The 287,500-nt window shown below is 38.8% G+C and overlaps 8 protein-coding genes across 15 annotated transcripts; 5 read left to right on the forward strand and 3 right to left on the reverse strand.

Moving 5' to 3' along the window:
• The first annotated feature begins 19,506 nt into the window (after window positions 1-19,506).
• On the forward strand, window positions 19,507-29,661 carry ngdn (neuroguidin, EIF4E binding protein). The gene is made up of 11 exons (XM_079805767.1): window positions 19,507-19,557; window positions 19,785-19,844; window positions 19,970-20,041; window positions 20,123-20,260; window positions 20,607-20,691; window positions 20,780-20,832; window positions 22,058-22,172; window positions 22,278-22,452; window positions 22,615-22,762; window positions 27,374-27,434; window positions 29,088-29,661. Exons 1-11 carry the CDS (start codon window positions 19,534-19,536, stop codon window positions 29,105-29,107), a joined length of 951 nt encoding a protein of 316 aa, XP_079661893.1. The 5' UTR covers window positions 19,507-19,533; the 3' UTR covers window positions 29,108-29,661.
• Window positions 29,662-32,377: 2,716 nt separating this feature from the next.
• On the reverse strand, window positions 32,378-47,284 carry pabpn1 (poly(A) binding protein, nuclear 1). 3 transcript variants are annotated; one of them, XR_013815648.1, is made up of 8 exons: window positions 46,811-47,284; window positions 45,266-45,374; window positions 44,919-44,986; window positions 44,691-44,797; window positions 40,180-40,267; window positions 39,883-40,034; window positions 34,625-34,888; window positions 33,332-33,987 (listed from the first exon to the last, which is right to left on the reverse strand). XR_013815648.1 is itself a non-coding variant. In XM_079805768.1 (7 exons), exons 1-7 carry the CDS (start codon window positions 46,943-46,945, stop codon window positions 33,792-33,794), a joined length of 855 nt encoding a protein of 284 aa, XP_079661894.1. In that variant the 5' UTR covers window positions 46,946-47,284; the 3' UTR covers window positions 32,378-33,791. The 3 variants fall into 3 exon arrangements, 2 of the variants coding, with proteins under 2 accessions (XP_079661894.1, XP_079661895.1); XM_079805768.1 differs by lacking the exon at window positions 34,625-34,888 and having other exon boundaries at window positions 32,378-33,987; XM_079805769.1 differs by having other exon boundaries at window positions 33,332-34,888.
• A 1,185-nt stretch (window positions 47,285-48,469) lies between these two features.
• On the reverse strand, window positions 48,470-61,797 carry zfhx2 (zinc finger homeobox 2). 3 transcript variants are annotated; one of them, XM_079806919.1, is made up of 6 exons: window positions 61,667-61,797; window positions 58,961-59,119; window positions 58,715-58,775; window positions 53,873-57,921; window positions 51,411-51,550; window positions 50,865-51,033 (listed from the first exon to the last, which is right to left on the reverse strand). In XM_079806919.1, exons 1-6 carry the CDS (start codon window positions 61,670-61,672, stop codon window positions 51,000-51,002), a joined length of 4,449 nt encoding a protein of 1,482 aa, XP_079663045.1. In that variant the 5' UTR covers window positions 61,673-61,797; the 3' UTR covers window positions 50,865-50,999. The 3 variants fall into 3 exon arrangements, with proteins under 3 accessions (XP_079663043.1, XP_079663045.1, XP_079663044.1); XM_079806917.1 differs by lacking the exon at window positions 51,411-51,550 and having other exon boundaries at window positions 48,470-51,033; XM_079806918.1 differs by lacking the exon at window positions 50,865-51,033 and having other exon boundaries at window positions 51,227-51,550.
• A 908-nt stretch (window positions 61,798-62,705) lies between these two features.
• On the forward strand, window positions 62,706-68,758 carry thtpa (thiamine triphosphatase). Of its 3 annotated transcripts, none has more exons than XM_079805886.1 (4): window positions 62,706-62,772; window positions 63,120-63,195; window positions 63,301-63,837; window positions 66,586-68,758. In XM_079805886.1, the coding sequence occupies exons 2-4, from the start codon at window positions 63,126-63,128 to the stop codon at window positions 66,684-66,686; spliced, it is 708 nt and encodes a 235-aa protein (XP_079662012.1). In that variant the 5' UTR covers window positions 62,706-62,772; window positions 63,120-63,125; the 3' UTR covers window positions 66,687-68,758. The 3 variants fall into 3 exon arrangements, with proteins under 3 accessions (XP_079662012.1, XP_079662014.1, XP_079662013.1); XM_079805888.1 differs by having other exon boundaries at window positions 62,716-62,772; window positions 63,352-63,837; window positions 66,586-68,476; XM_079805887.1 differs by having other exon boundaries at window positions 62,718-62,772; window positions 63,125-63,195; window positions 66,586-68,476.
• Window positions 68,759-79,771: 11,013 nt separating this feature from the next.
• Window positions 79,772-133,993, reverse strand: jph1a (junctophilin 1a). 2 transcript variants are annotated; one of them, XM_079806914.1, is made up of 6 exons: window positions 133,250-133,993; window positions 130,829-131,591; window positions 100,726-100,844; window positions 85,110-85,810; window positions 84,922-85,018; window positions 79,772-82,243 (listed from the first exon to the last, which is right to left on the reverse strand). In XM_079806914.1, the coding sequence occupies exons 1-5, from the start codon at window positions 133,626-133,628 to the stop codon at window positions 84,938-84,940; spliced, it is 2,043 nt and encodes a 680-aa protein (XP_079663040.1). In that variant the 5' UTR covers window positions 133,629-133,993; the 3' UTR covers window positions 79,772-82,243; window positions 84,922-84,937. The 2 variants fall into 2 exon arrangements, with proteins under 2 accessions (XP_079663040.1, XP_079663041.1); XM_079806915.1 differs by lacking the exons at window positions 79,772-82,243; window positions 84,922-85,018; window positions 85,110-85,810; window positions 100,726-100,844 and adding an exon at window positions 130,474-130,720.
• Window positions 133,994-135,665: 1,672 nt separating this feature from the next.
• On the forward strand, window positions 135,666-147,988 carry gdap1 (ganglioside induced differentiation associated protein 1). Its single transcript, XM_079806072.1, has 6 exons — window positions 135,666-136,088; window positions 136,924-137,116; window positions 140,257-140,430; window positions 140,519-140,613; window positions 140,794-140,908; window positions 147,134-147,988. Exons 1-6 carry the CDS (start codon window positions 135,936-135,938, stop codon window positions 147,484-147,486), a joined length of 1,083 nt encoding a protein of 360 aa, XP_079662198.1. The 5' UTR covers window positions 135,666-135,935; the 3' UTR covers window positions 147,487-147,988.
• Window positions 147,989-216,315: 68,327 nt separating this feature from the next.
• pi15a (peptidase inhibitor 15a) lies at window positions 216,316-223,172 on the forward strand. Its single transcript, XM_079805858.1, has 6 exons — window positions 216,316-216,438; window positions 216,898-217,228; window positions 217,849-217,967; window positions 218,114-218,246; window positions 218,705-218,820; window positions 219,343-223,172. Exons 2-6 carry the CDS (start codon window positions 216,950-216,952, stop codon window positions 219,476-219,478), a joined length of 783 nt encoding a protein of 260 aa, XP_079661984.1. The 5' UTR covers window positions 216,316-216,438; window positions 216,898-216,949; the 3' UTR covers window positions 219,479-223,172.
• A 31,580-nt stretch (window positions 223,173-254,752) lies between these two features.
• Window positions 254,753-276,537, forward strand: crispld1a (cysteine-rich secretory protein LCCL domain containing 1a; the record flags this gene model as incomplete). Its single annotated transcript, XM_079806062.1, has 14 exons — window positions 254,753-255,010; window positions 268,748-268,866; window positions 269,596-269,728; window positions 271,698-271,813; window positions 271,932-272,032; window positions 272,291-272,437; window positions 272,968-273,028; window positions 274,439-274,505; window positions 274,589-274,719; window positions 274,794-274,837; window positions 275,499-275,571; window positions 275,690-275,765; window positions 275,937-276,070; window positions 276,486-276,537. The coding sequence occupies 14 exons, from the start codon at window positions 254,753-254,755 to the stop codon at window positions 276,535-276,537; spliced, it is 1,512 nt and encodes a 503-aa protein (XP_079662188.1).
• Window positions 276,538-287,500: the final 10,963 nt, after the last annotated feature.

Raw genomic sequence — 287,500 nt, forward strand, 5'->3', positions numbered from 1 at the left:
AGCCTATCAATACCTCCTGTTCTCAGTTAGCCTAATAATTGTGCTGCTTTGATTACTCTTTCCCAGTGTGTAGTAGAAAGCATTTTTTCCTTTTGTTCTGGCAATGTTCAGCACCGGCGGTTTATTGATCAGAATAAGTCAGTTAATAAGCTTGAGACTAATTCATCACGAGGCTAGAGACTGGAACAGCAAAGCCTAGCTTAATCAACTCATCAAAGCCCTCCGCGCATGAAGACGGTAATTAAAGGCAAAGCGGAATGTATGTTAGATAGATAGTAACAGGGGTCTAGGCCCAAGCAAGACTAAGATAGAGAACTTTCATTCCCTTTGCCCCGCTCAGTGTGTGTAAATCTGTTTCGGCTCGCTGAACGCTGGCCAAACAAGGTCTTTTGGATGATTATAAACTCCAAATGGATAACGGCGAAAATGCCAGAACAGGACAGCTTCATTTGCAACATAAGATTTAAATTTCGCTGCAGGAGTTTTGCTGATTTAATGCAGTCATAGGACATTTTATTTTTATCTGAATATTAATATGGGACATTCAAAAACTTTGAATGGACAATCAATGTAAAAGATGTGTAATTTCGCTTACACTTTATTTTAAGGTGTCCTTGTTACAGTGTAATTATACATTAATCACACATTAAAGTAATATTTGTTAACTATGTGTACTTGACCATGTGTATAAGAACTTTTGAGATTGAGTCATTTTATGACTAACTACACTGTAAAAAAATATTGAAATATTCATATTTCATCACAACATTTTTTCAACGTAACAATCAACTCAGATAACATACTATTTTGAGTTTCTGTTGATTAAACCAATCTCCAACAATATTTCTTTACAGTGTACATGTAACGTGTAACAAGGACACTGTAAAATAAAGTGTTAACATTCACCATTTATTTATCTTTATTAATGTTAGTTAATAAAAATATAACTGTTAATTGTTAGTTCATCTTAGCTCAGGTTCATTAAGTATTAACAGATACAACTTTTAATTGTAAGTATTTTTCATTGTAAGTTAGGCTAACTAATATTGTAAACTAATGTTAACAAATGGAACCTTATTGTAAAGAGATATAAAATATGTTGTTTTTTTTTGCACACAATTGTTCCGTTCTCTGCTGCGGTGCTTCGGTTTCAGATGTGTGGTCTCACCTCTTGTGACCCCCATGTGACTTAACAGCTTGAACAGTGAATCTGGCCGATAATCAGCGAGCTGCGTCCGAGGACCAATCGTCTGTCTTTCCTCAGTTAGAAGATGATGCAGTCCTGCCTAATGACAGATAGGGCCTGGGAAAATCACCAATAATTACCACCATCATCATCCGCAATATTTCACTCTACCTAGCAGAGCAACTATTGAGAGCTGCATACACTGAGAGCGATGGCCTCATTGGACATGAACACAAATAGTTCATGGAATCCAAGATTTACAGCGTGATGCAGAAGTAATGGATGTTTTCCCAGTACAATAACTTCTCTCCTAACAGAGGAGTAGGAGAGAAGTGAAGACATTTAATGAGCTTTGGGTCTGCTTTAGAACATTGTGAGATATGGTTTCATTAATGTGGGGGGGGGGGGGGGATTATTTGCTAATAAAAAGCACTTGGCTGGTGGGATAAAATAAATAAATTTAATAATATAATATAATATAATTCATGTAATATAAATATATAGTGTATATATTTCCTACATATATATATATATGTGTGTGTACTGTGTATAATTATTATGTACATATAAATATCCACTTGTGTATGTATATATTTAAGAAATATTTGCATGTATATAATGTATATATATTTAAATCATTTATATTATATATAAATATACATATTGTTTTGTAAATATATACATGCGTGTGTGTGTATTTATATATACATAATAATTATACACAGTACACACACATATATATAAATAATATATAAATATTAAGAAATATTTGCATGTATATAATGCATATATATTTAAATAATTTATAATATATATAAATATACATATTGTTTTGTAATTATATACATGCATGTATGTATATATTGTTTTGTAAATATATACATGCATGTGTGTGTATTTATATATACATAATAATTATACACAGTACAGACACACACACACACACACACACACACACACACACATATATATATATATATATATATATATATATATATATATATATATATATATATATATATATATATATGTGTGTGTACTGTGTATAATTATGTATATATAAATACACACACATGCATGTATATATTTACAAAACAATATGTATATTTATATATAATATAAATTATTTAAATATATATACATGCAAATATTTCTTAAATATATACATACACAAGTGGATATTTATATGTACATAATAATTATGCACAGTACACACACACACACACACATATATATATATATATAATGTAAACACAAACTTTTTGGATGCGATTAATCACGATTAATTGATATGACAGCACTTAATATAATATAATATAAAAATAATTAATATAATATAATAATAATTAATATAATATAATTAATATAATAGTGTTTAAAAAAGTTATGTTTAAATTTAAACCTAATGTGCAAACATCCAGACAAATATGGTGTATTTATAAAAAATATTATTATCAATGATTATTATATAAATATGTAATTTATTTATACATATTTTTTATATATTTATATTTTATTTATAATTTTCATCTTTAATGATTTCATTTATTATATTTTTGGTAAATATTTATAATATAATTATATTTGTCCAGGAGTCTGAACATGCTTTTTTTAATTTAGGAAATATATTTTGTTAACGTTTAACTATAATATACAATAAGGTGATCAGTTGCTTTTTTTGTGTGCTAATATTTGACCATGAAACAGTCCCTTTATACTTTGAGTGGCAGTTCTGAGGTTATGGAGTCCATTTGCTCTCTAAAACTTTCTGTTCACTTTACCTCATTGTAATTTGTGGATTCATCAGCCTTTGTGTCATAATTGCAGTATCTGTCTCCAATTCATGGCCTTTAACCACAATAATAAGCTCCCCAGGTGAGTCCATGTCCACCAAAAGACAGTTGAGACATTATTAAAATGTCTTTGTCTGTTGCTTTTGAACCTTTGTGACCAGTGGGTCCATGTGAACGGCCCGTGATGGCCATCCTCTCACGCAGGTAATATACCCCAGTGACCTATTAGATGATGTACTGTCCATCGAAGTACCTGTTCACAATCCTCACCTCAATAACACCCTAATGAATGAGGCCTGGTCAGTAATTGCTCCTGTTGTTGCCCTTGAAGCCTTTCTCCAGGTGTGACACAAGTAGCCAAATGAGGTTGCACATCAGGGTTAGTTAGCGCTGGTGTGAGACTTTAGCCCATAGTGGTGGGGAGGACTGACAGGGGACATTATCATCAGCAGTGGTCAGTAGGTGTGAAAGAGTTGACCTAAGCGCTTTAGGAAAGCCCTTCCAAATATATGATCACATGCATGTACAAATCATGCACACACATATTCCAGCTGTTGCAGTATACAGTATGCCAGCAATAAATAGCTCTGAAGCAATGATGCACATATTGGTAAAATTGTAAGGTTTTGTTTTATTTTATTATTTTATTTTACTATACACTTTTTTTTAGGATATTTATTATTATTTTAAAAAATAGATTTATTTTATCAATGTTTATGATCAGAATTAATGGACACAAAATGTGATGTTTTGCTTTATTTTATGATTTCTTCTGTCAACATTTATGATCAGATTTGGGTGATTCAAATGTATTTTATTTTATTTATTTGTATACAGTATATGCATGCATTATAGCTCAGACACAATCATACATATGATCGTAAAATTGTAAATGTTTATTTAATTTATTTATTTTTAAAATAGATTTATTTTAACAAAATATATCATAATTAATGAACACAAAATGTGATGTTTTGTTTTATTTATTTATTTGATCAGCATTTACCATCAGAATTAGTTGACTCAAAAGTTACTTTATTTATTTATTAATATAGTATAGTATAATATAATATAATATAATACAATTAATATAATATTATTAATATAATATAATAATTAATAGAATAGAATAGAATAGAATAGAATAGAATAGAATAGAATAGAATAGAATAGAATAGAATAGAAGAAGATGTCTACACTTCTTTTGACAGCTTTGTCCTACAGAGCATTAGCATTAGTTTTATAGCATTGTGGCCCTGGTGATGATCAGTTATTGATTAGATTGAGGGTTAAACCTAAACTGTACCCTCCCACTAATCATGAGCTGACCCAGTGGATTCCAATCCCCTCTCCCCTGAGACCCCACCAAGGTCCTGCAGTCCTGCCATTCTTACCAATCCACGTCATTAGGGCGTGAATCTGCTTTACTGATACATGTTCATTTCATTTACATTCAAGAGCAATGCCTTTTTATTCTTTATGACTGTCTGCTTGTAAGTAATATGCCATTTTACAGTATCAACACCAATAGCCAGAGAAAATATTGTATTATTGGTGTAATTTTTCAAAATGTATTACTTTGTGTCAGATGATTATAGACAAACAAATTATAATTAAATGAAAGTGGATATGTAAATATTCATACTGGAATCTCTATATCTGGTTGTAGACTTTATCTTGGCGAATCTGAGCACAGTTTGTTGAGATCTCTGAGACGGAGGAACTACAAGATTTCAAGGGCCTTTTCTCATTATAAAAATAAGAAACCAGAGATTTGTCTTAAGGCAAGACACCACAGGTGAATGAATGTTTTTAACTAAATATTGAAGAAGCACAGTACATTAAGATGATCTGAATGTTATGCTTAAATATTACAATAAAGTGAGAAATTATATAATTAAATATGCACTGATTTGAATACATTTGAACAGAAATGTGAACATTGGATAAAGCCACATTTTGGGTATATTGTTTTATCACTCAATAAATAAAAAATACTGTCAGCCAGAAAACAAATGTTCACACTGTTTTTAGGTATGTTCTAATCAGGTGAATGATATATGAACAAACCCCTCTGGTGTATGTAAGGGCTGCTGAAGTAGAGATTTCTGTGTATTTTAAATGTTTTCTTTCTACTAGTCTGAAAGAAGACATGTTATGGAAGCATAATAGCCTAAAATCTCAAAACTGACCAGTGTATTTAAAAAAAAAAAAACATGGTTTTGCCTGGAATGTCTTGCCTTCATTTTTAGGAGAAACTATTAAGATATTAATGAGATTTAAGTTATACGTTTTCTTTGCTATATGGATAGATTATTTATTTGAATAAGCGTGAAAGCTGCCATCCGAATCCCGGTAGTGACCAAACAAATGGACCGAGACCATTTTCTTCTCAGCCCAATTCCAAATGAACTCGAGTGAAATATGAACACAACACGGACAATCTAAACAAACCAAAAACAGGACTTGATGTCACATGATGTGACCCTAAAAGGACAAAATGCTTAACCTGGTTATTCTCATCATAGGAGCTACACTCATAAAGGGATAGTTCACCCAAAAAAAAAAAATTATCCCATACTTTACTCACCCTCAAGCCATCCTAGGTGTATATGACAATCTTCTTTCAGTTATATTAAAACATGTCCTGGCTCTTCCAAGCTTTATAATGGCAGTGAATGGCAGCCCAAAATTTGAAGCCCAAAAAAGTGTATCCATCCATTATAAAAGTAATAGACACGGTTCTGGGGGTTGATAAACGAAGAAAGTGTATCACCTCTCGCAGTTCAAAACACTTACTCTACATTCGACGTCATCGGCAGTTAAATTTTTCCTTAAGTTGAATACGTAAGGTGGTCCGCCAGAAGCTAGATATTTTTCATTATAAAGTGTTAAATATGGATATTTTCCAAAAAACACATCGATACGCTTCAGAAGGCCTTTATTAACCCCCCGGAGCCGTGTGGATTACGTTTATAATGGATGGATGCAATTTTTTGGAGTTTAAATTTTGGGCTGCCATTTACATCCATTATAATGCTTGGAAGAGCCAGGACATTTTTTTTTATATATAACTTTATATATAATTTTTATTTTTGGGTGAACTATCCCTTTAAAAAAAAGGTTCCAAAAGGGGACAGGGACAACCTTGTCATAGAGGAACCATTTTTGGTTCCCCAAAGAACCTTTCAGTGATCAGTTTTTAAAAGAACCAGTTTTATCTCATTCACGCTTACATATAAAAAAAGGTTCTTTATTGGCATTAATGGTTCCATGAAGAACCCATCTTTGGAAACTTTTCATTCCACAAAAGATTCTTCATTGTGGAAAAAAGTTATTTCACTCTTAAAAATAAAGGTTCCAAAAGTTTTTTTTTAAAAGCATAGAAGAACCATTTTAGGTTCCCAAAGAACCTTTTTTTCCTTAGTGTGTCATTTTATGATCCTAAAGAACGTTTTTATACATTAAAGAACCTGTTGTGCAATAAAAAAGTACCATCATACAGTCACCATGATTTTGCCAAGTAAGTTGATCCTGGAACAACATTCCTGTCAATAAATTTTTTTTTCTGGGTTTTAATTCTGTTCCTACCTCTAAAACTAAACCATAAGTTATCCCTAAAATCAGAGGGAAATGATAGGTAAATAACACTGATGTAGACGCACCTAACGCTGGTTGTAGCCTAAACTGAAAATAAACTGTAAACTTGTCCCTCAAATCTGATTGGTTGATTGAAATGTTGTTCCAGGATCCAATGTTGTTTGCAAAATATATATGTCATAAAAGCTGCTCAGTGTTAAAAAGTGACCGTGTGAATACTAAGCGAACCAGGACTAAATGTATCATTTTCTTTTTTTGGTCCAGACCAAAAGAATCAAGAGAACCGAACTACAAATGTAAACACACCCTAAAATTCGATTCACTGAATATATTCTCCATATTCCTCTAGATTAGTCATAATCTCTGTCGTATTATCCAGCCCTGAGTATGCATACATGCAATTGAGAGCAGAATGGATGTTCATGCATAGCTAGAGAGGCTGATCAGACTGGGACCGGGCTCAGGTACACCCTCAATCCATTCTCATAGATCTGTTAGTTTGTCTGATCACTTGATCAATACCATATAACCTCAGAAGGTTTATTTAGGCTTGCGACTCTAGTATTAGTAATATAAACACAGAACAAAAAGAAACGCGCTGATCTGTTTTATTACGGATCAGGAACAGATGCAGGAGCAGCTAATCATTGGGCCATTGGACCGCCACCGGGAGGGAGCAGAATCCCCACATGGGCCTTTTACACAGCCAAACCCAGACATCAGATCAGATCAATAAGATCCTTGGCAGTGCTTACATGCCTCTTCTTTCACCCGCTCATCTCTCTCTCTCACACACACACACACACCAGAGTTCATTGAATTCTTCCACTGTTTGGAAAACAGATACTACAGCGCTGTAAATATAGCCTTATACATGATGAGATATCAATAACACATTGAGTTGAGTTGTCACGCTGAAGAGATGAATGAGACCATTAGAAGCTGTTAATAGTGTGTAGGCAAGAAAAAACAAAAACTAACTGAGCTTCACACTTTGTGGTGATCTCAGTTAAGCAAAATTATTCTTCTACTACATGGCGGCATCTTATGAAATGTTCACAGATTCGATTAAAGACACACAATATGCACACAGTATTTAAAGGAATAGTCCCCCAATGAAGTATTTGAGGAATGTTGGTAACTTTTACTGACTCTTGACTTTCATTGTATGGAGAGGAAAACATTTTTTTAAATGCTCCACAGAAGAAAGTTCAGTTATTCATGTTTCAGGATGAGGAAATTATTACAGAATTTCCACTATTCCTTTAGGCTTAATGACATAGAAGTTTAAAGTGTGAAACACATACAGTGACAGAAATATATGGCTTAAGAATGAATCATTTCTTGGCACTTTTGGCCATAAAATGTATACTTTTCACACTCAAACTAGTAACAATGTCTAACTGAAAATATACATAGACAATAAGTGTTTAAATGATTAATTTTTTTCTACAATTTGTTTATTTAGATACAGTAGAGACTGTAATGTAACAGTCAAAATATATTTTATATACAGAGAAAATAATAATAATAAAAGAAAGGAACACATACACTCAAAAAATAACTCTAAAAAATATTTTTTAATATAATTAATATAATTTAAAAAAGGTTTATTAATATTTAGCTAATAAGATTACACTCTAAAAAATGCTGGGTTGTTTCAGCCCATGTTTGGGTCAAATATGGACAAACCAAACTGTTGGTTTAATTTTTTTAATACATTTTTTTAACCCAACGGTTGGGTTCGTCCCAACCCAAACATGGGCTGAAACAACCCAGCATTTTTTAGAGTGTAATCTTATTAGCTAAATATTAATAAACCTTTTTTAAATTATTTCATAATTTATGTTAAAAGTGGGTCTGAGTCTCTGAGATGAGGGTAATAAAACCTATACATTAAATCGTTTGGTATAAGATCCCATTAGTTAACATTGTAGCATTAAAGGTGTCATAAACTGGCTTTTTAATTTTTTTTTATACTGTTGTCTGAGGTCAACTTATGACGTTCGCATTCACGTTCAAAAATATCATAATTTATAAGTAATAGGCTATTTTCTACCCTGGTTTTGAGGCACTCTCCTAAAACGCTCTGTTTTTATGGGCGTGCCGCACTGGGAAGTAAATGGCCACTGCTATGATTGGATAAGATTTGCATATTTAATGAGCTTCGGCTCCCCTGTCAGTACATGTGGGAATTGTTTTGAAAGCATGTGGGAAAACGGCAACCGGTATGAATCGCCCACAGGGCATACAAAATATCTTTATCAAACAAACACAATGATTTATCTCTCATCCACCCGCGATTGATTGGAATGTTATTTTTTTATTACTTGTTCAGCCCGATCGGTGGATATAACCACGAACTGTGCACACACACACACACACTGCAGAGTCAGACAAATCACTTCCGCGATTGTATTTTTCCTTCAAATATCAAGTCAAGAGAGTGAACAACGCACATCAAGAAAGGAATGTTATTTAACTGTTTAAGATAACCCGTCGGCAGGCTGGGCTTACGTTTTGGTAGCCCGTCTGAAAAACACATAGCCCCAAGACATTGGGCTTTGGACACTGGCCCATACATGTCCGAGTCACTGGCCTATACATGTCCGAGTCTGATCCCGAATCGCAATGAACCAACAACACCTCAAATAAAGGATTCTTCAGCCTTTGACAGCGTGCTATGGTATGTTCAGTTAGACATGTACACATAATCAATAGATATCAAACGATCTGTAACAATGCAATACTATCTAAAAAATCTAAAAAAATATTTTTTACTCACACAAGTGTGTTGCTTCATTCATTCATGTAATCTCATCCTGTCTGCAAATCTAGTCTCTTGTTTACAAACGAATCTGTGGTTAAATGAAGGAACAGACGCGCAATGTCTTCCCCACGTGAGCTGGATATTCATTAAAAATAAAGTTCATCCATGCATTCATAATATTGGAATCCGAATGAAGCTTATGCTGTATGTTTATTGCCTAGAAGTTCGATCCGGTTTAGCTCCATGTAGGCCTGTGATATGTCAGTGGTACGAGTCTGTGAGCGGGGCTACAGAATCAGGCGTTGTTCTTTTTCTGTTGAGGCGGTGTTTCACCACACGATGACGTCAAGGTGTGGCATATTCTGAGATCTCTTGTTTGCTAGGCCTGGTGTCAATAAAAGCTTTTCTTTGACTAACAAGGAAGTTTTCAGCTCTGAAACTTACTGGATATTATTATATTACCATGACCTTTCATATATCAAAAGCTCAAGGGAAAGTTGATTTCTCAATTCATGACCCCTTTAATTACATTAATTAACACTTAGCAATTCATTTGTTACAGTATTTATTCATCTTGGTTAATGTTAGTTAGTAAAAATACAACTGTTTGTTGTTACTACCAATAGTTTTAATGTGACCTTCGTGTTGAAAATCCACTGTAATTTTACATAAAATACCATCTACACTGAAAATTCATTGGAAAAAAAAAATCATATGAAAGTCTTGGCTGAGGAAGGCTAACCAAAGATTTCTTGTGGTTTGATGGATCTGTCCAGTTTTATTTGTTAGTCTAACTTTGGTGCGGCCCGTTATTCATTTGTCAGCCAACTGTGCCTTACATTGATCCTCATACAATCATTGACAGGGAGCTTGGAGTGCTCAATCAGGAACTGCAGCTGAATGACAGTTTCACTTCTTCACATCCATTTGTTAAGCAGCATTTCCAGCTCATAATACGTGTGCCACTCACATCCTTGGCAAAGTGTGCCCTCCAACACACGAATCACAATAGGCAGCCGTCACAATGGCTGTGTTTTGCGGGCGGCACATGGCTGTGGGTTTTTAGAGTGCCATATAGAAGTCGAACCCATTGTGCTCGGGGTTTCCTCTGTTTATCCTCACACTGGCTGTCATTCTGCTAATTGTGTCCCTTTCAGGGCTTTGTAGATCAGCACACTTCTGGACCCGAGTGTGAAAAGAAGAAGGGGTGGGGGGAGGGATACTGGAGTCGGGTAGCTCTGGCCCCCTGAACGAGGGTCGGGCACGTGCGCTCCACAATGCAGCCTCCAGATTAGGGGCTGAACAAAAAGCCGGGCGAACTGTAATTACACAGCAAACAGCTCTGAGGGTGAATGGGGGGACTGACACTGCTCCATTGGCAGCTGTGCTTCAAGCAGCCTCTTACAGTAAGCAGGGGAGGAGAGGAGGTGGAGTGGACACACGCCATATGCCTCCCCTTTCCCTGCACAAACACACTCAGACACAGCGCATGGCCTCCATAAGTCTGAGACCACTAGTGAAATGTTTCTGCTCTGTATTCTTTTATCATTGAATACAAGATTGAAAAGTGGACTTCAGTATGTCTTAGTAGTTGGTTTGTCCCTCTTTTGCTTTAATGACAGCAGCTTTTGTGTTGCATGGACTTCAAAAGTTTGTGTAAAACCTAATGCTCATGTTGTCCAGCATGATTTGAAAACATGTTCTTTTAAGTCCTTGTTTCTAAGTGTCCTCATAGACATTAAATATGAATAAAATATCTTTTTTCAAAAAACAAAACAAGGTAATGACATAAAAAAAAAATCTGGTTCTCAAGATAAAGAGCATTGTTAGTTTTAATGGAATCCATAACTGTACCAAGATTCACATGCTCAATGCCACAAATGTGATTATTTTGTTGACATAATGACCTAGAAATAATGCAGAAACTTTTCTTCTTTTTTAATATACAGTGGGGAGAACAAGTATTTGACACACTGCCGATTTTGCAGGTTTGCCCACTTACAAAGCATGTAGAAGTCTGTAATTATTTATCATTGGTACTCATCAACTGTGAGTGACGGAATCTAAAACAAAAATCAAGAAAATCACATTGTATGATTTTTAAATAATTAATTTGCATTTTATTGCATGACATAAGTATATGATCATCTACCAACCAGTAAGAATTCCGGCTCTTACAGACCTGTTAGTTTTTCTTGAAGAAGCCCTCCTGTTCTCCACTCATTACCTGTATTAACTGCACCTGTTTGAACTCTTTACCTGAATAAAAGACACCTGTCCACACACTCAATCAAACATACTCCAATCTCTCCACAATGGCCAAGACCAGAGAGCTGTGTCAGGGAAAAAACATCAGGGAAAAAATTGTAGACCTACACAAGGCTGGGATGGGCTACAGGACAATAGGCAAGCAGCTTGGTGAGAAGGCAACAACTGTTGGCGCAATTATTAGAAAATGAAAGAAATTCAAGATGACGGTCAATCTCCCTCGGATCAGCCCAGAACTACACGGCAGGACCTGGTCAATGACCTGAAGAGAGCTGGGACCACAGTCTCAAATAAAACACACTACGCCGTCATGGATTAAAATCCTGCAGCGCACGCAAGGTCCCCCTGCTCAAGCCAGCACATGTCCAGGCCCGTCTGAAGTTTGCCAATGACCATCTGGATGATCCAGAGGAGCAATGGGAGAAGGTCATGTGGTCTGATGAGACAAAAATAGAGCTTTTTGGTCTAAACTCCACTCGCCGTGTTTGGAGGAAGAAGAAGGATGAGTACAACCCCAAGAACACCATCCCAACCGTGAAGCATGGAGGTGGAAACATCATTCTTTGGGGATGCTTTTCTGCAAAGGGAACAGGACGAATGCACCGTATTGAGTAGAGGATGGATGGGGCCATGTATCGCGAGATCTTGGCCAACAAACTCCTTCACTCAGTCAGAACATTGAAGATGGGTCGTGGCTGGGTCTTCCAGCATGACAACGACCCGAAACACACAGCCAGGGCAACTAAGGAGTGGCTCCGTAAGAAGCATCTCAAGGTCCTGGAGTGGCCTAGCCAGTCTCCAGACCTGAACCCAATAGAAAATCTTTGGAGGGAGCTGAAAGTCCGTATTGCCCAGCGACCGTCCCGAAACCTGAAGGATCTGGAGCAGGTCTGTATGGAGGAGTGGGCCAAAATCCCTGCTGCAGTGTGTGCAAACCTGCTCAAGAACTACAGGAAACGCATGATCTCTGTAATTGCAAACAAAGGTTTCTGTACTAAATATTAACTTCTGCTTTTCTGATGTATCAAATACTTATGTCATGCAATAAAATGCAAATGAATTACTTAAAAATCATACAATGTGATTTTCTGGATTTTTGTTTTAGATTCCGTCACTCACAGTTGAAGAGTACCTAATTACAGACCTCTACATGCTATATATATATAGCTTATTTACTAATTTCAATAAAAACTGTTCAGTGTTCAAAATCCATATTTTTTATTATTATTATTTAAAAGTTTAAATATATTTGTAATAAAACACATTTTTAAATACGATTTTATTTATAACATTTGTTTAGTTACATGTTTTAATATTTGTTATAGGTTTTCCTTTTCCTTTTATATTGATTTCTTTTCTTTTTATTAATTTCTCAGGTTCAAATGAAAACAAGAAAACACAGATTTTCAATGTGGCCTCCTTTCAGACTGTAAGATCCTCTACCTTTAACACATAGCTAGTTTTAAAAACACAAACCACGTGCAAAATGGTATAGTATGTAGGCTATAGTTTAGTATAAATGGTTAAAAAGAACATGTGCATGCTTGCATATGAACAAACGCAATGTATCTACTAAATTGTTGCAAAATAGAGCATTAAAAAAATTATTAGCAGGTAATCACAATATTTAACCAGAGCTGTAACCACATGTGCACTACAAAATCAATTTGATCTTTCCTGCTGTGAAAGAAGTTCATACAGCATTAGTTGGTGTAAAAACCAAATGTGATCAGTGACAGCTTTATGTAACAGACTGTAAGCTCCGGTTTTAATAGGTGTGACTAATGACGGCCTGATATTTCCTACTCGATGCTAATTTGTGGAGGGGGCTTAAGCCAGCACTAGAATCTGCTTAAGCTGGTGAAATAAGGGATAAAGTTGCAGAGAGGTTAAAGACTAGAGATGAGGCAGCATGTTGGTTAGACTGCACTGAAGCACACTAGGGGAGCTATTGAAATGCAGCGCGACTGGCTGAGGCTAATTAACAGTAGGGTCCAATTTACAGTACAGGTGGAGCAATTAGAGAGATGGAGCCTGTAAGCAGAAACACAGTGGTTTTAGGGCACACAATAAGTCAGTATGGGGCAAATAAAACTGTGGACACATGACGGTGTCATTTGGTAATGCGGGTCTCTCTACACAAACTGTAAACACTATAAACTAAATGAGCAGCCATTGGCTAAAGTGACAGCATGAGCCGTCAGGGATCTATCTATCTATGATTAATAAGCTATGACAACATATTTTTACATTACTCATCAAAATAAGTTAAGCAATTTTCAACTTAATTTTTTTTTTTACAAGTTTCAACTCATTTTTTAAGTCAGTTTAATGGCATTTAAGTTGAAATTACTTAAACATCCAAGTTGATTGTACTTAAAAATTTGTATATTTGTAAAAGAAATATAGCAACATACATGCTGCTGTCTAATGTTATTAGTATGCAAATACAGTACCATTCTAAATATTAAACATTGTTTTTTTATATATACAGTATATATTTACATTTATGCATTTAGTAGATGCTTTTATCCAAAGCGACTTACAACTTGGGGGTACAATAAGCGATTGGTCGTGAAAATATATATATATATAACATTAGACAGCAGCATGTTGTTACTTTTTTTAAACATACTGCAAAACGCACACACACACACACACACACACACACACACACACACACACACACACACACACACACACACACACATGTTTGTTTTTGTGAAATGTGAGGACATTCCATAGGCGTAATGGTTTTTATACCATACAAACCGTATTTTCTATCCCCTTACACTGCCCCTGCCCCTAAACTTAGCCCTCACAGGAGACTGTGCAGTTTACTTTCTGTGAAAAAAAACTTGTTCTGTGTGATTTATAAGCATTTTGAAAAGTGAGGACATGGGGAACGTCCTCATATTTCACCCTCTTTTTGTAATACCTATGTCATACCCATGTCATTATACACATTTGTGTCCTGATATTTCACGAAAACATGCCCACACACACACACACACACACACACACACACACAACTTGCTAAACTTTGGGTTAAAAGGACCCCTATCTTGGGGTTAAAGTCTAAAACTCATTGGTATTAATGATTCATTAGGAATATCCACACAAACAACATTAAAATCAGCTCAATCGCTTGATTAATGGATCATCTAAGCAGTCATCAGCGTTTTTGTTTGTTCACGTTAAACTTTGTGTTATTTCCTTATAGAGTGACAAGGGAAGTCTCTCATTCATTGTCATTGAGCTCAGACGATCAGATCAGCCCACACCCTCTCTCACATTGTTCCACAGGAGATGGACTTAAAGCCCAACCGTCCCCACCTGATCCTGATCACCACGGCCTGAAGGCTCCATTGAAATAACTAGGCCTTTTAGACTTGCTACTTTAAGCTCCTCTGGAGTAATTATGCATTCATGTGCGCGTAATTGGCATCCACGAATATGAAATACTTGGTGGGCCCTTAAACACTGTTAGGATCTTTGGATGTCGCCCTTGTCAGACAAAGCCTGGAGGTGTTACCCCATTTCCATCTATTTAGAGTGCTGGGAAGAGGTTGAAACAGCCCTGTGTTTACAGTAAACTTTAGGGAAAAATGCTGAGTGCTACTGAACTGCTCTTCACCCACTTATTAGTATCTACAACCCCCACCCCACCCAGCACCAGCCATCAATAGCTGGAGTCTTAATTAAACAAGCAGATGCAGGATTGTCAATCATACGCAGAGACAAGATTGTAACAGTCTAATATACAACGTTCTGCTGGGCATTTTGTTCCCCTGACATTACTGTAAGCTCTGGAGGAGAAATCACGTGAAAGAAATGCACACGCAAACTATCATGGTAATAGCATTCCACTTTATCTTCGATTGTATGTGGTTCTCTATAAAGAGTTATCATGTATTTTGTTATTTTTTGTTTGTTTGTGTATTTATTTTTTGAGTCACACAAAAATTCACTATAGTCTACTTGTACATTGACAATAATAGAACTTAAAGGGATAGTTCACCCAAATTTACTCCCTCATGTTGTTTGAAACCTGTTTGAAGTTCTTTTCTTCTGCTGAGAACAAATGAAGATATTTTAAAGAATGTGGGTAACCAAACAGGTCCTCATTGACTTACATAGTATTTATGCCTATGATTTATGCACACACACACACACTTAACATTATGACCAATAAGTTATGACAAAATATATTTTTACATTGCTTTAACTCCTCAAATTAGGTTAAGCAATATTCAACTTATTTTTAAGTTTATATATATATATATATATATATATATATATATATATATATATATATATATATATATATATATATATATATATATATTATATATCAGTTTAATGAAATGTAAACGAATGTTAAATGTTAATGAAACGTTGATTGTACTTAATTTAAGGCAACAATTTTATATATATATTTGTGTCTGTGTGTGTGTATATATATACAAACACACGTTATATTTACAAACTTTTATGTTAGATGCGATTAATAGCGATTAATCGATTTGACAGCACTAATAAATAAACAAAAAAATTATTTTAAAAAATATTTAAAAAACAGTAAAACAAATGTTTGAAACAAGGAAAATGAAAGAGATTTATTTATAATAAGATATCTTGAATAGGGTCAAAATAACAAACAAATATTAACTCTCCGTTCTTTATCATTTATATGAGAAAGTGGTTAAAAAGCCAGAATTATGCATGATTTTCAGGCCTTAAATCAAAAGCTTCTTGTCGAAAGGAGAGAGCTCAATTCCCACTTCTCCGCAGGATTTTGCTTTGCCTGCGTGGTGTCTTTGTCAAAAGCAGTTGTATGTTATCTGAGTAACAGAAACAGCCCTGGTAATCCTTTATGTGGCAGGACGCATAACTGTTCAAACTCCCCTGATAGTCAGTGTGGGGGTTCGCGGCGCTCCATTGTCATTGAGCAGCAGCTCACACAGTGTTACCATTGGATTCTTTGTAATGTGGCCTGCGTTTTTTGCATGACCATGAGGCCAATCTGCTTGAATTGCTGCGCTTGGTAAGGGGCCTATAGGTTTTCAATAAGGGTCTGTATTTCACTCACTTTCAACCGTTATGCTCCCGGCCTATATCTTTGTACTCAGTGTTAGTGTGTGCTGAGAGGAGCTGAAGGTGTGATGTTATTTTATTTGGAGTTAGACTAATTAGACCACATCTCTAAGAGTTTCATCCAGCTAATGATATTACCAGCCAAGACTAATTTAAGTGGGAGCCTTTCCATAAACGGCACTAAAGAACATCCAATCAGAGGACAGAAAGAGACTCGAAAGCCATTTACTGATGAGAGAATGAGTGAACTTTTTTATTGCTTTCCACCCTCTAATCCATAAGAATGGGAACAAACAGGGCAGCTGCTAATAATAATTACATTTACAGTGTTCTCACTGCAGTCACAAACATAGATCCTCTGTGGCCATAACGGAGGGAGAGAGAGTGTATGTTCGGGAAAGGCTTTGTCAAAAGCATGTATGATTTCCTTTAATAGTTACAGAGGCCCAGACACAGATTCATTAGTGATTCCTGTAAGGTCCATCATGTCAGGAGGGTTAACAGGAAGAGCGTCGGCCCTTAGGTACGGCAGTGGCTGCTCAAGGCCACACAGAGAGCTTTACTCACATCTGTCTCTATCTGTTCTCACTTTGCACCTCTTTCAGTCTGTTTCTCATCTCATATCATTACCAGTACCTCCCTGAATGTATTTGAGCTTTAATTGTAATTCTTTCAAGCGCTCACTCACAACATTTATATTAGTGTCTGAAACACGCATATACGGATGATTCTTCAATTAGGAAACATTTTCTAAAATGACCATTTTAGTTTTAAAGAATGGATTAGCTTCAAACGTGTCCCTTTTATTACCGTTTCCAGATGTTTAAGTGTTATCACGCTTAGAAGTAAAGTTTCTAAATGGTTCTGTTTCATATATATACAGTCAAACCAAAATGTATTCAGACACCTTCAACATTTTCTCACACAGTTTAATCGCTATAGTTTAGAAAAGGGTAATAAAATATGACAAGAATTCAGAACAAATTCATCTTGATAATGTCAGATAACTTTGATAGAAAGGTATGTAATGGATTACAATCAACCAATCAGCTGTTACATTTAAGTACACAATTAGATAATACCAATTTAGGTCAACCAATAACCAAGCAATGCTTTATTTTGTTCAGTATGTGGTGTAAAAGGTCACATTAGCAATTAAAGAAAAAAACACTTAAGCAAAACATGGTCAGGTCAAAGTGTCTGAATAATGTTGGTCCCAAATTTGTATAAATTGTACTGGTAGTTCACTGTATGAAGAGATTGCTATCCTCACTTACATAAATGAACTATAGTGTCCTGCACCCACTAGTAAAATATAACATCTGGTGTCTGAATAATTTTTGGTTTGACTGTTAACCTTTTTCCCATCATGGAATTTCAAATTGAATGAATCAAACAGCTCGTAAACATACTTTATTGCTAGAAACGAAAAAAGAAAAGGAAAAAAAAACTGTTATACATGACGGTATTGGGTTCTACATAGAACTCCACTGAACCTTTTTTTAGAGTGTATATTGCATATTTGCCAGAATTACTCTATTTCGGGCTAGTCAAAACATAATTCAAAACATCATAATTGTTCGTAAATATAGTTGTCAATTTTTATATTTGAAGACCAGAAATTTAATTAATTTTAATTTTCACTACATCATAAGAATAGCTTTGATTATAGCTTATTATTTGAGAATTTAAGTTCAGAAACAATCAATATTTCAGTACAATCAATTATTTATTTATTTATTTTTCTGCAAACAGAGAAATGTCAATACCATCATGCATTATATTAATCAGTAAGACTAGTCTTAAAACTTCAAATCTGGTGCCAGTTGCATAAGCCTAAGCATTAGGCCTATGGACTATGTTTGAAGTGTATGACCAGCTAGCGATTAGTCAAGGCGATCAGTGTTACTTTTTGTATCAAAATAGATCACGATACAGTTATGAACAGTCTTAAATAAAATAAAAAATTGATGACTAATTTGTAAAACTGGGCTTGGCCGTTTATGCAACCTGCCCCTGGTCAAAACTTTAGAAGTCAGTTTCATGAAACAGTTGGTGTAATTTGAACCCGAAAACTTAAGACTGGTTAGTTCTAACTATTTGCTAGTTGGTCAGATCTTTATTCCAGAACATGTGAATTTAAGTGTTCAGAAATTCTCCTAATGTAATAACCATTCAAATAATTGAGTTCAGTACTCACATTCATCAATGTGCCTCACTCTTCAACCGAAGTGATGTGATTAAGGCCACATGGACTCTTCCTCCATCTTCTGGTGAAATACAAAACTGCAAACAGACCAGAAAAGTCGAAAATCACAAATTCTGTTCTATGACCCAGCTATATTTATATTTAAGGTGGTTGCCTAGTTATCAGCTGAAAATGGCGCAAACAGGTTTGGGGCCTTTTCAGCTGATAACTAGCCAAACCACCTTAAATAGAGTGAATGCAGGCAAAGTGGGCCACTTTTTGTTAAACGTATACATACCTAGTTTTTTTTTCTTTATTACTTTTGTTTTGTTTAAGGTTAATGCTATTACCTTTATATTTAATTCTTTTTTTATTTATTTATTAAATTTTGATGTATGCCATAGCCTACTTACATAGCATTGATGTATATTTGATGTTACCTTTAATGGCTGCATTAATAAGGGTGATTTCGTTCCTTTGTGTATGTAATACTGAGTCTATATAATAATTAAAGCACACTGAAACACGAAATAGTCGGAAAAAGATGCTGAAAGACGATTTTTTTTTTTCTGAATTGCTTGCTTCGAGTTTTGTCCCTACGTAGGACCCGTATCAACTTAGTTCATCCAAAATGGCGACCACCACAGTTGGAAACGTGAGTTGTTCTTTAACGAAATATTTTTTTCCCCTTATTTGAACTTAGACATAGATGTGCTGTAATGGGATTGGTATATTATAGTTTTATCGTCGTTTTGCCATGGAACTGTTTGTTACTTCGCGGAAAAATTACAAGATGTGGTCTAATTCACGTTGGCTAACCTGAAAGCCTTTACGATCTCTGTTCTCTGCCAACTAGTTAAATGATGTAGTTTTCTTTTGCAGGATGTTATTGGCAATGACCTTCCCACTGCCGTTTGTCTACTTAACAGTCTCACAGAACAGGTCTGTAATGTCACAAAACATGAATATTATGATTTAGATGGACAGTATCACAATTGGATGTAATACAGAGATATGAGAAGAATATGGAGATGATGTGATGATGATTGACACTGATATATTTTCAGGTTGCTTCAGTAACAAGTCATGTCCGGGACTTGATAAAGAAAGTCAGAGAGAAAGCTTATCAGACTTCTAAGGTAGAACAATTCCCATGTTATTAAAATACACACACACTCGCACACAATGTGTATGACATTTCGTTTCCTTTTTTGCTCTAGGGTTTGTCTTTTCTGGACGTAAGATATCATCTGTTACTGTTTTATTTGCAAGACATCACTCATTTGATCAGTTTAAAGACAGAAGGAGAAAGTCTGAAGGACAACAGTGCCATCCAAAGGCTGGTCACCATAAGGACGGTACGACAAAAAGTGTCAAATACATTTTTCTAATTCTGTTAAATTTGCTGTGACATTATTCCCTAATCGTATATAACAAATCAACGTGTTCTCAGTTTTCCGAATTCTGCCTGTTCAAATACGATAATGCAATAAACTACATGTTTAATTAAGAAACCAACTTTATTTTTGTCCCCTGCCTTGGTTAATTTCCGACTCTGGTGCACAGTGGAAATTCACCTAGCGTATGCATCAGGTCACATCTGTTATAAATCAGTATACTACACAGTATACATATGCAGACTACCTTTAATGTGGTGCCTTTGCTAAAAGTGTATTTTCCCCCCTTTCTGTCTTTGCGGTATAGGTTTTGGAGAAGATGCGTCCCCTAGATCAAAAGCTCAAGTATCAGATTGATAAATTAGTGCGGACTGCAGTGACTGGCAGCATTGGTAAGCCTTCTGATGTTTTTGTCATTGATTGCACATATTAAGAACACTAAACTTCAAGTTTACTGACTTGAATTTCCTTTTCTTCCAGCTGAAAATGACCCTCTACACTTTCGCCCTAATCCTCAGAATCTGGTCAGCAAGGTAAAGTTGTTGTCATGTAATATAATGTATATTATGTAGTTTTAATGTTATATAATAAATTATTAATATATCCAGTATTGGTGAAAAGTTGGAAGTATTTTTTTGTTTTTGAAAGAAGTCGCTTATGCTCATCAAGCCTGCATTTATTTGATCTACAATACAGAAAAAAACAGTAATATTGTGAAATGTCATCAAATTTTAAAATAATAGTTTTCTATTTTAATATATTTTAAAATGTAATTTATTCCAGTGATGATCATTACTCCAGTCTTAAGAGTCACATGATCCTTCAGAAATCATTCTAATATGATGATTTAATATCAAAACAGTTGTGCTGTCTAATATTTTTTATAGCGATTCTTTTTTCAAGATTCTTTGACTAAAAAGTTAAAGAAGAACAGCATTTATTTAAAATACAAATGTTTTGTTACAATATATACACTACCATTCAAAAGTTTGGGATCAGTTATTTGCTAGAAAAGTTTTCTTTCCATTTTGAATAAATGGTGCTCTTTTTAACTTTTTATTCATCAATGAATTAAAAAGTATCACACGTTCCAAAAAATAAACAGCACAACTGTTTTCAACATTGATATTAACGGAGTATAAATCAGCATATTAGAAGGATTTCTGAAAGATCATTTGACACTGAAAACTGGGGTAAAATTCAGCTTTCCATCACAGAAATAAATTATATTTTAAAGTATATTAAATAGAAAACCATTAATGTAATATTTCACAATTTTTCCAGTGTTTTTGATCAAATGAATGCAGGCTTGATGTGCATAAGAGTCTTCTATTGAAAACGTATATATGTCTGGCCCAAAAAAGTTGCTCTTTGGATTTAAATAGGCAAATGCATAAGAGTCTATGATTGGATCGTTATTACTGGAATTATTATGCTTCTGGCATGTTATGTTTGGCATAACATCACTGCATTTATTTCACAATTTAAGCCTGATGAATCTTGACATTGTCATTCTGAAATATGGCCATAATGTGTCTTCCTACATGGTTTTTTAAGAAATGAAAAGCTACACACTCCATCAATTATGGTTAGAAGAACTGTTGCCAAACATATGACATGCTGTAATAATCACTGCAATAATGATTCAATCATAAGTTGTTAAGTATTTGCCTATTTAAATCCAAACAGCGGCTCTTTTTTTTTTGGCCGGGCAGTGTATATATCATTTTATTTAAAATTGATGAATTTCTTCCACAGCTCAGTCAATCTGAGAATTCAGATGATGAGGGCGAAGAAGGAAAAACAAAAGAGGAAAAAGAGCCTTCATCCGGCAGGAGATACGTCCCTCCTCGAATTGCTCCAATGCATTATGGTAAGTCCTTTTATTTTGTAGCAGTTCTCTTTATCTTTAGGATTCAGATGTAGAGACATGATTGCAGTTAATGGCGATCCCAAACCCTCCGCTGTCCATTCGTAGATGGAGACATAACAGAAACAGACCGGCAGAAGGAGCGCATTGATAAACAGAAGAAAGCGGCACTCCGCAGCTCTGTGATCCAGGAGCTCCGGCAGCAATACAGCGACGCTCCGGAGGAGATCAGAGACCGCAGAGACTTCCAGACTGAACGGGAAAGCCGAGAGGAGCTGAACAGGTACATGATGTGGAGATTCTAGATAACATATGGTATTTTGAACCTCATATCAGGGTTTAGATTACTTTTAAATACATTAGATTATTACGTAAATTAAGCACTTGACAATATATAAATATCATCAAGTAATATTAAATGTTATATAAAAATATTTTCTAAAAGGAAAAACTACGAGGAGTCCATGATGGTCCGTCTCAGTATGACACGGGAGCAGAGGCTCAGGAAGAGAGGAATGATGGGAATGGCGTCACAGCTGAGTAACATCACACGATTCGGGGACATCACTGTTCTGACAGGGGGAGAAGCACAGGTGAGCTGGACACTGGCATCATGGTTAGTTTTTCATATCTTTCAAAAGTTCCAGTTGCAGGTGCAGTATGTGTATTTCTGTAACAGCTGAAATCCACTCATTTATATGGAAGCTTGTTTCCACCACGGAATAAAAAAGGTAATTGCTAGAAAGTCAGAATTGCGAGTTATAAAGTCAGAATTGTGAGCAATAAACTCGCCATTCTGAGAAATTCTCGCCATTCTTTCCCCCCCTCAGAATTGGACTTTATATCTCACAATTGGGTGTTATAAAGTTAGAATTGAGAGATAAATTCTGTTACTTTATATCTGGCAATTCTGAGAAAAAAATTGCCAGATGTAAACTCACAATTGACCTATCGGTAAGCCCTGCCCCCCCCTTAGTTACTGTTGCTAACTCAAACAAACAAACGGAGTTGCTTACAGTTTTACAATGAACTGTCAGTGTGAAAACCTTATCCCAAGATGTTTTTGGACACAGAATCTAGCGGACCCCGTCTGAATGATGGCCAAACTTAACTGATGGTTTATGAAGTTTATTACATCGTTTTTCACTCCAAAAAAATCCCTGTAAAGGCCTGTTCACACCGGGACGATTTTCGTTTAACACCTCATGACTAAACAAAGGGCACCATTGTGAGTGTGCACACCGACGCGCAAAACAGCAGGCATAAAAGCGTCATTTAAAAAAAAACGCATAGGGTAAATTTTTTTTTTGACGCGTTAAAAACTGGCCGACCAATAAGATTGGCGCTTTTGTTCACGTGGCTGGAGCTGCTGAAGTGACAGTAAAACACGACTTGGTGGCGCTCAAGCACAAAACGCTCTTGCTGAGCTCACATTGATACGAAGTAGACAAAGAAGAAGATGAGCTGCTAATGCTGCTTGCCAGATGGTTAAAAAGTGTGTGAATGGTTTTGTCCATAGACATATGTCTATGGTTTTGGCAAGCACGTAAATACTGTCTCTCTTCTTCTTCTGTGCGACAAGCGAGTGTCAGAAGCGTAAAGTGCTGCAGCACCACCTTGTGTACCGGGAGCGCATCTACTGAATGTGCACGATCACTCGGCGCATCGCCAGTGAAAATCGCTTGGGTGTTAACACTCAAGACACGCTGAAAAACGCTGGCGATAAGCGCGCAAGATATTCGTCCCGATGTGTACAGGCCTTAAGAGTTGAATTATCATTAACATACACAGCAAATTACACAAAAACACTCATACAACTAACAGTAAACAAACATATACAGACCGTATGCCTTTTCAGGGGTGCTAATAAACTGTAAACTTTGTATCTGAAAACAACTCAGATAAACTGCTAGCTCTCCCTTTCACTGCCCGTAGACTATAATACCCATCAAAATAGGAGTCCTCCTTAGTAAGACAGATAATGCAGACCTTAAACATATCGAAACTCACAGAAATATCAAAAATATATACAAAAACAAATTAGACAATAAATCACAAAAAAGTCTTTGACACAGTAGGACCACCTCTCGCCGAGGAGCATTCAAGTGGAAGATTAAATTGGAAGCTAGGGTTTACAGATCACAATGCAAACGGGAGAAGCCTCATTACGGTCGTCACGATCACAGATGACAACATCCAGGATCAACACTGTTCATGTACTGCAGGGTAAAATTAAATTAATTTACATTTAACCAGTTTCAGTTTAATATGGAGAGGCACTGAAATGTAGACCTTTGTTTATGTTTTTGACCTACACTGTTAACGTTACATGATGTGAGAGGTTAGTTATATCGGTTTGTATGTTAGCAGGGACTAATTAACTTTAATCGTAACTTAATGAGAGTATGACCACCATAAAATCCTCTCAGGATACTTGGAATCAGTGTTACAGTACCTCAGACACATCGTTTAACCATTTTTGTAGCATAAACACCATCAAACCGATGAGAGCTGCGGATTTTCCAATGTTTCTCTATGACTACGTTTACATGGACAGCAGTAATCTAATTATTGACCTTACTCTGAATAAGGCAATAATCTGATTAAGATGTTTATATGAGTTGCTTTTAGAATATTACGTTCATGTTCCCGTTTTACATGTTACAGAACATAGTTTGATTAATGGTACGTCATTACGTCCCCATGCCACGCTACGCTGTCCGGGGTCCAATCATAGCGCGACTTTCGTGGGTGTGTTCAAATCAATGGGCTCAGGCAACCGCTGTAACTTTACCTGCGGGTGTCGCTGTTGGACAGTGTGACTTTATAAAAACGAGTGATTTTTATACTTTTTTTATGATATTATGATATTATATATATATATATATAGTTTTATTTTTTGTAATATTAAATATTGTCTTTCAGGTTTTTTTAAGAGACACTGCCCATCTTGCCTCCTTCTTGACAGCCTACATTTCGAATAATAGTTTTGATAAATGATGAAAATGTGATGAAAAGGTTTCAAAATCGTGATTGTTTGGATTGTTTTTTTTTCTGCTATCGAGCCACAAAGCGTTCACTGAATGGCATATGGCTCGCAAGCCTAGAGGTTCCCGACCGCTGTTGTAAGCAGACAAATATGAATCTGGGATTAAAGATACAAAATGATCGTATTTTACTTTTAAAATGAGCATTATTGCAACACAAAGAAAAAAAATATAGAGGAGGCCGTGTCCGAGTGAGCAGAGTTTTTACGGTCTATGAGCAAGACACGCAGTCACGCACCATAGCAACACGTCATGGCAACGACATTTCAGACTGAAAGGTACGTAAAAGATAAACGGGAATTTAAGCGCATTGTTTTGTACGTGCGGTTATATTAATTATAATTCAAATTCTGTTTTATTTGTCACAATATAATTGATGATTGTTTAGAGGGGCACTTTATATACTTTTGATACGAGCCCCCAAAGCCCTCCCCTCTGCACTTGCCTTGTGTGTGTGTGTGTGTGTGTGTGTGTGTGTGTGTGTGTGTGTGTGTGTGTGTGTGTGTGTGTGTGTGTGTGTGTGTGTGTGTGTGTGTGTGTGTGTGTGTGTGTGTGTGTGTGTGTGTGTGTGTGTGTGTGTGTGTGTGTGTGTGACCTGTCACAAAACGCGGCGGAAACTCCTTCACGACGTTAATAGTTAGATTAAGGTGTGTACATGTCTACAATGCACTTAGATAATGCGACTAAAACAGGCATACTCCACATGTCTTAATTCGATTTTTGTTTAATTTGAGTATGGCTTTAACCGGATTAAGGTAATTAGAAATCGCTGTTTACATGGTAGTTTCTTAATCAGAGTATGGTCTTAATCAGATTAATATCGGAGTATTGTTGTCCATGTAAACGTACTGTATGGCGCTGAAACCTAAAGATGTCCGAGTTCCGGTCCCAGGGCCACTGATACTCAACTGCTATTGGCTCATCTGTGTTCGAGGGGCGGGGCTTACAGATAGGTCAATTGTGACACAAACAGTCGCAATTATTATTTATCAGTTTGCCGATTTTATCGGCCGATATAAGCCTGTCGCAGATATATCAGCGTCAGCAGATATGCCACCTATATGAACGTGCGCCCAGCATCTCACAGCAAGCGAATATTCACACAATATTATGTTAAAATGCCGGTCTTGTCGAGTATCATCGTAAACATAGTCGGTTATGTCTTAAGTGAACGAATTTGCCAGTCACCCCCAGCGTTTTTTGTCATTTTCACAATTTTCATAGCCCACAGAATATCTTGTTGTATATCTGAACAACATGCAATATATCAAAAGAAAGAACAGAACCTCTGTTTTATTCTAGCTTCATGCATTCTTTTTTTAAACACTTGAATGTGAGTAACATTAGACATTTTTGATTTATATGCTGTTTAAAGTTGATGATTGCATTATTTTTCATATGCATCTGCTTATAAGAGATCGCTCGTTTCTGCTTCTTCGCCTGTGTTTTGATCAGGAGATTCTGTACTCGTTCAAGAGATGTGTAATAGTGCCCCCTACCGTATAACAGTGAAAACACTGAAAAATCTTGTCAATGGTAATGGGAAGCATTTTCTCTTAAAAGACGAGATAACAAAATACAGGGGAAAAGAAATGACCCACGGCTCTTAACTGAATAACTTTAATAAGGGTTAATCTATATTTATACACTGAAGATTATGAAGTGATATTTTACATTTGATTACTATTTCTGTACCTGAAAATCAAGTTTAGACCTACATGAAAAGAACAGTTTATTATTTGTATGTTTGTTCTGTTGTATTTATGTATAATGAATGTATATTATGTATATACTGTCTACTATATACAGTACCAGTCAAAAGTTTGGACACACCACTGGGAAAGTGTGTCCAAACTTTTGACTGGTACTGTACTATAATTTACAAAAAGAATATCGGCCGATGTCAGGCATATTTTTTACTCCGTAATATCGGTATTGGTATCGGCCCCAAAAACCCATATTAGTCGGGCTCTTGCATTTATCTTTTAAAATGTTTTATTCTGTGGCGGAAACAAGCTCCCATACATTGACACTGAACATGTAGAAAAGCTCCATGTGGTTAATCCATGACAGAGAGGAAGTGATCTATAACACGTCTACTGACCTCAGATCCTTCATTTTAGAAAAGGTTTCTAAGTGCATTTTCTCTTCTCATAGGATATTGGTAATCCAAAACCCAAGAAAAAGAAGAAAACAATTAAGAAAAGTAAAAAGAAAAGTAAGTATTTGTTTTGTATGTTATATAAGTGCTTTCAAGAATATAACGGGGTTCCCGCGGGGTCTTAAAAAGTTAAAAATTTAAGGCCTTAAAACGTCTTAAAAACGGCCAGATTTTCACCCGAGGTCTTAAATTTAATTTAGTTAGGTCTTAAAAAAAGTGTTATCCTCGTTCATTTCCAGAAATGCTGGCTGCAGAAAGTTATTAACGTTACACTGTAGCAAAAAAGTATCGAATCGCGAAAGCGGAGCTCTAGAGTCTTTGCTGCGCCGCCCTCAGAGCGTTCGTTCGGTGTGTTGTAGTTCTTTCTGGGGGTGTTGGTACACGTACTCGGTGATAAAACTACAAATCCCGTGATAAATGCAATCACCTGCCCGCAAAATACGTCTACATTTAATAACATTGTATTTTTCTGGACAGAATGAGGCAGACATGCATTGTTTTATATTATTCTAAACAGTGATAAAGTCTGCACTCAATCAGCACTGCATACCTTATTATTATGACAATAGTGAAGGCTTGAAGAACTCAAATACACCATAGCTTGATGCAGTCGTGTTTATTGTCTTCGTTTCATCAGTCAAAGCGTTTCTATCTTCAGTTTATCCTACATCGCTAGCTTCACATTAGGGCTAATGATTACTTCTCTGAGGGAAATGTGGAGTTTCTGCTCGAGGGCGCCCTCTGGCTTCCAGTATGAATTAAACGTTTGGGTAACAAATATGAAAAATAATACTTCTCTCTAAATAAATGTATATGACAACCCATATGTTTTTCTCCAATGTACAGTTTCCCCCCCACAGTGGATGCATAAGAGGCTCATATTTCATATTAAATACATAGACTTTAAGAAATTTATATCACAGATAAAATGCACAGAATTTCTTTATTTTTTTATTTTATTTTTTACAATAAATCTTTAGACCTTTCTAATGACTTTTAGTCATAGGCTGTCTGCTTATTAACAGGTAACACAGCAGGTTTTTTTTGTAAAATAAGTTTTCAGTAAAATATAAATGTTATTTTATTAGTATTATTATTATATTGTTATATATATTCTTAAATACTTTATTTTTTAATAATTAAAATGTTATTGTAATAGTAATATTTCTAATTTTGTTAAATATTTGTATTTATTGAATATAATCATTATTATTAGTCTCGTTAATATATAAACATTAATATATAAAATGTTATGTGCATACACTTTTCATTTGTAAAAAAATAAATAAAAATGCATTTTAACCAGAATAATCGCAATTAGATATCTTCCCCAAATCGTGCATCCCTAGTTTATCCTATCTCCCTAGAGCATCCCCTGTTCAATCTCTATTAGGCTATTAATATGCTGTTTTGTAATCTATTCAATTTGAGGGCAAGTTTGTTTTAGCCTATTTTCATTTTGGGCCTAAGGTTTTGGGCATTTGGCACGTTGTTGGCTGTGGAGGGTTACTAATGTCATTGCTTTTTTTATTATTTCTTTGATTTAAATAATTTTGGTAATGCGTCGTATAGGTCTTAAATTTCAATCTTTATGGTCTTAAAATGTCTTAAAAAGGTCTTAAATTTGACTTTCTGAAACCTGCAAGAACCCTGATATAAGCTGCAAGTGTTACATATTAATACATATTTTAACACAATTTATCTTTTCAGTTTTCAGGAAGCACAAGTAAACCTCTGAGGCAAAGGAGAAAGTCTAAGATAAATTTCAACAAAATGATTTTTTTTTTCAGGATTCTAAATAAATTTTTGCTTGGGACAGTTTCTGTTTTCCTTCCATGAACAAAATGGTGTATTGAAATGTGTGTGGAGCTTTTGATGTAATTTTGGTTCATGCAAAATATTGATCAGATTACCTTGATTAGCATAACCATATTTTTTTCCAAGTGCATTCAGTTGCAAGACATTCTTGTGAAAGTGATGGTCACTAGGATCTTAATGTTTATAGTTAATAATTTCATATTTAATTGAATATAATCTCAATTATTGTGCTGATTGAAAAAAAAAATCCAATCCATTAATGTTGCAGTAAATGAAGGCTTGATCGTGATGCAGTCAAAAGTTAAATCATTTTTTAAACCCATGTAGACTCTGCGTCCGTTACAGTGGCCATCACTTTTATCTGCTGGTTTTTGTCTCTTCCAAATCTCAGGATTATATTAAATGTGGCCAAGTCAAACCGCTTGTGCCATATAACATTTGCTTTTTGAAAAATATATTCCTTTCCAGATGAAACAAGGTGGCCTGTGGCAAGCCTTCAAAAAAGATATACAATTTAGTTTATATTTGAAATCTACAGTAGTCACTTTTATTTATATAGCGCTTTACAATACAGATTGTTTCAAATAGCTTTACAGTGATGACAGGGAAATGATTTCATAATGCAGTTTATTTCAGATAAAAGCAGCTCTAAAAGAAAATAGTGTCATTCAGCTGAAGTCAGTTCAGTGTTGATTCAGTTCTGTTGTAAAGATCAATTATTAAATTAGTTAATTTCATCTATAAAGCAGCAGAAAAACAGTGATGTCATCATCCAGCTCCGATCAATTCTAATCCAATAGTGTCAGTGCAGTCAAGTCAATAATTTATTGAATGTTAAGTGTCCCCAAGTATAAAGTAAAGCTACACAGAACAGTTTCTTTGTTCAAATGCATCCTATAGAAAACAATTGTAGAAATAGTTTGAATACTTTACAAGCCAGATGTGTTTTGAAAGCCTCATGGCCTAAACTGACCGTGATAAATAATTATTACAAAGGTCAAATGTATCTGAGAAAGTCTTGTGGCCCATTGAGCAAGTCAGGTTTTTTTTGGAATGAAAAAACAGGTGGCTGTAAAAGAACAAGCCCGTTATTAAAGGAACACGCTGACTTTTTAGGACTTTAGCTTATTCACCATGTCCCCCAGAGTTAGATAAGTCCATACATACCATTCTCATCTCCGTGCGGGCCATCTCCGTCTGACGCACCCGCCGCTAGCCTAGCTTAGCACAAAGACTGGAGGTAAACGGCTCCAGCTAGCCTACTGCTCAATAAGTGACAAAATATCAACATTTTCCTATTTATATGTTGTGATGTGTATAGTTACATCGTGTACTAAGACCGACAGAAAATTAAAAGTTGCGATTTTTAGACCGATATGACCAGGAACTATACTCACATACCGGGCGCTGTGTAATATCATTGCGCCGCTGCACTCATGGTACGGCAGCAAAGTTCCTTGATTACTACGCAGGAATGAGAGTATAGTTCCTAGTCATATTGGTCTAGAAAACCGCAACTTTTCATTTTCCGTCGGTATTAGTACACAATTTAACCAAACACATCACAACATGTAAATAGGAAAATGTTGGTGATATTTAGTCACTTATTGAGCAGTAGGCTAGCTGGAGCCAGCGATGAGAATGCTATGTATGGACTTATCTAACTCTGGGGTATACGATGAATAAGCTTAAGTCCCCAAAAGTCGGCGTGTTCCTTTAAGAGGTGAGATATGTCACTTGAAGGCTTCTCGCCTCTGGGTTGATTGTCCTTGGAAAATGGTTGTTGTTAAACAACAGATAAGAAAACCGTAAAGAAATAGCGCCCTGGCCAGAGACAAGGTCAGATATCCAGCATGCATCTCGCTTGCTTTGTTCAAAAAGTCTTATTTTGACTTCTGGGACTCTGCCTCTTGAGCTTCATTTGATAACTTTTCTCCACGTTTATTGTTATAGGCAGCAGGTCTTAATACGCGTACTGTATAACACGAAGACAAACAGGTGCGATTTCAGGAGACATGGGATAGCTTTCAAAGACATGGGGCAAGATGCCTCCTTTAAAGGGATAGTTCATCCAATAATGAAAGTTCTGTCATAATTTGTCCTAAACCTGTATGGGTTTCATTCTTCTGTTGAACATATATATTTTGAAGAATGGGTAGCCAACTGTTTGGTTGAATGTGTGAATTCAACAGTATGAATTCAAATGGAATGATTTCCCTCAATTAGCCTAAAGGGTTTTAATGGAAAGTAAAGATGTTTATGTACATTTCATTCAGGGAATGATTAAATACCCCACATTAATTACAAAAAGTATATTAAAAAAGGAACACTATTCAAAACGTAAATTGGGGCCTTTTTCCAAAACCCCTTTATTAACAGATAGACACAACAAATCTTTGACATTAAATATCATAGATCACTATTTTCCAGAGACACAAAATTAGATTAACCCCAAAGGTGTTGAGATGAGCTTTTGTGCAGTCGGTCAAAACAAAAATGAAGTTGGGTTTGTCATTTTACACTACAACCTAAATCTACAATTGTCAGCATTTCCATTTTATTCATATTTCTGTACATTCCTCTGTGCTGTGATGTTCTTACAAAATATATATGTATTTGTATATATGTAATTTTTTCAACAATACAATAGAAGAAAAATAACAAGAGGGGAAAAAAGTGTTAAAATGCTGCCGATCACTCAATGTCATCTACAGTTTACACATTCAAAAAATACAGAAATCAGTGCCTAAAATAGTCATACCTTGAATAAATTCTAGTTTATAGCAGATATCACAATTTTAAATACATTAAAAAAATTATATAATCTACTTGAGTTTAAAAAAAAATTTTTAATTACATTTAATGATACAGTAATTTATGTCCAAATAGGATTTTCACACATATCAGATCTCCTAATGAACAGAGAGAGGGAGACAATGGTATTTTAATCTTAAGAATAATGTACAATTTCTCAGAAATCTCCAACCAAATTTTTTAACAGGGGTACAATGCCATAGAGAATGGAGGCATGTGTCTTGACTATTAAGATTACATTGAACACAGAAGGGGGATAATAAGAGAAAGCCATTTTATATTGTGTAATATGTATTCTATGAGCAATCTTATATTAAGTTGTAAATTAGAATTATTAGGCAACATTTTTTTTTTTTTTTTTTACAAATTTGTGCCCACAAGAAATTATACAAATACATCACATTCCCATTTTCCAGTGGGTTGGTACATTAAGTTGTCTGTGCCAAGTATTAATCTATATCATTTAGATTTTTTTTTTTTTTAAAAAGGAGGATGGTTGAACTGTATTACATTATATTTTAATTACCCTAATCTCAAAAACGAATTAATTCTCCTTTACAGATATCAAATTTAGAAATTAAATCTTTGAAAGAAATAAACCTGTGAAATAAATGAGGGCGAGTAATACTCTTTTTGACTCCAATCACAGACCTAAGGCTTTTTATTAAAATAAAGATCAGAGTTGTGCCAAATTGGTGAATGCATACAGGGATCCATCGCAGACTTTATTTTTTCTCCATTTCTGTCAAAGATGGAGTTTGGGTCCTTGCCACTATCATCTTTTGGCTTGCTTAGTTCGGTAATATTGTTGATTTGATTGCACTGAAACTATATTGGATGAGAACTGAACTGAGCTGGATGACATCATTCAGCTTTATTGATGAATCTAACTGGTTGCATAATGGATGAACTTCAGAATTGAACCAAATCAACAATGAACTGATTTCAACGGCATAATGAACTCTGCAATCATTGGTCATTATTTTCCTGTTTATCACTGTACATATTTGAAACATATTGCTATAAAAGTGTCTTGACTGAAAGCATTAAACAAATGGTGGGTGAATTTGTCTGGCCAAACTATTGACAGGTTTACCACCTTTTGACCAATAAATCCCTTTTTTATTGATGCGTGTGCTTACTTGATAATGATTTCTAATCATTTCACCCATCACCCTCAGAAATGGTGATTGCAAGCCAATCTATTCTTAGAACCCTGCACAGTAGGCAAATTCAGATACTTCTCTTATGCGGTTTGGTGAAAAGTGCAGCAGAAATGACCCCCACCTCAAAGAAAGGCCCAAACACTTCAAGTACTTTTTACACAATGTCTTTTATTTTTTTTCTAATTACAGACTCATGGGTTAAAAATAAAATAAAAAAGGAAAACATCTTCTCTTTTCGTCCATACCCACTCCCCCATCTGAAAAAGGAAAACGAACAGAAACGAGAAAACCCTCTGCACACAAATCCCCCTCCCTCCCCCCGAAATAAAAGCTCCGAAGCCCTCCTTAAGTAACCGATACCTGTAGCCCACGCGTTAGTGCTCCATCGTGCCCTAACTGCACTGTGCACTGAGAAAGACAAGGCCCTAGAAGAACCCTCCCCTTCAACCTCTTTCTGGTCCTGCCTCTCTCACTCACTTGCAATTTAAGCAGCCATTGCTCTATCATGGCTCTGCCTTCACGATATATAAATTTGTGTGGTGGATGTGTGCGGTGTATGTCTGTCTGTATGTTAACATGGGCCTGGTGCGTCTCAGTAAATTTATGTTGGTTAAGCTCAGCGCTTGTTATTGTAATAAATGCCTCCCGCAGTGGGCCGGTGGTCGCCCTGTCCCCCTCCCCCTCCCCCCCACACGGAGAGGATGGGGTGAGTGTGCATAGCGGGAGCAGAAAGAGACAGAGACGCCGCCGAGACTGTAGGGGGCGCTGCGGCCACGGGAGGAGGGGTAGTCAGTCTCCACTGGTCCTGAAACCTGAAACGACAAGAAGTGGTCTAATATACAAAGAGAGAGCAAGGGAGAAGGGGGGGTGGGGAGGGGGAGCACAGGAACAGGGGAAGGAGAAACTGATGGTTGGGAATGGCATATGGCAGCATGAGACAAAAAAAAAAAAAAAACTCTTAAAAACACAAAGAAGATCTCAGAGCTCAGGCCATGCCATCTTACAATAGTCGTATGATGTGGAAGATGGTTCAAGAACAGTAAAACGTAAAAACAACGCCGAACTCTAAACCATTGTCGGAATAACACAGGTGGAGGAGGTAATCCGAGTGAGGGATGAACAGGAAAGAAAACAGCGCTGGGGGGGGAAAAAGGGATTCCAGAGAGCACAGACAAATAATAGAGAATATGATCTCAAATAGCACAACTTTGTGAAAACAACAACATTCTTGCTATTAAATTGTTCACATATTCACGGTACAATAATAATAAAAAAAAAAGTTAACATTTTTTTTTTCTGTTTGCCTTTGCAAACATAAGAGGGGCTGTTTGGTGAGAGAAAAATCACAGCCAGACATAAGGACACATCTGCAGCCTGAGATTACATCATCATCTTCTCAAATTTAAACAAATGCCACCAAATCTCCCCGACGGCCATATTGTACCTTACCAGGGCGATCGCAACACCTCCTCACACCCACGCGCACACACAATCGCACACTGCGGCCAGTCAGTCTGTCTTTCCAGGAGATGCTCTTTTTTTCTTTTTTTTTTTTTCCTTTTTTGTCTTTTTTTTTCTTCTTTTTTTCTTCCTTTATTGAGAGGGGTCTTTTTTCTTTTCTATAAGGGTACGGGGTGATAGTAAGGGGGATTTCATAGGGGGGTAGGGAGGTATTAGTAAGGGGAGTACCACGATGTTGTTCGCCCTCGGCCCCTGGAAAAGAGAGAGAAAAAGAGGGTGAGTTCTTTTTTGTGATTGGTTTAAGAAGACGGACACCAATTCAGTTTTTTTGGGGTATGCGTGTATATCAGTAATATGCATTTTAAAGGGCCGTTTGAGGACAAGCTGAACGTTTATGCACTCACGTTACAGGTATACATAATTCAAAATATGAAATGCAATGTATACCCCTCTTCTACGGATAACAAGATTTAAATAGTGATCAATGCAAACATGTGTAAAGAATCCAGTAATGTGGTTTACTATAAAGGGGAGCTGAGGAAGATTATCCAACAGCAGAATGTGTGTGCGTTATATATTCAAGCTTTATAAATGGTCTAGTGTCCAGTGTTGGGGACAGTGAAAGCACGCTCTCCCTCTTTCTCTCTCTCTGAACGGGGCGGCTCCTGTGGTCTCTGTAAGGGAGAGATCCTGGGGACATGAACCCTCGAACACATGCACTCAGTTACAGTCAACGACACACAGCTTTCCACAAATGGACTGGGCCACAGAGCACGCACGCACACACACTCACTCACACATATACACATCAATAAATGCAGAGGCATTCATTCAGGCTCATCATTCACACAAAACCCCCTCCAGGAACAGCCTGTGCTCTTTGTGGCACAGAAACCTGTTATCGGTTGGATTCTAAAACGGTCAATATCAGGCTGCAGGAATGAACCCTCCATTCTGGAAGTGAACACATTGTTATTCATGCGAGGGGGTGAGAATGTACCAAAATGGGCTTTTCTGAACCAAACTTGCCTGAGGTCAAACACACACTTGCCTTTAAGTTATTCAGAGCTGAGCTTGACATTAGCTACATACTCAAACTTGAAGGATCCCATTGGCTAATTATAAAGATATGAAAATGTACAATACAAAAAATATTTAGTTTTGGGATAAAACCAATTCTTCACTAGCACAAGCTCCACTCCAACAACAAAACAAAACAAAAGTCAAGTGTGGCAGTGCATGTACAAGAGTTTCCCAACAAACTGATGTACAAGATTCTGATTCATAAAATACTTTCACTCTACCAGACCTTAAAAGACAGGACGTATTCAAATGCTCCCAAAAATCTTCAGTTTAAAGTCCTTCATCACACTAGGTTATTAAAACAACTGAAGCCAACAATAATGATGAAGATATAGGCCTGGTTTCATAGACAGGGTTTAGATTAAGCCAGGATTATGCAAATTACCCCATGATTTACTCACCCTCAAGTCATCCTAGGTGTATGATTTTCTTCTTTCAGACGATTACAATCAAAGTTATTTTAATAAATGTCCTGGCTCTACCAAGCTTTATAATGGCAATGAATGAGTATTTCTCTTTTGAAGTCCATAAAAGGGCATCCATCCATCCATTATAAAAGTAATCCGCACAGCTCCAAGGGGTTAATAAAGGCTTTCAGAAGCAAAGCAGTGCATGTGTGTGAGAAAAATAACCATATTTAAAACTTTAAAAACTAAAATAACTAGCTCTCGGCAGACGCCTACGCAAGTCGACTTACGGCAAAAGAATAGTGGTGTGTCGTTCATTTTGAACGAATCTTTAATATGACTCGGGAACGCTGTGTTGTCTCGGAGCGATTTGTTAACTTTGTTTTGACCGCGCATGCGCAACATGTCATTGGTTCTGTAGAGCAGGGGTTTTCAAACTGGGGTCTGGGGATCCCCAGGGGTCCTCCAGAAGATTCTAAGGGATCCCCAGAATATTTCAGAGAATAAAAAGAAAGCAAAAATGGATAAAGTCTACCGAACATTCTAACTGTTTCAGTTCTAAATGTTTCCTTTCTTGTCGTATACATACTTTCCAGTATTGCATATGTTTGCTTTGTATCTTTCTAGTGAGGTTTTATCTTACTCACTGGGGTTGTAAGGTGGTATTCTTAACCCAGTACGTAAGCGGCTTGCTTACATTTATTGTGAAAGTTGCTTATACAAATAATTTTTAATTGAAAATGTTTGTCTTCAGGTTTATACATCCAACATTAAGTATAGCCAATTTAAGTTTGGAAACAATGTTGCATTTATGTCACATTTACTATTTATCTAACAGTTCAAATGTTTTTTCCATACATAAAAATATAAAGATGGATTTTAGGAAAGGGGTCCCTCATATAAAGGTTCATCATATTAGGGGGTCCTTGGCATCAAAGTTTGAAAACCCCTGCTGTAGAGGATATTTTCTGATTCTGCATTCAGCCTATGGGGCTGTGAGTTGGTGAACGAATGACTCGAACCCGAAGACTCGAGAGGTGAACTAATCAATTCTGTCTCCGGGACTGCATGCATTGCATATAGCAGTGTTTCCCAACCGGGGTGCCGCGGCACCTGACGAGAGCAGGGGTGCCGTGTAAAAGTCCTTAAAATCTATTTTTTTTTTAATGTTTCAAATAATTCTCTCTTTGTAAACTTTGTTCAATGCATGCGAGTGCTGCCGTATGTTTGAATATGACCAGTCATTTTTGCCGTCATCACCCACGTGTAGTGCCAGGAGATGGGAATGAGAAGTCGCGCGCTGTGAGAAAATGTGTCTGTGCACTCATCCGCGTGAATATTGAGTTCTCTTTCAAGTCTTGCTCTTTAACGGACAAACTCACACAAAAAGTATGTTAACATGTCCATCTTTATGAGTATTCTAGAAGACATTGTCTGCATATGCCTTGAGTAAACTTTATACAGTCGAGAAAGAAGACGCATATCCATGCATTAGGTCTTAAAGGGGCAGTAGCCTTTACTGCTGTCTGTTTAATGTCAAACAACAAAAGACAAGGGCATCACTCACTGCTCTTGATTGAATAGCTTTTGTAAGTGTAATAGGATTAATCTTTAATTTATACAGTCAAATATGCAATGTTATTTTACATTTAATCAATTTCTGTACCTGAAAACTAATGTTAGACGTACCTGAAAAACAGTTTATTTCATTAGTATCTTTGCTCAATAGTATTTATTTGTGCTGCTTGTTTTCAATTATTTGTTCTTATTCTTTTCTTTATTTTTATTTGACAGTAGTCATTTTTTCCCTGAACATAGCAAAAACTGAACCGTACCGAAACCGTGAACCTAAAACCGGGATACAAACTGAACCGTGAGCAATCTGTACCGTTATACCCCTAGCGTAACGTATGCGAAGGGGGTGCCACAAAATGGAGAACATTTTCAAAGGGTGCCATGACTGAAAAAAGGTTGGGAAACACTGGCATATAGGACTGTCACGGCCCGGATCAGACACTGATGACGGAGCTAACGTCTCAAACCCAAAAACACGAGAGGTGAACTAATCTTTCCCGGGAACAGACGTGATTAAATGTGAAGTGACAATAGAAAGAACGACTAACAGACTACATAGCCTGAAGACCTAGCCAAGCAATTAATCAATCATTTCCTTCTCAAAGTTTGGCCTTGGCTGCATTAGCTTATCATTTATTTTCTATTTCAAGTGTGATCAACGTTTGTGTAATTACTAGATGTGTTGGGGAATTTAACATGTGACATTTTAATTATATTCTGCTGGAATGAACAAATTCGGACTTGAAAAAAAGATTTGTTCATTTTGCTGAATGAGATTCAAAGATCAGAGTCCGTAAAATGATCCGAACTCCCCACTACTACAAAAGATTAACCTCTGACGCGATGTATAGGAGTATCGCAAGTTGACGCCTCTTGCGGTTCAAACAAATAGGCCTGGGGAACAAAGTCAAGCCTGTCTTCTCTTATATTGAAATCCTCCGTCATTCCAATTCATGACCGGTGTTTTGTTTTGCTCTATCCTCTGCGCTTCCGCATTCATATATACGTCAGGTCAGGGGTTACTCTTCCGCCGTAAATCAATGCGTACAGCTGTCTGCCAACAGCTAGCTATTTTAGTTTAAAAAGTTTTAAATACGGATATTTTTCTCACATAAAAATCAATGGCACTGACATTAAGACATTTGCTTTCAGTTTTCAGCTCAAACTTGGATTTTAGTCTTAAACCTTGTCTGTGAAACCAGGCAATAGAGTGCTAAATCTGTCCAGAGGACCTAACAGGATTTGAGTTGAGACTCAAAAGCAAGCGAGATGCCTACCGAGTCAGGACCGCAGACCTGTTTGAAAATTCACTATGCAGGCATCTAACTGTTTTGAGGCACAACGCAGAAATGATCTTCACATTGGGAAGCAGGTTATTGACTTCTAAACTTCTGGTGAGTGTGAAGGATCATTCCATGCACAGAATCTTAACACTGCAAGAGGGAAATGGACAGAGATGATAAAGATGTGTTTTTAACGGTTTCTGTCATTCTTCCTCAGTTTGCCTAAAAACATGACGACACACAGGGGTTTGTACAGAGAGTGCAGACTACAAAAGAGAGTGGTGCAGTTTCTTCTCTCCTCACACCCAGAGGCATTAAACAGGAGCATGCATACATACAGGAGACAGACTGAGATTACACTATTTTAAGGTGATGTAGGTACATTGTACTTACTCAAATAAGTACTGAGTAATATTAATTCATTACATGTACTTACTATAGAGTTACGGTTAGGTTTAGGGTTAGTTATTTGTAATTGTGCATAATTTACTATAGTAAGTACACGTAGTAATGTTTAACTATGTCACCTTATAATAAAGTGTTACCCAGATTGCTATACAATCACAAACTAGCACAGAATAATTTAAAGGTAACAAGAAAAATAATTAAAAAAAACAAACACTGAAAAGCAGAAGAGTTGATAGATTTAAAAAAAATAAAAAGGACAATCTTTGGATACATTTTATTCTTTTGGTCATTGTTCCTGAAAAGCTTATATTACATGATGAAATTAATCAAATAAATAAATAAATAATATAAATCAAGCATGAACATTTAGAAACAGGTATTTTGGATTGTCCCCCACCCAATGCACACACACTTTCACAGCAGCACTCTCTGTCAGGATGGAGCCTGTGTGTCAGTCACTGTCAAACGTGCAGATTGGCATGGAGCTCACCTGAAGGCCCGTCCTCTGCCTCTGGGAGGTGTGTAGCCACTGTAGTAGCGCGCCCGAGACGAGAAGTTTCCTCCCCGTGAGCGGAAGCGGGCCCGAGGGAAACCGCGGTCTGTGGTGCTGATGCCAGGACGATTTGTTCTCTTTGCCCCAACCTGGAAGAATATTTGGGAAATTTAAGACTTTAAGACTTAGAAACAAAAATTGGAATAGGAGATTTAAAAAAAATATTTAATATTTGTATTTTATTATCAAATCTTCTGAATTTGTCAAGACGATATATGTTACGCCCCATCTCACCTTAATCTGCCTTCCTCTGAATAAGGATTCATCCAGTGCCATGGCCGTCCTAACAGACTCCTTGTCTGCAAACTCTATATATGCAAACCTGAAACGCAAGAGCAAATGATCATGAGGGCATTCAAGGTCAATTAAAAAGAACAGAAAACACTATTCATTTATATACACTGAAACAGTTATAAATTATTTATTGTTCTACGCAAATATATACATAACCAAGTAGGCATATTGTTAAAAATGTATTAAGATGACAGAAAACGGTGTTCAAAGTAGCTGTGATTAAAGCATTGCATCAAATGTTACCCCATGCAATGGGCTGGCAAATTATTAATGGTAACAGCTTGAACATACTATGCACCAGAATAGCTAAAGAACAATCTCACAATTCTCAGTCTCAAGTCCACATATAAATAGTACAAATAATAACGCCACATACATATATACAAATATATATACATTTGAAGTCACGGTTGGGTACAGTAGTTTTACAAAATTGCTTTATTTATTTTTATTCAACAGTGGTTTACTGAACAAATTGTGTCTGTCCTTAAATTAATTAAATAACAAAGTTTCTTAAAGATAATGCTATAAAATATATAGGGAGCCCTTACTTGTACATTACTATAATATTAAAGGCTAACAACAGAGCCCAAGCTATTAGCCTAAATTCAGTTGCTATTTATTTTTAGATATAATAATCAACACTCATAAGCTTCACATAAGGCAGTTTTTGCATTAACTTCTTATACCCCCCCAATTCCCTGAACTGAGACCTAACATTTCATGGCTCAAAGTCTTAGTGGGTCCCCCTTGTTGTTGATCCGCTTACAAATACACTGTTTCCTACCATGGTTTGGCCACATTCTTTATGATTCTGGCCACATGATTTTTCAGTCCCGCTCCCACGAAAATATATTTTACCTTCTCGCTCACAACATTCATGTTTTGTCCCACTCCCGCCTGCATAAAAGTATAAATAGATTCTTTCTGACACGGTTTCAAGTAATTTAACATAAAAGTAAAAGCGTGCATGGTTTGGCGTGGCAGAATGCGCAAAGTGCGCTCCCTTCATAATTCCTAAAAAGCTATCTCAGTTCATTGCGATCTTACAAAGCTCCATTATCAATGAAAATGACTGCACAATGAATCTTCCATGTCTACACTTTCTTTGTTATAATCAGAGGATTTGCCAGCATACAGGATTCAGCACTGAGCAAAAACTCTGAAGTTTTGAGCTGTGATTCTATCTTAAATGCATCTGTTGGCCATTGCGTTCTAGAAATAAACACATATTGGCTACATTGCAGCAAAAGCAAGAATAAACAGAAACTCTGCCTATGCTTGCGCCTGTTAATCGTTTTTATTTTGTTTTAGTTGTTCTTGTTGCTTTAGTGCAATAGATGAACAACAATTGATTTGTTTCTAGACGTTTTACTTTTAGATATTTCGATACCGCGAGTACCTTACCGCCCGCGACCATCAAAACTAGTCCCGCGCCACACTATGTGTTGGGTCCCACGGTAGTGCAGGTCACAAGACTAGGGCTTGGCATCTTACCAGGGACTGGGGAGACTGGTAGCTGAAGTAGCTCCATGTCTGGGCTGTTGTTGGGGGGAACAGACCTATTTTTCTTAGAGAAAAACTATGGGTCTATTTCTTTTCATTATTCGTCGTATGTTTTCTTGCATTTATTTTGCTGATGCTGATGGCCTTAACTGATACTCTGCTGCTCAGGACACAATTTCAATCACACAGCACAGAGCAGTGTAGGCCTAGAGGAATATCTGGACCACAGCCAATCTGAGGCAAAGACCCCTCTGTCTCTGATTGGTTTAGACTAGGGCTGTACGATTAATTGAAAAATAACCGAAACCGACATTCAGAACCTCTAACCGACGTATTTTTCCCATGTCGGTTATTTCGGTTTTCACGTGACTCCGCCCCGTCAGTCACATCAAGTGCAGTTTGCAGGTACACAGAGAAGCAGGAGCGGTTATCTGTGTTTATAGATGCCCAGAATCACTATAGTAACTGCATGTTTTACACAGTTTATACAGGTCAGTTAATTGCTGTTCTTATAGCCTACGCGCTGACACACACACACACACACACACACACAGAGACGGCGCGCGCAAGCCCGGAAGCCGCTTTCACTTTCGTGCTCATAAAGTTTGTCAAGTATGCGTTTAAAGGCTTGCCAGTTTCAACATTTAAAGCGATTGTGCACTATTCAAAAACAACAATACGGAAAACTTGTCCGTTCAGTGCTCAGCTTCTTTCTGTGACACAGAGCCGTGTCGCGTCTCTGATAACGCGCGCGCGCGCCATGAAGGCAGATCTTTCACCTGCGTCCTCACAAAGCTTGTCATTTGTATGTGGTTTAAGCCCTGCCAGTTTGAACATTAAAGCGAGTTTCGACCATCAGATGTGTATTATGTTGAACTAATGCCTGATATATTGTGACAAACGAACACTCAGACAGAAGCTTGCACATCTCGTGAAGATCGCGCGCAGAGAGCACAGAAACGCAGTGTCAACGCTGTCCTGTGACTAAAGTAAAGTCACTAAAGTAGCTCAGAAACTCAACCGTTATAGGCATACACTTTAATACCTTTGCAGTAAGTACAAACCACAGCTTAATAATGAATAGAGACGGTATGTCTGTGTTAATTTATCTGTATCTGATGTACAACAAACAAATCTGCTCCATAGACAATAACTGCTGAAAGTGAACCGTTTCCTTCAAGTATTTTAATATCACAAAGAAATGCACTTTCATTAGAAAAAAAAATTCCACCTTTAATAGTAGAAAATATTTACAGTACAAACCTTATTAGTTAACTTACTCAAAACCTTATGAGGGCCAAAAAAAAAAGCAAAATAATCGTTCATTAATCGTAATCGAGGTCAAATGTTCAATTAATCGAGGTTTTTATTCGCTGCGGCTTCGTTCGTGCACCGGTGCGACCTAGGAAAATTTTTAGTTGCACCCTTACACATTTTGGTCGCACTCTAGAGCCCTGATGAGATATAAGTTCATTAAAGGTTTTTAACTTAAATTCGTATTACAAAAGCAAATCTTAGCTTGATTTAGGACTCTTATCCTATCTTACAAAATCTCATCTTATCTGTAGTTAGGAAATCCTAAAAACTCTCCATCGAGTTCAGTAATCAACTGTCAGGTTTGTTACCAAGCAACTAACAATGCGCAAACTGCTTCTGAGGTAAACCTAAAATAAAAATGGAGAAACAACGCCGTGCTTTTAATTTCAGTGCGGCAGAGATAAAAAAAAATTTATAAGCTCCGTTGAAAAGGTAAAGCCTGTTTTATTCAGCAGTTTTGATGGTCGACCGCTCCCTTCCCCTTGGAAACCGAATGTAGGTAGGCGCTAAAGCACTGATTGCCCTGGCCACTTCTGTAAGATTTTTGGGTATGCCAGATTGTGACATTTGTGCTATAGAATTGTTCAGGAAAAATCCCTTTCCAGAACATTTTCATTCAACGTTCCCAGTTGGTGGAACGATCTTCCCACTGCCATCCGAAATGCTGATTCGTTGACAACATTGAAAAGTCAACTAAAAACGCATCTCTTCCATGAGAAAATAACCTCTTAAAAAAAAAAAACCTTTCCCTTTTCCCTCCCTACTCTAGCCTGTGCTACACTGAGAAATGTACACAGACTAAGTATTTCAGGCACTTGTTGCGCTCACTCGACTCTTCACAACCAATCGCTTATTGCACACCAAGTTGTAAGTCGCTTTGGATAAAAGCATCTGCTAAATGCATAAATGTAAATGTAGAATGGACCTCACTTTGAAAATGGCCTTTTACAAATAAAATAAAAAGCATACGACGTTAGTCACTTGAAGAATGACTGGTAATGATCCGTGACGGCTCATTGGCCTCTGTAATGCTGGTTGCAATTCGTCAACTAACTGCAAAATCATGTGCTGTGGGAGTCTGTAACCATTTACGAGTATTTTATCACATCCTCTGGGTCCTCCAAAAGAATCTCCACCATCAAACGTTGCTGCTCTTCGTCTTGTATAATAAATGTAACCCCATTCTCTAAAAAGGCTTTTGTACTGTGATGTTTACCGTTGGATTTCAAAGTTACACACCAGTGGGGTTGTCCTAAAGTTAAGACCACTTTTAGGATTTTTGTTGAGTTAGGATGCTTCTGTAATACCCGTTTCAAATCCATAGTTAAGATAAGATTATGCGCTTAAGAAATGTCATTCTGTAATAGCTTTTGTCCTAAATGAGGTCCTAACTTAAATTGCCATGGTTACCAAACAATTAAGATAGGATTCTAAAGTTAAGATCTTTCTGTAATGCGCCCCCAGTTCATGTTCAGTGGCTATTGTTCAGTATGTGGGTTAAGGTCAATGCCTTCTTTAAACCTACTGTGCCTATCTGGAGCAGACGCTGCACAAGAGAACAAGAAAATGAGGGACGCCAAAGAAAAAGAAATCCCATGAACAGGAAAGTGAAAAAATTATCGTGTTACCCTTTAGGGTGTCCTGTAAACTTGTCACACAAGATGGTCACTCTGTTTACGGACCCACATCCGTGGAAGTGCGCCTCCAACTCCTCTGCCGTCGCACCATAATCCACCTGCAAGAGACAAAATCGAAAATCACCACCTCTTCTAATGTCAAGCATGCCTCAGAAATATTACAACTAAATGATTGAATACAACTCATAACCATGTAGTTGTGAGAAGAATTGCCCATACATTTCCAACATAAATAGACCTCCCATCAGCTTCCATCTTCTCTTCAATGGACATAATGACAGGGCCAGCTGCAAAGAGAGAAACAGTATTTCCACACTCATTCATCAACATATGCAGCAAAAACCATTGTCTGCAGGGTTATTGCATAGCTTCATCTCTGAAATCTAGGTTGTTCTGTTTCTAGTCATATCTCTATTGACCTCAAATGGTCCAGTACTAGTTATTCTTCTTCTCCTAATGCAGTCCTATTCATCAGAACTATCTGTTCTGCAGTGCTCTCCTTTAACTCAATCTTCGTCCCCAAGACTTGCCTGTTCACCCACCCTCATTCATCCAGTCTCACTTACCAGGTGGAGGACTGAGATTCATCTGTTTCTCCACCTCGTTCTGTAGCTCCTTCAGTTTCTCTGCCTCCTCCTCCATCTCTCTCACCCGGGCTTTAATTGCCTCCAGCTCCTGAGAAACCAAATTAACATCAATGACCTAACACAGAATATTAGACAAATAACAATTGTTATGAAATATTTCACATAACTACATCCAGGTATTTAAATGAGTAAATTATTTTAAGTGTGCCTGATCGACATTGGATCGATCTGCATCAGCATCAACTTGCTGATAAACCCATTTTGTCACAATCATTCATTATTCTCACCGGTTTTCATGGAGACAGCATGCACATGCACTTTCACACACGTGATTATGCATTGGGCGCTTTCAAATCATATATTGTCCAGTCAGCAAGACGCCCTAAGCATGATGCCATCCGTGCACGCATTGTTGTGCGCGAGCTAACACACTTTTGGTGTGTATTCACACCATAGACCTTCACACGCACGCACACAAGTTTCAGCAGTGCTGCATTGCAGGGCAGTGGGAGTCGCTTTGGATCTCTCCTAAAGTAACACAGCATGCATGTGATGGACCCTTTTACGCAGTTAAAACAAGATTTTGCATGATACGATCTAACTTCAAAAACCGACTAGAATACACAACCAACAGCATATTATAATGCAACTTATGATTAAATAAATAGAGCATCATTGCACGATGAAATAAAGCAGACATGCATTCAGCATGCAAATGCATGACCTACTCTAGCTCCAATAACGTTAATGTGCATGGAGATAAATGCATCAGCCCAGCCCCAATGCCCAATCTCCATCACACACACACAAAAACAGAAAAATAATATGCAATACATCACGAGCGGCATTGAATCTCTAAAGTGCATCGAATAAAATGATCGCGGCGATGCAGATGTGCATGACATACAGCGTTTTGCCCAACGACAACTCTGCAGTTTTCCTTAATGTTACCAATTCGATGCAAAACCGAAGAATAAAAGCCTCTCACGCCTTTTTAACATGTCAAACACGTCGCATAAAGATTTATCCCATTGCAGAGGCCAAAAACAGTCACACGCGACTACCTACGCGACTTACTTTTTCACGCCACAAATATTACTGATCAGAAAAGAGGCGTGTTTACCGTGAGCCGTCTGCTTCTTTGCGGATGGACCCACACTGCTGCGGCTAATGGCGGCCTGTCCTACCCTCGCCCCTGTCTCTTACATCTCCCGTCGCGCATTTTTGCGATGAAGATTTTTTCCCCCCGCTAGGTCTACAGATCTGGCGCAGAGGAACCCAGACCAATGTTGCGCCAACATGGCGGCCAGCAGCACGCATGTCACTCACTAATTCTACTGCACTGCGTGAGCCACAATGGCGGACAAACCGACCTGGCAAAACCGGTTTCGCGTTCACATGAATATTTGGTTCGCACTTCCGATTTTTGTTTGAATGTGCAGCACGAGAGTAAATTGGGATTCAACCCTATACCAAAAAACGAAAATGGTTGTTAAAACGTGTTTTAATAAGTCCTTCACTCACCGGGTCTTCAATAGCGGCCTCTCCCTCGTCTAATCCGGGTTCTTCATCGCCGGCGCCTGGGTCTTCAAGTTCTGAGTGACCCGGGTCTGAGTCCAGCAGAGACTCATCTGCCAGTCCGTTACCAAACTCCGCCATCGCCTGATTCCCGGTGGTCCGACGCGCCTCGTGGCTGAACTACAGGCCGCGACTCTCGCAGGGGGGAGCAAGAGAGAGGGGCAGGGGAGGGAATAAAAAAAACGGCGGAAAACGCCGCTCACCAAAGTTAAAATGGGGAATAAAAAGCCCGCCTCGCTTCTTCTGGAGCTCAAACGTGTCCTTCAGCGAATAAAACAACGACACTATTTATCCAAATATAAATAGGTTTCACTTGATCAATATGTCGCACTTACTACTCTATTTACATTAGAAGACAAATTCAGTTAAGCAAATGTGTATTCTTCGCGAGGGCTCGTGTGTTCCAGAACAGAAATGGAAGCCGTGGGCGGGGATTCTGAGCACTGCAGGCGCACTATCGAGAGGTGATTGGACGATTCAGCGCTTAAGACACGCCCTCTCAACGTATGGAGAACGGGTATTGGTGTTCTCTTGGGATATTTCAATGCGCTCGCCGCTCAGACTTTACAACAGCGACTGTGATTGGATGAAAGCAGCGCCATTCACTGCTCACAGACCACGTTTAGATTGCAACGGGATTTGTATCGGATTGAGCTACTATGCAATGTTGCCATATCCGCACACTATAATCCACTCTGATTTGTATTTTACGTAAAGTCTTATATTTAGATAACGCTTTACAATAAGGTTTCATTTGTTAATATTAGTTAATGTATTAACTAACATGAACTAACCATGAGAAATACATGTGTTGCTGTATTTGTTAATCTTTGTTAACGTTTGTTAATAATAAAACAACAACTGTTCAATGTTTGTTCATGTTAATTCACAGTGCATTAACTAACGTTAGCACTAAATGTTAGTAAATGTTGAATTTAACATTGACAAAGATTATAAATGTTGTAGAAGTGTAGTTCATGTTAACTAATGTAGTAAACAAATGAAACCTATTATAAAGTTTTACCCAATAAAGTATGACCAAGCAGTTGTTGAATATCAGGAATTAGATTTATAAAGAAAGAAAAAAAAAGAAAGAAAAGTGAATTATGATCACTAAGGGTTGTCAAATATCCCCACCTACTGTCCGAGTTGTACTCTACATACATACAGTAAAATTTCTGCCTTTTTCCTTTTCCATAGGGTGTGCACACAAAAGACAAATGTATTCATGCATTTCGATGGTCAGTAGTAGAAGATGGCGTATATTTGATATTTTAATCATTTTTTCATAAAAAAAATTTTTAAAATACATTTGGGCTTGCTTAAGTGACAACAATGCTATTGTGCATACACTGGAATAATGAGATCTTCAACGTAACTTGAAGACAATAATTTGAATTAATTATTTGAATTAATAATCTCTTCAGTATTTTAATTTTCCTGCCACATTAAGCAATATATCAAAGTAGCTTAACCCCTGACAATATGGCCCGTAATCGTTACATAGTGCTGCTAATACACAATCCAAGTAAACATAAAATATGTACATATAGAAATTATACATTTCTATATAAGAGTAATTTACATAATGAAGAGAAACATCAATACAATTAACTTCAGTTTATTTGTTTTCTGCATAAGAAAAAGGAGAACCAACACAAAATGAAGGTACATTTGAGGGGAAAACAAGCTTAATCAATATTCTAATTTTTCATAACAAGACTGCCACCATTATCGTTCAATATTCATATCAATGACATCTCAAAGTCTGAGATGCCATTAAAACCGTTATGAATCAATAATAATCAAAAGTGATGAAAGTACTGAAAAATAGTAAGTAGTACAGTTATAACAAGTGATAATCAAGTGTCAATGAAAAAGTGAAAAGATAATATAAAAGCATTTCTCCATATTCTACCTATATACTCTGAACAGTGCAACACCATGTGATCCCACGTCCTGCAGCACTGCACTACAACCCAGTCCATGTTCATCTCATATGAACTACTTGACACTATTTTGAACAAAAACAACTTGTATTTGCTGGGATATACTGAAAACAAAACGTTCAATGAACTTCAAGTGTTCCAAGTTTTGTCGGAAATGCATTTCTCTGTAGCTCGTGCTTAAACCCTGGACTAGTACAAAGTGTCAAGGCATGGGAGCTCCTTTGTGGTTTGCATTATGAACACTTCCAATCAAGATTGCTTTTTGGTTTCTTTAATGAGACAAAGCAAGAGAAAGAATAACTTTGGAATATCATTTTCTTAATATAGTTCATTAAAAAATCTTTTTTAGTTTTGCATTTTGTTAAAGTATTAATAGTATCAATAATAATAATAATATACAAAATAAACCAAAAAGGAAAATCGTCTTTAGTATTTCATGTCCTTCAAATCGCACCTCCTGTTGCCCTGATGAATAGTTTCCAGGTCCACTAAAGCACCCTGTCTTCTCTCCTGGTGGGTTTTAAAGAAAATACTTAAATCTACTCCGTATGTTTGCAAAAACACAAAATGCTTAATGAAAGAACAAGAAAAAAAGATGACAACTCTCTCCCACAATTCTAAAATGCTTTTGCTTTTACCATAAATAAATGACTTTTGTGTTCAATTCATATCGACAAGCTGGGGTTACTCCATTAACTCAAATCAAAATAAAGGTTTTATCAGAGGGTATAAGGTACATAATTTCGATGTTCCACAAATCCATATAAAATTGTGTAAGTACAGACTTGACTTTGGCTTCGTGCACAGCGGCTAGGTCTGATCCATTTTTTTGTCTGTTTTAACTATGTGCAATGCAAACTCTTTAAAAATAACATTAAAAGCTGATTAATACTTCATTATAGTTTGACATACAGTAAGATCTTACCATACAACAAAACTGTTTATTTGCGGAACACGAAAAACCTCAAAAAAAAACAAAAATAAAACATGTTTGAGACTTTAAAAGAGTCAAAGTGCTGTATGAGGACCATCTGACATCTTTAACGTTCAACGGGAGCTCTGCTGATGACTATAAGATTGTCATGATGGTTGTTCAAAAATAGCTATCATGTTAACCTCCTCGTTTAAACGCGTCTGGATTCAGAACATTCTCCCAAATTCTCCATAATTCCAGACTACACATACTCTCTGCTTTATTTGTCATTTCATCACTATCAACTGTTAGCATAGTCTAGTCTTCTTTCAACTGAGCCAGAAGGAAAACTTCTGTTTACAGAATACATTTCTTTGAATTAACAAGACTATCGGCGATAAATCAGCTTAGAAATGACTCTTCTATATAGGCTTTAAAACAGGCTAAAGACCACCCTGGCTCAAGCAAAAGCAGTACCACAAACATAATTGACCACCCAGAGCACTTTGGTTGAGTTTTTGGGTGCTTCATTACCATAGATTCTCCCAATCAAACAAAGTGTTATATGTAAATGTGAGTAGAGTATTACCCAACATAATAGGAGTTTAAACCGAGATGAAGTTGTGAAAAACGGACCATAATCACATAAGCATTAGCATGTCCATGATTACCATTTCAGTAGATTATTTATAGTAAAATGATGCTGTGGCAATAGGTCATTAAAAGGAGCCCTGCAAGTAAAGACTCTGTATAATAACAATGTCTTGCTGATATCCAAGGAGAGAGACTGAAGATGGCCAGAGTCATCTGGGCCCACTCCAATTTTAGAGCCTCAAAGGAACAATAGCTTAAAAGACCAGCACCCTTTATCTGTCTTTTGTAAGCCAACAAGTCTAGTGGGTCCACAGACTATACCAGCTTCAATTCATTGTTTAGCTGGAGCTGCTAGCTGGTGACGGGGTAGAAGACTGGCTGGCAAAACCAGTAGACCCCGTACCAGATCCATTGCTGACCAACGCTGCTTGCTGACCAAAGTTAGTGGTTCTCAGAGTGGCAAGATGTCGAGCGGAGAAGACATGGTCACGTGCTGCAGCCCTGGATTCGAATCCAATCCCACAGGCGTCACACTTGCCTCTCAGAGTCTCACGGCCTGTTGTCTGGCCGATGGTATATGATGGAGTTGGTTCCACAACTGTCAGTTGTACAGGTTTGGGCAGGATGGGACGGTTGGCTCGGAGAGCGTTGTATTGTAGGTAGCTACCCGAGCTGACATCTACCTTCTTGGAAGGGTCGATGGGATTAGGCGACTGTGTGAAGATGTAAAAATCACAATGTCAGTTTCAATTTCATCAAAGAAAAACAAAATGTTGAAGGGATAGTTCACCCAAAAATGTTCCAAACCTGTTTGAGTTTCTTCCTTCTGTTGAACACAAAAGATGACGGCACCCATTGACTTCCAGATTATTTTTCCCCCTACTATGGAAGTCAATGGGTGCCGTCAACTTTCTGGTTACCAACATTCTTATTTTGTGTTCAACAGATAAAAGAAAAGGATACAGGTTTGGAACAACATGAGGGTGAATAAGTTAAAACAACATTTTCATTTTTGGGTAAACTATCCCTTCACAGTGATCAACTCGGGACACTTAAAAAAATTGCACTTTGTGACAAAAAGGTTGCCAACCCCTGGTCGAAGTGCTCCAGTTTAGGTGAAAAATAACCAGAAATGGAAGGTATTTTAGTAGTAAAATCATAGCAGCTGCCACTACTTTCCTGTGCGCCATACATTCCTGTCCAGGAGGTGGCGGAAACAATCACCTGCTTCTAGAGATCAACGTAAAAGATTTAAAGGGTTAGTTCACCCCAAAATTTAAATTGTGTCATTAATTACTCACCCTCATGTCGTTCCAAACCCGTAAGACCTTTGTTCATCTTCTGAACACAAATTAAGATCTTTTTGATGAAATCCGAGAGCTTTCTGACCCCACAATTCATAGTTCTCAGTCACGTGACTGTCGCAGAGCCTTGGAGGGCAAAACCGCCATTGAACTCCATAGAACTACAGCACAAGCTTGTCAAATTTCCATCTTAAAACAAAAATATGTGAACAAGATGCACGTTTTGGGCACTTATGATCCATATACAGCACCTACTGCAGTATTTCAATCACTGAAAACAGCGGGATGTTTTTAAAACGCTTAACGTGAAAACACTATAGGGTGAGCTGCACCAATAAGGATTCAATTAAGCAAAGTTTAAAGGATTTGTTGATATGGGTTCGATTTAAAATCGAGTTGTTGCACCACTTCATTTTAAACACAGATTAATTACGCAGTAAAACCGTTATAGAGCTGATCAAGCAGCAGACGGAGGGTGAACTGACGACAGGCTAAAGAATCCTTAGTGCAACCCACCCTTAAAGTGCCGTAATGTACTAAAACAGTGATATTAAAAGATCAAATTCAGTTTACACCTTTTTGATGATGTATACTATATACAGGCGAGTAGATGAGGCAAGAATATGAACGCAACGCATTTTCTTTATAATGGGTTTAGATGGGGAAAACACCTAACGAGAAACCTTGTGTTGCACTAATATTCTGTGTTCGTCTGATTTCCTGTACAAAGTATGCAACATCAATAAGGTGTATATTGAATTTGGTATTTTAATATCACTGTCTTACCGCATTAATACTGACTACAAACCTGGTAAAAATGACTTGTTTTGCCCTCCAGGTGGGCGTTCCTATAAGCGTGTGACAACACGTGAAAACTATGAATAGACTGCATAAACCCCCATTACTACTTTCAAGGCCCAGAAAGGTAGTAATTACATTGTTAAAATAGTCCATGTGACTCCAGCGGTTCAACCAAAAAACAAAAGGGAAGAAATTGTTGAATAAAGTCGTTTTTCTTTAGCACAAAAAGTATTCTTTTCGCTTCATAACAATAAGGTTGAACTACTGTATTCACATGGACTATTTAACAATCTGTTTTACTATCTTTCTGGGCCTTGAAAGTGGTGATTATGTTGCAGTCAATGTGGGGTCAGAAAGCTCTCGGATTTCATCCAAAATATCTTAATTTGTGTTACGAAGATGAACAAAGGTATTACGGGTTTGCAACGACATGAGGGCGAGTAATGTGTCCCAATTCAGAGGCTGCATCCTTCGAAGGCCGATTGCATCACAGCGGCTTGACGTAGGCTGTCCCAATTCGAAGGCTCCTTCAAATGCATCCATAATTTCCTAGCCAATGAAGGATACAACAGATGGATCCTTTGTGGCCTAGTCTACCTCAGAATTCATTGTGTGGCGGTGATGACAGGATTTTGAGAAGAGAAAATGCATATTGCACCCAATATGCAAAAAGGAATTGGGAATTGGGTTTCAACTTATAATATCTGTTTAAAGCGGCTTAAATGCTGACTTATACCTTACAAAGATGCGATTTTATACAGTTTATACTCTTATTATGTACATAAATGGACCGCGATGAACATATTTACTTAAGTTGTAAACCCTGTTGTTTTGAGACAGTTGAATATAACTTTCAAAAAAGTCCAGTACAAACATCACTGCCACTCGTCAACGGCAGCTGTCACAGTTGCTAGGCGATAAGAGCAATCCTCCGTAGGTTAGACAGTCCCATTAAACAACACTCAGTCCGACCTTTGCGGACTTCGAAGAATGCAGACTCTGAATTGGGACACAGTTAAAAAAAAAAAGTAAAAGAAGCATTTCTGCCACCTACTGTGTGAAGCGTAGATGGCGCACAAGAGAGAAGTGGCAGCCTACACTTTACCACTTACATTTCGGGGGGGAAGGAAGCACTTAAATACCCAACCAGATTAAATTATCTCCTTTTGAGTAAGAGAACGTAAAAGGAGATGAAAGAAAATGTAATGCATACAGGTATGGTTGAGTAAATTTTGGATGAATTATGTCTAAGAAATTTCAAAAAGAAATAAAAAAATATGAATTAAAGATGACACTTTCTTAGTCTACTGCACCTGGCAAATTGTTTTATGTGTTGCTATGACATGAGAAAGTATCTGGACACCTCCAAGGCCAATGACATTGTAGCAAAATATTAAAAATAGATATGAAAACAGATGCTTCGGAATATTAGACAAAATGCCCTTACCATTTTCTCTTGCTGAAGCCTCCAGCGTTTCTCCTTGGCACGTGTATTTTGGAACCAGATTTGCACAACCTTCAGCGGAAGCCCAAGCTCTGTCCCCACTGCCTCACACTCCAGTGCATTAGGATGAGCACATGTCTCGTAGCACGACTGCAGGATGGACAGCTGAAGACAGTTCAGGTGAGTTCGAGGTCGTCTTGGGGTGGAGTTCTGCAGCATGTAGCTTGTTTCTTTTTGGTTTGGAACAGAGGAGGCTGTAACCGTCACAGGGGATGGCGTAGTGGGCGTGGTGGTTATGGTGGGCGTGGTGGTAGTGGGTGTAGGTCGCTGTGAGCTCAAGCCTAACTGTTCTCTTGAGAGGGTGTTGATCTTGAATGGACCTTTCTGAGACCAATATTTGAGCCCATTGTGTTTCTGAGATGCCAAGGCAGAAGATTTGTTAATTGGCGTAGGGGACAATTTTGGCACCATGTGGCTGGTAGTCCCAGACTCGACCCCTCCTCGGTAATCATCGTCATCTTCATCAGTGTGGTCTGACTCGGCTTGTACCTCTTCAACCTTCCTTTTCGGAGCAGATCGAGATGTAGGAATCCCACTGACTAGCAGAGGAACTGCAACCGGAGTGGCCACTGTCTTAGGAGCTATTTTAACCATTGTAATGGGAGTTGCTTCTGTTTTGGTCTTGTGAATTAATGAAGGACCAGTGGACACAACGGTGAAAGAGGCTGTCTGATTTGGTCTACTTGGACCTTGAATAGGAATTTTCAGGGGCTCCTTGACCTCCTTCACCTTATCTGTCTTTGGAGGAACATTTCCAGTTTGGGGTTTTGCAGGGGCCCAACCGGTGGAGGGACTTGGGTTAGGTTTAGGTGGGGTGGAGAATATGGGCTTCGAGAGTGGCCAGGTGAACTTAATGAGTGGTTTCCCAACAGCTGCCAAAGTGCCATCACTGATAAAACGGACCTCTCCCTTTCGCTCCCTAGCCCTCATATTCTGGAACCAGATCTGAACCACTTTCTTTGGAAGGTTTACCCACTCAGATATTTGTTCAAATTCATGCTTTCCTGGGTTTGGATCTTTGAAATAACATCCATAGAGAATATCAAGCTGGTCAGCATGGATGATGGTCCTGGACCGTCTCATGTCCCTGAACCGTCTGACTTTTGGCCTCTTTTGGTCCCGCTCTTTTTCTCGTTCCTTCTCTTTTTCCCTTTCAATGAGTGATGTGCTAACCTTTTCTGCAGCCCTCATGTACACAGTGCTAGTCTTAGCCAAATTATTGCGATTAGTTAAAGTACTGTTATTGGAAGATGGTATAGCAATGGCAGGATCTGGCTTCACTTGAACAACGATGAGACCTCCATCTGTAGGAACCCCAACAGTCGCTGGTCTCAATCCCAGACCATCAAGCAAATGACTTTTCTGTATAGAGGACTTGTTAGCTGGGGAGACCGATGATGTTGATGATATTGTAGAGCTGTGGTTTTTCCCCATGCTAAGATCCAAAGCAGACTCGCCATCATTACCATTAGATAAGAAGGAGTGTGTAAGAGAGGTGGGTGCAGATGCATTAAGAGGGTCCGAAAGTGATGCTACTGGACTTCGAGTAACTGTATTTGAAAAGGTCATTTTACCCCGATCTCCTTCTGAAACACCCACCCCCATAAGTGATGAAGGAAGTGAGAGTACATATGGACTGTATAACTGAGTGGAAAGTGGAGCCAATGACAGGGAAAGGGGCAACGACTGCAAGATGCCAGTTGGAATGCCCTGATGATCGATTGAAACTGAAATAGGAGTAGGAGGGTCAGCTTGTGCTTCCAACTGAAGATCAAGATCTACATCTTGCTTCTCTCGCTTGATCTCCACCTCTTCCTTGTCAATCTCACTCTTTCTCTTTTTCCTCTTCATACTCTGTTCATCATCATATTCGTCCTCTGCATCCGAGAGGAAGACTGTAGTAGAACGAAGAACCTTTCCACCCCCACTTGACCTTTCAGCTGTTGGCTCGACCTGTGAAGACTGTTTGATTGGACTACCTGACTCTTCCCTCATAGAGCTGCTTTGACTTTCTTCATCAGTCACGATAACAGACGTGTAAAACTCTTCATTTTCAGAGTCGGATGTCAACAGCAATTCTCTTGGACTTCCCTTACCAATCCTGTGTCGTTCTGCACTACTGGAAAGGTCAATGGCATGACTGCTTGTCGTTGACGGACTGTGTTCATCTTCACCCTCATCTATCATTAAGTTACCTTCTTCATCCTCCATACTTCTGTCCAATTCATCATGGAAGCTGTCTAACCTCTCCCTATCTTTGGATTGCCAGGCATCTAAGAACCACTTGCGTACCTCTTCTCCACTTAGCCCCACCTCCCTGCCGAGGGCTTCGCAGTCTTCTCGCTGAGGACTAGATGTTTCAGCATCATCTCGTGACTCTAAAAATGCCCATAGAACCTGAGACTGGAACTCAGTGAGCATAGACCGTCCTGAAGACAAGATTGGATGATCTTTAGCACTTCTATGGCCTGAAGCTCTTAAGGCAAAATTAGTGTTACGAAAAGTACAGTTAACAGCGCCAGAGCGGTTAACGAGATGTGTATGGCTGAGACCTTGGTTTGGATCCAAAATACATGACAACGAACTATCACGCTGAAGGACTGGGGATTCAGTTGCTTTGGAGTTTGCATCATCCCCGTGACACTCCTTTTCACTAGTCCTCTCGACTTCCATTTCACTTTCTTCTTGCTCTTTTTTATCACATGTTGTGCCATCACCCACCATTTTCTCACTTTGCTCTTGTGTATTCTCACCCTTAATACACATTTCTTTTTTTATCCCATCAATTTTCCAGTCCCCTTCAGATTTTACTGACGTTTGCTGATTGCAAGACTCTACTTTAATCTCCTTGTGTACTCTCATGTCTGCACCCTTGTCTGCCGTCTTGTTGATCTCCTCTAAACTCATATGAGTGGTGGTTGGGAGTCCAAATGCAGCCCACTGACTTTGTAAGCCACTGAGTCTTTGGGCCAAGAGAGCCTGTTGAGCAGCACTGAGACCAAGAACTGGCACCGCCTGCTGCAAAAGCTGGTTTGGAGACTCTGGATTCTGGCCCTGGATTTGGGTTTGAGTTTGGAGTCCATTCAACACCAGGGGCATGAGCATCTGAGGCTGGGGTATAAGCTGCGGGGTGGCTGCCCCTGGTGTTGCAGATGTCCCAGTCGTGAAGAGAGGAGGAAGAATGGAGTGTGGGAGAGAATTTGGGCTGGAAGTCAGAAGAGTGAGAATAGCAGACATGGCTTGTGCGGAGGCCACCGGAGAAGAAAGTAATGAGGGAGCTAGCTGAGGCTGCACCTGCTCTCCGTCTTTGGTCGTTACTGCTGATGGAGTCAGGTTTGCTTGGGTGACACAATTGCTAGTGGAGGTGGTAACTAACTGTGTGGTGCTTCCAACAGTGGTCGCCAAGTTTGTAACCATGGTTCCAGTTCCTGTATTTGCAGTGGAACTAGGAGTAGCATTTCCCGCACTCCTGCTGCGACTCTGGTGCAACACAGATTTTAAATGACTTTCCAGGGTGATGGCATGATTGTAGGAGACACGACAGACGGCACACTGGTATGGTTTGTTGGAGACATAAGGTCGAGCCAGGAAAGGGGTTGAGTCACTGTTATTCACCGTCCCGGTTCTCATCCTCTGGATATGGGTGGTTGAATTATAATGAACACTCAAAGCCGTTCTAGTAGGAAATGACTCCAAACACGCATTACACTTGAATGGACGGTTATCACCTTCAGAGGCTAGGTTTTTACAGACGGATCTGCCATTGCTTACAGAAGCCTCTGAAGTTTTTACAATTTGCTCCACATTGTCATGATCTGACTCCAGGCTACCCATGTCACTTTCCTCATTTTTCTTTCCCTCCAGCTCTTCATCCATCTCTTTTTCCTGAGAAGAACTACCCTTGTCACCTGCATCTGTAGATTCGCTCTCATTTTGGGAAGCCATTGAGGGGGACTTTGTGTTCTCTAAATGTGTCTGCTGAGATGTGTCATCTGATGAATTGATAAAACATAAAATTCAACGTTAGTGAGCATTTAAAAACAAAACAAAATAAGTGCAGTTTTTTGTACTACCAATCAATCGGCTAATATTACGCTGAATATGTAAAACAGGTCTTCAACAGAGCAATTTCACAAATTGTTCGCTACTTGATTTCAGAGCTTTATGTATTTTTGTTTAACACTTATTTTTCACAATGTTAGTTACATTTAACCAAAGCTAAAGTTAACAAATGTATTAAGATGAATCGTAATATACATGTGTACGAATCCATAAATCAATGATTATTTGAGCAATATCATAGCATAGGTAAATACATTTAAATATGCACAAAATCTCACAGAGTAGGCTTAAATCGCAACCCTCGTTTTATACAATATGCAACTGAGATCCCTGGTCCATCCCTCACCTTAAAAAACTTGAAACCCCTTATATTCAAATTCAGAACAACAATCATTTGTTTGCATTTAAAAACAACCAGTGAAATGTAAATAATTTGCAACAATTTAGATTCTTTTTTCAGCCATCATGTCCAGGAGTCAGCAGGAAAACTGAATACTTGTGGGGGCCACACTCAGCAGGCTACAACCTACAGGTGCTTCATTGCCATGGAAACTACTGAAGCAAGGTGGTCAGCAACACAGCCAATTGTGTGTCCAGTGGTGCATAACCTAAGCCTGGTATCAATAACACTGGAACCTAGGATCTCAGTGCTGGGATAGTGTTAAATCACTGTGGCACGAATGCAAACACTTGAGAATAACTTTATAGGTCTATAAAACTCACCTGCATCATTTTGGGTTTTTGATTCTTCATCTTCAGCAATGGAAGAGTGCTTAGGAGCAGCCTTGTGAAAAGAGGAAACCAATTATTTACGTTAAAAAGCAAACTTGTGTAAGCTTATAGTTTCACTGACAACACAGTCATTACTTTCATTTAAAAAAAAAAAAGTCTTTGCCATCAAAACATATATAAATGACTAAACATTAAATTACTAAAAATGTTTTTGTTAATCTTTGTTAATATACTCACAATATCCAGTAACTTATCAAGGCAAGCAGGGAGGACACTGTGTTTGTCCGTAAGGTGATGAGAGAGATTCTTGCGGTCTGGTTGGCTTTCTTGACATAGAGGGCATAACCACATTGACCCCCTCGTACTGGCACCTCCCAGAGTTACTCCTGACTCCTCCTGGAACCAAAGTGGTATTTATTATCATAAGCAATAATATATCAGACCTGAATAAGGAAAATATTTTATAACTCATTTACTTTCAGTTCACAAAATACATTTTTAGACTCTTTTATAGAATGTATTTATTTTTGTTTCAAGTAGCCTCATGCTACAATGTGTAAATGTGAAATAAACAAACGCATGAAATAAGTGCAGCACTCCACAAAGCTAAAATCTTAAAGGGTGTTAAATTCTGTCATTTACTCATCCTCATGTCATTCCTAACCTGTATGCTTGCCTGCCTTCTGCAGAATGCAAATGAAAATATTATGAAGAGCATCAGTGTGCAAACAACATTGGACCCCATTGACTTTCAAAACAAATATTTGTATCTTCTTTATTTACCACAGAAGAAAGTCATTCAATATGGAATTGCACAAGGGTGAGTAAATGATGACAGAGTATTAATTTTCAGGTGAATAGCCCTCTTTTTAATACAAATGAAAAGGTTACAGATTTATAGACAGCATCTAATGCAATAACATTCTTTGTGACATTGCCTGTAATATGATGTCTAATGTACAGTCAGCTCACATAAGCTTAATCGTCAAAACTCTAAAATAAACTTTAAGAAATGCAACAATTGTCTCACTAATCTGATTAATTGGGTGTGATGTAAAATGACACTGACAAATAAAAAAACATGCACGACCTGTAGTTATTTATATAGGTCATACAATCTGTGCTATGCACTTATAACAGTACTCATGCAAGACATCAAATCTGATATCAGATGCAGTTATGTTCTTTCTGCTAGACACAACATCACCGATACGTTGCGTTTATAAATCATGCATTTGAAGGCACATTACTTTATTTAAAGCATCCCATGTTAATCAAATCTGATAAGCAGAATCATGCATGCATTTATCAGTTCTGCAATAACTAGGCTATTTAACGTCAGATGAGGCCTAAATGTTGACCTTGACTATTCTTATAATATGCTGAGTGAGTGAAATTTGTCAACACGTTGCCCCTTGTGAATAAGGCGACATGGGCTGTAAATATCAGATAATGGGTGCAAATCCCCTGGGATGTTAATGACAGTAATGTCTCTTTAAAACAATAACCCAAATAAATAAATAACACATACGTCGACATCAAAGATATAAACATCGTAATTCTTATCTAAACGACTTCATTTCGCGTTTGCATGCAAAATCATTTAAATTACACCGTTTCTGGCTTCGTTTTTACATGCCACTGTCAAGTAACGAACAGACATCAAATGCCAACAGTGCTACAATGCCACGCCAATTAGCTTCCCTGCTAGACTGAAAACATGCACTGAATCCTCAAGACAAGTACTATTAACTTCTCTTAAAAGTCAAAGGCAGACGAACCCACACGCCGCGGGACACTGTCGTTCGACAGCGAGCTCATATGGCCGCCATAACTCTTGATGATTTCGTTAATTAACCCACAGCCTAATTAGCAAGACCCGTGTGCTGTTGAATCAATTGGAAACGGAGAGCTTTAGCCTGCCTCGCTAACACGCACATATACACACACGCACACACACACAGTCACTCCAGTGTAATCATGACAAATACCCCATTAAAGTGCATTGCACTGCAGTCTCCTGCCCTAATTACCCCCTTTTCCAACTTTAATCGCTACAAAGCGACTGATTTTAGTGATTTCTTACTTGAAGGGTGATGTTAAAACAAAAGAAGCCGTTTTCTCATAAACATTCGTGGCACTTCACATGGCTAACGTAGCTAACAACACTCAACAAATTGGTCAACTAATTATGTATCGCGCATCAAGCCTCAAATCGCCCACAAACTTCTCAAAGACACAGAATTAGAGCTTCGAGAATAAATAATAAGGTAAAACGGTCCCTACGCTCGAGATGCTGCCGTTCAAATCTGCTTTATTGCGCTAATTGAATTGTGTAAATAGGCTTTCGGCTCTCAAATGTAAAACCCCGGGCTTGATTAGTTCCTCGCCCCCCTGATTGTGGCCTGTTTGTCGGGCAGCGAGACATTCCCCGCCCGCCGTCCGCGGCACAGCGGAAATTGCGGCCTACATCGACTAAGCTATTTAATTAATGAATTTGGGTTGCTTCATACAGATGTGTTAAAAAACAAGCCGTTTGTCGTCCCCCTTCGGCATTTATCAAACCCAATGCATTGCATTTGGCGGTCTAAGTTCCTCATTTAGTGTATAATGTAGATATGGAGCATCATAAGTGTGTTTTAATAATTGTAGAACGCAGTAATTAACGATGGATGAAGCGCATTGCTGCTCGAAAAGAGCGACGTGCAACACAACGAGCAGCGAAAGGGGGTGGCGGGGCCAAAATGAGAGACCGAGGCAGAAAAGTTTGGATTTTAACACTCGAAAACCAACTAAATATTCGCAGTGAAAAGCCATGCATCAAATTATCTATCGTGCTCAGGACGCGATGAGATCCGCATCGCCCCCACGATCGCAACTTCTTGATCAATTCGGCGTCAACATCGTTTAATTAACACTAAAGCAATTAGCTAAGGCTTTTACCTGCATGGTTGGGACTCCAGCACACGCTTCCTCTCGCTCTTTAAAACTGAAAAGTTTTGTCTCTCTCTCCCTCTCTCACTCACTCACTCCCTCCGTCCTCCCTCTCTCTCTCTCGTTCACTCTTGCATTGCTCTCTCCTCTAGTAAACACACGACAGCTCCCCCAAAAGCTGACTGCTAACTCTCTCCAAGAATGTTCCTCTTCCCACTAACGGTTCGATTAAACACACCTACAAGCATGTTGGAACAATGTTGTTATAATGTCATCAATTAAATTATTTGTAACTTTGTTTAAGACTGGTCGAGGCGAATAATTAAAACGAATGTCAAATGAGAAATGTTTAATAGGTGTTTATACACACACACACACACACACACACACACACACACACACACATATATATGTTATTGGTAATATTGTGTTAATAATTATAGGATATGTACTGTAAATAGCAAATAAAATAGGTCTAAATAAAAACAGGTTTCTACTGGCACTATATATCCTACCATTTGTTTTGTATGAAATACTTACACAGCAAAATAAAATACAAAATAAGTTCATACATAATTTTTTTTAACAAATTATACATATAGGCCTATATACACACACACATGCATACATATAACGTTAGTCGTCGTGTATGATGTATTATGTATGAAATATTTACACTGCAAATGCAAACTAAAACGTTTATGCATCAAAACATGTTTTGTTATTTTATTTTGCTGTGTATTTCATTCAAAACAAAGTTCATTAAATACACACACACACACACACACACACACACACACACACACACACACACACACACACATACAAAGACACACACTAAATTGGATTAAGTAAAAGCAGCAATATATGTGGTGTAATATCATGTATTATATGTAATATCCTGAAATGTAGTTCTCTAATCTTGATAGAAATACAATTATTTGTCAGGAAGTAGCCTAATACTTTTTTAAAGGAAGTAATACTTATAAAAGCACTCTTGCGTATGTGGTGCGCTTAATGACGAGCAGATATTAGGCTGTCCGTGAACATGCCTGACCGGAAAAAGCTGTACAGGACCCCGATTCCACGTCTGTCCTCATTACACTGATTGATCGGTAAGTTCAGATGTTTTTGTTTGATAGTTTATTTTCGTTATGTCGGAATGATTGTCACAACCCGATTTTAACCGCAGTAGTAGTTACAGTATAATTGCCACTGCCTGAGCTTGGAAATTATTAACCTGCTAGGTTCCCTTCCCGGCAATATTTGTTGTTGTCTGTTTCTCATTAACGAAGCTGCCTATTTTGACAGCATTTTACTGTCTCACTACGCAGCTCACTTGGTTTTGAATCACAGCTGATCGGCACATTTTACAATGTTTTTATTTTATTTTATTCTATTACTGCAGAAAGTCTTTAATGTGCCAAAAATCTATTTTCTCGTTTTTATTTTTGTCTCATAGGACAGAATGACTGTAGAGGTGGAGAGAAAATTTGTTTGTAATGCAGAAATTATGGGTAAACTCCAGGATATTGGAGGTGTGTTCAAACTTTTTTTTGTTTACGCATATGTTTATAATATATATTTGTATGTGTCTACAATGCATATTGCATACATAAATGCATTTATATATATCTACACAGCTGAATGCATTGGTCAGCGGCAGTTTCAAGACCAGTACTTTGACTCTCCAGATTTCATCCTCACACTAAAAGATTTCTGGCTGAGAAGCCGAGAGGGATTGTGGGAATTGAAATGCCCTGCAGTTTCAGGGACTACACCTGACAATGAAACCGAGGCCCTTTGCACACGATACAGAGAGATAACCAGTCTCCCTCTGATTCAATCAGAAGTCGGCAGGATTATCAGTGAACACACTGCTGAAGGGAGTGAATCAAATTCCTCACAAAGGGAACAAATTGACAAAGTGGCAGAAAACAAGGACACAGAGATCTGTTCAGCAGATGACACAAAGTGGCTGACTGACCTCAATCTCATCTGTTTTGCTGAGTTCAAGACCAAGCGTTGCTCATACATGCTCAAGAGAGACGGTGCAGTGCGGGTGGATCTGGACCAGGCTGATTTCGGATATTGTGTGGGAGAGATCGAGGTTCTGGTGCCTGAAGGAGGTGACATGAATGCAGCTCTGCAGAGGATTACAAGCACTGCTGCAGAACTGGGTGAGCTCATGTTGTGTGTGGACACTGTCATATTATATTCAGAGTGAATATGTCATTTTAGTGTCATTGAGATACTAGTTTGTATTAATAGTTCAAATCATTTTCGTTAGTCTCCATGAAATCAAAACTGACACTTCCTTGTTATTTATGAAATATTGCAGTATTCATTATTATAAATAATTTATTCGTGCATTTATTCGTGTTTTCATATTAGTCAACATCCCCTTCCTCTTGTAGTGTGATGACGTGTTTATTGGCGTGAGGGCGGGACAACCTGTCACTCACAGCAGTGGAGACAGAGTGTATTTAGGCCACGCCCACACCGCCCAATCCAACGCTCTCCATTGACTTTGTATTGCGTGAAGCGGCCTCCTTGTCATTTCTGACTTCTAACTAAAAATAGAACAATGTCTAAAAGCTGCTATGTGACCGGGTGTACAGCAAACAAGCTAAAAAACACCGAACTAAGTTTTCATAAGCTGTCGACCCAAAAAGAACGAGCGTGACAAAAGTGGATACAATAAGACGTGAAGCATCAGCAGGAAGAATGGGTCAATTTTGGGATCCTGACACTCAGCATGCCTACGTGTGCAGTAAACATTTAACCACTGTTAAGTCAAATATCCAAATATCAGTTTTATATATTATGTTTTCTGTCGCTGATCACATTCCCCTCTAGTGGGTGTAGTTCTCAGTGTAATATAACATGTTGCTCTCTGTCTCAATTGCCTGTATCCACTTTTGTGTCCTTAAACACTCGTTTTTTAGGTGAACAGGGTTTTTGGGTTTTTTGGTTGTGGGTTTTGTTTAGTTTGTTTGCTGTACACCATGTCACATATCAGCTTTTAGACATTGTTCAGTTTTTTGTTATAAGTCAGAAATGACAAGGAAACCGCTTCACACAATACAAAGTCAGTGGAGACGGTTTGATTGTCGCCCCAATGATGCAAACTTCACAATGATGCAAACATCAAATATGAGTCAAATTCTGTTGTCATTTAGCTCAAGTCAGTTCAGTATGGGGGTAGATTTGTTGCATTATTCCAAACAAATAGACAATGACATTTGTGTATAAAAAAAAAAATATCCAAACATATGTTTTTATGTCACAAACACAACTCTGCTGTGCATTCATTTGTAAATCGCTTCCTGTGCATTTGTTGATGGCTTCCTCTGCATTGGTGGATCTCTTGCACATTCGTAAATCGCAGCACAGCGCGTTGATTTTGAAACATTTCTGTTTCAAGAAGCATCTACACTCACACAAATCCACAAATAGGTAGACTCCACCCACCGTCTACTTAAGCCAATCAGATGACAGCCATATTGTTCTGACCAGAGCCATAGAGCTCTCAATAGTTCCAAACTCCGCGCTGTCAATCTGTTTGAATAGGATTAAGCAGGATAGACAGCATTTTCACTATATTTGCTGCAATTTCTGGCAAATGTTAACACAATATGTGCCTTGACTTCGATTAGGCTTTACAGTAGCATTTTATTCTGGGGAGAGATAAAGAAGAGACTACGTTAATGTTTTTTTTGAGTGATCTGGTCATTTTATTTGGGTCACGACAGTACAACATGATTTTACAGCGTTGAGTATTGTAGTCAATCACGGGCGTTTCTGTTGAAAATAATAACCAATCATATGTTTAATCTACCGACAATGAGAATCCTCTCAATATCGATTAAAAACAAGTTTTATAGAGTCTCAAAACGCTGAATGAATTTTAGTGCAAGTTTATGTTTTACACGAATCTTCCCATTATCTACAAATCCCCTCATCATAAACAAAGCACAGACACGATTTAAATTAAGATTTATTGTGATGTTTAGTCATATGTTTTTGTTTTTCATTAGACTTTGTAATGTTCCCTACAATTAGCCTATATATTTAACACTTCAGTACAAATAAAGCAACACAAATATAGATATTTTAATGTTATAATAGTGATTTGATGATCTATAAAAATGAATGGCTAAAAAATGGCTAATGAGCCAATAAGTGTTCCTCTTCCGCCATCTACTGGTTATAGTGGTCATTTATTTTTTTCGGTTTGTTGTTAACGTCCTAATGTTATTTTATACTCGGAGCATACACAACTGGTGAATATAAATGAATGATGCTAGAATATACAGAATTTAACCCAAGAAAGAAGTTTAAAAAAAAACAGGGCAACCAATTTATTCAACTCTTTATATTCAGACGCTAGATACGTTATTCCTAGAATGGCAAATACTTCATAGAAACGCATTTGACAGAAAGATCTCAGAGAATGTAAACACTGTTGAAATGACAGATAGCATCTGGATATAGTAGCTGTTGCAGTGCTGCTCACATTATCTAACTGAAGTTAGAGTCTAACGATATATTATATATAACACTAGACATTAACTGTAACGTGCTTCATAAAACACATCTTCTATCAATATTCCTGAGAGGTCAACTAAATCAGGAAATGATCGGATGGTTGAATAATGATGTGCACAGATAAATCATTTATAATAAATACTTCAATATTCCAAAACAAAAACAAAAATGGTCCATTCAGATTTCATGGTGACTTTAACTATAATAAACCTGGCTAAGACATCCAAAGTTGCATATCTGCTGCCTAATAAACTATAAACAAATGGCTTAGCTTCTATGGCATCTGGTATCAGAGATAAAATATAAATAATGCTACATGAACCTCTGTTCACATCACTTTATAATATCTAATGTATTTTTGTTGTCTGTCTTCACAGGTTTAAGCTGTGAGAAGAGAGTAAAGGGGAAAATGGATGTTTACCTTCAAAGATTTCAACCAGACCACTATGCAAAACTTCTTAATGCTCATATTTTATGAGGAATCACTAGTTTAACATATAATTAGTAGTTTTTAATGATTAATTTATGAAAAAGTGCACTACACAAAATCTTTAATGCTCATATTTGAATGAGAAAATAATCACTGTCTTGTGTTTATGTGCAGTACAAATATTATAAAATATAGTATGTAGCATTGCACTGTAACATTGCATCATGGCAGTTTGAGTCAGTCAAATAAAGCAGATATCTGATTATATCTTAACATTATGACCACCTTCCTAATATTGTGTTGTTCCTCATTTTGCTGCCAAAACACCCCTGACCCGTCGAGGCGTGGACTCCACTAGACCCCTGAAGGTGTGCTGTGGTTTCTGGCACCAAGATTTTAGCAGCAGATCCTTTAAGTCCTGTAAGTTGCGAGGTTTGGCCTCCATGGATCGGACTTGTTTGTTCAGCACATCCCACAGATGCTCTTTTGGATTGAGATCTGGGGAATTTGGAGGCCAAGTCAACACCTCAAACTCGTTGTTGTGCTCCTCAAACCATTCCTGAACCATTTTTGCTTTGTGGCAGGGCACGTTATCCTGCTGAAAGAGGCCACAGCCACCAGGGAATACCGTTTCCATGAAAGGGTGTACATACATGGTCTGCAACAATGCTTAGGTAGGTGGTACGTGTCAAAGTAACATCCACATGGATGGCAGGACCCAAGATTTCCCAGCATAACATTGCCCAAAGCATCACACTGCCTCCGCCGGCTTGCCTTCTTCCCATAGTGCATCCTGGTGCCATGTGTTCCCCAGGTAAGTGGCGCACACACACCTGACCATCCACGTGATGTAAACGAAAACGTGATTCATCAAACCAGGCCACTTTCTTCCATTACTCCATGGTCTAGTTCTGATGCTCACATGCCCACTGTTGGCACTTTTGGCAGTGGACAGGGGTCCGCATGGGCACCCTGACTCGTCTGCAGCTATGCTGCCCCATACGCAACAAACTGCAATGCACTGTGTATTCTGACACCTTTCAATCAGAACCAGCATTAACTTCTTGAGCAATTTGAGTTACAGAAGCTTGTCTGTTTGATTGAACTACACAGACCACCTTTCGCTCCTCACATGCATCAATGTGCCTTGGTCGTCCATGACCATGTTGCCGGTTCACCCCTGTTCCTTCGTTGGACCACTTTTGATACTGACCACTGCAGACCGGGAACACCCCACAAGAGCTGTAGTTTTGGAGATGCTCTGACCCAGTCGTCTAGCCATCATAATTTGGCCCTTGTCAAACTCGCTCAAATCCTTACGCTTGCCCATTTTTCCTGCTTCTAACACATCAACTTTGAGGACAAAATGTTCACTTGCTGCCTAATATATCCCACCCACTAACAGGTGCCGTGATGAAGAGATAATCAGTGTTATTCACTTCACCTTTCATAATGTTATGCCTGATCGGTGTATAAACAACTGTTGAAATTTTGCATAGTTACATTAATAATTAAAAATAATGTTTGCTTAGCTAATTATTCTTGTTCACACTCTTAGAACCCTTTAAGGTTCTGTATAGAACATTTTCTTGAACAACAGTGGGCCTGTTAAAAGTATCCTGGACAATAAGAAGTAATATAATAAGATCTGGTAGCACTTTATTTTACAGTGTCCTTTTTACATATGTTACATGTACTTACCATAGTAATAACAGTAAATTATGCATAATTACATGGAGCTAACCCTATAGCAAGTACATGTAGTTATTTAAGATTACTCAGTACTTAAATGTATATTTACAGTGTAACAAAGAAATAAAGTGTATTCTAAGGTCTTTACTAAATGTTTCTTTTTTTGTTTTTGTTTAATATTTTCTGACAGTAAAGCATGTGTTAGATTGTTTGATCCAAAAAACATTACATATTGCATGTACTTTTATTTTGAAAGTTATTTAGCAATTTTCTGCTTTGACCTAAATAGATTTGTGTGTCAAGTGCAACGTTTGCTCAGCAGAGAGCGCTGTTTTCTTTGTTATGAGCTGTTCACTCGTCATGACAGCAGCTGGCGCAATGCTACTGTAAAAACACTGACAAGTTCATTAAAATCTAACACCAGTTTTAACACCAGGTGGTTTGGTAATCTATACGGAACAGAATTAGAAATTATTAAAATGATCCTTATTCATTTATGACGCGTCAGATAGATCAACGATATAAACTGATGTTGTTGTTTACACTCCGCGACAATGTCCAATGCTCACACAACTCTACTGTAAGCAATGAACATCATGTCACAAAGACGTGTTGCTGATGCACAAATTTTATTTTTAATTCTGTGAAGCCTAGGCATCAAATTGACCACATTTGGAATGTGTTGCCACATATTTGCAAAATACACATATCAGAACAGGTAAATGATTAAGTGTCAAAACATATCTTGATTTAAAAAAAAAAAAAAATTAGATTTTCTAAAAAGGATTTATAAAAACAAAACAGCAAGTGCATGCACATATTATTTGAGATTTTAAATTCGGCATTAAATGCTACATAAGTTGCGATAGCCTTTTCTTTCCAGTTGCAACGTATATCTGAGTGAAACCATAGCCCATAGGCATATAAAAATGAATTATGTCTATGAGTGAAATGGCTTCTCGAACTTGATTTTGTTCTTGGGGAATTGATTGGATGGTTGTGGTTTGCCATTGCTGTGATGTCATGTGAGTGACAGGTTGATCCCGCCCTCACGCTAATAAACATGTCATCAGAGTGACGCTTAGAGAAAGGGAATTATTTAGATTAAAGATTAAAAGGGGCACATGAATAAAATAAAAATACGCGCACAGAATTTTTATTTTTTTTAACAAACTGTAATATTCAATAAAAAGAAGAATTGTTCATTTCGATTTCATTGCGACTCCTGTAAAAAATAATCGATGCATGCAGTTGTCTTTAACATATTTTGTTTGATTTTAATAAGCACTGAAAATATACTAGGCCAGGCCAATAAATAACTGGTACAATAAAAATATCAAAAGACCACCCAGTCAAGGTAAAAGGTCATGATTCACGTGCCATGCTGAAATAAAAGAGAGCTGGTATGGAGGGATGCAAGGGGTATTTATTTCAGCTGGAGACTTCAGCTTGAGTGTGGAGAGAAGGCTTTTATGAGGAAATATTAGGAGAGCTGAAATATGACACTGTGTACTCTCTTTAAAGTGCAAGTATCTCTGGCTTTCTTCTCCCTAACATAAGGCCTTTGCCTTCAGACTTCTATTATTTTATGTTGATATCCCTGAGAATTTGACTCTAGATTTTTGCTCAGACCAGCTCTGTTCATTGTTTTTTTTATATATATAGTAATGAAGGGAAACCATTGTGCAAGGTTTGACAGGATACAATTAAAGTGGCATTATTTCAGAGGAACCTTCAGATGGGAACCCGATGACAGAGGGAGAGAGAGGTGTATTTTTCGCATCAAACCCATTGGATGGCTTGTAATTCTTGACTAATAAAAGCTTTAGTTTTGCTGCTAACAATCCCACTTGCATCCATTCACATTCAAGTTCTCACAGTCTCACAAAACACTTCTCTCTCTCTCTTTCCAAACAATCAGTGACCTTCCTGTCATCTGTAACACTTACACAGGTGATCAAATGAAGCCACATGGCGCTGTTGCTTTGAAAGTTCTCACATTTGACTCCTCTCACAGCAGCTGCTTTACACTATTTTAGTTTGGCTTTGGCAGAGACTGTGACTATACAGTCCCTTTACACACACACACACACACACACACACACACATACATATCTGGTTTAAATCATCACTTCTATAATAAAGGGAGAAGTTTCAGAACTAAGCTAATGTTCTGGCAAGGTTCTCTCAAAATTATTAGCAAACATTCTTTCAGTAAAGTTAAAGGAACACTCCACTTTTTTTGAAAATAGGCTTTCCATGAACATTGTACAAATAATGTTTTAGTTCTAATGTTTTGAGAACGAATATTCATTAGAGGAACACTCCACTTTTTTTGAAAATAGGCTCATTTCCCAGCTCCCCTAGAGTTAAACAGTTGAGTTTTACCGTTTTTGAATCCATTCAGCCGATCTCCGGGTCTGGCGGTAGCACTTTTAGCATAGCTTAGCATAGATCATTGAATCTGATTAGACCGTTAGCATCTCGCTCAAAAATTACCAAATACTCAATATTTTTCCTGTTTTTTCCCTGACTCTTCTTTAGTTACATCGTGTACTAAGTCCGATGGCAAATGAAAAGTTGGTATTTTTTTGATGGCTAGGAACTATACTCTCATTCCTGCGTAATAATCAAGGAACTTTGAGCCGTCCCATAAGTGCAGCGGCGCAATGACATTACACAGCGCCTGAAAATAGGCTAACTTCCGTCAACATAACCAACGTGACAACCTGCTTACACAGAGAGGGTGCTGGGGACTATTTTTAGCTGCTGCGAAATATCATTCCGCCGCTGCACTCATGGGACGGCTCAAAGTTACTTGATTATTACGCAGGAATGAGAGTATAGTTCCTAGCCATATCGGCCTAGAAAATCACAACTTTTCATTTTCCGTCGGTCTTAGTACACAATGTAACTACAGAAGAGTCAAGTTTTTAATAGTAAAAATATCGAAGCTCTTTGGTCATTTTTTTTGAGCGAGATGCTAACGGTCTAATCAGATTCAATGATCTATGCTAAGCTATGCTAAAAGTGCTACCACCAGACCCGGAGATCGGCTGAATGGATTCAAAAACGGTAAAACTCAACATATATAAACACATAACACACACATACACACAAAACGCTTTCAAAATATTAAAAAGAAAATGGCCATTTTCAATGTTGAGAGAAATCACATTTTCATAACTTTAATTGGAATGTTAGCAAAACATTCTTTGAACATGTTTTAGCTGGGATGAAACCCTCTGAAGTCATAATCAGATATACACAATGAGATTGTGTTAACGATTTAGTAAAATAGTAAAATAATATTAAATTCAAAATTAACATCAAAATGTTCCTTCAAATTTTTCTTATATGTTACTCTGGGCTACTAAAAAGGCAAGTATTTTTTCCCCTCTCTATCAAAACAATTCATGTTTTTGAAAATGAAAAGTTAATTGCATTTATTCATGGTATTATATTCAGACCCCAAACAGAAACAATATAACATATTTCATTGAGGACTAACTGTATGAGGCATGTTATCAAGTTCTCATGTCACATCAAGCTGACACTCCAATGTTAAGCATGTTTTTGAGCCATTAAAGTCACCATGAAATCAAAATTGACCATTATTGTATGAAATATTGCAGTGTTTATTATAAATGGTTTATACGTGTACATCATTATTCCCCTCCATCTTGTAGCCCGTATTTACATACTCTCGAGTAGGAACTAAATCATATCTTCATGACCGCTAAAAAAGTATGTTCTATGGTATGAATGTGTGTAGTATGAATATAATCTGGACATACTACATTTGCCATGTTGCCATTATCATGTGACCTACCAGCGTCAGTTGTGTCGCTTCACTGTCATTCACAAATCCTCTCCCATGGCATCATGGGATAGTAAAATGCCCATCGTATGCACACTTCAGAATCTTGCTGAAAGTAGGTCATCCGGGTAGTGTACCAACTTTAATGAGTACTGTGAATTCAGATATACGATTATATAGATATACGATTTCGCATGCATCGGATGTGTTTACAGGCATGAGGGCTGGACAATCTGTCACTCATATGACATCACAGCAATAGCAAACCACAACCAACGATCCAATCAATTCCTGATGGACTTCAAGTCCCGCCCTAAATGTTTACTTGTTTGAGAAGCCGTTTCACTTGGAAATACGTCACAATAGGGAAGAAAAGATCGCAACTTCAGTTTCATGTCGACTTTAAGGGCCCAAACAAAATATGTGGGTTAGAAGTGCTTATGACATTGTGACTTGTGCAATAGTTTTGTTAGAGTAAATTAGTGTGACTGAAATAGATCTTGCATTTCATATGATATAAAGGTCCATTATTCATCTGAGCAAATGTTTACATGCAGCTGTTGTGGTTCACCTATAAGAAGAAAGAAAGAAATTAATCAAAGTTGCAACATAGAAGCTGTTGAACATTTTGATGCATTAGTGGGTGATGATAGTAGATGGTTCTCTATGTGGAAAACTGGCAAAACAAAAACAGCACACGCGCACACACACAACAGTGGTAAACCGGCAACTGAGTCATGGGTGGCCATGCAAGGCTCATTGATGCATGTGAGGAGCGAAGGCTGGCCTGTGTGGTCCGATCAAACAGACAAGCTACTCTAGCTCAAATGGCTCAAGAAGTTAATGCTGGCTCTAATAGAAAGGTGTCAGAATACACAGTGCATCGCAGTTTGTAGCGCATGGGGCTGAATACTATGGGAATAAGGCAAGCCGGTGGAGGCAGTGTGATGCTTTGGGCAATGTTCTGCTGGGAAATCTTGGGTCCTGCCATCCATGTGGATGTTACTTTGACATGTACCACCTACCTAAGCATTGTTGCAGACCATGTACACCCTTTCATGGAAACGGTATTCCCTGGTGGCTGTGGCCTCTTTCAGCAGGATAACGCGCCCTACCACTAAGGCAAAATGGTTCAGGAATGGTTTGAGGAGCACAACGAGTTTGAGGTGTTGACTTGGCCTCCAAATTCCCCAGATTTCAATCCAATCGAACATCTTAGTGATGTGCTGAACAAACAAGTCCGATCCATGGAGGCCCAACCTCGCAACTTACAGGATTTAAAGGATCTGCTGCTAACATCTTGGTGCCAGATACCACAGCACACCTTCAGGGGTCCAGTGGAGTCCATGCCTTGATGGGTCAGGGCTGTTTTGGCAGTAAAAGGGGGACCAACACAATATTAGGATATAATGTTATGCCTGATCGGTGTATGGAATTTTCAGGATGTCTGGAACAGGCTAGGTTTTTAGATACAGTATAGAGGAGAATTATGGGCATCCATTGTGGGTTTTCTCTCTTAAAGAAGAGCAACATGTCATATTTGATTTATCATCACACTCTTATGAGCCTAAAGCCAGATCTGAGCCTGTAACAGTTCTGTCACTTCTCATTTCACATGTGTGCATATCTAAAGGAACCAGTGACCCAGGCTCTTGAGCTCAAGTCTTTAATTCGTATGTATCAACAGCAAACCAAAGGTTAAGCCATAATTCATTTGTCATAAACGGATGATTCATCCATGTTTCTTAACTATCAATCTCATATATGTTCTGCCATTCTATTGATCGTTAATATAGTCTATATTTTAAATTCATACATATTTTATAATATATTTTTATATTCACGTAATACGGTGAATTATTTTTGAAAACCAAAAATACTAGAGTACAAAAGAATTAAAAGCATCGTAATATATATTACAGTACTTTTAATTGTTTTGTATATATATATATATACAGTGGGGAGAACAAGTATTTGATACACTGCCGCTTTTGCATGTTTTCCTACTTACAAAGCATGTAGAAGTCTGTAATTTTTATCATAGGTACTCTTCAACTGTGAGTGACAGAATCGAAAACAAAAATCCAGAAAATCACATTGTATGATTTTTAAGTAATTCATTTACATTTTATTGCATGACATAAGTATTTGATACATCAGAAAAGCAGAACTTAATATTTGGGACAGAAACCTTTGTTTGCAATTACAGAGATCATGCGTTTCCTGTAGTTCTTGAGCAGGTTTGCACACACTGCAGCAGGGATTTTGGCCCACTCCTCCATACAGACCATCTCCAGATCCTTCAGGTTTCGGGACTGTCCCTGGGCAATACGGACTTTCAGCTCCCTCCAAAGATTTTCCATTGGGTTCAGGTCTGGAGACTGGCTAAGCCACTCCAGGACCTTGAGATGCTTCTAACGGAGCCACTCCTTAGTTGCCCTGGCTGTGTGTTTGGGGTCGTTGTCATGCTGAAAAGACCCAGCCACGACCCATCTTCAATGCTCTTACTGAGGGAAGGAGGTTGTTGGCCAAGATCTCGTGATACATGGCCCCATCCATCCTCCCCTCAATACAGTGCAGTCGTCCTGTCCCATTTGCTGAAAAGCATCCCTAAAGAATGATGTTTCCACCTCCCATGCTTCACGTTGGGATGGTGTTCTTGGGGTTGTACTCATCCTTCTTCTTCCTCCAAACACGGCGAGTGGAGTTTAGACCAAAAAGCTATTTTTGTCTCATCAGACCACATGACCTTATCCCATTCCTCCTCTGGATCATCCAGATGGTCATTGGCAAACTTCAGACGGGCCTGGGCATGCGCTGGCTTGAGCAGGGGGACCTTGTGTGCGCTGCAGGATTTTAATACATGACGGCGTAGTGTGTTACTAATGGTTTTATTTGAGAATGTGGTCCCAGCTCTCTTCAGGTCATTGACCAGGTCCTGCCATGTAGTTCTGGGCTGATCCCTCACCTTCCTCATGATCAATGATGGCCCACTAGGGGAGATCTTGGATGGTGCCCCAGACCGAGGGAGATTGACCGTCATCTTGAACTTCTTCCATTTTCTAATAATTGCGTCAACAGTTGTTGCCTTCTCACCAAGCTGCTTGCCTATTGTCCTGTAGCCCATCCCAGCCTTGTGCAGGTCTACAATTTAATCCCTGATGTCCTTACAGAGCTCTCTGGTCTTGGCCATTGTGGAGAGGTTGGAGTCTGTTTGATTGAGTGTGTGGACAGGTGTCTTTTATACAGGTAACGAGTTCAAACAGGTGCAGTTAATACAGGCAATTAAAATAAATAAAGTGGAGAACAGGAAGGCGAGTAATGGCTACTGATGATTTAGCTAAACAAAGAAGGAAGCAGTCACAATGTAGAACAAATTAACCTAAAAATGGAAAGAGAGGGGAAAAAAGGGTACAAGACATAGGCCTATCTGTGTTTATGAATGGTAGTGAAGCGATGTACCTGACGCTGCAGGTCACATGATAATGAAAACATGGCGAATGAGTATATCAAGATTACATTCATACTATATATAGAGCATACTTTTTTTTAACTGTGGTGAATTAATTAGGCTACTTATTTTGAATAAGTAGCCTACACTCTAAAAAAAAAAGGTTCTATATTGCACCAAAAATGGTTCTTGGCTCGTAATCATAGGGGAACCTTTTTTAGTGCTATATAGCACCAATTTTGGTGCTTCAGTGGTTCTTCAGCGGTTCTTCAGAGGTTCTTCAGCGGTTCTTCAGAGGTTCTTCACCGGTTCTTTGACTAAGGTGCTATATAGCACCTCTGAAGAACCGCTGAAGAACCATTGAAGCACCAAAATTGGTGCTATATAGCACTAAAAAAGGTTCCCCTATGATTACGAGCCTTTTTTTTTAGAGTGATACCTACTAAAGAGAGTAGCCTACCTTATGTAGCCCCGCCCCTTTTCGGCACGCTACTGTTGTTGTGTTCTGTCTTCTGATTTACAGCATGAAGGTAAGATCCGGGTTTATGAATGAACCGCTCATTTTAAAATCTTCCCGGTCTAATGACATTTGTTATGATATCAGCTTCAAACATTAAAACATTCATGATAACTTTTGTTAACTCTACAATAAGTAAATCCACTTCACCAGCGAATTACTCCTCGACAACGATGCCATAGAAATATAGGCCTAGACGATGCCTAGAGATATAGAAATATACCTAGAAATATATTACCGCAAAAATGGAAGTTCAAGCACAAAATTCTAAAGATGGCTGCGTGCTTGTTTCACTCAAGGTCTATTGGCCTATATCCAAATTTCTTTGGTCTGAATCTGGAATGCTGTATTGTGTATGAAAAAATGTACCTACTTTACATTTCTGACAGATGTTTATGTCCAAGTATAGGTCTCTGCAGGATAGTAATAGGAGTTACTAGATCAGTGGGCGAGGCCATAAACTGAGGGGCGTTTTTCCACTGTGTTACCTGATTTGCCCACGTCACTGTGTGGGTAGAGAGTGTGGGTTTTCATTTCATGATTTCTAAACACCCATCAGTTTGAAAACACCCACAATTTGAGAAACGCCCACTTTTGTTCCGCAGAGACCCCATACTCTCTATGTCAGGAAAACAGAGCCCTGGTTTGTTTAGATTACCAGTATGTGAGTCATTTGCCAAGTACTCTATACTCAGACTTTGGTTTTCTTTGTCATAGTGCTAACAATTAAAGGGTGATTCACTACATATAATCCATTATATTGTTTACTAAGTGGAAACCAGTCATTCCAAGTGATTCAGTGGTGCTAGGCTAAACACGGAAAGATACTTTGCCCATGCTAACGTCTTAGCGACTCTGTTTTAAGAAAGCATATAACCAGCCATATCCCTTCCCTGCTTACTAGTCTTAATCCAATTTCAGCAACACGTTACATTCGCTTTTTAGAAGCTGCTAGAACTTTGGCCTCTGAAGACGTTTAAGATTACACATGTGAAACTGATTCTTTAGTGTGGTGCATGCTCACGCTATGTCTACATTTAGTCATGCAAAAGTGAAACGCTGAAAGTATTTTAAATGGTCAGAGGGTTCAGAGCAACATACAATGTATTATAACTGTACTGTACTTCTGTCTAGTACAGAATAACCCAATAAAGTGAATAAATGTACGGTGAAACTGGGTGTTATCGGTACCAAATGGGTGTCAGTTGATTTGAGAGATTTTCTAATTAAATTCATCTTTAGGATATTAAAAAATGTATATTCATTTCATAATGTTGTGATTCACTTTTAGAATTTAAAATGAATGTAGTTTTGAGTGTTTTATATACATGTTTTGACACAATTACTTAGAATATTAGTCAATTGTGGTAACACTTACAATAATGTCTCATTTGTTTACATTAGTTAATGCATTAACTAACATGAACTAACAGTGAGCAATATATTCGGCATTTATTCATCTTTGTTAATGTAACTTAAAATGTTTATGTTCATTTAAGTGCAGTAATTTATGTTAATAGACAACTTTTGATCTTAAAAATATATGTTAAGATGAACAATTAATTAAGATTTGTAAAAGTATTGTTCATTGTTAGTTTATGTAGCTAACTAATGTTAACAAATGAAACCATATTGTAAAGTGTTACCAACATTTTAATATTGCATAGAATTAATATAATATTATATTTAAAGGTGCACTATGTAATTTTTTTTGAGTAAAATATCCCAAAACCACTAGGCCAGTGTTATATATTTTGTTCAGTTGAGTACTAACAATATCTCAAATGTTTCCAACTATTTGTAAATCGTGAGAAATTGCTATTTCAACCAAGGAACCGCAACGTGTGAGGGAGTCACCTGTCAATTGCGTCATATCTGCGTTACCCTCGGTTTCCGGTTTTGTTTTGCAGAAACGCTTTACTCTTACTGCAGTGTGAACAAGTGTCATAGCAGCCGCAGAGAGAACTCACAGAGTAACGTCATAACATCATTTTCAACACACTCAGATGTATCTAATATGATAAACAGAGCTGCGTTACCTCATACTCATGACCGGAAGTGGCGCCGGCGACTGTGTCATAATAAAAGTCCCACCGGAGACTTTGTCATAATAAAAGTCCCACTGCTCTTCTCATTAACAATCGCTCCAGCGGCCTTGCTCAGCTCAACAACACTCTGTCCTGCTCTGCTTCATACTACAGTAATGTCAATAATCACATCCATAAACATGATTTCTGATTTTTCTGAGTCCTATCCCGATTCTTTTCCACCGGCAGTGAGGTGAAGACCTAGCCTGAAGTAGTCATACTCAATTCTAGTCAGAATCTGACGGAGCGACGCACAACGTTAGTTGTCAAATGTCAACAGAACTCAACTGCACTGTGTTGCCATGTCCGCGGGTTGAAGCGACCCCAATTATGTGATATCCAGACCCAGGAATGCGATTTTTAGCTGCCAGCCCTGCCAACATAACACATATTTTACCCCCCAAATGCCTTTTTTCCCGGAGAACCCCCCCTGGAAAGCTATTGGACTTGTTTTTGGCTAGTTTTGAGGAACGTTAGCAATTAGGCGGGTTTTGTTGTAAAAACTTGGCAACCCTGTCTGCACGCACGCTGGAATAAGTAGCCTAACGTTAGAAGAAGAAGATGAGTGTAAACGATCTTTGCCGGTGTTGTAAAAAAATAATTTAAGGATACACAGAGTACTTACCAACACGATCATCATTTCTGAGAGAAATAGTAAAGGTGAATGCATATACGAACAAGTTCTCCGTTTAGGATTAGAACAAACTCAACCCAAGCGCCTTTGATGACGTGGATGATTACGTTAATGTTAATCATCTGTCCATCATCGTCTAAAGCCCACCCTGACAATTTCATTGGTCCGAACAGTTTCTGTTCGGGCATAATTACTTCTCTATGGATCAAGTCCAGACCGAACTGCCCGAGTAAAAATGTTGTGGGCGGGGCTAAGTTCGGCTGGCATCCAGGCTAGTGAAAACCACTTCCCAAGATTCTGAGCTCAAACGTGGCGTCATCAAACTACGCCTTTGTTTTGAACAGGCGACCTCTAGTGGACGGAAAAGTTACATAGTGCACCTTTAACCATGTTAATTTATTGGTTATCGGCCACAGCATGAAAATAATTGTTAGTATCAGCCAGAATTTAAATATCAGTGCATCCCTACACCTTATCCTTCCCTCGAAACAATATATATATTGAATACACGAATACACACACACAAAATTGACTGTATTCGAGGAGTTTATGTGGTTGTTATTAAAAAAGTAACTAATCTTTCCCTCGTGGGTCAATTTGACCCCCTTAGGAATGAATGGAATGTGAGAAATTCTTCAGTACACATAGAAACATGCTCAAAATTCAAACTAAAAAGGCTTAAACTTTAACAAAAATCATTTTATAATGTCTACATGTGTATCTGAATGCATATTGAAGAGAAATGGGACCCAGCGGAACAGCATATTTGCTCCATATAGATCTATAAGGCCATCTAGTGGCAAGAATCATTAAATATCATGCTATAGGTCAGCAAAGACACCGAATGTAAGATATTTTGAGCTGAATTAAAAGGGTTATGCATGAGATTGTGAGTTATTTTTAATTTAATTTGAAAGAATGTGAAGAATGTACTTAAATTATTATTTATTGATAAAAGCTAGTCATTTTAAGGTAAATAAAATAAAATCTTCCAAAAATTGCATTAAAAAAACAGAAAAAATATTATCAAAATGAAATGAATAAGCTTTCTAGACAAAAAAAGTAAGATTTTAGGGCTTCGGGTCATTTTGTCACCCGTGAGGGAAGGATTTGTTACAAAGTGCGAGGGTAAACAGAGCAGACTCAATTTGATTCACTGATTCAGAATCAACGAATCAGTAACCAGCGCTTTTTAGCATCAGTACATAGATGTTTATCACAGCACAATAGTAGAAAAGGGGAAAAATATGGAGAATGCAGACTTACAAGGCATAACATTTTATTGTACAGATAAATACCACTTTTCAAATTACAGAAATACGTGGGGCTCTATGGGCTTGAAATGTAACAGAGATGAGTTTTTTTTGCATTGAAGAGTAAAAAAAAAAAAAACGATTCCTGCATCCTCAGCATTTCAAATCACATTGAATCATATATAGTTTTAGAGTCTTAATTCTGATGATGTGTGAGATGCTTGATATAAAGGAGCTATACTGCTTTTGACAAAATACAGTTGTGCATTTCTATAGAAAAATATCGTAGAATTCATATTGTAATGGCTGTGCTCTGTAAAAATTCTTATAAATAGAATAAACCTTATATAGTATATAAATGTTTTTCGTTTGTGCAACATTTGTTTTTAGAAAAATAATTCCTTGTCCTGTCGTGTCCTGTTATAAGAGCTCAAAACTCTCCTTCAGAAAACATATAAAAAGAGCCCGTACACATTGCACTGCATTGTTGCACAGAATTGAAAAACAACCAAATAAAACACGTCCTTCAAGAGTAAATTCTGATGCCTTAAACATTTACCTCAGATTGTTTCGAATCAGATATACAGGCGTTTAGTGCATTTAAAGACTCCATGCAAACGAAAACTAAAAGCAAATGAGGGTTTGAAGAAGAGAAAGCCCTTGTACACTCACCAAACACTAGAAACGATATCTAGAATTCTATATATAATAAATAAATCTTTAATAAACCTTCCAAATAGGAAAAATGCACATGAATATGATAAGAAGAATAACAAATAAAAGTTCAATTTCCCGATGTACCAAAAGAAAATCATTTGACAATATAGTGGCACATTTGAAATCGATTCCCAATGACTGCGTCAGTCAAAAATTTGCATACTACAGATTTAAGACAAAGACTTCATCTCGTACGAGGCTTTTTCCTTGATTTCGTTTGAGGTAAACTGAAGTACTGTTAAAGACTCTTAAAGGCAATGTCCTACTTCCTCTAGTGCCACCCGACTGTGGCACTACCTGACTTTTGATATCCAAAGCATCCAAGATCACAAGCATGCAAGCAAGCCCTCGACGTCACTTTTTTTTCTCTTCAAAACATCTCACCAGCTGTCACGCGGCATACCTGACATCTGAAGCACGACAACTCTTCCACAACATCGCATGCACAACGGCATAGGCTTCATTTACATAACATGACAAACAGTCAATTCCCAGAATTCAATAAATAACACACTTTATAAGACTTTTCGATTGGTTTTCGCCATGATCAGAATGGGCGCGATCAAAAAAAAAAGAGCGGGAAATCGCATATCAAATCTGTTCATGTTTTTCCTTCGCTTAAATACCAGAATAAATAGGACAGAACTACAATGTCCCTCATTGGTGAAATATTCAACTCTGTAAGTGTAAAAATAAATCATATTGCACATTTTTAATAAATAAAATAATATTTTCCCATTTCTTTCAAATAGTACCAATACTTGGTAGTGATTTTTTTTGCTTCGTTTAACTCAAACACGATTTGGATTGAGGTTAACAAACATAAAGTAAATAAAGAACGGTACATGAAAACAAAAAACTGAAACGTGACGAGTACAGTAGGGAGCATGAAGATGCTAGAAGAAACTGCAGTGGGTCAGTAAAGGGTGTAAGACGGACGAGTGACGCTGGTGTGCGCGTTCGGTTTCCTCTCACTGGAACGGACGCCCGCTGCAGCAAAGCCCCCTGAACGCATTCCTCTGGCACTGCGAGCACATCTCCCAGTTACACGTCAGATGGTAAATGAGTAAGGCAGCTGCTCTTGCCCATCATGTAAAAGTGCATCATCAAACATTTCTAGTTAAGTCTCTGCCAGAAGCCAGAGACCTATGGAGTGGCTGATATTAAGGCTTTCCATCAGCGGATATGAATCACATTACACTGCATTCTCTTCTTCTGTTTCTGTTTTAATGGTAATTTTCCCCCCGAAATATTTTCATCTCGTTTCCCAGAGCCGCGTGACATTAGACCATGTCATTTTCAAGGATGATGCTCTGGGTTTCAAACTCCTGTATGTTGATTCTTCAGCTCCCTCTGCCCTCTGGAGACTGCCTGGTGCCGTTTGGATTTCAGAAAGGTCATCGACACAACTGTGTTGTGTGTTGCCATCCAACACTAAAGGAATAAACGTAATACGGGGTTAAAAGTTACAGTACATCCATGAAAATGCAGATGGGGCTAGTTGTCGTATGTTGGCTTTAAACATTATTCAAAACTGTCTTTCTGTAAATTAGATTTTTTTTGTGTGTGAATTCCATCCTCAAAAACTGCAATTTCAGTATCAGTATGAACATAGGGTTGTCTGGTTATCACCAGACCAAGCTCAATTTAAGATGGAACATTGGTCTGGGGAGTCTGCTCTGTATTTTCTACTGCACAAGAGGCGTGATAAACGAGCATAATTCAAATGACTCTATATGCAATTGGATAGTCCTTCAACCAATCAGACCACAAGAGGCAAGATCAACGGGCAACAACCCATTCTCTATCCGTCATCGTGTTAAACCCGCCAATAGCGTGCCAGGCGGATAAACAAGTCTGCGACTGGTTCCCGCAAAAGTGTAACAGAAGCAGTAGAAATGAATGTACAGGTTTCCAGACTGAGTTGCAGGGTGAAATCAAATTGCCGGCAGATCAGGCTGGGTTTACCCAGTCTAAACATAGGGTACTTAAAGGGTTAGTTCACCCAAAAATGAAAATTCTGTCATTAATGACTTCCCCTCATGTCGTTCGACACCAGTCAGACCTCCGTTCATCTTCAGAACAGAAATGAAGATATTTTAGTTGAAATCTGATGAATTAGTTATGAATCAGTGAGCTAAATGATGATTCGGATCGAGTGTCAAACCGCCAAACTGCTGAAATTTGGCGATTCAAACTGCTGATTCGACTCACTGATTCATAACGCTTCGAAGCTTCATGATGCCTTGTTTTGAAATCGTCATCACTATGTAAGTCGTTATTTAGGGTTTTTTTGCTCACAAAAACTATTGTCGCCGATTCATAAAGTTATTTTAGAACCACTGTAGTGAGATGGACTTTGTAACGACGTCTTTAGTACCTTTTAAGGGTCTTGAGAGTGAACCGTGCCATTGTGCCAATGGAGGCCTTTCAGAGTCATCAGATTTCAACTAAAATATCTTCATTTCTGTTCCGAAGATGAACGGAGGTCTTACGGGTGTCGAACGACATGAGGGTAAGTAATTAATGACAGAATTTTCATTTTTGGGTGAACTAACCCTTTAATGTAAAAAAAAAGTGAATTAAGCTGTAAATTAAGTACAATCATCATTTCAACTTAAATTATATTAAATTGACTTAAAAATTAGTTGAATCTTGTATAACTTATAAAAAAGTTGAAAACTGCTTAACTTATTTTGATGAGTTAAAGTAATGTTAAAACATATGTTTTCGTAACATGGGTCAGTCCAAATCCGATTTTTGTGCAAATCCGATCAGATTTAGCAAATGTGAACGGCCAAAAATCAAATGAAAAGCTACATTATGCGGTTTGAAATCCTATTCAAATTTCTGGAAATTTGTTTCAGTCTGACCGCTCTGATCGGATTTTGCGTGCTTTATGTGTCTTTCTCACGGCATGTAAAACGTCAATGTCAGATGTTGTTATAGAAAACATGCTGAAAGTCACTTCAGAAACAAGGTTGTGTTGTTTCAAAGTGCCGGTCAAGCAGAAAATGACTATATAACGGAGGCATGTTTTGAAACCAATGGAAACGACAGCATCATACCATCCTCTTACGGTTCTGTCGATGCCTCAGAAGACGTAGTAGTCCAGCGCGCAGCTGCTGCACAATGTCATGTTGTAAATAAGACAACATCTGTATTGCAAACCCCTCTATGTTGCAGTTGCTGTTGTTGTTTTTGGCGTATGCCTACCAACGCAATGTCATTGCCATAGAAACCAATGAAGATATTCCGGAAAATGTAAGTGCTGCATGGATACACAAATCGGATCTGAACAGTTGCGATACACAAGTGTGGACGGCAATCATTTTATATCAGATTCCAATCCGTGGAATTCGAAATAACGGAAAATGTTGGCGTTATTTTGTCACTTATTGAGCAGTAGGCTAGCTGGAGCCGTTTACCTCCAGTCTTTGTGCTAAGCTAGGCTAGCGGTGGGTGCATCAGACAGAGTTATGGCACGCACGGAGATGAGAATGGTATGTATGGACTTATCTAACTCTGGGGGATACTGTGAATAAGCTAAAGTCCAAAAAAGTCGACATTTCATGTATACTGCAAAGATAAAGCACTGACAGAATGCATCGCAATCAGCTTAGAAAAAAAAGCTGATTTTTTAAGTTAAAAAAAAGTCAATAGAGTGGTTGACTATATTTATATCAATTTTTCTTGGTGAATATATCATGTTTCACGAAAATTCTGCAGGTGGAATATGTTGCCAGTGACAATTCATGTTGACTTTAACATTTTCACTTTACTTCTGTTTAAAAGTTTGAAAGAAGTCTCTTATGCTCACCAAGGCTGCATTTATTTGATCAGTAATACAGTAAAAGCTGTAATATTGTGAAATTAGAATTTAAAATAATTTGTTTCTATTTTAACAAATTTGTAAATGTTATTTATTTCTGTGATGCGAAGCTGAATTTTCAGCATCATTAATGCAGTCTTCAGTGTCATGTGATCCTTCAGAAATCATAATCTATGCTGGTTTGGTGCTAAAGAAACATTTCTTATTATCATCAATGTTGAAAACACTTGTGCTGCTTATTTTTTATTTTGAACGGCTATGTATAAAGAAAAAATCTTACCTTAAATGGTAGTGTTTCATGTCAGGAAATGGACAAAAATGATTGCCAATCCAATATTTAAAAGCATAACCATGGCAACCAAAATTGAGTTAGGACCCTGGGTAAAAAGACACATGATTTAACAAATACAGCACAACTCATAAAAAGACATCTGTATGTATAAGCAAGGCACTTAGTCAAGCACTTACAGATTCTTCCTTTAGTGTTTCATCTGCCATATCTATGCTGGCTTTCTTGGATTCAGCTAAGCTCTTTGGTTTAATGGACTCTTGTTTCCTGATCTTGGGCTCTGGTTTGGGAGTGGGCGTACTGACCAGTTTGGATGGCGGAGGCATCCTAGCCAGGCTAGACTGTGTCATCTCAGGCTCATCATCTTCTGGTTCCTCTGGTGGGGGCAACTTTACCGTTGGCTTCACATAGTAACTGTGATAAGCAGCATGTAGCTGCCCATTACCTGTGCTCGCAGGTTTGGTCAAGGGCATAATGGCCTTGGGGGGCTTTGGTGGGGGCACTTCCTGTAACTTGATGGCCGGTGCAAGAGGAGGGGCGGATACTTTGGTGATCTCCGCCACTATTGAGGCTCTCTCTTCTTTGCTTATCTTGCGAGCTACACTACTACTGTCCTTGCTTATCTTTCGGACTACGCTGCTGTTGTCTTTGCTTATCTTGCGGCTGGCACTGGGGTTGGGTGCTTGGCTCTTCTGAGGAGAGGGAGGAGGTGAAGTGTTTGGGCTCTGGGCAGCAGAGTGGCTTGGAGTCGTGCCGTGCCGATAGAAAGGGCTGCTAGAAGACTTCTCCTTCTCCTCCTCTTTCTCCGTCTCCTCTTTAGGTGCTTCCTCCTTAATCTCCTCCACCGGCTCACTGAACTTTTGTTTGATGTAGTCAAGTCCTGTAAGGAAGGGATGTTGGAGGAGGTTAGGAACATTACAAAAAATAATAGGCAGCCAACACAGTTCAGCAAAATTCAAAAACAACCCAAGGATCAAAATAGGATTCAAGTTACCCAGCATTTTGATAGTAAACTTCACTTCATGTTAGCCAAATTCTAGGTAAAAAGAGTCATAGATTAAAGTGCCCATACTATTATCTTATTTTAAAGGTTCTTCATTTTGTTTTGAAGGTTTCCTACAACAGGTTTACATGCATCTAAGGTAAAAAAAAAATTCTCATAATATACATTGCAGATCACCCAAGCGGCAACCTCCCCCAGTTTCTCTTGAAGCCAATACGGAAGTGACTTAAACTGCAATTTATCGACTGGCCGCTATAGGGACAGGCTCCAGAAGGGGAGCAGAATCTCATTGAGCCCCATATTAAAATGCCCAACTTTACAGCAGAAAAAAACATGTTTACAGCCTGGTACAAATTGTGGTTGTGGTCTATATATCTAATTTTGCCCTTCATGACAACTGTGAGGGGGGTGATTTTTTTTATAGCTCATTCGTTTACATTATATAAAGCCTTAAAGTTCTGCATATTTAAGGGCGTGGACACTTTAAGGGACAGGTGGATGGCCATTTGTCTGCGGTCTGTTAGTCATCATGTCACCTCAGCTCCACCCACGTCCCGCCTCTTTGGCCATTTTCAGTTATCCGGGAGTGACGCGCTGCCAAGATGGCAATGACTTTACGCTTCAAAACTGCTCTTCAGAATCCTATGGTTGACGTCATGGACACTAAGTCCATATTTTTTTACAGTCTATTATATCACCAAATTTCTTAGAGTCTGAAAATTGTTATTTCGAAGATTTGGTCTCTCTAAACCCCTCCTTTACGCGAGATGTTTCTCTGCTCTGATTGGTCAGATGGCCCAGTCTGTTGGGATTTTTTGGCGGGTCAAAGTAGATGTTGTTCAAGGGTAGCCAATGACGACCATAGGCTGGCATTAAGCAAATTTGTTACAAACCTATGTAGGTATGTAACAGGAAGCAAGACTGGAGTTTCGGCAGTTAAGAATCGTTTATATTTTTTAGGAGACAATGGGCCTATTCATAAAACATGAGCAGAATTTTTTTTTTTTGTACATTTTCGGCGGTATTTTCAAAATGTTAGTGTCATGGTTAACTAATGAGACGACAGGTGAAATAAATGACTAATCAGACGAACAGAGAAACTGGGTACACCTAGCAAACAACCGAGGCAGAGTCAAAACACAAAGAAACATGAACAAAACAGAACATAACTGTGACAGTTGGTACAAAAGAAATTTACACCTGCGCCCTACCAAGTGTAAATGGTGCGTAAAATATTTGAAAGTTCTGTGTTCTGAGTTTAGGCCGACTGATGACACTGCATTTTTATGCACTATGTACCATAATAATATTTCACAAGTTTGTTTGCCCTGTCTTTTTTGTTGTTGTTTTAACTCTGGGTAAAAGGCACTTTTTACCCATCCATCCAATTACAGTGGAGGAGAGGCGGTACAAATACTACACCGCCCAACCATCCTACTTGTACAACGACTGAACAACAATGAAGAAGTTGCTGTTTACTACATTTTTATATTCAGTGATATTCTTCAAAATGAGATACTAGTAACACATTACTGCCGTAGATATTCCAAATCATAGCAACCTGAGCGTCTCAGCTGGAAAAAAACATTTTGGCCATTTTCAGAAGAGCAACAGGCATTTTTTCAGACGCTTTGGTGGACACCGAGCGGCACCCTTCCGGTCTCTCTCTTGAATCCAACATGGAAGTGACTTAAACTGCAATTCATCAACTGGCCGCTAGAGACAGGCGCCAAAAAGGAGTCAATTCCATGTATCCCCCTTGTTAAAATGCCCAAATTTACAGCATAAAAAAACTTGTTTACAGCCTGGTACAAAAATTGGTTTTGGTCTATACAGCTAATTTTGTCCTTCATGACAACTGTGAGGTGGGTGAATTTTTTTATAACTCATCCGTTTAAATTACATCATATTATGAAACCTATGGGTGACGTCACGGAAACTACATCCATATTTTTTACAGTCTATGGTGGACACACGTTATTTGAATATTTATTGTTAGGCATATGGCCTATTAGTCTCTTTTGCATTTAGGCAATATATTGGAGCCAAACCTGAGAAGGGAGTCCAGAAGATTCCACAGCGTTCCTCGACACGTAATTTGCGTAGTTGTAATTCATAGGCGGGGATTATGCTAATTGTGAATATATATATATATATGTATATATAGGAATACAAAAATGATATTTGCTGTCATCATCTTCCATTCACCACTATAGAAGTTTACCCAACTATGCTGACTTCTGCTTCTGAGACCCCCGGAAATGTGAAAGGGTCCATGGAAACCTATTCTGAAAAATAAAAGCCACTCTTTGTAATGTGTGCAAATCATTCTGATTCCCAACAAAAACCTTGGTTCACTCTGCCGCCCTGACAATGAAAACTCTTAGTCCATCTAGATCAATTAAATTAAGAAACTGCTTAGAATGTTACAGCAAAACTATGAATGACGCAGTGCTGAGTTTGCATAATAGAGCTTTGCGGGAAAATCATATGGCTCCAACTAGCTTAAGCCCTAACAATTTAACTGCAGTTTAATTCACTTGACATCTCTGGCATCCATGATGACCAACTTCAAAGAGTGAGAGGGCATTCTCAAATGTTTAATGGGCTTAATGTATCTTCTGAACATAATTTCTCACAATAACTTGATAAGAGCTCATGCTTTATTTTCTTTCTGTCTGAACAGAACTTCTGTCGCAAGTTCCTGGCATTGTCTGTGTTATTCACTAGACAAAGGGATCATGGTAGTGCACTGCAAGCATAATTCACTGCCAAACACACAAGCCTGTTCTTCTGTCATCTACAGAAGACACTGATCTACTCATATGACCAGCTATGAATAGCTGAAGTAGAATAAGTAGGAGTTAATTGTTCTTAAAAATCATTAAACATAACAGATACTAATGAAAGAAAATATGTATCTATCAACATTAAGACTGATTTTGATCACATGATATCTCATGTTACAAGCCTTTCTGTAGAGTGTCATTCTCTAACCAACGCCAAGAACTGTTAATCTAAAGAAGCAACTAAAAAATAAAGTCCACATAATGCTCTAAGATTGCTTTGATCTCTCTTTAATCCTCAAGCAAGACTCTGAAAGTGGAAGGCCACAATAAATACAATGCACTTGAGCAATTGTAATACAAATCATATTAATAATACATGACTATAAAATGAACAAACATTGAGCAAGCTCACAGAACTATAATGACAACTGAAAAACACACAATATGGCATTAGATCAGTTATTCCTGAAATGAGTTACATGCAAAACAAAATTGTATTTTTTGTTAAATCTATATAAAAAAATGTTTTTTTAATTTAAAGCATTTTTAAAGCATTCAAATGATTAAACAATTTTAACAGATAAATAATGCATATATTTAAATAAATATTTTCAGTTATTTTTATAAAAAAAAAAAAGTCCAAAACAAATTAATCCAAAACAAGACTGGGTGTGCTACAAGGATATGAGAGGTAAATATCAGGCATAAAATAAATACAACATTTATAAGACCTTTAATAAATTTGGCTAAACCATTAAAACATTAAAAAGCCCAATTTATTAAAGGGGACCTATTTTGCAAAATTCACTTTTTGAGTGTACACAACCACCCTATAATGATAAAAAAATCCACTCACTCCTCTTTTTTTAATCACCATTAAAACTCAACAGTCTCATAGAACAGGCCCTTTTCATTTTCAGAGCAACGTGACGTCACATTGCTTAGGCCCTGCCCACGACTGCTGAAGGACTCTGCCGTATAGTATCCGCCATGTGCGAGTTACACACAGTCCACCATTTTCTCCAGTTGTGGCGACAAGAATGCATCGCAAGCAAATCAGGTGTTTTGTTGTTGGATGTAAGATTGAACATAACAGTCTTCATGTACTCCCGAAATCAGAGTCACTGAACATGAGATACACGAGGGAGTCACTTCAAGCTGTTGTATCTGTCTTCTTAACTGCATTAATGGTATTTCATAAATTAAATCTGTTTAAAGGATTTACAACTATAATAAAAAAAAAAACTCTTTTCTCTCCATGCAGCATTTCTCGAGTTCACACTTGCATATAATTTATGGAGAGTTTAAATGCGTATTTGGCGTGCTGTCCGGGGGGAGGGCTTCGAGCTCGGAATTTGGCCCGAACCCAGAGTACCCCCCCCCCCATGTATGTAAGTGGTTTAGAACTAAAAGTGTAGAGAAAAAGTGTGTTTAGACTGCACGATTTTGAACTCGTCGGATCACTGCTCTTTTCACACTGCATGACTATCTGGGGTAGCATTCAGTCACTGCTGTGTTCATACTGCACGATGGATCGGCGACAGGAGGTTTCACACTGCATGACTTTACAATAGGACGAGTCACTGCCAACTCTCTCCGGTGCGCAAACTACGTTTCCCAACCAAACACACGTGCGCCGTGACAAGTAAACAACACGAGATCACGCGTGCGTCAGACCAGAGTTCTCGCGCGAGACTGGAATTGTTATTAAAAATGATGAACTGCAGGAACTCCAAATTGTCTGTGCGCTGATTTGCAGCGAAAAAGAAGGAAAAGATCAAAAGACAAAAGATTATGGCGGAGGAAATGGTTGGGGAGACACAGAGAGCAATGATTGTGTTCTGCAAAGAGAGTTTGAGGTAAATAAATAATTTTGCAATGTGCTACTGTTGCAGCCGGTCAAGCAAATGTTTGTGCTTTGTTTCTGTGTGATAGAATTGTAAATATATCTATTAAAATACCGATATTCTGGTCTATAACTCCTCCCGCTGCCCTGTATCTTGCTCTCTCATTGGCTGTAGGTCATCGCCGATGTATTTTTCAGTCAGAACACATTTCAGACAGCAGGATTTTGAATCGTCGACAGGTCCAGTGATTCTCTTTGATCGCGTCTTTGATAATTCACACTGCGTGATTGTTCACCGATTTGCCTATGATTTCGGGCATTTGTCTGCGATTTCGCAAAAACTGTCGGCGAGTCAAATTCGGGGCTAAAATCGGGCAGTGTGTACTCGGCATAAGACTGCTGCGTATATTATATACCTCTTATTGTTGATTAGCTGAGTGCTCTCCACGTCAATTATCTGAACGTGATCCTCCCTAACCTTGTTAATAAAACATCATATATTTTGTTCGGTAGGCATCCTGTCACATTTGTCACATGAGCACCTCTACAGCAATTAAGTGAACATGACGCAACACGTTCAACATGTTTGCGTGTGTGTTGTTTCGTTATAGCAATAACAATGTTTGTGTGTGTCTCTGTGTGTGTTTGTATGTGTTGCTCATCAATCGTTGCAAGATGGCTGAAGAAACTCTACAACGTAATTCATTTATGAAATAACCATTCGGAAACAAAGTTGTCTCAAAGTTGTTGCATCTGCCGGAGTCTCTGCTTCATCAGTGCCTGACTCCGGTTCATTCATATAGAGCTGAACACCACTATATTCGTTGACAGTCATATTGCTTCTCCTGATTTTTTATTGCCGTTGTTATCCTAAGCAGAGATGTAAAGGCTTCGCCTTATTCTGGAAATGGAGTGGGGAGCAGCTGCAAAAATGGGCATTTTCAACATGGTATAATAAATTATCTGTATGGTATTTTGAGCTGAATCTTCACAGACACATTCTGGGGACAACTGAGACTACATCTAAAAAGGGGCATAATAGGACCCCTTTAAAGATACGCCAGGGTCCTGACAAGCCAGACCCACATCAAGAGTTTGGAACACACCATGGCAGGTCTCAATCCAAGGGGCGGGATACACGGTTGTCTTTCAAATTCCCTCTGCACGCAATAGGATAGTGCTACAGCCAACCAGAGCGCTATCAGTGGTACGACAACAATCACAAGCGGGTTGTGTCTGAGTCCCATGCGTTTTCCCACCAGCGGAGCTAGTTGATAGATTCAACTTTTGCCGTATCCGGTCGGCAAAACTCAGAACACATCTTCCTTTTTTAAGAATGACTTCAGTGTAGACCATCCGGGTATCTACAATTTGGGACACACTAATTTTAATTTCAAATACTATTGAGGACAGATAATATGCTAATTGGGACGCAGCATTTGGAATCAAACAAGGTACGCAAGACCAAAAAAGTTGGTAAACACTGCAGTAGGCAAAACTGTTACTTGAAGCAACGATTATAGGATTAAATGCATAATCAGAATGCATAAACCAAATAACTACAAATGCATTACAAGCATGGCTGAAAAATAAAGGGTGATATAAAAGATATCCCATAGGTTTATAAGAGTAATATGTTTCTTTGTGTTGTCCACAGAGAACGGCTATAATGGATCATACTGGCCATATTCCAGCACCAGTAGACAGGTCTATGGGGAAGCACGGGCCGTTTAAATCCTCTGGAGCATTGCATCCTCGCCAACCTTAAATTAGACCGAGCGTCAATAACAAGAGGTATTCATTTGATAGTTGACGGGACAGAAAGGCCTCATCTTCTGAGGTTGTGTTTGAGTTACGCAATCACATCCGCTGCCTTTGTGGATTAAATTATGGCACCTGTGCAGTGCAGTTATGAATTTTTGTCTTGTTTCCCCCCAAAAAAATATCTAAACAACCTTAAATTAGATAGAATGATTTTAACGTAAATTCCAATATTTTTGTAGCACAATTGTGTGCCATAATAAGACATTTTAGACAGATTATTTCTTGAATTAATCTTAAAACAAGCAAAAAATCAAAACAAAGAATATTTGGCCTTCAAGTAAGAAATATAAACTTAATTTAAGCTATATTCTCTGAATACAATGATTAATATTTTAAGTAATTTAACTTGTTTTAAAGATGCTTAGATATTTGTATTTAAACAAGACGAAAATACTGCTTAAGAAATGTTTATATTGTAACAAAGCAAAAACAATGCTGCTTACTAAATAAATAAAAAATAATGCTGACAACTACCTTTTAAAGAAGATCTTACAACAACATGATGAGACATCGAGATGTATAATGAGAACTGTCAGGTTGCCATGTGAAATTGAACTCCAAAAATAAGTGGTGGCAATAGAACCTCATGGCTCAAAATCAGCATAAGGTATTTGACAAAGATCCAAAGGCCTCTCTTATGACATGAGAAGGATTATGAAATCTTTTCACCCACAGTTAAGAGGCACAGCTCAATTACCCGATACTCAATTAAAGTGGTACCATTGTTTCAGCATGCAATATATCAAATTCAGAGACGCTTCAACATAGCACAAATAAACCTAGCCATGCAATCAACCTTAAAGTTTTGTTTATTATCTACATTGTCAAGAATATTAATAGCTCTCTAACCCAATAAAAGGAGCTATCTCTCCTGATGGGGCATGTGATACAGGCCCGGGGCCTTTTGAATTTATTAAGAACTTCATTAATTCATGCCAGTGGTGTCTCATGTGTAGTTAAGAATCATGCCATTATGTATTTCATAATGACAGACATCTGATGGAATAGTACTGACTGATTTATATTATAATTATAAATAGCATATTTATTTGACTGTAGCGACCTTCTCTCAACACTAAATCAAATAGTCTATTATGTTCTTATATGTTCCTTACCTTCTTATAGAACAATACATTAAGAATATTATATAAGACCATTGAGAAATCTATGTTAAGTGGACTCTTGATATTTTTTAGAGCTGTATATAATATGTACAGTTGTGCTCAGAATTATTCATACCCCTTGGTGAATATGACCAAAGAAGACTTGATCTTTTGTTTTAAAAATGTGTAAAAATCTTTTATTAGAGAAATATTAACACAAAATTGGTCACTGAGCACAAAATGAAGCTTCTGCCATCCCAGTTCCCTGACCTGAACACTATAAAATGATTGGGGAGACATGGATCTGGGAATCTGAAGGATCTGGAGGGATTCTGTATGGAGGAATGGTCTCTGATCTCATCAGGTGTTCTCCAAACTCATCAGGCATTATCGAAGAAGACTCAGAGCTGTTATCTTGGGAAAAGGAGTTTGCAAAAAGTATTGAATAAAAGGGTATGATTAAAATACTTGCATGGTCATAGATGTATACGTAAATGCCTCATTAGCGCCTGCACGGATCAGTAGAATGAGACATCTACAATCGATATATCTATGACCACGCTCGTATTTTGACCACACTTAGCGGAAGTTATGGCGGAGCTCAGATATGATCACGTTCGTCTGATAAGAGGTAAAATAATAGCATAAATACTGCTCGGTTACTGATCGTTTCGCTAGATAAGACCCTTATTCGTCGTCTGGTATCATTTGGTATCGTTTAAAGCCCTTTGAAGCTGCACCGAAACTGTCATTTGGACCGTGAACCGTTTGGAGCCCATTGAAGTCCATTTTATGGAGAAAAATCCTAGAATGTTTTCATCAAAAACCTTAATTTCTTTTCGACTGCAGAAAGAAAGACATGGACATCTTGGATGACATGGGGGTGAGTAAATTATCAGCAAAGGTTTATTTAAAAGTGAACTAATCCTTTAACAACGCAGATTAATTTTCACAGCCTTCTTTGCTCATATTTACCAAGGGTATGAATAAATTTGAGCACAACTGTATATGCATGTCTTTGTGTGTGTGTGTGTGTGTGTGTGTGTATACTATATATATATATTTACACACCGATCAGGCATAACATTATGACCACTGAGTGGTGGAGGAACAGTGGTGAACCGGCGACAGGGTCATGGGCGGGACAGGGTGCAAGGCTCATTGATGCACGTGGGGAGCGAAGGCTGGCCCGTGTGGTCCAATCAAACAGAATTGCACACTAAGTTAATGCTGATTCTGATAGAAAGGTGTCAGAATACACAGTTTGTTGCGTATGGGGCTGCATAGCCACAGACCAGTTAGGGTGCCCATGCTGACCCCTGTCCACCACCGAAAGCGCCAACAGTGGGCATGTGAGCATCAGAACTGGACCACGGAGCAATGGAAGAAGGTCATGTTTTCGTTTACATCACATGGATGGTTGCTTACCTGGGGAACACATGGCACCAGGATGCACTATGGGAAAAAGGCAAGCTGCGGAGGCAGTGTGATGCTTTGGGCAATGTTCTGCTGGGAAATCTTGGGTCCTGCCATCCATGTGGATGTTACTTTGACACGCACCACCTACCTAAGCATTGTTGCAGACCATGTACACCCTTTCATGGTAACGGTATTCCCTGGTGGCCTCTTTCAGCAGGATAATGTGCCCTGCCACAAAGCAAAAATGGTTCAGGAATGGTTTGAGGAGCACAACAACGAGTTTGAGGTGTTGACTTGGCCTCCAAATTCCCCAGATCTCAATCCAATCGAGCATCTGTGTGATGTGCTGAACAAAGTACTTTCTTACTTCATGTACTTGCCTTCTTTTACAATAATAATAATTATACTGTATATGTATAAAACAATATTATTTAACAATAATATTTATATATGAATCTGTTTTGTTAATAGGATAAACAGTATGAACTGTAAGATAAATAAATAAATAAACATACATTGTTTATTTAAAATAACATATGTCATAACCTGTGCCACTAAGTTGTACTGAAACAACATAAATAAAGAGAGAAACAAATTTGGGGTCATGAGGTCAGGGAACCAGCTGGCCTTTGTGCACCTTGCATTGAAGTCCCAGAGATGGGCAATGATTTAAAGAGAGGTGGGAAGAGGAGGTGCAGTCAGGGTTCAAACGTCTAACTGAAGGAATGGACAGCTGCAGTTAGAACCCTGCTCGCTGTCCTGCCATTCCAACTATCCCTCCGTTAGCTCCCCGTAAAGGACACAGTTGCTCCAAATATAGCGCAATTAACGTCACTCTATAAACCTCGTTGGGTAGACCATTTCAAATGAGGCCTAAAGACAACCATGGCGACAACGCAGCGTTTTTTCCTGATGTGTTACAAAGGCATACTTAACCTCTGCACTAATCTGCCATAAGCCAGAAATGTCAATTACTAGTGCTAGTGCTTACTCTTCTGAGCATGATGTTTGAGAGCTAGTAGGAGAACAAGGCACCGCTGGGGATCAGGCAGATCAGGCCAGATTATATCAGAAAGCCACTTTGTTTTCATACGACACTTCAAATTGAAGGTTTTTTTCTGCTATGAAAACATCATATTATAAATTCAAATATAAGCTACAGTTGAAACCACTGTTAAACCATATATACACTCACACACACAACTGTACATCAACAAAATCTTATATTATTGTGCAAAGTTGCTGCATTACTTGGCAATGTTTTCATTTATTTTATCAAATTTATTTTATCAAAATTATAGTAAAAAAAGTAGTGTTGCGAAATATGATTATAATTTATAGAGCCTTTTTTTATTTGAATATATTTTAAAATGTTATCTATTCCTGTGATGGCAAAGCTGAATTTTCATTACTCCAGTCTTCAGTGTCACATGATCTTTCAGAAATCATTCTAATATGCTGATTTGCTGCTCAAGAAAGATTTATTATGATGATTCCCATGATACTTTCTTTTCCAACATTGTTTGATGAATAGAAAGTTCAGAACAACAGCATTTATTTTAGAACTATAAATCTTTTGTAAAATTATAAATGTCTTCTTTACTGTTACCTTTTATCAATGTAATGCATTCCAGCTGAATAAAAGTATTAATTTCTTCTTACTGGCCCCAAACTTTTGATGAATATGTAATTATTTATTCATCATATAGCTGATGCCAACATTTTAAACAATCGGCCACTCGAGGCTCTGCGTCACAGTGATTTAACAGTTTAAGTGAGTTTTCTCTTCATGTCATCACTAATAACACCTCTTACCCTTACCGATAAAATCACTATGTACAGCTATTTATATCTTATAGATAATTCTAAAAGCAAATCTTATCAGCATCCAACACATCTATATTACATGGTACTATTTGACATTATCTAGTGCATTTGTTCAAGCATGGCTGATTAGACAATGACCTCTGATGCTAAAAACAAACCTACTTTAAAAGTGAAATGTAAAGAAGAGCCATACAGTGTTTGATGTTACACTGAAAGTGTTGTTCAACTGGACGCAGTGTTGGTTCAAGTAGACTCATATTTACTTGGAAAGAAGATGAATGAAATGGGGGAAATGCTTCAGCATCACAAATGAGCAAACAGAACCAGGAAACACCCTGGACTTTCTAATTAACATAGAAACATATGGGCAGCACATTGCTTATGAGTTCTGTAAAAGAAAACTCACTACATAAATACACAGAGCTACTAAAACATTTCACACTCATGAAATGTGAATGTCTGGTTGGTTTTAGCTTGCAGGGTATGTACTGAAAACGTATCATATTAAATAAACACATGGCGGTTCTGACCTCAGGTGTGTTAGTCATTAAATCTAGTGGCACTTATTATAGGCTCATTAACAAATTATATCCTCCCTTGGATTAATCAACTATCAGAAGCGCTACTATCAAAATAAACTTGTCTATTTGAATGAATCTAGTTTGACACATCATGTCTACAGTGAACTGAATTCCACTTCTCAACAAAACTGTATATGCATTATTATTTTTAAATGTAAATATATTGCATAAACTACCATCCAAAAGTTTGGGGTCAGTAGGTGTTTTTTTGTTTTGTTTTGTTTTAATCTAGAGATTAGATCTTTTTTAGATATTCTGCAATGATGCATCTAAAATCCTGAAAAAAAAATGGTTCTCAAAAACTGTTAAACAGCACAACTGTTTTCAGCATTGGTAATAACAAAAAAATGTTTTTCAGCAAACAAATCATCATATTAGAATAATTTCTGAAGGATCATGTGACACTGATGACTGGATTAATGATGCTGAAAATTCAGCTTTGCATTTTAACATACAATGACCAGGCATAACATTATGGCCTAATATTGTGTTTGTCCACCTTTTGCTGCCAAAACAGCCCTGACCCGTCGAGGCATGGACTCCACTAGACCCCTGAAGGTGTGCTGTGGTATCTGGCACCAAGATGCTAGCAGCATATCCTTTAAGTCCTGTAAGTTGTGAGGTGGGGCCTTCATAGATCAGACTTGTTTGTTTAGTACATCCAACAGATGCTCGATAGGATTAAGATCTGGGGAATTTGGAGGCCAAGTCAACACCTCAAACTCGTGCTCCTCGAACCATTCCTGAACCATTTTTGCTTTGTGGCAGGGCGCATTATCCTGCTGAAAGAGACCACAGCCACCAGGGAATACCGTTTCCATGAAAGATTGTACATGGTCTGCAACAATGCTTAGGTAGGTGGTACGTGTCAAAGTAACATCCACATGGATGGCATGTGAAAGCCCAAAGCATCACACTGCCTCTGACGGTTTGCCTTCTTCCCTTCATCCCACAGTGGTGCCATGTGCTCCCCAGGTAAGCGATGCACACGCACACGGGCCAGAATTTGCACCCCACGTGCATCAATAACCCTGTCGCATGTTCACCACTGTTCCTTCCTTGGACCAATTTTTATGCTGACCACTGCAAACCGGGAACACCCCACAAGAGCTGTAGTTTTGGAGATGCTCTGACCCAGTCGTCTAGCCATCACAATTTGGCCCTTGTCAAACTCGCTCAAATCCTTACGCTTGCCCATTTTTCCTGCTTCTAACACATCAACTTTGAGGACAAAATGTTCACTTGTTGCCTAATATATCCCACCCATTAACAGGTGCCGTGATGAAGAGATAATCAGAGATAATTCACTTCACCTCCACAATGTTATGCGGTGTACAGTTGTTTCAAACTGTAATAATATTTCACAATATTACTGTTTTTACGGTATTTTTTATCAAATAAATACAGCCTCTGTGAACATAAGAGACTTCTGCACAGAAAGAGTGTACTTCATTTTCAGTAGGCACAATCTAACGTTACAAATTCTTACAAAACCAGTTTCACTTCATCTCTGAACAAGCCAGAATAAGGTAGTGTTTCTGGCATTAGATTTCACAAATAATGGATTTTGTGGTTTAACGACAAAAAGGGGGTAAATAATGTCACTCAGAGAGTAAAAAAAAACTAGTAGAACAAAAAGCTCTGAGCCGATCTGAGCAACAGCAGTTCTCAGTTTAATTAAGATATTATCTCCCAAACGGCACTCGCAAAGATTTCCCAGGTACCTGTAAGACATGATTCATTTGCACAGTCACATCCTGTCCAACATGAGCGTCTCCTCTTGAAGGTGATTTCCAGTTATAGATCTGCAGAAGGTTATGTACCACCCCCCCTTGTGAGTTTGACCTTTCTCCCTTGACCTCCCTGTGCTCAGCTGGCAGGAGTTTATGTGTTTGGGTGGGGTTTGCTTCTGAAAACTGAGAAGTGTTTCTGGGACCTTTTCCATGAGAGGTGAGCGGCACAATAGAGCTGTAATTTGACATGCCCACTTCTTATCCGAATCTGCTTACTGATAGCAATGTGCCGTACGCACGACACACTCAACAAGCCTTACATTCCTCATCCAGAGAACATTCTCGGTTTGATATGGATGACATTTTTTGGCTGCTGTCTGAAATATTTCCAAAGGGAACTAGAACAATCACTGAGGAACACACTCAACTACTATTAGTGCTCTGTAATGTTGAGTAATAAACTTTATTTGTTTTAATTAGGACTGTAGGAGGCTCAGTGTGCACAATTAATGATGTCGTGGAATAATGAAGTATTTTCTTTCTTAGCCGGAAATCTCTCGAATAAGTTCCCGATGCCAAAAGATTAGACTTTATTGAATAAAGCAACCAAGCCGAGTTGCCAGCTGATCATCTGACTATCCCATTACAAATTCTCATTCTTATACCATTTCTGTTATCATCTATTACCCAATAAGCCTGTTTTGGGGTTCTTTCCCATCCCATTTGTTTGCAACAATTAATTATCAGACCTTCGGACTTCTTTTTAATGGTGGGATCCAGCCAATTAGTCTATTTAAAAAAAAAGAACATTTAATCTCATTACATGTAAACAGAATAGAACAGCTTGATAAATGAGTTTACCATTGAGTGATTGACAGATATTTTCTTCACAGTTTACCATTCTGTGTCCCATTGCTGAGATCAGACAAGACATACAGTATAGTCACATTGACCTTTTGAGGCCTACTAAAAACTAAAAACCAGATTTTCCTGGTTTATTACAGGCTATATGTTTGATATATATATATATATATATATATATATATATATATATATATATATATATATATATATATATATATATATATATATATATATATATATATATATATATATATATATATATATATATATATATATATATATATATATATATATTGAGCCGTACTCAACAATGTCACATGATCCTTCAGAAATCATTCTAATATGCTTATTTGATACTCATATTTTAAAATAGATCAAATAAATCATATCCTTAGTCATATTACTGATGTCACAGCACCGAGTACATTAACACATGACTGCCAATATTTACATATTAATGCCTTGATAAATGTCAATTATAACAGAGGTCAAAAATCTTAAAGGTACATTAGCAAAAAACAGCTTGATAAGCTCTCAGGGTCAGAGAGAGGCTGGAAAATATGTAATTTCACTGTCGAAAAACCTAGATCAACTTGATTAGCCAGGGAAAAACATTATGTCTTTGTACTCTTTTGTTTCTACCCTCAACAGAGCTCCACTGAGCTAGTTTTATGTGAAGAGAAAGCACCTATTGCAAGGTTTTAAGTACAGGTGTGTGGTTATAATCTGGTGACTTTCATCATGGGTATTTGTTTTATTTCAGGGTATGTGTGGGAAAGTAAAACGTTTCTTGTGTAAAACTGTACCTGGTTGATTGAAGCTTGGGGATAATTCATAAGCCACAGCTCTGGCTAAGTCGGATTCCTGACATGCTGCAAGTGCGGCCTGGTCCGCTGCTTCACTCTTAGTCCTTGCGTGGGACGTCCTGCACACACATGGCAGAGAAAATGAAAAAGTTAATGGCATACATCATCATTTGATTGCTTTGCAGTAAAAGTGTGCTTGTGGTATATTTGAAATCCTGGAATATGCATAAACATATCTAATATATTAAACACATGCAGTACATACGGTTTAAAGTGTGTATGAGTGGTTTGCTGAATGCTTGTGCTTGGGTTATTGAAACATGGATGCAGAGAGAAGCTGTGTGTATGTGCACATGTGTGCACACATGGATCTGTGGATGATTCCTATGCCTAAATAGTACTATGGGGTGTGCTGATCCCCTGTTTTTGTAAAATCCAAATCCCGCTTTTACAAATGAACGGGGACAAAGCATTTAATCTGGTCAGAGGGCACAGACCACAGGAACACATCCCTCTTACTCAGTAGACATCAGACATGGGTAGAACACTAAAGCCGGGTGCACACTGTGCGATTTATAATAGTCTTTTACGATTGTTCCTTGTCAGACTGTACGAACATGATCCCCGCTGTAAGCCATGTCACACTGTAAGATCTAAGTTGTCATTAATGTATGACTGTACAATAGTAAAGGGGCGTTAAAAATGGACGCACGCACGCAAGAAAACTTTTATATCATCAAACTATGACGCGTTCGGTGACAGTGAGCTGCATTATACACAGCATTTAAATGGTGACAAAAAAACAAAGAAATCTCTAGCGCTCATTTTGGTCATGGTTTGTCTTGAAAAATGGAGACAATTTGATGGTCGTCGTAGGAGAAGTCACACTGCAGGACTGTACGCCAAATCTTCTGACACTGGCAGAATTTCGTCCGAAGTACAATTTTATCGCAACGGTCATTAATCGGCTGTCGGGGAACATGCCAAAGTAACGATCAAATACTTCATATTTTAGCCTAGGATCAGAGGAATCTTTTAGGATTTGCTAAATTTGTTTCAGACGGCCAAAATCGTACAGTGTGCACCCGGCTTTAGACCTGTATTCCAATAAATAAATCAACTATTTTACAAAATAAAAATATATATAATACTATATTTCATATATAATGAACAAAAAATATTTTTGCATTTACGTTATATACTTTTATAGTGTATATACACATTGCCAAAAGTATTGGGACACCCCTCCAAATCATTGAATTCAAGTCAACTTCAATCACTTCCATGGCCACAGGTGTAAAAAATCAAGCACCTAGGCATGCAGACTGCTTCTACAAACATTTATGAAAGAATCAGTCGCTCAGGAGCTCAGTGAATTCAAGCGTGGTACCGTGATAGGTTGCCTATCCATTGGTCCATTGGTGAAATGCAGAGTCAATAGCTACAGACCTCCAAACTTCATGTGGCCTTCAGATTAGCTCAAGAACAGTGCGTAGAGAGCTTCATGGAATGGGTTTCCATGGCTGAGCAGCTGCATCCAAGCCTTACATCACAAGTGCAATGAAAAGTGTCGGATGCCGTGGTGTAAAGCACGCCGCCACTGGACTCTAGAGCAGTGGAGACGTGTTCTCTGGAGTGACGAATCACGCTTTTCTGTCTGGCAATCCAATGGACGAGTCTGGGTTTGGTGGTTGCCAGGAGAATGGTACTTGCCTGACTGCATTGTGCCAAGTGTAAAGTTTGGTGGCGGGGGGATTATGGTGTGGGGGTTGTTTTTCAGGGGTTGGGCTTGGAAGTGAAAAGAACTCTTAATGAGACATTTTGGACAATTACCAAGACATACCAAGACATTTTGGACAATTTCATGCTCCCAACTTTATGGGAACAGTTTGGGGATGGCCCCTTCCTGTTCCAACATGACTGCGCACCGGTGCACAAAGCAAGGATGAGCAAGTTTGGTATGAAGGAACTTGACTGGCCTGCACAGAGTCCTGACCTCAACCCGATAGAACACCTTTGGGATAAATTAGAGCAGAGACTGCTAGCCAGGCCTTCTCTTTCATCACCAGTGCCTGACCTCACAAATGCGCTTCTAGAAGAATGGTCAAAAAATCCCATAAACACACTCCTGAACCTTGTGTAAAACCTTCCCAGAAAAGTTGAAGCAGTTATAGCTGCAAAGGGTGCTTTGTCGGACAAAACGGCATATTCTGCGATGTGATTGGTCAGATCGCCTGTCAATCAAACTTGCGGCGAAGGGTGAATTGTCCACTCATTGTGAAAAGATGGATCTTAAAATCGCACAGTCATTGCTGGAGAGGGTTCAAATATGAAAACGATGCTGGAAAACTGAAGAACTTTGGGCAGTTTAACTGCTCAGGACAAACAAGGGACTCATGAACAAACATCACAAAAAAACAACAAAATAAAAAAAACACCCGTGGATCAAACAGGTAACGGCACGCAGTATTAAGAATCAATGGTTCATAAACTTTTGAACGGGGTCATTTTAACAAATTCTGTGTGTATATGTATATGTATATGCAAAATTCTTAGGCATTTTAGTATTTTCACCCAAAAGAAAATGGTTTTAAGCCATGTTGTTTATATCTTTGTGTCAGTAGGAAATATCAGTCCAAATATTCCTTTTGCCATTAATTGTAAAAATCCAGTGAGATTTGTCTTTTTTTTTTTTTTTGTGAAAATACTAACGTGACAAAGACTTTTGCACAGTACTGTATACACACACACACACGTACACACACACACGTACACACACACACACACACACACACACACACACACACACACACACACACACACACACACACACACACACACACACACACACACACACACACACACACACACACACACACACACACACACACACACACACACACACACACATATACATATATTATTGCCATGCACATTGCACAGCAAGTGACATTTGTTGAGATTTGAAACTAGTGGAAACAAGATTACAAGAGCAAAAGTCTCCATATGTCTTGAGGCGAAATAATCATGAAAACAGGAAATGATCATGAAGTAAACTAGTGCATAAAAAGTAAACCACAAAAAAAAAAGAAACGTTTGTGTTGTGTTGGGATCATGATAGGCTTGACCTCCGGACGGCTTTAATGAAGCCTGCATCATACTGAAACACAAGCTTAGTCATCAAGAGGTGACCTGCTTCTCAAATCCCTTCAAAACCCCCAACGTGCTGCAACAGACACTGTTTTCATCTTCTCACAGAACGGCCAGATTGAGTCTGTGCAGCGTATGCATTAGGCATTAGGGATTTTTCCCCCGTCGGGTCAGAGCTATTACTATAACTATTACGCAACCCAGCATCAAAAGCACAAAATAAACTCTCTAAAATGCAGGGATTAGTCCAACGTGATGCTTCAGTGAGAACTACCTCCAAATATGAGTCAAGATGCACCAGCAGAATAGGATGTCTGAAATGAATCGTTAAGTGTTTTGCATAGAAACTAAAGCTTTTAGTTCTCTTTATAGTATCAGTTTCTTCCTGTGACCATGATTGATTGAGATGTTTACAGCTTCGTTAAACCCTTCTTAGACAAAGTGGAGGTCTGTTTTAATCATTAACCTTATTTCAAATGCAGGAGGCCAGATGCTTTGGGAGAGTCTGGTCACCAGTGCAAAAATAGCTTATCATTGGGGGACAAAGAGGTGCTTTCTGCCCAGATTCAGATTCTGACACATATCGACCTCTATTTCCCATCGTCACATAATAACGATCATTGTAGAGTCCTCATGTAGACAGTGTGAAGCATGCAAAGCAAGTGATAAAGTGTGAGGAAGTTCTAGACGCATCTATTTGGGGTATAAGTCAGACTGTGGGGTTATGGGAGCCCCACTGACAGAATGTGTCCTCAATATGACTCAATAAGCAAATCCATATATAATAAATACACCATGCAAGATGTCTCAAATCTGTTTTCAAATTAAAACCTCAAATTAAGTATGATACTATTTACACTACAGTTCAAAAGTTTGAGGTCAGTAAGTCAGTATTTTTAAAAGAAATTAATACATTTATTCACATGATTCATTAAATTGATCAAAAGCGACAGTATAGACATTTATAATGTTACATCATATAAATACTTTTCTATTGCATTTCCTATTCAAAGAAGACAAAAATAATTTTCAACATTGATAATAGTAAGAAATGTTTCTTTAGAAGCAATTCAGCATATAATAATGTTTTCTGAAGGATTACTTCTGAAGGAGTAATGAAGATAAAAAATCAGCTTTGCCATCACAGGAATGAATTGCATCTTAAAATATATTCAAATAGAAAACAGTAATTTTCAATTGTAAAAATATTTCACAACATTACTGTTTTTTAATCAAATAAATGCAGCATTGGTGAGTATAAGAGACTACATTAAAACAAATATGTCCAGTGCAGTCCAAAAATCTGACACACCTATTTCATATTTATTAAAGAATATAATAAAATGTTTCCCCATCAAAATTAATTGAAAAATGAATATGTATATTTAAGAATCTTAAATCTTTCTTATTTACTTTTTATGATTCATGTTTTCATTTTATTTAAATTCCCAAAAGTTATTTTTATATTATTATTACATTAAATATTGTTTAAATGACTATTTATATCATTTTCAAGTTTAATTAGATTTTCAAAGTGGTCTCAGAGACTCGACTGTACATAAAGAACAGCATGCGAAGCATTACAGAATGAAAAAAAAATCCCTCTCTATTTCATATACTCCCTCTAGTCAAAACGCATCAGTTTCTGTGTGTACCTACTTCAAGACCTCTGGGTATTTAAAACCTCGGTATGCATCTCTGCACCCCTCTAATTTTAATGGTGCACTTGAATTTCACCCCCTCTCTGTGACCTCCTTTCAGGCCAGGGCCGGGACAAATGAGTGTCTAAGTGCCTGCGGATTGGCTTGGTCCTCCCTCAGGCCATTGGCCCACATTGAGACGGGCTAACGTGGCTGATCTGAAACCAGTTTTGCCAATTTTCATATAAGGATCGAGAAAAAGGATTTGGGTACTACAGGATGCCTCCTGATCACAGCAAAGGTTCATTTCCACTCAGAGCTATTTGCAGAATCATTGCTACATTTGCTGACACTGTTTTGCTGTGAGCCGGTGCTGGCAATTGGTACAGTATGTGCCCACCTCTCTCTCTCTCTCTCTCTCTCTCTCTCTCTCCTCTCTCTCTCTCTCATCTCTCTCTCTCTCTCTCTCTCTCTCTCTCTCTCTCTCTCTCTCTCTCTCTCTCTCTCTCTCTCTCTCTCTCTCTCTCTCTCTCTCTCTCTCTCTCGTGACCTTCTCCCTCCCACATTTTCTCAGTTATACAGGAGATATTTGCATTTTATTCAACAAGCCAAAATCTGCCCCCTAAGATGTTTACGTGGTACATAGACATTAACTCTGGGTCTCTGTGATGAATCATAACAAAGACCTGAGTATTATGCATTTGAATAACTAATAAAAGGGAAGGTTCTGCCTGGTTATATCACTTTGAATAACAAATCTCTTTAGGCTATGAAAAGGGCTGATGAAGCACTGGATAAACAGTCTCTAAAAGGGATAGTTCACACAAACAGAAAAATCAATGAATTATTTACTCACCCTCGTGTCGTTCCAAACTTATATGACTTTCTTTCCTCCATGAAACAAAATCTTTTTCGATACAGTTCATTGACCACATCTGATAATAGCCCCATAAAAGTAGCATAAATACACATTTAAATGTATGTGGTCAATAGTTTTTTTTTCTTTTTTTAAAGACATTAAAAATACAATGAAATGCAGCAAGGGTGCATTAAATTGATCAAAAGTGACAGTAAAGACATTATAATGTTTCAAATGACTTCTATTTCAAATAAATGCAGTCGTTTTGAACTTTCTATTCTTTGATTCAGTTGGGAAGATTTTCAGTGAATAACTAAATTTGAGTCAGTTCTTTACAAAAACTGCAATTTAGAGCAATTTATGTAGTTTTTTGTGTAAACCTGACATGAAGCTTTTCCATGACGAGGAAAATACTCAAGTGCAGATTCTTCAGAAAGATTCTTATTTTGTTTTCCGCAGAAAAATAAGAGCATATAAAATAAAAGTGTTCAGAATGTCAGTAAAACATGAGAGCAAATGATTTTGAAACTATGTTACAATGCTGGTAGAATAAAAACGCATTAAGCACATAGACTGAGTGGAATTTCAACTTCAAATAATCAGATGTTGAAATGTAGTGTTTAGCATGCTTAAAATTGTATACAATTAGCACAATGCTTTTCCATACATGCAGTGTCTGATGCCGCACTCCAAGCAGGTGGGAATGTGGAATTATGCTGACATAATTAATGGCTTGCTAAAATAAACAACGGAAACATAATCATTTATCCAAGCTGTGTTGATTTGCAAATGAGTTGAGGAACAAAATTGTATGCGGAACAACCTACATAAACATTGACGACAAGAATACAGTCAGCCATTGTAAATATGAAGATGTTAATGCTTTGGCATTCTGTCAGTCTTACTGATTAATGAGCAAAATGTAAGCATATTCAATCTAGAAAAAAGATCTACATTAGCACAAAAACAGATCCTAATATTTATCTAGAGAAGACTTTCAGAATGAGATAAATGAGGCTATAATAATTTATGATGGGAGACCTTCTTGGTGTAGGATACTAAGGCAAAACAGTGTGATCTCATCCAAAAGAATCGCATATTACACCTCATCCAACAAATCATTCAAATTTCGTTGCGGGGCGGAATAAATTAGCACATTTCAGATTTTCCGACATGGCTGAAATTAGAAATGAAGCCTGGATTTCTGTTGCAGGCAAGTTCAGGTTAGGGAGCTGTTCAAAACGTACATATTCCAAAAAGTCTAAAGAGGCAATATCACTTCAGCATCCATTACTAAAGCATAGACAGATGCTTGGCAGGGAAAATAGTCCAAATCAGCTTTGATTAAATAGAAAATACCCAGTGCATTGGATTAGCTCTTTAATCTCTTTTTGACACACTTACTTTGAGTGGCAGTCATTGACAATTTCAAGTATTCCAGATATCACCTGCTCACAATAACCCTGGATACTTGTGCTTGTGTGAGTTTCAGTGTGACATTAAATCCAAAAAAAGCCACATGAGATGAATATTTGAGATTTTACTCATAGGAAACTTCAGCTTTTGCATATTAATCATTTTTGGTTTCAGACTATTTTTGTTGTTTTGTTTGATTGTTTCTAGTGTAGTATTGAAATCTCTGTCAAAACCCCCAAAATGCTTAAAGGGTTAGTTCACCCAAAAATGAAAATTCTGTCATTAATTACTTACCCTCATGTTGTTAGACACCCGTAAGACCTCCGTTCATCTTCGGAACAGAAATGAAGATATTTTAGTTGAAATCTGATGGCTCTGAAAGGCCTCCATTGGCATAATAGTTTTGGTGCGCAAAAAAACCCCTAAATAACGACTTACATAGTGATGACGATTTCAAAACACAGCATCATGAAGCTTCGAAGCGTTATGAATCAGCGAGTCGATTCAGCGGTTTGAATCGCCAAATTTCAACAGTTTGGCGGTATGATACGCGCTGATTCATAACGCTACGAAGCTTCATGATGCCGTATTTTGAAATCGTCATCACTATGTAAGTCGTTATTTAGGGTCTTTTTTGCGCACAAAAACTATTATCGCCGATTCATAAAGTTATTTTAGAACCACTGTAGTGAGATGGACTTTGTAACGATGTCTTTAGTACCTTTTAAGGGTCTTGATAGTGAACCGTGCCATTGAGCCAATGGAGGCCTTTCAGAGCCATCAGATTTCAACTAAAATATCTTCATTTCTGTTCTAAGATGAACGGAGGTCTGACTGGTGTCGAACGACATGAGGGTAAGTAATTAATGACAGAATTTTCATTTTTGGGTGAACTAACCCTTTAATTTTTGTACAAATTGTCTGAAAACCTTTTGTTGAAATGCAGCCTCTGTCAAAAATGTTTTGCTAATTGTATGTTTTGTGCTAATTTTAAGACATTGAGGGCCCTATTTTAATGATCTGAGTGCATGGTCTAAAGCGAATGGCGCAGGTGCACTTAGGGTGTGTCCGAATCCAATTTTGCTAGTTTAACGACGCAAGTCCGCCAGGCGCATGGTCCAAAAGGGTTGTCCTTAGTCTCTTAATGAGTCATGGGTGTGTTTTGGGCGTAACGTGCAATAAACCAATCAGAGTCTCATCTCCCATTCCCTTTAAAAGCCAGTTGCGCTTGCACCATGACAGATTCGCTATTTACACGGTGGAATTTGCGAGCAGAAAGATTGACCGCTTCTCCAGAGAGGAATCCTTTTATTTTTTATATTTAAAAATGTTTGTGTGCTGCTGTGCGTCCGTGTGTGTGTAACAAGCAGAGTGTGCGCGCGTTGTGCACCCGCCATGGCCCAGTCATTTTCAGTTGCCTCAAAATGGCAACACGCCAGCAATGCGCCTGAACACACCTCGTTTTCAGACCAGCACGCCCATGGGCGAACAGAGAGGCGCGAGTGCTTTTGCTATTTTAACAAGGTAGCGCTGGACATACATTTTTATAGTGGATTTACTTTAAAGGTGCAGTGTGTGATTTTTTGCGATATCTAGTGAATTGCACCCCCCAACGCTCACCCCTCCCTTTCGAAGCACATAGAGAAGCTACGGGGGCCGACACAGGACAAAAATGTCATCGTCGGAGAGAGCAGAGAGTGACTAGCGCTCTGTAGAGAAGTTTGTCTGTTTAGGGCTACTGTAGAAACATGACGGCGCAAAATGGTTTCACTGTAAGGGGACCCGCGGTGTATGTAGATAGAAATGGCTCATTCTAAGGTAATAAAAACATAACGGTACATTAAGTAAGTTCTTTATTTTTAATTCAACATATAATTTTTTTCAGTGTAGCCTGTTTTTATTATTCTCAACAGTTTATAGTGACATCGAGCATTTTAAGAACACACTACCTTGAACAAATATTCCATCCATCCATCCAAACCGCTTTATCCTTATCAGGGTCGTGGAGGGCCAGTGTCTTGGGCCACAGGCGGGTAAACACCCTTAAAGGATGGCCAGGGCTCAAGAAATATTGAATATTGAACAAATATTCACATGCTAAAATGAAAATGAACTGCATGACAGATCTCAGATCAGTGTGGAAAATATTACTTTTATGCCTCATAGGTTGCTGTCCTGAGTTAACCTGAGGCATTTCAGCATAACGCTTCTCAAAATACACCCACTAAAATGAGCATTATTTGATCTCCTGCTTAAAAAGCCCATGAAAAGTATTTAGTTTTAACACAGCTATAAGGCATGGGCTATGTTTGGAATACCACACTAATCTTAAAATGTCTGCAAATAATACATTTTATTTATAAAGCACCTCTCCCAAGCTCAAGGTCGCTAAAGGTCTTTAGAATATGTATACTTTTACTGTAAGGATAGAATAACCCAAATGACCAACTACATTTGCCAAAACAAATGAACAGAGCTGAGTGACTGGAATACTGTATTCCATGCGCTTGACTTGACTTTCCATTTCCATGTGATGAACCGGAAGTAATGTCAGCCACAACATTTTCTTACATCTTGACTGATTATTTGGTTGGAGTACCAGATAAGACAAAAATGCACAATAATATTTCAAAATAAAATATGACACCAATGCAGCATACTACTGTTTGAAAAGTTTCACTTCATCCTTAAAAGAATAGTATTCAGTATATTCTGTGCAATAAATATTTCATTCTGAACATGATTTTCTATTAGATGTGCTGTGTCCAAAAATCGTATACTCTCAGAGAAGGTACTTTTTGAAGAAAGTACATTCTCTTTAGTATGAATGCAATCCGGTTGTAGTACATTAGTCATGTTGTCATTGTTATGTGACCTACATTGTCAGTTGAGTCACTTCACTGCCATTCACAAATCCTCTCCCATGGCCTTAAGGGATAGTAAAGTGATGGTGCAGGGATGCCGTATTTTTGTAGGCCAAAACCTGGAAACACTTCAGGTTCTATCATCCTTTAGGCAATTGGTTTTTTGAACGGGTTTTTTGATTAAATGGCCTAAATAAGATAAGGTCTGTGGTCTACACAAGCTCTAGGGATGTGACGTAAGGAAATTTTCCCACCGGTTAATCGACGTGTGACAACACCGGTAATACCAGTATCACCGACTGGGCTTTTAAATCACTAATTCTATCTAAACTAGGGCTGCACGATTTGGGGAAAATATCTAATTGCGATTATTCTGGTTAAAATTGCAATTGCGATTTAAAATGCAATTATTTATTTTATTTTATTTTTATAAATGAAAAGTGTGTATATAACATTTTATGTTTATATATTAATATGACTAATAATAATAATTATTATTATTGCTAAATACAAATAAGAAATATTACTATTACAATAACATTCATTATTAGAGCATTTAAGAATAAATATAACAGTATAATAATAATAATATTTATATTTTACAGAAAACTAAAAAAATGATGGGTTACCTGTTAATATGCAGACAGCCTATGACCAAAAATCGTTAGAAAGGTCTAAGGATTTATTGTAAAAAATATTTATTATTATAAAAATATGTACTTTTTATCTGTGATATCAATTTCTTAAAGTCTATGTCTTTAATATGAAATATGAGCCTCTTATGCATCCACTGTGGGGATTAAAACTCCTGTACATTGACGAAAAGTATATGGATTGTCATATACATTTATTTTATAAAAGTATTATTTTTCTTATTTTCTACCCAAAAGTTTAATTCAAACTGGAAGCCAGAGGGCGCCCTCGAGCAGAAACTCCACATTTTCCTCAGAGAAGTAATCATTTTCAGGAAATCCCTAATGTGAAGCTCACGCTGTAGGCTGAATAAAACGAAGATAGAAACGCTTTGACTGATTAAACATGAAGATAATACTTCTGCGACAAGATATGGTGTATTTGAGTTCTTCAAGCCTTCTCGGGTATTTTCATAATAATAAAATATTCAGTGCTGATTGGCATTCAGTGATAAGAAGCCACATCAGCTCGACTGACGATATGAAGTGAGTTAAAAGCTGTTATTAAACGTTGTATTTTGTTGGACAACAGTTTTATGAACGCTTCACATTACTAGTTTGTGAAGATGTTTGACGAGGTGTTGTTTTTTCAAACGCACATTATAAGCGACTCAAACTCGCAGTGCTTTCAGACGGAGCAGCGTTTACTGATCACAGAGGCGCTCTTCACTGACACGCTGGGCATATATTTATTTAATATTCACAGCCTTTGCGCTTTCATAATCGCACATAAGCCAAATCGCGATTGCGGTTCGATATCGATTAATCGTGCAGCACTAATCTAAACCGAAAGTAACATGCACACGGCCGCTCGGGCATTCATAACGGAGGCGAGTGGTTTCAAAGAATTCCTATGAAAGTTAAGCTTCTATAGCAATAAACTGAAACACACCGTGACTGACAGTTCGGCCGTAAATGCACGCTCTGTGCGGCCGTGAATGCGCTCTATGTGTGGCTGTGCACATTTTAGTTTTGGTTTAGAATTAGCGCCAATTCGGGGGCGGGTTTTTGAATTGTGGTTTCATTAGCCTATTATTCTTAATGAAAAAGACAACAAGACAACAGTACAATGACAAACTCACTTAAATAGGCGCTTTTACATTTCGCTTTGAAACCAAATCTTCCGCAATCATCACATTCAGCTCCTCGCTCTTGTGATAAATGAAATCTGACTCCTCCTGCTGGCCTGTGCCGCGACTCTTGGTCGGATCATGCTTTATCAAGCAGACATGTTCAGTTTTTATTTGTATTGTCTGTTATCTAACTGAACTAAATTATTTTATTACTAAAAATAAATAAAATAAATGACGGTGGGGGCAGTGTCACGGTAGCCTGGCTCCGCCCTCCTACGTACTTCTGCTCAATTTTCATTTTCCTTCAGTACTCCGTCTGGGACTGCAGTATATTCTTAGGTTTTATCCGAACAAATTTTTACAGGTCCAATCAGCGAACAGAGGGAGTGACTGAGAACGATGACGTTGATGTCATGCTCTAGTTTGAGATGACATACGTCACGGGGACTGCAGAGGTTATCTAGGACATTAAACGTCATCACACCAAACAGGTAAACTCATCTATGCATTAGTCCACTTTTACAGCCTTGTTGTGTTTATAACCATGCTCTTGTATATTATTGTAACTCAAACTTTCAGGTAAAATTGGTAATACTTTATTTTACTAGGATATTGGCTGTTTATTAGAACTTATAAAGCACATACCAATGCCTTATTCTGCATGACCTTATTCTACATCCCTTAATCCTACGCAATACCTGAATTTAAACGCTCCAAATCTACATTACTAACTATTAATAAGCAGTAAATTAGGAGTTTATTGAGGCAAAAGTTGTAGTTAACTCTTTCCCCGCCAAACACAGAATTTTCCGGATTTGTATACGCTAGGGGGGCGCTATTACGCATCTTTAAAAGATCAAAACACAGGCGAAGAAGACGCAATAAACATTAAACATCATATAAATCAAAACTATCTAATGTTACTGAATGAAATGTCGTCCCAGGATGAGGTATAGGACTGTGCCAAGTATTAGGGGTGTTGATGGACTCGATCTACTCCATCTGTGTTTGATCATCGTTCTGAATCCGATCAAGATGTAATCTTTGACAAAAACATGATTTTCTCAGCTTTTTGTTCAAAATGTAGCTTTTTTATAAAAATTACCCATATTCAAGTGTTAATACAAAAGCAATGCATGAAGCTAGAATAAAATGTTTCTTTTTTTTGTTTAAAAGCAGAGACTCTTTCTTTTGATATATTGCATGATCAGATATTTATACAACAAAATATTCTATGGGCCATTACATTTATGTGAAAATTATCAAAAACCCTGACGCTGGCTAGCAACTTAAAAAAAAAAAACGCTGGCGGGGAAAGAGTTAACAGTGAATATGTGTTCCCCATACAAAAGTGTGACCATACAATTTTTGTTTTTTAAATAAAGACTGAAAATGTTCAGAAGCTTTGTGATGGTGACACCACGCCTCGGTATATGCTCCAAGAACGGACACTGCACTAGTGATACAAAACACAGGTCTGTTACGTCCCATTAAAAACCTCCAATATTTCGCAGTAGATTCATTTATATTGATTATAATAACGGGTAATAGGCTTGCTGCGATAGGCATAACACCGGTTTAACAGGCATAACAGACAGGCAATAACACCGGTTACACCACTTGCCCTCGCCCTTTTTTTTACACAAAAATGAATACAAATGCAAAATAATATTTCAAAATAAAATATGACACCAATGCAGCATACTACTGTTTGAAATGTTTCACTTCATCCTTAAAAGAATAGTATGTGCAATAAGTTTTTCATTCTGAACATGATGCGAAATGAAATGAAACCTATTTAAGTGAGTTTGTCATTGTACTGTTTTGTTATTGTGTTTTTCATTTAATAATAATAGGCTAATGAACCCACCATTCAAGCAATCCGGCTCTGAATTGGTACTAATTCCAAAACTAAACTAAAATATAAGCACGGCTGCACTCTCATTCATTGACGGCCCCACAGTGCGCACGCACTGTAATGTGACGTTGAGGAAAAATTTTCTCACCGTCACATCCCTAACGGGTAGAAAGGCTAATACATTTTGGTTCTATTTTTCTATTTTCCACAATGTCAAACGAACGCAGCTTAACCCAAAATGTAAGCTCAGGCATGCGCTTCTTCCATATAAGCTCATGCAGTTGTACGCTCTAGACAGAGAATACTCTGTTGCAGGGAACGCTAAGAAGAAGCAAAAGTATAACGAGGGTTCCTATTCAACTCTCCATCCTATTAAAAATGGCTAGGCTATAAGATAATTGTAACAAAAAGAGTATTGTATTTGGCCAGATTTTATAGTGTAAACTAGAGCTGCAACTAACGATTATTTTTTCTGTCGACTAATCTAACGATTATTTTTTTCGATTAGTCGACTAATCTAACGATTATTTTTCCGGATTAATCTTATGATTCTTTTTTACTGATTATTGTATTTCAAAGAGGGTAGTGAATTTGTATGTTATGTTAACATGAAATATTTCAGGAAGGGTAGTGTACATAGTATGCCATTTTATAATGAAATATATGAACACAAGAAGCTTTTTAAACATAATATATAATGATACTATTCATCATAAAATGTATACAGAGTAGGCCTAATTAGGAAAAGTTGTTTACTATAGTAGTTGAGTATGATTTACTTTTTGATTTGTGTCAATAGTAAACGAAAATGCACTTGTATTAATCTGCAAAAGGTTCACATACAGGAGCTTTCAGCATAGTTTTAATGTATAACTAGTCGTCTATTTTGAAGATACATGTGCATAAACAATGACTAAAGCTGCCAGAAGTTTTTGCCCAAACTTCAAAGACACATTTAAATGATTAAAGCTAGAGGCATATCTTAACTTTAATGTTACTTTAATCATGTAAACTACCTATATACAGCATGTTATTATGCATATGTGTTTGGGACAGAGGGGAACCAGGTCGCATTAACAGGAGATATATGCAGCCCATAATAAATAAAAGCACGAGACGTACTGGGGTGGGAGTCGGAGAAGAACCCCGGAAAATGTGACCGTCTGTTGCAATACACGCGCCACGGTTCAGCTGCGCGAGAGAACACTGGCAGCAGGGTTGCCAGGTTTTCACAACAAAACCCACCCATTCGTTACTCAAAACTAGCCCAAAACAAACCCAATCGCATTTCGGGGAGGTTCTCTGGTAAACATCGCGTTCGGGGGGTTAAATATGTGTGTTTTTTTTGTAGGGCTGCCTGCTAAAATTCTCATTCCCGGGGCTAAATATCACATAATTGGGATCGCTTCAACCCGCGGACATGAGACGCAGCCCGCGGCAACAGTGTAGATGCAGCCCTGGTGTAAACCTATGAGAACCGTTTCGAGGGGGATGCCAGGTATGCACGAAAAAAAAAACTACAAAAAAAGAATATTCTAATCCCAAAATTGAAAATCGAATACCAACCCAAATATTCAAATATTTTGTTCCTGCCCATATGTGTCCGTTCAATCGCAAGGAGACCTGAAAGAGGAATCAATTCGGTGTTCGTGCACAGTTCGCTGGCCGTCTTGATGCCCTAAGCGGGGAATTGTTTAAAATCATTTAAAAAAAAATTTAAATGTGTAAATTGTCAAGAAAAACGTGCAAATTAAACTTTCACTCTATGATGGTTAAACTTAGCAATTAATCCGCCTGGTCCATATGGATCAACTGCGATCTGTAGCTGGTAGAATCCGTGTAGTGACATTGCCACTCAGGATCGGTCGCTTGTCTGTTGCCTATGGCTACCAGTTTATCTGTAGTTGGCTAAGCGTGTAATTTGAGCGACATAAACACAAATTAATAACAAAATTAAAAGAAATATCTGATCATCCTCCATAACGAGGTTGCTCTTTACATCTCATATCATCTGTAAACTCTTGCGTTACCAAGCCCCACAGTGGAAAATGAAACCATATCCGTACCGGCTGGGCCAAATTGGCACGGAATGGAGTGGTTCAACAAAGAGAACGGTTTTGTCCGACGGTGAAAAATCATCTATACTGATTTTTGCCTACTATATAGGAATATGCATATTCAGGAGGGAGATTCTCATTCTAGAGAGCACTTGATTGGAAGTGCAAAACTGTAAAAAAAAAACCTGTAAATGTGCATACACGATAGAATTGTGAATTGAAAGTGAATTGTATCAGTTATAAGGAGAACACAAGATTGACCTCAAAGCTAACAGGTATGAACTAAAAGCCACAAATCATTTTGATCAAGTTATTTTGATTTCATGGCATCTTTAAGCTTGAGAATTTATCAATGATTATTATCAAAGATTACAATGCCCACCTGTTCATGATGTTCATTCGATTAGCGAACCTTATTTACATCTGCCATTTTATAACAAAAGCTTGCAACATTTGTACCTATTCAGTGAGATCTGCATTCTGTTTTTATCTTGTGATCAGCACACAGTGGTCACGTTGCCATCGCCTTCTAATTTTCGCTCTTTATTAAATTAATTAAATAAATAAATAAACAGGAAGTAGGAGCGAACCATCTGCCTCCCTCACAGTAACACTTCTACTGCAGAAAAACCAGTGCATGACTGGATGCGATCTCCATGGCAACGCTACAGCACTCTGGCAGGTGCTTCTACACATCATCTGGCCCTGTGTTAACAAATAGCAAGAGCTTAACAAACCAAGCGGAATAAAGACTTTACGGCTATAGCACACGTACAGGATCACATATACTCACTTAACACTCTTGCGCACACACAAACACACTTCTTCCAGCAGGGTGGGATATTACATGTCGTGCATTCAAGCGAAAGCTTTGTGAGCTTAAACACACACACTCGCGTACGTTGTTGAGAAACTTGATGTCTCTTGTACAACGTTCATAGCACCTTGTTAGAGGAAAGGTCACATCGCCTGGCAACAGAATGCATCGAGCTCCAGCTGCAATTTTAATTAGGGTAAAACTGTTTCCTGCCCTGCGCTTCCTCTCCTTCCATTCACAGACGTGCGGTCGATACAAGCAGGTGAAGTGGGCACATCTTCCACCTCACTGCTTTGATTCACATGCAAACAAATCCATATGGCCTAAAGAACAACTCCAGAACACATCTTTCATTTCAATCTATAGGTGAAAGGGGAAGGGGGCAGTTTACTTCTTAATATAATTAGTATTATGTCTTAGTACTAGTATGTTGTTTACTTGTGTAATATCGATATATAATATTGTTTACAGTATATAGTTTTCTTAATCCATATGCACTGTAAAAAAAAAAAAAAAAAAAAAAATTGTTTATTATCCAAACACACACTGCTGTTAAAATGTTTGGGGTCCGTAAGATTATTATTATTATTATTTTTTTCCAGAAATTAATACTTTTATTCAGAAAGGATGCATTAAATTGATCTTAAAGGGATAGTTCACCCACAAATGAAAACTACCTCATGATTTTCTCACCCTCAAGTCATCCTAGGTGTATATGACATTCTTCTTTCAGACGAACACAATCGGAGTTATATTAAAAAATATCCTGGCTTTTCCAAACATTATAATGGCAGTGAATGGCAGCCAAAAATTTGAAGCTCAAAAAGTGCATCCATCCATTATAAAAGTTATCCACACGGCTCCAGGGGTTAATAAAGGCCTTCTGAAGCAAATCAATGGGTTTGTGAAAGAAAAATATCCATATTTAAAACTTTATAAAGTAAATCCTTGAGCTTCCGGCAGACCGCCTTCTGTATTCAACTTACGAAAAAAGCGTAAACACCAGTAAATAATGGGGTAATTTTCCTTTTTGGTAGGGATGCACCGGTTGACTGGCCAAAAACTGGAACCGGACGTTTTTTGCTTCTAGCGCGCGATCGGTTTTCTTTGTATTTTTCTGCCGATTTTTTCCGAAAGTGCGCCCGCGTGCACATACGCCTATATTGCAATCATTTGCGAACATGTCACTTGTGTGTTACAAACGGAAACTGGAGAACTGAGGGAAGAGACGAGATACGCTGAAGGGAATGATGAGCAGCTTACCTCTCCGCCCTGCACAAGCTCAGATAGTGAGCGTTTGTTCAGCTCAGCTTCTCACGTGTTGGATCGGATGAGAACGAAACAGACTAACTTGTGACAAAGCCGAAATACTTATTTTTGTAGCCTAAAGAAGAACATGCATGCACTTTTGAAATGATATACTATCAGTTCTGTAGCCTTGGATGATAATTTTTATTTTACCTTAAAATTACATTGACTTAATTTGATTTAAAAAGCACCTGCTGTAGCATCTTAGTTTTTTTCGTTGCACTAAACATTATTTGATTTAACATTTTGGAACAATTATATACTTTGGTTTTATTTAATTTCACTGATAAAGACTTTTTTTCTTTACACTGAATTTAAAAACAAATGCTGATTTAAGTAACATCTTTGTTTGGATTGCAGAATATGCAGTTGTTGCCTTTAATTTCACCTTTCAGCCTTTTAATTTTCAATTCAATTTCCCGTTAATTTCGGGATTTTGTTGATTGCGGACTTGTTTTCATTAGCCAAAAGCAAATGTAGCCTGTTAAATACCAAATAAACATCTTGTTCATGTATACTTTAGTTCTTTTATTGTGTAAAAAAAAAAATCGGAAATCGGTTTCGGAATCGGCCATGTAAAATCATGATCGGTGCATCACTATTTTTTTGGTGAACTATCCCTTTAAGTAACAGAAAATATATTTATAAATGTTACGAAATAACTTTTGAACTTTCTATTTATCAATAATTCCTGAGAAATTGTATCATGGTTTCCACATATTAAACGGCACAAACGTTTTCAACATTGATAATAATTATAAATATTTCTTAAAGCAGAAAATCAGCATATTAGAATGATTTCTGAAGGATTATGACACTGAAGACTGGATTAATGATGCTGAAAATTCCGCTTTGCCATCAAAGGAATAAAATTACATAGCCTATTAAAATATATTCAAATTAAAGTTATCCCTTAAATCTCCCATCTTAATCCTCCATCTATACAGAACATTGGTCTTCTGTCCTGGAGGTCAAACAGTGTGCTGGAATTAGGTCATTTATTTGATGACAGTCTAGTGAAATCTTCTTGGTTGTTAAGCCACGAGTTCAACCTTCCCAGGAATGATTTCTTTTTTTATTTCTTCAATTACGCCATTTTTTAGAGACACAATAAAAGAAAGTAATTTACGATTCAATCTCACTGACATTGAAAAAAAGTTTTTTTTCTTCATTTGCTCTAAAGAAGATGATCTCTTCATTATACACAATGCTGTCTAATGTTGGTTTTTCAACTTTTGACTCTCTGAGGTCAGTATGGGAAAGGGATTTAGGATTACGTTTTAGCGATGAGGAGTGGCTATCTGTTTATAAATGTGTTTTTTTCAAGGGTGCTTCAATTTCGGCCCATGAACAAAGCTATAAATGTATTCATTGGACATATTTAACCCCAGCCCGCCTTCATAAAATTATTCTCAGTTATTTTTTATGTAAAGCTCAATGTAAAGCTGACATTGGTGCGGTGATGCATGTATTTTGGGATTGTGACAAAATCAAATCCTACTGGAAAAAAAATCACAAAATTACTCTGTATTGTTGATCTTTGTCTTGACTACGATAAAGAATGTGTATTGAACTTTTGTTTAGTCTTGGCAAAAAAAAAGTATACTATTATTATGGTCATCCCCTCGGGTACCTTCAGTAAATATGTGGTTGAGTCAGGCCTCCACTCTTTTACCACTAAAAAGGCTAACTTGGGACCTCCATAAAAGATCAAATGCTTTCTGGTGTACTTGGTCCTCTCTTTGGAACTTTCTTAAAGATGCTCAGTGATTACTATATCTCTTTATTTCAGTTTATATATTACCTATGACAATTATTTCATTATTCTAATATGCCCTGTTGTAATTGTTTCTTTTTTCTTTCCATTGTTTTCTCCGTCTTATATGTATAAGTATGTGCATATCAAGAGATTGTAACCTAAATTTTAGCATTTTTGTGAGATACTGGACTGGTACCACTGTTGTCCTGGTTCAATTAAAAATGTAAGTTTTTTTATAAAGTTATAATTTCACAATATTACTGTTCACTATTTTTCGATCAAATAAATGCAGCCTAGATGAGCATAAGAGACTTCTTTCAAAGACACTGACAAATCTTACAAACCACAAACTTTTGAATGTTTTTTTTTAAAAAAAACACACATTTATTTTAAATCAAAATGTACTATTACGCAAAATTGCTTTATAGAAATGTTCTTACCCCATTGGACAGTTGGTTAGTCTACTCTTTACGGTTACATTTGTATGTATGGGAAGCACTTTATTTTACAGACCTGTTCCCCCATGGCCATACGATGTACTTATTACAATAATTACAATAACTGGGTAATAACTAGGTACTAACCCTGAACCTAAACCTAACCTTAACCCCTGTAGTTACCTTATATTACCCAGTATTTTCCTAGGTAAGTACACTGCAAATATGCATAGTGTAAAATAACGTGCAACCTTTGTATGGTGTTTAGGATATCTTAAAATAATTTATAATTTATATTTATCTTTATAACAGCTTATTATCGTACACAATTTGTTTCTCAAATAAATATATCCTGTTTAAAAGACAGTTAAATATTTTTACTGCCACGCAAGGAGTAAGAAATAGATTTTTCGCAGCCGATTATTATATTCATATTGGGTCATATAAAGTTCAATAAGCTCTACGATAAGCACATAGGATTTAAAATCTTCTGAATGATCTAATGAGCTTAGAAAAAGGTGGTGGCATTAAACAAAGGCCAGAGATGTAGCACTGGAAGTGAAGACAGATACAGTGGGATTAAAGCAGCACTAGGAAACTTTTCAACCTTTATAATATATTTTCAAGACTCTTGTGATGATACATGGACTTACAATAGGTTGAATGACACGTCTGCCATAGTCTGACGGGGTCTGTATCGTTTTTAATCGTACTTTTAAACTTCGGGTTTCGGGTAGTAACCCGAGAACAAAAAGAACTACAAAATTCGACTGCTTTACGGCATATACGTCACTTCCACCACCCCCCCCCACTTCCTTAAATTCGGACGTGCGAGCCCAACTATCATTTGTTTGCTGAATGTTATAGTCATGGCCGAAGCAGCACAGAAAAATTAGAAAGCAAAGGTTTTGTCGGAGGAAAGCAAAAAGAGGAAACGAGAAAGTGATGGGATTAAAGGCAGGACGAGGATCAACATTGGGCCAGCGTTTGCTCGTTGGCGTGAGCTGAAGGAGGAGGGGCTACATTCTTGCAAGTAAATACATGAGACGTACAAAATCATATTTTAGGATACCTAACATGTCTGTGATATTTGTTTATTTGTCTTGCCTCAAGCTATAATGCAAATCGATTTTTCAAATTTGCAGATTCATCTATGGTAGCTTGATATTATAATATTGACGATATATGGTTATTACCTACCACTCAAACATTGAACTGAAGTATCATATAGATTCTGTAAAACGGGAACCAATAGACTAGGCTACTATAATGACGCTGGCTTGTAAACGTGAGCATCGCAATCATTTGGCGTTTGAAAAAAAATAAAACCCATGAAATTATATTCATATGACATGCTGAAACATATGCCACTGTATCTGGGATGAAGACATTTCACACGCGACGCAAGCAGAACACCTGCATGTGAACTCCTGCAGTGTTCAGGGCTATCACGCCGCATTCACACGGCCCGAGACGCATTGACGCCGACGCCCCGTGTGAATGCGACGTCATGGTTGTCATGTCAACAAATGCACGTGCGATGCATCCCCTGATGAAGGATGACAGAGTTTACGACAGTAGTAGAGGACAATACTGTTTCCCAACTGTAGGGGGACCCAGAGAGCAAAACCTACCTAGTGCTGCTTTAATATACAGGCAGAGATTGTGAAGGTTGGATACTAACAAAAACAAAAATCCGGAGAGGTTTGTCCAGAGGTGCGGATCAGGGCAGTTATACGTGCCAATTCAGTGTCGTTCCTAATATTTACTGTACACAGAGATCTTTCTGTTATTAATACCATGTGATGCTCCAAAAGGGAGGATGAGGACAGGGAGGCCGCATGATAAAGCTGGCAGATGTTTTGTCTGGCAGTGATATACTAATCTTGGCGTTAAACATGATTGCTAATATCAATCACTGCAGCTGTGGATTATTCGAAATTAACATAAATTATGAAAGTGTTTCAATAATCTCATTTCGCTTCCATTTCACTGACATTCTACTTATCCAGCAATGGACTTGTCACTGTACAAACTAATTATGGCAGCATTCTGAGTGAAATTGAGATGTGATTGAGCATGCTTTCCAATTTCACCACGGCTTTAATTTATGTGTCCTCATTCCAGACTGCATTAATTAAAAATACGATGGCTGCGTCTATCAGTCTTTTTATGTGTTGCTCATATTAAGCTCTAATAAGGGGAGTTGTGGGGAGTTCGGCATCAGCACGTTTAATTTTAGTGGTTGCGCTGTGCTGGAGGGTAGGGTGGCTCTCACGTGGGCCTGCGTTGAGCTGGATGTGGACAGGCTCCTCACTCATAACCTGTCAACATGAAGAAATCCCTCACTGCAGTTCTGCCACAGCGATAAACAGATCGCAGGGATTGGGCAAATCGGGTGACGAACAGCTTCATCAACCAATCAGAGTCTGTTCTTTCCTGTAAGTGGATTTTTTTCACATGCTGTAAAGCACTGTGTGCTTTTTAAAGATGTTCTGGGCCTTCTCTAAAATCACTTCCTAAAATGAATGGTCTAATTATATATTATATTCAACTGTTATAATAAAAAGAACTAGATTATTTTTATCTTAAATACACTATCATTCAAAAGTTGTATTTATTTCTTATTAAAGGACTGAATATTTTTATTCAGGATGCAATAAAGACAATTAAATTGTTACAAAAGATTTATTTTTCAAATAAATGTTGTTTGTTTGAAAAAAAACTATTATGGTTTCTACTAAAGTATTAAACAGCACAATGTTTTCAACATTGATAATAATAATAAAATGTATTTCATGAGAATGACTTATGAAGGTTCATGTCACATTGGCTGCTGAATTACAAATTACATTTTTACAATGTATTCAAAAAGACAACAGGAATTTACAATTGTAATAATCTATCACAATAGTTCTGTTTTACTGTATTTTTAACAAGTAAATGTAGCTTTCTATTCCCTATTATTTGATTGAAATAACCTACATCCAGCATTTTACGTCATAATTATTGTTATTCTGTGCTATTTCCTTTCCTAACTAACTGGCTCACACTCTGTGTGTCAGCGTGTTTATATCTGGGTTCTTGCATGTGAGTAAGGGACAAATGCAGATGAAGTCATTGTTGCGATTGACGATAAACATTTGTGAACTCTATTGGCACGTAGGGCAGATGACAGCCAGGCAGTGATGGGCTACTGTATCAACTGTTACTGGCTTATGTATTTCTGTCCAGAGCTGATAAGTTGACTCCATCCTTGCCTTATTTAGTCAGCCAGAGGTCTGTGCTGCTGACACACCAGAGAGCATGAGAGAGAGAGAGAGAGAGAGAGAGAGAGAGAGAGAGAGAGAGAGAGAGGTGAAAGAGAGATAGAGCACAGGGCTGTAGGTTGACTGAACAATTAAATGCTCCTATACTCCCTGCTTTTTATGGTGAATGACTAATATCAACCGGAGCTGAGTTTGAAGAGGGTGAGAAAAGGTGGGTGGAAAAATTGAAGGGCTCTTTTACCTCTCTCATTCTTTCATTCATAATCACTAGTATAACCAGGGGCAAGGCAGTCATTATAAATGGGGGGAGGTGGGGTTTGCGTGTACCCATACCACATTTAGAAATCAATTTATATGTTCTATCAATTTATGTGTTGTATGCTAAAGGTATTAATAAATACCCATGCCTTAACGGGACCCACACGTTCATAGAGTCATATTTCATCTAAAAAAACTGCCTTTAGAATAAATTACCGTAATAAGAATCTGATAAAAATCACAATTGATAATAATATGAATTATTTAAAAGAAAAAAATCTATTTATCAATTTATGATCCCAAAACAGGCTTTATTTTCTTCACGTGTATGTAAATGTAACTATTTTTTTATTTATTTATTTGACTTTTGATTGAAATGTGGTGAAATGTGACCATCAGTAGATTTTCTTTTCTTTTTTTGAAGCTCTTGATGTGTCACTCTTTTAAAGAGTGATTATAAGGAAATGCTACTAATTTGTCCATTAATAAAAGATTGATTAAACCTAATATTGGGTCCAAAGTTAAAGTTACCCCGGCCAATGTGTACAACCAACCGAATTGTCAACAATTTCCCTGGCTAACACTGTGTCTTATCCTAAAGTGAACCTGTTATATTCTGTAGTTGGCCTGACACTGAATCTATCACGTTTCCTTTCACAGTGAGGCCAAGTACGCAAGTTAACCTTTCACACCAACTCCTAATACAGCAGATTCTGTTGACCACAGCAAGAGCCCTGCCCCTGAAGGAAAGGGTGTGTGTGTGTGTGGGATTATATTTACGACCCTTTAAAGAGAATACACTCTAGGATGGAGTGAAGATACTGAGCAGTATTACTGTATCAATCTTTAAAGCACTGATAGCCAGCCAAGATTGTAACCGTTAGCCTGCAAGCAAGCTCTAGCTCAGCTGTAACTGAATGCAAGTAATGCATAGTAAAATGGCTTTACTTTAATTTCATAGCACTGGTACTGACCCTGGCACGTAAGCTCTGTAACCCTGACCCACTGCTCGCTGAGGGAGAGGTAACCACAGAACACAGGCCACTCCTGAGAGGGACACATGCCAGATACTCTGCTAATGGTGCCCAGTATGTGCTGCTATGTGGCTTATTCCATGTTAAAATAAACACAGAAACTGTAAACAGCCTGAGAGTGGCACTCAAACCAACTGTTAACCTGTTTGATCCATTTGAACACTGGCAGCACAAGCGCTGCCTATATTCTGCATCATGTAATTTATTTATTGATCGTCTGATCACGAACATGAGGACAGAACATCAGAGTCACGAGGCAGCCGGAACACATACATGAGGCAGACATGCTCATATACACATACCAACAATCGTTTACTAATATCAGTGGTCTTTAACCCATAAATAAAAGATCTGGGCAGAAAAGTGCTCTTTTATTTGCTACACCTACGTTAGTGGGTAGGGGTTAAATGTTACAAAGTTTACAGGTTCAGTTCCAAATTGGAGTGACACATGAAGCCTGAATTTGTGCAATTCTGCTCTGTTGTTTAATATCAATCACCTAATAATTTCTGTGTTGGTTTGGGCCATTACAATGGCACAATGTCTTCCATCCTAACTGAGAATATGGAAATCATCTATACCGTTCAAAAATTTGGGGTCTGGAAGATTTTGTAATGTATTTGAAAGAAGTCTCTTATGCTCATCAAGGCTCAAAAATAGAGTAAAACCAGTAATATTATGAATTATTACTACAATTTGAAAGAACTGTTTTCTATTTTAATATATGTTAAAATGTAATTTATTCCTGTGATGGCAAAGCAGATTTACTCCAGTCTGTGTCACATGGCACTTTAGATATCATGTGATATGGTGATTTGGTGCTGAAGAAAAATTATCATAATGTTGAATGTTCAGTTATCTTCTCATCTTTAGTATTTAACTGAAAAACAAGATATTAAAAAAAATATTAAGGGCATAGTTCAACCAAAAATGAAAATTCTGTCATAATTTACTCGCCCTCAAGTTGTTCCAAACTTGTATGCATTTCTTTCTTCTGCTAAACACAAAAGAAGATATTTTGGTTACCAAACAGTTGATGGGCCCATTGACTTCCATAGTATTTTTTCCACACTATGGAAGTCAATGGGGCCCATCAACTGTTTGGTTACCTATATTCTTCAAAATATCTTTTGTGTTCAGCAGAAGAAAGAAAAAAAACGACTTTTGTGTGAACTATCCCTTTAAGACCCATTTCTAAGACCCTTTCTTATCCGGTGGCTTCAACATTATGAGTGGGAGCACATAAGGACAGCTTTCACTTTTAAAATACTCTAATGTTTGTTTGTGTAAGAATCACAGACTTGGATAATCCTTCATTGACTCACTATTGGAACATGGCTGCAAGTAACCTCTCTAATCCACTGGTTATGCTCAAACAGTGTGTGTATACATTCATACATAACTTGCACAGGAATTTGGTCTATTAAAGAAGTTTGATTAAATATGTTCGACAAAGCATCTGTTCGGGTGGTTAATGGAAGTAACATGAGCATGTGAGTTCCCCAAGACCTGTTTAGGATGCTATGAATTTGTGTGCCTTGAATAAGTGGTTTACACAACACATCCATTAAAATGTCTGTCTAGTATGGCTCTTGGCAAGTGAACAGACATCATAATAGTGCACACGAGATGCATGACCCCATGACTGCTCCCTGTGCATCTGAGCTATGGACAAATAATAGACACCAATCCTCAAAAAGGTTGCTTGTGCAACCTTTTAAAATTCAGACTTCCTATAGAAGATGGAACAAAAGAAATCTGTTAAGATCACCTGAACACTGCCGAACGTTGTTGGTGTGACTGTGAAGCAACATCTAAAAATAGGTCTATGAAATACCGTTAATGAATGACATCTAAATAGTTGCCCCATACGCCATACGTCTGAACCATGCAGACATCACAGCTTAACAGTACAAGCAGTAACAATCTTGGGAATGTTACAGAAGCCTTGATGTGTCCGGTGCACTTGATCACAACAGTTTCAAGTCAACCTGTAAAGATTGCACATGATATATTACTAATTCTTGATGTCTCTACAGTTGTGACAGTCAAGTCATGTATTCTTGTCATAATTTACTCACCCTCACGTGGTTCCAAAAACATTTGACTTTCTTACATGCAATACAAAAGAGAAGAATGTACTGGCCATATAATGATAGTACAAGGGCATCCGTGCTGTTGAGCTTCAAACTGACAAAAATGCACCATTAAACTATCATGAAAGTAGACTCATGTGCTATATTCCATTTCTTTTAAAGCCATATAGCTTTTTGTGATAGCTGTAGCTGATGGCTTTCAGTTCTGAATATGTGGACGTGATATATAAAAGCTACATTGAAGGTTAATTTATATATAATTTAATTTTTATTAATAATATTATTATATTACTTTGAGACTATTATAGTATTTGTTAATATTTGTAATAGGCTTTTATTTTTATATTTTCAGTTTTTATTTTATTTTAAGTTTTAGTAATTTTCTTATGCGCTTTTGTCATTTAGATTTAATTTACTTTTATTTTAAGTTTTAGTTTTAGTTATTTTAGTACTTTAACCAACTTATTTTAGTTTAGTTTATTTATAGGCAACATTTCTAATTTTCATTCAAGTTTTTTTTATGTATATATATATATATATATATATATATATATATATATATATATATATATTTATTTATTTTTTAATTTTATTTCAATTAACGGAAACAATTTTTTAATAGTTTCAGCGATAGTTAACAATAAGGCCGGTTTCACACTGCACTCGTAAGCAGCGCACATTTTTTTGCCATCCATGTTAACAGATAAGAGCATGGGTCTTCAACCGGTAATGCAGGGGATCTGCCAATTAATGTTTGATCACAAATAATTTTTTGATAAAAAAAATAATAAAAATGGGGTCAAAACATCACAAAGTCCAATTCAATTATAAGCATCCTGAAACAAAAGCAAAGCACCCTCCGTTAATACTGTAATAGTATAATATTATTAGAGAAACAGATTTGGCAAAACTTGCGTTTGAATTTGCGCTCGTGAAACGTGAAACATTCCTATTCACAGCGGGTTTTGCAGCAGTGAGACATGTAGCCAATCATAGACATGCTCGAATGTCTCTGGAACGCAATGGCCAATCAGAGGTCTTTAAGTTAGAATCCACTCACCACTCAAAACTTTTTATTCAGTGCTGAGTTCTGCTCGCTCTCGTGAATTCTCTCATTAACAAAGACACAATATAAGTAAGAGATTCATTATTCAGTGTAGAAAATTAAAATGTTGTTTTAGTAAACTTGAAACTAAAGTTCCGGTAAATGTTTAATTGTCCATCTGATTAGTAAAATAAATGTATGACTCTGCAACTCAATTAAAATAATTTACAACAACTGCAAACAACCAATGAATTGTGTTTCATTTATTCTTAATTATAATATAGTTAGTTTCTATTAATATCGAAGGCTCTATGCTTAATATGTAGCTCTGTTTGACACATTTTGTATCGGGAGTCGCCGCTCCATGTCTTTATCGCCTAAGAGGTCCTTCCCCTGAAAAACGTTGAAGACCCTTGTATTAGAGCATTCACACCGCGTCGCAGGAGCAGAAGCGGCAGTGCCGCGATTGTTTCAGCGTCGAGTCTATTTTTGCTGCGCTGCTCATGCTGAATTAAAGCCACAGAGCATTGTTCTTGATCAAAATTGACCTGATTAACATGAAAAATAACTAATTTCACCATAAAATCATGTAGTGAAGTGTTCCGTGTGTTTCACAAGCACCATATGACATCCAGCACTGTGAAGAAAAAAAAAAAAAAAACACAAAAAAATGTTTGTGTTTTTTCTGCAGTGGAGGGGAAGATTTAAATTAGGGTCTCTACTAGGGTTGTACCTTGTCTCTTAATGAGTCGTAGGTGTGTTTTGCGTGATGTGCAATAAACCAATCAGAGTTTCATCTCCCATTAGCAACACACCAAAAACACGCCTCGTTTTCAGACCAGCACGGCCATGGGCGAACAGAAGGGCGTGAGTGCATTTGCTATTTAAACAACGTGGCGCTGTTCGTGAAAATGATAATTGCGTCGGGCTGAAACTAGCAAAAAACACTTTTTCCGACTTTGGCATCTTTGGTGCATTGCGCCAGGTGTATGATAGTAGGGATGCACCGGTTGACCGGCCAAAAACAGGAACCGGACGGTTTTTGCTTGTAGCGCGCGATTTTCTTTGTATTTTTCTGCCGATTTATCTAGAAGTGCGCCCGCGTGCACATACGCCTATATTGCAATCATTCGCGAACATGTCACTTGTGTGTTACAAGCGGAAACTGGAGAACTGAGGGAAGGAGATACGCTGAAATGAATGAAGAGCCGCTTTCCTGCGCGAGCTGAAGTTGCGCGAGCTTACCTCTCCGCCCTGCACAAGCTCAGATAGTGAGCGTTTGTTCAGCTCAGCTTCTCACGTGTTGGATCGGATGAGAACGAAACAGACTAACTTGTGACAAAGTCAAAATACTTCTTTTTGTAGCCTAAAGAAGAACATGCATGCACTTTGAAATGAAATACTATCTGTTCTGTAGCCTATAGGATGATCATTTTTATTTGGTAACACTTTAGAATAATGGTCATTAGTTAATATTAGTTAAGTACATTAGTTAACATTAACTAATAAGGAACTGCACTTATGAAGCGTTTATTCATCTTTGTTAATGTTAATTTCAACATTTACTAATGCATTATTAAAATCTTGTTAACATTTGTTAATGCACTGTGAACTAACATGAACAAACCATGAACAGCTGTATTTATATTAACTAACGTTAACAAAGATGAACAAATACAGTAACAAATGTACTGCTCATGGTTAGTTCATGTTATTTAATACATTAACTAATGTTAACTAATGACCATTATTCTAAAGTGTTACCTTTTATTTTACCTTAAAATTACATTGACTTAATTTGATTTAAAAAGCACCTGCTGTAGCATCTTAGTTCTTTTCGTTGCACTAAACATTATTTGATTTAACAATTTGGAACAATTATATACTTTGGTTTTATTGAATTTCACTGGTAAAGACTTTTTTTCTTTACACTGAATTTAAAAACAAATGCTGATTTAAGTAACATCTTTGTTTGTATTGCAGAATATGCAGTTGTTGCCTTTAATTTCACCTTTCCGCCTTTTAATTTCCAATTTTGTTAATTTCAGATTGCGGACTTGTTTTCATTAGCCAAAAGCCAATTTAGCCTGTTAAATACCAAATAAACATCTTGTTCATGTATACTTTCATTCTTTTATTGTGTAAAAAAAAAAAAAAAAAAAACGGAAATCGGTATCGGAATCAGCCAGTTTTCTTGAAAAAAAAAATCGGAATCGGCCATGTAAAATCATGATCGGTGCATCACTATATGATAGGGTTACTTTTTGTCATTTTGGAGCTCAACGGCCCAGATTCCTATCCACTTTCATTACATGAAAAAGAGCATCCAGGACATCCTTCAATGTTTCTCTTTTTGCATTGCACTGAAGAAAGAAAGTCACACAAGTTTAGAACAACATGAGAATGAATAAATGACAGAATTTTCATTTTTGGCCGCAGAGAGGAGATTTTCAGCAAAGGAGGTGCCCTACCTTGAAACTGCTATTTCCACTTTCGTCCTGGCGATAGCTGCTGCCCTTCGAGCCCCCTCCACGGCCCTGTCCACTTTTTCTTTAGTTTTATGGTTTTTAAGAGGAATAAGCTGCTTCCTTATCCCACGCACCAACACGTTATTTTTATACTTCCCTTCCTCTTTGGTTCCATCTGGCAATATTGTGCATCCGTATCCATGCCTCTTGTTGTTCATCCATTCCCCTTCGTACTTCAGCCCATTGGATCGCTCACTGACTCCAAACCCATTGCGCTTGTCATTCTTCCACTCGCCCATGTAGGATTCTGTGGTGGTGGCATCTACGTGGTCCTCCATGGGCGTGAACTCGTCGGGCACCTCTCCGTCTCCATAGCTGATGGTGGAGTTGGCGTCGCTGGAGCTGATGCGGCTCATGGTGGCGTCACTACGCGCCGAGCTCCGTTTGCTGGAGATGGACGTTTTGGAGTCAGATTTCCGTAGCTGGCGGAGGCTTCCGAAGAGGGACCCGCGGCGGAACAGGCCCTTCTTCTTCCCGGTGACGACTTCGGTGTCGCTGTGAAAATTCAGCACAAAACCACCACGGCTTCCAACTGGCGTGTCGGGTACCGTATCCTGCAGAACAGCGCCGTTGCTTTGCACACTCCTCAGGGAGGCCAGGGAGGTGCGAAGCGGAGAGCGTATGATGGTGGCCATTCCATAAGGCACGCTCTGTCGCACACCGTAGCCATGCCTCATGCCCCCCATCCACTGGCCTTGATAAGTGCCTTATGAAACACAAAACAATGTTAAACTCATGTAGATCAAGTAAATGAACAGCACAAGAAGTCTCATACCCTGGTAAAGTTGGTTTTGAAACATATTCATAAGTTTAGTCTCAAATATTATCTTAATGATAAAAAAGCATACATTTAGGCGCACAAGTATCAATTAATGTTAGCAGCATGATAATTATGTTTTATGTTTACAGAGTTCATCAGAGCTTCCCTAATCTAAAATCACTGACACAATTCACACACAATATCAGCAAGCACATTTGAAAACCAATATGGCTACAAAATGCAAACCATTAGGTAAATGTTGGGTGTCACATTGCGATGCCATGGAATGCATAGTGTAGATTGTGGCACAAGTTTAATAATATAAAATCTTCTTCAAATTATGTAAAGTGCAAAGTACCACATTGTATATTTATGTATATTCATCCTTATATCACCAGCATTTATTTAGTGTACTTTGAAAGCATTGGGTTTTATTTACACCCAGTGGCAATGACCTGTGACCTGACAGTTGGCCAAAACAAAAATAGAGTTAGGAACCTTGAATCGGTTCTTTTTCATTATTACATTTCTTAAAATTGCATTCTTATGGAATTGCATCCTAGTATTTAGTGTGAAGACCTTTATTGAATCTATAGCACGAAACATACATCGACCAGTGCAGTCTGATTCCCAAATGATTATCATGAGCCGGTTCTTATTAGTGAACAAATGCATACAGCGAGACCAGTGTGCACAATTCCTAAGTGAATGACTCATTATTCAGATAATTTTAGAGAATATATCAATTAATAGTCTTTGAATAGATTGATGATAGATTGATGACAGTTTTTTTGTTCACAATGCCTTGATAAATGTTTATTTTGTATTATATATACATTTATTTTATCTTATTTTATTTATTACTTAGCATTTTATTGTTGTATATTTATTTTTCTTGTCAATATTTATTTTGTGTGTAATGTCTGTCTGTAAACACAATCTTGCCATTAATGTACTTTAAAATTAAATTTAATAAATTTAAAAAACAGTGTGACCAGTCTGTGTCCGATTTTTAAACGTATGATCCGATTCTTTTAAGTGAATCAAAAACATTCTAGACTCCCGAACGAATCATTCATATGAACCGGTTCTTTTTAGTGAATCAAAAAAACGATTATGGGTCAGGCGGAGCGGTTTCTGAATTAATCTGACTCACTTACTGAACCGCAAGTTATTACTTTCGTCTTGTCCGAATCGAAAGGAAGCAACAGCTGTTACAGTGTTATGTTGCATTTAAGGCTCGTGAGGCTTAAATCGGCGTCGTTACTGACTGGTTGTTCATATTACAATTTATAGTCAAAGACATGAGTTTTGCTGTATTTATGAATGAATGAAATACGTTATATATATTTTGTCTGTTTGTTTAGGCCTACTATTGTGAATACCAGCATTTGTCTTTTTGCATGATGAAATTGATCCCTGATTTGTTTTATCTGTAATGATCATTTGGCAACAAGCAGCTGAGGGCAATAAATCAAAGAATTTGTCAAACGTTTCTTCCTCAAAATGTGACAATAAAGGAACCGTAATCGTAATCGTTCAATTGTTTACGATTCGCATCCCTAAACATACAGATGGCATTTGTAAACAGCAGCGGCACTTACCACCATCCCCATAGGTTTCGACTCCATAGCCATCCTGTAGTCCATTACTCCAGGTCCCATCGTATCTAGCAGGTGTATTGGTGCTCTGCCGAACTCCATAGCGACCCTTGAACCCGTGACTCCACTCCCCACGATAAAGCCATTTCCCCTTGGCCTCAACACCAAGCCCGTGGCGTTTGCCTTGCGACCAGTAGCCCTGGTATGTATTCCCGCTTGGCCAGGTGTAGACCCCGACTATCTCAAACCCGTGGGACCAGGACCCAGCGTACTCGCCTTGACCCTTGGGTCCCGTGCAGATGCCGTGACCGTGGGCTTTCCCGTCCTCCCATCCGCCACAGAAAGTGCCTCCATCGTCGAAGTCGAACCGTCCGCCCGTCATTCAGAATGGGATGAAAATAAAAGCAGTCGTAACGTTGCCGTGCGCTTCTTCTTGTCTCTCTCTTTCATTAAACCTTTTTTTACAGCCGAGTTCAGCAGCAACGATGAAACTTAGGGAGAATTAATCACAATGGAGATGTTGTTGGTTGGTATTTTTCGCTTGGGTTGTGAGAGTATGAATGAGGAGGCAGGTTTAGTGCATCATTATCGAAGCCGCACACGCTGGAACCGCCGCTGCGTTTCACCGACTCCCTCCGCTCGCAGGCGCTGCGCAGAGCAGACACAACGAGACCGCGCGCCGCTCGCCAGCGAAAGAAGCTGCCAATCCTCCCGCGTCATCACCGCGGCCACGCCCACGCCCACTTCACCCTCACTACTCTTTGAGGGGGCGCGGGTTCAGTGGATTTAAGAAATGCTCTTTGTTTTGACTCTTTTGCTTCAGCAAATTGTTTTGCAAACAAATCTAAAGAGATTTTACCAATTAAACATGTTTTGGGGAGTTTTAAGCTGCACTTTTTATATAGCCTACATGTGTAGCATTTGAGTTTTCTTAAAAATATTATGGAAGGATTTAGAAACTTAGGAAAGGTGTCTATAATAGAAATTAGTGTATTTAATGTGCTTTTTATATTTTTAGAATGACATAAAATGTGAAGAACAATACATTAAGCCTATGCCATTGTTTCATATAATAGGAAAATTCCATATACATGAAAAATCCATGTACATAAAAAAGAAGTGGGCTTTTGCTTTATTATGTGACTATAATAACTTTTGTTCTTGTTGCATTACATTTAAAAATGGTTCAGATGGTGGAAATTGACCTTCATGGACATGTGAACTGCTGTGGCAGGTTGATGAAAGCTATATAAGTGTAGATCTATAGAAGTAGGCCTGTATTTCACAGATTGTTGAAAATCCACAACTCTCCTTGGCATGCCATTAGTTTTAAAAAAATATTTACATTTTCACTGTGAAACTCTATTCAGAATGTTCTTTACTTTTGTAATTTGATTTTCCCTTATGACTTGAAGCAGTGGTTCTCAACCAGGGGCCCAGGAGGCACTAGGGGGCATCAGCATACTTCCAAAGATGTGAAATTCTTTCAAATAACTTACAATAATCTAACTTAATTAAAACACTACAAACTGCTAGGTACAACATAACATCATGTTTTTTTTTTCTTTCTCATTTTAATTTGTCTCATCAACTACTGTTACTTTTTTGACAAACATAAAGACCATTGCTTGAAGACCACAACATAATTAATAGATATTAGGCTTATATGTAAGAGAAACAGTATGTGCTTTTTTTGGATACCTGTTTTGTTACTTATAGCTGTCTTTTGTAGAGATGTCTTGACAACAACTGGGATAATACGATACGTTTTGCTGCCATTCATTTAAGGCAAATTAAGCCAAATGTAAAATCTCTGTGATTTGGATGGATGAATTAATAATGAATGAACAATTATTTATTTTTCAATGTACATATTTAACATTTAACCTAGTTTACAAAATGATGTAGCCTGCAGCTAGTATTTGTGAGACATGGGAAAGTCTCTTTTTATTGACATTTTTTTTATTTATTATTATACTGCAAATAATACATTATATATATATATATATATATATATATATATATATATATATATATATATATATATATATATATATATATATATATATATATATATATATATATATATATATATATATATATATATATATAGCCTATATAAACTTCTCAACAGAAAAAAAGTCAAAATTCTCAACAGTTCGTCATAGTTTCTAATCAACGGCTTAATATAATTTGAGAAGAACAGTCTACAGAGACATCTGCTGGTTAATTTAAAAAGTGCGCTTCTAATTTATAGTAGGCTACTTGAAAATTCATATATTATAAATATTCACTGTTAAATAAAGCTCTTAACTATTTTTATTTGAGAGCACTAAATGCAATAATTTGCTTTTTACTTTTAAACCCAGCCTAATATGTAGCTATTTATATTTTGCCAACATTTCATTATTATGAATTCGGATGAGTGTCCTTTAAGTTGGGTACCACACTGGAGGCTGCGCTGTTCAACACACTGGCTGTGTCTCAAAACCTAGTGAGTTGCCTATCTAGACATCATTTGTGGGCATCATAGTCTCGCGCTAGCAGATAACGCGGGTACGCGCCTATGAAGGACATAAACGCGGGAGGCGCGTAATATGCTCAAACATCGCTGCATGCTGCACGCGCGTAGGATGCACACTACCGTCGTAGTCAACTAGGTTTTGAGACGCAGCCATTGACTGATAAAATGGCGGTGGAAAACATCGGTGAATCTCAGGATGAGAAGGAAATCCTTATTAAGAAGGACGCACAGGACAGCAGTGAGGTTGTCGAGAGCACAAAAAACAAAGAGTCTAAGCTGATATTGTACCACTGGACTCAGTCATTCACCTCTCAGAAGGTAAACGATCCCATAATTCAACATTACTGGCGTAGACAGCTCAAGAGCATCAGGGTGGATGCAGTCTGTTGTTTTGATTGTGATATTCACACACTTTTAAAGACCTGGCAGTGTTTAGATTATTCCTCTATTCATATTGCTGTCTCAATTAAACAATTGCTGATTGACAGCATGCATGTTAATTATTCATTAATTATACATTATTAATGATGCATGATAATGTAAGTGTGTCGGTTGTGTTGAATTACTGTAATAATAACTGATAGATATAAAGTAGACGCCTGAATCACAACTATATGGCCTCAGAACTTTGGCTAGCGTTCTGGCAAGGTTCTCCTAAAGTTATGAACAAACATTGTTCCAGTACAAAACATTATTTAAATGTATTTTATAGAAGCTTTTGGTAATAATTTATTTTACAGTGTCACGTGTTACATACTTACCATAGCAATAACAGTAAATGATGCAGCATAATTACATGCAACTAACCCGGCCTCAACCAAATCCTATTCCTACCCTAACCTTAAAGTAAGTAGGCTACATGTTGTTCATTAATATTACTGAGTTGGCCTACTTAAATATATAATTACACTGTAACGATGACACCTTAAAATAAAGGGTAACCATGCTTTTTTCTGAAACGTTTTAGTTTAGAATCAACATTCGAATGTAAGTGTGTGTAACGTTCCCACAATGTTTGCAAAATGATCAAATGGAATGTTCCCTTAGCGTTCGAATAACCAAAATGTCTTTAAAACATTTAAAAAACTGGACATTTTAAATTTTCTCTATGGTATAAAATACTAAAGAGATGGACATTATGTTTCTATCATAGGTGAGACTGGCAATAGCTGAGAAAGGTCTTCAATGTAAGGAGTATGATGTGAGTCTGCCTCTGAGTGAACACAACGAGCCCTGGTTTATGCGTCTGAACCCCACCGGTGAGGTTCCTGTGCTGGTTCACAATGACAATGTCATCTGTGACCCCACACAAATCATGGACTATTTGGAGCAGAACTTCTGTGATGGTAAACGCTTAAGATAAGGGCTTAATGTTGTGTGTAAAACAGTATTTACATTCAAGAATGCATGAATTAAACTGTAAAATGCAATAAAATCAACTAAAAGGACATATAATATTGATTAACCCTCTGATGTAAAATTATTTTAATCACCCAGGGTGTGATGTCACATAATAATAACAATAGTTTTTTCTTTTATTTTGTTATTAAAAGTCTATATATATGAAGACTTCAGATGCAAAAGCCTCTAAGTCCGCCAGACGTTTTTCTTTAAAATAAGCATTTTTGTCAGGCTTCTAGGCTATGTATAGGTTTCTACCTAAGTACAGGTACTTCTGAATGGGCTGAGACTGGGATTTAGTGGGTTTGAAGTGAAAGTATTTTATGAACGTATATATGGAGAGCATTCACTCAGTATCGTTATCTCATTTTTGACTCATTTTTTTTAAGTGGCTTTTAGAGGCTTTTGCATCTGAACTCTTATATATATATATATACACAGGGAGTGCAGAATTATTTGGCAAGTTGTATTTTTGAGGATTAATTTTACAACATTAATAATTAAACAACAACCATGTTGTCAATGAACACAAAAAACTCATTAATATCAAAGCTGAATATTTTTTGAAGTGGTTTTTAGTTTGAGCTATTTTAGGGGGATATCTGTGTGTGCAGGTGACTATTACTGTGCATAATTATTCGGCAACTTAACAAAAAACAAATTTATACCCATTTCAATTATTTATTTTTACCAGTGAAACCAATATAACATCTCAACATTCACAAATATACATTTCTGACATTTAAAAACCAAACAAAAACAAATCAGTGACCAATATAGCCACCTTTCTTTGCAAGGACACTCAAATGCCATCCATGGATTCTGTCAGTGTTTTGATCTGTTCACCATCAACATAGCGTGCAGCAGCAACCACAGCCTCCCAGACACTGTTCAGAGAGGTGTACTGTTTTCCCTCCTTGTAAATCGCACATTTGATGATGGACCACAGGTTCTCAATGGGGTTCAGATCAGGTGAACAAGGAGGCCATATCATTAGATTTTCTTCTTTTATACCCTTTCTTGCCAGCCACGCTGTGGAGTACTTGGACGCGTGTGATGGAGCATTGTCCTGCATGAAAATCATGTTTTTCTTGAAGGATGCAGACTTCTTCCTGTACCACTGCTTGAAGAAGGTGTCTTCCAGAAACTGGCAGTAGGACTGGGAGTTGAGCTTGACTCCATCCTCAACCCGAAAAGGCCCCACAAGCTCATCTTTGATGATACCAGCCCAAACCAGTACTCCACCTCCACCTTGCTGGCGTCTGAGTCGGACTGGAGCTCTCTGCCCTTTACCAATCCAGCCACGGGCCCATCCATCTGGCCCATCAAGACTCACTCTCATTTCATCAGTCCATAAAACCTTAGAAAAATCAGTCTTGAGATATTTCTTGGCCCAGTCTTGACGTTTCAGCTTGTGTGTCTTGTTCAGTGGTGGTCGACTTTCTGCCTTTCTTACCTTGGCCATGTCTCTGAGTATTGCACACCTTGTGCTTTTGGGCACTCCAGTGATGTTGCAGCTCTGAAATATGGCCAAACTGGTGGCAAGTGGCATCTTGGCAGCTGCACGCTTGACTTTTCTCAGTTCACGGGCAGTAGTTTTGCGCCTTGGTTTTTCCACACGCTTCTTGCGACCCTGTTGACTATTTTGAATGAAACGCTTGATTATTCGATGATCACGCTTCAGAAGCTTGTAATAATTCTAATAATTCTGCACTCCCTGTATATACCGCATACACCGAATCAGCCTTTGCTGCCCACGCGCATCAATGAGCCTTGGCCGCCCATGACCCTGTCGCCGGTTCACCACTGTTCCTTCCTTGAACCACTTTTTCTGATAGATACTGACCACTGCAGACCGGGAACACCCCACAAGAGCTGCAGTTGGAGATGCTCTGACCCAGTCATCTAGCCATCACAATTTGGCCCTTGTCAAATTCGCTTAAATACTTAAGCTTGCCTATTTTTCCTGCTTCTAAAACATCAGCTTTGAGGACAAAATGTCCACTTGCTGCCTAATATATCCCACCCACTAACAGGTGCCACGCTGAAGAGATAATCAGTGTTATTCACTTCACCTGTCATAATGTTATGCCTGATCGGTGTGTATATATATACATATATATCATTGTGGAGTTTTTTTAATTATTATTTTGGATTCGTTTAATTCAGCATGGCTGACTAAGTACCTCTGGTATATTTGCCATTATCTTCTACTGGTATGGACAGATGAGTAACTCTTTTAAAATATGTAATACATTAAAAATATAAAAATTAATAATATACATATTTTAAATAAATATGTAGTAATAATGAATTACATAAATAATTAATATAAATGATATCTACTCTACTAGTCAAAAGTTTGGAATAGTTATGTTTTTTTGAAAAAAGACTGCATTTCTTTGATCAAAAATACCGTAAAAAATGATTATAATTTAAAAGAAAGGTTTTCTATTTGAATACATTTTAAATTGTAATTTATTCCTGTGATGTCAAAGGTGAATTTTCAAAAGCCATTATTCCAGTCTTCAGTGTCACATGATCCTTCAAAAATAAATTCCTTACAGGAATTATAAAATATTCAAATAGAAAAAAGTTCTTTTAAATTATAATAATATTCCACATTATTACTGTTTTACTGTATATTTCACCAAAGAAATATGGTGAGCATAAGAGACTTCTTTCAAAAACGTTCAAAATCTTAATGATCCCAAACATTTGACCAGTAGTGTTAAATGGTTGTAAATGTTTCTGTTATTGTTTTATTGTTTTCTTAGTGATTTAATAATTAATGCATCAGAGGGTTCAATACATTTATGAATAAACAAATTAACAACCGATTTCCCATGTGTTAATAGCTGTAATTGTTCGCTACTGTGTTTATGTTTGAGCTACTTTTGTTCAGTGCATTTGTCGTCTTCTTTTCATTTGGTTACATTTATGTTTGCATGCAGAATTTTGGATTACATGAGAGGCATTGGAGGGTGAGTCAAAATAAGATATGTACCATAGAGGGTAGAAGCTCTGTAGATTGCAGGAACATTTTTTGGCTCATTTATCTTTGTTGTTTGTTTCTCTGAATCAGAGCACACACCAAAGCTGATGCCAGAAGAGGGAAGCACATATTATCATCGAGTACAGCATTACAGAGAACTGCTGGACTCCCTGCAGATGGATGCGTACACCCATGGCTGCATCCTCCACCCAGAGATCACCGTAGACTCCCACATCCCAGCTTACGCCACCACTCATATTCGCAGTAAGACGGGACAAGAGTGTAATAACTTAATATGAACATACAGTTTTTTGGGGTAAACTGTGAATTAACTGAGATTTCTGTTTTATAGCACAGATTGGAAACACAGAATCTGAGCTTAAGAAACTAGCAGTAGAGAATCCTGATCTTAAAGACGCTTATATTGCAAAACAGAGGCGCCTGAAGGTTAGTAAACATTCATGCAGTGTTTAGTTTCAGTTATATGATCTGGGCTTTCTGGGCATCTGTGTGCTGTGGTTTTATTCTGCTGAGTATGTGCAATTAATTTAGATTACAATCTTGCTTGTGATGGCAAGAAAGTGATTGCTGAATGTCATAAAATACTATTTGTGTGAATCTCTCTAGAGTAAATTGTTTGACCATGATAACATGAAATACCTGAAGAAACTCCTGGATGAACTTGAGAATGTTCTGGATCAAGTGGAGACGGAGTTGCAGAGGAGGATTGAGGAGACACCGGGTAGGAGAATCTTCTATTAAATACAGTAAAAACATTGTAAAAATGTTTTTAAAAAAAAAACAGTTTGATGTGGGGACATAATAAATGTTCAAAATTGAATTTATTCAATTATTATTTTGATCAAATGTCGATCATCACTAAGCTTAGTTTATTTTCTACACAAACACACTGGCTGGGATGACGATTTCAAAACACGGCCTCATGAAGCTTCGAAGCGTTATGAATCAGTGAGTCTAATCATGATTCGGATCGCGTGTCAAAACGCCAAACTGCTGAAATTTGCCGATCCAAACTGCTGATTCGGCTCACTGATTCATTTACATTTACATTTAGTCATTTAGCAGACGCTTTTATCCAAAGCGACTTACAAATGAGAGCAAAAGAAGCAGCTAGAACAGTCAAGGGCAACAGTATGCAAGTGCTGTAGCAAGTCTCAGTTAATCTAGCACAGAACACACATGACAGTTTAAAAAAAAAAAAAATTATAAATAAATTAGACAGACAGAAAATGAATAGAATGATAAGTGCTATTCTTGATTGGTCAGGTGCTGCTGGAAGAGATGTTTCTTTAGGTGTTTTTTGAAAATGGCTACAGACTCGGCCGCTCGAATTGAGATAGGCAGGTCATCCCACCAGGTGGGAACGGCCCAGGAAAAGGTCAGGGAGAGCGATTTCATGCCTCTCTGGTATGGCACCACAAGGCGTCGTTCACTGGCAGAACGTAAGTTCCTGGTGGGTGTGTAAGTCTGAACGAGCGAGTTTAGGTATATTGGTGCAGAGCCAGTGGTTGCTTTGAAGACGAGCACCAGTGCCTTGAATTTAATGCGAGCGGCTATTGGCAGCCAGTGCAGACTGATGAAGAGAGGCGTGACGTGCGCTCTCTTCGGCTCGTTAAAGACCACCCTCGCCGCTGCATTCTGGATCAGTTGCAAGGGTTTGATAGTGCATGCCGGAAGGCCCGCTAGAAGAGCATTACAGTAGTCCAGTCTGGAGAGAACAAGAGCTTGGACCAGTAGTTGTGTGGCATGCTCTGATAGGAAGGGTCTAATCTTCCTAATGTTGTATAATGCAAATCTGCAGGACCGGGTTGTTGCAGTGATGTGGTCAGTGAATTTTAGCTGATCATCAATCACAACTCCAAGGTTCCTGGCTGTCCTGGACGGAGTTATGGTTGATGAACCTAGGTGAATGGAGAGATTGTGGTGAAGTGCTGGGTTGGCAGAGATCACAAGCAGTTCTGTCTTTGCAAGGTTGAGTTGAAGGTGATGTTCCTTCATCCAGGCAGAAATGTCTGTTAGGCAGGCAGCGATACGAACACCAACCGTGGGATCATCTGGTTGAAATGAGAAGTAGAGTTGAGTGTCGTCGGCATAGCAGTGATAGGAAAAGCCATGTTTCTGAATGACAGATCCCAGTGATGACATGTAGATGGAGAAGAGGAGTGGTCCAAGCACTGAGCCCTGGGGAACTCCAGTAGCTAGATGATGTGACTTAGACACTTCACCACTTCATAACGCTTCGAAGCTTCATGAGGCCGTGTTTTGAAATCGTCATCACTATATAAGTCGTTATTTAGGGTTTTTTTGCGCACAAAAACTATTCTCGCCGATTCATAAAGTTATTTTAGAACCACTGTAGTGAGATGGACTTTGTAACGACGTCTTTAGTACCTTTTAAGGGTCTTGAGAGTGAACCGTGCATTGTGCCAATGGAGGCCTTTCAGAGCCATCAGATTTCAACTAAAATATCTTAATTTGTGTTCTGAAGATGAACGGAGGTATTACGGGTGTCGAACGACATGAGGGTAAGTAATTAATGACAGAATTTTCATTTTTGGGTGAACTAACCCTTTAACCATATATTAAAATTAGCGTCATAGAGTAACAGTTACATTTAAAGTTTTGATTTAATGGAAGTATCGGCAGATCATTACATCTGTATGGTGACGTACATCCATATAAGACCTTCAATCATCTTCGGAACAGATATTTTTGATGAAATCTTAGAGATTTCTGTCCCCCGATAGACTACAACGTTATAACCACTTTCAAGGCCCAGAAAGGTAGTAAAGTCCATGTGACCACCAACCTTAATGTTGTGATGTTTTATTAACACATTTCGGGAGGAGCACGTTCACATAATTAAACCTAATTAAACACAAGTGGATAGGTGATACTCTGGGTTCAGGCAGGGGTGGACTTACCATTAGGCAAAGGTAGGCGACCGCCTGGGGCCCCCGGAAGCCAAGGGCCCCCTAAAATGCTTATTATATACGTTCAGCGCGGATGCACAAGCGGTTGCTGTGGTGTTCATTAACGTTACCATGACAACTGCATTTTCGTCCGTGTTGAACGTGCATCGTGTAGAAAGTGTAGGGCCTTATGATTTCCGCGATTCCGTGTTAAACAGTAAATTCCATTTTTTATGACTGGATTCCACGATTCTGTCTGCGTTTTCTACATCGCGGAAATCGTAGGGCCCTACACTTCATGAGCATTGTACCATTTCATTTGAGAGAAACTATCATCATAACATACACACACAGAAAAATGTCTTCAAGGCAAAATAAAAGTTTGGATAGTATAGCGTATGCCTTAAAGGAACACTCCACTTTTTTTGAAAATTTCTCATTTTACAAGTCCCCTAGAGTTAAATAGTTGAGTTTTTCAGTTTTTGAATCCATTCAGCCGATCTTTGTATCTGGCGGTAGCACTTTTAGCATAGCTTAGCATACATCATTGATTCTAATCAGTCCATTAGCATCTCATTCAAAAAATGACCAAAGGCACTTTCAATATTTTTCCTATTTAAAACTTGACTCTTCTACAGTTACATCGTGTGCTAAGACCAACTGAAAATTAAAAGTTGCGATTTTCTACACCTATATGGCTAGGAACTACTTTCTCATTCCTGCGTAATAGTCGCGGATCTTCGCGGCAGTACTATGGCTGCAGCAGCGCAATGATATTACAGCGCCTGAAAGTAGCCCCCAGCTAGGTAACTTTCAATGTGACTGGCACTAAGTTCGTGTAGTTGACTTTTATAAACTTTTAATAAATTGCTGTTAAATTAAACAAGTTTCATGATTTCAATTAATTAGACATGCTTTTTTATTAATACAATTTTATATAACCATCCAGAATAAAAAAATAAAAAAAAGGAATCTGGAATTTTTTTCTGGAATTTGGAAAAAATAAATAAAACTGATTTCATAGGGCTCTACAAATGAACATATCATGATATCTGAAGTTATAATTAAATATTGTTATATTATTATGTTTATCGTTTGAAATGGTGCTCACTCATTTCTGTGAAGGACCAGAGTAAATGACGCATGCACAGGTACTTTCCTCACAGACACACTTCATTTTTGGTTGAAATAATTCTTATGTGTGTAATAATTTCTTTCAGTCTAATTTAAATTTGTGGGGGTGGAGGGGTCATGCAACAGCAATCATCACAACAGTGAAAATAACCTCAAGGATGTAAATGTGCAATTGTATAGGGCCCTATTCCTGTATTTTGCCTGGGGCCCCCAAATCACTAAATCCGCCCCTAGGTTCAGGCCAAAATTCCGAGCCCGGAGCCCTCCCCCAGACAGCACCCCAAATATGCATAATCTTTACTCCATTTAATTTGATGTAAGTGTGAACTTGTGAAATGAAGCGACGAGAAAAAATGTTGTGCGTCAAAAAAAACTAAAATAATGACTTTAATCAACCATTTATTCTGTTCCATGTCAGTCTTCTACGCTGTTCACAGTAAACAGTGCAGCGCTTCCAGGTTCTGCATCAGAACGCCGGCTCACCATTGGCCGACGCTGTTCATGTGAACACAACAACGCATGCGTGTGATGCTAATGCAGGAGCTAGCCAATAATGAATCTGCGTTTTGACGTAGAAACTGCGTAGGAAGCGCTGCACTGTATCTACTACGTGAACAGCATAGGAGAATGACGTTGAAGAGAAGAGATTGTTGAATAAAGTCATTATTTTTGTTGTTTTTTTGCGTACAAAAAGTATTCTCATTGTTAATGACAGAATTTTCATTTTTGGGTGAACTAACCCTTTAATAGTCAACTAAATGTTGAAAAGAGGCTTGGACGACCACATTTTAATTGTTTGGTTTTAATCGGTTAGTTGCAGAAAAAACTCCACAGGAAGTGCTGAAGTCACCCAGTCTGTGACGGACAGATGGGCTGCGTCCGAAAACCTAGGCAGCTGACTCGTTGCCTCGCTGCCTTATCAGACAATGGCTTGTAAGGCAGCGTTTGTGCATGAAGGCACCTCACTAAACTAATTTCGGACATACTTCTTAAGCAGTGTAACAGTTTAATGATGTACAGCAAAATAGAGAGAGCTGTGGTGAGAACTAAACAAATATTGAATTACTACATTAGTAATTTCTCAGAAATGACATTAGAAGTGGAAAATGTTGGTAAAAAACATACATTTACACACAAACTGACCAGCAAACGCAAATTTCGGATGCCATCTTTTTTTCCCCAGCTCAACTGTCACAGAATGGAAAGCACAGGATTGTGGGATATCAAAGGCATCGAAGGATACAAATATGCTGCCTTCAAAAATCGATCAGATAAAGGTATCTCAGGAGACAGGAAGTGAAGCTAACATTAGATTCGGACGTGCCTTGGTGCCTTCCTGCCTTGTAATGTGTCCTCCGAAGGCAGCCTTTTCCAGGTTTCGGACGCAGCCATTGTTAAGGCGGCTGGTCCATGTGGTAGGCTAATTATGTCGGACAGGAAATTTAAAGTGTGGGATTATTTCGAGAGGGTAAAGGAGGACCCCAAAAAGGTGACGTGCAAACTCTGCAGTCAAATGTTTGCTTATTGTCAACCTTAAACACAGCTTATCATTTGAAACATGTAAGTAGTAGCCTAACGTTAGCAACTTTACATAGCCATTTGCTCTAACGTTAATGTTAACCTATATAAATGTGCGCTATTTTTTGGCTTGGAAGCTAAATTAGTACATTAGTGCTTCTAGGATTAGTAGTGTTTATGTTTAACTTAAATGTAGGGTAGGCAGTTTTTGAAGTGGCTAGGAATAGCAAGCTAGCTTTGAAAGCATGGGATCCCCATCAGAACGTCTCCAAAGCCACACCTTCTTCAAAACACATGAATGCACACAGTAGAGTTTAAAAAGCATCACGAGACGAGCATCATGTCTCAAAGCACATAACATTACAATAATAAATGAACATAAACAACTTAAAGAGCACTGACCTGTACCACCTGACTGCTGCAGATTCATTTTGCTGTTGATAGTGTTGCCTCTGAAACAGACAAATTCGAGTCACAAACTGCTCCGAGTATAACGTAGTGGGTTTCCATCTCTTCCAAATTACAGTCATGGGGGTGAACACAGCATAAGCTCATTGTTTTGGTTCAGGAAGAACTGTAAAAGCTGCTGTTTGCTTAGAGTCCTTTCACAGACAATATATCTATACATATAAATACATTTAGACCACTTAACTTAGTGATTGCTATGAGGATGTGAAGAGATTTCAACCATAACAAACAAAAAAAATTCTGGAACAAATGGCCTACCCATGCCTTTAACATGCATTTCTCTCTATAGGCTCATCCACTATGCTGTGAAGATGACATGTCAGCTTCGTCGACACTGACACAGAAAACATTAATTATTATTATAATTGTGCAACTAGTCAACTAGTGGCTTAAATGAACGACTACCAGTCGACTAGGAAACTCATTGGTTGGGGGCAGGCCTAGTTTCTAGGGATTTTCTAGGGCGGTGACTTGGTTCTGTCCATCAGTTGTTGATTGGATAGAGGCAGATTTAAATGTGAGTTTGTAAGGGCAGACTAAACAGACTAAATTATTGGTGAAGTATGGCATACGACACCAGAGAGAAGTTAAACATATGCATGGATGAATTGTTCACAATAAGATGCATTTAGAAAATAGATGAATAGTGAATTTCCATTTTATGCCTACTTTAATTTTTGATATTTTTTTTTACTTATCTTGAGACGACTCAACGCCAGCGTTGTTATGGCCTAAATTAATACACGATTGATTAACTTTTTCGAACATTATTCTTTAACATTGTCTTTCTAACATTTTTACTGTACATCTATGAAATGCACTTTCTGTAAAGCTGCTTTGAAACAATGTGTATTGTGAAAAGCGCTATACAAATAAATTTGAATTGAATTGAATTGAATTATCTCTCTCTCTAGAAGAGGGCAGTCAGCAGGCTTGGCTCTGTGGCGAGTTCTTCAGCATTGCTGATGTTTCCCTCGCTGTCACCCTTCATCGCCTCAAGTTCCTGGGCCTGTCCCGTCGGTACTGGGGAAATGGGATCCGGGTCAACCTGGAGACGTATTATGAGCGTGTCCTGAACCATCCGCCTTTCCGCAGAGTGCTTGGACATGTCAATAACATCCTCATATCTGCTGTGCTGCCCACTGCATTCAGGGTGGCAAAGAAAAAGGCTCCAGCCTTTGTTGGTGCCACTTTATTGATTGGGTTGATTGGGGGTGCCACTTATCTGGCTTTCCATTATTTTAAAAAGAGACTTCTTGTGTCTTGAGACATCTGTTGCGACTCATTCAACATTGCTCTGTCTTGACCTGTGTCTAAATTGTTTGTCAAAATTAGCTCAAATATACTGTAACAGTTTGATGATTGTTGCACAAGAAGTACTTTTCTGCCATAATATGAAGCAAATCAGTTTGGAAAACAGACACAATGCATTTTATCAGTGATATGTTCATTAAACTGATTTATATGGCTTCAGTTCTTGCTGTAAGTCCTTCATGGCTAGTATGTTTTATGCTAAAATATCTGTGTAAATGTCTGCTCACAATTGCAGAAAAAAACAACAAAATGCCCTGAGCTCCTAGCATCAAGTCTGTATAATCCATATATCAAAATATGTATATTATTAGAATGGGAGATTGTGACTGTTCTGCACCAGTAAGTTTAATTCATTCATGCTTTTCACTTGATAAGTCAAAGGATATACAATACTATATGCAACAGTAATTTCTCTGCACAGGAAAGACAAATATAATAAAGCCTATTTCTCAGTTATGGAGGTGTCTGGTGTACAGTAATTATGGAATGTTGTGTTTGAAATCAGTAGGCCTACTGCATGAAATTTGAAGCTAAACAGATTGTATATATATATACACACACACACACTGCCTGGCCAAAAAAAAAGTCACTCAATGAAAAAAATGAAAATTTTTGAACTTTGATTATTTTTCATTGTCAATACAAGACACTCCATCAATTAGGGTTGGAAGAACTGTTGCAAAACATTTAACATGTAAACATTTAAAATCTCTGCAATAATGATCCAATCATTGACTCTTAAGCATTTTCCTTTTTTTTTTTTTTTGGCCAGGCAGTGTATATATATATATATATATATATATATATATATATATATATATATATATATATATATATATATATATATATATATATATATATATATATATATATATATATATATATATATATATATATATATATACACACCGATCAGGCATAACATTATGACCCATTATGTCCTTTCACTAGACCCCCGAAGGTGTGCTGTGGTATCTGGCACCAAGATGTTAGCAGCAGATCCTTTAAGTCCTGTAAGTTGCGAGGTGGGCCTTCCATGGATCGGACTTGTTTGTTCAGCACATCCCACAGATGCTCGACTGGATTGAGATCTGGGAAATTTGGAGGCCAAGTCAACACCTCAAACTCGTTGTGCTCCTCAAACCATTTTTGCTTTGGTGGCAGGGCGCATTATCCTGCTGAAAGAGGCCACAGCCACCAGGGAATGTTTCTTTAAAAGGCTGTACATGGTCTGCAACAATGCTTAGGTAGGTGGTATGTGTCAAAGTAACATCCACATGGATGGCAGGACCCAAGGTTTCCCAGCAGAACATTGTCCAAAGCATCACACTGCCTCTGCCGGCTTGCCTTCTTCCCATAGTGCCATGTGTTCCCCAGGTAAGCGACACATACACACCCGGCCATCCACGGGATATAAAAGAAAACGTAATTCATTAGACCAGGCCACCTTCTTCCATTGCTCCGTGGTCCAGTTCTGATGCTCACATACCCACTGTTGGCTCTTTCGGCAGTGGACAGGGGTCAACATGGGCACCCTGACGGGTCTGCGGCTATGAAGCCCCATATAATTAATAATCATATAATTAATAATTTGTTACATTTATATAGCGCTTTTCTAGGCTCAAAGCGCTTTACATAGAAGGGGGGAATCTCCCCAACCACCACCAATGTGCAGCATCCACCTGGATGATGCGACGGCAGGCATATTGCGCCAGAACGCCCACCACACACCAGCTTATTGGTGGAGAGGAGACAGAGTGATTAAGCCAATTGTGTATATATATGGCGATGATTAGGAAATTTGGCCAGGATACCGGGGCTACACCCCTACTCTTTATCGAAGGACATCCTGGGAATTAACGTCTCATCCGAAGGATATGCAACAAACATATGCAACAAACTGCGATGCACTGTATATTCTGACACCTTTCTATCAGAACCAGCATTAACTTCTGAAGCAAATTGAGCTACAGTAGCTTGTCTGTTTGATCGGCCTCTCACATGCTTCAATGAGCCTTGGCCGCCCATGACCCTGTCGCCGGTTCACCACTGTTCTTTCCTTGAACCAATTTTGATAGATACTGACCACTGCAGACCGGGAACACCCCACAAGAGCTGCAGTTTTGGAGATGATCTGACCCAGTCATCTAGCCATCACAATTTGTCAAACTCGCTCAAATCCTTACGCTTGCCGGTTAAAAAACGGTTAAAACGCGAAAGGCGAAGCTTGAATTTACGGGTATGCCCCCCCAACATGGCAACCACCGTTAGATCCCATTACCTTATGTATTTTCAATGGCATATTATAAACTTACGATAATACTTTATTACTTGAAAGAAGTAAATATACATTAATGAGCACATATATTTTTGAAAGAACTAAGTGTTTTTAGCTAAGAATAGACAAAAAAAGTTACACAGTGTAGCTTTAATGTGTGTGTTCTTACAGTTTTTCTCCATTGGTTTGGCTCATTTCTTGAAACAGAAATTACATTCTCAAAACAACATGGACAAATCTCCAAACCACTTGGCAATTGTTCACAACAGAATAGCATTTCTCATTCATTTCATCAAATTGCAAATGATTAAGTACAGGTAGCCTACATTTAGCACAATTTCCAAATGAATAGATCTTGTTGATCTAAACTGAGAGGGGTGGGAAGGCGGTAGAGAGGGGAAGGGGGTAGAGAGGGGAAGAGGGTAGAGAGGGGTAGAGAGGGGAAGAGAGGTGTGGGAAGGGGGTAGAGAGGGGAAGGGGGGATGAGAGGGGTAGAGAAGGGAAGAGAGGGGAAGGGGAAGAGGGGGGTAGGAATATGTAGACCTGGAGTGGGATGTGGCCAAAGAAGACGGGGACCAAATTTATCAGATGCGATTCTACTGAGTACCCCTGGGTTGACATTGAGAGAGGCTGGACAGAGACTTCAGCCCAACCTCAGCAGATATAAAAAACAGACCTTTGAAAATGCATGAATGAATCAAATGATTTTACAAATGTGGAGAGAAATAAATATTTTCAGCAATATGCAGTAGGCCCTACTGGTCTTGTGTGTACTGTTTGGTCAATATATTCATATAGTTTACTCTAATAATATCTCTGAAAAAAATCAAACCCAGATTATATAATTAGATAAGGTAGAATTCTTACAATATTACAAGTGTTTACAGTAAGATTGAGAACAGCAGCGTGTGGATGGCCAGGAGGGTGAGGACGGTAATTTTCATTTTTTTGTTTGTGTGTTATATTACAGTATATTATGCTGTATACATTTTCTTTTTACTCTGATGTATAAAAGTTACTTTATGTGTGTGAATGATAATGGTTACAATTTCCTTGGAAGTATGAGTGCAATGTGGGATATCAAACCTTGGAGGCTACTCCTACCCTAAAATCCTATTTCTTTTTTTCAGTTTTATTCACAATTATATTCTGTTAGCTAGACAAAAATGAAGGACTGGGCTAAGACTGAAAGGAGGACCTGAGGGATATTTCAATGGTCCTCTGCCATAGTGACAAAACATCTAAACATTTTGACTTGCAGTGCTTACACAATGCCAAAAGGACGAAGCATTTTGGGGGCACTGACTGTTTAAATGAGAAGGAAATTTAGTTTTGACACATAAGTGAATTGTTTTGGGAGAGGTATGAGCTTTTGCAGGTGAACCATGGTGTTGTGCCGAACCATCCACGTTATTTTGGCAAAAGTACCAAGAGTGTTGAGAACGTCCGGTCTGTTCCAAGAAATGAGCCAAAGCAATTGAGAAGGATCTTTGCCATTTTCGTGGCACTATTTATATGGGAAAGGAATTTAGTTCTGACGCATGAGTGAACAGTTTTGCGAGAGATATTAGCTTTTGCAAGTGAGCTATAGTGTTGTGCTGAACTGTAAGACTGTTTTGCCAAATGATCTTACAATTTTGAGAATGTAATTTCTGTTTCAAGTAATGAGCCAAACCAATGGAGAAAAACTGTAATACCTCGAACAAGTTCAATATATATATTTTTTTTAATTATTATTTTTAATTTAGTCGTTTTAATTTCTGCTTTAAAATAGTAAACAATCGGTTGTTTTTAGGTTTAGAGTGTAGGCTACTTTAACCCTTTTTTAATGTTTTAGCATAGATAGGTAGGTAGGTAGGTAGGTCGGTAGGTACGGACGGACGGACGGACGGACGGACGGACGGACGGACGGACGGACGGACGGACGGACGGACGGACAGATAGATAGATAGATAGATAGATAGATAGATAGATAGATAGATAGATAGATAGATAGATAGATAGATAGATAGATAGATAGATAGATAGATAGATAGATAGATAGATAGATAGATAGATAGATATGACCCCAGATCGAAAACACCAGGAACATTTGATTGATAACCTCAATTTCAAGGCAAAGTAAACCAACATGGTTAAATTGTATTTTTTCCCCTCACTCTACTAAATATCTTGCAGTGTCCAGGACCAAAGTCACCATGAGGTGGCAGCATTGCCATTTAGTATTAAGTCTGCGAAAGTAAACAAGTAAAGAGGAAGTTATAGCGACTCTTTAAACAGTCTGCAGAGGACAGATAAGTTAAATAAATATTGCATTCAGCAACTGATCAAGAGGCAGCTCACCCATTCCTGTTTCTCAACTGATTGGACTTGATTGCATTTTTTGTTGCCAGTTGCGTTTCAGTGATTTGCTGAAGTTCTTATTTTCTAAAATGTAAGACGACACGATTTCCCATTGTGTTACTTCAGGTATCCAAAACACTGTCGGGTGTGGTTTTCGTATAAATAGTGCAAATGTCATCATATCAATGTGTTCTGGCCAGATGTAAGATATATCTGGATGATTCACACAAAGTTCACACTTACAGTATGGCCCATTAGGTTGCCATAAAAGAAATGAATCTAGAAAAGCATAGTCTCTTCTTCTATACACAAACTGTCACGGCGAGTACTTTACAAGCTCCAGGCATTGCGCGTGCCCTTTTGCTGACGTGGTGCACTTGTTTGAACCATTTCCCATTTTACTCTATATTTATTCTAAGACTAGTTTCATCTCAACAAAAAGAAAACATTGAAATCCAACACCACTTCTTTAGTGTCACAACACACTTGACTTGTTTGACCATAATTTGTATGATGTATTGTGTTGCTCACACAACAGTTGCTTTTAAGTAACCATGATGTTGAAGAACTGTTGAATTTATAGGGGTAAACCAGGTTGTATGAAAATCCCTTGAAAGCGGCCAAGATCACTTTCATGGAACTGACCATGTGTGCTATTTATAAATTCACTTCAGACTTAAAAACTTGTAATCCAGGGCCTAATGGCTTTATAAATAAATCTGAATATGGTTAATATTTGGCCACCTCCAATTCCCTAGGCAGTCCATGACCAATCGAAGAGTCTTAAATCTGGCAGGGAATGTCTGAAACATCTGTCCTGCTTATCTTTAAGGAGGAGCCCAGGCTTGCCCTGCCCTTGAAGAGAGGAAAACTCTGATCAGACCGACTGTAATAAGACGAAAGAGAACAGAGAAGGAGAAAGGGAGGATTTTGGCCTTGGTATAAGGTAAATATCGTCCCACACAGCTCAATGTGGAGTGGCAGAGATCCCGGTCTCTGAACGGGTGGGGTGGATGGAAACTTCCAAGGTGCTTTTTCTCGCCAGTCCATCTTTGCGGCCCGAGTGTCGTGCAGGAGAAATGCAAACGCTAGGAGTGGGCAGAGAATCCAGTTTCCATGGACACGCATGATATACACTCCTGAGTGCTTCGCAAGATCCCTAGAAATATTGCTTCATGTGGCTCTGTCTGTTGTCTGTCATTGGCACATGAATTTATGCTTGATGTTCTTACCATAGACTCACCGTTCAACGGCCTTCTCCGCTACTATTCTCAGAATATGATGTCAGGTGTTTAAGTTACAGCTTTCATACCTAAACTGTGAAATTTGCCTTTTGGCCAAACCACTGCACTGACATTCTGCCCAATCGGTTTTGCAAATGTACCGAGACCAAAGGGCGATTAGTATCACACTGAGGTCATTTGTCTGACCTTGCCACCACTTGGCTTGCATATAGACATCCATTTTTTGTCATTCTGGCTGCCAGTGGCATGGGTGCAGCATCATTATAGTAAACCACGTGATTTTTCCCCCAAAGCAGTTCAGTGCAAATCTAATTTCAGCCAAATTGAATTTGGGTGTTATAGTGTTGTGTAGGCATTCAGCACTGTGATTGACTTGACCAATGAAATCTTTACAATCAGCTGCAGGGCGGAGTTTGCACGGAACTGGTTTGCTGGTATGCTACCTTGAATATTGCATGTTTTATTCATTGATTGTTGTTGATAGCCAAATTGTTGAATCTTTTTATCTTCCACATTTTTATAATTGACTGCTCAACTGATTTTTCCATTTCACAGATGATTTAATGATTTATCAAATGATTATGGTCCCCCATAGCGAGTGACGTTGAAGCATTTCGAAGTGAAAATGTTTTTCACTCACATTTGGGGTCATTACACATTCTCCTCAGGCTCAAGGAGGAAGACAGTTTCCCCCATCAAAAGACATTCTGAGAAAACAGCCCATCTTCCCGAAATGTCTTTCAGGGTCTGTTTTATGGTATTTACTGATTGGGCTGCTTGGTCCCTGGGCTGTTGACACGAGTGTTAGAATGGCCCCCCTGCAGGTTTGAACATCGTAACTTCATGATGAAACCTGCTGCGATCATCCATCTGTACATGTGCTCCTCAAATGTTTAAACAAGCACTGCATAAATACAAGCACACCGGAGAGCCAAGTCACTGCTGTGCACTGTAAAGCCTACTTACTGAGATTGTCTCAGCCAAGCTAAGCATACCAGCTCATTTTACACCCTTAATTAATTTTCTGAATGTGCAGAAATGAACTTGCTGCCTCCAATGCAAAAAGACACTCCTTCAATTTGGATTGTATGATCCCGCCTCATTGTTTTAAAATACAAGCTTTTTTTCCCTTCTTTTTACTGTGATATCTTATATAAAGCCAATATTTGGGACCACACATTATTGTTGGTATATTCAGTCTTTTGTCCTTTCTTGTTGACATGAGTAAATATTCTTAACATAACTAGAGCTGGGAATTGGATCGCTTTGGTCCAAACTGTCACAAGCAATGAAATACGACTTATTTTAACTGTCTACAACTTTTCCCATTTAAACTGTATAACCACATAGTAGAGGCCTACTTGAAATATCTAACATATTGAAAATAAGTTTTAGACATTATTGTTTTTGAGCCAATCATGAGCAATAGTTGCCATGTGACTAAAGACATAAAGCAGAAAGAAAAATAAGAGTTTGTTTTTTACTGTATACTAGGGATGTAATGATACACCCGTGTCACGGTTCGATACAAATACGATACTTATCGCGATATTTTAAATAATATAATAAAAGGTTTTTTTTATTTTTTACTTTGTTTATGATTATTAAAATATTATTATTGTATTATTATCAGGACCCACAAATATCCCCCCATTGCATTTTATACATTATATTCAACATTATACATACTGTATTATTATGTGTAAAAAATAATAAGTTGTGTAAAAATAATACTATTATATTGTTTTATTATTTTTTGTGCATACATGTTTTTTTCAATAACATACAGTTTATTAAATGTACATACAGTTTTGTCAGTTACATTAAGAAGGAAAAAACATTATAATACAACATTATTACATATAAACATTCATAGTCCTATGAAATCAATTATATTTCAAAAGGTTTACATTACTAAAAAACTTGAGGGTACTTCAAGTTAAAAAAAAAAGACTAATGCCACAGAAGTTCTGATGACAAAAAAAGTTTGAGAACCACTGGATTAGAGGATTTGTCTGAAAGTTATTGTCTTATTTGAGAGATTCCAGTATGTGACCGATATGATGGACATTCTTTTCTCAAATGCTCTCAAATCTCTGTATTGTGAGGCTGCTTTGAGCCAAGCCAGTGCTTCTGGTCTCATGCTCCAGTTGGGTCTCTGTGTCTCCTCTCACCAGCCTGTGAATACTCATGTGTTTGCTACACAAATATGCCAAGGCCATCAGTGTCCAACAGCTTTGATCTATAGCGGCTCAGGCCATCTCAGGCCCTGAGTAGATACTTAAACATGCAAATGTGAACTCAACATCAAAATGAATGCAAAGGCTAAAGGATTTTTTTTTTTTTTATCACTGGGAACAAGGAATTGACTTTAAAGTTACAATCATATAAGATAGGAGAAGTATTGCATTATAATGTCTAACACATTTCTTACTGAAACACTATTTTCTGTTACATCCTGTGCCATGACCTTACAGAATGACCTTCTGATCCCATCCCAAATGTGCCCTAGGCCCTTGCAGTCATCCTCCGAGTCCACACTTTGGTAATGTAATGCTCTGTTAGAGTATCTAAGTGCAAGCTTGGCAAAACCGCAGCTAGTGACTGCAAAGGGGGCGCTCATGAGCACCTTTCAGAATCATAAAATGATAAATGGGACACCCTCATGAACTTCACAGAACTCTGGAAGATAGAGTTCACGTAACGTGCACCATTCGGGACAGGACCTTTGAAAACCAGGTTACATGATCATTAACTGTAAACGTTGTTTTAGGTTATAGTAGAATTTAATAATATTTTGAATTAGCTTTTGTTTTTATATTTTCAGTTTACATTTTAAATTTGGTTTAAGTTTTAGTAATTTTGTGAAGTTTTTGTAAAACATTTTTTTAAAGTTTTATTTAAGTTGTAGTTAAACATATTCTATTTCAGTTAGTTGCCACTGCAACAGTTTTTTAAGTTTATGTTTTTCATCTAATATTTAGATTTTATTTAATTTCAGCTTTATTCCAATTAACGGAAATTATTTTTATAGTTTTAGTTCCTTTTTAGCAGTAACAACACTGGGGTGCGTTTCCCAAACAATGATGCAATTCGCCACTTTAATTCTATAGTACGATTCATCGTTGGAGAAACTAACTAGTTGCGACTGCTTCCCAAAACAGTCACACATCCATTTGTTACAACTACATTGGTTAAACAATATAGGACTGTCCTTTTTTACAAGCCACCCGTCCATTTAGTTTTTAGTTGTTTTTGCTCAAATTCAGTCAAATCTGCTGTAACCATAGCCAACGATTAGCTGGGAGAATAGTCAAATTCTCTAGTGAATGACTAAAAAATTGCTAGTAAAATCTCACATTTACAGCTGTTTCACTCGAGTGTATGCTTCTGAATTAACAGGTGCTCGCGCCCCCCTTAAGGTCTCAATATAATTCATGCGAAATCGAAGAACGAACTGATGTGACGTCATTTCGAACAAGATCAAACCCAAACTAACTTCGTTTGGAGTTTGTTTTGGGAGTTTGAAACGCCTTTGTATTACCATTGGTCCGTGGTAATTATGTAATAGGTAGGTGTGAGCAGTCCCTCAAGGTCAGACGTCTGCAAGTAAAACATGAACACACTGGATAGCTGCTTTATAGTAGAACATGTTGTACTTCTGATGAAATAAGACACTGACACTGTTTTTCATTTTTAATATGGTAAAGCTGCTTGATTTTAAGCAATCTATAAAGTGCTATATAAATAAATGTGATGTGACTTTACTAGAGTGCCAAATTGCAGATCTTGTGATGCTTTTCTTATAGCCTAACATTCAAGCCAGACGTATATCAAGATGTTTGGTCTGGAAACTCACCATTGAAAGGGCTCAATCCGAGGGGCGGGATAAACGGTTGTCTGTCAAATCCCCTCTGCACGCAATTGGATAGCGCCACAACCAACCGAAGCGGAGCTAACGTTAGTTGATAGATTAAACTCTGAATACATCTTCCTTTCTTACGAATGACTTCAGTGCCGTTCTTTGTTCTTTCCTCAAAGAAAAGCTTAACTCCAAGTCTTCCAGACTAGCGGCCAAAACCGATTTCAAAGACTGCTGTTCGCCAGCTTCTTTGTTTGCCTGTAGCACCAAGAACCTCCGCAACTCCGCTTCCTCATTATGTTAAGCCCGCCCACCAACTCTATACACGATGTGATTGGCCTGACCAGAGTTTGGTTTTTCCAGCTCTGAGGTCTACCGAGAGTTGCTAGACTACACTTGCGGCAAAAAAAAAAATCTGCCGCTAGGGTGCGTCTAGATTTCTAGGCTACTTTTCTTATGCTTTATTTAAAAAATGCTTGCTGTTTTCTCAATTTTGTTGTGTTTTTATTTTGTTATTGAGAGGAAAGCACGCAGCACATATTTACATATTCATCTAACTGTCACTCTCAGCAGACTGGTCAGCGTCAGGTGTTTGCTAACAGTATACCACTGGTCACGTATTTTGGACTTTGTTTTACCCCTAAGTGAAGAATGAAAAAAAAACGTTGCCGTGAGTATAGCGGGGCCTTCAATGGGTACTGGTGCCCCCTTAGGGACGTGTTTATTGCACGCCAGTGATGACAGGATTTTTAAAAAAAGAGAAAATGCTGGATTACACTTTTAAATGCAAGTATTGGGTTACTTGAACTTACTTGAAAATGTAATGATACAAATGTAAAAAACCCCCCACAAAAAAAACAACCTTTGGTTCCAATGTTGACTTGTATCTTACGAAGATGCACTTTTATATCGTTTATACTCTTTATAATGTACAGAAATGGATCAAGGAGAACATTGTGAACCCTGTTTTGCTTTCAGACAGTTGAATATAACTTTCAAAAAAGTCTAATCCAAATGTTACTGCTGCTCTGTCACAGTTTCTAGTCGACAAGAGCAATCCTCTGTAAGTTAGACCGTCCCATTTAACAACACTGAGTTCGACCTTCACGGATTTCGAAGGCGTGACCTTTGTTGTCTGCATCCTTCGAACGATGCAGCCTCTGAATTGGGACACAGTTTATGTGTTTCAAAAAATGTCAAGAGGTCAAGAGCTGTAGCTCCAACCACTCAAATTTGCGATGCTGTTTGTGAATGTTCATAGAAACTATGCTTTTGGGAATCACAGAATCATTGAACTATGTTAGTTACAACAGAACTTGCAAACATAGTTGGCTAACAATCCTTTCTGGAAAAGCACATCAGGTAATTTCTATGCTACTAGTGGCACTGCAAAAATAACTGTATTCAACCCATGAGTTTTCCTAAACTCATGCTGTCGGTTGAGCTGTGTTGATTTTTTTTAAGTCATCCATAAAGGGAAAAATATTTGAGGTAAAGGCTATGAACTGTGAAAGCTATTTTGGCTGAGAAAATCTGCTAATACTGTCTGTGAGTGTAATATTATTCCTTTTTAATAATGCTCAATATATTTCACCAATGGTCCTGAATGTGAAGGTATTCCAGAGGACACACGATTGTGCCAAATGGACTGCATATGAGATAATATAATAATACGATCCATCCTGGTACAAATGTCTGGGGGTCAAGTGTCATTTCAAATATGTAAGCAGAGTTTGTAAGAAGTGTTTTCACATTCCCCATTCTCATATACAGATAAGCATATGAACACATTGAACGTCTTGTGTCCAGCCTCAAAAGATGGGGCAACATTGCTGTCACAACGCAGTATATCAAAGCATTGAAAACATGCATTTCACATGGGATTTAAAGAGTTGAGCTGCAGTGCTAGGTACAATCCAACCAGACCCTATAGTGTTTGCATTCTGACACAGGCAGGTGCTAAAACAAGCCACTCAGGTGTTTGTGGCGTGGTAAACATAGTAACGTTCTGGTGTTTTTAAACATCAGCATTTTGGATTATGGAGAACACTATAAATGAGTAAGAGAATTGACATGTCCGAATCGTATGTAAAATAAAAAAAAAAAGTAATTTACAGTTACAGTGAGTTTACACTTAAATAAATATGGGGCAAGGCATTCTGGAGGGTTTCAAAGCAGATATATGCAGTGCATATAAGGGCTTTGTCAAAGTAATATTATTTTTATTTGTACAAAATGTGTGTTATTTTAGCGGTCAGACTATTCCAGGCGAATGAATGTCTGGTTGTGCATAATTCCTGTGAGTGGAAGATTTTTTATAAACAGTACCTCTCTGGTTTTCAGTAAAAAGTCAGTAAAAATAGGGCCCAATGTACTGTGTTAATATGAAAGAATTTCCATATTGATTTTCACTGGTTTTTAACACATACACTTTATTGCCAAAAGTATTGGGACACCCCTCCAAATCATTGAAATCAGGTGTTCCAATCACTTCCATGGCCACAGGTGTATAAAAGCAAGCACCTAGGCATGCAGACGCTTCTACAAACATTTGTGAAAGAATGGGTCGGTCTCAGGAGCTCAGTGAATTCAAGCGTGGTACCGTGATAGGTTGCCATCTGTGCAATAAGTCCATTTATGAAATTTCCTCACTACTAAAAATTCTACGGTCAACTGTTAGTGGTATTATACCACAGTGGAAGCATTTGGGAACAACAGCAACTCAGCCATGAAGTCGTAGGCCACGTAAAATCACAGAGCGGGGTCAGCGCATGCTGAGGCGCACAATGCGCAGAAATCTGCAACTTTCTGCAGAGTCAATAGCTACAGACCTCCAAACTTTGTGTGGCCTTCAGATCAGAGTCCTGCACGGGTGCGGGTACCTGCGAATATTGCTGAAACGGGTGAAAAACATCCTACTGTGTCGGATACGGGTGCGGGTCGGGTCGGACAAGGGAGAAACACGGGTCTAAACACGGGTTTTAAACAGTCACGTGCATACGAATATAGGCCTATATATAAACAATATATGCATGTATATTGTAGATGTGTTCCTAAAAATATGCATATACAAAAATATGCCTTGCCTGTATTCCAAGTTGATAAAATCATTTCAGATCCATATCAGTTTATCTGTGGCCGCGCGGTGTGCGCGAGCCCCCTCCCAGAAGAATCACAACCGCTCGCGCAATCTGCCTGTACTGCAGTCGTCAAGATGGATCATGAGGAGTTGAAGAAAAGATAGCCGCAAATGTGGAAGTTCATCGCCGAGGAAGCACGCAGATAACTGTGGTAACAAACCAAGCACAAGCAGTTCTATCGAACAGTATTTATGTTATGTTTCCTGAGTTTGGTCTCTTAATAACACTGTTTTAGTACGTTAAGCCACGTTAAGTGTTTTTTTATAATGGTTTTCTATATGGTAGGAAAACGTTTAACGTGTAATTATACGCGTTGCGTTCATATTCTGGGCTCATCTGATTTTTTGTACATAGTATACGTTATTAGTATTATGTTTACTGAGTTTGGTCTCTTAATAACAGTACATTAAGCCACGTTAAGATCCCGGCAGAAGTTGTCCTTGTGTTAATGGTTGTGTAATAATTTCTGTATGCTGGCAATAAAAATTTTTGTAAGTGTGTCTATAATGTGATATGCTAAACAGATTTTATTGCGGGTGCGGGTCGGGTGTCGGTTCTATTTTAAGCGGGTCGGGTCGGGTGCGGATTTTATTTAGTGCTGTTGTCGGAAAACAGGTCGGATGCGGGTTTAAGCACTGCGGGTGCGGGTTTTCAAAATCGGACCCGTGCAGGACTCTGCTTCAGATTAGCTCAAGAACACTGCGTAGAGAGCTTAATGGAATGGGTTTCCATGGCCAAGCATCTGCAGCCAAGCCTTACATCACCAAGTGCAATGCAAAGCGTCGGATGCAGTGGTGTAAAGCACGCCACCACTGGACTCTAGAGCAGCGGAGACGTGTTCTCTGGAGTGACAAATCACGCTTCTCTGTCTGGCAATCTGATTGACGAGTCTGGGTTTGGTGGTTGCCAGGAGAACGGTACTTGCTTGACTGCATTGTGCCAAGTGTAAAGTTGGTGGAGGGGGGATTGTGGTGTGGGGTTGTTTTTCAGGGGTTGGGCTTGGCCCCTTAATTCCAGTGAAAGGAACTCTTAATGCTTCAGCATACCAAGATATTTTAGACAATTTCATGCTTCCAACTTTGTGGGAACCGTTTGGGGATGGCCCCTTCCTGTTCCAACCTGACTGCGCACCAGTGCACAAAGCAAGATCCATAAAGACATTGATGAGTGAGTTTGGTGTGGAGGAACTTGACTGGCCTGCACAGAGTCCTGACCTCAACCTGATAGAACACCTCTGGGATGAATTAGAGTGGAGACTGCGAGCCAGGCCTTCTCGTCCAACACCAGTGCCTGACCTCACAAATGTGCTTCTAGAAGAATGGTCAAAAATTCCCATAAACACACTCCTAAACCTTGTGGAAAGCCTTTCCAGAAGAGTTGAAGCTGTTAAAGTTGCAAACTCCATATTAAACCGGATTAAGAATGGGATGTCATTAAAGTTCTACATGCCTAACGTTTGGCAATATAGTGTATTTTGAATTAGATGTTGTGTATTGTTTTGTGTTTTAAAGTAACAGATAATTATCAGAAAATGATCAGTTGTTTTTCCATTTTTTTCTTACAGTGTAGCTTTACATGGTTGTGGCAAGCAGCGAGGCGAGGGACTGTGAGAGCGGGCCGGTGGCGAATGTTAATGAGCGCCAGCTGTGCGCCACACTATGCTCGTCTCACGGCGGAGTGATGGGGGCATAAAAGGAGGAGCGACGCCAGTGCAAGACGAGAGAGGACCAGGCTTGGATTTGGAGTTGTGTTTTATTTACGTATTGTTTTGTATGTAGGCGGCAGTCGTCCATGAGGGGCAGCCGCTGGTATTTTATTTTGTGGATTTATTTTATTAAAATTTGTTTTATTAAAATCTCCTTCTTCCCATATGAACTAACTCCGTTACAATGGTTAATACAAAAAAAATAATTTAATTGATACAGTAGTATATAAACACACACACACAAATTTGAAAATATAACATTTGAAAACCCCTGCCACAGATGAAGATGAAGGCAGATGAAAAATTTTGAATGTTGAAAAATGTTTACTGATAATGTAGCTGAAACAACATACAATACTGATTTTTAAACTTTAGGTTTGAACATGCTCAGAAAAAAAAAAGGTGCTCATCCAAAAGTTTTTGGACGAATGCAGTCCACTGGATGTATTCCTAGAAAAGTGACCCTCATGCCAGAGCGTTTCAAGACACACATTTTAATTACTAAACTGGTAATAAGGCCAGCTGACTTTTTTTTTGTCAATTGCAGATTTTGGTGCTGCTTGAGGAGCCCTTGGTCTCAAAAGACAAATACAGTTTGATCGGGACACAGCCAAAGATAACAGCACTTTCTTGGCCAACCTGTGCTTGTGTGCTTGGCTCACTGCTGCATTTGGCAGAAGATCATTGACTTCATGGGCCCATTACTATGATCCCTATCAGCCACTAATAATGCTAATGACCATGAGGGGGCCTGCTTCAGATCAAACACACACAGTCATGTAAATAGCCCAGGAGGAAAGACTGTGAACATGCTGAACCAGAACAGCCTGGTCTCATCGTTAATACGTAGGCATTAATATGTAATTTTCAAAGACACAAAACATATGTTTTTGTATGTTTTGCTAGGGGCTGAAAGGTAAAATATGGACAAATATGAAAATATGGACAAATATGAAAATATGAAAATATAAATGTAGCATAATTACGCTTTTACAGCTAAAAAAAACAAACATATTTACGAATCTTTCATTTCATAAAAATAAATGTATAATTTCCCTATAATTAACCCTAACCCTATAACCATTTTATACAGAATATTAAAATAATAAAACATAATGGACAGAAATGTGTAGGAAAATTTTAGTAACAATATCGCATTAAAACGATATTGTGAGCCGCTAATCCTAAACCTACCCCTTAACCTACCCATAGCCTTTTCTCAAAACTATGTACTGTTATGAATACAAGCATAAAGGACAGACAAGTGTAATCACAATAATTTATTTATTTTTGCGAAAATTGCAAAATCTCTACCAATAGTAGTTCAGATGACGATGTGTTGCAGTCCCATTTCTCTTTGGCGGTATAGTTTTATATGGGGTACAGAACAGAATTTAAGTTATTAATCCATGAAAATATTAATCTGATTTCTTTCCGCGAAGACCATGGTGAATTCGCACATTTCCCATTTCTAATGTACATCGACTAAAACACGACATGTTAATGCCAAGATTTTAATATGCATGCACTGGAACTGCTACACATTCACATGGATACGTAAATATTTTAAGTTTTTAGTGCTGTCAATATGTCAATATTGTACGTTATAATGTGTATGAAAACGTAAGTAAATGTACGTGTGGTAGAAGAACACTTTATGCAAAAATAGACATGTATTCTCATGAGATCACATTGCAACCAGAAACAGTGTTAGTGATCCATCAAACATATACATTTTAAATTATAGCTAACCATGACATACATGAGGTGACTGTCACAAACGCCGGTGAAGTTTCCACCAGCGGCCACCGGAGGTCTCACTCACTCGGTTTATTCGGACTTCATTTCCCAAGCACCCACATTCTGGGACTGATTGCCACATACCTGATCCTCATCACACCGACTATTTAAACCCTGGTTGCTCAGTCACCCATTGCGAAGTCTTATTTGCCCCGGCTACATTTCTGACTGTTATTTTCCCTTTATTTATTACCTTGCCTGTGTTTTGACCCTGCCTTGGACTCTTGTTTTCGACCCTGTGCTGCCTGCCTCTTGATTACTGTTTTCCTGGACTTTGGATTCTGATTGTTTGTTGCCTGCCCTGACCCATTGCCTGTTATGACCACGCTCTCTGCCTTGTCTCTGATACTACTGTTCTCCTAGGTCATTCGACACACGCCTGTTTGTACACTGAGATTCTTTTACATTAATAAATTGCATATGGATCCCAACCTGCCTGAGTCCTTGTTACAGTGACACACATAACCTTTAATTACAGGATCTTAGCATCAATTTATAATCAAGATACTCTCCCTAAGAAATAAAAAATACTATAAATGTATAGGAGAAAGAATAAGGAAGTTCGAATAATTCAGAAGAGAAAATGTGTCCACCATGTGATAAAAATAAATTGTAATTATTTTATAATTGCCTCAAAAATGCTGCTTTAAGGCCTGCGCACACCGGGGACGATTATCGCGCGTGCTTATCGCCAGTGTTTTTTGGGACGTTTTTGGCGCGTCTTTGTGTTCACACCCAAGCAATTTTTTTTCACTGGTGGCGCAACCTCCACTTCTTGCTCAGGAAATAGTGGAGGAGTATACCCGAACTGGCACTCAAAAGGGGACATGCCCGTAGCAGAGGAGCGAAGTGTATTGTGTGCGTATTCTGCCCACATGATGAAGGAAGACCAAGAGGATGGGTTGTTAGCCGCCATACACCTCAGGGTAGTCTCAAGATCCTGGTTAAGCCTTTCTGTTTGCCCATTGGACTCCGGGTGGAACCCAGAAGATAGACTCACCGTAGCCCCCAGAGATTGACAAAATGCCCGCCAGAACTGGGAGGAAAATTGGGGCCCTCGATCAGAGACAATGTCTTGTGGGATGCCAAAGATGCGAAAGACATGGTTTACAACCAATTCCGCAGTCTCCTTTGCAGTGGGTAGTTTGGGCACGGGAATAAATCGGGCAGCCTTAGAGAATCTATCCACTATGACCATGATAGTGGTGTTGCCCTGTGATAGCGGAAGTCCAGTAATAAAATCCATGGAAAGATGAGACCATGGTCTATGTGGTATGGCAAGAGGGTGCAGTAGCCCCTGGGGTGAACGGTGAGAGACTTTACCTTGGTTGCATGTGGGACAGGCATTTACAAATGTTGTGACATCCTCCTTTATAGTTGGCCACCAAAACCGTCTCTGGAGGAACTCAAGGGTGCGAGACATGCCAGGATGACAGGTGAGGCGTGAGGAGTGCCCCCACTGGAGGATCTGAGAGCGGACAGCTTTCGGGACAAACAAACAGTTGGTTGGCCCTCCTCCTGGGTCTGGTTCTCGGGCCTGGGCTTGTTTTACAGTCTTTTCCAGCTCCCACCTGATAGGAGCTATTATCTTGGAACTGGGTATAATAGGAGTAATGGAATCTTCATGAGGCGTGTTTGCATATACTCGGGACAACGCATCAGGTTTGAGGTTCTTGGAGCCGGGGCGGTAAGATAAGATGAACTGGAATCAGTTGAAGAATAAGGACCACCGTGCCTGGCGGGGGTTGAGTCGCTTAGCTTGCTGAATGTATTCTAAGTTCTTGTGGTCTGTAAGCACTTGAAATGGGTGTTTGGCCCCCTCAAGCCAATGCCTCCACTCTTCAAGCGCTAACTTAACTGCCAGTAGTTCTCGATCCCCCACGATAGTTCCTCTCTGTCGGTGTAAGGCGGTGGGAAAGGAATGCACAAGGGTGCAGCTTGTTGTCCTCACCCCTTTGGGACAGCACAGCTCCAACCCCAACGTCCGAGGCATCAACCTCCACAATGAAGGGAATATCTGGGTTCGGTAGAATAAGAACAGGTGCAGAGGTGAAAAGGCGTTTGAGTTTGTTGAAGGCCAACTCTGCTTCAGTCCCCCAACAAAAGCCGGCTGTGTTTGCCTTAGTGAGGGCGGATAAAGGGGCAGCTACAGTACTAAAGTTCAGGATGAATTTGCGATAAAAATGGCAAAGCCAAGAAAACGCTGTACCTCTTTTACAGATGAGGGGGTGGGCCAATCCACAACAGCCCGAACCTTTTGAGGGTCCATTTGTATTTGGCCAGGCTTGATGATGAACCCCAGGAACTGGAACTTGGTCACATGAAACTCACACTTTTCAGGTTTGACATACAGATGGTTGTCCAGAAGGCATCTGAGAACCCTACTGACGTGTTTTACATGCTCTTGGAGGGAACTCGAGAAGATGAGTATATCATCCAAGTAGACGAAAACAAACTGGTTGAGCATGTCTCTGAGAACATCATTAATGAGAGCTTGAAAGACTGCAGGGGCATTAGTGAGACCAAAGGGCATAACTAAGTACTCATAGTGTCCAGTGGACGTATTGAATGCGGTCTTCCACTCATCTCCTTGTCTGATGCGCACAAGATGGTAGGCATTGCGCAAATCAAGCTTAGTGAAGATGAAGGCTTCTTGCAGAATTTCGAAGGCAGTGCCCATTAATGGCAAGGGATAGCGGTTACGAACAGTGATCTTATTAAGACCCCTATAATCAATACATGGCCGAAGTCCGCCATCCTTCTTCCCAACAAAGAAGCATCCAGCTCCAGCAGGGGAAGTGGAGGGACGGATGATACCTGCTGAAAGGGCTTCGTCAATGTACTTGTCCATAGCAGATCGTTCAGGAGAAGACAAAGAGAATATACGACCTCTGGGCGGACAGGTTCCAGGGAGTAGCTCAATGACGCAGTCATAGGGGCGGTGTGGAGGTAAGGAGGTGGCCTTCCTCTTGCTGAACACAGTCTTAAGGTGGTGATACTGAGTAGGTACTTGAGAAAGGTCTAAGGGTTCCTGGGACTCGCGAACAGGATAAGGGGAGTTCTGGGCCAAGCATGTAGTCTGACAGGTGAAACCCCAATTGAGGACTGCGCCAGTGGACCAATCAAAGTGTGGGTTATGCTGGAGGAGCCAGGGGTGACCGAGGATAACAGGGAACTCTGGAGACTGTATTATGTGAAATCGCATTCTCTCCTGGTGCTGGTTAATGAAGAGACAAAGGGGAGAGGTGATGTGGGTTATTCTCCCAGGAGCTAACGGTCTTCCATCCAAGGCGGATACAGTTAGGGGGGCAGGAAGGGAATTAGTAGGGATCTGGAGACTATTGGCAAGGGAAATATCCATGAAGTTCCTGGCCACACCGGAATCAATAAAGGCCTGGAGTTGGTGTTCCTGGTCTCCCCAAGTGAGTGTGATGGGAAGGGACAACCCAGCGTTGGAAGGTGAAGCAGTGCGTGTTACTCCCGTTACAGTCCTTCCTTGCCTGTGCGGGACTGGGCGTTTCCCGAGAGCTCGGGACAAGAGGAGCGAAAATGACCCTGCAGTCCACAATATAGACAACAGCGCTCTCTTATACGACGGTCTCGCTCTGAAGGAGACAGTCGAGCCCTACCCAACTGCATGGGTTCTGGAGAATCTTGGGGCACTGGTAGCATTTGAAAAGGAGCTGGGCTGGCAGACAGTGTGGAAGCAGACTGGCGATGCAGGTTTCTTTCCCTGAGGCGATTATCTAGCCTGATTGCTTGATCGATAAGAGTCTCGAGATCACGGGCCGGTTCTCTGGTAGCCAGGTCATCCTTGATTGCCTCAGATAAACCGTTCAGGAAACTCACCATGAGGGCCTCGTCGTTCCAACCACTTCCCGCTGCAACTGTCTGAAACTGAATGGCATATTCAGCGGCGCTGCCATTACCTTGTCGGAGGGTGAGAAGTCTCTTAGAGGCTTGCCGACCGCTGAGGGGGTGGTCAAAGACTCTCTTGAACTCCTCTTTGAACATAGAATAACTTGAACAGCAGACCGCATGTGCCTTCCAGACCGCTGTTGCCCAGGAGAGAGCCTTGCCAGAAAGGAGGGTGATAACATATGCGATCTTGGCCCGATCTGAGGGGAAGGAAGATGGCTGTAGTTCAAATGTGAGAGAGCATTGAGTTAGGAACCCATCACATGCACTGGGATCACCCAAGAAACGTTGTGGTGGAGGTAGGCGAGGTTCAGCCAAAGGAGAGAGCATTTGAGACTCCGGGAGAGGTACAGAGGCAGCAGTAGAGGCAGCAGCTGGAGTGGATGGCAGCCGGTCAAAGATCTGACGGATAGAAGTCATGATATCGGTCAGTACCTGTGAGTATTTAGCCATCAAAGTCTCCTGCTGAGCTAGGGCTGTCTCATGACGCTGAACTGTGGACTCATGCTGAGCAACTGTGGCAAAGAGTTCTTGAGGGTTCGGCGTCTCTGGGTTCATAATGTGGCTTGGTTATTCTGTCAGAGCCGGGAATCGAACTCGGGTCTCTGGTGTGAAAGTCTTAGATTCCACCACTGAGCCACAGGAGGGGCTTGAGCCCAATAGTCAGACGCTTGCTTAAATTGAATCAAAAAGAGTTTATTAACAAAAAAGGAAAAGGGCACAAAAAGCCCTTTCTTCTAGGCATTCACAAAAACAGAGGAATATCCAGTCCAAAAAGGACATACAAATCAAAAAGGAGAGACAACAATCTCAAAAACAGAAGCTCAGGAAAAAGGTTCCCGTAACAGCAAAAAGCAAACTCTGGAAACAAAAAAGGCACAAAAGAAAACTTCTTGGGACAAGCGCAAACTTACGGCAGTCACAGGTTTAGGAACCACAATAACCAAGCAAGGATGCAGAGAAACAAACCAGCTTAAATACACAGCACTGAATGAGACACAGGTGAAAACAATAGCACAGATTACAAAAGGCACATGTTTAGACATGAGTCCTACGGGGACCTCTAGTGGCCAAAATAAAACATTACAAGACAAAAACTCTGACAATTGGCATTTTTGAAAATGCTAAATTCACCTTACTGCGCATGCGTAAAACCTTATAAAAGCTAAATGAGTTGCTACAGATGGAACAGACATCATAAAGTTATCACTCATTTTATTTAGCAAAATATCACACCATTCACTGATGCATCTATGGTCGCACTTAGCTTTAAAGGGTTAGTTCACCCAAAAAGGAAAATTCTGTCATTAATTACTTACCCTCATGTCGTTCGACACCCGTAAGACCTCCGTTCATCTTCGGAACACAAATTAAGATATTTTAGTTGAAATCCGATGGCTCAGAAAGGCCTCCATTGGCACAATGCACTGTACACTCTCAAGACCCATAAAAGGTACTAAAGACGTCGTTACAAAGTCCATCTCACTACAGTGGTTCTACAATAACTTCATGAAGTGGTGAGAATAGTTTTTGTGCGCTAAAAAAACCTATAATAACGACTTATATAGTGATGACCGATTTCAAAACAATGCATCATGAAGCTGCGAAGCGTTATGAATCAGCGAGTCAATCATGATGTCAAACCGCCAAACTGCTGAAATACATGACTTTGGCGATCCAAACCACTGAATCGACTCCCTGATTCATAACGCTTCGAAGCTTCATGATGTGTGTTTTGAAATCGGTCATCGCTATACAAGTCGTTATTTAGGGTTTTTTTGAGCACAAAAACTATTCTCATCGCTTCATAAAGTTATTGTAGAACCACTGATATAATTTATCTCAAAATAAATGTTCTGCCGCTAGGGTGCATCTAGATTTCTAGGCTAGTCTTCAACCCTTACCATGCATAGACACAGTGACAGAACAACCGACCGTAAATGTATTATCCAGCTAGATTTGCCCATTTAGCCCAAGCTTCCTTCACTGGACTACACACTTCCGTCAGCTTGCTGTACAGACGGCGCTTGACATAGAGACTTTTTAAGTCTCTCTTTTTAAGTCTCTCTATTGCCCCCCAGTAGACCTCCCTGACACCAAAGGACTTAGTTGGAGGCAGGCCATCATCAAATGTCTGAATAGTGTCATACCCCACGATCCAGATCACGGCCTTTCCCAGCAGCCAGTCACCACCCTGTTCGCTGGATATACTGCCTGAGCCCCCCACAGAATGGAATCTTCCACCTGCCGCGACATGTGAGCCAATGCCCAAGGAATAGAGGACAGTGCCCACCATCGCCCCAGAGCCGAAGCACCACAGAGAGTCTGACCAGGGTTGTGAGCTGGGATAACTGTCCACCACCTTGGGAGTCCTCATGGAGTTTGAGGGTATGGAAGCTTTGTCTACCATCCCGTCACTGAGAGTGAATACCAGATGGACTTACTTGGCAGTTTTTAAGTGTGGAGAGAGGAATTCCTTGTGTCCCTTGATCTTGCCAGAATGTGTGTTCATCTTCTTCCAGCCTCCTTCTCCCACCACCTCTCCATACTGCGATTCGGAAAGCTTTGTTTTTGTTGGTTTTTGTGCTGTTATCTATTCTCATCCTCAGTCCTCAGTTAAGCCTGTCACCCAGTCATCGTCCCCCATCGGTTCCTCTGTGTCACCTCTACCGCCTCTCAGTGGGGTGGTTACACTGCTGGACCTGCTGGAAGCCAATTCCTCCTGGGCGTGATGAGCCCGTGGCTCCACCTCCAGCCACCAAACGCTCTGTCCCACCTTGACCCGTCATCCTGACTCCTACACCTGTGGCTCCTTCCTCCCTCTAATCCAGCGTGGACCATCTGCAATTTGGGTCGTTGGCTCAACCTGGGTTGGACATCACCCCGCCTCCGCAGTGGACTTAAGGAGGACGTCCACTGCTTTCCGGTCCTCCACCCATTCGACTTAGGCATCCTGACCATCCCAACATGCCAGCGTTGAATCAAACAATAGGCTTGTTCGACTTCACCCAGCGATGCGCAGACCGATCGGCGGCTGACTTGAAGCAGTGCATGCCGGTTAGAAATTTTGTCCGACTTGAGGCAGCGCCGACGGCACGTGACAGTGACGTATGTCAACAAAGTGCCGCGAGAGCGATTCGAGAGCAGCCGGCGAATACAGCCGGTGCAGTTTCTCCAGAGCAGCTGCTCGAGGCTGCAGGGGCTCTGATGACGACACAGCTGTTCCACGATTGGCCAGATTCACCGCATGACAGCGATCACGTGTGTTTCGTGTTTATTCTAAAACCTTCATCTCCACTAATACGCACAAATCTGTTTTTATAACAGTAAAACCTCCTTTCATGTAGTCGCGATGTTATATTGTCATGTTTATCAAAATATAACTGATTAAAAACATAGACCCCACTTCATTGATAGTGTAGGCTTATATGTTGAACTTTATTCTTGTACAAACACACCCTGTATTAAGCAGTACATGAAGTATTACATGACAATAATGTCTCTGAAACATCTGTGTATTGCCAAGTATTGCATTTATTTCACTTCAGCTGATAAAGTATGCAAACACAGCGCGAGCGTCACTGCAGGAAGCAGAAAGTGTCCGACTTCACGTCTCCGTTTGCAGCTCCTCCCCGCCTGCACGCGGCTACTCTCGCCGATCAGTTGCATCCAGCCGCAGCCGATGTCGAACACACCTAATAGTGGAATCTGTGTGTCTGACCAATGGTGGAAAAGGACATTTTACCTTTAAACAGTTTGGTATATTCCTTTGGGGAACAAGCATTAACAATAATTCATTGTAATACACATCCATTTAATGAGAAGGCAGTAAGGTTTATTGACATTCATTTGGAGCTCTGTTTTCTCAGCAAGGGCTGAAACGTTGCTTTGGCAAACTCAAAACCAAGCTATTTTCCACTGTTTAATTTTTAAACTAAACTCCAACAAGCCACACTCATCAGCTCTACTCAATTCTACTCAACATAAACTCGACTGTTTCAGCAGCTTTCACGTCCTTCACACGTCAACAGAATCTGTGTCATTTACTGTACCCTTACATTTACATTATTTTCTTGGCTGGCTCGACTATTATGAGAACGGGCATATTTTGGTTTATGATTACTTCAGTTGCTAGTTATGAATAAAAACAAAGGACAAAGCAATCATGGCACTTTTATAAAGATTCACTATTTGAAGTTCTGATTAGTATGTTGCCAACTTTTATTACCGGTATTCACAAATTATTAGGCAACACTTTACAGTAAATTTGTTTGTTAACATTAGTTAACATGAACTTACAATGAACAATATTCTAGTCAAGTCAAGTCAAGTCAACTCAACTTTATTTATATAGCGCTTTTAACAATGTAGATTGTTTCAAAGCAGCTTTACAGTGTTAAACAGGAAAATAATGCAGCATAATTTTATTCAGCTGTATAGCCATTCTGGAAAAATTTCAAGTATCGTACAGTGACAGTGTGGGCTTTAGATCAATAATTTGATCAGTAATTTAGTTTAAATGGTTAATTTAGTTTATTATTTAGATGTATTTCGATGTTTAGTTGAAAAATTTAGTGTCCCCAACTGAGCACGCCAAGCCAGAGGCAACAGTGGCAAGGAAACCAAAACCCCATTAGGTGACCTAATGGAGAAAAATAAACCTTGGGAGAAACCAGGCTCAGTCGGGGTGCCAGTTCTCCTCTGGCCAATTAACAAACAGCGTATTATTATTATTATTCTGACAGTTTTACAGCTCGGAGGTCATAATAGATCAGAATATTCGAGGGACCGGGGGCAACATGCTGGAGACGGGTTTATTGAGGATGATGTTGATTAAATAATTATTAAAGTGCAATATTCGAATGATCGGAGGCAACACGCTGGAGACGGGTTTATTGAGGATGACATATCGATTTAAGTATTATTTAATTGTAATATTCGAACAATCTGAGTCAACACGCCGGAGACGGGTTTATTGAGATGCCGTGTCGATGAGGCAGTTGCAGGGGGAGTCTAATCACGGTCTCCCAGACACTTCGGGGTCCTGTGTTAGTCTTCTCTGGGCGCAGGTCCACCATCTGAACTGGATACGGCCCGGATTCCAGCGAACTAATTCTACATTAGTTAATGTTAATCTCAGCATTTACTAATACATTTTTAAGATCAAAAGTGGTAAATGTTAACAATGAATTAATATTAATGAATTGTGAACTAACATGAACATACATTTGTATTAAATTCTGTAAGAATATGTTGCTTATTGTTAGTTCATGTTAGTTAATTTATTATTACTTATTATAAAGTGTTACCATTATATATGAAAAACTAAAACAATTTATTTGATTATGGTAATAGCGTAAGCTAGTGGTGCAATAAGACATTTAAAAGACATAAACTGATGATTAAACATACAGCAAGAGTTTGACATAAACAGTGATCTGATTTTAAATAAAGTTAAAGTCTTTGTTTTATATAACTTGGCTTATTCACAAAAAACTGAAGAAACTCTTTGTAAACCTCATGGTGATAAAGCCCTGCAGACATCTCAGCCAGGCATGTGCATTTAAATCATGCTGACAGGATGTAGTCTGAGAGAAAAAGGTTTTCAATATCTCAAAATCACTCCAGACGTATCACCTTTATGGATCACTGCAGAAAATGGAAATTTAACAAAGGTGTTCAATAGATGTTTGGCTTGGCTGTACAGTATGCAACGGGTCATAATGGTGTTCATTAGATAATGCAGGTGAGTGGAGGTTTGGTATAATCGTTGATAGCTCTCCTCTCATGCCGCCAAGCTTGAGTGTTTGCATAATGAGGATAAACATCTGGGTGTGAACGGTCATTGTGGTCATAAAAACCCAGTTTTACTTTATATTACTGACTCTGAATGCAGCTGTTTGTTGCCTTTAGTTCAGACATTAGATAAGCCACATGATTCACACACTGGTTTCTCAAGAATGAAATGTCCACGGTGGTGACCTCTTACCAGAACATCTTGGAAACGCTTCAGCACGCTCCTAATTTATGTTAGTATGGTAAAAGTTGAGTGTTTTCCTAATTTATGTTTCACTCTGAATTGCCCTCGTCATTTCTCCAACCTTTCCACTCTTCCTAATTTATGTTGCACTCTGAAGTGCCCTCGTCATTTCTCCTACCTTTCCATTCTTCCAGTTGAAATCGCCTGAAAACCATATTTCAGAACATTTTCTCCACTCTCCCTTCTGGCATGGAATGGTATGGAACCGAGGGATTTCTGAGCAAATAAAATGACAAGACACAAAGAATTCAGATAAGATGAATTGCAGACTCGGTGAGAAACTCTGGTCATGCATTCTTCCAGGCAAATTGTGGGTATGTGCTCTGACAGCCTCATTTAAACTGTCCTCATATGTAGAAACCATAATACACATCATCAGCCAATCCAGAGGGATATGGAGCATGGAATGTGCCTCGGTTGGTGTGAAAAGTGTTAACAGTGGGATATTTTCAGTTTTCATGTCCTTATTCTTTTGCCAAAATCCGAGTTAAGTCATTTGCGGCTAGCAATGTCAAATTACATACTGTACTTCTTTACATTCTCAATGAATGGGTATCAATATTAACGATACATAGGGAAATGAAACAGACCAGAAAAAACGCACAATATAATTGGCAGATAATCACAGCCATATTAATATTCAATATAATTCTATGAACAAAAAGTTAATATTGAATAACTTACAGATCATAGAAAGTTGGCAAATGAAAATAATTCCAAAAGAATCCGTGTCTGACTGGAGTGAACAGTGAAGCAGAAAGAACTTGTTTATTTAAATTATGTTTTTAATTATTTATTATAATTTATTTAAGTCATTCATTTATTTTAATCAATTTAGTAGCTGTAGCAGTATGTGTGACATCTATATATATATATATATATATATATATATATATATATATATATATATATATATATATATATATATATATATATATGCCCCGCCCCCTCAAGTGTTGGAGGTGTTAGATATGCAGCTGTGAGATATAATGTGCGTTGTATGGTCAATAAATCCACGGTTTACTAACACGGAGATCATGACAGTTATTTATGCTACACGAGTCAACATGTGTCAGAAGTAAACTACAACAGCACGCAAAAGTGAGTTTTATCTCAGCTGAAAAGTTTCGATGAATGTCACTCGACTTGTGACTAACTAGCCGCTAAGCTACGTAAATAACTACAATCGCACGCGCCAGCCATGGCAGGGGAATTCCGAAGACCGGATCCTCTCATTTTTGACGAAAATATTGCAGAGAACTGGCGCTTATTTGAACAAGAGTTTTGATATCTTCATTGCTGCAGCTCATGGGGACAAACCACGTTGAACACAAGCATTCATTCTCCTCAACCTCGCGGGTTCCTAAGCCATCGAACGCGAACGGTCCTTTGTTTATGCACAAGAGGTGAAAATGACAGTGTTATTATTACGCCGGCTGAGTCCAGGGAAGACTCAGACTGCTTAAAGAGAAAGTTCCGTGAGATTTGTGCTCCTCATATCAACATCACCATGGAATTAAACAAGTTCAACATGAAATCGCAGAAGCCGGTAAGACTTTTCAATCCTATATTAGCGATTTAAAACTAGCTACAAATTCGGTGCATTACAAGGCGAGCTTATTCGTGATCGACTAGTCTGTGGAATACACAGTAACATTCTGAGAAAATCACTGTTGCGTGATCCAGAACTCAGCTTGACTAAAGCCATAATAGCATGCCAGATCTATGAGCAAACTGAACAGCACACTAAAGACCTAGCAACACTCCAAACGACAACTGCTACGGTCAATGCTGTACACCAAGCATTTGCAGGAAAGTACAAAGATTACAAATCGAAACACAAACCAGACAGTAAAGCACCATCAACCATAAAGAACTGTAACAATTGTGGTAGTGACCATGCAGCCAAAAGAGATAAGTGTCCTGCATTTGGTCAACAATGCAATGGCTGCAAGAAGTGGAACCATTTCAAGAAATGTTGCAGGTCCACTCAAATAAATCGAGCAAGGTGACGCTACACCAAAACCGTCCACAATGTTGAACCACACCAAACAAACAGTGATGAAAGTGAATTGTTCTTCATTGATGGAGTAACTGCAGAGTCTGTTGATTCCATGACTAACCTAACACAAAAGAGCAAATTGTACAGCACTGTATACATGGTAAGCCGGTGCAACTGAAAGTGGACACTGGGGCCAAGTGTAATGTAATGGATTTAGACATGTTCCAACACCTACAAAAAAAGGAAGAACTTAATGTGTCAAACACAACAAAGCTCATAGCATATGGTGGCAACGAACTACACACACTTGGAACAGTCACACTACCATGCAGTCTAGACAGCAAAACTTACGACCTGCTGTTTTATGTCATCAAAAGATCTGCACAGCCACTACTGGGTCTACCTGACTGCCTACACATGAGGCTTCTAACACTCAAAAGGAAGTCCACCAGCTGAACACGTCCAGTCAGGATGAATTTACGGACAGAATTCTCGCCAAATATGCTGACCTTTTTAAAGACTACCTGTCACATACTCCATGAAAATCGACCCCACTATTCCTCCTGTTGTTCGACCAGCAAGACGCATTCCAGTTGCTAGTTGCCAGGTAAATCTCTGGCTAAATCCGCCAGAAATGCAACTTCAGACTTAAAGAAGTGAGCTACATGGGCCATGTCTTCAGCAGTGACGGCCTACAAGCCGATCCATCAAAGACTAAAGCCATTAGTGTAATGCCAGAGCCCACAAACGCCACTGCTCTTCAAAGATTTCTCGGCATGGTCAACTATATGGGCAAGTTTATCCCTAACCTAAGTAACATATCCGCCCCACTCCGCCAGCTTACACACAAAGACATGGCATGGTCTTGGCAGCAGCAGCATCAAGATGCTTTAAAAAAAAATGCCTTGAAAAAATGCCTGACATGCCCCCCTGTCCTGTCCTATTACAACGTTGACAAGCCCGTCACCTTAACATGTGACTCCTCACAGTAGTTTTCGCTTGCACCAAGTTCAACGATTACATTTATGGCAAACCAGTGGCTGTTGAAACAGATCACCAGCCTTTGGTGAGCATAATCAAACGCCCAATACACAGCACTCCGGCCTGACTCCAACGGATGTTGCTTCAGCTCCAACGCTACAACATCCCCCTAGTTTACAAAAAAGGAAAACACATGTACATAGCAGACACCTTGTCATGGGCCCCACAAGCATCTGAACAGCAACAGTTCACAGAGGAGAAAACTTTTGAGGTCATGAACATCTGCAACATATCACCATCACGCATGGATGAACTTAAACGCCACACAGCAAATGACCCCACTCTACAAATGCTTGTAAACACAGCCAGACAAGGACGGCCAGCCAAACTGCACAGTGTTCCCCCAACAATGCTTCCGTTTTACCCATACAGAAATGAACTGGTCACAAATTATGGAATTGTGTGGAAAGGCCACAAAGTTGTCATCCCAGAAGCACTTCAGCTGGAGTACACACAAATCGTAAAAAGAGGTCACCCTGGAGCTGAATCTACCAAACAACGTGCACGTGGCATATTCTTTTGGCCTACCATGACAAAAGACATTAATGCTTACATCACATCCTGTGCCACATGCAACAGCACTAAACCACACCCGCAAAAATAACCCCTTCAGCTTCATACAGTTCCAAGCCTACTATGGTCAACAGTAGCCTGGCTCCACCCTCCTACGTACTTCCGCTCAAATTTCCTTTTCCTTCAGTACTCCTTCTGGGACTGCTGTATAGTCTTATGTTTTCTCTGAACAATTTTTTACCGGTGCAATCAGCAAACAGAGGGAGTGACTGAAAACGATGATGTTGATGTCGTGCTCTAGTTTGAGTTGTAGTTCAGTAATGGCGGTGGAGAAAGATGCGAGTGAAGCCATTAATTCCTGGCACCGCTGCCGAATATTCAGAAGTTAAAGCCGGAGCAAGAACAATCTTTGCTGAGTTTTATTGGTGACAATGATGTTGTGGCCTGGGAAAAGTTTGATTTTCCAGCTCGCTCCGTTAGTGGTGAAGGAGTTGCTGAAGTCGCCATTTATTCATATCATACCAAGCATATGACAGCATATTTACAGCATATACAATCATGTTACGGACCACAAGAGCAGCGCGTTCCCGATCACAAAACTCTCCCCTCCACTGTGAATAAATTACAATCCGAAAGCACGAGTTTTAGGTTTTATCACTGAGGTGGTGTGCACATTTATTTGCGGACTTCCATGTGAGAATCAAAGGCGAACGGCGTGTGACATACGTCACGACCAAACGTTAGCGATTGGTTATGGCAGATCAGAGTGACTCTGAGCAGATTCAATAGTTTTAAACTTCAACAGAGTACCCGCCTTCAAGGAAGTAAACGCTTGTCAATGGAGAGTGGCCAGACTCTCGTACAAATGAAATGTACAAGAGTCTGGTAAGACCAGGCTAGGTCAACAGTAGCAGCTGACATCTTTGAGTGGAACAGTCACCAGTACAGCTCTACAATTTGACCTCAGCAAGTGTCATACAGAAGCTAAAAAGACAATGGGAGACAATGTTTGTGAGCAATGACAGTTTGTGAGCAATGAGTTCAAAGATTTTTCTACGGCCTGGGACTTCGTGCACAAAACCAGTAGTCCAAACTACCCTCAGTCTAATGGCCTAGCGGAGCGCGCAGTTCGCAGTGCTAAGCAACTTATGGAAAAGTCTAAACGAGATCTATCCAAACCTGCTGAATCTGCGAAATGTTCCAAGAGATCCTAAACTTGGCTCACCAGCTCAGAGACTAATGTCCAGACAAACCCGCACCACCCTACCTCTCCATGCGCAGATCACAAAGAAAAGACTGTGTCAAAAGAACAGCTACGACAAAACCAATAAACAATTGAGCACACTCTCAAAAGGCCAAGTAGTGAGGATGCAAACCCCTCGCGGTTGTGACAAAAAAAGGAATGGTGACGGAAGTCTGCCGTGAACCAAGATTGTCCTTACATTGTCCTGTCTGGAGGAAAGGAATATAGGAGAAACCACAGACACCTCCTATCTGTGAAAAAACCTATGCCAAGCCAGTACAATGATGACGGTCTCCAGGTAATCCATGCTCCAACCAAAGTGAATGATCCAAAAAGATACCTGATGTACCTGTACAGACAACCACAGGTCAAATAAACCCTCAGACACATACACAATTGAGAGCCAGTCCTTGCGCACTGTCCATCCTAACCCAAAATACAAGGACTGAAGCTGTTGAATGGCACATTCATATGTTATTTAATTGTTTTTCTAGGTTAAACATACCAGTTTCGTTAATGTGTAATACACTTGAAGCAATATTTATTTTTTGGTATTACTACTGTTTCAAATTTGATATACCTTTGTTGTTCTAGTAAAGTGTTAAAAGAGAAGAGTAAACGAATGTTCATTGTGAAGCAGAATTACAATGTTTAAATCAGTTTAGTGTTTTGATACTATACTTAGGAAAGGGGATGTAGTACACCAGTATGTGTGCATTCATTGTGTAGGTGGTTACGAGCTCTCTCTCTCTCTCTCTCTCTCTCTCTCTCTCTCTCTCTCTCTCTCTCTCTCTCTCTCTCTCTCTCTCTCTCTCTCTCTCTCTCTATATATATATATATATATATATATGCCCCATCCCCTCAGGTGTTGGAGGTGTTAGATATGCAGCTGTGAGATATAATGTGTGTTGTATGGTCAATAAATCCACGGATTACTAACATGGAGATCATGACAGTTTATGCTACACAAGTCAACAGTAGCTCTTTGCAAATAATATTTTTATTTTAAAATATGAGCACATTCACTCTTAATCGTATGCCTAGTAATGCTGGTTCCATTAATGTTTCTTAGTCATATTTAGTTATGAATTCTGCCAAGATTGACTGCTGATTGAAAGTTGTTTCAAACAGTAGGCTACAGAAAGCACACATCGTGCAATTTTTAAGGGTCATCTAGTTACTGGACTCTTAGAATATAAATATATATATATATTCCATGAAATCAGTTCAAAATGGTCAAAAACCTTTGGTCTTGAATGAACAAATATATCAGCTCTTTTTTCACATGGCTAAAAAAACAGATTAGAAAATGTCTCTTCTTGCCTAAAACACTCATGCCAGGGCCTTGTGACACTTGGATGGAAATATTATTGTGTTAATTTAATTCACAGTGGGAAAATACATGAACTCAGTACCCTCTTGTTTATTTACAGCTTTAAGGCTTTAGTGTTTACACTTCCCTACCCCAATAAACAAGGCGGACCACAGCCACATTGCCAATTACAACCTCACAGTTAAAGCCAAAAATGAGTTTTGAGTTTGTGAATAAGCTCTTCATTCTCTCCACTTGTGCAGGGATTTAACATTTTCTGAAATGACAATCTCTGATGTTTGAAGTTCATAATGTTTATAATAGCTAATTTTGAGAAAAGCTTTATCAATGCATTTACCAGAATTAGTGCCAGATTTACTAAATAATCTACCAGTTTGTCTGGTTTAAGACATGCTTTTTGGGGGCGGTAAATAATGGTGTAAACATCAGTAAATTGACAAGGGCAAAGCTTTGTAAATCACATTGCACATTTAAATACTCTCCTCCCATTAATTTAGCATTTGAAAGGGAAACTCCAACAGATGCATATGCAATAAGTTCAGCCGCAAAAATAACTCTGTCCACACCTTTTCAGCGCGATTTTTCACTGCGTGTCTTTAGTAAATCCTGACAGTAGTTTTTTTAACGGCAAAAGGTTTTGCGCTGGATCAAACTGTTAGTGAATCTCGCCCATAGTGTCCAAATACAATACCAAAACTATCATCTTGTCTGTTCATTACATTCTCTTCTGCCCTAGTAGAATTGAGAGAAGAAAATTGCTCTACTGAGAATTGTAATTGCTTTTTTTCTGATGACAAAGATAAAATATCCTGGCTTTTCCTTGGTGATCACATTAATCATACAGCAGACAGAACCTAATCTTGGGGGGGGGGGGGGGGGGGGGTAATGGATAATAAAATAAACTTCTCTTTCCCAAAGGAACAGTTCAAATGTATTCAAAGTCCACAGAAAATAACATGCTACTGCCCATAAGACTTTAGACAGTTATTGTTCTCTGAAAAATAGTGACAATTGATGACAAAGATTGTACTGTTCCGTCCAAACAAAATAAATGAATCTTATTAATTAGGTTAATATCATCTAGAGAGGACATGATGAGAAACTTGTACCCTTTCTGAGGAAAACTATATAAAGTACAGCAAGCAATTAATCCCTTCATACTCTCCAACATAATATAAAAATCAAGAGACATTTTTATATTCGAGTCCTATATTCATAGGCGAGTCCTGGTGCTGTAAAGAATCCTGGGGTATGATGATGAATCCCAGGAGAAGCATTGAGACACTGCGGTGAAGATGACCAAGGTGGAGGAAGAGACCATAGTGGAGCTGGAGACCATGGATGAGTCAGGAAGGAAGAGACCATGGTGGGACTGGCAGAAGAGATGACCACAGCGGAGATAGAGACCTCCATGGAGGAGCTGGTGACGGAAGAGTCCGTAGTGAGGCTGGTAGGAGGGAAGCCCATGGTGGAACCAGCAGAGTGGATGGCCATGGAGGAGTCAGAGGGATGGAGATCTATGGCGGAGCCTGCTGGACAGCTGACCATGGCCGATGTATTCGAAGACTTGAGGGGGAGACCAAGGCAGAACTGAAGGGATGAAGGACTGGGGTGGGGCTGGTGGGACTGAGGACAACGGTGGAGCCTGAGGGATGAAGGACCTGGATGGAATGGAGGGTGAAGGGACGAAGCACAGCCAGAGGACCAGAATTTGATAGTGAAGCCAAGCAGTCGACAGACCAAGGTGGAGCCAGAAGGTGGAGTCGAGGACTCAGAGAACCACAGAATCATAGGGCTGAGACAGAGATGGAGTCGAAGGGTTGTAACTCCTTTCTATATGTACCAAATCTGAAGGCCACTGTGGCTCTAGCTGGCTAGGAAAACGTGGTTGTGCCGGTGGAGCCTGAGGACTGGACCTACCAATTCTTTGACTACTCAAGGGAATCGTGATCCTCCTCCACCCATTTTCAGGCCAGATCCACATACTCAAAGACCATCCTTTGGCAGCAGTGACTTCAAGGGTTTGTTTAAACCTGCTCAGAAAATATGATAAAGGAATCGTCATGAAAGTGAACGGATTTGCCTAAGAGTAAGAATTCACGGATGTGGTTCTCAAGGGTACAATCTTCTTTGAGGAGCAGGAGTTGTACAGCAGCTAGATCTTATTGCTTGCTGTACCTTTAATAAAAAAAAAACACAAGGAATAGGTGGGACTTAATCAATAACCATGGAAACACACACGGGCATAATTGGTAACTTAGGCAAGAATGGAAACAGGAATTAAACACAGGAAATACGTGACACATAATGAAAGTCAGTGGGGTCCAGCGATGTTTTGGACCCCATTGAACAGCGTCATTTGGGCAGTTGAGACATTTGAAACGTTCTTCAAAATATCTTATTTTGCTTTCCACAGAAGAAATATAATTATTACACATTCTGGTCACAACTAATGTTTAGCTGTATTTAGTTTTTTTGTGCACTGAAGTTGTCCAGACAACAGAAAAGTGTGTAGGCTGGAAGGACAGAAAAACATTGAATAAAAAGCCCTGGATGATCAGCCTGGCTTTTACTTGGGATAGCTCGTAAATCAAACAACATCGGTCCATTTATCATTGAGACCTACATTTGCGAGAAAAACTCCCCAAACATCAACAGTGGGAGTTTGACCTAATTTATTACAATCAAACATTTTAACTGGGTTTTGGAAATGTGGAAATGTCTTCAGAGAACTATTGACATTGCATCAATGGTAGTGTGATTTTCTCCAAGCTACATACTCTGAGAGTATGTGTATTTGTGTAACTGCATGAATGAAACCAAAATGTTATGCTTCAGCCATTTTAGAGCTTGAGTCTTTGTGGCAGCTTGCGTCACTGTGACACCAGCTCTCCTAAACTAACAGATATGTTGCATTTTGGGATTAATGTCAATCATTACCATTGTTTTTTAGTAAATGTTTCCCTCATCTTAGGTATTAGTGCTTGTTGATTTGCCACAAAGATAAACTCATCTCCACAGACTTTGGATTCTATCATTGCTAAATACTATCTAATTCTACTTTGGTAGTGTACATTTTAAGTAATGTAAACCTTCAGAACCAATAATCTAGTATGAATACAGTATAAATCACCAGTAAAATGTAATATAACATGTTACGGATAAATCAATATTTCACAATGTTACTGTTTTTTACTGTATTTTTGAATAAATACAGCCTTGGTGAGCACTTTCAAAAACATTAAAGGAACACGGCACTTTTCTCATGGCAAAATTTCCCCTAGAGTTGAATGCTAAGCTATGCTAAAAGTGCTACAGCCAGACCCGGAGATCGGCTGAATGGATTCAAAAACAGTAAAACTCAACTGTTTAACTCTAAGGGAGTTGGAAAATGAGCCTATTTTCAAAAATAGTGGGGTGTTCCTTTAAAAAATCTTACAGACCATAAATTTGTGAACGGTAATATATATGTAATTTACAGGACAGAAAAAAACTGTAAAACAAAAAGCCATATTTTAAAACATTTTTATTATTGTTAAGAAATGTAACAGAATTTACCTGACACACATTAAGACTACTATGTTATGTTAATGCAGGATTAGCTACCCTTTTGGGGCCACAGCTGGTTCTCTCATCATCTGCAAGGGGCTCCCCGTGGGGTGAGAACAAGCCTCATAGGTACGTCTTGGAGAAAACAACTTTTAATCAATGACTTTACCACAGCCACAGGAAGATGCCCAGACTGGAGACAAGTAAATAAATAACCTCAAAAAACATATTTTACACATATGCCATAATAAGAATAATGTTTATCGAATAATCTTCGTCATTTACCCCACAGCTGTTAGTCACTCATGTCAAACTGATGAAAGTGGCCTTAGAATGAATGGAATGTTTTTTCGAGAGGTTAATAGAACAGTCTTTCAGCGTTTTACGTCACTACCACCCACAGTTTTCCTCAACATATGGACGTAATATGAGTGCGTTTCCCTGTCTGCCTCTTGATGACAAGGGTCAATTCATTAACACTCACTTCTTAAAAATCACATGACTAGACTCTCAACAATGGTGTAGCCTTGCAATAACAACACCGGACAAGAAAAAATGTATGGTTGCTGTGTTAATGTCTAGAACGTGACAAAGTTTGAGTTGGCAAGGTGGAAAATTAATTGTCGATTTGGAAGAATGCAAAATACGTTACATAAGCCTCTTTTCAAATTGGCTTGAATCAGACACTTTTATCATGGCTAAAAACTGACCTTTCTAAAGGCCTATTGCAGATGGGCCCTAACATTCCTTTTCTGCTCCTGTCAGTGGAAGTAGACTGGATGGATGTGCGCTCAATGCAAGATAAAAACTCAAGCCAAATTTTGGAAATATTCGGTATTAAGAAATACGAAACGATAAATCCTCCCATACTACTCAATTTCAGTTGTTAATTGTGGGAAAAGAAGAGTAAGCTTTATTGGATAATCTGTTTTACATATGATATCCTTTGCTGTTGGAAGTAAAGCAGTCCTGCTGAGCAGATCATCAAACAAGCACAAGTCTCCATCACCAGGTGCCAGTAAAAATAAAGACTTGTCAGGCAATATAGCCTGTGTTAAATGCCACTAGGGCTGTAGAAGCACATTCTTATGCATTTATCTGGGAGCTAAAGCAGTACTGCTTTACCTTAGGTTTTCAAAATCCTTATGGTACACTGCCAGTAAAAAGTTTGAATACTCTTGACTAAATTTATGCTTGTCATAATAATACAAATCAAAAGATCGAAAGATTATGCTTAAATACTTCAAATAAGTTTTGTGGACAATATAAATTTCCTATAAATAAGGTATTTTATATAATTTATTTATATAAGGGGAACTCTATCAATATGCTTTAAAAACCATCCAGGGTAGGTTAGAGAATAACACTGAAGCAGCTGAAATGTAAAATAAGTTTTGATTGGTTTTACATTGTTTTGGCCATAATTTCCAAAACTCTATTTCATAGTTTATTGTTACTTCTCAGTTAGTAGATATGTTACTATTATTCTAAAAGATGATGGTAAGTAGTGACCAGTGCTAATGTATATGTGTCACTAAACGGTGATAGCACAATATAAATAAGTATATATTGTATTATTCTGTCACATATATAGCTACGTTGAGACCAAATATCATTCAGTTGATCAGTGATATTCTCTCTCACTGATGAAGTCATTGATTAGTATTAACAGAATTGTCCAGGGGTGCTGTTCAATCTTCTTCTTTTGATCAGCTTTACTCGCGGATATGAAAAATGACAATATGCTTGACTGTCTTTTTGACATTATGGCAACATTAACTTAATGCCAGGTATACACCCTAATCAAACGTTCTGTTGCTCACTGCACAAAAAACAATAAGTGGTAAGCACCAACCAATGAGAATGATTTTGAAGTTAAGAAAGCTGTTATATATGTTGAGGGCCAATAGCAAAACATAACCTCCAAATACATCTGCATAATCCCTAGGGGTGTAACGGTACACAAAACTGACGGTTCGGTACGTACCTCGGTTTTGAAGTCACGGTTCGGTACGAGTTCGGTACAGCAGATTTACAAAATTGCTTTTTATTTATTTTTTATATTTAACAGTGGTTTACTGGAGAAAAAAGTGTCCTTGAATGAATTAAATTATATCTAAAAGTTTATTTAAGATATTTCTGTAAATTATATAGGGAGCCCTTACTTGTATGTCACGGGGTGACAAAACAAACCGAACGGGACTAAGATCCTGGTGAATACTGTTGCAGGATTTTCCAGTGAACACCCGGTCTATGCCCTGGGAATCTGTTGCCATGGCAGCGGGGCTGATTGCCTGAGTGACAGCAGGTGTGGGGCAATTATAGAGAACGCTGTGAGAGGGACACCTATTGAGATGAGGCTTTAAAAACAGAGAGAAAACAGACTGTGTGTGTGGTTCTCCTCCCGTATGATGCTGTGTTTGTCAGCGGGTTGCTCTTTTTATTGAGGCTGGGCTGTGGAGTGGGGAAGATTGGAGTTGGGGAAGAGGAAGGAAGGAGTGAAGTATTTGGCAGCGAAGACTTGAGGAATATCGTCCGTAGTGAGAAAGACGCAAGTGATGAGTATTTGATCCGTTGTTTATATGCACTAACACTGAAGTGGTGTGGAGAGTTTGGAAAACGTTTGGCACGAGTGAACTATTACACCGAGTGAATTAATGATCTGTCTCCAACTTCTGTCCTCTCCTTGCCGAATGTGGTGATCGCTGCATCATTCTTCTGCTTTCCCGGAGCAAAGTCAAGCCCTGATCGAGGACGAGATCCGATCTGGTGGGAGAAAAGACCGGTGGGTGAGTGCTGGCCCGAATGCACGGTGTGCGAGTGGAATTGCAGTGCCTGAAGTGAAGATTTACACGGTTTGTGCTGTGAAGTGAAATTTGTGTGTGGAGAAGTAATAGAAGTCTGCCGTGCACTCCCCTCCTACAGTCTTCCACCCGCTGTCTCTAACGAAGGGTCCTGATAAAGCAACTGCCCAACTTCCGGCTTGAAAAGACCCGGCCCCGCTAGTGCTGAGTGCTTCATATATCATGTTCTGTTGAAACTATGCTGTGTCTGTTCTAGTGCTCAGCCGAAGTGAGCGTCCCGCTCAAAGTGCCCTCCCCGCCTGGTGGTCTCCACACGCCCCTATTGGAAGCCTTGACCCTGTCCAGAAGAAGAAAAGGTATATCAGTTGCAAGCTTCATGTACTGTTGAGCCGTTGAAACTGTGCTGTGTCTATCCCAGTGTTCAGCCGACGCGAGCGCCCCGCTCAAAGTGTCCCCCCCCCCCGCCTGGTGGTCCCCACACGCCCTATTGGAAGCCTTTACCCTGTTCAGAAGAAGAAAAGGTATATCAGTTGCAAGCTTCGTGTACTGTTGAACCGTTGAAACTGTGCTGTGCCTATCCCAGTGTTCAGCCGACGTGGGCGCCCCGCTCTAAGTGTCCTCCCCGCCTGGTGGTCTCCACACGCCCTTATTGGAAGCCTTGATCCTGTTCGAAGGAGGGAAGGTATATCAGTTGCAAGGCTTCACACACCGTTGAACCGTTGAGACCTTGCTGTACTGTTCCAGTGCTCAGCTGAAGTGGAGTGCTCCGCCCAAAGTGTCCTCCCCGCCTGGTGGTCGAGTGTTCCGCCCAAAGTGTCCTTCCCGCCTGGTGGTCTCCACACGCCCCTATTGGAAGCCTTTACCCTGTCCAAAAGGAGAGAAGGTATATCAGTTGAAAAGCTTCCCATACTGTTGAACCGTTGAGACTTTGCTATACTGTTCCAGTGCTCAGCGGAAGTGGAGTGTTCCGTCCAAAGTGTCCTCCCCGCCTGGTGGTCGAGTGTTCCGTCCAAAGTGTCCTTCCCGCCTGGTGGTCTCCACACGCCCCTATTGGAAGCCTTGACCCTGTTCGAAAGGAGAGAAGGTATATCAGTTGAAAAGCTTCACATACTGTTGAACCGTTGAGACCTTGCTGTACTGTTCCAGTGCTCAGCTGAAGTGGAGCGTTCTGCCCAAAGTGTCCTCCCCGCCTGGTGGTCTCCACACGCCCCTATTGGAAGTCTTGACCCCGTTTGAAAGGAGAGAAGGTATATCAGTTGAAAAGCTTCACATATTGTTGAACCGTCGAAACTGTGCTGTGTCTGTCCCAGTGTTCAGCTGACGTGAGCGCCCCGCTCAAAGTGTCCCCCCCCCCGCCTGGTGGTCCCCACACGCCCTATTTGGAAGCCTTTACCCTGCTCAGAAGAAGAAGAGAGTGGCTCGCTTGCCCCCACCTCTGAGTACCTCCCTCCGGAGTAACCCCAGTGACTCGCTTCGCCCTCACATCGGCATACTTACCTGGTTCCAGTCTGAATGGGGTTCGTCTGACCACGGCCTCCCCTCTTGAGTCCCGTAGAGGAATACTTACCCCGTGACCTACCTGGACGGCGCGGAGATTCCCCCCCCGATTCCCCTCCGACGAGCCTCCGGTTCGCCACGAACGTCCCTCCCCTCCCGTCCCGGGAGGTCGGTAGACTCTTGAACTGTCCTGGTGGCAAGAAGAAGATTTTAATTAGGACTTATCCAATTCATCGACCTTTTAACAATAATAAATAAACTGTATTATTTTATTCCCTTGTCTGTCTGGTCCTTGACACGTTCCTCGGGGTGGTTCCCGGGTTTCCAGGGGTGGGTGCAGTCTGGTTTGGCCCGCCCCGACCTGTGACATGTACATTAATATTAAAGGTTCACAACAGCGCCCAAACTATTAGCCTAAATTCAGTTGCTATTTATTTTTAGGTATAATAATCAACACTCAAATAACACATTGTGTGCAAATATGTAAACTTAACATAAGGCAGTTTTTGCATTAACTTCTAAATCTAATTATAAAATAGTTTTTTTCTCCAAATCGTTGTTGAAATATAATAATTTATATACAGTGTCTGTCATTTTCATGACAGGTTTATTTAAAGCTACACTATGTAACTTTTCCGTCCACTAGAGGTCGCCTGTTCAAAACAAAGGCATAGTTTGATGACGCCACGTTTGAGCGCAGAATCTCGGGACATGTGGTCTTCACCTCACAGCCGGTGGGAAACAGTCAGGATAGGACTCGGGCAGAAATCATGTTCATGGATGCGATTATTAACATTACTGTAGTCTGAAGCAGAGCAGGAGCGAGCAATGTGGAGCTGAGCAAGGCCGCAGGAGCGATTGAAGAGCGGGACTGTTATTATGGCATAGTCGCTGGCGGGACTTTTATTATGACACGGTTGCCGGCGGCACTTCCTCTTCTCCAGTGCTGAGTGTGAGGTAACGCAGCTCTGTTTATCGTATTAGATATATCTGAGTGTGTTGAAAAGGAACTTATGACGTTCGCTCGGCGGCTGCTATGACACTTGTTCACACTGCAGTGAGAGTAAAGTGTTTCACTGAATAAAACCGGAGACCGAGGGTGACGCAGATATGACGCAATCGACAGGCGACTCCCTCACACGCATAGCTCACACGTCCCGGCTCCTTGGTTAAAATAGCAATTTTCTCACGATTTACAAATAGTTGAAAACATTTGGGATATTCTAAGTACTCAACTGAACAAAATATATAACACTGGCCTAGTGGTTTCTGGATGTTTTACTGCAAAAATCCTACATAGTTCACCTTTAACATGCATGAAATAATCAAGACATCACTAACAGGTCAAGTAGAATATAATGAATATAACGGCTAATATAAAGCATATATTTAGCGAAAGAGTTGATTTCTCTAGTGAATAAAATTCTGTGGACACTGAATGACTGCCTGAGGTAAATGTGATGCTAACGTTACATGACATTGTTTAGTTCACAAGCAGTTATATTGACATCTTTCCGCAATTGAAACACTGATTTTGCGATTACACCACATATATACATGACAGTAAATTGTAATGTATCCTCAGCATACCTTCAGATCGTCATTCATGTTTATTCTTGAATCTTTAGTAACAGATGATCAATCGTCTTCACAGATGATCGCGTTCACGCGCGTGCGCGTCGCACGGCCACTTGAACTGTGATCAGTGACCAGTCACGCCACATAGAGCGTCAAAACGGCATTTATCGTTTGAATTTCGTGATAAAATGGACTGAATACTTAATATGTTCGTGTGGGAACTCGGATTGAAGTATGTTCCGCGCTTACAACAAGCCGACAGTGAACTGTTAAAGATTACATTCATAACCGTTCGACGCGTGCACCGTTCACAAATGATCGCGGTCACGCGCGCACGCCGCGCGGCCACTTGAACTGTGTTTAGTGATCACTGATCAGTCACGCACATTAAAGAGCATCAAAACGTCATTTATAGTTTGAATTTCATGATAATATGGACTGAATACTTAATATGTTCGTGTGGGAACTCGGATTGAAGTGTGTTCCGCGCTTACAACAAGCCGACTGTTAACTGTTAAACATTACATTCATAACCGTTCGGTACACGCGTGCACCGTACCGGAAGCCCTGTACCGAAACGGTTCAATACGAATACGTGTACCGTTACACCCCTAATAATCCCACACTTGATCTGTCTCGCTTTGTCTCATATGCGAGCATGCACTGTTAACATATGATGCACTTGTTGATGCCGGATTGTTTAAAAACAAATACCGGAACACAAAAGTCCAAAATCTAACATTTTCCAGAACAGGATCCGGCTTCACCTCATCTTCCTCCTCATCTTGACCGTGACAAAACACCAGACCAAGGAATGGATTTAATCATGGATTTAGCAGCAGTTCCACTTCAACCAGGGGACCCTCGGCTCCACCATGGTCTGTCATCCTTCAGGCTACGCCGGGCTCCCCCGTCCGTCTGGCTCAACCTTGGTCAGTCATCACCCTGGTTGTGCCGTGGATTTTGAGGCCTCTGGCTCCGCCTTGTCCCTCCACCCCTTTGGCTCGACCGTTGTCCTCAATCCCAATGGCTCCGCCCCAGTCTGCCGAGCCCCCGTCTCCACCTTGGACCCGTGAGTCAGCGGTTGTACCTTGGCCCTTCGGTCCTTCTGTGTCGCCCTGGGTCTCCGTCTCCCCGGCTTCGCCTGGGTATTTACCTCCTTGGTGTCTCCCTCTGTCAACTCGTCCACCTCCAGAGCCACCTCCTTCCCTCCTCTATAGGACATTTACACTGCGAGGATGTGCCTTTCGGGATGGGGGAGTTATGTAACGTGCAGTTTGGTTTCTGTTTCATTTTCATGGACTTCTAGTTTATAACTCTGTTTCCTTTTTTCCTCCATGGTTTCTAGAATGGGTTCATTGGTCGCCTCATTATTTGATTGCTTTGATCCACCTGATCCTTGTTTTGTTAAATGAGTTTGCTTATTATATATTGCCCTCAGTTCTGTCTGTTCTTTGTCTGGTGTTGTTTGTATTAGCTCAAACTGTTATGAGGGTTTGCCTTCATTGTATCTTTGTTTTGTTTTGTATATTAATAGTGCTGCAGATTAGATCCTTCACCCCATCTTCTTCCTGACCGTGACAATAGTAGGGTCACCACTTGTATGCCAAATAGCCGTCAACAGGTCTGTAGGACTGTATTTTTCCAATAAGAAGTGAAGAAGAGGGTTTTTCCCCATGTGAGAAGTGAATGTGTTGTCCTCCTCCATGCAAAAAAAGAAAAAAAGTAGCACCTAACAATAGTCTTTTTAACATGGCAAGATATCAGAAAAAAGCAGCACGAAAATTCGTCACACCACCATTGTGAATTCAAATGATTTAAGCAGTTATTTTTAAAAGGAAATTCTTCAAAAACTATGCAATGGATTACCGTTTTCCATCCTATATGCCAATGTCATGTGCCATTTTCAACAAGACCTGCTTTATAGAGTGATCATTGGTATATCTGATATATTGCACATTCAATTGAATGTCCCACTAAAATGTTTTATGTTAAATGTATCTGTGGATCACACGCTGGAAAAATATATCTGCAAAACAATGGCAAAGAAAAATACCAATACCATAGCATGCAGTGCCTGTCTTTTGTGCATTTGCTTCCACTTAAACCTGTTTTAAAAAAAATCACTGAAAAAAATCGACTAGTGCTTTCGACAAATATGTTAACAATGACGTACTCCACCATAAATGATATAAGTGGCTTAAAAACAAAAACAAATCTATTCTGCTTAAGATATGCAGTCATGGTGACTGTCATGTTGAGATCATACACTCTAAAAAATGCTGGGTTAAAAATAACCCAAGTTGGGTTGAAAATGGACTAACCCATCAATTAGGTTGTTTTAACCCAGCAATTGGATTGTTTTAACCCAGCAATTGGGTTGTTTTAAGCAAACATTTAACCCAACCGCTGGGTTAATACAACCCAATTGCTGTGTTAGTCCATTTTCAACCCAACTTGGGTTATTTTTAACCCAGCACTTTTCAGAGTGTATGACCAGACAAACACACTTTCAATTGTTGAATCAATTCATTATGACTGACAAATACACCTGAAAATAATGTTTCTAAAATTGCATTGGTAGGGTTTTTAGCACAATACCTCCATGCCAGTATGTGTAACTTAAAAAGTCCAAACCAAGACCACTGCAGTATCAGTTGTAATGAATGAGAGTAAGAGCCAGTAAAACATAACCAAAGAAACTCTAAATAAGAAAATGCGATCCGCTCATTTAACATTCCCCACACTACTCCCCTAATATAGTCAACTGGAAACGCATGAGCGAATTCAGACACTGTGCTGTGGATGCATCTTAGGGAATTTATTCAGCAACGCTCACATGCTAGCCATTAAATGTACACTCGTTATACACTCGTGTTATACACTCGTTATTGAGGTGCATTATGGGATTGAATGAGCGTGATTAATAATGCCCACTATAGTTTCGGACACCACTACAAATGGCTGTCCCCTCATATAGTTTCACAGGTTCACCAGGCTTTCTCACCACCCCCACTCAACTTCTAATCACCGGCACATATCACTTATTTACTCACCTCATCAGCCACCACATATAAGCACACACCTCAGTTCACTCGATGTCTGGCCTTAAACTAGGACACAGAACCTTATCAGTGATCGCCGATTCCTGTGTATTTTTAAGTGTTGTTCCATGTGTGTTTCTAAAAGTAATTTCAAGAGTTTATTTCCAAGTGATACTTACCTGTGCTCCGCTTCAGTGCAGAGTGCTTCATCTGCCTGCTCTGCATTCCTCTCCATCCATCCATCCACTGTAAGAAAGACATCCAGCCATTGTAAGATAGACACCATCCACCCATCCATTGTAAGAAAGACAATCTCATCCATTCATCCATCCATCCATCCATATATCCATCCATTGTAAGAAAGACACCATCCATCTGTCCATTGTAAGAAAGACAATCTCATCCATCCATCCATACATCCATACATCCATCCATTGTAAGAAAGACACCATCCATCCATCCATTGTAAGAAAGACAATCTCATCCATCCATCCATCTATCCATCCATACATCCATCCATTGTAAGAAAGACAATCTCATCCATCCATTGTGAGAAAGACATCCATCCATCCATCATTGTAAGAAAGACCACACATCATACATCATCCATCCATCATTCCATCCATCCATTGTGATAAAGACATCCATTCATCATTGTAAGAAAGATTTGGTTTATTTGGTGTGGGGTTGTTTTTCAAGGGTTGGGCTTGGCCCCTTAGTTCAAGTGAAAGGAACACTTAATGCTTCAGCATACCAAGACATTTTGGACAATTTCATGCTCCCAACTTTGTGGGAACAGTTTGGGAATGGCCCCTTCCTGTTCCAACATGACTGCGCACCAGTGCACAAAGCAAGACCCATAAAGACATGGATGAGCGAGTTTGGTGTGGAGGAACTGGCCTGCACAGAGTCCTGACCTCAACACGATAAAACACCTTTGGGATGAATTAGACTTAGAGCATCCCAACATCAGTGCCTGACCTCACAAATGCCCTTCTAGAAGAATGGTAAAAAATTCCCATAAACACACTCCTAAACCTTGTGGAAAGCCTTTCCAGAAGAGTTGAAGCTGTTATACTTGCAAAGGGTGGGTCAACTCCATATTAAACCATACGGATTAAGAATGGGATGTCATTAAAGTTAATTTGCATGTAAAGGCAGGCGTACCAAAACCTTTTGGCAATATAGTGTATATCCTGACATAAAGTGCATTATATTTACAGTAAATAAAAGCCAATTATTATTACACACAAATAATTATAAATGGCATGTGAAATATTCAAATATCATCTCAAAGTCAGCATGAAACAGAAGTTGCAATAGTCTTTTCTTCCCTTATTGTGATGTATATTCGAGTAAAACAACTTTTCGAACAAGAAAAAATATATTATTCGACTTGATTTTGTCCAGTGGGAATTGTTTGAGGTTTGATATTTCTGCAATCTCATGTGAGTGACAGGTTGTGTCATCCTCATACCAGTAAACCAGAATCAACCCACATGAAAAAATACTATAGTATATTATAGTAAAATTGCTCTAGTAAATACTATAGTGTTTTTGAACCATACTATAGTAAAGATACTACAGTAAATTGTAGTATATTGTAGTATATTATAGTATTTACTACACTTTGTTAATTTACTGTAGTATATTTACTATAGTATGGTTCAAAAACACTATAGTATTTACTAGAGTAATTTTACTATAATATACTATAGTATTTTTTCAAAATTCTCAATTAATCAATTCAATTCTCTTAGCTCTACCATATCAGTTCCACAGCTGCTGATGCAATAATTGTTCATCACATTTGCTGTTTTCTTCTGTGTGGAAATCTTTTTTACGTACGTCCAAGTTTGTGACTAAAGGTTTCAAGACACGGCTTTGTTCATCATTATAGTCGAACGTCACCATGTGAAAGCTTATACAACAAATACAAATCATAGGCCAGAAAGTGTTTAGTCACAGCAGAGGTTTCCCAAACTATGACGGAGTTCTCTTATCTTTGTTAACAGATCAATTGTTTTGCTTTACTACTATTTTTACCATGTTTGGAGCTTTGGAGACTGCTTTTCCTGGCTCCAAGTCCAAGTTACTACAGTTACTGAGGTTTGTTTGATGATGGGAACAAGTTCAGAGAGATCTCTCCTCAGACTGTTCTGTTTGTGTTAATGTCATTTATGGAAATGGTTTCTCCGGTGCATTTAAAGTGATGTTAAGTAGGTTTTCTCTAAGGTGCTCTTGCTAATAAAGTCCTTAATGTGTAGATATTGTGGGTTATGTTTCTCAAAATTATTACAACATCCTAATTACAACATGCAGGCCTACGACTAAACAAGACAAGAGTTTCTTTGTGTATTCCTTTTTGTATGGTTCCATCTGGATTTACTCATGTTTACAGTCATGTTCAGGGTCATAGGTCAGCAAAAGGTTTGTCATTCTAACACACAAAGGGAAAAGTAAAAGGCGACCAAAGAGTTCAACCTTTGAATTGTAAAATATTGTTACGGTACAGGTATGTCTATACTGAAAAATATTTGGTGTAGTATTTACTTTGAAACAATTTTCTTCAGAAATTTGCTAGTACATTTAACAATTAATTTCAATTAACAAATATTTTCTTGTAAAACATCAATCTCTGTTTTATTTTAACTGTGAATTTAATAATAAATATGCCTAATAAAATATTTTTGGGTAGAGTCATGTTGCAAACTTTCAGATGGCCCTGACAACCAAACACTTCACAGACTGTAGAGACCTATTCATTGTAAGATAACTGGTCAGAGTAGATACCACTGGCACTTTGAAGGAGAAAAAAAACTTCTCTCTGCTTTTTCACTGTATTAAGGAAGCATATAAGACTAGAAATATGACTGCATTAGCTATTTATCAACATTTCAACAAGTGCAAGCAACTCTTAGTGCATTGCTGGTTCACTTGAAGGCCATGGAAAGAACAATAAGGAAGACTTTTTGCATATACTGCCATGTGTTCCTCTTGTACACAGTGTGACTTCAGATGTAAGTCTAAAGACTGAGGTTGTGTTGGTATTCTATTGAAATACACTGCAGAACCATACAGGAAATGCCCTCCAGTGGGCCTCTAGACTTAAATGAAAAAGGGAGAGTAAGGCAATGTTTTTAGTGTAATCCAAAACAAAGAATATTTATGCGCATACAAAAGCTAGCTTCCTTTTAAAGTCACCATGTAATCTTTTTTATGGAATATTGCCGTTTTTATTACAAATTATTTATCCATGTGTAACAGGTCCTGCTTAATCCCACTTTGAGCGGGATTCGAACCATGGTCTCTGGCGTAGGAGTTGGGCGCGCTAACAAGGACACTAAAGATCGCAGCTGGTAGAATGAGTTGCTAGCACACCTCTTGAGGCCAGGGGAGTAAGGTTCACACTCACGGCCTTATAGCAGGCCCGTCGGAAGGAGGGGGGGGTGCAAGGCCCTGTGCAAACGTGATGTACAAGGCCTGGGGGTATAGCCTATTAACGGGGGTCTACTGTTGCTATAGTAACGAACAATTTGTTGTTTATGTGGATATTTAAGAAAAAGAAAAAAACGGTATATTCAGTTTAACAGTATTAGGTCCAAGAAGTTAAACTGTGTAACTGAACTGGGCAGTGCGCACATTTTGACGCTAAAATAATTTTCTAAATTATGCATGGGTCATACGCGTTTGCAAAATGGCCTGAATCCACTTGAATGAGTTTGGACTACTCTCTCACTGAATCATCAGAAGCGATTTCTCAGTAAAATAAACAGACAGTATTGAGAGGACCAGCAGGCGCTAAATTGATGTCTGACAATTTCGTCGCTTTTTGCAGTTTTCAGATTTAAAAACATTTAAAACATCTAGAGACAGAGTAGGCTTTACTTAGCCTGACAAGCCAGACCCACATCAAGATGTTGGGTTTGGAAACTCACCATTAGCAGGGCTCAATCCGAGGGGCGGGATAAACGGTTGTCTTTCAAATTCCCTCTGCACGCAATTGAATAGCGCCATGAGAGCCACAACCAACCAGAGCAAAGAAGAAGGTGAAGCGGAGCTAACGTTAGTTGATAGATTAAACTATTAAACTTAGTATCCGGTAGACTGCACTCGCGGCAGATTAGATTCTCCCTCTGGAGTCTGAGCTCTTTTGGGGCCCTTTAGACGTTTTGACATGCTCTTACATTTGTGTTTTTTTCAGTTGCTTATAAACACATTAATGGCAAAAGTAATTACACTGTATTCAGCACAAACTGGGCTACCATAATATGTGAGCAACATGTATGTACATGCTTGTATTTTTGTGAGAAAAATGTTTATGCACGGTTTTTGAAAAAACAAAAAGCTTTGTTTTAAAATTAAGGTCTCAAAGCACACAATAGAAATGTGTTCACAAGACTTTTGAGACAAGGACTTGGCAACACTGCAGCACAGCAATAGCAAACCACAATGATCCAACCATCCAATCAATTCCCAATGGACAAAGCCAAGTCCTGCCCTACAGTTTTGTCTTGTTAGAGAAGCCATTTCCTTCAAATATATACATCACAATAGGGAAGAAAAGACTGGCAACTTCCGTTCCATGCCGACTTTAAGGCTTTATCCTAACGGTCATGGAACCTCAAAAGTGACTGATTTGGAATGATTTGCAATAGATTTTAATGTGATTTGATGTTTGATGTTGCTAAGCCAACAGTAAAATGCTCCAATAAGCATAGAATTGCAAAGCACACACACATTAAACCAAATATTCGTTTCTTTTAAATCAGCATTTCATATAATCAGCTCATCTGGCATCATCAGAAGTTATTGTCTGTAATATAACTGAATTATACAATAGTCATGCTGATATATGGAAACTCCAGAAAAAAAAATCAAATGTGAGGTTTGCACATGCAACCACATGGCTACTGTTTGTGGAAAACCACGTGAAGTGAAGAGGTGAAAAGATGAGCCCAGCAAGTCACTGAAAGCTTGCTGGCATGATTTTCAGTGCAGTGACGCATTATTGATTTTCAGTTGAATGTGATGAAAAATGAATCTTCTGGTTAAGTGCTTTGGCGAGAACCAAACACCATGCAGATGTGGTATAACATGATGTCATGGTTTTACTCTTCGGGATGTTGGAAGTCAAAACTTATTGGAGCCTGTAACCGCTAGACACACCTTGCATAAATTCATAAACAAGCTAAAAGTAATTTACATTTTCCAGCCACTTTATTTCCAGGAAACAAGCTTGTGTCTATGCTGCTCAAAAAAGATGGCTTGCTATGGGAATGAGAGCCAAAGGAAAAATGGTGGGTGAAACTGACCAGCGGTAGAGCTGCAGTCAAAACAAAGACTGAGGTGATGCAGATTTGTGTGTCTGGTTGAGTTCAAACACTAAAACGCTGGATCCCTGGAGCACAATGACTAACCAATTATACGTTAGGCTGTCCGGTGGTGTATTTTGCACCTGGAGTGGCTACATTTGTTTGGTCTGCTAAACGTAGTGTTGCTGAAATAACGGAGTAGAAAATAAAACAACAAGTGAGCAATGTTTTTAAAGCGTGCATGGCTGTTTAAATTCAGCTTTAAGATAAGGAGAGATGTGATTTACTAAAGCAGAAATGGCACAAACGTGCAGTCTGGTCTTATCGTATAAAGAATAAGTTTACTTGTGCAAGTTTCTTTTCATCATCATGTGAGGTCAACGTTTGGTATACAGGGATGGGAATAATCTCCACTCCAGTCTAAAACAACATTCTCATGGTCATCTCTTGATGAGCTAGCGAGGTTTATAGCCAAGTTTTCATTGTCTCATTAAACAAGACAGTATCACGGCTTACTGTATGATTTGTTTGAAATTAGAGAAAGACCTCAAAGCGAACCACCCTATTTGATATTGGATAAAAGCTGATACGCCCTCGCAGAAAGCTTTTTCTAAATCAAGACCTGCTGAGCCTGTACATGCAGCAGGCCAGAGGGCCGAGCATGGTTATAATATCAAGAGAAATTGGGAGTGTGATACTCTTTGTTTTTGGAGACAATGAGGTCATGCCGTTAGATTGATGGGTGACAGATTTAAAGACGCTGAAATCGTTAAATTATAATGGATTCTTTGTTGAATAAGCCAAACAAAAGCACAGAAATTATGATGGATTTTCAATCACCATCAACACTGCCAACATGCCTTAAAAGCCTCTGAATAGAAAAGGCCAAAATGGTCAATTAAGGGGACACAGTGTAACACTGGAAATCTTTCATTACCAGCTTTAAACGCTTAGATCAACTTCTTTTTGAAGGATTGAGTACAATTTATCATTAAACCCTGTGGTGTACAGTTTCTTTGGCTCTGTCTTGTTGCTTTGGAAGTTAGGGGGACTGAGAAAGCTTTGGGAGACGGAGAAACATACAGAACCCGGACTCTTTTTGACAATGCAAGGAGATGTCACCCCTATTTTAGGAAACATTAACAATATAAAACATAATGTGTTATCATATACATAAGGAATAATTGACTACAGGCTGTTGAATTATAAGAAAAGTAATGGACACCCGAGATTACCACACCTCAAATTTTTGTTTGGATATGTATTTCAAGACATTTGTCAGGTTTTTGTCCTCAAAACGCTCTTGTGTGTAGGAATAATTTCTTACACATCTCATGGCAAGCCTCCGTTACTAATTCTGCCATCACATGCTATCGGAAATGTCCTACTTTCCACTTCAGAAGTTTTGATTACGAGCTTGTTGCATTCAAGTGCTTTGTTGTCGGAATGAACAGGAATAGTGGCGGACACCAGGTTTATTCTTTCCTATTTATTGGAACATTTTTATTAAAACCAAAATTATATTTAGTGTCACATGCACTGACAGCCATAAACATTTACAATGCTATCCAGATAGTCTGCGTTCTCCTGATTCTGTATAATTTCGGTCAGATGCAGGCTATTTTCACTGTGTATAAAACATACGATACGTTTCAAATGATTAGCGTTATGAATCAGTGAGTCGAATGAGCAGTTTGCCGGTTTGACACTGATCCGAATCATGATTCGACTCACTGATTCATAACGTTTCGAAGCTTCATGAGGCCGTGTTTTGAAATCGTCATCACTATATAAGTTGTTATTTAGGGTTTTTTTGCGCACAAAAACTATTCTCGCTGATTCATAAAGTTATTTTAGAACCACTGTAGTGAGATGGACTTTGTAACGACGTCTTTAGTACCTTTTAAGGGTCTTGAGAGTGTAAAGTGCATTGTGCCAATGGAGGCCTTTCAGAGCCATCAGATTTCAACTAAAATATCTTCATTTGTGTTCCGAAGACGAACGGAGGTCTTACGGTTGTTGAACGACATGAGGGTAAGTAATTAATGACAGAATTTTCTTTTTTGGGTGAACTAACCCTTTAAATGCCACGGCCTACCTGAGCATTGTTTCTGACCATGTCCATTCCTTTATGACCACCATGTACCCATCCTCTAATGGCTACTTCCAGCAGGATAATGCACCATGTCACAAAGCTTGAATCATTTCAATTTGGTTTCTTGAACATGACAATGAGTTCACTGTACTAAAATGGCCCCCACAGTCACCAGATCTCAACCCAATAGAGCATCTTTGGGATGTGGTGGAACGGGAGCTTCGTGCCCTGGATGTGCATCCCACAAATCTCCATCAACTGCAAGATGCTATCCTATCAATATGGGCCAACATTTCTAAAGAATGCTTTCAGCACCTTGTTGAATCAATGCCACGTAGAATTAAGGCAGTTCTGAAGGCGAAAGGGGGTCAAACACAGGATTAGTATGGTTTTCCTAATAATCCTTTAGGTGAGTGTATATATATATATATATATATATATATATATATATATATATATATATATATATATATATAGAGAAACGTATGTGAATTACATGCGCGTCTATAAACCGTGTTCAGCAGCAGTGTCTCTACTAATAGCGAAACTTTAAGTGTATCTACTCCAAGGACAGCGACTTTATTACCTCACTAGTGAGAAATGTCACGTTGCTTTTAAGTTGTTAAACTATTTTACTGATAAAATCGTCAGAGCAGCGCTGACAACACGTCTGTGTGAGTGTGTGTCTGTGCTGTGTTTGAGTGGGAGAAAGAGCAGGAGAAAGATAGTATATGCTATAAATTATAAAACTTAATTTTGTGGCAAAAAACATGGAAATAATTTGTCGTTTTTATCCTATTGTTTTCTATATTTATTTGCTTGGTCAGCGTCGCTGTGGGTTTTGGTTATTTTTGGTCAAGACGTGCCTGGAACTACTTTAGTTCAGGGAACTACTTCCCTGAAAATAATTGCACGCTTTAGAACGTTCGTTGGCCAATCTGATTCAAGCATTCAACAATATTTCACATTGACTTTTGTTTTCATTATTTCAACAATTGCTTTCTTTATTTGGTGGATTGTAATTAAATGTGCTGTCTATGTGCTATATGGTAAATTAAAACAAAATAGAAAAGGAATTCATGTTATTATAATCATTCAGGTTATTTCAAAAGCACTTCTTTAAAAGCCTATTGAAAAACTGAACTGGTGGGATTTAATAGATTTCAAACTGAATTGTTTGCGCCAAATTTCAAACCCCTAAACTTTTATGAAGGTACATTCTTAGACAGAGACCAGTCATCAGATCCAAACTGATCTTAAAGTACAAGCCAAACCAGGAACTTTAAAACAACCTGCTAATATTCCTCTAAAGTTTGTTACATGATGACAAAAACAGTGGGGGAATAAATCTCCAAAAACATTTTGATTATAGTAAAAGGATTTATGATAGTTAACGTTTTAAAAACACAGGCCAACTGAAAGAAGAACCTGCATGTATCTGCTCTACCACTCACCATATCTTGTGATTTTCAGCTACGGCACATGACTGACATACACATATCCTGCTGCACATGTGTCTTTGTAGCTCACCTGGTAGAACTTGGCACTAGCAACATTATATGGGCTTGAGTTCCATGCAAACAATTCATATACTGTACTTAATGTATGTAACTTGAATGCATTTTTCAACACGGGCTCGTTGGCCTTTATGTTTGCAAAACTCCAAAGATTACATACATTTATCGCAGATTCCATCTGAAAGTTGGCAGTAAAACTCCCACAACCTTTTTTTCTTTTTCTCACAGATTATGATTACAGGGGCAGATTATCAATTAATAAAGACTTATTTTCACAGGGTTCCTTGCTCAATCTGTTATGACCTCAAAACACATTTACCATATGCATTATTTGTAAACTAATACATTTTGACATTTGCATCACATAATCAGCTCCATATTTACTGCTTTTCTGACATGGTAAACTTGCTTGTTAGTTCACCTGGTTCAGCGTTGCACATGCAATTTGAAGAAGAATTGTAGAAGCAAAGACAAAATTGGATTGTAGCTTCAGCAAATGCATTTTTAGCTCATGTTTGCTTTTATTAATTCTTTCCCCGCCAGTGTTTTTTGTTAAAAGTTGCCAGCCACCACCAGCGTTTTTGATCATTTTCACAAAAATGTCGGTCCCTCGAATATTTGTTTGTATGAATATCTGAACATCAATATATCAATATAACTGCCCCTCTGCTTTTAAACAAACCAACAAACACATTTTTTTTTATTCTAGCTTAATGGTTTCTTTTTTATCAACACTTGAATGTGGGTAAGTTTAATGTTAAGCAACATTTAGCGCTTTTGTCATTGACTACATCCATAGGATTCAGAATCATAATCAAAACATAGAAGGAGTAGATCCATCTATGTCCATCAACACCCCCAAAGCTTGCATAGTCCCATTTCATTTGGTAACATTTGGCAGTTTTGATTTATATATTTATATTTAATGTTGGTGATCACGTTATTTTACATATGCACATGAGATAGTTTTTAGCAATCTAGAGCTAAAATCTAGAGTAAAGACACGGAAAGCCGGAAAATTACGTCAATGCTGGAAGCGTTTTCTCAATAACGGAAATTTCCCTCAATGGCGGGGAAAGAATTAACATTATCAGTTTGGTTTAGGGTTTAGTGTAGGAGGGACAGTATGTCATTTTCAAACGTGATAGATCGCCACTCACTGGACACTTAATTTCCGACATTTACATCAACCAAAATAATAAAACGCTGCCAGATTCATGTTATTCTGTTTCGGATAAAACTGAACACACTTTTAGCGCCACTTACTGGACGTTTTACTTTAGAAGTATAACAAAATGTAACGAAGGACGTAATATTTTGCAGAAATGAAACAGCTTCAACTCTTCTGGAAAGGCTTTCCACAAGGTTTAGGAGTGTGTTTATGGGAATTTTTGACCATTCTTCTAGAAGCGCATTTGTGAGGTCAGGCACTGATGTTGGACAAGAAGGCCTGGCTGGCAGTCTCCGCTCTAATTTATCCCAAAGGTGTTCTATCAGGTTGAGGTTCCTCCACACCAAACTCGCTCATCCTCATCCATTTCTTCATGGACCTTGCTTTGTGCACTGGTGCGCAGTTATGTTGGAACAGGAAGGGGCCATCACCAAACTGTTCCCACAAAGTTGGGAGCATGACATTTTCCAAAATGTCTTGGTATGCTGAAGTATTAAAGGGATAGTTCACCCAAAAATTGTAATTCTGTCGTCATTTACTCACCCTCAAGTTGTTCTAAACCTGTATGAGTTTCTTTGTTCTGCTGAACACAAAATAAGATATTTAGAAGAATGTTTGTAACCAAGCAGATAGAGCAACCATTGACTACCATAGTATTTTTTCCCCTACTATGGTAGTCAATGGTTGCTCTATCTGCTCTATCTAAGAGTTCCTTTCACTGGAATTAAGGGGCTAAACCCAACCCCTGAAAAACAAACCCACACCATAACCCCCCCTCCACCAAACTTTACACTTGCAAAATGCAGTCAGGCAAGTTCTCCTGGCAACCGCCAAACCCAGACTCGTACATCAGATTCTCTGCCAGACAGAGAAGCATGATTCGTCACTCCAGAAAACGTGGTGGCGTGCTTTACACCACTGCATCCGATGCTTTGCATTCCATGCAGCTGCTCGGCCATGGAAACCCATTCCATGAAGCTCTCTACGCACTGTTCTTGAGCTAATCTGAAGGCCACACAAAGTATGGAGGTCTGTAGCTATTGACTCTGCAGAAAGTTGGAGACTTCTGTGCACCTCAGCATGCGCTGACCCCGCTCTGTGATTTGATATACAACAAAAAGAAAATGTATTTATATTTATTCAATATTTCATGAGATGCAGTTCCCATACGGGAAAATTGTAATTTCTTTTGCAGAAAGTTTCTCTTTTTATTTTACTTTGAAAAAGTCCTCTCTCTTCGAATCTAAGTAAGTAAGTGCAGTAATCTTGACATGGACAGAAGTTTATGAAACACAATATTCCTTTCTTCATCCCATAAATCCCTTTGGACATACAATGTTTTCTGCCGTCAGGTCTGATATTTTTAACCATGTGAAAAGAGACATACAAATAACAAAGAAAGAAAGCCACACGTCATTGGGGTGTGCATCTGACATACAACATTAAGTTAGAATTGGACATATGCAGAGTGATTTGGATACATGCTCTTGAATTAGCCATGACAGGTAGAAAACCTTGGCTAGGGAACAAGGCTGAAACCGCCAGCTGCCAAAGCTGAAAGTCATCTTTCATCTGCTGTCTAGACAGCCTCAGGCCCTCTTTAGCCGCAGCCAATCGGCTTGCTCATTTTCACAACCAAGGGAGATCTGCAAGACCACGCTGACCCACACTGCACACTTTTATTCCCACCAAGTCCAGACCAGAGATGTGCTATATCCAAAGCCACTATAAACAGGTAAAATGTCAGAGCATTCTGTCTTTTCTCCAACATTTATCTTCATATTCCATCCAGAGAATAATGGCAGTTCCATTAAAGAAATAGTTCACCTAAAACAAAAACTGAATCTGTATGGCTTTCTTTCTTCTGTGGAATGTACAATTGACTTTTATCATATAAGCAAAAACAACAAAACATTCTTTAAAATATCTTCTTTTGTGCTCCGCAGAAGAAAATCATACATGTTTGGAATGGCATAATTGAAATGTTTAGGTGAACTATATACCAGTGTTGTTATTTTTTAACTAAAACAACTAAAACTATTAAAACATTTCAAAATAAAGCTGAAATGAATTAAAACATAAATATTAGATGTTGAAAAACGTAAACAAAAAATTTAGCCTTGGCAACTAACTGAAATAAGTTTAAGTATAAATCAGTTAATTTAACTGGAAACAAATACGATTTAAAAAAACCTAAAAACCTAAAAAAATAAAATAAATAAATAACAATGACAAAAACACACTCATTTACAACAAATTTAACTAAAATTAAAATGACAATAATAGAAGCTAGTTCAAAATATGAATAAAAACTATAATAATATATAAACGATACTAAAATAACACTGAATTATACTCTTAGTCTGGAGGAAAATACTGTAATTGTGTACATGTATTTGTGCTTGATGTTGTATTCGTGGACAAATTCATTCTCAGAAGAAAAAAAAAATTCCCACTAAGTTTAGACCTGGGATCGTTTCATGTTTACTTGTGCCTGCGGCGTTTACATCAGAACCTCTTGTGAAATGTCTGAGGACGGCCACAAAGCCAACTGCCCCCGCGCTTATAAGGTCCTGGCATCAAAGATGGCCATAAATGTCTTATATATATATGAGTGAGAATATTTTGGCTGTGCAGGAATGCAGTATGTTAAAAATAGATACAGTAGCATGGAGATGCATGATCATGTTCCCACACCTCAGCTTTATTTACTGTGGGCAAGACAAGATTCACCCTCATAACATGCAGGTGTTGTTTCTTATATCTGTACAAGATGTTTAATATGTAGCTCAGTGTGTCTAGATTAAAGTTATTATGGGGATTCCTCTAACTGCACCAAGGTTGCTGTTGAACCTGGCTTTGTGTAACACTGTTTACACTTGATCTCGGTTTAAGAGCTCACTTTTGTATGTGCACTTGTCAAACCTGACTATAAGATCTTTGAAAACCCAGAAAGGACCACGTGAAAGCATGTATCTAGACAACATGGTGGGAAAACATCTTTTCTGGACCCACCCCCTTTTCCTCATCTGATCAAAGTTTTAGACAGATACTAGTTGCATTTAGTCAAGGAGGTCTATATACCAATATACCAACCATTTGCATTTCCTTATATATATACGGCAACATGTGAGAAGTGTATACACACACACACTAAATATGTATACACTATATTTCCAAAAGTATTGGGACAGCCCTCCAAATCATTGAATTCAGTTGTTCCAATCACTTCTATGGCCACAGGTGTATAAAATGCAAGCACCTAGGCATGCAGACGCTTCTACAAACATTTGTGAAAGAATTGGTCGCTCTCAGGAGCTCAGTGAATTCAAGCGTGGTACCGTGATAGGTTGCCACCTGTGCAATAAGTCCATTCATGAAATTCCTCACTACTAAATATTCTACAGTCAACTGTTAGTGGTGTTATAACAAAGTGGAAGTAATTGGGAACAACAGCAACTCAGCCACGAAGTGGTAGGCCACGTAAAATCGCAGAGCAGGCACATGCTGAGGCGCACAGTGCGCAGAAGTGGCCAACAGAGTCAATAGATACAGACCTCCAAACTTCGTGTGGCCTTCAGATTAGCTCAAGAACAGAGCGTAGAGAGCTTCATGGAATGGGTTTCCATGGCTGAGCAGCTGCAGCCAAGCCTTTCATCACCAAGTGCAATGCAAAGCGTCGGATGCAGTGGTGTGAAGCACGCCGCCACTGGACTCTAGAGCAGTGGAGAAGTGTTCTCTGGAGTGACGAATCACGCTTCTCTGTCTGGCAATCCAATGGAAGAGTCTGGGTTCGGTGGTTGCCAGGAGAAAAGCTGTTATAGTTGCAACTCCATATTAAACCCTATGGATTAAGAATGGGATGACATTAAAGTTAATGTGCAAGTAAAGGCAGGCATCCAAAAACTTTTGGCAATATAGTGTATATATACACCGATCAGTCATAACATTGTGACCACCTTCCTAATATTATGTTGGTTTCACTTTTGCTGCCAAAACAGCCCTGACCCGTCGAGGCATGGACTCCACTAGACCCCTAAAGATGTGCTGTGGTATCTGGCACCAAGATGTTAGCAGCAGATCCTTTAACCCTGTAAGTTGCGGGGTGGGGCCTCCATCGATTGGTTGTTTGTTCAGCACATCCCACAGATGCTCGATTGGAATGAGATCTGGGGAATTTGGAGGCCAAGTCAACACCTCACTCTTTGTGTTCCTCATACCATTCCTGAACGATTTTTGCTTTGTGGCAGGGCGCATTATCCTGCTGAAAGAGGCCACAGCCACCAGGGAATACTGTTTCCATGAAAGGGTTTACATGGTCTGCAACAATGCTTAGGTAGGTGGTACGTATCAAAGTAACATCCACATGATCAATTTGAGATACAGTAGCTCGTCTGTTTGATTGGACCAAACGGGCCAGCCTTCGCTTCCCACGTGCATCAATGAGCCTTGGCTGCCCATGACCCTGTTGCCAGTTCACCACTATTCCTTCCTTGGGCCACTTCTGATAGATACTGACCACTGCAGACCGGGAACACCCCACAAGAGCTGCAGTTTTGGAGATGCTCTGACCCAGTCGTCTAGCCATCACAATTTAGCCCTTGTCAAACTCGCTCAAATCCTTACTCTTGCCCATTTTTCCTGCTTCTAACACATCAACTTTGAGGACAAAATGTTTACTTGCTGCCTAATATATCCCACCCATTAACAGGTGCTGTGATGATCAGTGTTATTCACTCCACCGGTGTGTGTGTATATATTACCACATAACGTTAGGATGAGAACTCACAAGGGACTGAACAGAACAGGTAGTATATATACACAGAGTTAACAGGGGAACTAAATGGGAGACAGGTTAACATAATCATTAACTAATGAGTACCCAAGGAAACTAACAAGGGTAAGAAGAATGCTACACTTAGGGTACATTTACACGACAATGATGTACTAAAAATGGAAAAGTTTTTCCTTTGCGTTTTGCATGAGAGAACAAAGTTGTCAAAACGATCTCTGTTTAAACGGATCCAGGAAAATGATTAAAAACGCTGTAGTGCCAGTAGATGGCGATGTCACTTTGTAAAGAAACACTACACGCATAGACTGAACATGTAATACACATGATGTCACCGATTTCACAAATTTGCATTTTTGTAATTTACATGGAGACAATAACAGTATCATTTTCAAAAACTTGCACTTTGAAACCCATTTTCAAAAGTTAGCTTTTTCAGGCCCCCACAACACTGGTGTTGTGTATGTTAAATCAAACGTCTAAAATTATTTAAGTTTTTTGGTTGAAAACGGTGGCATGGCCCCTTAAAGGATATACTAGAAAGTATTGGGTCCTAATGAGGAGAACAGTTTATAAATCGTACTAAATTATGATTTTGAAAATGCGATAAAGTAAAAAAAACAATGCTATGTTTTCTGTGAGGGTTGTGTTCAGGGGTAGAGTTAAGGGATAGAATAGTTTGTACAGTTTATATAAAAATATGTTTATAAAGAGTCCCCATAAAATATGAAAACCCAGTGTGCGTGCGTGTTTGTCCAATAGCTACCCAAAATCCTTGTGGGGACATTTTTGGTCCCCTTGAGGAAAACAGCTTATAAATCATACTAAGTGATGCTTTTTGCAAATGTAAAAATGCAGAATGTTTTCTGTGATGGGTAGGTTTAGGGTTAGTGCAAGGGGATAGAATATACAGTCTGTACAGTATCAAAATCATTAAAGTCCCCATAAAACATAAAAACACTTTGTTTGTGTGTGTGTGTGTGTGTGTGTGTGTGTGTGTGTGTGTGTGTGTGTGTGTGTGTGTGTGTGTGTGTGTGTGTGTGTGTGTGTGTGTGTGTGTGTGTGTGTGTGTGTGTGTGTGTGTGTGTGTTGTGTGTGCTTTGGAGCAACAGCAGTACATATGTATTGGTGATAGATCTGCTTGTTTTAGGGGGCTGTAGTGTTCTATTGTCTTTCTATTGTCTTTGTAGGAGTATGTCTATTCATGCAGCAGCAGCATATCTTACATGCTCACAGATGTCTGTGTATCTGTTGGCAGTAGCAAGACCAAATACATGCATTTTTCCATATTCATTGCCAAAACTATACTTCAAGAGTTGTCATGAATTAAGGTATTGACCTATTTCTATTTTAAAATGTGTAAATACAGTTTTTTGATGCCCATATTTATTTCATGGAATATGGAATTTATGGAACAGTACTATTATGAAAAAATGAATGGCACTTCAACATCCATATTTTTCTTAACAAAATTACAGGACAGTGCAAGAGAAACGGTAAGCATTTTTGCATTTGGTATCAGTTCTGTGCAGTTACATCTAGACAAAGCGTTGAGCATGGCCAGAAAACAATGTGAAACATATGGACATATCATAACACACACCTATGGCGTGGATAAGCCACTATGTATTGACACTCCACCTTTTGTTTATGTCTCAATTGATCTCAATAATAATTGGATATGCCAGATTTTGAGAACAAAACTAACGATTTCCATACTGGAAAAGATCCCTGAGATAAGTCTGTCTTTTTCAGTGACTAAAAACAAAAACAAATGATCAGTGACTGTTCGAATCAAATCAATGCTTCAGCGTAGCTCTCGAATTCGACCCCTGAGGGCAGACGCTGGTTTTGCTAGTCTTGAGGCAGTGGTGTTTTAGTTTCATTCACACACCGATGACTGCTAAGTGATTTTCCTAGACATGCTGTTCCCTGCCAGAGAAGAAACTCAAGCCTTGGGGTGGAGTTCACAGCTGTGAGTCTGTGTCTAAACACATGGGCCGAAGACACACTGATGAACTCCATGATGTGTAGCCTCTTTCGCGTTTAACCCTGTTGGCATCAGTAGGGCTTCCACGAGGCCGCTGAGAGGGAGCGCGAGGGGAAACTTGGAATGAGGCAATAAGTAAATAAATGTTCCGTTTGAAAAAAGTGGGCTTCTCCACAGTCCTCTACTCTCAGTCTAGCCCACACAAATGAGAAGTGATTGTTTGTTTGACTGTGTGATCATTAAACGTGGTCTAATTACCTGGGGGCTGGGGCAGTGGTGACTGTTGATGTTATAGATTAGCTTTTGGATTTGAGTGATCTAAAAGACCTGAAATAATACGGGGAGAACACATTTCTTGATGGCTGATGGAAGTTCCCTTGTCTTACAATGAGTTTGAATCCTCGGTCAAATAGTGAGACGACACACATCTTTTCTGTTAAATGTGATGGCCGAAGCATGTGTGGTGTGCATAAATGAACATCTGTCCAGGAGTGTGCATCAGTAAAACCAGAGCAGGTGCAGTGAGGTCATAAGGCTGTTTATTAGTGTGTCCTTCCTGAATTTGGATTGGCCTGTTGATGGAGGTTGATGTTTTGATGTAGGGGGTGAGTGAATTTGTTTTGACTGAAGATGTTATTTGACTTGTGAATATTTATGTACAGTATACACCGATCGGGCATAACATTATGGCCACTGACTGGTGAAGTGAATAACACTGATTATCTCTTCATCACGGCACCTGTTAGTTGGTGGGATATTTTAGGCAGCAAGTGAACATTTTGTACTCAAAATTGATGTGTTAGAAGAAGGAAAAATGGGCAAGCGTAAGGAGTGAGTTTGACAAGGGCCAAATTATGATGGCTAGACGACTGGGTCATCTCCAAAACTGCAGCTCTTGTGGGATGTTCCCGGCCTGCAGTGGTCAGTATCTATCAAAAGTGGTTCAAGGAAGGAACAGTGGTGAACTGGCGACAGGGCAGGATAATGCGTCCTCTTTCAGCAGGATAATGCGCCCTGACAAAGCAAAAATGGTTCAGGGATGGTTCGAGGAGCACAACAACGAGTTTGAGGTGTTGACTTGGCCTCCAAATCCAATCGCGCATCTGTGAGATGTGCTGAACAAACAAGTCCGATCCATGGAGGTCCCACCTCACAACTAACAAGACTTAAAGGATCTGCTGCTAACATCTTGGTGCCAGATACCACAGCACACCTCAGGGGTCTAATGGAGTCCATGCCTCGACGGGTCAGGGCTGTTTTGGCAGCAAAAGGGAGACCAACTTAATATTAGAAAGATGGTCATAATGTTATGTCTGATCAGATATACATGTTATATATTCTATGTTTATGTGTGTGTGTATATATAAATGTTCTTTCAGAGTGGTGTACCAGTCTTGACATATGGAGTAGATCTAACATTGTTTTCCCACAGAGAGCACGGACTGTCCCATAAAATCCAGCAGCTTTCACAACGTAGTTGTATGTCGTATTAATTTCTCTCTATCACTTCCAAGAAAGTTTGGAAACCACTGACGTTTGTGGGGAGGATGGGGCTGCTTCTGCGTCACATTGCTTTAATTTGTCCTCAGGCTGCCAAAGAAAATGATTAAACTGCTGAGGGGGTTTTGCTCTTGGCTCACCAACTGCTATGGCACACTAGATTGGCTTGACTCCGATGCTGAACAAGTGCAATCTGTACAATTTAACAAATTATTGTAAATAAGACAAAGAAAATAACGTTGCGAGCAATAGCCCTAAAGTATAAAAACCACTGGACTTCCTCCAGCTATTCTTGAATGTCCTAATTACTTGACCATTTAAGACAGTGTAAGACTATTGTTGTATTGTAACTGCATACTTTATGGTGCAGCCTAACTGACAGACCTTTAAACCAGTTTATAGTCTATAAAAACAAACTCAGCTTTAATAGATGTGCATGCATTTGCATGGCATGATATGGTGATTAAGAATATAAAAGTCTATGAGTAATATGCAATATGCAGAGCATATGGATGCTAGGCATAATAAGGAGACCGGGGAGTGTTGTAACATGACTTGAGTTGTATTACACAACAGTCCTCAAATCTGATTGGTCAAGCAGCACTGCAAGACTTTTCACTATCACCCCACTTTTCTGTGTTTATTCCAGACAGACATAGTTTACAGTGTTGCCAACTTAGCAATTTTGTTGCTAGATTTAGCAACTTTTCAGACTACCTTAGCAACTTTTTTTTCTAAAAGCACCTAGCAACAAATTTAGCAATTTTTTCAATTTATTTGGCAACTTTTAGCAACTTCTGGAAAGTGACTCTAATCCAAACAACACACGTAGAAGCTAGCTCAATAGGCCAAGCGGTTCGTTCATAATTCCTTAAGACCGCTGTGGAAAGTGGAAATCGCTGTAAAAACCGGAAGATCATTTAGGTAGCATATTTACGGAGCCCTGCATATGACATGCAGGAAAAAACTAGTAGGCTAAATCGTGCACACGATTTATAAATGGAGGGAACAAATGAGTAAATCGTGTGGACGGTTAAGCAAACCGAGGGAACGAATTTGTAAATTTTGCGCACAATTTACTTTTTTTTTTCTTGCACGTCGTGTGGGGCTCGATCCGTACATAATAACTAACACATTGCTTTAATCTATTTTACAAACAAATCTAAATTAGCATTTCAAATAATATCTATGCGTTACATAATGGCGTAGTTTTGCCTTGCAATTACGTAATGACGTCATAGCGCAATGACGTCACAACGTCATTAAGCAACTTTTAGCAACAACTCGATCTGCCTTTAGCAACTTCCCCTGAAAATTTGTTGGCAACAGTGATAGTTGAATTGAATAGTATGAATTGGTGGTGACTTGTGAATTGGGGGACTGGTTTGACTGACTTTCTCAGAGGGTTATGTCAGTAGGTGGCAGTAAATGGCTCTTATTAAAGGAGTATTGAATCATTCATTCAACCGAGTCATTCAATTGAATTAAAACAGTGAATCATTCAGGCCATTACCACCATAGTCATTGAGGGGGAAAAGTCCCACTGAATAATTAAAAATGGCCAAAATGGCCGAATTCCAACATGCCGCTAGGTTTTAAAGTGTAAGAGTGCATAGTAAGATTGAAAAACATTTTGTTATTTGATAAATATTTTACAATAGATATGTTCAACAACCTACAGTCAAATTCAGGGATGCAAACTAGGTCTACTTAAAGGTGCACTATGTAACTTTTAGATCCACTAGAGGTCACCTGTTCAAAACAAAGGCGTAGTTTGATGACGCCATGTTTGAGCGCAGAATCTTGGGACATGTGGTCTTCACCTCACAGCCGGTGGAAAAGAATCGGGATAGGACTCAGGCAGAAATCATGTTCATGGATGCGATTTTTAACGTTACTGTGTATGAAGCAGAGCAGGACCGAGTGTTGTGGAGCTGTACAAGGCCGCTGGAGCGATTGTTAATGAGAAGAGCAGCGGGACTTTTATTATTACACAGTCGCTGGCGGGACTTTTATTATGACACAGTCGCCGGCGCCACTTCTGGTTTTCCGGAAGGTAACACAGCTCTGTTTATCATATTAGATACATCTGAGTGTGTTGAAAATTATGACGTTACTCTGTGCGTTTGCTCGGCGGCTGCTATGGGTGCGACTCAATCAGCTCCCTAGTTCAGTAGTCAGGGCACTGATCAGGACATAAGTTAATGGGCTGGCTCCCTGATCAGTGCCCTGACTACTGAACTAGGGAGCGGATTGAGACACTATGACACTTGTTCACACTGCAGTGAGAGTAAGGCCCTGTCCCAAATGGCACCCTAGGCCCTCACGTTCTTCCTCTGAGTCCGCACTTTCACGACGTAATGCCGCTTTGACTGCCGGGAAGAAGTCCGCTGCGTAACCCGCACCAATGCGGGCTCGGCAGAAGTGCGCATCGAGGGCGCGTATCGACCTCAAAGGGGGCGCTCGCGACTGAGACCTAAAATGACAAATGGGACACCCTCCTACAGTCTTGTAGGACTTAAAGGTCCCATGGCATGAAATTTTCATTTTATGAGGTATTTCAACATTAATATGAGTTCCCCTAGCCTGAATATTGTCCCCAAGTGGATAGAAATGTTGATCGGTGTAAAACCGAGTTGTGGCTGTCTCTCTCTGCCTTTGAGAAAATGACAGGCCAGACGAGCCAATCCTGAAGCCTCCTGGTTTGACGTCCAAGCAGGAACGGTTTCCTCCCTTTCCTCCGCCCAGAGAATCTGGCACGCCCATGCAAACGCTCGAGAGATCATTAACGTTACTTGTGAACGAGTGAACTGGCAGTTTCTCAGTGTTTGGATGTACAAATGAAAACAGAATTCTTTCTTCAGTTCCTTCTGATCTGTGATCATTGATTTCTGATGTGTAGCTAATTATTTATTATTCGTGCACACGCTGCGGCTTCTCTCTCTCCCGACAGAACGGTGTTTTCGTGTTTTCTATCTTGTGAGTCAGTGTTTTGTACGTCCTCGTCGCGTCTATCTGTTCTAAAATGTGCATACAGTCTTTTCTGTTTAACATCAGCAGTCACATCTTTAGAGATAAACCTCACACACGCCGAAGCTCGGCCTTCAACATCCCCGACCCCCAGTACTGCATCTGGCCCACAGCGGAGGCACCAAACGCGGGTGAGATTAAGCAGAAGGGGGGTAAGCGTGAGGGTATCTGGGCTAGGCTAGCCAGCTTTCCCCACAATAAACTGGATTACATTCGATTACTGCTGTTGTGTCTTTGTTTGCGCTGTGTAAGTTACTCAATGCGCATCACTGACGCTATTCATATGATTGGAACATATCTAGAAATAATGCTTTAATCAAACTTACTAACTCGTTCATCTCGCTGTAATGGTACATTGCATGTGTTACAAAGTTGGTAGAATAATGATGAAGAGGACTCGGTGTGACTGGGACTCGTGTTTATTCAGAACTCTCAGATACAAACACAATAAACTCGCGCTGACAGACAGCGCTCTCATCATAACTCAGTAGTTACTATAAATAACTTTGTTAGCAATCGCTCCGTCTCCGTGATGTCCTGTTCGCGAACGAATCATTCTTTTGAATCGGTTCTTTTTAGTGAACCGAACCAGTTCACCAAATCGGACTGAATCGTTCTAAACGGTTCGCGTCTCGAGTCAGCGCTGATCCATAATTTACTAACTTTCTGACATGAGTGACAGCCCCTCTGACTAGAAATAAACTAATAACCTGAAGTATATTCTAGTAACTACAACAGTTCACCCTGAACTGAGACATGCTGAGAGAACTGATGTGAAGTGAACACAGGTCCATCTGTCTCTGGCAGACTTGTGCCTGCTCGTGCCTCGTTAAAGCACGCCCCCTCCGCTCATTTAAAATGCAAAGATGTCAGCCAATCACAACAGTGGGCGTTTTTCCTGAAGTCTCACAGCAGACACGCCTCTTGAAGCAGGGCAGTCAGCCACAGGGCAAACAGCAGTATAGAAAAAATGCCTTTTATTTCTAAATTATGACATTTTATGATGTAAAAATCATACTAACAATATAAGTACACCTCAGGAAACACTATAAAATAATAGAAAAATGCCATGCCATGGGACCTTTAACGGACACGCGCACTCAGCGACCATTGTAAGTCCACAAGACCGAAAGTGCACATGAAGTGTGCCATTTGGGACAGGGCCTAAAGCGTTTCTGCAAAATAAAACCGGAAACCGAGGGTAACGCAGATATGGCGCAATTGAAAGGCGACTCCCTCGTACTTCCCGGTTCCTTGGTTAAAATAGCAATTTCTCACGATTTACAAATAGTTGGAAACATTTGGGATATTGTAAGTACTCAACTGAACAAAATATATAACACTGGCCTATGGTTTTTGGATATTTTACTCAAAAATGTTTACATAGTGCACCTTTAACTTGTTTTTTTTAATGAAATTTCGCCATTTTAAATAAAAAATATGCTATAATTTACATAATCCATGTCATTCATAACAGAACGTGACGAGAAAATAAATATCTTGCGTCTTTGACAAATTAGACATACGAATAAGAGATAAGAGTGAATGTGTGCATATTTTTAAATAAAATATTATTTGCATTTAGATTTTATGGATTATCAACAAGGCTACAATTTTAGAACTCTAGAATTTACCATTCTAATTTATTTTGCCTTATTCTCTTAAATCCATTTGAAATAATCCTTCTTTTAATCCTTTAATTATTTAATTTCTTTACATAAAAGGACCCCATAACGCCCCATCCTCCACAAAAAAACATTTGGTCCCCCCAATGTTCAAGACATGGTTACAGCCTTGCATTCAGGAACGAGACATTGAATAATTCACTCAAGTGATTTGTTCAAAAATGTTGAATAATGCAATAACGAAACAAGTGATAAATAAGTTCCAATCAATTCCTGATTGCCTTTTGGAACAACATCTTTCCTTATTATTTGTAGGGTAGTAGGTTAAAACAACAGCAGCACTCTTTGTTCTTGACAATAATGTACAGTTTAGGGATAGCCTAAATTGTAGATTTCTAAACGACTGAAATCTGAAGTAAATGAATGTGGGGCTATCTAGCACTAACAGTTACATCTTTTTAAACAATATTAGTTACAACACTCCCTGGTTTAATACTCATATATTTGTTAATTTGGAGCCTCTTTATTGGCCATTGCAATGGACTAAGCTGCATTTTGGGGTCACAGGAATATTCACTTGCTTATCTTATGTTTTCTTTTCTACTCACGCCAGCTGTGCAAACTAAAAGCAGATGTTTTGATTTAGCCTGCTTGGATCTGCCAGGAAATGGATAAAAGAAACGCAGTACTACGTCTCGGATGATGTCACGCTTCAGGTGACAGATGGGGCGGAACCCCGCGCACCTTCAAAGCCGGAACACTTCCTGAACCGGTACCTCAGCCGTATATAAACCCGCCGCAGCGCTTCTGAGCAGGGAGAGGAGAGACAAACAGCTCGCGAGTTCACAACGACTTAAAACAAAGCTACTACTGGACACATTCAGGCAAATAGGAGACGTGTTTATATCCAGAGGCGGCTCTAGCATCTCTGAGAAGGTAGGGACATTTGTGTAATTTACAAGCTATCTTTGATTTAATTACATTGTGTGTTATGTTGTTGAGTAGCGTTGAATAGTGATTAATAGTTGAGTCTCTTCGTTTCCATTAGTGTCAAATTTATGCTGAAACGTTTTGCTAAAATCATAACAAATGAATGAAATTGATATCTCAATTCAGTTCTATATATTAATGACACTAGTACTGACACTGGTGCTAATAATGACTTTTATTTGTTTTATTTATGCTGGCAAAGTTACAAACTGCGTTTTTAAGCGTATTGTACTTTTACAACCAATGTGAAAAATTCTGAAAACTAATAAATTAAAATTATTTTGACAATTTAGAAGCAAATGTTATATTGATGATGTTTTTTTCCTATGTTGTGTCTATGGTACAGTGAAGGACAATTGGATTTAATGTGTTCTCTAATAAATTGGAATCATTTATGTTTCACAGGCAGATTCTGCAAACGGAATTGTAACCTCTCAGCACATCTCAACCATCAATCATGAATGAAAACCGCTTGGCTATCGACATTCTGCTCTTGTGTATATCCTGTGGAGCAAGTGCACTGGCAGCCTTCAATCCCACTGCCTCTTCATCCCTGCCAGCAACCAATTTCACTGATATTGGCTCCGCGCCTCCAAAATATCTCACAGAGGCTGCTAACCTTCCCCAAACCAGACGGAAACGTTATATTTCCCAGAACGATATGGTGGCTATTCTTGATTACCATAATAAAGTCAGAGGGAAAGTTTTCCCTCCAGCTTCAAACATGGAATATATGGTAAGTCACGTATAATAATAACCATTAATAAGTAGTCTATGATAAAATCAGGATCATTTTGAAATTTAGAAAAAGAAAGTTTTGCTTGTTTGAACTTTTGCTCTACACCCTCACGGCGGTTCATCGGGTTCAGTTGTTTTATTTATTTAATTGTATAATTATCTGGCATTTTGCCTGGAAAGCACATTGCTGCTGTTGTAGCTGGACACGTGAGCGTTGCACATGTAACCGCGCTCATCACAGGATGCAGGAATGACAAACTTCTCTGTGTCCTTTTGGCACCAGCAGCTGTTGAGCAGATTTAATTGGCTCAGACCACCAGAGTAGATCCTCCCCAGCATAATCAATCTGCTAAGACTACAGCTAAGCACTGAAATACTTTCAAAAGTGCACAGTCATGGGAAATGCTGCATTTAAATATGTTTCAATAGATCTAAATGTGTTTTTTTAAAAACGCATTTTCTGATTTTACCATGATTAAAATGGGTAATTTGTGTACTCTGTTGTGTTGAATTAGCTACGTTTTCCAGCATGAAATGTACTGTTTATCCATGGTTTATGACTTAACTCACTTCTGACATTACAATAAATAAATGTATTATGTGTATTTCATGTCTCAGGTCTGGGATGACGCTCTTGCAAAATCGGCTGAGCAGTGGGCGTCTACATGCATTTGGGAGCATGGTCCTCGCAATCTTCTTCGATTTCTGGGTCAGAACCTTTCAGTTCGAACAGGAAGGTATGCATCCCCATTCTCCACCTTCGGTCCCAGTTTGTGATCAGTGATGTTTCTACTGTACCAATGGACATTTGGGCTTGAAAGGCCAAGCAAAGCATTTCATCACACCATAATGAGATTTGGTGCTGTGTTTGGATTGTTTACAGGTACAGATCCATTTTGCAGCTGGTGAAGCCCTGGCATGATGAAGTGAAGGACTATTCCTTTCCCTATCCTCGAGACTGCAATCCCAGATGTCCTCTTAAGTGCTATGGGCCTATGTGCACTCATTATACACAAGTGAGTTGATTAAGATGGTCTTTGTGTAATGAATTTCTTCAGCTGTGCTACCGTTTGTGGTTTGTATGATTTTATATATTTTTGAACAGAAACTAATACTTTTATTTAGCAAGGATCAAAAGTGACAGACATTTATAATGTTACAATATATTTATATTTCAAATAAATATCACAACTGTTTTAAACATTGATAATAATAGAGAGTGCTTTTTTTGAAAGCAGAATAAAATGATTTTTGAAGGATCATGTGACACTGAAGACTGGAGCTGCTGAAAATTCATATTATATTTAAAAAGGAAAACCGTTGTTTGAAAATTGCAGCTATATATGCTATAATGCTGTTTTTACTGTATTTTTGATCATATAAATTCAAGGGACTTCTGTTAAAAATATCAAAACTTTGGTGTTTTTATCTTTCTCATTTGACCATTTCTCACTTGTTGCTTATGTTTTACCAGATGGTGTGGGCAACCTCGAATAAAGTAGGATGTGCCATCAACACTTGCCATAATATGAATGTTTGGGGTTCAGTATGGAAGAGGGCAACATACTTGGTGTGCAACTATTCTCCAAAGTAAGTATGTTTTCTGTGCTGTAGCTCAACTCCAGAGTACTCTTCGGTAACCTAATTAGGCTAAGCTAGCAATCTGACACTCCTCTGTTAAAAACGTTTTTTTGACATGGACATCCACGGGGCTTTCTGGTTCAAAGACCTAGACGACCTCTCGCATTCCTACTGCATGTGGAATTTTAGCGGAATTCTGCCTCTAATTCCAGAATCAAAGAACCATGATCTTGTGTGGCTAGTGACTTGTGACCTTCTTTCAGTCTTATAGGACCGCGCACTTGAAAAAAACCTCTTAGGCTACTGCAGGGCAAGTTATTTTTAAACTCTAGTAAAGACCCTGCTATCTGAGAACTAGTTAAATTGGATCTGGATTGATTTAAAGCATGTCTTCTTATGGAACCAACATAGAAACGCTGTTAAAATGGGCAATATAAAATCTAGTTATTGTGTGCTTCATGTCAAAAAAACTTTTGAAAATGTCCTATCTCATTGGTGTGTCATTGACAATGTTGTTTTTGTTGTTTACAGGGGGAACTGGATTGGTGAGGCCCCGTATAAAGTAGGTGTTCCTTGTTCCATGTGCCCTCCGAGCTATGGAGGATCATGCAGTAACAACATGTGCTTTCCTGCTGTGAACTCAAATTACCTGCACTGGTTCAAATGAAGACAGACAGACAGAATGCACATGCCCCATTACAGAGACACTGTCCCTTATGGGAATTTGCACAACATTCCTGCATTTTTTTTTTTTGTATGGGCCATATATATGGGCCATATAGGACCATGGGTTGCAAGGCAGCAAGTTTTTAAAGACCTGTACATAACTTATTTTTCAGTGTTTATACCATTTTATATTGTTTTGTGTATGTACCCATTTATAGGAAATAGTTAATTTCCTGAGAGGGACTCTACTGTGATCTGTCAAGTCAGGATTGGTGCTTACAGTATTCAACCATTACTGTATTCAGAGAACACAAGGTGCAGTTGCCAAAATTCCCATCAGGCCTTGTTAGCAAGTCTAACATTGAGCGTTGTCTGTAGTCCCAGACTGGTTTAAAAGGGATAGTTCACAGAAAAAAAGAGTATTCTGTCATAATTTACTCACCCTCATGTCTTTTCAAACTTGTATGGCTTTCTTTCATCTGTGGGAGACAAAAGAGGGCATTTTGAAGAGTTTTTCAGCTGTTTTTGGAAGTCTTGGACCCATTGACTTTTATTGTACGGACAAAAACTGCTGAAACATTCTTGTAAATATCATCCCTCAGAAGATATTCTGTTATGATTTACTAATTCTCGTGTCATTCCAAACCTGTATGACTCCTACAGAACGCAAAAGAAGATAATTTAAAGCTTCAGTCCGTACCTTTTTTTTTTTTTTTGTTAAAAATGATCCAAAATCAATTTGAGCAAGTACATAACCAGCCAGTGTTTAAAACTTCTCCTTACCGTAGCCCGATTCACAACAGTAAGCTTGTAAAAATATTATAATTTGAGTGGTACTGGTAGCTTTCTATGGGAAATTCGAGCATGGCGCCGTTCGTCTTTGCGTCTTTGCGTCATTACGTCACGTCTGTATACATGAAGGAGTTCGGCCTGTAGGCTATATCGTATGTGAGGATGCTGCAGGTGGCGGATCATTTATAGCCTTTTCTCACAGCAGCTGGAATAATTAAATGTATCATTTGGATGGCAGATTGTAATCCGGAAAGGACCAATCATCAGTGACAACTGGAGATTCACCCGTAGTCAAAAGCAAAAAATGAGACTGTACAGGGAACGCTATAATGATATTATATAAAACAACAATAATAATAATAATTTGCATGGTTTGATGTGATATGAGCTAAGCGGTCGTTAGATTTAATCACCATTGGTAGCACGATTTTATTGTAATGCTTTTTTTTTTTCCCTCAGTTGGTCAGAACAAAAGTGTCAGACATGTTACTTACATGTTCAGATGACATTTTCTTATTTTGGTCCTGATTCCGAGACGTAGAATCTGTGATTTCGGAATACAGTATCCACACCGGTGCGGTGAAGAATGACAGCCACACAAACTCCTCAACATTAGATTAATCTGCGCTGAGGAGCCGTGCCGATGCACAACCCACGTAAAGATGATAATTCTGCAAATAACTGCTATTGCAAGTTTCAAACAGAGATGGCGACAAATAGGCACAACTTACGGACTGCAGTTTTAAATAAAGTTGGTAATGGAAACTATCTTCTATGTTCAACAGAAGAAACAAAGACCCCTTTTCCACCAGAATGAACCGGGTGCGAGTTCAGAGCCAGTGCCAGTTCAAAGTTGGTTCGACTGAGCCTTCTAAGAACCGATTTGCCTTTCCACGGGCTAGAGAGCCACCACAGAGCCAGGTCTTGCGTCACTGTAAACGTCTCATCTTTCTCAGCAACGCTAGTGAGGCTGCAGGAAAAAAACCCCACCAGGCTTGTTTGAGGAGCATTGGCGCTGCGCAGACCGATCAGCGAATTATATCAAAGTACCGCAAGAGCGATTCCAAAGCATGAGTGTTTTTTTTTTTTTTTAAATGTCATATGGCAATCGGTCTGCACAGCACCGATGCATCTCGAACAAGCCTTCCATCAACAATGGAGAACGTTGCGTTACTATTGATGCTCATGGCTTTACGATCCTACATCGGCATCAAAACACAGCGAATCCAACGCATTCGAGCAACTCGCCGTAATTTGTGTAGACGGAGATTACAATTGAGCAGCTATTAGCTCGATTCATAGACTGTAAAAAAACACGGGACGTGGGTGGAGCTGAGGTGACGCGATGACTAACAGACAGCTGATAAATGGTCACGCCCTTAATTATGCAGGACTTTAAAGCTTTATATAATGCAAACGAATGAGTTATAAAACAATTCACCCCCTCACAGTTGTCATGAAGGGCATAATTAGCCGTATAGACCTAAACCACAATTTGTACCAGGCTGTAAATGTGTTTTTCTGCTGTAAAGTTGGGCATTTTAACATGGGGTTCAATGAGATTCTGCTCCCTTCTGGAGCCTGTCCCTAGCGGCCAGTCGAGGAATTGCAGTTTAAGTCACTTCCGTATTGGCTTCAAGAGAAGATTGGCCGCTTGGCTCGATTTGCTGCTATTTCAAAAATGGCGGTCACAAGTTTGTGTTCGTCTTGGTCATGGTAACCCCACCCCCAGCCCCTGACGCAAGCGGTTCTTACTTCTAGACCAGCAATGTTTTGGTGCTACTTTTTCTGGTTCGGAGCTGGTGCTTTGGGTGTGTTAAGATAAAGAACCGATTTGCAACTAGGATCTGGCTCCGCACCAGCACTGCCTTGGTGGAAAAGTGGTAAAAGTCATACAGGTTTGTAACAACTTGGGGATGAGTAAATAATGACATAATTGATACTTAAGGGTGAACTGTCACTTTAAGTCATATGATGTCCTATCTATTAACCCTGGAGGTTGACTTTTGGTGCTTCAGAAGAAATGTTAAGCTAGCTTTTCTTGAACTGGGCTCGGACACAATAGAACTTCACTGGTTTGAATACACTCACTGGCATCCATGCTTTGCTTCGGGTCTTTCCTCTTGGAAAGTTTCCATATGCTTAAAGCCTACACACTTGTGCTTGGGGCTTAGAAATCGTGGAATGTTGATTAGGCATCGGTGGGAAAAACTCTGCATTTTGCAACCCCAGAAAGAGCATGAGATGGCTAATCGTGCTGTACCCACATGAAATGTTGAGGCGGATTAACATGGTAACATGTTCGATGTGTAAGTGCACCTTATAATGTTTTTTTTTTTTGTAATGTATTGTTATTTAGAAGTCTGTCTTTATTTGTGATTTTTACCAATTGTACATACATTTATTATGAATTCGGCAGTACAGTCTCTACAATGCATGCATAACAGTGGCACGCTATTGCATTGGATTGCACTGTGTAGATTTCACTTCTTTCTTTTCTTTTTTTTACTGCATCACACAAGCACTTGGGGAAATCTACCAGGCACTGCTCTGCATATGGAGGGGATATAAAGGGCTATTTATCCCTTCCCCTCCATAAATTCATGTTCAACATGACGTCATTTATAGAAATTGTATTTTCTGCTAAATTCAGTTCTGTAAAATATGATTTTTAATGATGTCATATTGTAGACTGCATCTCTTATTGTGTTGATGTGTCTGTTGACCTCTGAAAACTAGTCATGGTGCTGGTTTTAATGACCATAATGTAAATTTGTGTATTTGCACCTATTGTGACAACCTAAATGGCAACTGTATTTCAATAACAATTTATTTATCATCTGAAATAAGCTGTACATAACCTTTTTATACAAATCTTTTTTTTAATATAAATTTTGTTATTTAAACCTGTCATTTTGTGCCTCATTTCAAAACAACACCATTCAAGGTCTGGCGTCAGTAAGATTTTCAGAAACGTCCTTTTTATTTCACAGACACATTAAATTGATTAAAAGTGGCATTAAAAAATATTCATGAAATCCTGAAAAAAAAAGTATCATGGTTTCCTCACAAAATAATAAGCAGCGCAACGGTTTTCAACATTGAACTAAATTAAATTTAAAATACATGAAAATAGAAAACTGTTTTAAAATTGTAATAATATTTCACAATATTACTAGTTTATAGTGTTTTTGATTAGTGAAATGATGCTATGATGAGCATAAGAAACTTTTGAAAAGGCAGCTCTCAAATAACACCCATTAGACAGATTTTATGGTGAGAGTTTTGGATGAAGACTAGATGTTGAAAGAGACATCACCAGTGCTGGATGAGGGTTGAAATGATTTTGGACTTTGGCCCACAAGCAAAAACAAATACATTCAAACCAGAAAATATGTTAATTTTTTTTTTTTTTACATATGTGAGTTTCATAGAAGTATAAGTACCACCACCCTTTTTTGACTATTTAAATTAATGTTATATTATACTTTTTAATCACACTACTTGTTGATGCATTTTGTATGGTTGAATAAAGCTGAAAACCCTTGTGTTAATCAGTCCCTTAATTCCCTCCTTTTTTTTTCCTGTCAACCCGTCCCATTCTCGTTTTCTCCTCTTTGTTTGTAACACAGAAACATACAAGCCGATGGTGAGTATGGGATCTTTTGAGAAACTCGTTCTCACCCCTGTTCCTTTTGATGCTCGTTTACAATTTCACTAAACATTGTAATTGTAAGACCACTTCCTTGATATGAGAACTGGTTACAATTCTATCTTGATAAGAAAACGTTGACTTTGGCCCAGCTGATACCCGTCTTCTACACAAACAATACGTATATGATCTTACTTAGAGGGAGAGACGAAACCGATGAACTCTGTGACAGTTACAGGCTCCACCTCGTGCACTCATTTGGGAAAGGGTGGGGCGAGCAGGCAGACAGACTCTCGCCGCTACCAAATTCAGTAGATTTGGGGGAAGTATGCAGATATCACAGGGAAATATGATGCCATAAATGTTTTGATCTATTGGACAGACACAGCTGTTCCTGTACAGATTTCCAGCTGTGAGAAAAGGCAGAATCCTGCCAATGCCGTACAAAGAATAACAGGCCATCATACTTTTTTAAAAACCTTATGGTATGCAGTAGCTGTGAAAAAAAATATGCCAAAACATTAAAAAGGTAGTGTTTCACAGGAAGGATGAAGTGGGTGTACAGTAATTCTGAATGGACAGGCTACGTCAGCTTCAAAAAATTGACTCTATTTGCTACCTTTCTCACTGGTTTTATTGTGCACGATTCAACGGTCCATATTATTCAAAATAAAAATGCGTTAGTCTTCATAATCTTTAATCAAAATGTAATAACTTGCATTTTCGTCAATCTGACGACATTATCCAAATTTGTCATCCTCGCTCAAAATCAGTGCTTTAATGTCAAGTGCATTTCTATGCGACAAAAATGCAATATTACATTTGTTAACTGCATTTGCAGTATATTCAATATTCATTATTTACCCTGTTCTAGTTTCATTTATTCATTTATTTACTCCAATTTAAGGCCCTAACCCCAGGAAAAAATTCACTCTTGGGCTGGATTTTTTGCTGGGATGCGTTTTTCCCAAAAGCATTGTAAGGTCTCTCGATCAATGAATGGTCTCTACGATCAACCTAGGCTCACAATGCTTTTGGATGCAGCCCTGGTCTGCAGTGATAGCCACATCAAACTATTGTAGCAAAACATAAATGGTGACAAAGTTCATTTTCACCCCAAAACTCGGATCCCCTTCCTTTACTTGCCCACGGCCTATTTTGCAGGTCATTCTGATATGCTACAACCACTTTTCATATATATATATATATATATATATATATATATATATATATATATATATATATATATATATATATATATATATATATATATATATATATATACATACATACATACATACATACATACACTATATTGCCAAAAGTTTTGGGACAGCTCTCCAAATCATTGAATTCAGGTGTTCCAATTACTTCTATGGCCTCAGGTGTATAAAAGCAAGCACCTAGGCATGCAGACGCTTCTACAAACATTTGTGAAAGAATGGGTCGCTCTCAGGAGTTCAAGCCGTGATAGATTGCCACCTGTGCAATAAGTCCATTTGTGAAATTTCCTCACTACTAAATATTCTACGGTCAACTGTTAGTGGTATTATAACAAAGTCGAAGGAATTGGTAACAACACCAACTCAGAGACAAAGTGGTAGGCCATGTAAAATCACAGAGTGGGGTCAGCGCATGCATGCTGAGGCGCACAGTGGGCAGAAGTCGCTAGCTAGAGACCTCCAAAGTTCGTGTGGCCTTCAGATTAGCTCAAGAACAGTGCATAGAGAGCTTCATGGAATGGGTTTCCAAGGCCAAGCAGCTGCATCCAAGTCTTACATCACCAAGTGCAATGCAAAGCGTCAGATGCAGTGGTGTGAAGCATGCTGCCACTGGACTCTAAAGCAGTGGAGACGTGTTCTCTGGAGTGACGAATCACACTTCTCTGTCTGGCAATCCGATGGACAAGTCTGGGTTTGATGGTTGCCAGGAGAACGGTTCTTGCCTGACTGCATTGTGCCAAGTGTAAATTTTGGTGGTGTGGGGTTGGTTTTTATGGGGTTGGCCCCTTAGTTCCAGTGAAAGGAACTCTTGATGCTTCAGCATACCAAGACATTTTGGACAATTTCATGCTCCCAACTTTGTGGGAACAGTTTGGCAATGGCCCCTTCCTGTTCCAACATGACTGCACATCACAAAGCAAGGTCCGTATAAGATGAGGATGAGCGAGTTTGGTGCGGAGGAACTTGACTGGCCTGCACAGAGTCCTGACCTCAACCTGATAGAACACCTTTGGGATGAATTAGAGTGGAGACTGAGAGCCAGGCCTTCTAGTCCAACATCAGTGCCTGACCTCACAAATGTGCTTCTAGAAGAATGGTCAAAAATTCCCATAAACACACTCATAAACCTTGTGGAAAGCCTCCCCAGAAGACTTGAAGCTGTTATAGCTGCAAAGGGTGGGTCAACTCCATATTAAAAAATACGGATTAAGAATGGGATGTTATTAAAATTCATGTGCATGTAAAGATAGGCGTCCCAAAACTTTTGGCAACCTTTTTCAGAAAAAAGGTACAGAGCTGTCACTGGGGCAGTTAAAGCTACACTATGTAACTTTTCCGTCCACTAGAGTTCGCCTGTTCAAAACAAAGGCGTAGTGAGATGATCTTACATAGTTCACCTTTAAGTCATAAAACTCATAAACTCATTTTATAAGTCATAAAAAGTGGTGCAGTATTTTTTTTTTTTAAATCTTTCTATTTATTTATTTGTTGTATATATGCATATGTTCACTTTGTATTTGTGTTGTTGTTCCTAGACTTTATTTAACATTCTGAAATTTACAGCAATGCTATTTGTTTTGTACTGACTTGCATGCAATCTGCAAGCAGTCACAGCATTACTGCATGGCACACACTGATTGGCCTATGCTGATCCTGCAGCCGGTGAGATTGCTTGCTCAACATTTAAATGGTCTAGTTCAGTGTTTGCTTCAGGCTAGTCTTTTCTAATAAATGCACCCTCTTAAGATAAGTGAATGGTCTTTTTATTATTCCAAATCACTAAACAATGTTGCCTGGTATGCATTTGTGACCCTGGACCACAAAACCAGTCATAAGTTGCATGTGTATATTTGTGGCAATAGCCAACAATACATTGTATGCGTCAAAATTATAGATTTTTATTTTATGCCAAAAATTATTAGGATATTAAGATTCCAGATTCCCTCAGATTCCAGATTTTCAAATCGTTGTATCTCGACCAAATATTATCCTATCCTTACAAACCATACATCAGTGGAAAGCTTATTTATTCAGCTTTTTTTTTTATTCATACGACGTTTAAATCTCAATTAAAAATTTTTTTATCCTTATGACCAGGGTCACATTTATCAGTTCATTAATGAAGCAACGTATACATTCAAAATCATGTTTTGTGTTTTACATGTTGTGTATGATGCAAGGAATGAATAATTAAGCATACTAGCAAGCTAGTATGAGAATATGCATTTGAATCAACAACAGCAGTAAATACACATTTAAAATCATGTTTGATATATTGCAAGTTGAAAATGAGGCAAGGAATACTATAAATAATCTAGCATACAAGCAAAGCTAGCATGAGAGCATGCATTTTTTCTGTCAAACACAGCAACATATATGCAATGCACGCTTGCTCAGGTGGTTACTGGGGGTTATTTTCTCCATCTCTATCAGCTTGCAACATTATCATTTGCTCATAGTCACACATTGTGCATGTTCTAATTTGATAAGTTACCAATGTACCTACATCACTACATTTATATTTAGCTGTTTTTTGTTTTGTTTTTCCCCCTCTTCTGTATGTGTCATTGATCTCTTGCCTTGTATAAGCTTGTTTTGTTCATTTGCTATTTTTTCTCTCAATAAAAAATTTATAAAAAAAAAAAAAAAAAAAAACTTTGGATGTTAAAGTTTGTTTTTAGGACTTGCCACCATCTTGGAAATGACGTCAAATGATGCATCTCACTGGGGTCAGGGTTGACCGATCTACCCCGAGTTCACAGCTCAGATGTACAACGTGGAGTGACGTTCCAGATGTTTTTCCAAGTAGGAGGTAGGAAAAATCTGAATTCCGAATTGTTGCAACATAAGATCTGCCACATATGGCGCGGATCTGACATGCGGTCATTTAAAAAGTAAACACATTTAAGACTGTTAAGACTGTACACATTTAAAAAAGTGTACTCACTTTTAATAATTAAAAGTGAGTACAAGATTCATTGTGTACTGGTTTGTATGGAAGTCAAGATTTATATTATATTATATTGGGTCTAATTAAACTCTACATAGGACAAGCAGTCTGGATTGAATGGTATTTCACTTGGAAATACTTCGGAAGTTAAATCTATTGTGAACAGGACTGACTTAATTTCAGTTTATTCCATTATTTCTAGGTTCTGTTGAATAAATCTCTAATCTGATTTTTCACTTGCCTCATTGTTTCATTTGCCTCATTACGCTTATACAATACAGCCCTGTTTTGCTTTAAACTCTTAGGTCAAAATGACTAATAGTATGCATCGTAAAGTCCAGCTCAAGTGGAAATTAATGTTTCACGTCTTTAAACAAGAGGCTTCTTGGACCTGAGACTGTAGCTGCAAGAAAAATACCCCACCTGTGTGAATTACAGGATTTCACTGTGCGCTTGTTTGTATCCCAAAAAATCTATTTGACATTATCCATTTTAGAGCAACTCGAATGTGGGTCACAAAATCTCACTTATTCTCATATTAATGGAAAACTGTGACATTTTCTCATGAAAAACAGAAACGTTACGGCTTTTACTTTGGCGATGTGAAGAACAGGTGATTCATTATAAAAGTGTGTGAGCTTTCAGTTTTTTTTGCAAACATTCCCTCAAACTCTTCCAGCTAGACATCAGGTGAATGTGGCTGTCAGCGGACCAGAAGAAAGATCCAGTGTGTCTTTGGCTTGAGACTACGCACGGCATGGCAGACCAACAACCTGCTGATGAAAACTTGGCTCTCGCTCGTTTTCTTTCATGTCTCCTGGGAGCCATCGCAGATAGCATTTTTTTCTTTCTTTTTTATGCTTTTTCTCTTTCCCTCTCTGTCTTTGCCATTTCCTCTGAAGAATCCACAACAAATCTGTTCATTCGACAACCGTCCCTCCTCCCCCTCTCTCTACGCCTCCTTCGTCTCATCTAAGGTGGCTAAGTTCAGACTGGCCTCTACTGTCCTTTGCCTGCCTCTTAAACCCTGTCCCCACTTTCCATGATTCTGAAAAAAAAAAAATCATAATAGTCATCATAATGGAGCTTTAAGCTTTACATATTGCTTGCCAAATACAGCTTGGAAGAAAGCTTGTAAATTCATCAGTGGACACTATCAAAACTCACCTTTTAATTCTTGGAAAAACAGTGTCTAGTTACACTAAGTGCAAATAGCCCGCCTTGTTGGCAGAGGTTATTTACACTAACTCCGCCCACTGGCGTCTGGTTGGGCCAGACAAAATTATTCAAGATGCTAGATTGTCGATATCAGCAATAGTTTATAAGGAGCATGGCAGAACATTTTTGATGCAAATCAAGAGTTTGAATCCGCGTTTTGCCGAACTCATTGTACTCCCTTTCCCCATCACACATCAGAAAAGTATTTATTTTCAATAAAAATGAAGAAAATATTTGAGTGCAAATAAAGTGTTTAATGTGTGTTTAATAATAAAGTGTTTATCGCTTAGCCCTCTATGGTACGCAATATGATTTCAATGAGTAAAAAAATATTTGTGGTGTTTTTCCTGCTTACAATTGGAAACTATAACAATACACATTTTTATAATTTTTTAAAAGTTTGTTGCCTCAAGGCAACATTGTACCACATCGGACACATTGAAACATTTGACATTTTCATGTAGAAAAAATAAATATATTCATTGAAAACATCAATTTATTTAACCAGACACCTGAACAAACACATTCATTTTACAAATTTCCTATTTAATAAAAAGTAACATTTCAAATTCAGCTGTTGCTCTCAGGCGACATTGTACCATCATGGAACACAAGTATTACCAAGCCATCATATCAAGATTTCATATCCATCTTCAATCTCACCCTCACAGATTGTCACTATGACCCTCATCTTCCTCATCACGATACCTCATCCTCACCCTCGCCAACTGGCAGTTGTGTTTTTTACCTTTTTTAAGTGCTATAGAAAATGTGCTGATCATAATATGTGCAGTTATAGTATGTGAATGACTATTCTTATAAGTGCATTACAAAATCATGCAAAAATGCAAATATATTTAGAGAATTCTAGCTCTTTTTCTTACAAATATACTATATTTGTGTGTGTCTGGGATGGCCTTATGCGATTCCATTATGGTACAATGTTGCCTTGAGGCAACAGTTTTTTGTTATTCACTCTAAAACATTTGATGATATACACTCACCTAAAGGATTACTAGGAACACCATACTAATACTGTGTTTGACCCCCTTTCGCCTTTAGAACTGCCTTAATTCTACATGTATGGAGTCAAAATAGGGCCACATATATCTGCAAAATAACACAATGTTTTGCAAACAAAAAATATGTTTTGCAAAAAAAAAAAAAGTTTTGCAAAAAAAAATAATAATTTTGCAAAAAAAAATAGAATATTGAGAAAAAAATGCTTTTTTGCAAGTAAAAAAATAGTAATTGCAAAAGAAAAGTTACCACTGAGAGGAAAAATAAAGTTTAGCAAAGTAAAACTTGCAGCATTGACTTTGCAACACCTTTGCGCCGCTCCTTTAAATCCGCGTTTCCGTCATCCGTGCCTCTGAGGCGCAAGCTTTCCTTTGCGCTTCATTTTTCTTTGCGCCTCGCTTTGTGTCCCTGATTTGACGTGGGGGAGGGGTCAAGAGGTTGGGGTGTGTACATGGGTGTGTACAAGGGACGAAGGCGCGTCCTTCTCGTTACGTCATCAGCGCGAGCCCCAGACCGTATGGATCTCGAGACCTCTGTGTGTCATTCTGCTGCATATCATCTAACTGTCTTTGAACACAAGAATATATTGGGCATGATTAATTGCATACATTTTTTTAATCATGTGTTTTTTTTTAATTAATGAGTTAAATTGACAGCTCTACTTGTAACACTTTACCCCAACACTGATGATGTGTCAGACAGATTCAAGAAATGATTCCTGATGTAGTTTGGTTAGTTAACATAGCTGAGAGCTGCATGCATGCAACATGGGTATTTATAACCCTTACACCAGAATGCTAGACATCGATGGATCATCCTCTGCATAGAAAGTGAATGAGATTGGGCAAATTAATTGAGACAGCGAGAGATCAGCACAGTTGCTCAGCCTCAAGGGCGAGTGGCCAAATTTAAGTCAGATTGTATTGATTGACGTAACGAGAAGGACGCGCCTTCGTCCCTTGTACACACCCATGTACACACCCCAACCTCTTGACCCCTCCCCCACGTCAAATCAGGGACACAAAGCGAGGCGCAAAGAAAAATGAAGCGCAAAGGAAAGCTTGCGCCTCAGAGGCACGGATGACGGAAACGCAGATTTAAAGGAGCGGCGCAAAGGTGTTGCAAAGTCAATGCTGCAAGTTTTACTTTGCTAAACTTTATTTTTCCTCTCAGTGGTAACTTTTCTTTTGCAATTACTATTTTTTTACTTGCAAAAAAGCATTTTTTTCTCAATATTCTATTTTTTTTTGCAAAATTATTATTTTTTTTTTGCAAAACTTTTTTTTTTTGCAAAACATATTTTTTGTTTGCAAAACATTGTGTTATTTTGCAGATATATGTGGCCCTATTTTGACTCCATATACATGGCATTGATTCAACAAGGTGCTGAAAGCATTTGTCACGGTGTGACTTTTCCTGGGGCGGAACCATAGTGGCAGAGATTTGTTCCGCCCGGATCAAACACCACTACTTCCGGGTTCCCGTCCCCGCGCCAAAAATCATAGAGAATCGGCGGCAGGTGCTCCAATAAACAGCGCGATCTCCGGATTGGGTGAAGGGGAGGTAGGAGGAGTACAAAGAGGGCCTCCAGAAGTCAGTCGGGGTCAGTCGTTGCAGCGGTCACACACAGCCGCAGCTGTTAGTTCCGGGTCGGGCTCAAGCTGAGCGTGGTGGTAGCCGCTTCCAGCCGTTGCGGCGAGAGGATCTGGGCATCTGGGCAAACAAAGGATAACACGAGGTGGATATTGTGGACTGAGCGATCAAAGATCCGGAGAGCTATATGGAGAAGAAAAGAGACGAGGCTGAGTATAATACAGACCGAGTTTTGCATTGTGATTCAAGTGTCAAGTGTGTGTCCGATTCTGAGAAGTTACATGCAGGACAGTTGCCGGAAGTGCTAATGAGCAAATCCCTTCGGGAGAGAGAGCACAGCGGTCAGGACGCGAGCTAGACACTGGAAGAGAGAACAAGACGAGCACACTGGTTGATCAATGTGTGAGTACCCTGAGAAACGTATACAGTAACAACTTCATCGGAAGTTTATCATCTGTGAGCCTTGTGACGTTGAAACTAGGAAAACGAGTGGCCCCACCGCGGAGAGTGAGCGTGGGAGAGCCAGAGACGGCGGGGTGGTGTAGCAGCAACGTCCTTTCCGTTGGTTCTTTGCTATACCAGCGCTTCAGCGATCTCCCCCCCCCCCCCCCCCCCGAGATAAACGACGCGGGAAAAGTGGTCTCTGGACCTTAAGTGCACCTGGTTAGTGTGTAGAGTGCCGTGGGTGAGTCAGCATCTTGACTTTGAGAGTGTACACTTGGAATCTGCTGTGTTGTGCTGTGTGTGCGTGTCGTCCCAGAGACCATTATCCAGGCTGACCCACTCTCTGGGGAAGGTACGATCCCGAAGCTGGCGGAGTAACTAGCCCTAACCATTCACGCTGTGAACCTCACCCTACTCTCTGTCTCTACGGGGGTACCACGACCGGAGCCAAGTAAGCACTCTCTTGAATAGCCATTGATACGTGCTTGTGTCGGAGGAAATTGTGTGTGCGTGTGCAGGGCCCGAGGAGAGGAGAGGGGAACGCTACATACTCCCGGAGCAAAGTCATACTTAACTGCACTTACCTATGTGAAACCACCTGGAGAAGCGTCCGATCCAGCACCACCGTCGTGGTCAAGCCCCCTTGAGCCACCACTATCACGGAGCCTGGAGCAAGGAGAGAGAAACTAATCGTGTCTACGGAGTCTGAGTGATATCCATTGAGCAAAGTCATACTTACCTGCACTTACCTGTGTGAAGCCATCTAGAGAAGCGCCCGATCCAGCACCACCGCCGTGGTCAAGCCCCCTGAGCCACCGCTATCACAGAGCCTGGAGCAAGGAGAGAGAAACGGATGAATCGTGTCTACGGAGTCTGTGAGTGATATCCATTGAGTAAAGTCATACTTACCTGTACTTACCTGTGTGAAGCCATCTAGAGAAGCGCCCGATCCAGCACCACCGCCGTGGTCAAGCCCCCTGAGCCACCGCTATCACAGAGCCTGGAGCAAGGAGAGAGAAACGGATGAATCGTGTCTACGGAGTCTGTGAGTGATATCCATTGAGTAAAGTCATACTTACCTGTACTTACCTGTGTGAAGCCATCTAGAGAAGCGCCCGATCCAGCACCACCGCCGTGGTCAAGCCCCCTGAGCCACCGCTATCACAGAGCCTGGAACAAGGAGGGAGAAACTGATGAACCGTGTCTACAGAGTCTGTGAGTGATATCCTTTGAGCGAAGTTATACTTACCTGTATGCCAAACAAAAGTCCCAGTATTGACCCAGATCCAGCGGATGCCCCGGAGGTACCGACTTCTATGACACCGGCCCCTTGATCCATTCTGAAAGGAAGCCGTCGGAGCACGCCCAAGAGAGAGAGGTACCCCTGTCCTTACCCGTTCTACCCCTGTGTTCAGGAGAAGGAGCAAGCCGTGGCGTAAATCCCCCGAAAGGTCCACCCTGGGAAAAAGAAAGAAAGAGACAAGTGAGCACATAGCAGGACATGGAAGCAAACATTGAGAAAAAGGACGAAACGACTTATCTGAGGTTCTCCTGCGGAGAGAGCCGGCGAGCTCTGAGGCGGTGTCCTCACTCTCCAGTCCTCTTGGATTTTAGCCCCCTCACTTCCCCTTCCCCCCAATTTTAAGTAAATTAATAAAGACTTGTAATTTTAAACTTTACTCCAGTGTCCTCGTGTGTCTGGTCGTCTGGGGTATCACTGGGAACCTCCCCGAGGCGAAAAATAAGGGAGGAGCGGGACTCACGCAGTCCCGCTCCGACCTATGACATTCTTTAGAAATGTTGGCCCATATTGATAGGATAGTATCTTGCAGTTGATGGATATTTGTGGGATGCACATCCAGGGCACGAAGCTCCCGTTCCACCACATCCCAAAGATGCTCTATTGGGTTGAGATCTGGTGACTGTGGGGGCCATTTTAGTACAGTGAACTCATTGTCATGTTCAAGAAACCAATTTGAAATTATTCGAGCTTTGTGACATGGTGCATTATCCTGCTGGAAGTGGCCATCAGAGGATGGGTACATGGTGGTCATAAAGGGATGGACATGGTCAGAAACAATGCTCAGGTAGGCCGTGGCATTTAAACGATGCCCAATTGGCACTAAGGGGCCTAAAGTGTGCCAAGAAAACATCCCCCACACCATTACACCACCACCAGCAGCCTGCACAGTGGTAACAAGGCATGATGGATCCATGTTTTCATTCTGTTTACGCCAAATTCTGACTCTACCATCTGTACATCTCAACAGAAATCGAGACTCATTAGACCAGGCAACATTTTTCCAGTCTTCAACTGTCCAATTTTGGTGAGCTTGTGCACATTGTAGCCTCTTTTTCCTATTTGTAGTGGAGATGAGTGGTACCCGGTGGGGTCTTCTGCTGTTGTAGCCCATCCGCCTCAAGGTTATGCGTGTTGTGGCTTCACAAATGCTTTGCTGCATACCTCGGTTGTAACGAGTGGTTATTTCAGTCAAAGTTGCTCTTCTATCAGCTTGAATCAGTCGGCCCATTCTCCTCTGACCTCTAGCATCAACAAGGCATTTTCGCCCACAGGACTGCCGCATACTGGAAGTTTTTCCCTTTTCACACCATTCTTTGTAAACCCTAGAAATGGTTGTGCGTGAAAATTCCAGTAACTGAGCAGATTGTGAAATACTCAGACCGGCCCGTCTGGCACCAACAACCATGCCACGCTCAAAATTGCTTAAATCACCTTTCTTTCCCATTCCGACATTCAGTTTGGAGTTCAGGAGATTGTCTTGATCAGGACCACACCCCTAAATGCATTGAAGCAACTGCCATGTGATTGGTTGATTAGATAATTGCATTAATGAGAAATGGAACAGGTGTTCCTAATCCTTTAGGTGAGTGTATAATGTAAAGTTCATGAAAATACTTCTTTACTTACCAGTGAAGGTGACTCATATTTTTTGTGGGTGATTAACTGGACAGAAATAAGTGAAAAATGCACTTTTCATTGGAGAAAATATGGATCAACCTGTGCTGAAAAAGGACACAAAATGGACCCCTGTGAATCATGTGACCACTTTTTTGCACTTTTATTGATTAGTATTTGAGTTCTTCTTTCCTGAGATAGGTTTGAACAATAAATTGGTGTTTCATTTGTTTTTTTAAATAAAGTAAAATAGACTACGTTGCCTGGAGGTACCATAGAGGGTCAGGGGTATGTGTACAGGGAGCTTATTGCAAAGAAAATATGGTAACACTTTAGAATACTGTTCCATCATTAATTAATAACTACACAGGAACAAGTGAGTAATGCAGTATTAACACTCTAGTAACTACTATTAACTTACAAGAAACTCTGATAAAAAAAATTAATAAGTAATAGTGCTTAGTCGAATGTGGTCGTTCTCTATTAGCTAATCAGTAACTACTATTATTTTCATACCTCCCAGAGTACTACTACTAGGAACTACTATATACAGGTTCATAATTAATATGAATAATGCATAACTAATTCTAAAGTGAAGATCATGGCAACCCACTAGTAATGCCTCAAGTCACAATTATTTGGATCAGTATTCTAAAGTGAAAAATATAACTCTGTAGTAAAGTCATTGTAAACTTTTGACGTTTTTGGATAGTAGAGACTCAAGTGTTACTACATACTTCTATAGGAATTAATAGTTATTATATCAGTATTCTAAAGAGAAGATCATGGTAACCCACTAATTACTTGTGTTACTATCCAAAACCTTACAAAAACCTTATTTCAGTAATTACTACAGAGTTATTATGTTTTTCACTTTAGAATACTAATCCAAATAATTAGTAATTCCTTTAGAAGGATGTAGTAACACTTGAGTCATTACTAGTGGGTTATCATTACCTCTTACGGAATTGCACACTCAAGGAACAAAGAGGAATGGTTAACCGAGATTTATTCAGATTGGGATAGGTGAAATGGATGACAGGAACAGGTAGGTGATACTCAGAGAGTGCAGGAAATCCAGAGGAGGTGATGAGGGATGTCTTTCTTACGGATACAGGGACTCTGGGAATACGATGAAGGGGAAACCAGGTTGGATGCACACACCTCGTCTGTGGAAGATGATCTGGATGGATGAAGGTAACACTTGGAGATAATCACTGGAGAAAGGAACTCAGGAACAAGTCTGTGGAGCGATGAATGAGACCAGACAATGACTGAGGTGAAGTGTGTGCTTTCGAGTGCTGGCTGATGAGAGTGCAGATGAGGTGCAGGTGTGTGTGATTAGTATTCGGCTGACTGGGTGCACTGTGATTGATTGGTGGGAGAGCCTGGCAGATCTTTCACAACCTTCACTTGAGAACTAATTATATATTATGCATTATTCATGTTAATTATGAACCTGTATATAGTAGTTCACGAGTTCACACTTACATCAAATTAAATGGAGTAAAGATTATGTGTATTTGGCGTGCTGTCCGAGGGAGGGCTCTGCTCCGGGCTCTGAATTTTGGTCCAAACCCAGAGTATCCCCCCGTGATAGAGATAGTCTAGAACTAGACAGCATTGTGTTATGAATTCTGTTGATGTCTAATAAGCTTAATTATTAAATCAAAGTGAGGAGATGTGGTGGTGGAGGGATGCTAAAAAACTGTCAACGAAAAGGAGGTAAATCTGCAGCTATAGCCTACAACTCTTATCGTTGATTAAATTGATTAACTTAATGTGCTCCACTCTTGTTTAATTAGGTTTAATTAACTGAACGAGCTCCTCCGAAATTTGTTTATAAAACATCACTTCTTAGGCCCCGTCCACACGAAGCCAGAGCTTTCCCAATCCAATCTTTTTTTCCTTGTTTCAAGAAATATCTGCGTACAAATGAAACCACTGAAACCGACTCAAAATGATGTAGTACACATGCCAGGCCAGTATGTGGCGTTGTAATCTGCCACAGAAATACACTTGAAGAAGAAGAGTTGAAGAAGAGTTGTGGCCAGAAGGGGTACAGCAATGGTAGGAAGTGAGGCAAAATATCACAATAAAATAACAATAAATAAATGTGTTACTTACCAGATTGTGTTTTATTAACACCTACACCTACCCCTACCCTTACAATAATGCAAATACAGTAATTAAATGACGCAATATTGATGTGCGCATGTAACAGATATCAAGCGGCACCCTCAGGACAGAAGCACGACCACACAGGTATAAGATGAATGATGGAATTTAATCCCCTTTAAAGAAGAATAGGTAGGAGCAAAATTAGCAAGCACACAGTGTTGTAGTCGAGACCAGCTCATTCGAGTTCAGAGAGGGTCGAGTCCGAGTCGAGTCCGAGTTCAGAAAGGGTTGAGTCCGAGTCGAGTCCGAGTTCAGAGAGGGTCGAGTCCGAGTCAAGCCCGAGTTCAGAGAGGGTCGAGTCCGAGTCGAGACCGAGACCAGAGAGAGCCCAAGACAAGTCCAAGTCCACATAAGGTTGTGATGGCCTGTGTGTGCAGTCACTCTGTGTGTTTTAGAACCACTTTCTCATCATCACTTTGTGTAACAGCAGCGGATAATTGAATACTTCAATTATACTGGGTGGTACATTTTAATGTGGGGTAAAGATAAAATCTACACACTAGTCAAAAACCTTTTTAATAAACCAGTGTTTAAGCTTAAACTATGGACAATCCACAAACAACATTAGAACTCAATTGTATTAACTTTTTAGTTACGGAGGGTGTGCAAAAGAGTGACGGCAGAAAAATTGCTGTCTTTTTAATGCAAAAGTGTGACGTGTGAACGTGCCGGAGGGGGAGAGGGCAGGCGGCCTTCTGCTAGACATTTTTGTGGGAGATGCTCATTTTATTATTAATTAAACAATGTTTGGATTTCTCTGTGACACTTTTGTCCTACTTTGTAAACAGTAAATATATTAAAATAACACCGTTGAGACAAATGATGTAGCAGCAATGTGACTTTCTGGAAAACGCGATCACTACAGGCGGATGCCAGGTGGACACCACGTAAAATAGAAGCGAGAGCACGAGCGCGGTCATTTGCAGACTTCTACAACGAACTAGTAACTACGAAGCATTAGCTGTCAAAATGCTGAGATTTTATGCATATAAAGAAATTATTAGTTCATAATCTTACCTTTCTTTGTGCTTTCGCTCCACATGTCGATGGAAATTGGAAGTTGTTCCCTTTGCTTCGGTAATTGATGTACCACAGAATGTACAAATCACAGAATGTTTTTTTTTTTTAGAGTCTTACTGCATATGAACTCTTTATGGTCCTTATATGCAAACTGAATAACAGATGATGTAGAAGACATTTTCACAAATAGTTAAGGGCTAGAGGTTCGCTCCACATGACATCCTTCCTGACCTGAGTACCTTTGCACTAACGTTAGTCATGCGCGGTTGCACTTAAAAATGTACCAATCATATATATATATATATATATGTATATATATATATATATATATATATATATATATATATATATATATATATATATATATATATATAAAATATACCAATAAAAATATTGGTTTCATGCTCCCAAAACGCTGGATCCATGTGGACGAAACGCTGATACGGTACAACATTTTTACGTATACAGCTAAACGCATCTCCATGTGGACGGGGCCTTAGTAGTCCGCTGAGAGGTGTGAAAAAAAATTTTAGTTATTGATTAGCTAATAGTGAACTGCCACATTCAACTGAGCACTATTACTTACTAACTTTTTAATCAGAGTTTCTTGTTTGTTAAAGCTACACTGTGTAACTTTTTTTAGTTTATTCTTAGCTAAAAACACTTAGTTCTTTCAAAAATATTTGTGCTCATTAATGTATATTTACTTCTTTCAAGTAATAAAGTTTTCTTTTAAGTTTATAATATGCCATTGAAAATACATACTGGTAAGGGGTTCCAATGCGGGTCGCCATGTTGCCCCTCCATCTTGAAAGTACATTAGCCAAAGAGGGACATACCCGTAAATTCAAGCTTCGCCTTTCGCGTTTTAACACTCGATGGCACCGTGTCGAATGTGGACGAGGTCAAACTGGAAGCCATGTTAATCTTGGACTAAATCGGCCACTGTAGGAGTTAAAACAAAATCGGAATTGAGAGGAAAAGAAACTAAAATTCTCTGGATGGTCATATACCTTTTCAGCACTAGATGGGGGAAAATATCACACAGTGTAGCTTTAATAATAGTTACTAGAATGTTAATATTGCATTACTCATTTGTTCCTGTGTAGTTATTCATTAATGAAGGAACGGTATTCTAAAGTGTTACCGAAAATAATTTTTTTACATAGTGTAAATATAATCTATCTCTATTTTCACTTAGTGTAAATAGTATATTGATAGGAAAATGCTGCTCTTTTCACTTAGTGTAAATGGAATCTATAGCTAATTGCACTTAGGCTAGTGCAAATAGCCGCTGCCAAAAAAATCCCTTGTGAAATAGAGGGTGACCGAGTCTGTAACGTCCTGCATCTGGAGCTCTCCACAGCTAGATCTGGTCTGCTGCAAAAGCAACAGAACGGACTGTAAACATCCCCTGTGCAATGCCAAACCATCTCTCCAAACGCAGATGCTGAAAGGAGCTAAAGGTGTTAAAGGGACAGTTCACCAAAATATGAAAAATTCTCAACCGTTTGTGATTCCAAAGCATTTTGAAGCATTCTTCTAAATGTCATCTTTTAATTATACTACGTATCATGTAACAATCAACATTATCATTAAAACGGTCATTGTTACAATGATTCAATTGTATAACAACAATCAACACCGTAGTTAAAATATCAAATTATAGCAGTTTTCTCTCAAACTAAAGCAAAATAGGGAAGTTCGTGAAATATTTGAAAGAAAATTTGAATTTATTTTTAGACTGCAGTTTATATTGATCACAAGATAAATTAACACTTTACAATGAGGCCATTAGTCAAGGGTAGTTAATGCACTATCATTAAGTAACAATGAGCAATGCATTTGATACACATTTTATTAATCTTAATGTTATTTAATAAAAATACAGATGTTAGCTCAGGTCCATTAATAGGATTAAACAGTTTACAATAAGGTCTTCTTGGTTTACATTAGTTAATGCATCAACTAACATGAACTAACAATGAGCAATATATTTGTCATGACAACTTTCAGTGTTTGGCATGGTTATGGATATGACAATGTTGATATGTTTGGTCGGAATATATCTGCTACACTGCAGCTGCTGTTGGCTCTTGCTGCAGCTATACGGGGCTTGCTACTGCCAATACATACATGACACGCTGCTGTGAGCAACTAAGACGTGATGATGTACAATATAGCATACATGAATTACCCGACCATAGCAGATCTACTCTGCATGCAGAATTATTAGGCACGTCGATTTTCTGATCATATTTTTTTTCCAGGCACATTTTACCAATTCCAAACCACATTAATATTAATAACTACTTTTCATTTTGTATTTAATCCTTTTTAAGTGATATATTGTTTATGAAGGCTGGAAATGAAAAACGCCTTACATTCAGGTGTGCAGAATTATTAGGCACGTTTTCTTTTACAGATAAAATGAGCCAAAAAAGAGATTTAACACAGACTGAAAAGTCAAAAATTATTAAATGCCCATGATACGAATGCAATACTAGACCATTGGCCAGTGAAATGCTCATTGGGTCAGACAAAAACAGGTGGCGAAGAAAAGACACATGTTAACTGCAAAAGAATTAAGAATTAAGGTGAAGAATTAAGTGTGAAACCATCAGGAACCCTTTAGTCTCCAGCGCCACCATTTTTCCAGAATTGCAACCTACCTGAAGTCTCCAGAAGTGCAAGGAGTCAGGATCTCAGAGACTTGACAGTGAAAATGACCCCCACTTAATAAGAACCACAAGCTGAAGTGTTGTAAATTATAGGAAGAAGTGTTGTGAATACAGAAGACTGTTTTTTACACTGTGTGCAGAATTATTAGGCACGTTGATTTTCTGATCATATTTTTTTCCAGGCACATTCGACCAATTCCAAACCACAGTAATCCTAATAACTACTATTAATTTAGTATTTAATAATGTATAAGTGATATATAATTGTTCATGAAGGCTGGAAATGAAAAACACCCTATATTCAGTTGTGCAGAATTATTAGGCATGTTTTCTTTTACAGATAAATTGAGCCAAAAAAGAGATTTAACTTAAAATTATTAAATGCCCATGAGAAGGACGCAATACTAATGCAATACTAATGCAATACTAGACATTGCAGTTAAAGGGATAGTTCACCAAAAATAGAGGGATAGTTCTAATAAAAATATTAGAATTGGATTTATAGTTGCTCTGTTTTTGAAGTCCATAAAAAGTGCATCTGCCCATCAAATAACGTACTCCACGCGGCTCCGGGGTGTTAATAAAGGCCTTCTGAAGCGAATCGATGCGTTTGTGTAAGAAAAATATCCATATTTAAAACTTTATCAAGTAAACTTTCGGCCGACCGCCTTACTAAGAAAAATGTCATATACACCTAGGATGACTTGAGGGTGAGTAAATTATGGGCAAATTTTCATTTTTGGGTGAACTATTCCTTTAAGGCATGACCATTGGACAGTGAAATGCTCGTTGGGTCAGCAGGGTCAGACAAGAACATGTGGCGGAGAAAAGACACCTGTTAACTGCAAAAGAATTAAGAATTAAAGGGTTAGTTCACCCAAAAATGAAAATTCTGTCATTAATTACTCACCCTCATGTCGTTCGACACCCGTAAGACACCCGTTTTTGTTGAAAGCTGATGGCTGAGAAAGGCTTCAGATAGGCCTCCATTGGCATTCAGTACATTTACACTCACAAGACCCATAAAAGGCACTTAAAACGTTGTTACAAAGTCCATCTCACCACAGTGGCTCTACAATAATTTTACGATGCGACGACAATAGTTTTTGTGCGCAAAAAAAAAATCTAAATAACGCCTTTATCCAACTTGTTCTTGTCTTCCGTGTATGCCTCCACGACGCATGCGCAAACTTGGCAAAATGTGTGCAGAGTGCGCTGTTGGGGGCAGAAAACCGGTCAGTCCCGCCCAGAGTGCTGCACCAGAGCTAGGAGCTGATATGACAAAAAGGCCAATTCACCACAGATTTCGTATTTTAAAATAATTATGTCTGGGCATTAGTTTTGCTTTTAGCTTTTTTTTTTTTTTTTTTTTCCATAATTGTTTGTCGTTTTTTAGCAACCTAGGGTGTGGCCTGTGTCCCACCCACCCCCTTTACAGGACACACTCTAGTCCTAACTCCAGGTGTTGACTTGGGGTGAACTGACAGCTTTCCCAAAATGTCCAACATGTCAATGTGTGCAGAATGCACTGTTGGGGGCAGAAAGCAGGTCAGTCCCACCCAGAGTGCGACACCACAACTAGGAGCCGATACGACAAAAAGGCCAATTCACTACAGATGTCGTATTTTAAATAATTATATCTATGAAATAGTTTTGCTTTTAGCTTAAAACATATTTTTTTTGTCTTTTTTTGGCAACCTAGGGTGTGGCCTGTGTCCCACCCACCACCTTACAGGACACACTCTAGTCCTAACTCCAGGTGTTGACTTGGTGTGAACTGACAGCTTTCCCGAAATATCCAACTTGCCAAAATGTGTGCAGAGTGCGCTGTTGATCCATTGCTACAACTGACTGCCCTATGAGGGGACATAGCCGGTCAGTCCCGCCCAGAGTGCTGCACCAGAACTAGGAGCCTATTTGACAAAAAGGCCAATTCACCAGAGATTTCGTATTTTAAAATAATTATATCTGGGCATTAGTTTTGCTTTTAAATTTTCTTATTTTTAAAATAATTGTTTGTCGTTTTTTGGCAACCTAGGGTGTGGCCTGTGTCCCACCCACCACCTTGCAGGACACAACCTAGTCCTAACTCCAGGTGTTGACTCTGGGTGAACTGATAGCTTTCCAGAAATATCCAACTTGCCAAAATGGGCGCAGAGTGCACTGTTGGTCCATTGCTACATCTGACTGCACTATGGGACTTGTAAAATCTTACTTGTTGGTGACTTCTGGCATCTGTTGTAGACTCATGCCTGCTTGTCTTGTTCTTGGTTTTTTCGCACTTTCCTCTTGCCTGAAGTCCTTGTTGTGCAAATCTGTGTAGCTAAGAAATCAAACTGGTATCAAAATTCCATGATGTGATAACAGCTGAGGAAAAACAAACATATGTGCACACAACGCACGTTTTGAGCACTTGTGAACGTGATCCAAATACGTACGCAATGTGGAGAGAGCATCTCGAAAGTGACCAGCAACTGTCAGCAAGACGTTCTAAAGTGTCCTTATATTGATTGTCTACTGTGATGTCACAACTGATGTCACAACTGTCGACTGAGTGCGCTGACTGTACACAGTGCGCCTGCGCCATGTTTATCTCCTCGTATTCGAGTAAAAACAATAAGCTACTAAAGTTATAGTCAAGAGCAGTGAGTGATTTTCTGTGATTTATTCTCATTTACAGAATAGAGAGCAGCAGGTACTGTACATTAAGCTGCTAAAGCTTTAATACACAGATCTAATGTACATGCAATTTCTTTACAAGTTGTTAACATTCACAGACGTTATCGACTGTATTTATGTGAACTTTGTGTGGTTTAACCTTGTGTGTATTTACAGTTTAAGGGCAATAAGATGCGAAAAGAAAACTTAGTCTAGTACTTATGCCGCCTTCACGTGCTATCGGAAATGTGATAATTCCCACTTCTGAAGTCGTGATTACGAGCACATCGCATTCAATTTTGGAAATTGGAGGGCGTTCATGTGCAATTTTTAATTAGGAAACTGGTATTTACGATAATTCGGAGAGCACGTGAAGGCCTTACCGTTATATTGTATTCCAAAAATCTTCTTCTTGAGGACGCTATTTCACGACGGTCTGGTGTCTTGTCTGATGGTGCCTGCTCCAAATTAAGCGACTTTCTGGCTCTTTGATCTAACGTTACCCGGTGTAATAATTCATAATTTCTTTGTAGCGTTTGTTCCAGCTGGATCAATTTTATTAAGAAATAGAATATTATCAGTACCACAGAATTATGCAAAGTGTGAGAGCACGCAGATGAAATTAATTCAACATTTCGTGTTTTTATTTTGAGTTTTTTGCTTTATTTAGCCTATTATTTTAAAATTAAACACTTTTATAACAATTTGTTAAAACAATAGTTTTAAAATAGTGAATGTTCAAAGCATTGTTTCCGACAATTTTAATTTCTGTAAATGCATTTATGCCCCTTCAGAGAAACATTAAACAGTATGTGGGAATATTTGTTCAGCTTCAGAATTGGTCTCTGTGCCGCTTTGTCTGTGTAAAGATACCTTTCTTACTTGTGTAAAAGAATACAGAAATTAACATATTAATACACAACAAAACAAACCAAACCAAAGCAAAAGCAAAACATGCCAGAGTGTATAAACCATTGATCCATTAATAAAAAAACTTTTTAAAAGCCACCTCAGAAAAAGCGTGCCATACTATTTCTTCTTTTGTTTAATGCCAGTTTACATACTGAATATCGCCACCTGGTAGGCTATTTGTTGGTTGTGCGATCATTTTTATATTTTAGTTAAATCTTTAATCACTGTGAATAATAACTTTGTTGTTTGCAAATATATAATAAAAAGACTGAGTAAGTGCATTGTATCAAATGGGGCCAACTTTTTCAAAACAGAATATGACTATGAGACTGGTTGTTGAGACTACTGACTTAAGTTGAAATGACTTTGTTGTTTTTAATATATTGTGGTGGTCAAGGCCAAGAACAGGCAGAGCAGGTAGTGAACAGATGAGAAGGTGTTTCTTCCAACAAAAAGGATCTCTCCGCCAGCAACCAATTTCACTGATATTGGCTCTGTGCCTCCAAAATATCTTATTGACGCTGCAAACCTTCTCAAAACGTGCATTTTATGATAAGCAAGAAATTCTTGATTTCTATAACAGTCAAGTGTTCCCCCTCAGCCACAAACATGAAATATATGCATGTGATGCAGTTAGATACACTTGATGAAATAAAAAATGTTGATATAAATGAATTTGAATTGTTGTTGAACTGAAATACTTTGCGGTTTCAGAAGTGTTTCAATAGAACCATGATGGTTTATTTTGGTATTTCTATATTTTTCATATCCTGGGAAATCAGGGTCTAAGACTCAGTGAACAATCAAATGTTTGTCTTGCTCCAGACTTTAACAAAGTTATTCTACACTACAATAAAATGAACAAATTGTGAGATATAAACTTGCAATTCTGAGAAAATAAAAAAGTCAGAATTGAGAGATATAAACTTTAAGTTGTGAGAAAAACTATAGATATAAACTCGCAATTGTGGCTTTGTCATGCAATTTTGAGGAAAAAAAGTCAGAATTGTGAGATAAAAAGTTGAAATTACCTTTTTTATTTATTTATTTTTCTGTGGCGGAAACAAGCTTCCATAGAAAATGTAGCATGTGCTCTATAAAAATATAAATAAGGCCCTCCTTGGTCCACATGCCCTCCAAACTATTCAAAAAGATTTCTTGCTGTGAAATCATTACCTGTGTTGGTTGGAAATTGGAATGAACACATATACAGATTTTTACTCCTTGTACTTCCCATTAGAATATGCATGCATGACAACAGATCTCTGTTTTGGAATTGTGCATTGCATTGTCTTATTTGCTCTTACCTTTTTGAACATTATTGCACAGGCACGTGCAGAACCTCCCTGGCACCACTCATCAGGGGTGTGAACATGCAGAGTTAAAGGGCCATTCCTCGCTTTTCCCTATGCAGATTTAGCATAAGTCATCAAATTAAGTGCTTTCCTTTTTTATTTCTTGCATAGTGCTTTCTAAAAAATGTTTGGCTGACTTCGTTAATACATTTTATTATTGCCTTGTTGTATCCCTAGTGCATATTTAAATCCGCTCCAAATGTGTTGCACCAGGTTTTTACATCTAAAAGCGTTGCATGATTATTAGCCGAGTGGAGCTGTATTTGGACAAAAATTAGATAAGCTTGCCATCTTCTGGTGATTCATCACACATGCAGCCAATAAAAAAGCTCATTTGAAGAACATTTACTCTCTTTAACCATCCAAGAACAGATTATGTTAGTATATCTCTGTGCAGCACTTCTTTTATATTATGACTGTACATTATGGTACGTACTGTAACAAAATAAATATGCATGTTCAACTCTGAAAAAGTATAGCCATGGCCGAAAGTATTGGCAGAAATTTTGTGTTTCATGTTTGCTGCTTCAGTTTTTGTGTATTATTTTTTTCACATGTTTCTATGGTATATTGGAAAACATAAGATAAGCATTTCATAAGTTTCAAAGGCTTTTATTGGCAATAAAAATAAATGTATGCAAAGAGTCAATATTTACAGTGTTGACCCTTTTTCTTCATAACCTCTGCAATTCACTCTGGCATGCTGGATATCACTTTCTGTGCCAAATCCTGACTGATGGCGATCCATTCTTGCCTCATTAGTGCTCGGGAGTTGATCAGAATTTATGGACTTGCTTGTCCACTTGCCTTTTGAGGATTGACCGTAGATTCGTTGCCTGCATGGATCCAAAATTTCAATGTAATGATCTCCGAGCCACTTGCCTTGTGACATGGTGGAAATCATGCTGGAAAATGCACAAATCATCACCAAATTGCTCCTGGGTCGTTGGGAGAAATTGCTCTTGCAGAATGTTTTGATACCGCTCTTCATTCATGGCAGTAGAGCTGCACAATTCATCTGTGAAATATCTTGATTCAAACACCCTGATCGTATTCCTAAATGACACTGATTTGGCTGTCTATTAAACCTTTGAGTATGATCACAGTGGAACATTTACTAAATATGTGTTGGCACTGGCACTGACCCAGAGAGAGCAGTTGTATAGGTGTGAAACTACTTCAAAAACATTAATTTCAACCTCACAGTATCATTATTTACCTACATGCAGAACAGGACTGTAAAATAAAATGCTACCTGTTTTTGTAATATATCTTCTTTTATTTTATTTATTTTTTGGCCGATTAAGCTTTATGCAATTATGTGCAAATGGTTATAATGGTACTACTATTAAAATAAATACATTTTTGGGATACACTTGAACCTGATAGAAGTAACAAGACCTGATGATCGCGTTTTGCAGCATAATTTGACAAGGATCCAAATGAAAGCTAGAAAATTTGACTTTTTGTACAAAGGAATTCACGTGAATGAAATGAAAATTACCACATGATTTACTGACCCTCAAGCCATCTTAGGTGTAAATGACATTCTTCTTTCAGACGAATACAATCAGAGTTATATTAAAAAATAGCTTTATAATGGCAGTGAATGGCTGTTTCTGTTTTGAAGTCCATAAAAAGTGCATCCATCCATTATAAAAGTAATCCATACGGCTCTGGGGGGTTAATAAAGGCCTTCTGAAGCAAAGCGATGCGTTTGTGTAAGAAAAATATCCATATTTAAAACTTTACAAACTGTAATCTCTAATGTCCGCTAACTGTCGGACACGTGTTCACGAGAAACTGGCGATCCAGGCAATGTGTGATGTATGACGCAGGCATAGCATAAGTTCCGGTGACGAACGCGGAAGCGCAGAGGATAGAGCAAAACAAAACTAGGTTCTCTTGAGAACTAGGATATTCTCACCGGGGTGTCCTACGTCATACGCTAGAACGGCATTCTCTCATGAACACGCGTACGACAGTGATAATGCTTGGAAGAGCCAGGACATTTTTTTATATAACTCTGAATGTATTCATCTGAAAGAAGAATGTCATACACCATGACTTGAGGGTGAGTAAATCATGGGCTAATTTTCATTTTTGGGTGGACTATCCCTTTAAATGTTGTGTCATTTAAATAACTAAAACAGTTTTTTTGTTCAAATTCTATATTATGTACAACGTTACACCAGTACACTAGAAAGTTGAAACCATGTCATACTTAGGACTGTACATTAGGGTAGGCCTACTTGCTGTAACAATGAGGCTCATGTTTTGGCCTAGTCAGAGTCCAGATTTGAATCATATAGTGAATATTTGGTCTCAATAAACTTACTGGGAAACATTTTTCAACTACTCATGAACAACATCGTATAATTTTGAAATAGTACAATATGTAAATGATTATAAATGTATCAAACCCAGAAAAAAATTAACATTATTATGGTGATACACTGGTACATGATAGAAGTAACAACACCATGTGAATCTGCTATGTGTAGGTATAATTCAACCTAGAAAACGGTAGAGGGAGACATTGAGCTGTTTATTGGTCTTGTATTTCTGGGTTCATCCAGTTTATTGAGAAGTAAAAATAGACAGGACACTAACTTAAATTCTTATATGTCTCATCAGCCTTAAAGTACACTCTGGAAGGAAGGGGGATTTGGCTGTTCAACAGGGAGCCAAATAAGAAAAAAGTGCAAACAGACTTCAACAAGGAAGAACCAACGATCAGTTCTACTGTTATGCTATGTTTATTTTCTATGAATAACATATTTTCAGAGTTTCCCACCGGATTTTGTGAAACTGTGGTCGATGGAAGAAAAATGTGTACATTTTAAAGTTAAATTCATCAATCTGGTGCACTTTCAAAATTAAAGGAATAGTTCACCCAAAAATGAACTTCCATAGTATTTTTTTCTTACTATGGAAGTCAATGGGTGCTGTCAACTGTCTGGTGGTTACCAAATTTTTTTTTAATATCTTCTTTGGGATGAACTATTCCTTTAAGAGCTCCTACCCATATTCAGTGTGCAAATTGAACAAAGAAACAGACTTGTACCAGAACTGTAAAGGGGACTCAAACCGCTTTTTAGTTGTGATCTAGTGTCTCAGTTGACATTAATAATAATAATAATAATACATACATACTACTACTACTAATAATAATAATGTAATAATATAATAATAATATAAAATATAATATAGCCTAATACTCTTATAATGTTATTCCTACATAAATAATAGCCAATATTGTAAAACAAATGCACTTAAAAGTAAATTAAACTTTCATCATTCATTTTGTCCTAATTTCTATAAATGCAAGAGATAAACCTGTGAGCTTTTATTTTGACGGAAGCTGCACTCAAGCTTTTATTTTTGCGGAAAACAAATCTAGTGAAATGTTGAAATCGTCAACTATGCAGATGTGAACATAATGCATAACTGATGCCCAAAACTGGTGGTTCCCAAATGCACTCTAAACTCAGCACGGATGGAGGTCACTGAATTCACATGCGGAACTGATCACGTGCTGATTGCGTGACCGAAGTCGCTTTTCGCAGCGCAAACTGAAGTGAAGTGCGGCAGCAGAAGTGCGCATCTAGGGCGCATATCGTCCTCAAGGGGGGCGCTCGCGAGCACCTAAAAATTACAAATTGGACACCCTGCGGTCTCGTGACCTTAACGGACACGCGCAGCTGCCACTGTAACAAGACCGATATTGCACATGAAGTGTGCCATTTGGGACAGGGCCAAGGTCTGAAGCACATGGCGCAGGTGCGTGTCCGAATACATCTTTGCCAGGCTCATGGTCCAAAAAGGTTGTACCTAGTCTCTTAATGAATCATGGGTGTGTTTTGAACATTCAGAGTCTCATCTCCCATTCTCTTTAAAGGAGTTCACTTCAAAATCAAGATTTCCTGATAATTTACTCACCCCCATCTTTTTTTCTCCAGTCGAAAATAATTTTTTCGAGGAAAACATTCCAGGATTTTTCTCCATATAATGGACTTCTATGGCAACCAATGGGTTGAAGTCCAAATCAATGCAGTTTCGAGGGCTTCAGAGGCTCTGCACGATCCCAGACGAGTAATAGGGTCTTATTTAGCAAAACGATCTGTCATTTTGAAAGAAAAAGAAAAATTTACATACTTTTTAACCTAAATTGCTCATCTTGCGCTGCTTCTGTGGCTCTCCACGGATTACGTCATCACGTCGGAAAGGTCACGCCTGACGTAGGCAAGTACCGCTCCTGTGTTTACAAAGCAGACGTGCGAAGACTAATACAACCGTCTTTTAGCAAAAAAAAAGGTAAAACAACAATGTCAGTTTTTTTTGGTAAGGGCGTTTGTATTAGTCTTCGCAAGTTCTACTTCCTCTTACGTCTAGCGTGACCTTTCCGGCGTGATTACGCAAATTGTGGCACGTCGCAAAGCAGCACAAAATTAGCAATTTAGGTTAAAAAGTATATAAATGTGTTTTTTTTTTGTGACCGATTGTTTCGCTAGATAAGACCCTATTCCTCAGCTGGGATCGTACAGAGCCCTCTAAAGCCCTTTGAAACTGCATTGATTTGGACCTTCAACCCATTGGTTGCCATCAAATTCTATTATGTGGAGGAAAATTCCTCAAAAAACTTAATTTCTTTTCGACTGTAGAAAGAAAGACATGAACATCTTGGATGAGATGGGGTTGAGTAAAATATCAGGAAATGTTCATTTTAAAGTGAACTAATCCTTTAAAGCTAGTTGCGCTTGCACCATGGCGGATTTGCTATTTAAGCGGAATTTGCGAGCGGAAGACTGAACGCTTCTCCAGAGAGGAATCATTTTATTTTTAATATTTAAAAAGGTTTGTGTGCTGCTGCGCGTCCCTGTGTGTGTAATATGCAGAGTGTACATGCATTGTGCACCCGCCTAATAGGTGCATATTACTAACCTTTAAATTGCTTTAAAATGGGCGCAAGTACATTTGCTATTTAAACAACGTGGCACTGGACGTGAAAATGATAACTGCGTCGGGCTGAAACTAGCAAAAAATACTTGCGTTGCGCATGGCGTTGCATTGCGCCGGGTGTTTGACAGGGCCCAAAGCCTTATCCCCGCTTTCGATTTTAGTTTGTTTGACAGCAATGGTGCAAAACATGACATTAAAGACCTTTTATGTTATTATGAGAAGTTTAAATATATTTTCGGGCCGCCACCGTCTAATAAATGGGAACCACTGAAATCTATGTCGATATTAAGGCGGGCCGCCACAAATAAATCATGTGTAGGATTCTACGAAACATGAATATTATCAACAAAAAAAAGTTGCAATGGAAAGTTCAATTATTAATAAATTACAAAACATGTGAGTGTATATAACATATTTAAATCTTTTCCCCCACTTTAAACTGTATGTGTACATGAGTCATTTCATGTACCATGTCTAATAAACATAGCCTATTGTTTTTTGTTTTTTTTCTGATTGAAGTTTTATAGCAGCCCATGTATTTTAAATATGGAGCAGCCGTCACCGTATACTGTGGTTTATGAATTATTGTAGTGTTTTGTGGTGGGCTCCTGCTGGCACACAAAGCACTTTGGCATTTCTATTTCGGTTGTGGACAGTCCCGGTCTCTTCACACAGCTATCCATTCTGGTGACTGCGGTCACGGCCCCACACCATTGACCTACACAACCAGCCGCAAACTCTGGTTCATTGCTGTTTCAGATGTGGTAGGTCATGCTGTAGAGGCTCATTATAACATTAAGTGCAAAGTAAAGCTGTACTCCAAAAATCACAGCTTCTGGTTTGGACAGGACAGAGATGCTAAATATAAATTGGAGAGTCAGCAATAAAACTGGATTGAGTTCAAATGTATGCACATGAGGTATACCAGATAGAACAGTGATTTACATGAAGATAAATACAGTGTGAGTTCTGCATGCAAAATATGCAAGAAAACCTAACTTTTTGTGCAAAGGAATTCACATGGTCAGTCACAAATTTGCTTATTTGATTAGTGACCTAGTCCTAGAGCATAATCTTCTTCACTTTATGTCATACATTTAATAATATACTAATAATACACAATAAGAAAAATGGGGCATACAAATTATTTAGTCAGGAAATTAGCTACAGAATTAAGTTTTTGGCAGAATATGGGAAGTTGTGTGTGGAGAGATGAATCACAATGAAACATGATTCTCCAGATTGGTGTCTTCAAAAATCTGGTGAGAAATATAATAATAAATGCATCTCTACCACAGTGAAGCACGAGAGGAGTCATTGTGCGGGGACCCTTGGTGAGCTGGTGAGCTACTTGAGCTACTTTACTGTGAGCAGTCATTTAATGCTTTGGAGTCGGCTACAGGAGAATAATGCAGAATGGCTTGCTTCCCACAGATGAAAAGTTATCTAAAGAGAAATGATCAGATGCTTTTTTTCAACAATACAATGCTCCTGCCCAAATTGCAAAGACGACCAAGAAGTGGCTTGAGAACAAGTTCACCAGGCTGTAACAATGAGGCTCATGTTTTGGCCTAGTCAGAGTCCAGATTTGAACCATATAGTGAATATTTGGTCTCAATAAACTTACTGGGAAACATTTTTCAACTACTCATGAATTGTGATGTCATCAACACTGAGTGGAATAACACAGATTATTTTTCCTGCAAAAAGCTGTCTGCAAGTTTACCCACACGGCTTTAAAAACAAAACAAAAGGGAATGATATTCTGTGCTAAGTTACTTTATCTACAATATCTGTGCATTTCTTGCTAAATTTGTGATATTAAAGCATGCAGATAATGTCAAGATGCTCTGTTGTTGTTGTTGTTCAAATCAAAATGGGGGAAAAAATGTGATGTGACTTTAACTACTGAATGATTTAGTGTCACACATGGTTTTTCTGGGCAACAGAGGATAGTGCATACACAACATAACAACTAGTAAGTGGTATTTGTGTGTGTGGGTGGGTGGGGTGCTTTATTTTATTAATGAGAGAGGTGAGAGAAGAATGACCAGGCTGGTGCAATCTGACAGAAAGGCAGCAGTGTGTGAAATGGCCACATGGTACTACAGTGCTGTGCTAAAGAACATCTCTGAACACTCGTCGAACGTTTAAGTAAAATACATTAGACAGCAGCAGAAAACCTAGGCTACTTCTTTCCATGTTCATATAAATCCAGGTAGCCTACCATTTCAGGTTATGAGACACCTGCTGTATCTGACACAAATGCATGATGCCATCATGTCATGGTCAGGGATGTTTCTTGGACTTCGTGCCTCTGAAAGTGTAAGCATACTTAACTGGATAACACAGTTTACACAGTTTGTAAATATTATTCAGTTGAATTTAACGGGTGGGTTGACTGAAACACGGGAGGCGTGGTTTGCAAAGAAATTCGATTCTGTTCAAGAAGTTTGGATTTAAAGAGATGTTGCAGTCTGTCCCACATAGGGGAACCGAGTCTCCTGGGCACATTGATGATCATTTATGAGCATGCTTTCAGATGCTTTGGGATCTATGGATGAGCATTCGCAAAACTTTACTGTCACATGACTAACAGTTCTCGGTAGCCTGCTGAAACAGCAAGTCTGCAGAAAAGCTGAGTGAACGTTCATTCGCTGGATACAGTAGCTCAGGTAGGCTAATGCATTCAAATATCTTTTCACGAAAACACTTTCAAATTTAATTTATGCAAAGCAGCAGCAAAATAATTGACTATTTTATATTTTGCAAAGCATATTTTTATGTGTTTGTCATCGTATGTACATCTTATAACACGCATTTTTGCATTATGTCGCTATTTTAGTTATAGTTAGCCTGTCTGAGTCTGACAGAAATCGGTGATTTTTAAGTTAAAAATAGATTTCAATCTTTTCTAATGCGTCAAGTTTTATATTCCGTTGCTTTCCGTTTGACACTTTTTAATAGCAATGCCTATTTGTGAACAAACCGTTTTTAGTCCAATCATTTTAATGACTCAGATGAACCGGTTCAAAGAACCGATCTGAACCATTTGTTCACGCGGACTGACTCGTAGTCGAATCAACAACTCGCCGAGAAGTAAGTTGCCAAATATCAGAAATGTTACGAATGAAACATAAGGGTAATGTTTATAACTTGATTTATTGCATTTTTACAGAACATACGAAACATCATTTCAAAAATGCAAATCTATGAAGTCTATTTAGGTTTGAGTTAAACTACTTTTATTAGCTGAATCGTGGCTGCAAAAAAGGGAATGTGGATACATATACAACAGCCTTGAAAATAAAACATAAACGAAAGAAACATTATAAACAGCAATATACAATATAGGATGTCAGGGACCATGATGACAATATAATTACATGATGTAAAATAAGCTCTGAATTGATTCAGTTCTTTGAACATAAGTTAATTAGTTAATTTTAATAGTTTTTTTTTTTTTAATATAAGGACACTCCATAAAACATTAATTGGCAAAATGATGTTGTAGCATCCTATACTGATGTTGAATATGAAAACAAAAACTTGGTGATTTTCACTCTTTACAAGCCCTTTCCCATCTCTTTATTTTTCTTGTACATGTTTTATTTCTCAGCTTTATTACCAGAAAGCTCTTCCTCTTTTCAACAGTTACTTGAAGACCCTCAGACGTCATCATTAGAACTCGTCCACCATGGGTCACTTAACCTCTGCATTACTGAGGGGGCTTTCTCTCCTGCTGGTGACCCAGAGTGTGTTTGCTATGGTGCTGTTTAATGCCACAGATCTTGGCATTCTGTTGGATAAGTATCTGGATGAAGATGGAGACTGGATGGTGGAGAGACAGCGAGGCAAGAGGGCCATCACTGCCAGTGACATGCAGGCCATCCTGGACCTTCACAACAAACTTCGGGGGAAGGTCTACCCATCGGCTTCAAATATGGAATACATGGTAAAACGTCTCTACTCTGCTACAAATGATAAAATATGGAGAATAACACATATTAGGAAGAATTATCCACTCAAATTGTTCTTTGGTTTAGTGGTAATTGTACACAATACAATTTAGTGATCTATTTTGCATTAATCTTCATGGTTTTGGTATTGCACAGAAAACCAATTTCGAATTCACAGGTTCTTTGTGACCTAGTCAATTTACGAAAAATATTTTCTGTAGCCTTTTCAACATATCACAAAAGTATTTTGTTTCTTTGCTCTGTTGAACAAAAGTGAAGATATTTTGAAGAATGTTGGTAACCCGTTTATGGTTTCCATTGACTACCATAGTATTTTTTTTCATACTATCAATGTGTGTGTGTGTGTGTGTGTGTGTGGGGGGGGGGGGGGGGGGTCGGGGAGAGATAAAAGGTATGAGATTATCATTGCAGAATAGAAACAAGGTAAAACAATAACAACATTTTACATTGGTACAGCTTCACAGAACTTAGAAAAAAAGTTTGATGGTAGTGGCATGATTACTTTTTGATGTCTTTGCTGAAGTACTGAAGACCACACACTTGCAGACACTCACCATCAACCTCAACCTACTGGGCAGTTGAATGCTTGAATCTGATTGGTTGACGAATGTTCTAAGGTGTGCAATTATTTTCAGGGAAACACATGGCTAAAGTAGTTCCAGGCAGGTCTTGACTGCATTACAGTTTCATATCACTTCCAGTGATGCGCGGGTTGATCCAAAATGAGCGGGTGCCCGCGGCCACCCGCGGTTACCCGCGGTTACGAGTCATCCAAAAATATTTTTAATGATATTCGGGTCACGGTCGGTCGGATCGTCAATAAATCCTTATTTACCTTTTGAATGTTGAGCGTTATTAACTTTTGAATAAATGCTGACGCGGGACAAAATGCCCGATTTCCCAAAACGTTGAACTGAGCAATGCCATTGTACCATTTTAATAGGCTACTTTTAAACGCATTTAAAGTCAGTTTTATGTATTTTCTGAGAGGGGGCGGGATTTTTGTTGGGAAAGTCGGGGGAGAGACGCACACTTCGATTAGACTGGATAAACACATGCAGCATCTTAATTGTTAAGAAAATTAAACGAAATAAATGAATAAATCAAGCCTGTATTACATAACACTAGGCTATATCATACAGCATTCAGAAAAATAACAGTTTGCGCTCCTAAGGGCTTTCACACTTTTCCAAATGTTTTCCAAATGTGGGCTGATGAATTCTTCAAGCCGGGTCGAAACATAAACATCGCGTTCATCAATAATATGCATCTGGAGCTGAAATGGAAAATGATGGGCCGCCTCAAGAACTTCCTGCTCTCGCTGCTGCACCTCTGAGCGCACCACGCCAGGGCCTGAAACATTTTCTCAATGGCCCAATGAGCTACGATGAGCATTTACTACTTTTAAAAAATGCGGGTCAGGAAGCGGGTCGGGTACAATATTTTCTTCTTTTTTTTTGCGGTCCGAGTTGCGGGCGGGTTAGTTGAAAACGTCGGTCGGGTGCGGGTTGTTTATACATTGACCCGCGCATCACTGATCACTTCGCCAAATGATTTCAGTTATTTCAAACGTCTCTACAGCCTACAACTAGCCTAGAAATCTAGACGCACCCTAGCGGCAGCAAATCTAATTTGCAGCCAGGGTAGTTGGCTTGCGATCTGGAAAAACCAAACTCTGGTCAGGCCAATCACATCGTGTATAGAGTCGGTGGGCGGGCTTAACATGACGGCAGAGTTGCAGCGGTTCCGCATGCTACTTGTAAACAAAGAAGCTGGCGAACAGCGGTCTTTCAAATCGACTTTGAAAGACCGCGACTCTGGAAGACTTGTTAAGCTTTTCTTTGAGAAAAGAACAAAGTTCTTACTACAAGTCTATTCTTAAGAAAGGAAGATGTGTTCGGAGGTTTGCCAACCGGATACGGCGAAAGTTTAATCTATCAACTAGCTCCGCTTCACCTTCTTCGTTGCTCTGGTTGGTTGTAGCGCTATCCTATTGTGTGCAGAGGGAATTTGAAAGACAACTGTTTATCCTGCCCCTCAGATTGAGCCCTGCCAATGGTGAGTTCCCAGACCCAACATCTTGATGTGGGTCTGGCTTGTCAGGCTAGCAACAACAGCAAAAGAAACAAAACCCACAGCGACGCTGACCAAGCAAATAAATACAATAGGATAAAAACATCAAATTATTTCTATGTTTTTTGCCACAAATTAGGCCTTTGCTCAATACTTTGTTGAAGCACCTTTGGCACCAATTACAGTCTCAAGTCTGTTTGAGTGTGATGCTACAAGCTTGGCACACCTATTTTTGGGCAGTTTCTCCCATTCTTCTTTGCAGGACCTCTCAAGCTCCATCAGGTTGGATGGGGAGCGTCAGTGCACAGACATTTTCAGATCTCTCCAGAGATGTTCAATTGGGTTCAAGTCTGGGATCTGGCTGGACCACTCAAGGACATTCACAGAGTTGTCCCGTGTTTGAGCCACTCCTTTGTTATCTTGGCTGTGTGCTTAGGGTTGTGTTGGAAGATGACCCTTGCCCCAGTCTGAGGTCCAGAGCGCTCTGGAGCAGGTTTTCATCAAGGATGTCTCTGTACATTGCTGCATTTATCTTTCCCTCGATCCTGACTAGCCTCCCAGTTCCTGCCGCTGAAAAACATCCCCACAGCATGATGCTGCCACCACCATGCTTCATTGTAGGGATGGTATTGGCCAGGTGATGAGTGGTGCATGGTTTCCTCCAGACATGACACTTGTCATTCAGGCCAAAGAGTTCAATCTTTGTTTCTTCAGACCAGAGAATTTTGTTTCTCATGGTCTAAGAGTCCTTCAGGTGCCTTTTGGCAAACTTCAGGCGGGCTGTCATGTGCCTTTTACTGAGGAGTGGTTTCCGTCTGGCCACTCTACCATACAGGCCTGATTGGTGGAGTGCTGCAGAGATGGTTGTTCTTCTGGAAGGTTCTCCTCTCTCCACAGACAAATGCTGGAGCTCTGTCAAAGTGACCATCAGGTTCTTGGTCACCTCCCTGACTAAGGCCCTTCTCCCCCGATCGCTGAGTTTGACCGGGCGGCCTGCCAGCTCTATGAAGAGTCCTGGAGGTTCCAAACAGATGATGAAGCCACTGTGCTCATTGGGACCTTCAATGCTGCAAAAAAAATTCTGTACCGTTCCCCAGATCTGTGCCTCGATACAATCCTGTCATGGAGGTCTACAGGCAATTCCTTGGACTTCTTGGCTTGGTTTGTGCTCTGACATGCACTGTTAACTGTGGGACCTTATATGGACAGGTGTGTGCCTTTCCAAATCATGTCCAATCAACTGAATTTACTACAGGTGGACTCCAAAGTTGTAAAAACATCTCAAGGATGATCAGTGGAAACAGGATGCACCTGAGCTCAATTTTGAGTTTCCTGGCAAAGGCTGTGAATACTTATGTACATGTGATTTTTTTTTCCCATTTTTTATTTTTAATACATTTGCAAAGATTTCAAGCAAACTTCTTTCACGTTGTCATTATAGGGCATTGTTTGTAGAATTTTGAGAAAATAATGAATTTAATCCATTTTTTGAATAAAGCTGTAACATAACAAAATGTGGAAAAAGTGAAGCGCTGTGAAAACTTTCCGGATGCACTGTATGTACGGAAAGCACATACTCTCATTCTCCCGCTCTCTCTCCCACTCAAACGCAGCATGGACACACACTCGCACAGAAGCGTGTTGTCAGTGCTGCTCAAACAACTTAAAAGCTACATGACATTTCTCGCTAGTGAGGTAATAACGGTGCTGTTCTTGGAGTAGATACACTTACAGTTTCGCTATTAGTAGAGATGCTGGTTGACGCGTCTCTCTTTCTCTGTCTCTCTGTCTCTCTGTCTCTCTCTCTCTCTCTCTCTCTCTCTCTAATGGCATTAATAACTGCATTTGTCCTCTATCAGTGGCTGAAGCCTCCATTACTAGCTCTAAAATTACGTTTTGGAATTAGCAACGGAGTCTTGGAATTAGATGCGTAAGAAATGAGTCACACTTAAGTGTTTTAAAGGACAAAAATCTGACAAATGTCCTGAAATACATCATCTGAACAATGTTTTGAGGTGTGGTAGTATAAGCGGAATAATTGACTTCGAATATATCGACTTGTAGTAATCCGCTTCACGTCATGGCTGCATTACCACCTCGGGTGTGCATTATTTTTCTAATAATTCAACGGCTCGTCGTCAATTATTCTTTTATGTAGGGCACATATATTTTGTTCTGTCTAAAGGATCATTGTCGAGATGGAAGATACATTATTATTCCCATTGTTCTTCCAGTCTGTCTGTGAAACTGACAAGTAACCCTTCAGCAGAATGTTGACTCATGGATATAAACCAGCAGAATGTCAGTATCTTAAGTGTTGTAAAACAAATGCAGTTAAATATTGTTTCAGAAGCAGTGTTTCCTCATACTTCTTCATGCTGGCTTAGCACAAGAAGTGCTTAGCACAAAACATTACAACTCCCTTGAGGTTTTAAATAAAGGATAGTCATAGTTAATTCAAAAACGTTTTGTCATCATTTACACCCTCATGTTGTTTGCACATTCTTCAAAATATCTTCTTTTGTGTTCCTCAGAAGAAAGAAAAAAAACATGTTTGAAACAACATGACAGAATTTTCATGTTTGGAGGAACTATCCATTTAAAGGTCCCATGGCATGAAATTTTCATTTTATGAGGTTTTTCAACATTAATATGAGTTCCCCTAGCCTGAATATTGTCCCCAAGTGGCTAGACCGGTGTAAACTGAGTTCTGGGTGTCTTTCTCTGCCTTTGAGAAAATTTCAGCTCAGACGAGCTGATCTTGAATTTTCATGTTATGACGTCATAACAGGAACGGGTGGCACGCCCATGCGAGGGCCATATTTGTTTGTCCTCGAGAGATCATGGCTTGTGAACGAGTGAATGCTGGCAGTTTCTCAGTGTTTGGATGTACAAATGTCTTTTTTCAGTTCCTTCTGATCTGTGATCAGTGATTTCTGATGTGTAGCTAATTTTTCAAGTTCACACAGAACGTTATTTTTCGTGCACACGCTGCGGCTTCTCTCTCTCCCGACAGAACGGTGCTTTCTATCTTGTGAGTCAGTGTTTTTGTACATCCTCGTCGTGTCTATCTATTCTAAAATGTGCATACAGTCATGAGTTTCTGCTCAACATCGGCAGTAGGGATGGGCATTTTTGTCAATTTCTCATTTCGATCATCGATAGGTCTCAAAAACGAGTACTCGAGTACTTGGGGGCAGGGCATGTGCAGGGGGCGGGGCATGTCCGTCATCAGTGATGGGAATAACGGTGTTACAGATAAACGGCGTTACTAACGGAATAATTTTTTTCAGTAACGAGTAATCAAACGAATTACTGTTCCTCCCGTTACAACGCCGTTAGCGTTACTGAGGGGGAAAAAAGCGGCGTTAGTCACGTTACTATAATTGAGCTCACTGAAGCGCTTTTCATCCGCTCTCTGTCAGTCGGACCTGCAACGTGTGTGTGTGTGTGTGCGCGCGCACCAGCCATGCGTGTTGGGGGTGGGTGCGGTGGTGCACATAACTGATGATGATTGGTGGGTGGGAGACAAGGTTGAAGTTGATAGGTTGAGTTCACACCTATTTTTTTCACGGTCTATGGTTCACACACACACACACACACACACACACACCAATGACGCACACGCATATGCACATTCAGCGATGGTCCAACGACTTCAAAGGTAGCTTTCGCAAACTGGAAGTATAAGCGCTACTTTTCCCTCGTTGAGGTGAAAGGTAAGAATATTTATGTAACATGCAACTTATGCCCAGGAAGAAAGAGTCTCTCCACGCCGGTGGCAAGTGATTCTGAAGCGCCTCACATCATCATATGCTACAAAATTAGTGGCTAAAAACCCAGGTGATAACGTGAGCTCCACTACCAAAGGAAAGTATAATACTGATAATATTTACACAATATTTACACTATAGTAGGCCTACTGATAATATTTACAATAATGCATTGAATTTGATAGGTGTCTCTTACATTGTCCCACAGCAACATTACAATAGTGTACATTAATGTACAATGTTTTATAATAATAATTTATTCTATTTAGTGTCCAATTCATTCATTTAACATATCTAATATTGGGGGCATCCAAGTTATTTGACATATTTGAACATTTGAAAAAAAAAAAAGTAACGCAGTAATTACTTTCCCTGGTAATTAGTTACTTTTATAATGATGTAACTCAGTTACTAACTCAGTTACTATTTGTAAGAAGTAACTAGTAACTATAACTAATTACTTTTTTAAAGTAACGTGCCCAACACTGTCCGTCATTGAGATAATGAAAATACTGTTATGAAAATGGTTGTTGACAAATACAAACGTGACATGAAAACAGGTATATGAAAAACATGAACATATAAAACAAAAAATAACTGCTAGATTATGATGCATTTGTCTTTGAAAAAGAAACATCTTTATAAATTGACCGTCTCAAATAACCAAGTCAATAATATCGAGCATTGCATTTGTGAAATAACACCACCCTGCAGAGCTTGCTAGCTGGTTAATAAACTCAACCAAACACACCCTATATATGATTAATATGAACCTATTACAACTTAAATCAACACAAAAGGATGTGAATGCGCATGTGAACTCAGCATGCTAGATTTTACAGGCTATGGTTTGAAACGGAACATTTTGAATGCGCTCTTCCCTTAACAACGCTGATACACGGACAACGAAAGCACACAGAAACAACATTTTATTAAAATCGTGTTCTCATTATAATGCTTTGACAGATTGACTCTGCACATCATGCACTTAATTTTACTATTCATGATCGAAGTGTTTACAGACATCACTGCGCGTTTTCGAACTCATAACAAAAAACAACTTTAAATAAACTAGGTCTACTGTTAAAAAATACGAGAACAGTATACCACTGCTGCATTACTAATATCAATGATTCTGAGAAATAAATAGCCTATCTAAAAAGAATATGACTGTCTCTAAACCATAATGTCGAGCATTAATGCATTTGAGCTGAAACTGAAGAGAATGAACAGCCGGTATAACGGCAGCGCTTTGCTAGCTTATTAAGCTCAACCAAACGCGTTTTATATTAGATTAATCAGATATAGACAACATAAAAGTGATCTTACAATGTGCATCTGCAGAAAAGGACGCGAATGCGCACATGAACTTCACGCACTAGTCAGAGTGTTCTCGCTAGTTTCTCTGTGGATTTCCTTTAACAGCTGATACACAGGGAATTAAGCACAGAGTATTTACCCATTTCCATCGTGTTCTCATTATAATGTTTTGACAGATTGGCGCTGCACATCGTGCACTAAACATTTAATGATCACAGTGATTCCAGACATCACTGCAGTGCACGCCTCAGTTTCACTTTATTTCGCCGCGGTCTGGAGGTGTGCTGTATAATGCTAACCAATCAGACCTCAGCTACCGCGCAAAATGACGCAATAACCAATACAAAAGAGACAAATATATTTTTTTAAAGTCAGGGCGATCATCGTTCTCATGATTGATGATCGTTGTCACGTTCGAGTACTCGATTACTTGACCACTGTTGCCCATCCCTAATCGGCAGAGCCACATCTTTAGAGATAAACTTCACGCACGCCGAAGCTCGGGCTGCACTGACCGGTCGGCCTTCAACATCACCGACCCCCAGTACTGCATCTCACCCACAGCATCTCACCTTTGTGACAGGCGCGAGATTAAGCAGACAGGGGGTAAGCGTGAGCATATCCGGGCTAGGCTAGCCAGCTATCCCCACAATAAACTGGATTACATTCGATTACTGCGTGTGTCTGTCTGTTGTATCTTTGTTTGCGCTGTGTACTTAATGCGCGTCACTGACGCTTTTCATGTGATAGGAAAACATCTAAAAACAATGCTATAATCAACACTTACTCGTAACTTGTTCATCTCAACAGCTGTCATGGTACATTACATGTGTTACAAAGTTGGTAGAATAAGGAGGAAGACGGGCCCGGCGTGACTGGGACTCGTGTTTATTCAGAACTCTCAGATACAAACAAAATAAACTCACGCTGACAGCGCTCTCACAACTCAGTAGTTACATTATATAACTTTGTTAGCAATCGCTCCGTCTCTGGTCCATTGATGTCCGGTTCACGAACGAATCGTTCTTTTGAACCGGTTATTTTTAGTGAACCGGTTATTTTTAGTGAACCGGTTCTTTTTAGTGAACCGGTCGAACCAGTTCTACCATGAAGACTCGGGAGACCAGATAAAGTATGATAACACCACAAGTTTATTAGCAGACCAGCAAGTATTAAATTAGAGGTTATTTGGCGTAGGCCCCGTCCGTAGCGCTCGTCAAGAGGGTAACGGACTCTGCATTTCCTGCCTGAAGATGAAGGCAGGGGAGCAGCCGACCCCCGGGAGGTATAGACAGGGACCGACCTGGTGGTGGTGGGGAGGATGGAGGCAATGCTGGCTTCAGCATCTGTGAACTCAGACATGTGTTAATTACCGATCTTTTATACTCTGAGAATTATGACTTGATTGGATAGGTCTGAATGTGATAAGTGACGTAACATTGAATCTTCCTGCCAGAACTTGCGCATAAGCTTCATTTCACCAAATCGGACTGAATCGTTCTAAACGGTTCGCGTCTCGAGTCAGCGCTGAGCCATCATTTACTAAAGTTACTAACTTTCTGACATGAGTGACAGTCCCTCCGACTAGAAATAAACGAATAACCTGAAGTATATTCTAGTAACTACAACAGTTCACTGAACTGAGACGTGCTGAGAGAAACTGATGAGAAGTGACATCCGTCTCTCTGGCAGGCCGCAGACTTGTGCCTCGTAGACCTCGTTAAACCACGCCCCCTCCGCTCATTTCAAATGCAAAGATGTCAACCAATCACAACAGTCTCACAGCAGACTGTGAGACTGTAGAGACTGTGATACTAACAAACGCCCCTTGAAACAGGGCATTCAGCCAGAGGGTAAACATCAGTATAGAAAAAAGGCCTTTTATTTCTAAATTATGACATTTTATGATGTAAAAATCATACTAACAATATAAGTACACCTCAGAATACATTATACAATACAAGAAAAAAATCCATGCCATGGGACCTTTAACCCCCGCTTCACTGCTGCTCACGCGACGCTCCTGCTTGACGCTCACGCACTGCTCCTGCTCCCAGTGTGAATGCACTCATTGATTAACATGGGCGCCGAAAAAAATACGCGCTGCTCACGCGCCGCTCACGCTTGCGGTGTGAAACGGCCGTAAGGTGTGTCTAAATTTGCTCTGTTTTACACTACTGGTCAGAAGTTAGGAATCATTAAGATGTTTATATTGTTTATGAAAGTTATCTCTTATACTCACCAAGGCTGCATTTATTTGATTAAAAAATATTATTACAATTTAATTTAAATGAACTCCGGTTTCTATTGTAATACATTTTAAAATGTAATTTATTCCTGTGATGGCAAAGCTTAATTTTCAGCATCATTACTCAAGTCTTCAGTGTCACATGATCCTTCAGAAATCATTCTAATATGCTGATTTGCTGCTTTAAGAAACAGTTATTATTATTATCAATGTTGAAAACCATTAACTTAATATTTTAGTGGAAACTGTGAATTTTTTTTTCCCCTCCAGGATTTATGAATGAATAGAAAGTTCAAAAGAACAGCATCTATTTTAAATAGATCTTTTTGGTATCATTTATTAATTTCTTGTCTTTACTGTAATTTTTATCAATTTAAGGTGCCTTTGCTTAATAAAAGTATTTTTTTAACCCCAAACTTTTTAATGGCAGTAAGACGCAAAAACGTTTTTTACAATGTTGATAATATTAAGAAAATATCTTAGAAAGGATCATGTGACACTCAAGACTGGAGTAATGGCTGCTGAAAATTCAGCTTTGCTATTACAGACATTAATTACATTTTAAACTATATTAAAATTTAAAACAGTTATTTTAAATTGTATTAATATTTGACAACATTGCTGTTTATACTGTTTTTTATTTTCATTTTATTTTTTTAAAATCTAATAAATGCAGCCTTGCTAAGATTAAGAGAGTACTTTTAAACTTTTGACTGGTAGTGTAGTGTAGACGAACCAAACTAAAATTAGGATAGAATTTGAAGCTGGGTTTCCATGCTAAATAAAACAGTACTATGAGACTAACCCAGCTTAGACCTTTACTTCAGAATAAATAAATGAATAAATAAATAGGTGTGTGCAGCATGACCATCTTGAACAGTAAGACTCAATTTATATTGCAGCTTTTCAGAAAGATGGGCAGCGGTTTGAGAGATTGTTAACTGGGTGTCGGGAGTGGAGTTTGGGCTGCTCAGCAGAGTGAAAGTAATAGGAAAGGTGTGATGGATGTGGAGACATGGAATGTGATGATGCGCTGCTCCAGCCTCCACAGCCTCTTACAATAACCAATTCTGAATTCTAGGCAAAACAGCCGAATTCCAAACTGCAGCAGGGAAATCTAGTAATCATCAAACCCTCATTTCAACAGGAACCCACTCATATTCCCACACACATACGCTGTACAGCAGCTACATTGACTCTATGGTTCTCATTTAATACATTCAGTGTGGCTCTTTTGCCACTCGACAGAAAAAAAAAAGCGCTCCTGAGGGACGTTGGAAATTTTTAATTTTCTTGGAATGTGACCAGATGACAAAAAACGTGCAGCTGATGAGGTGTCAAATGAAGTAAACAATGGTGTGTGAAAGAGTGTGAGTGTCTGCACTGACGGGACGTGTTTTCCTTTACTGGTCCTGTCTAAGTGCGGTCGGATTCTTTGGGGCCTCCCCTACCGAGATCGCTGTGTAAACAGAATCAATTTACCCTTCTTTTTTCTTTTTTTTTCAGTTTACAGATTTTTCAGGATAGACCATTCACTGCAAGAAATACAGTACTAGCCGTCATTCAGTTTTGGACTGCTGGTTTTGTTGGTACACCATAACATCAATATACATACACATACTAAATGGATTACTGAAATTAATCTCTCCATTGATGTCAGTCAGTTGGTTAATATAGATAGACACCTTTCCTTCTGCTTAAAGGAATATTTTGTTCAAAACTCAGTTGACAGTACTTGTGGCATGATGTTGATTACCACAAAAATTCATTTTGACTTTGAAAAAATCTAATTCTGGGATCCAGTGAGGTACTTAGGTTAAACTTTATATGGTAACACTTTATTTTACAGTGTCAGTTACATGTTACATTTACTTACCATAGTAATAACTATAAATTATGCATAATTACATGCAACTAACACTAAGCCAAACACTCATCCTAATCCTAACCCTATAGTAAGTACATCTATAATTAAAGTGTATCAAAGACACCTTAAAATAAAGTGTAACCCTTCATTTGTTTAGGGTTAGTTACTTGAAAAAATGTGGTTACACTTTATTTTAAGGTGTCATTGTTACAGTTTCATTATTTATTTAAGTACTGAGTAATATTAATTAACAACATCTACTTACTATATGGTTAGGGTGGGATTGGGGTCAGTTGCATGTAATTATGCATCATTTACTACACTAAGTACATGTAACATATGTAACAAGGACACTGTCAAATAAAGTGTTACCAATAATGCACAATTTAGTGTTATTACTATAGTAACTACATGTAACATGTGTCACCGTAAAGCCTACTTGTGGTGAAAATAAAGTTTTAAATGTTGTTTGTATGTCTATGTGGTGTTTTCTAAAATGACAAACTCTGAAGCAGGCAAGGCTCAATAGAAGCCAGGTTATACCGTTATACTTTTTTGTTGATATGAAAAATCGGGTACATTTAGCAATATAGCGGATGAATTATGTATATGATTTATATTACAATGTTATGATGAACTAGATGCCTTTCTCCACTGATTGTTCAAGCGTTTCTAAGGATACAGATTTTTAGAAGGCAGCTTTCTGACTCTGAGATGGTGAACGGGAATATGGTTTGTGTAACATTAACAACACCGTTTGATAATGTAGTCAAGCCAAAGGCTAATCATATTAATTACCATACGAACACAATACCATTCTGATATATCGACTTGTAGACAAGCCCTTATGAGTGAGCGGAGGCAGGGTAATTTGCATATTCATGTATCTGCATATACTAAATTAAGCAATGAGTTACATTCAAGCTATTTTAAGGCATGAATGCATTCTTTTCACATGCAAACTTTTAGATATGTCATTTTGACGATCAAAGATTAGTTTTAAGGGATACAAATATTGACTACAGGGGGGCTTTAAATTAAAGTATTATCGGTTTCAATTGTGAAGACAGAGGACATAAACAAAAAAAGTTGCAAAAAAAGTGGAAACATTGCTTATAAACTGATTTTCTTTCTAAAAGAAAGCAACACATTTAAGGTTTTTAATATAACACTTTATTTTGATGCTCCACTTCAGACATTCTACCAACTTTAGTAACTTTGCACCATCTACCAGTCATTAGAGTATAAGTGGACTGTCTGCTAACTGCTAACATGGTATTTTGATGGTCCCAACCAGACATTCTACTGACTATAAGTAACTAAGCACTGCATTTTTTTTGTATAAAAGGTGCTAGATAAAAATTATTATTATTATATTATTATTAACCTTTCTCTGTAAAGTTTTATCCAATTTTACAACTTTTACCATGACAACATAATGCCTAAAACTAAAATGACAAGAACAACTTTACAACTTGTATAAAATATACCTTTAACTCTACAGTATAAAGGCCTACTTTGATGGGTGGCTTAGCAAACCAAGCAGACATCCTGTTGGCAGGTGCTCACTTCAAGGATTAATGTCTCAGGCAATTGTTCCAGCTATTTTGGGGACCTTTTTGGGCCAGCTTTACCACTGGACTGTGCTTTGGGACTTCCTAGGGAAAAAGTGTAACATGTATGGGCAGTGACAGGGCAGATAACTCCCCCGTCACCCCCGCCTCAATTCTGGCTCAGATTTCTCTCCAACCTTGAGATTTGTATGCTTTCCATTCAAGGTGAAAGCGCCGTTTTGCTTCTCCAGAATAATGAGATGTTTTTATTAAACAGCAAAATGTGGGTCAGATAGACAGGAAAACGCTTAGATTTGTGAGTGGCCTTGAATGGTGTAGCGTGCAACCAAAACTAGGAACACAGAGCAGGAAATACAGAAGGCATATGGAGAACATTACTGTATCCCAGTGGTTCTCAAACTTTTTTGGTCATGCTCCCCCTGCAGTACCTGTGCGCCCCAACCCCCTGGCAGGAGTGCCCCACAATTTGAGCGCCACTGCTGTATCCAAAAATAATTGCGCCTTTTGATTAAGTGTACAAGAAAAATAAACCAAGAGGTGGACCAGAGAGAAACCTGGTTCTTTCTCCGGCCTGCAAGCACTCATTGTATTGAAGGCCAGCTAAAGTGAACTGAATCTGCAAAAACTCATAATCATACTGACTAACAAGCCACAGACTTTAGTATTATATAATATAAAATATATATATATATAATATAATAATATATATATATCTAAACAATCTTTTTTTGAAATCACCTTATAACCAGGTCATAATTACAACAGCACATACAACAGATTAGGGATTTGTTTCTGTAATGCTCTGCTTGCCACCTATTTCCGTTTGAATCTCAGCCCTGTTTCTGTATTTCTTTTAGGTGTGGGACACTGAACTAGAGCGGAGCGCTGAGGAATGGGCCGAGACCTGCCTGTGGGAACATGGCCCAGCTGGCCTGCTGCCTCAGATTGGTCAGAACCTGGGAGTGCACTGGGGAAGGTCTGATTTTGCTTTGTTGCTTTATAGCAATGTGAGCTTAATAGTCAACACATTATAATATCTGAACTACTATACAGCTAGAATTCAACTTTATTACACTAACACCTAAGATTCAAAAGTTTAGGGTCGGCAAGATTTTTATTTTATTTTTGAAAGAAGCCTCTTGTGCTCACCAAAGTCTGCATTTATTTGATCAAAATATCAAGTTAAAATTGTATTGTGAAATACTATTACAATTTAAAAGGACTGTTTTCTATTCGAACATATTTTTAGTCTTCAGTGCCACATGATTCTTCAGAAATCATTTTAAAATGCTGATTTGGTGCTCAAGGAACACTTCTTATTATAAATGTAGAAAACATTTGTGCTGTTTATAGATATTTTTTTACTGTGAGCAGTTTTGAAAAACTTTTGAAGTTGTCATCAGATCTTTTAACTACATATAGATATACAAATATATTCAGTTTTTTTTATTTTTATGTGAGTTCAATCTTACAGTTCCCAAATTCTTAAATGGTAGTGTAAATGTCAGTCGGACAATCTTCCTGTCTACGTGGACTGTTCTTTGCTAGAGTACATTGTTGACCACCAGACCATATGATGTTTTGTCAAAGACCTGGCTATGCATGACTATGTATACATGTTTGCAGTAATCTAACTGTTGGTTTTTATTTTGCATTAGACAAAATTTTAAGTTATTAATAATGATGCTTTTTTTGTTCACCCCAGGTATCGTCCACCTACTTCTCATGTACAAGCCTGGTATGATGAGGTCAAAGACTACTCGTTCCCATACTCCCAGGAATGTAACCCTCACTGTCCTTTTAGGTGCAGTGGTCCAGTCTGTACCCATTACACTCAGGTAGATATAATGACTGGAAAATATCTCATAAGCATTTCACTTGTGTATTTAGGTGCAAACCCATTGATGGATTTGACAGATCTGAAGGCAGTGAAGGAATTTTGATACCAATGTAATATGTGCTCTCGTTCTGGTTGTCACCACATCAGCTGCAGCCTTTTTTAATAGTTTGGAGTTTAACCAGAGCTTTTGGAGAGCACCAGACAGGAGGGCATTGAAGCGCTTCAGTCTGCTACCAGTGAATATAAGTGTCAATATCTGTTTGCCTCTTTGACAGTGATTCTTAGATGTTATAAGGCAGTTGTAGTTGAATTTTGAAATGGCATATTAAAACTAAAGGGTCTCAAGATAGAGCCTTGAGGATCAACTGAGCCGCAGCCAAATGGCAACAAGAAATGTTCTACTACTGAACAGCTAAAGCCTACCAAAACTTCCAAACAATTACAGGTTTAGTTCACCCAAAAATGAAAATTCGGTCGTTTATTACTCACCCTCATGTCGTTCCAAACCCGTAAGACCTTTGTTCATCTTCGAAACACAAATTAAGATATTTTTGATGAAATCCAGGGCTCTCTGACCCCCCATAGACTGCAACGTAATTGCCACTTTCAAGGCCCAGAAAGGTAGTAAAGACATTGTTAAATTGGTCCATGTGACTACAGTGGTTCAACCTTAATTTGACAACAAAAAAAAAACGTGATCATATCACTCCAGTCTTAGCTTCTCTTCACTGGCTTCCCGTTTATTTTAGAATTCAATTCAAAGTTTTGCTGATTGTTTTTAAAGCTCTTAACGGACAAGCCCCATCGTAAATCTCCAATCTTGTTCATTTGAATTCAGCTCCTAAGTCGCTCAGATCAGCCAATAAAGCTCTCTTATATGTCCCACGGTCACGACTTAAAACAAAAGGTGATAGAGCCTTTGCAGTTGCTGCGCCACAATTATGGAATCAGTTTGCCACCCGACATTAAGAGTGCTCCTTCTGTTTCTGTTTTTAAATCTAGACTTAAGACACATCTCTACGTTTTAACATTTCCTGCTTATTAAATTATGGATTAGTAACTGTTTTCTTGTTTTTTCTTATTCTATTTTTGACTGTTATTTTTTATTATTATTTATTTTATCTTTATTGTATTTTATGATTTTTTTGTACAGCACTTTGGTCAGTGTAAGCTGAATTTAAATGTGCTTTATAAATAAATGTACTTACTTACTTACTTAATTTTGTGATGCGCAGAGAATACTTTTTGTGTGCAATAAAACTGCTTCAGAGGCTGACATGGAAGAGAAGAAATGGGTTGAATAAAGTTGTTATTTATTTATTTATTTATTTTTGCGCAAGTATTCTTTTCGATTCATAAAAATAAGGTTGAACCTCTGTAGATCCACTGTAGTACGTTGCAGTCTATAGGGGAGTCATAATGCTCTCAAATTTCATCAAAAATATCTTGATTTGTGTTCCGAAGATGAACGAAGGTCTTACTGGTTTGGAACAACATGAGGGTGAGTAATTAATAACAGAATTTTCTGTTATCCTTTTTGATGAATCTTCACCCAACTCTTTTCCATACAATAACAAATAATAGCAACCATGATCTGAATCTGTTAAACTCCAAATAGAACAAAACACAGTTAAGGTAGTTTATGTGGCTCATGCACAGTTTTCCAATTCTCGTCAAAACCATAATATAGGTTTGTTTCAAAATGGACAGTGATACAGTAGGTTAAACGACAACCTAAATTCAATATTTTTCTCACACAAAGCAATCTTATGGTTTCAAAATACTTATAGTGAGATAGCAATAGACAGCTTGAGGTTATTGTATAGACAAGAGGGGTAACCCATGCAAATAGATTTAAATATAGAACAAATTCCATGTGCTAAAGATGCTTAAGGTCATTAAATGATAGCAGCCAGATTGCTTATAGTCAGATATGATTGACTGTTTTGCTTCCTTACTCATTCCAGCTTGTTTGGGCAACTAGTAGTCGAATCGGCTGTGCAATCAATGTGTGCTACAACATGAATGTGTGGGGCCAGATTTGGGCAAAAGCAGTTTATCTTGTGTGCAACTACTCACCAAAGTGAGTTACCCATTCATTATTCTTCATTTATTATTAAATACTGTACTCATTCTCTGTCATTTGTTTTATGATAGTTTGCCAGCATTGTCTCTTCTTCTCCGTGTGTTGTTCTGTGCAGAGGTAACTGGTGGGGATATGCTCCATATAAACATGGCAGCCCTTGCTCTGCCTGCCCATCCAGCTATGGAGGAGTTTGCAGAGAAAACCTCTGTTATAAAGGTTTGGAGATTATATTGCAGTAGCTTCCAACTTTGTCCAAACATACACTACTGTTCAAAACATTTAAATTGGTACAAAAAAGTTATACTTCGAATAAAGGCTGTACTTTTGATCTTTCTATTCATCACTGACCCTAAACTTTTGAATGGCATTGTCTTAAATCCATCATTTATTGATTGCTAGATGAATAGGTTTTTCAAATGTACTGTAACTTGATCCAGGCAAAATGGAAGACTCATTTCTTTGTTTCATTTTCAGGTGATGGAACAAATAGACAAAGCCCACGTGAGGAAACAGACGAAAGAAATTCTATAGAACCTGAGGCCCCTCATAGCCCTGGACCCCGTTTACGGGCCCCAAGTCCAACCAGACGCCCAAATGCAGTTGTGAGCAAAGAGCAGATGTGTAAGCTGTGGTTCACTGATTATACTTTTTAGAGTCATGGGGGAACCACTTTCAGAAATAAAAGTTCTGCTTGAAAAACAATTTCTGATTCATCTAAAAAATACATTTTCTGAAAGTGTCTGCATGCAAAAATCGCTGGCTCTTAAACGTATTTCTGTTTAACTCAGATTGTTTTGATGTTCACCAGGCATGGATCTGTCAATGAGTTTTTTTTTTTCAAACATATATTTAATGTTGCAAGTGCAGAAGGGAGGTTTTTTTGTTCTCATAATGGTGATCTCCCTGCTGAGTATGTTTGCTTTGGGGACGATGAATACTTGTGGGTTTTAAATTGCTTCCTTTGCTGAAAGGGGGTTTGGACTGAAAGCTGAGATATCCTGCTGTTGGCCACCATGAGCTCTTGCTGGAATTCCACAGCTTGCTTTTACAGAACTTCAGGAACAGAGCTGTGCATTTCTGCAGTGCTGCTAAACTATACAGCATGTCTTAACATAATTGAACCACCTGTGTTTCTTTTCTCCTTTGTGCAGCACAGATTGTGACCTGTGACACAAAGCTAAGGGACCAGTGTAAAGGCACCACATGTAATAGGTGAGATAAAATATTTCATTACAAAAAAAACCCCACTATATTGCCATAAGTATTGGGACACCTCTCCAAATAATTGAATTCAAGTGTTCTAATCACTTCCATGGCCACAGGTGTATAAAATCAAGCACCTAGGCATGCAGACGCTTCTACAAACATTTGTGAAAGAATGGGTCGCTCTCAGGAGCTCAGTGAATTCAAGCGTGGTACCGTGCAGGTTGCCACCTGTGCAATAAGTTCATCTGTGAAATTTCCTCACTACTAAATATCCCATGGTCAACTGTTAGTGGTATTATAACAAAGTGGAAGCAATTGGGAACAACAGCAACTCAGTCACGAAGTGGTAGGCCACGTAAAATCACAGAGTGGGATCAGCGCATGCTGAGGCGCACAGAAGTCGCCAGCTTTCTGCAGAGTCAATGGCTACAGACCTCCAAACTTCGTGTGGCCTTCAGATTAGCTCAAGAACAGTGCATAGAGAGCTTCATGGAATGGGTTCCATGGCCGAGCAGCTGCATCCAAGCCTTACATCACCAAGTGTAATGCAAAGCGTCGGATGCAGTGGTGTAAAGCACGCCGCCACTGGACTCTAAAGCAGTGGAGACGTGTTCTCTGGAGTGACGAATCACGCTTTTCTGTCTGGCCGATGGACGAGTCTGGGTTTGGCGCTTGCCAGGAGAACAGTACTTGCCTGACTGCATTGTGCCAAGTGTAAAGTTTAATGGTGGGGGGATTATGGTGTGGGGGTTGTTTTTCAGGGGTTGTGCTTGGCCCCCTTAATTCCAGTGAAAGGAACTCTTAATACTCCAGCATACCAAGACATTTTGGACAATTTCATGCTCCCAACTTTGTGGGAACAGTTTGGGAAGGCCCCTTCCTGTTCCAACTTGATTGTGCACCAGTGCACAAAGCAAGGTCCATAAAGACATGGATGAGCGAGTTTGGAGGAACTTGACTGGCCAGCACAGAGTCCTGACATCAACCCGATAGAACATCTTTGGGATGAATTAGAGTTGAGACTGCAAGCCAGCCTTCTCGTCCAACATCAGTGCCTGATCTCACAAATGTGCTTCTAGAAGAATGGTCAAAATTTCCCATAAACACACTCCTAAACCTTGTGGAAAGCCTTCCCAGAAGAGTTGAAGCTGTTATAGCTGCAAAGGGTGGACCAACTCCATATTAAACCCTATGGATTAAGAATGGGATGTCATTAAAGTTCATGTGCATGTAAAGGCAGATATCCCAAAACTTTTGCCTATATAGTGTGTATACCGTAAAATATCTCGCAGGCCTTTTTCTTAAGATAATAATAATTCCTGACTACATGATCTATGTGTCATAATCAATTTTCCATTTGATGATCTGTATGCAATTCCACCCCCCCACCCAAATCATTTTTTGTCCGCTGTAAAGGTACGAGTGTCCTGCTGGTTGTTTAGACAGCATGGCGAAAGTGGTCGGAACAGTGTATTATGACATGGTAAGTGTGGCATAAAGATTTCTTTTCAGTTTATCATGTCATGTGTAGTCTGAACTTCCTGCTGACAACATCTTCGCCCTTAGCAATCCAGTATTTGCCGGGCAGGCATTCATTATGGTGTAATTGACAATGATGGAGGCTGGATGGATGTCACAAGACAGGGCAGAAAGGACTTCTTCATCAAATCGTACAAAAATGGACTTCAGTCCTTTGGGTAAGAAATCTGTTTAAGATTGACTTTCATGGGCATTAGAAACAATTACATCTAATATAATGAAAATGTTACAGGAAGTACCAGAGTGCCAATGCCTTCACAGTATCCAAAGTGACAAGTAAGTTTTAAATGAGTTTTTTAGTTTTTCTAATTAAATATATTAGAACTAAATTATTACACTCAGCAATACTTAATTTTGATTGGTCAGCTGCAGCATTCAGAAGTTAATTAATTTATATGGCTTCTGCCTTATTTTTTCAAATCATTTTAATATGCTGATTTGGTGTTCAAGAAAAAATCTCTTATTATTTTCAATGTTGTTAACAGTTTTGCTGCTTAATATTTGTGTGGATTTTTTTGCCCAGGGCTCCATCGACTTCCATAGTATGGGGGAAAAAAATGCTTTGGAAGTCAATGGGGCCCATCAATTTTTTATTTTTTTCCCCCCAAGATTCTTTGATGAACAAAGTTCAAAAGGACAGCATTTATTTGAAAAAGAAATCGTTGGTTACACTATAAATGTTTTTACTTTCACTTTTGACCAATGCATCCTTGCTAAATAAAAGTATTAACTTAAATAAGTAAAAATACTCAGCCCAGTCTTTTGAAAAGTAGTGTAAATATTTGCTAAGTAGCTGACTAAGAAGAATAACAATGTACAGCCAGTCAGTTATTATCACAAAATAAAGTGATCAGGACCTCGGGGGGTCTTGTATCATCTTGGAAGGGTTACATAAAGTACCTTTATTATTAATTTCATAATGTTTCCTCTGTTTCAGTAAAAGTTATCACATGTGAGACTACAGTTTCTGTGCTGTGCCCTTACCACAATTCTGCAAGACACTGTCCTAGGTAAAAATATGTAATGAACCAAAACTCCAGCTGAAATGTTGTTGCCAATAGCATTTGAAACTGTAATTATTACATTAAAAAAAATAAAAATTTCTGACGTGTGTTGTCTTTCCATAAGGATTTACTGTCCCCGCAACTGCCTGCAAGAAAATCCCCACCTTTCTCGAGTCATTGGCACCGGAATTTATTCAGATGTAAGCTTTTTTATTTTTTTTAAAATCAAACTTAAAGGGATAGATCACCCAAAAATTTAAATTCTGTCATCATTTACTCACCTTCAAGTAGTAAATTATTCATTTTGGGGTGAACTATCCCTTTAAATCACAAAAACTGCTGTCCCACTAAAGACTGCATTTGTTTTTCAGAAATCTAGTATATGCAGGTCTGCAATTCATGCTGGCGTATTAAGCAACAGGTCAGGTGGTTACGTTGACGTGATGCCCACAGACAACAGGAAGCTGTACATTTCCTCACACCAGAATGGCATAGTCTCAGAAAGGTAGGTTTTATCCCTAAACTGGTCCATGTACACTCGGTGTAAGGCAGAGTATGGGGCAGCCTGTCTCTCCTTAAGCTTTTAAAATCACAGGCCTTTTTTGAGAAAGCTGATTAGGGTAGAGCTGTACCAGTGGTTCCACTCCAAGCGTGTTAGAATAAACTTTGTAAGTCACTTTGAATTGCTTGCTAATGGTAAGCAAAAGCATGGAAGAATGGACATGTGCTACAATTATGCTACTTCACAATGGTTTGTAGTGACAAAATGAACATACCCATCCCATCAAATCATCACAAAGGGTTTGTCACAATATCATAAACATCTTCTTACACTAAATAAGCTTTTCACCAAATGTCGTCATTATAAACACAATTATGTTGGGAAACATTGCTTATTTAACCTCTGTGTTCTCTCGCAGCCTGCAGAACCCCGCGGGAGGCAAGGCATTCAGAGTATTCGCAGTTGTTTGAGCGTGTGCTGAAATCGCGGCCACTCATCAACTCGTTCTGTTGATTAGGCTGTAATAGTGGCCATTGTGAGGCTGTTTCTGCTCTTGCCAGCCTATACTGTATTTTCTTTCACACAAATGTTGACTGAACTAAGAATTTGCTGTATAAAAGGATACTCTTTCCAATGCATCAAGCTGATTAGCCATTGTATTGCCTAAAAAGCATGTAATTAGAGGATCATTCAGGGAATATGATGTCTGTATTGCAGAGAAAAAGCACTTAAGATGAGTTTTAATCTTCCTTTATTTTGATAAAGAACATTTCAGAGACTGTAGAGCATATCTACGATATACTTTAGAAACATGTTTAGGAAGTTGTCATTCATTTATAAATGTATGTTAATTATTCCACTGTATATATACTATATATATATATATATACACTCACCTAAAGGATTATTAGGAACACCTCTTCAATTTCTCATTAATGCAATTATCTAATCAACCAATCACATGGAAGTTGCTTCAATGCATTTAGGGGTGTGGTCCTGGTCAAGACAATCTCCAGAACTCCAAACTGAATGTCAGAATGGGAAAGAAAGATGATTTAAGTAATTTTGAGCGTGGCATGGTTGTTGGTGCCAGACGGGCCGGTCTGAGTATTTCACAATCTGCTCAGTTACTGGGATTTTCACGCACAACCATTTCTAGGGTTTACAAAGAAGGGTGTGAAAAAGGGAAAACATCCAGTATGCGGCAGTCCTGTGGGCGAAAATGCCTTGTTGATGCTAGAGGTCAGAGGAGAATGGGCCGACTGATTCAAGCCGATAGAAGAGCAACTTTGACTGAAATAACCACTCGTTACAACCGAGGTATGCAGCAAAGCATTTGTGAAGCCACAACACCCACAACCTTGAGGCGGATGGGCTACAACAGCAGAAGACCCCACCGGGTACCACTCATCTCCACTACAAATAGGAAAAAGAGGCTACAATTTGCACAAGCTCACCAAAATTGGACAGTTGAAGACTGGAAAAATGTTGCCTGGTCTGATGAGTCTCGATTTCTGTTGAGACATTCAGATGGTAGAGTCAGAATTGGGCGTAAACAGAATGAGAACATGGATCCATCATGCCTTGTTACCACTGTGCAGGCTGGTGGTGGTGGTGTAATGGTGTGGGGGATGTTTTCTTGGCACACTTTAGGCCCCTTAGTGCCAATTGGGCCTACCTGAGCATGTCCATCCCTTTATGATCACCATGTACCCATCCTCTGATGGCTACTTCCAGCAGGATAATGCACCATGTCACAAAGCTTGAATCATTTCAAATTGGTTTCTTGAACATGACAATGAGTTCACTGTACTAAAATGGCCCCCACAGTCACCAGATCTCAACCCAATAGAGCATCTTTGGGATGTGGTGGAACGGGAGCTTCGTGCCCTGGATGTGCATCCCACAAATCTCTATCAACTGCAAGATGCTATCCTATCAATATTGGCCAACATTTCTGAAGAATGCTTTCAGCACCTTGTTGAATCAATGCCACCTAGAATTAAGGCAGTTCTGAAGGCGAAAGGGGGTCAAACACAGTATTAGTATGGTGTTCCTAATAATCCTTTAGGTGAGTGTATATGTGCGGTGTATGTGTGTGTGTATATATGCAGTATATATACATATATATATGGGCAAGAAAGGACTGCTGATAAGGTTTTAAGATGTTTGCATATTATTGAATGTGGATATAATCCTGCAGCGCAGGAGTTTACATCTAAAAACATCCAACAATACGTCATATGAAACGTCCACATTATTGAACACTGTAAATAGCTTGTTTTGAATAGCTTGTCTTAATAGTATTACTTGTAATGAGGTGCTGTATTCATGTGTTGTGTACTGTATCATAAAACAACTTTATTATCATTTAATGATTTTTATAGGTTACTAAAAACTAGCTTTTATATGTCCAAATTAATATGAGGTGCTTTTTTGTTTTGTAATTTTTTTCGGAACATTTATATTTCCTTAAAGTCGTCATGAAACAGAAGTTCTTCCCTATTGTGACGTATATTTGAGTGAAACAGCTGCTGCTTCCCAATTCAGAGGCTGTTTCCTTTGAAGGCCAATTGCATCACTGCGGTGCAACGAAGGCTGTCCGAATTCGAAGGCTGCTTCAAATGCATTTTCCATGAAATGAAGGATACAACAGATGGATAATTTGCGGCCTTGCCTACCCTAGAAATCATTGCGCGCTGGTGACGACAGGATTTTTTTGAGAGAGACAAATAGATAAGAGTAGTTGTTTTTCACCAGCGGCGCCCATAGGCCGAGGCCCCATCCTGGGGCCTTCCACTTATTCTACACCCCTCATGTCTATTCACAATGCCAGACTAGGTCTTAATTTGAATATTTTTCATGCAGTGTTTTCAGGTAATTTAATAGTGAAGATTGCACTAAATTAATTACACGAGGCGTCCCAAAATGCTATTAATTAGTCAGTTAGTGGCATATTGCCGCATAGCAGGTCATAAGGCTTGACAGTACATTCTTAGATCAGTTTGTCTTTATCATGTCCGTCGCATGTACATCATAACTTTTTAAACATTTTAGGGATCCAGCAGTCGTGAGCAAGCACAAGTCCATCAAGTCTCTACCAGTCATTCCCAACGACTGTAGTCCATTACCAGATGGACCACAGAGAATTCCTCTGCTTGTTATTATTATTGGGAGATAGAAGTGTTGGAATTGCGCCACTCTTTGATTGCGGTTGTATTTGTTGAAGAGCCCTATTTCTCAATTTTCACTCGCCATGACTCCATCATACTCCCTTCTATCACCGAAATCATCAAAGCCCGGTTAAGTTTGACCAGCAGGTCAGGTTTGATGATTGATTGTGGTGTTTGTACTGTAGGCTCCATCCAAGTTTTCAGGGTGGTTCTCCTGTTGTGATGTGCACACTTGGCATTGTGAGTTATTTCGCATTTTTGAAGGATGTGGTTCAGGGTTTCCTTCATTATGGCATGCACCCTGGCATAGTGTCTCCCCCTCCAGATGTGGTATACCACGTACCTTTCTGGTTTTAGTGGAAAGCACCCCTCTTCTCAGTTGGTGTAGATGGGGAGACACTCTTGTCAGGTTTTTTCGAGCCATAAGTGGCTTGCCGACATCATCATGGGCCAACTCTAGGCCGTCAACAGCCCGGTGTTGCTGCGCTGCCCATCAGTCCCTGACCTCACCCTTGATAGTCACAGTCTCCTTCCCTATCCAACATGGCAGGTTGACTTGTCGCATGATTTTCTTGAAGGAAGCCTGACTGGTAAGCACCTTGTCATTAGCCAGCAACCTCTCAAACCTTGCTTTGCAAGAGGGGAATCAAGACTTATAGATTTGGGATACTTAAGCTGCCTGATGGAATCAGCACATGCAGGTATGGTATTGGTGTATCCTTGGGCAAATGCAACCAACTTCGGACCGCAGATCTTTCTAATCTGTCCATGACCTTCAAAGTGTTCCAATAGGCATTGTCCAAGACTAGGTCTCATGGGTTAACCTCGGGATGAGAAGTCCTCTGATTTTTTTCTCATTCCCACTCTATCCAATGCTCTGCACAGGCCATCCAGCTTTCCCTGCAGTCCCTTTGGATGCTCCACTCCAACGTCCGGCACAGCTGCCTGAATCACCTCATCCATCACAAGGATAAAGAGTAGCGAGGAAAGGTTATCACCCTGCCTTACTCTTCTGCACTTGCCCACTCTCTCGCCCAGATTTACATTTGCATTCCCATAGAGATGGGTAATGTATCTGGGGGGGGGGGGGTTCTATGGTGGAAATTGGTGGAAAATCCCTTGGGTCTTGTGGAGTGTCCACTTTTGGTATAAACATCACATGAGCGCCAGCGAGCATTGAAGGGAGGGTCTCCACCACCATGATTAGATTGAACAGACTTGCCAGGGAGGGCTGATGCCATAAAAGTAACTAATTAGCGGTGATTTTGTCCATTCCCACGATGGAGTTCTTCAGTCCACGTAATGCTTGAGTCACCTAACTTGCCTCTGTGGGGGCAATCACTTGCGTTTCCTTCTTCTGTTATCGTTCTTACTTTCTGCTCTCGCTTCGAATGTTCTAGCCCAGAACTCCTTCAGGCCATCCACCTTCCGATTTGCCCCATAGTGTGCTTTCCTCCATCGCCCTTCAAGGACGGTGGTTGCCACATCTTTCTTGTGTAGCTTATACATATTCTGGAGGTTGGCACACCTTGCTCTTCTTATTTGCTTAGAGGGCCGGAGTATACATTTGGTCGGGCACTTCTGTGGAGTGAATGGCCACTTTTGTGGGAAGTACTTGAGTGCGTGGGATTCTATTTTTGTGGCGCCTTCTCTGATCGATATGTGATCTTCTAGCAGGTCCTTCGCAATTTTCTGCAGATCTGCCCATCCATGTTTCTTCCAATTTGTCACACACTCCCATTAATATAGATTTTCTCCAATGTGTGTATATATATATATATATATATATATATATATATATATATATATATATATATATATATATATATATATATATATATATATATATAATATATATATCACATCACGTATATATCAGAAATCACATCACGTCAACACCCGCCGCGGACCTTTCGCGATGGATTGCTTTAATTAAACAGTCAGATTCCCCTGGTCCGCACCAGTTCTAAGCCAGTTGCTAGGTGCCCAAGCCCCTTCACAAGGCCCTGCCTCGGCAGCGGTGGAGGAACCTGTGCCCTGGTCCGAACTGCCCATCCACCCCCCTGGGAGACCAGTGGATGGATGGGAGAGAAGGAACAGGGACACTGGGCCCCACGCGCCACACCACGCCTTGGACGGGAACGTAAAGGGTCGCCGTGGGTCGGCCTGTCCCCCAGCCTCGGCTTTGCACCTCAGCCTGACCAACCCAGCCTTAGAGCTCCATGGTGAACATATTTAGACAGTTTGTGAACGCTGTTTTGTATTCAGACATTTTAATTTAACTTTCAAAAAAGTTCAGTACAAACTTTACTGCCACTCATCAACGGCAGCTGTCACAGTTGCTTAGCAAAAAAAAACAGTCCTCCATAGGCTAGACCGTCCCATTTAAAAATGCTCGTTGCAACCTTCACGGCCTTCAAAGGATGCAGCTTCTGAATTGAGATACAGCTAGTGACCGGTTGTGCCATCCTCGTGCCAGTAAACACAATATCATTGGAAGAGAGTTGTTGTCATTTGTCAAATTTGATTTCATGGTGACTTTAATGGAGTGGTTCTCAACTGGTACAACAATTTAACCCAGTACATGATTCTGAATCAACATCTTTGTTGATCATGGAACAACATTCCGATCAACCAATCAGATTTGAGGGACAAGTTTAGACTTACAACCAGGGTTAGGTGCTTCTACATCAGTGTTATTCACCCATCATTTCCTTCTGATTTTAGGGATAAATTATGGATAGGTTTAGGGATAGGGTTAGGACTAAGTTTCAGGACAGGATTGTTGTTCCAGGATAAAAAAAAAAATGGAACACAGGAACATGTTTTACTTGGCAAACTCATGGCAAGTCCATTCACTCGGTGGCCATCTTGATAACACCCCCTGGCAGCTATTTTAAGTATAGCTCTTTTCTGCTTGAATGGGGAAAGCGAAATCTCCAAAACGATTGGTACTTTATATTGTCCTCCCCTTAAAAAGTCTGTTATAATGGCCTTGTATAATGTATGCATATGGTTGTACAAATTATTTGTTTTCTACCTCACATTGTTTAAGAAACGTTTTACAATAAACTTAATCAGTTTCTTTAATGCCTTTTTATCTGAAAATGTAGTGATTTCAGCTCAAAATGTGATTTTTTTTAAAACCCTGGACACAATGCATGGAATAGAGAAATGATTGAGGCCATCTGTCTGTAATGAAAACCAGATGGAATCATTTTCAGTGTTTACTGCTCTCTCACCCTCAAAGTAACAGCTGAAACAATTCTCTTATGGATTATAGAATCATTTTATTGAGGAACACACTTCCACATTACTTTCATTCATTCAGGCTGATAGATGCTGTAGATCTAATTTGGTAGAAGAATGAAATGTCTTCTCAGTAAGAAGGATGTGTAAATATGAGTAAATAACTATTAAACCGGGCACTGATAACACCTGCAGACAACTCAAGTTTTCTTTTAAATAACTTGTTTATTAGTTAGAAGGCCACTTTGTCAAAATGCTGCCTGACTATTTTCAGACCCGTCACAGTCGCAATCTGCTGTGCCATAGAAAGCCAGTATTTTTGGCTAATGTCCAAAACATCATTCTCCGTCCAGGTTGTGTTCTGCCTGGATGCCTGCAGTCCAGAAACACAACTCAAGTGTAATTACCAGCCACCACACTGACATCATAACAAAACAGAGTAATGCAGGGTGACTGCCACACTAACATATGTTTATAATATAAAGTGCCACTAACGTATTTTGACATGATTTCAACACCTTGATAAATAACTTCTTGTTGTGCCTGTTTATTGGAGTTAGGTGCCTTTGGATGGAAATCACTCAAAAAGGCAATAACGTAGGACATGGAAATATTAATGTTACCACTTACTTACATCATAATCGACAAAATGTGTAAAAAACATATACCCACTCTATTTAGGGAAAATGAAATACATAAAGTTTAAATGCTCAACTGCTCTTTTTCAGGTAAGTGAGAACAGACAAATAACAACACTGTGAACATGTCAGAATTGGACCAAATGGAGATATAGTTGAATGACAATTAAGTTCTCAAGAATTTGAATATATAATAAATATTCATTTACATGTTCACTGTATAATTTTGCTTGTAAAGTTAAATGTGTGACTGTGAACTATACAATATTTATTTAATCAAATGTTGCTTATCAGGGTTGTGAACAACTAATGACTACTCTGTTTATTTGGTGCTATTTCTGTGGGTTTTTTTCCATGTCTATTAGCTTTAAAGCCTCTATATAATGTAGGAAAATGGGACGAAACAATTGATGACTCATCCTGCACTACACAGAATTTTGTCCAATCAAACAGTATCTAGTATAAGAATGCCCCGCCCCCCACATACCATTTGCAATCCACTAGCAATTAGGTTCATAGCTCTGATTTAACTAAAGCCTTTAAAGTGCAACAGGGAATTTCTGGAAGTAAAAATACTAACAAATTTCTCCATCGAGAAATTCTTTTTAATGATAACTTATAAACCTTTAAATACAGAACAGTGAGCCACGAGTTTGTTAATTAATATATATATGCTTTTATTGAAGCCGTCAGTCTGCATTATTTTAACATATATTTTTCAATAATTGGGTTTAACAGCGGAATTCCTGGTGAAAAACTACATTACCCATGATTCTGCAAAGAAATCAAGCAAATTGCGCCAAAAGAACCGCCCACTTCCATGAAGCGCTGCGAATGGCATAATTGAGCCTGCTTCCTACTTACTTAAATATTTTATATTTATTCATATCTTCCAATAAACAAAATGTTATTTCTAAAAAATAATTCTATGATGCTGTTCACTTTATTTAAGCAATTCATCTTGATTTAACACAATTATATCAGGTTTCTGGTTCAAATGTAATTGATTCATGTTAAACGGACTTAAAACCGTTACGCTTTGACATAACTTGATGTTTTCATTTTGAAATAACATGTTTCAATCAAGTAACCCAATCAAACAAGTCTTTCACTTCCCATCATGCTTTGCAAAGGGGCTGAATTCGGAGAGTAAATGTTTAAATAAAGTGCTAGTTGATGCATTTTTAACAAGATGAGAAAATGGAGAGACTTTTTAATGCTTAATGTTTTATGTTGGTATTTAAAAGTTTTTGTTATGTTAGTGTTTTGGAGGTTACCATTATGGTGAAGTGTAGAGCATGTGCTTGGGGTGAGGACCTGCTAATAACAATTAAAGTTATTTTAATAATAAAAACCAACTACTTTGGGTATGCTGTGGATGTAACAAAACCATCTTCTGGATAGCCAATAAGACCTTGTAAAAGGTTTGGTAAATGTCGTTAAAATAGTAGTTCACTAAATAAAAATAATCAATTAAGCTGGATTACTTGTTTTGTTTTGTTTTGTTTTATATTCATTTTATAATAATTAAATTGAATAGTTTTGGACAAAATTTAGAACGTTAACCTGATTTAACTAAATGGCATTGAATTAACCTTAAACATAAAAAACTTAAGGTTACTGAAATAAACAATGTTAATTAAATTCAACATAAACCAATTATGTGGAACTTCTTGACATAAAAAATTAAGTAAATCCAACGTATCAATCAACATCTTTAACCCTCTGGGGTACTTCGGGTCAAAAATTAAATGTAAAAAAAAAAAAAAAAAATCGTAGCTTCATCGGAATGGTCCGAAACTTGGTGACTTTATTGGTACTTGGTATATGAGTAGTCAGGACCTTTAGGTCAAAAATGGCACGCGTTCATTTGTGTGTGCGTGTGTTTTTGTGTGTGTGTGTGTGTGTGTGAGAGAGTTTTTTTTGCCTGTTTTGCACTCTTGATGTTTTAAAGATTCACCCCTTCACTGTTGAGTCCTTTTTTCTGCATCCTGGCTGATTTGTAGATTGCATGCACAAAAAAACTCAGTATTTTCATATTTTTGCCAATTTCCCAATCATTTCCTATGGGGGTCATTTTTGACCCGAAGGTCCTGAGTGTGACTATTTTTTTTTACGACCACTTAGACTTTTCAAATCCTGTCCCGATTTTTTTGGGGTGTTCATTTACCTAGTACCAATAAAGTCACCAAGTATCGGATCATTCCGATGAAGCGACGTTTATTTTTATTTTTTTATAAAACGCAAGATCCACTATAGTGGTAAAAATGTGCTATTGCGTGATAAAAAATGCTCAATGTGTCCACCGGATGGCACCGATCTCATTTAAAAAAATTGCTTTCATGAGGCCTAGGCTTGACTTTAAAATGAAAGACAGCTTTAATAAAAAAAAATAAAAAAAAATATATATCTATATATATATATATATAGGCCTATACATTTTTTATTATATTCAATGGGAAAAAATGGGTCATAATTATTGCATAAATATAAATGATAAATCATACAATGATCTCAAAACACCAAAAAAGAAAAGAAAAAATATTATTTGACCCGAAGGTCCTGAGTGTGACCCATAAATGAAGTACCCCAGAGGGTTAAATGAACAGCTTAATATTTATCTGCCGTTTTGTCATTTGCAGTGTTTCATGTGATTGTAATTCTTTCCTTCATTAAAGCTGGTAACAGTAAATCTGTCTTTTTGTCTGATTTTCAAACACTGTTTTGCTTCAAATCAACGTTTTTATTCACCTCGTAGCTGGTTGGTTTGGTTCGGTTCATGGATTATAAAGCCAATCTCTGCTTTTGAAATATCTTTCTATTGTTTTTAAACTACCATTAGGCACCCAAAGGTGACCTTTTTTTCTTTACCCCCAAAGAAAAGGTCTTGTCTCGCACTGAACTCAAAATTCTCATATAAGCCCAAACAGAAGGTTGCGTGAAATAGAAAGCAGTTCAATTGACTAAATAGAGCATAAAGGACTGTCTTTGGACAGCAACGCAGCTGAGGTTCATGCAGGACAAATGAGGCCGCAACTTTCCATTGACACGTGCAGCGGTTGGCAGCAGCAGATTGAAGACTGAAGATGTTTGTGCGTATGATGAAAGACAAACCTTAAGACTTATATGTTTTCTGAGAGTCATTTGAAATAACAGTCACCATTAATAACTTTCTAAGCTGCAGCTTGATGAACTGAAGTGAAAGCGGCATATATTCACTGCCTGGCAAGGAAACGTTAGCCTTTTCTCTTTCAGTCCTTTGGAACATCTTCAACAATCTTACTCATTCGTTTTTCTGTTTACATGTGGCATTTTCCTAAACCTCTGAAAACGGTTCAGTCTGGCAACCACAAGGTTGTTGACGATGAATTGAAATATTATGGTGACCAGAGGTAATGTCTGCCTTTCTACGCCCACCTTTTCCTTGGCATCGAAATTGAATTTACAGATGAAGGAAAGCGCTAAAAATATGACGCACAAATTGAATATATTTTGAGTGGAAGGAGCTTTTTAGACTTCACTTGACCTGCCATGTGAGTCTTAAAATGAGAGCTATTCCAGTTCTTAGACAGAAACCCTATATAAGTGATTTTAAATATCATTTAATTACTATCTGGGCTACAGAAACACAAGCTCCTGCTTGTTTCTGCATGTTTTGGATTGATTTGAATGTGATATGCACTTACTTGAGTGATTTGATTTATTACTTCTGTCACATTAACTCACGGTAACTGTCACGGTCACACTCTAAGCACAGTCAGCATCCCATTTGTTCAAATAAAAATGACGTCTGTTTCAATTTACACCACATTTGTTGGTCTTAAAGTAACCAGTCAGTCATGATAGAAAAACAGAAAACACTTCAAATTGCAACCTCAAAAGAGAGCAATCTGAGCATTAGACAGACAGTGCTGAACAATCATTACAGCAGAGCAGATGAGATGTCAGATGGATCTGGAACATGTGCTCCAGTACAGGCAATATTGAATAAATACAGCTGTCTTGTTTCCACACTAATAGTCATTTTGTGCTGAGTGAAACTTTTCCTTTAAACATGCATTCTGAGCCATGGTTAGCTTTTGGACGGCATTTTACACAAATATACTATCACTGGTTGAAATAACAAGATTGCTATTGTTGTCTTGAAATATAGGGAAAAAAAATGTAATTGCTGCCATTCATTGTACTGCATACATGCCAAAACTCCATCAACAAAAGCCCAAGAAAAACATTTTCTCATTTCGAGTTACAGTAAAACCCATGTAACATTCTCTTATGAGATGTCGGGAAAACCATAACAAAGATTTTCTGCAGGTGTGTACCATATGTAGGTTTTTTAAAGCAAGCTCACACATATCAAGAACATCCAATAT

This window comes from Gobio gobio (assembly GCF_949357685.1).
Source record: "Gobio gobio genome assembly, chromosome: 23".
In the NCBI taxonomy this organism is placed as follows: domain Eukaryota; kingdom Metazoa; phylum Chordata; class Actinopteri; order Cypriniformes; family Gobionidae; genus Gobio; species Gobio gobio.

Excerpts from the sequence above, each read along its gene's own strand:
- ngdn (XM_079805767.1), top strand. The coding sequence starts at position 19,534 with ATGGCGACCACCACAGTTGGAAAC. Across the intron at positions 19,845-19,969 it reads TTAACAGTCTCACAGAACAG|GTTGCTTCAGTAACAAGTCA; the intron begins GTCTGTAATGTC and ends ATATATTTTCAG. Across the intron at positions 20,692-20,779 it reads TGCAGTGACTGGCAGCATTG|CTGAAAATGACCCTCTACAC; the intron begins GTAAGCCTTCTG and ends CTTTTCTTCCAG.
- pabpn1 (XM_079805768.1), bottom strand. The coding sequence starts at position 46,945 with ATGGCGGAGTTTGGTAACGGACTGGCAGATGAGTCTCTGCTGGACTCA. Across the intron at positions 45,375-46,810 it reads AGGCCGCTATTGAAGACCCG|GAGCTGGAGGCAATTAAAGC; the intron begins GTGAGTGAAGGA and ends TTGGTTTCTCAG. Across the intron at positions 40,268-44,690 it reads TTTACAGGACACCCTAAAGG|GTTTGCATATATAGAGTTTG; the intron begins GTAACACGATAA and ends CTTGCGTTTCAG.
- zfhx2 (XM_079806917.1), bottom strand. Across the intron at positions 58,776-58,960 it reads TTGATAAGTTACTGGATATT|GCTGCTCCTAAGCACTCTTC; the intron begins GTGAGTATATTA and ends TCTTTTCACAAG. Across the intron at positions 57,922-58,714 it reads AAAAACCCAAAATGATGCAG|ATGACACATCTCAGCAGACA; the intron begins GTGAGTTTTATA and ends TCAATTCATCAG.
- thtpa (XM_079805886.1), top strand. The coding sequence starts at position 63,126 with ATGACTGTAGAGGTGGAGAGAAAATTTGTTTGTAATGCAGAAATTATG. Across the intron at positions 63,196-63,300 it reads TAAACTCCAGGATATTGGAG|CTGAATGCATTGGTCAGCGG; the intron begins GTGTGTTCAAAC and ends ATATCTACACAG. Across the intron at positions 63,838-66,585 it reads AAGCACTGCTGCAGAACTGG|GTTTAAGCTGTGAGAAGAGA; the intron begins GTGAGCTCATGT and ends CTGTCTTCACAG.
- jph1a (XM_079806914.1), bottom strand. The coding sequence starts at position 133,628 with ATGACGGGCGGACGGTTCGACTTCGACGATGGAGGCACTTTCTGTGGC. Across the intron at positions 100,845-130,828 it reads GTGGAAATAGCAGTTTCAAG|GACGTCCCACGCAAGGACTA; the intron begins GTAGGGCACCTC and ends ATGTGTGTGCAG. Across the intron at positions 85,019-85,109 it reads AAACACTAAAGGAAGAATCT|GGTCCTAACTCAATTTTGGT; the intron begins GTAAGTGCTTGA and ends CTTTTTACCCAG.
- gdap1 (XM_079806072.1), top strand. The coding sequence starts at position 135,936 with ATGGCGGTGGAAAACATCGGTGAATCTCAGGATGAGAAGGAAATCCTT. Across the intron at positions 140,614-140,793 it reads CAAAACAGAGGCGCCTGAAG|AGTAAATTGTTTGACCATGA; the intron begins GTTAGTAAACAT and ends GAATCTCTCTAG. Across the intron at positions 140,909-147,133 it reads GAGGATTGAGGAGACACCGG|AAGAGGGCAGTCAGCAGGCT; the intron begins GTAGGAGAATCT and ends CTCTCTCTCTAG.
- pi15a (XM_079805858.1), top strand. The coding sequence starts at position 216,950 with ATGAATGAAAACCGCTTGGCTATCGACATTCTGCTCTTGTGTATATCC. Across the intron at positions 217,229-217,848 it reads CTTCAAACATGGAATATATG|GTCTGGGATGACGCTCTTGC; the intron begins GTAAGTCACGTA and ends TTCATGTCTCAG. Across the intron at positions 217,968-218,113 it reads CTTTCAGTTCGAACAGGAAG|GTACAGATCCATTTTGCAGC; the intron begins GTATGCATCCCC and ends GATTGTTTACAG.